Genomic DNA, 270,470 nt, shown 5'->3' with positions numbered 1-270,470 from the left:
TTAGGCCACCACCCTGAATTAGAAAAGCCTTAGAAAATTGGTCTGACCTTTCCCCTTGCTGCTTCCCCCAGTCCTGGCCTAGGAGTGGAAAGAGGCCAGGATAGGACAAGGAGCTCTGGGAGCTTACACCAAATCCTGTAGATGTAGCAAAGACCAGCACCAGGTGAATGGCCCCCTTCTTCACTCCCCCTTGGGCCAAACTGTCTTCAAATTGTTTTCCCTGCCTTGAGCCTCTCCACACTCCAAGAATAATGATAGGGAGCAGTTATATGGTCATATAGTAACTATATCGATATATAGAAAGCTTATACAAGGATTGCAAATGGGGAAACAGGCTGAGTCTTCATGACTACTGGGGTCAGACAGCTAGGAAATGCCTTATCAGGATTTATACTCAGGCCTTGCCAGCCGGCCACACCAGGATTCTATTCCTGAGCTGCTCGGCCACCATCCTTCCCAGAAGCTACCAGTGTTGTCCAGAGAGCACAGGTCTGACCATATCATGCCCCAGCTCAGTTAAAGACTCCGATTCAGAACCTGTGGTCTTCAAAGCCAAGTCTTTGACACTGGCTCCAAACTACCATTTCAACCTCAAATTATATATGATTATTTAATACCAAGTATCCAGTCTGACCTTGCTCTCCTCCCACAAGACAACACAACTTTGTACAGATTGTCTTCCCCCAACACCCCATTCTGAGGTTACTTCAGACCTCAACTCAAATACCACCTACTCCATGAGGCTTTCCTTGGTCCTCCACCTTCTGGTTTCCCCCCACCCACAACTTGTAGTTAATGTGTGTTTTCACTCTGCCTCTATAGGGTGTCAGCTGCTTGGGGGCAAGAACTATGTCTTTCCATCCACAAAGCCTGGTAAAAGAACAGACTCTTAATATATCATTGTTTCAAGTCTGGGACATGGACAGTCAAGGGAACCAGTTTCCAGGTCAAGAGAGAGGAGGCTTAGCCAAGATGCTCACTAAAAAAAGGTCACATAGAGGAAGGATGCAGGAGTTCAGAGCATCAGTACCAATGACAATCAAGCAACTGGGGTCCTGAGCCATAACACCAAGATTCCTAGGGACTTGGCAGTAACCCCTGTTAGAATCAGAAGTTCCTAGAGTTTGGGTGAAGGACTTAAATGGACTAATAGGTTAAATGGTAAGCTAAAGGGTTACAGGATATAGGGATCCAGGCGGAGCTTTAACCACTACCTACATCACTAGGGGAGGCAGTGTTGAAAAGAACCAGAGTCAGGAGAGACAAGGATTTACAATCCAGCTCTCAATTAAGTCTTCTCACTTCAGACTATGCAGGTGTATGGTAAGATTATAAAAATCCCTTAGTCTGAAGAGCATGAGACCTGGAAATAGAAAGACCTGAGTTCAAATTAGATCTCAGAAAATCATTAATTGGGAGTGACTCTTTTTGCTTCAGTTTCCTCACCTGTAGAATGGGGATGATAATAATAATAATGGGAATAATACTCCCTAGGGTGGTTATGAGGATCAAATGACAATCTAGATAAAAGTACTTTGCAAACCTTGAAGCACCACCTAGTGCTTCCCATTTTAGTTATTTGTATTACATTTTTCTCCTAAACTTCAAGTTTGGCGGGGAGTGAGCAGAGCCTGTCTCCTCTGCCTTTGTATCTCCAACACTTAAAATGAATTCTCTTCAGGTTCCTCATGTGAATCCATGCTCTCTACATAATAGATATTTAATAAATGTTAATTGAATTAGCAGCAAAGCTAGAAGGAACTTTACTTAGACTATTGAGCCTCCGAGCTGGAAGGGACTGGAAATGTTAGAGATTAGAGATCTTTGAGCCCGACCCCTTCATTTTACTAAGGAGTAAACTGAGGCACTGAGTATGTGACATGCCCAAGGATACACCAGAAGTTAGTAGCAGAGCTGGGGAAACTCTTCTTAACTCTACTCCATTGCCTCCCATAGGGGAATTTCATCTATAATTAGCCCTTGGCACTTTCACTTGTTTTTATTCTGTAATTAAAATGGTGACTTGCTGCAGCTGCTGCTTTTCCCTAAGATTTCCTTCCTACCCACTGCTTCTAACAATCTTGTTCCACAAGCACATGGTAAAGTCATAAAAATCCCTTAGTCTTAACAAGTTTCTTTTAAATAGAGCCAAAGGATGTAGCCACCAGGGTCTAGTGAAAGACAATCTCTGGAACCTGTGCAGCCCTCCCAATAATTTGCTGTGTCACCCCCAGCAAGTCACGTAATTTCCCTGAATTTCAGGACTGAGCTATATCAGGATTCTCAAACCTTGTTCCTAAACATAAGAAAATCTCCAGGTTAGTAATGTTTTCTTCTCTAACATACTGAATATGAGAACATGTAACTTATGAAAAGAACTCTATGTGGAAGCAGGGGAGACAAGGTAGGGAAACCAGGGGGCCCACCTCAATTTTACTTCTGAATATTTCAAGTTTGATGATCTGTTCTAGACTATCATGGGTTGAACTAAAAAGAAGATGGGCTGGTCATATGGGAAGAACAAGGAATAACCAGTGATCAGAGACCATAGTCTCCACTAGAATCTTCCAAATGTTAATAAAAGCTGAAGAAGGCCCTTGCATGTTGAATGAACTTCCTGATGTGGTCAGTTTGTGGCAGAATGTGGAACCAAATTCAAAGGAGTAGCTTTTGATCTGCACTCTTGGCGGGGAGATGCACACTGATGAAATTATGAATCATTTTGAGAGTCTGAATCCTCCAGACTCCCAGAGTCCCCAGATCAGCATCTGTGGCCTCTGTCAATAGAATTCAAAATCCAAAGTGCTCTGTGGCCAAATAAGTACAGGAAAGGCCTGGCTTCTGGGTCTCAATTTCCTCTTTTGCAAAATGGTGAAAGTAGCCTATCTTTGTTCTCATTATTAGCTCTCTTTAACATTTACAAAGCACTTTCCAAGGCAGCTCCTACTCCTGGTACAACAGGGTCTTGTATCTCTTCTGTCTTCTTGGAGTCTTCCTATCTTGAATCTTGGTTGATGCCCCAGGCTGGTTCTCTTCTCTGCTTCCAGGAGTCATGATCCTTGAATGACTGATTGTCTCTCTGGGTCACATCTATCTAAAGAATATTTATCAGGGCAGCTAGGTGGGGCAGAAGATAGAGAACCTGGAGTCAGAAGGGCCTGAATTCAAATCCAGCCTCAGACACTTAATAATTAACTAGTTGTGTGACCTTGGGCAAGCCACTTAACCCCACTGCCTGCCCCCCCCAAAAAAAGAGTATTCTGATTCAAACTTTAAACACCTGAACTGATATATTGGGGATATTCTACTGATGAATGGCCCCCCACTAGACTTTGTGGACATTATGAGGGGGAGTCAGGGGAGGGGAGAAGAAAAAAATTCCCTTCTTTTCCTAACTTCTAGAATAGACCTAGGGGTTTGTTCTACAAAACTGCTCAAGGACCTGAATACCCCTGAATTCATACTTTAAGACTTAGCTATTTAAAACCTTCCCAGGGGCAGGCCAGGCTTCCTTTCTAATTCAGTCAAGAAACTTGTTTGTATTTTGACAGTTTATTTAATGTTTCTATGCTTTCTATGGCTCTATCAATGACCTTGGGGAGGTGGGGAGCAGGGAGAGAGCCAATACCTTCATATTCACAATATCTTTTTTTTTATTTTAGGTTTTTGTTTTTTTATTTTTTTGCAAGGCAAATGGGGTTAAGTGGCTTGCCCAAGGCCACACAGCTAGGTAATTATTAAGTGTCTGAGACTGGATTTGAACCCAGGTACTCCTGACTCCAGGGCCAGTGCTTTATGCACTATGCCACCTAGCCGCCCCCATTCACAGTATCTTTGTGAGACTGGCCCAAACATCCCAATTGGAGAGATGAAATTTCTTCTCCAGGGTCACCCTCCTCATCAAGTGGCAATAAAGATCATATCCTTTGTCTGAGAGATTCTACTGCTAGTCATATACCCTAAGAGGGACACTGATTTTTTTTTTTAAGATTCCATATACCACAAAATATTTATAGCAGCACTTTTTTTTTGTTTTTTTCAAGGTAATGGGGTTAAGTGATTTACCTAAGGTCACCAAGCTAAGTAAATATTAAGTGTCTGAGGTCAAATTTGAACTCAGGTCCTCCTGACTCCAGGGTTGATGTTCTATACACTGTACCACCTAGCTGCCCTCATATAGCAGCACTTTTTGATAGCAAAGAATTAGAAACAAAAGATGCCCATCTACTGGAGAATGACTTATCAAATTGTGGTACATTAGGGGCAGTTAGTTGGCACACTGGCCTTGGAGTCAGGAGGACCAGAGTTTGAATCTAGCCTCAGACACTCGACATGTACCAGCTGTGTGACCTCAGGCAAAACACTTAACCCTGATTGCCTTGTATCCAGAGCCATCTCCAGTTGTCCTGATTCATATCTGGCCACTGGACCCAGTTGACTCTGGAGGAGAAAGTGAGGCTGGTGACTTAGGTCAGACCCCCCTCACTCAGATCCAATTCATGTGCTTATCATGGCATCACTTCCCCGATGTCATGGTCTTTTTTGAGAATGAAGGACAAGCATCATCATAATGGAATATTACTGTGCTGGAAGAAATGATAAATATGATGAATTAGAGAAACATGGAAAGATCTATATAAACTGATATAAAGTCATCAGATCCAGGAAAATAACATAGAAATGACTGTTGTTTAGTCATGTCTGACTCTCCATGATCTAATTTGGGGTTTTCTTGACAGAGATACCAGATTCCTTCTCCAGTTCATTTGACAGATGAGGAAATTGAAACAAACAGGGTTAAGTGACTTGCCCAGAGTCAAAAAGCTAATATCTCAAGTAAGATTTGAATTCAGGTCTTTCTTCCTGACCTTAGACCTAATGCTTTATCCACTATGCCACCTAGCTGCCCCTACAAAGGCAACAACAATGTAAATGAAAACAATGACTATCACAAAACAATTAAAAAATGAGTGTCAATAAATTAAAAAGAACAGACTTGATTCTGAGAATCAAGATGTGAGAATACACTTCCCCACGACTTGAGGAGATGTGTGGAGAAGACAGGGGTCAGTTGATGTGAAACATTGCATTTTAATATTTTACTACTCGTTTTATTTTTAAAAAATAAAAAAAATTAATAAGGAATATCTACCAGACAGGGAATTTCTCAGGGAAAATTTAAATGATGTAAAAACAATAAAAATTTAATGAGTTTAATAAGTTTAAATTTAGTCATTCAAATTGAGTGATTTCATATTAACATTTAATAATTTAACATTTAAGTTTAAATTTTAACAGATAAAATTTTTAAATGATCAATTTAAAAAATTGAAGTCTACAGAGTCAGCACCTATTCCTGCTCAATGGACAAGAAGGACTTGCTTTGTCATCCTCCAAAGGAGAAAGTGCTGAGACAGCACTTGCGGTTGGCTGAAAGCAGCCAGGCCCTCTGTGAATAATCTATAACAACGATGTAAAGGGATTTTGAGGTGGAGAGGAGGTTCAATAATGAAACTCAGCACGAATGGCTTCCTTCTCAATAAAAGTAAGAGGGATGGGACTGAATGATCTCTAAGAAACTCTCCTGTGTTAATAATCTGTGGTTTTAGGTATCTGTGGTTCTGGGATTATCTGACTATAATGCCGCTTTCTGGGTCACATGAAGAAGACCTGTGATCCAAGCCCAGATTAATGTACTTTCTCGAGAGTCCCTGTCTGAGGCAGTATAAAATCAGAACAATTGGTGTTTTGCATCTCTTTTGGGGTCAACATAGGTTACGATTTGGGTAAACTGAGACTATGGGGAACTCCCCCTAGGAGTTTGAATTTTCCTCTGTTTCTTCTACCTGTCTTGTTTCAGACACTTGATGATTGTGTGACCCTGAGTAAGTCACTTAAATGTGTTTGCCTCAGTTTCCTCAACTGTAAGATGGAGATGATAATAGCACTATCTATCAGGGTTATTATGAGGATCAAATGAGACAATATTTGTAAAAACAGAGAAACACACTGTGTTCCAGGCAAATTTTAGATCCTATAAATCCCTATTCCTTTCCCCTCTGTCTTCCCATCTGGTCATTCCTTTTGCTGGTCCATCATCCATATCACTCCTCCCAAATACCACAGTTCCCCAAGGATTTGTCCTGGAATCCCTTTTTTGTCTCTTCATTCTTTCAGGAATCTCATCAGATCCCATGATGGATTCAATTATCATCTCTATGCTTATTTTTCCCAGATATATCTATATCTCTCTATCTATATCTATCCATGTGTGGGTATATACATATACCCATACACACATATATAATTATCTCCAGCCCCAGTTTCTCTTCCAAATGTCAGTCTCACTGAAGTCACCAACAGCGTATTGGACTTTTCAAATTTTATGTTCCATAGAAATCTCAAGCTCAACATGCCAAAACCAGAATTCATTTTCTTTATCCCCAAACCTAAAAATTCCCTACTTCTGTCTAAGGCAACCCTTATTCTTCCAGGCTCCCAGATTTGTAATTTTAGTTTTATTCTTGACTCTTCTCTCTCACCCCTCATAGCCAATCAATTCCAAATCTTGTCTTTTTCACCTTCATAATATGACCCCTTCCTTCTGCTCACCCAGGCTTCTGAAGCAGTCCAGGCCCTCATCAGCTCTTTTCTGGACTATTAGATAGTTCCCTAATTGATCTCAAGTCTTTCTCCACTCCAGTCTATCCTCCTACTGTTCCAGTAGGGTGTTCCTTAAGCACAGATTTGCCCATGTTGTCTACTCCTCCAGTTGCTCCTTGATTGCATAAGATTAACCCCTCTCTTCAGCTTCTAAAACCTTTTACAACCTGGTCCCACCCTATCTTTCAGTCTCAAGTTTCTCCCACTTCTCCATTCTGTCATACAGTATGTGATCTCTCTCTCGATCTCTCTCTCTCTCTCTCTCTCTCTGGTTTTTGCAAGTCAGTGGGGTGAAGTGACTTGCCCAAAGTCACAGAACTAGGTAATTATTAAATGTCTGAGGCTGGAGTTGAACTCAGGTCCTCCTGACTCCAGGGCTTGTGCTCTATGCACTGATCTCTCTTCCTCACATTCATCTGCTCATCTCCTATCTGCTTATCTTTGTATTGGTCACCCTCCTCATCCCCATGCTTAGAATGCTTTCCCTCCTACTTCAGAGAACACTTCTCTTTTTAAAAACACAGCTTAGATAATGTTTTCTTTTTTTTAAACTAAAGATTTTATTTATTTTAAGTTTTACAATTTTTCCCTTAATCTTACTTCCCTCTTCCCACCCCACCACAGAAGACAATTGTTTCCATGGTATACATTGATCTAAACTGAATGAGATAAGAGAGAAATCCTATCCTTAAGAAAGAAACATAAAGTATAAGAGATAGCAAGATCAGACAATAAGATATCAGGGTTTTTTCCCTAAATTAAAGGTAATAGTCCCTGGTCTTTGTTCAAACTCCACAGTTCTTTCTCTGGATACAGATAATATTCTCCATTGCAGACAACCCCAAATTGTCCCTGATTGTTGTACTGATGGAATGAGCAAATCCCTCAAGGTTGATCATCACTCCTATGTTGCTGTTAGGGTGTGCAGTATTTTTCTGGCTCTGCTCATCTCTCTCAGCATCAGTTCATGTAAATCCCTCCAGCCTTCCCTGAATTCCCATCCCTCCTGGTTTTTAATAGAACAATAGTGTTCCATGACATACATATACCACAGTTTGCTAAGCCATTCCCCAATTGAAGGACATTTACTGGATTTCCAATTCTTTGCCACCACAAACATGGCTGCTATGAATATTTTTGTACAAGTGATGTTTTTACCCTTTTTCATCATCTCTTCAGGGTACAGACCCAGTAGTGGTATTGCTGGATCAAAGGGTATGCACATTTTTGTTGCCCTTTGGGCATAGTTCCAAATTTTAGATAATGTTTTCTAAATGAAACTTTTCCTGATCTTCCCAACTTCTAACACTTTATCTCCCTAAACTCATTTGTTGTATTTATTCTCTTCTTATTTACTCTCTATATATACTTGTTCTGCCACTGTTAGAATGTAAACTCACTTAAATATATAGAGAACTTTGTTAAATTTATAAGAATGTGAGCTATTCCTCAGTTGATAAATATCTGGATATAAACAGGCAATTTTCAAATTAATCAAAGCTATCTGTAGTCATATGAAAAAATGTTCTACATTACTATCATTAGAAAAATGTAAATTAACAACTCTGAGGCACTACCTCACAATGATCAGATTGACTAATATGACCAAATTGAAATGCAGGAGGGGATGTGGATACTAATGCACTGATGGTGAAGTTGTGAACTAATCCAACCATTCTTTAGAGCAATTTGAAACTATATTTAAAGGACTATAAAACTATGTATATCCTTTCACTCAGTAATATCACTACTAGGTCTGTATTCCAAAGAGAGCAAATAAAAAGATAAAGGATCGATATGTACAAGACTATTAATACCAAATCTTTTTTGTGGTGGCAAAGTATTGGAAATTGAGGGAAATGTCCATCAACTGGGCAATGACTGAACAAGTTGTATATAATTATAAGGGAATACTATTGTGTTATAAGAAATGAAGAGAGGAATGGTTTCCAAAAAGCCTGGGAAGCTTTATATAAACTAATGGAAGTAAAGTGAGCAGAACCAAGAGAACACTAACATCTGTAATAGCAATATTGAATAATGATCAGCTGTGAATGACTTAGCTCTTCTCAGCAATACAGTGATTCAAAACAATTCCAAAGAACTCATGATGAAAAATGCCATCCATCTCCAGAGAAGGAACTGATGGAGTATAAATGAAGATTGAATCAGACTGTTTTTTAACTTTCTTTACTTTTCTTGCTTTTTTTTTGCTAACATGGCTAATATAAAATATATTTTGCATGATTTTGCATAATTAATATCACATTCTTGCCTTTACAAGGGGTGGGGGAAGGGTGAAAATGAGGGAGAGAATTGAGTCAAAATTTTTTAAAGAAATGTTAATAGATAAATAATGTTTTAAAAAAAGAATGTAGGGGCGGCTAGGTGGTGCAGTGGATAGAGCACCGGCCCTTGGAGTCAGGAGTACCTGAGTTCAAATCCAACCTCAGACACTTAATAATTACCTAGCTGTGTGGCCTTGTGCAAGCCATTTAACCCCATTGCCTGGCAAAAAACAAAAAACAAACAAAAAAGAATGTAAGTGTCCTACTCTCAATAAGGACTTTTTTTTCTATTTGTATCCTCAGCCCTTAGTACAATGCCTGCCACATAATAAGGGCTTAATAAAAGCTTACTGATCATGGATATTCAGTATTCTTAGGGGAAATCATGGTGGGCCAGATGTCAGCTAGTCAGGATAATTCATTACAGCTCTATCATTTTGAGTTCTAAAATTCCTCTCAGCTCTGACATTTTGTGCTCTTTTTTTATTTAAATTTTTATTTTCAGTTCCACATTCCCTCCTTTCCCATTGTCCCTCACCCATTGAGAAGGTAAACAGTATGATATCCATTACATGTATGAATTCATGCAAAGTACATTTCCATATTAACCATGTTGCAAAAAAGGGGCAAGAGTAAGAAAAAGAGTGAAAAAAGTATGTTTCACTCTGCATTCAGAATGTGTCACAATAATATGCCACCTATGTTTAACATGACTTCACATACACAATAGTTAGCATACTGTTTACCTTCTCAGTGAATTGGGGAAGGGATAGAAGAAGGGAGAGATTTTGGAACTCAATTAAAAAAAAAGAATGTTAATAATTATATAAAACACAATTTGTTCTGCCATTTTATTATCTAAGAGCCCTGAGATTCTATGTTGTTTTGTTTTGGGTTTTTTGAGATTCTATATTTTAAGAGTCTTTTCAGTTCTGAGGATCCTTCTATCAATAGTCAGCAATCATTTATTAAATGTTTACTATATGTTAGGCACTATGCTAAGCCCTGGGGATATAAAGGAGGGGAAAACATGGTCTCTGCTCTCAAGGAGATCACATTTAAATTTGGGAAGCCACATACAAACCACTACGTATCTACAAGATGTGTACACTGCAAACGGGAAGTCTTCTCAGATGGAAGATATTAACAGTGAGGGTTGGGAGTGGGGACTGAGACAAATCTGAAGAAAGTGGGGTTTCACCTGAGTCTTGAAGGAAGGAAGGGAAGCCAAGGCAAGACGGAAAAGCATTTCAGGGATGGCAGTTAAACAGTTAAAAGGTATAGTCTGAAGATGGAATATTTGTGGTAGGAGCAGCTAGGAGGTCATTGTCCCTGGATCATAGAAGGGAATAAAGTGTAAAAAGAGAAGAAGGGTCAGAGGGGACCAGTTTGTAAAAAGCTTTAATAGTCAAAATAGAAGATTTTATTTCTGATCCTGGAGGGTATTAAAAAAACTACATTGGAATTCATTAAATAAGGGATGACATGATCAGAATTATGCTTTAGGAATATCACTTTGACAGCCCCGTGGAGAAGGGACCCAAATGGGGAAAGATTTGAGACTGGGGGCTAACTAGAAGGCCAATGCAATAGTACAGGCATTAGAAGATGAGGGTTTGCACCAGGGTGGAGACAAAGATATAGATGGGAGAGGTTATGAAAGTAATAAGACTTGGCTATTGTTTGGCTATGTGGGGTGAGAGTGAGTGAGAACAAAGGAAGACACTGAGATTCAAAACTAGCTGACTGGGAGGACCATGGCTCCCCTGAGAACAATAGGAAAGTTCAGAAGAGTGAGGAAAAAGAAGAGGGGGGAAAAGATTTCCAGTTATGTTTTGGACACATTGAGTTTGAGATGTCCACAGGATATCATTTTGATACTTTCAATAGGTGGATGTTGATAATAGTCTAGAGCTCCCAAGAGAGATTAGACCTGGATAAATTGATTTGAGAATCATGTGTTCTAAAGTGTCTTCCAGCTTTAACATTCCACATTGTAAGGGTCCTTTCCAGTTCGAAATTCTATGCACCAAGGACCATACCAGATTTGACTTTCTTGTGTTCTAAGGTACCTACTGGTTCTGATATTCTTTGCTCTAAGGGTCTTCCCAGTTTCACATATTCTTCTATAGAGGTCTCCATTTTCTCATCTCCCACTCTCTCCCTAACTCCTTAAAATATGGACTTCTAACATCATCATCCCACCAAAACCGCTTTCTTCAGAATTACCAATGAACTCAGTGGCAAGATCCAGTGACTTTTACAATACACATTCCCCTTTGACACTGTGGATCACATTTTTGATCATCTCTTTCTAGGTTTTTAGGATACCACCCCTCTCTTGGTTTTCCTCCTACCTCTCTGACCACTCCTTTGCTGGATCTTTGTCCAGACTACATCTTATATCTCAGGTACATCCAACCTATGGCCCATGAGCCTCATGAAGTCCTCAAAGCCCATTCATGTGGCTCATGTCACAAAATCAGAAAATGAAGGAACATTCTAGTGCATGCACTAACATTGCAATATCACAAACCAGATTAACCCTTAACTAATAAGGTTCAACTTTTTCATGTAACTAACATTGTGTAGTCTCTCAGAGCTGGAGTTTTTGTTGCATTTTTAAAATGATATTTTATATTATTTCTTTCATTTACATGCAAAGATAATTTTCAATATTCATTTTATTGTAAGGTCCACATTTTTCTACCTCCCTCTCTTCCTTCCCCACTCCCCATGAAAGTGAGTAATCTGATATAGGTTATACATGAATAATCATGTTTAGCATATTTCCATATTAGTCTTCTTGTGAAAGAAGAATCAGAACTAAAGGAGAAAAAATTGAGAAAAAGAAAAAACGTAAAATATTTTAAAAAGTGAAAATTGTATGCTTTGCTCTTCATTTAGGGTCCACAGCTCTTTCTCTGGATATGGATGGCATTTTCCATCACAAATCTTTTAAAAATGATCACTGAACTGGTGAAAGGAACTAAGTCCATCAAAGCTGATCATCACACAATGTTGCTATTATTAATATGTACAATGTTCTCCTGTTTCTGCTCTCTTCACTTAGCATCAGTTCATACAAGTCTTTTTAGGCTTTTCTGAAGTCCGATTTGCTCATGATTTCTTACAGAACAATTGTACAAAAATGTGTTCAGCCATTCCCCAATTGAGGAGCATACCCTCAATTTCCAATTCTTTGCTTCTACAAAAAGGCTGAACATGTGGGTTTTTTCCACTTTTTTATTATCTTGTGGGAAAACAAACCTAGTAGTGTTATTGCAGAATCAAAAAGTATGCACAGTTTTGCCCTTTGAACAGAGTTCCAAATTGTTCTAGAGAATGACTGGTTCAGTTCATAACTCTACTAATAATATCCCAGTTTTCCCATATCCCCTCCAACACTGATCATTTCCCTTTTTTGTTATTTTAGCCAATTTAGACAGGCATGAGGGGTTCCCTCAGAGTTTTTAATTTACATTTCTATAATCAATAATGACATGGAGCATTTTTCAGATGAATTTAGATAGCTTTAATTTCTTCATCTGAAAACTGCCTGTTCATGTCCTTTGACTATCAATTAAGGGGGTTTTTTTTGCTTTTTTACAAAAGATATGCATATAGGAATAAGGATCTTTATTTTAAAACATTATATATAATCACAATTGCAACAGGCAACTTTTTTTGTATACAGCATTAACTGCTATTTTTGAGGGTGGCTAGGTGGCATGGTGGATAGAGCACCAGCCCTGGATTCAGGAGTACCTGAGTTCAAATCTGACCTCAGACACTTAATAATTACCTAGCTGTGTGGCCTTAGGCAAGCCACTTAACCCCATTGCCTTGCAAAATGTAAAAAGAAAAAAAGAAAATACCAACTACATCTCAGTATATTTTCTATTCCATTCTCACTTGACATCATCACATTACATTGCCTATAAACTTCCAAATAGAATCTACAGAGATGCACTCAAATATACAAGTTAAAGAAAAATTTATCCAAGTGTCTTTTTATTAGGCTTTTATAAATTATACCTGCCTAAGAAAAAATATCCAGCATTTGCTGGATATGCCCTATTCATGATATCTCTTTTGGAGAGTATGTATATTTTTCAAGAAACTTTTTTCTTATATGAAGCTTACAAAAAGTAAAAATAGAAGAAAAATTTCAGATGAACATCTTGAAAATATTCTTTGAATCACTATGATCTCTATCAAAAATAGGCTCAGTGTTCACATTAAAAATGGTATGTTCTGGGGGGCAGAGCCAAGATGGCAACAAGAGAGGATCCTGTCTTAGGCGCTCTATCATAAAACTTATAAATTAAGGACTCTAACTAAATTTTTGAGAGACAGAACCCACAGAGGGACCCAGTGAGGCAGTTCTCCTGCTCAAGGAAACCTGGAAAAGAGCAGAAAGGCTCTGCACCCCGGGGTTGGAGGGATGGCCCGCCAGAGTGAAAGAACTTCAGCCTCCCGAAGGCAGCCCCAGGGTGCTGGGGAGCCGCAGCTCACAGCAACAGGGGAGTTTTCTGACCTATGCTCCATGGAACACCGGGCACAACTTGGGAGAACAGCAGGAGACCTCTGCCAGAGCGAGCACGTGAAGCCCAGCCCTCAGCAACCACCACAGTCCAGATCCAGGAAACAGAAGCAGGCAGAGCCAGTAAGCAGGAGCCCTCAGGCGATGACCACATTGATCCTAGGGAGCGGAGTGAAAAGAGACTGCAGAGCTCTGCCCCTGGAACAGGACTCTGGGGCTCTGACCACATTCAGATCCTGATTGCAGTCTAGCCCCCCCCCCAATAGAACAGCAGGGGCCCCCTCCACCTCAGCCACGTGGCAGAGGGGGATGCTTATGGTCATTCATAAACCAGGAGGGAAGACAGAGCCTCACACACTGAGATTCTTGTGGGAGTGTCCCAAAAGCTCAGGAAGCACCCCCAAAATAGGCTTAGGCTGGGAAAATTAGCAAGCAGAGAAAAAAAAGGAACACCATTGAGAAATATTTTTCCTATAAGCCTAAGAAGGATCAAAATACTCACTCTGAAGATGAGGAAGCACAAACTCCTGCATCTAAAGACACCAAGAAAAACAGAAATTGGGCTCAGGCTATGACAGAGCTCAAAAAAGACTTTGAAAATCAAATGAGAGAGTTAGAAGAAAAACTGGGAAAAGAAATGAGAGTGATGGAGGAAAAACATGAAAATGAAGTCATCAGCTTAGTCAAGGAGATCCAGAGAAATGCTGAAGAAAATAGAATGCTAAAAACCAGCTTAGGTCAAATGGATAAAACAGTTCAAAAAGTTATTGAGGAAAAGAATGCTTTAAAAAGCAGAATTGGCCAGATGGAAAAAGAGATAAGAAAACTCTCTGAGGAAAACAAATCCTTCAGACAAAGAATAGAACTCAGGGAGATTGCTGAAATCAGGACTCAATACTTCAAAACCAAAAGAATGAAAAATTAAAAGAAAATGTGAAACATCTCATTGAAAAAAAACAACTGATATGGAAAACAGATTTAGGAAATATAATTTAAAAATTATTGGAATACCTGAAAGTCATGATCAGGAAAAGAGCCTTGACATCATTTTCAAAGAATTACTACAGGAAAATTGCCCTGATATCCTAGAAGCAGAGGGCAAAATAGAAATGGAGAGAATCCACCAATTCCCCTGAGAAAGAGATCCCATAAAACCAACCCCCAGGAATATTATAGCCAAATTCCAGAACTACCAAGTCAAAGAGAAAATATTACAAGCAGCAAGAAGAACAGAATTCAAATACTGTAGAGCTGCAGTCAGGATCTCACAGGACTTAGCAGCAACTACATTAAAAGCTCATAGGGCTTGGAATATAATATACCGGAAGGCAAAAGAGCTTAGAATGCAACCGAGAATCAACTACCCAGCAAAACTGAATGTCCTCTTGCAGGGAAAAAAGATGGACTTTCAATGAACCAGGGGAATTTCAAATGTTCCTCTTGGAATGTCCAGAGCTGAACAGAAGGTTTGGTCTTCAAATACAGGACTCAGGTGAAGCATAGAGATCGGAGGAGAAGGGGAAAATATGAGGGACTTAATGATGATGAACTGCATGTATTCCTGCATAGAAAAATGACACTGATAATACTCATATGAACCTTCTCAATTAACAGAGCAGGTAGAAGGAGATTTTATAGATGAAGCACAGGAGAAAGCTGAATTTGAAGATAAAATATGGTGTAAAAATGGAGTCAATAGAAAAAAGGGAAATGTAATGGGGGAAAGAAAAAGGAGAGGGGGAATAGGCTAAGATATTTCATATAATAAGATTTTTCTTTATTACAATGAGCTGTTGCAATTATATGGAAGGGGGAAAGGCAAGGGGGAATAAGGGAATCTTTGCTTTCATCAGAGGTGGTTAGGAGAGGAAACAGCATATATACTCAATAGGGTATAGACATCTGGAGTTAAGAAGGAGGGGAATGGGGAAGGGGGGTGGGATGTGAATTAAGGAGAAGAGGATGGACCATGGGAGGAGAGTGGTCAAATATAACACATTTTCTTTTTTACTTCTTGCAAGGGGCTGGGATTGGATGGCCTGTCTGGGACCATAGGGCCAGGTGGATGCTGGGCCTAAGGGGTGGTATGGGGGCTCAGGGCCTCTTGGCCCCAGAGCCAGGGATCTGTCTGCTGCGCCACTCAGCAGAGTCAGAGTGAAAGGAGAGAGAAAATATAGTACATGGTAGTGGAGAAATACGAAAGGAGGGAGTTGCGATCAGCAATGGCAATGGTGGAAAAATATGGAAGTAACTTTTGTGATGGACTTATCCTAAAGAATGTGATCCACACGCAACACAGCTGGAGGTGTTGGAACACAGACTGAAGCACATTTATTATTATTATTATTATTTTTGGGGGGGTGCAGAGCAAATGGGGCTGGGTAGCCTTCCTGGGGCCACATAGCAGGGTGATCGTTGGGTGTCTGAGGCCAGATTTGGACCCAGGTGCTCCTGGCTCAAGGGCCAGTGCTCTGTCCACTACCCAGCCACCCCTACTATTATTACTATTTTATTTTATTTTGGGTCTTTTTTTTCTTTTTTTGGTTTTTGCAGGGCAGTGGGGATCAGGTGGCTTGTATGTCACATAGCTGGGTGATTGTTGGGTGTATGGGACCAGATATGGGCTTGGATGCTCCTGGCTCCAGGGCTGGTGCTCTATCCACTGTGCCACCTGGACATACCTGCAATTATTAATATTATTTTTTTAATTTATTTTAATTTTTTTCTCTCCCCTTTACTTTATCGCTCAAGCGAGTCTATATTTGTTGTGGGGAGGGGGTATTTTGTCTACTCTTAAACAAGAATATTTTATTAATGTAAAAAAACATTATTTGTACAAAATGAGAATAAATAAATATTTTTTAAAATGGTATGTTCTTACACACACTATTGGTTCTAGACATCTTTCTTATCCTAGAGGATAGTAGGAGTTGAAAGAGATGGGAGGAAGGGGGAAGGGGGGGTGGTGATAGAAGGAAAGGAAGATTGTGGAAGGGAATAATCAGGTGCAAAACCCTTGAGAGGGAACAGGTGAAAGGAGAGAGAGAATAAATGGGATGTGGGGGAATAGGATGTAGGGGAAATATGGTTAGCAATAGGAACTTTGGGGAGAAAAATTGAAGCAAGTTTCTCTGATAAAGACCTCATTTTTCAAACATGGAAAACTACCATATATCTATTGGCTTCAATAGACAAATATTGGAAGGGGATGGGAGAAAATGAGATTAATCTTACTGTTGCAGGGTTTGGGATGTGATTCACCAATTCTATAGATCATTTTGGAACTATACCCAAAGGGCTATAAAACCATACCTACCCCTTAACCTAGAAGACCATTACTAGGTCTATATTCCAGAAGAGATGAAAAACAGGAAAGAAAAGGACCTTATTTGAATAAGGTTATTTATAGCAGCTCTTTTTCTATAGCAAAGAACTAGAGATTGAGGGGACGCCCATCTGTTGGGGAATGACTGAATAAATTGTGGTATGGGATTATGATGAAATGCTGTTCTGTTATGAGAAATAATGAGCAGGATGCTATCAGTAAAAAACTTACATAAGCAGATACAATGGGAAATGTGCTATATACAAAGTAATAGCAATGTTGTGGGATGATCAGCTGTGAAGGACTTCCCTTTTTTCAGCCATTCTATGACCCATGACAACTCTGAAGGGTTTGTGATAAGGAATACTATCCATCCCAGAGACAGAGCTGATGGTGTCTGAAAACAGATTAAGGCATATTTTTTAACTGTATTTTTCTTGAGGTTTTTCTTTTCTTGAGGGAGAGGGTTATGTTTACTCTTAAACATGATTACTGTGGGAATGTTTTTCACGACTACACATTTCTAACCTATATCAAATAACTTTCTTTCTTTTTTTTTTTTTAGGTTTTTTTGCAAGGCAGATGGAGTTAAGTGGCTTGCCCAAGGCCACACAGCTAGGTAATTATTAAGTGTCTGAGACCAGATTTGAACCCAGGTACTCCTGACTCCAAGGCCGGTGCTTTATCCACGCCACTTAGCCACCCCTATAATTTTCTTTCTTAATGAGGGGGACTGGGGTAGGAAGAAGGGAGAGAACTCAGAACTCAAAGTTTTTGGGTTTTGGTTTTTTTGTTTTTATTTTTTTTTTGAATTTTACAATTTTTCCCCATTCTGGCTTCCCTCCTCCCACCCCCACAGAAGGCATTCTGATAGCCTTTACATTGTTTCCATGCTATACATTGATCAAAATTAAATGTGTTGAGAGAGAAATCATATACTTAAGGAAAAAATAAAATATAACAGTTAACAAAATTACATAATAAGATACCTTTTTTAAATTAAATGTAATAGTCTTTGTTTAAATTCCACAATTCTTTCTCTGGATACAGATGGTATTCTCCATTGCAAATACCCTAAAATTGTCCCTGATTGTTGCATTGATGAAATGAGCAAGTCTATTATGATTGATCATCACCCCCATGTTGCTGTTGGGGTGTACAATGTTCTTCTGGTTCTGCTCACCTCGCTTAGCATCAAGAACTCAAGGTTCTAAAAGTGAATGTTGAAACTTGTTTTTGCATGTACCCAGGGAAAATAAAACAAAATAAAATTCCAAAAAAAGGTAGGTTCTTATTTTTTGTTTAAGAAATAAATGTTTTATGATTATGCTTATTACTTTTTGTAATTTTGTTTTATTGCATTTTGTTATACTTTATTATACATTATTACATTTTATTATTAAACTCATTAATAATGTGGGTTACATTGTAGTTATAAATAAATACTAAGTTTTATATATGGCACTTGACAAGTTTTTGTTGGGTGATGAAGCCCAGTAATGCTAAAAGGTTGGATACCATGTTCTAACTGTAAGTGTCCTTCAGAGATTTGACCTGAGTCATTTTTTCTTCTCCCTCTATACTACTTCATTTGTTGATCACATCAGCTCCCATGGATTTAATTACCATCTTGATGCTAATGATCCTTCAGTTTACCCTTCTTGTCCTAGCCTAAAAAAACTGGAGGAGACCTCTCAGGCAGTCCAGAGAGCTATGAGATCTATATTAGACTGGCTATGGACTATGTATGTTATCCCCATCTAGGGGAAGAAAAACAAAACACACACACACACACACGCACGCACACACGCACGCACACAGACCTTCAGAATCTGATAAACACTTTATAAAAATTATCTCTTATGTATCTCTTTCCCTTAATCCTAATTCCTCATACAGAAAATTACTAATCTGTAAACATGTTTATCAAAATATGTATGTAGAATAATAACCTGTTTGCCAGTGAGGGGAGGGGGTGGGGGTGGGAAGGGAGGGTGAAAGGAAGTTTTGTTATTTAAAAATATACATGTCCATATGGCTGCAAATAAATAAATAAATTTAAAAAAAAGAATTGGAGGAGATTTGCAGAGTAAATACAATGCAAGTTTTGGTGTCTGGAAGAGTTGGATTTGAAATAGTCAAGAGACCTTAACCATGTCTTTTAACCTTTTGGGGTCTTAGTTTTCTCATCTGTAAAATAGGGGCCATAATAGTATCTTTCTAAGAGGGCTTCTGTGAAGAGCAAATGAGATAATCAGTTAACTAGCATTTCTCAAACCCCTGCTATGGACTAGATACTGACTCTAAAATAATACCAGCAAAGTGCTTTGCAAACCTTAAAGGACCATATCAGTGTCAGTGGGGGTGACGATGAGAACAATGAGGGTGATGATGATAATATCCAGTGTTCCAAGGGGCCTTCCAGTTTTGGTCAGTCAAGACTTTTATAACTTAAAAAATTTTCCCAGTAGAACATTAATTCCTTGAGGATAGGGACTGTTTGAAGGTAAAATCAACAAGTCTTAGCAACAGATTGGATATTGAGGGGTGGGGTATGGAAGATAGTGAAGAGTTCCTCCGCTTGGAGAAACCTGGGGACCTGGCAGGATATCGGTGCCATGACAGTGAGAGAAAAGGTAGGAGCTGGGAAGGGTACTGTGGGAAACAAAATGAGTTCAGTTTTGGACTTGTTGAGTTTAAGATGTCCAGACACCCAGCATCTAATACTGTGCCTGCCTAGCCCATAGTAGCCAATCAATCAATATCTTTTGAATTGAAATTTCTTCTTGCATTAAAACCAGTTTGATCTGCACTCTAACTTTGCCCTTCCAGGCTTGGTCAATGGCAGTTCAAGCTGTTATTTTTGAATGTGGTAAATGAAAATGAGACTCAGTGCTTTTGTGGGTATCTGCCCATTCTTGGTCTCAGAAAGATATTGAGTGTCCCATTAAACCCTGGGATGACCACTTCACTCTGTGTTAATTGGCTCTCAGGACAGTTGCTTTCTCTTAATCTGTTTCTCCTTCTCTCTTTTCCTCTCCCTCTTTCTGTCCCTTTTTATTCTTCCTCTCTTCTCTCTCTCCCTCCCTCCCTCCCTTACCTGTTCTTCCAGGATCCTGGAACACCAAGAATTCGGGCACTTTATAAACAGATGGGGGAGACTTGGGGCAATGCCACTCCTGAAAGGTAAAATGAAAAGTGATCCAGGGCACTGAGGTTTTACTTCCTGCTCCCTCCCTGCCAAACGGACCCTGTAATTTGAGAAGAAATGGTCAGCTGATTAAAGTGAAGGCTTCGAATTTTTTTGATCAAATAAAAAGAAAAGGTTTCTAATCTGCGACTCACATTTCTTGCAGGTTTTATGGCTGACAAACATTTTTCTTTTCTACAACAACCCTATGAAGTACAAGAGTTATTTTCCCATATTTGCAAATGAAGAGACTGAGGCCCCTCCCAGTTCTGATGTTTTACATTATGTGTTTTAGAGTCCCTTCTAATTCCAACATTCCTCTCTGCATGTTCTAATATCCCTTCAGGGTCTAAGATTCTATGTTCTGAGTACCCTCCCAGCTCTGCTATTTCAGTTTCTAAGTTCTAAGTACCTTCTTAGCTTTTGTATTCTATGTTTTATGTTCTAGGTTCCTTCGAGCTCTAGCCTGCTATTTTGTAAGGTCCTAACTAGCGCTAGTGAAGTAGAGGAAATATTGGGCAGAGAATATATTTTCAAGTAATAAATCTCTTCCCTCTGCACTGACCACGTACCTTACATTAACAATGTCTCCCTCTCCCCCATCCCTTTGTCCAAGCTATGAGACATGATCAATGAACTTTTAGTAAAGTACCTTACCCCTCCCTGGCAAGGACTCAGTAAATCCCAGTTCCCTGGCACAAAACAAGCTTCTATCAACAAAACAATGGATCTCTGCCTTAGCTTGAAAGGTTAGGTCTTTGATCTACCATCCCTCATCTACATACCTCTGCTCTCTGAGCTACTAGCAACCACCTACATCTCCTAAGTCATCCTTAAAAACTCAACTCACTCCTCAGTTGAACTGCTCTTCTTCCATTGGAAGGCAACCCACTCTAGGAGAGCATAACCCCCTCTACCCTTTGCTCTTCTCTACTGCTTTATCCCCTGCTTTCTTATCTTCCTGTGAAGGTAGCCCACTCTGGAGGAGCATGATCCCCCAAATATGCTCTCATACTCTTTCTTCCTTCTTAGTTGTCCTTGTTATTCTCATCAGCCCAACTTGTAGCTGTTTCTTTTTTACTCAACTACACTACCTCTACAGAAACTCACTATTTTACTGGTTCTCCGAAGAACCTAACTTGTGAACTTTGTTGTAGTAAATTGTGAAGTTTGGTAGTTCCTTATGAATTAAAATTTAAGTCTTTTCATGTGCATACCCCTTGATCCACCAATGCCACTACTGGATCTGTATCCTGAGGGGATCAAGAAAAAAGGGTAAAAAAACCACATTTGTACAAAAATATTCATAGCAGCTCTGTTTGTAGTGGCAAAGAATTAGAAATCCAGGGGATGCCCATCAATTGGGGAATGGATGAACAAATTGTGGTATATGTATATCATGGAACACTACTGTTCTATAAGAAATCATAAGCAATGGGATTTTAGAAAATCCTGGAAAGACTTGTATGAGTTGATGCTGAGTGAGATGAACAGAACCAGAAGAGCATGGTACATACTAACAACATGGGATGATGATCAACCCTGATGAACTTGCTTTCCCCATCAGTGCAATAATCAAGGAAAATGTTAAGGGATCTGTAATGGAGAATACCATCTATACCAAGAGAAGGAACTGTGGAATTTAAATGAAGACCAAAGCTTATTATCTTTAATTTTTTAAATTTTGTCTTATATAATATATAATTTTGCTACCTCTAATGTTTTCTTTCTTCCTTTTGGATCAGTTCTCTCACATCACATTCAGTTTTGATCTATACATATCATGGATGCAAATGCAAAGACTAAAATCAGATTGTCTTCTTTGGGGGGGGGAGGAGGAGGGAAGGGAGGGAGATAAAATTGTAAAACTCAAACCTTGCAAACAAAATGACTGGTAGAAACTACCATTGTATGTAATTGGAAACAAATAAAATATTTAATGGGAAAAAAAAAAATTTAAACCTTGTCTTACTCTCCTGAGTCAGAGAGTTGGTGATTTCTTTAGCCCAAATGAACTCACATCTATGCTTAAACCCCCTCCCCCAAAACCCATTAGCCCCACATTCACTAGGGTCCTTCTGAAGTATGACATTCTATATTCTAATACAGAACAAGTAAGTCAGTATTGATAAGCAATAAACCCAGGTTTCCTCATATTTAGTCCTAGTCCATTATGTTCTATTGCCATCTTAGGAATTCATTACAAAGGAAGCCAAACAGGAAATACTGAATTAGATAAAATTGTATAAAATTTGGATAAAATCTCAGTTGGATAAAAATCTCAAGTTCTTTCCCATTTTTTAATACATATCAGTGACCTAAGTAAAGACCATCAAATTTGATCTGGGACATAGGGTCAAATACAAAAAAATAAAATTGAATATAATAAATATTAAGAATTATAGAGATAAATACTTTCCAACACTTGGAGTTATCCAAAAATGTAAGAGACTGCCTTGGGGACTATTGTTTTCCTCAAGCTGGCAGGTTGTAAAGTACAGTCTTGGACTGCCACTTGTTTCATAGGTTCTAGCTACAGGGAATTCTTTTTGTGTATGAGTTAGAGTCAGTGGCCATGGAAGTTACTTCCAATTCTAAGGCTCTATGCTAGTAGAGTATAGTATTTGCTGCCTCTTACTTCTGTGGTTCCTGCTTGTCTCTGGATTTCATGGATTAATCTAATTGATCTAAGAAGGTTCCATCCCCAACCTGCCCTATCAATGGTAGCAAAGAACTGAGGAAACAGTAGGATTGGATTGGAATAGACCTAAAGGAACTGGGTAAACCACAAGGCCTGCAATGGACTGTGATTCTGCTGAAATAAATAATCTACCTGATGAATGCTGATAAGCATTAGAAAATTTAGATGAGCTGATAAAAATTGAAGTAAGCAGATCTGGTAAAACCATTCACATGGTGACTGCTGCACTATAAATGAAAAAGAACAGAGAACAAGCCCAGACTCTATATTAAGATAACACAGCTTTGGCCTAGGGAATAGAGAAAATTCTCTTCCCTCCCTTCCTTGCAGAGATGTTTTGAGACAAACAGGATGAAGTACACATGCCACTTTTAAATTTAATCTGCATCAGACTTTACATGTGTAAGAGGTATCATATTTCTTGCCTTCTAAATGGATAAAGGAGAAAGTGGAGGGAGGTAGAGAATTTGGAATAATATAATAAAATAAATTCTAAAAAAGAATAATCATTCACAAAGATCATCAAGCAACCAAGATTAGAAGGAATGCATGGGGAGCAGCTATGTGGCCCAGTATCTACTGGCAGAGCACTGGCCCTGGAGTCAGGAGGACCTGAGTTCAAATCCAGCCTCAGACACTTAATAATTACCTGTGTGGCCTTGGGCAAGCCACTTAACCCCATTGCCTTGCAAAAAACTTTAAAAAAAAAAGAAGGAATGCAGAAAGCTGGGAAACAATTTTCACAATTAGTTTTTCTGATAAAAGACTCATATCTAAACTCATATCTAAAATATATAGCGAATTGAGTCAAATTTATAAGACATTCCCCAATTGATAAATAGTCAAAAGATAAGAACTTCATCTTTTGGATGAAGAAATTAAAGCTATCTATAGTCATATGAAAAATGCTCTAAATCATTATTGATTAGAGAAATGCAATTTAAAACAACTGAGGTACCACCTTATGCTTATCAGATCTGGCTAAAATGACAAAAAAGAAAAATTATCAATGTTGGAGAGGATGTGGGAAAACTGGGACACTAATGCATTGTTGGTAGAATTGTGAACTGCTTATGAAGCTGGGAAATGGGTTCATTTTGGTTGAGGAAATCACTGGATTCTTAGTCAGGAGGGTAAGAAAGGACTTAAATTTTTATTTACAGGTTACTGCTAAAGTTCACAGGTTACTACAAAAAAATTCACAGCTTAGGTTCTTCAGAGAGGCAGCAAAATAGTGAGTTTCATCAGAAGTAGTGAAAGAAGAAGAAACAACCACAAACTGGGCTGGTGCGAACATCAAGGACATTTAAGAGGGAGGAAAGAGAAACAGTCAAAAGTCTGGGGGATCATGCTCCCCCAGAGTGGGCTGCCCTCCAAAGGAAGATGAGCCAGCAAGCAAAACATAGTAAAGAAGGGCAAAGGGACATGAGAAGTTATTTGGGGGATCACATTTCTTCAGAGAAGGTTGGCCTCCTAAAGAAAGTCAAGTAACTCAACTGAGGATTGAGGGAGCTTTTAAGGATTTAGAGATCTGTAAGTGGGAGTGACTAACTCAGAGAGTAATCAGGTAATTAGGGATATGCAGATGAGAGGTGGTAGGTCAAAGACTTAATCCTTTCAAGTTAAGGCAGGGAAGCCATTTTATTTTGTTTTGTTTTGTTTTTGTTTTGGGGGTTTTTTGCAAGGTAAATGGGGTTAAGTGTCTTGCCCAAGGCCACAAGGCTAGGTAATTGTTAAGTGTCTGAGTCCGGATTTGAACCCAGGTACTCCTGACTCCAGAGTCAGTTCTCTATCTACTTCACCACCTTAACTGCCCCTATTGTTTTGTTGATAGAGGTTTGCTCTGAACCTGGGGGGCAAATATTTAGGAGACCTTGGCAGGGAAGGGGCAAGGTACTTTACTAAAACTTCATTGACCTCATCTCATAGCTTGAACAATGGGATAGGGAAGGGGGACTCAGTGTTAATGTAAGGTATATGGTCAAGGCCGAGGGAACAGATTAATATGGAATGCATTTTTCTTAACATTTCCCCCACTTCAATCCAACCATTCCGGAGAACAATTTGGAACTATACCCAAAGGACAATAAAACTGTGTATACCCTTTGATTCAGCAAGATCACTATTGGGTCTGCATCCTCAAGAGATCATCAAAAAGGGGAAAAAGACCCTCATGTACAAGAAATAGTCATAGCAGTTCTTTTTGGGGGTGGCAAAGAAATGGAAATTGAGGGAATACTCATTAATCAGGGAATGGCTAAACAAATTATGGTCCATGAATATAATGAAGTACTATTGCTCTATAAGAAATCAGAAGTGGGTGGACTACAGAAAAACCTGGAAAGACTTGCATGAATTGATGCTGAGTGAAGTGAGTGCAATCAGGAGAACATTAACCTCATTAACACATTAACAGCAACACGGTGATGATCAACTATGAAGGACTTTGCTCCACTCAGCAGTTCAATGACCAAGGACAATTCTAAAAGATTTGTGCCTGAAATTACCACTCACATTCAGACAAAAATCTAGAATCTAATGCAGACCCATACATATTATTTCCACTTTATAACACTTGTTTTAAGGTTTTTTTCCTTTCTCATGTTTTTTTCCCTTTAATTCTGATTCTTCTTTCACAAGACTAATATGGAAAAATATTAAACATAGTTATTCATTTATAATCTTTATCAAATTACTTCTTGTCATGGGGAGGGGGCAGGGAAGATAGGGAGGTAGAAAAATGTGGAACTCAAAAGCTTACAGAAAGATGAATGTTGTTAACTATTTTTGCTTGTAATTGAAGAAATAAAAAGGTGTTTCTGAGGGTGGTAATCAACTTGGATTGGTTAACAATTAACAAGAAAAAAACAAATATTACTAGTTGTGGTTGTTTTTCCTTCCTTCTCATGACATCAAAGCCATGAGGATATATACATGAAATGGATATGATGAGGGGATGCTGTGCTAAGTTACCAGCCTCACTTTTATCAGAGTCATCTAGGTCCAGTGGCCAAATACGGAACTAGGTGAAGCAGTAGTAGAATTTCAGCTCTGGAGTCAGGAGGACCTGAGTTCAAATCTAGCCCAAAACATTTACTAGCTATGTGACTTTGAGCAGATCACTTAACTGCAACTGCCCCCCCAAAAAATAAAAAAAATAAAATGCATGACCCAAGGGATGTGATTATTAATGACCAATGATATTCAAAGTTTCCCTTTTTTGCTATAGTCCTCAGTTTTTTTTTTAGGTTTTTGCTAGGTAATGGGGTTAGAGGCTGCTATTTTGGTCATGACTTTCAGGTAGTTTAATAATTTTTAAATTATCTCTTCTCCATCTGTTTTCCCAGTCAGTTGTTTTTCCAAGGAGATATTTCACTTTTTCTTCTAGTTTTTCACTCTTTTGGTTTTGGTTTCTTGATTTCTCACAATGTTATCAGCTTCCCTTAGCTCTGTTCTACCTTTGAAGGAATTATTTTCTTCAGAGAACTTTTGTATCTCCTTTTCCATTTGGCCAATTCTGCTTTTTAAGGCATTCTTCTCATTGACATTTTGGATTGCTTTTTCCAATTGAACCATATTGGTTTTTAAGGTGTTATTTTCTGACTTGGTTTTCATAATTTTGCTGCATCATTCTCATTTCTCTTCCTAATTTTTTCTCTACCTCCCTTACTTGATTTTCAAATTCTTTTTTGAACTCTTCCATAGCCTGAGACCAAATTCATATTTTTCTTGGAGACTTTGGATACAAAAGCTTTGACTTTGTTATCTCTGAGTGTGTATATTGATCCTCCATATGACCACAGTAATTGTCTGTGATCAGACTTTTTTTCTTCTATTGTTTGCTCATTTTTCCATCCTATGGCTTGATTTTAACTTTTTTTTCTTAAGGTGGGGCTCTGTTCCCAGGGTGGAAGACACACCTTCCCAAGTTTTTGAAGGTTTTTGCTATTTTCAGGGACACTTCCCCCCTGCCCCCAGGACCTAAAAGTTATCTTTTTTATTGATATTTTATTTTTTACAAATACATGTTATGAAAGTTTTTCAACATTCGTCTATATATATATATGTATATTTTTAAGTTACAAAATTTCATTCCACCCTCCCTTCCCATTCCCCTCCCCTAAGCAGTGAACATTCAGCTTAACATTGTAAATACATATTTGTGATAACCATGTTCACAGATTAGTCATTTTCAGTATAAGGAATTAGGATGAAGGGAAAGAAATACATAAAATTCATCAGCTTCTGAAGGGTTTTTTTTTGTTTCATTTTCTTTTGTTTATTTTTCTTCCTTTGGATGGGGATAGCATTGTCCATAGTTGGTCTAATATGGTTGTTCTGGCTCTCTGAACTATTGAGAGAAGCTGCTTCCATCAAAATTGATCATCTCACAGTGTTGTTGTTAATGTGTACATTGTTCTCTTCGTTCTGCTCAGTATCAGATCCTATAAGTCATTCCATGCTTCTCTAGAGTCCAACCATTTATGATTTCTTATAAAACAATAATATTCCATAGTATTCATGTACTATAACTTGTTTATTCACCAATTGATGGACATTCCCTCAATTTACAATTCTTTGCCACTACAAAAAGAGTTGCTTTGAATATTTCAGAATATGTGGGACTTTTCCCATTTTTTATGATTTCTTATGGATATAAGCCTAGAATTGGATTTTCTGGGTCAAAGGGAATGAACAGTTTTATTGTTCTTTGGGCATAGTTCTATATTACTCTACAGAATGGTTGGATCATTTCACAACTCCACCAGCAATGCATTAATGTTTCAACCCTTCCACAACTTCTCTGACATTGCTCATTTTCTCATTTTCCCATCTTAGTCAATCTAATAGGTGAGAGGTAATACCTCAGAGTTGGTTGTTGTTGTTGTTGTTGCTGTTGTTGTTTTAGGGTTTTTTGCAAGGCAGTGAGGTTAAATGACTTGCCCAAGGCCACACAGTTTGGTAATAAGTGTCTGAGGCTGGATTTGAACTCAGGTACTCCTGACTCTAGGGCCAGTGCTCTATCCACTGCACCACCTAGCCGCCCCCTCAGAGTTGCTTTAATGTGCATTTCTCTAATCAATAATGATTTGGAGCATTTTCTCATATGATTGTGTGTGTGTGTGTGTGTGTGTGTGTGTGTGTGTGTGTATGTATACATACATATATTCATATCCTTTGACTATTTATCAACTAGGAAATGACTTGTAACCTTATAAATCTGATGCAATTCTCTATATATTTTAGAAATGATACCTTTATCAGAACTCCTTTTTGTGAAGATTGTTTCCCAGCTTTCTGCTTTCCTTCTAATTTTGGCAGCATTGATTTTATTAGTGCAAATTTTTTCAATTTAATATAGTCAAAATCATTCATTTTGCAATTTATAATATACTTTTTTTCTTGTTTGGTCATAAATTCATCCCCTTTCCATAGATCTGATAGATAAAATATTTCTTGATCTATTAATTTATCTATGGGCATGTCTTTCTCTTAAACACACTGTATCTTTGGATATCCTCTCTAAAGTGTTCTCATTCCCTGTCTTCCCCAAAGTTTCTATATCATATAAATCCAGGAGTAGAAGTCAGCATATATTTTTCTTCCCATAATCCAGTGAGCAAATGGCCCTATGGCCTGGAAACCCTGTGTGCAAGGTTGTTACTATAGTTGTTTTGTCACTTTCCCAACACCATAAGACTTTAACATAACTAAAAATGATAAAATGCTATACTTACTGTCTTCTGATTCAGCATAAATTGGATTTAAGTGAGGTAAAGTTGCACAGTTGTGGACCATACTTTTTCTTCCAGAGTCACTGAAGTTCAATGGTGAGACAAAAGTCAATACAACTGGCAATGAACCAGTGGATGACCTTAGCATCTTCAATGTGTAATCAAGCTCTAAGCACTCCACAGAGTGCTTTAGCCACTTTCATGGCTGTTAAAACAAATTGTTCTCATCTGCCCATTCTGCTGGAAGAAATCTTCACCTGCTTAGGGTAGACACCCCCCCCCTGCAATTCACTGGCAGCTTTAAGGTCTATGGATTACCCTTAACCTGGCTAAAACAGTTAACCAAGATGTGGTGGCTGCACATGTTACAGCTTCTTAGAGCCACAGGTTAGAGCTGGAGGAAGATGAACATCAAAGGTGGATGAATAACCCTGAAAAGAGCTCAGCAATTCTCACACCAGAGGGACTTCCCTGTATATTCCCAACATCCTATTATTTAATGGTACTAAGCAGAGGAATAAGATATCATAATGAATGCAAGCTGAAGGGGAAGGAAAAGAGAGTGGAGGTAGGAAGGGTTAACAGGAAGTTATTGCAAGAATATTGAAATGAAGATACATGAGAATTATAGTTGTGGGATGAGGGAAGAAGACACATAATAGAGATACTGTGGCATTGGGATCAACAGGTCTTGGTAACTAGGTATTGGGGAAGCAGGATAGTCAGAGGGAAGAGGGAAGAGTCAAAATTAACAATGGGATTCCAAGCCTAGGTGGGCCAATGTGATCATCAGAAAAATACTTCAATATTTTATTTATACTACACACACACACACACACACACACACACACACACACACCCACACACACACACATCTCTATTGGTACCTACACTGAGAAATGACTTACTTGTGTTCATCCAGCCAGTGTGTGCAGAGGCTGGACAAGAGGCCAGGTCTTTCTGACCCAAGGCTGGTTCTCTATCCACTACACAGGATGAATCATAAATAATTAGCAGAGGGAAGATATTGGCATAAAGAGGGTTGGGAAAGGCTTCCTACAGAAGGTGGGTCTTTAGTTGGGACTTAAAGGAAGCTAGGAGATTGGAGCAGTATTTCAGCTACAGGACAGTAAGAAAATCTCAGAAAGGGAGTGTTTTGTGTGTGGAGTAAGCAGCAAGTCAATGTCATTGGATACAAGAGCATATTTCAGAAATGAGTTATAGAGGCGGCTAGGTGGTGCAGTGAATAGAGCATTGGCCCTGGAGTCAGGTGTCGCTGAGTTCAAATCCAGCCTCAGACACTTAATAATTACTTAGCTGTGCGGCCTCAGGCAAGCCACTTAACCCCATTGCCTTGCAAAAACTAAAAAAAAAAAATAAGCTATAAAAAAACTGGAAGGGTAGGAGGCACTAGTGTATGAAGGTCTATGAATGCCAAATAGAGCATTTTGTATTTGCTCCTGGAAACAATAGGAAGCCACTGGAGCTTATTGAGGTGGGTGTGGGTGTGGGTGTGATATGATCTATAAACTGTGTTTTAGGAAAATGACTGAATGGAGAATGCATAGGAGTGGGGAGATATTTGAGGCAAGCAGGCTATTGCAGTAATCCAGTCATGAGGTGATAAGGGCATGCATTGGAATGGTGACTGTGACAGAAGAGAGAAGGGGGAGCACTGGAGAAATGTTGCAGAGGTGAAATCAATAGCTCTTGGCAACAGCTTGAATGGGGGAAGGGGAAGGGAGTCTGAAAGATACTGAGGAATCCAGAATAACTCCTAGTTTGGAAGCCTGAGGGATGATGATGGTACCCTTTACAATAATAGGGAAGGGGGGAGGAGGGTTTTTGGGGGAAAAATGAATTTTGTTTTGGATATATTAAGTTTAAGATGTCTACTGAATTTCCAATTCAAGATATCTGAAAGGTAGTTAGAGATACAAGCCTGGAAGCTGATATAGGAAAGGTAGATTTAAGAATCTTTAGCATCAGGGTGGCTAGGTGGTGCAGTAGATAGAGCACTGGTCCTGGAGTCAGGAGTACCTGAGTTCAAATCTAGCTTCAGACACCTAATAATTACCTAGCTGTGTGCAAACCACTTAACCCCACTGCCTCGCAAAAAAAATCTAAAAAAAAAAATCTTCAACATAGAGATGGCTAATTAAATCTATAGGAATTGATGAGATCCCCAAGTGAAGCAGAAGAGAAGAGGGCACAGGACAGGGCCCTGAAGGACACCTATCATTAGAGGGTATAAGATAGAGCATCCAGCAAAGGAGACAGAAAGAGTGATCAGAGAGAGAGAATGGTACCCTGAAAACAGAGAAAAAATAGTATAAAGTAGATTGGAATGATCCACATTGTGAAAGACCACAGAGAGATCAGGGATTATGAAATCAGAGATAAGGCCATTGGGTTTGGAAACAAAAGATCCTTGGTAACTTAGAAAAGAGCAGTTTTGATGGCATGATAAGGTCAGAAGTCAGATTGTAAGGGGTTGTGATATGATATTTGTCCTTCGTTCTTTTTTCTTCTTTTTTTTTTTAGTTTTTTTTTTGCAAGGCAAACGGGGTTAAGTGGCTTGCCCAAGGCCACACAGCTAGGTAATTATTAAGTGTCTGAGACCAGATTTGAACCCAGGTACTCCTGACTCCAAGGCTGGTAATTTATTCACTACGCCACCTAGCCGCCCCTGTCCTTCGTTCTTAAAGAAGAACATGACATCAGGGAGTTGAGGTCATGACATGCCCATGGCCTATGGCCTATGGCCCTCGATTAATGTTATAAATATTCAAATGACTCTTGGCAAGAAAAAAAAGTTCCCCACTCTTCATCTATAGGATGCTCTATAGGAGTTCAGAGTCATTGGAATGTGAAGGGTTTGTCTAGGGATGAGAAGTGAAAAGCACACTGTTCTACTGTCAAGGAACAGTGTGGCAGGAGGTGGGAAACATGAAATCAAAGGGAGGATGCCTCCTCTTTGCCCTGGTGGTTCCCCACATCCAACTTGTGAGATTGGGCTGGCAGCAGGAGGTGTGGTCAACATTTATTATATGTTTACTATATGTCAAGGAGCATGGTATAATGGATAGAGAGCAGGCCTTGGAGTGAGAAAGATGTGGGTTCAAGGTCTACTTGTGCTATCCATTGTCTGTGAGACCTCATTGCTCCAAGCAAGTCTCTAAATACAAGGAATTACAGGAGAGCATGTTGATCTTAGCTGGTAACATTCTTCACCAGAGGTTTCTCAAACCATGGCATTAGTCATCAAACAATCAACATTTACTAAATAACTACTATGTTTTAGAAAGTGCTGTAAATTTTTTTTCAAAAAGGCAAAAGACAAAAGAGCTTACAATCCAATGACACTAATGAACATTGTTCAAACATTATTTTGAACTCTCAGTTTATGGGACATTCAAATAATCAGAATCCCAGATTCACAGAATTGAGAACTTGGAGTTTACCTAGTTCTATTCCCTTATTTTAATGATGAGGAAAAGACAAGGTCCCAAAAGGGTTATAAAACTCACTCAAGGTCACACAAATGGGAAGGGAGCCAGGATCTCTTCCCAAGTTTTTCATCAAGTTTTTATTAAACTCCTCCCCCTGCCATGTGCCACTAGTGGATGGAAATACAGGTAAAAAGAATAAGACAATGGTTTGAGGAACTACCTCTGACACAGACAAACTGGGACTCTGAGTATGGACTACTTGTAATTCTCATGTTACCCCCTCTCAATCTCCAAAAAAGACCTGGGTGAGTGAAGAGGGAACTGCGACAGTGGAGAAAATTAGATTTTAATTTCCACCAAGCTTCAGTTTGTTTTGTAACCCTCTACTAGGCTAAACCTAAAGTATTTTTTAAAAATTTTATTTAAGGTAATGGGGTTAAGCAACTTGCCCAAGGTCACACAGCTAAGCAATTATTAAGTATCTGAGGTCAAATTTGAACTCAGGTCCTCCTGACTCCAGGGCTGGTGCTCTATCCTGCAACACCTAGCTGCCCTAAACCTAAAGTATTAAATGAACTAGGGACCCTAGGCTTCAGCAGACTATTGAAGAAGTCCAGGATAGAGAAAAGGTTAAGAATCCCCTGTTTTAAGTTTATAAATGGCAAATCTGTCCAAAAGGGTTCAGCGAGATGAGACTCTGTAATCCACATTGGTTGATGGATTTTTCTTATCAAGGATTTTCCTGGGGCAGTAAAATCACAGTTCTACTCTGTATCCTAGAGAGGTTTGGTTTTGCCACTATATAGTTGTGGATTATTATTATGACAAGGCCGCTGAAGTGGGAGAATAAAGCTGGTCTCCACTGCTATGGAAAAAAGGATGGAGTTGGGGAGTTGAGGCTCTGAAAGTCTGACTGGTTGGTACATTTTTGAAGATGCTCACTTGCTTAGAGCTGAGCTTTGTGGAATGTGTATGTGTGGGGGTGGGGTTTACATTTGAGTTTTTTATTTTTGTTTTGTTTTGTTTTTTAGCACAGAGCTGCTGTTGACCTAAAATTGAAGACTTGGCTTCCCTGACTCGGTAGGATACAGATGTGTGTTCACACTCAGAGCAAGGCAGAGGCAGGAACCCAGATCCACACAAGCGAGCCCATCCCTGGGGCAAGTATGCATGCATCCCCAGTCATCCAGCCCTATGCTGCCATCAAGGAAACTTGAAAGCCTCATGATGGATAGCAGGTGTGCTAAGGCCTCTGGGAAACTGTCGGGTGTTTCTGGAAACAAAAGCTGATCTTGCAGCAGCAGCAGCAGCAGCAGTAAATACACCTCCAACTGGACCCACTAGTTGTTTGAGTGATTGATTGCAAAGTTAGGAGGATCCAGACTAGGGTGTGGAAGGAGGGAGAGGATCATTGAAAATGATGCTTTATGAGCCCTTGTTCAATCCAGACATCAACCCTCTGCCTGGGTTATTACACCAGCCCCTTAACAAACTTGCCTCCAATCAGTCCAGTCAGCCTTTTCTGTTCCGGCTACCACACTCACTTTTTTTTTTTTTTGCAAGGCAAATAGGGTTAAGTGGCTTACCCAAGGCCACACAGCTAGGTAATTATTAAGTGTCTGAAACTGGATTTGAACCCAGGTACTCCCGACTCCAGGGCCGGTGCTTTATCCACTTCGCCACCTAGCTGCCCCTCACACTCAATTTTTAACAAAAAATTTTTAAATAAGTTTTTAATTGATATTTTCTGTTTCTTACATCACCATAATTATCATGTTTCCCTTCCAGAGAACCATCCCATATGACAAATATATATATATATGTGTATATATGTGTGTGTGTGTGTGTGTGTGTGTGTGTGTGTACATATACATTTTTATATTTTTCTAAGAGAGAGGAAAAACGAATCAACACAATTGATCAATACATTTACTAAGTCTGGAAAATATGTGCAATGTTTAGCACCTGTGGACCTCTACAAAATACCACACTCATTAGATCTGCTTCACTTTTTTATAGTTTATTTTTATTTTTCCAACTACATGTCATGAAAACTTTTCAACATTCATCCTCTTGCATGTTCATAACTTACACATTTTTCCATTATTGTCCCTTTCACACATCCTCCCCTCCCTACCCCCCACTGCTAGTGGCAAATAATTTGGTAAAAGTTGTATATGTATACCCATCTTCAACATCCTCACATTTTGTTTATGAAGAATTAGAACCAAGAGAAAAGAAAGAAAACCATGGAATAGGAAGGAAAAACATAAGAGAAGTTTGTTTTTTTAAAGTGAACATAATTTCCATTCAAATTCTGTAGAGTTTTTGTATTTTCTCCCCTCTGGATGTGGATGGTATTGTCCATAGCGGTTCTCCCAGGGTTGTCTGAACTGCTGAGAGGAACTGCATCCATCAGAGCTGATCAATTCACAACATTGTTAATGTGTACAATGTTCTCTTGGTTCGTCTCCCTTTGCTCAGCATCAGTTCCTATAAATTTTTCCATTTTTCTCTTGTCTGACCATTCTTCATATACTATATACCTAATGATGGACATCATCAGGATGATCATTTTTATTTCTCTTTGGGCATAGTTTCAGATTACTCTCCAGAATAGCTAGATCAGTTCACAACTTCACCAACAGGGTATCAGTGGTCCAATCTTCCCATACCCTTTCCAACATTGATCATTTTCCCTTTTTTATCATCTTAGCCAATATGATAGGTGTGAAGTGGTACCTCATAATTGTTTTAATTTGCATTTCTCTAATCATTAATGATTTGGAGCACTTTTTCATATGGTTATATACATAGCTTTAATTTCTTTGTTGAAAAACTGCTTGTTCATATCCTTTGACCATTTATCAATTGGAGAATGAGTTGTAACCTTATAAATTTGATTTAGTTTTCTCTATATAGATCTGCTTTAAATGAGATAATATTTGTAAAGCACTTAACCTAGTGCAGGGACAGAATGTGTTGTCCTTGGGCTGTATAAAGTCAGAGAAATCATTTTGCCTGTTTCTACTATGGCAACTGCAGGTAGGACTCAAAATTCAATCTATCTAGGAGCTTTGTAATTAAATGTTTGATCAGGAGTAGCTAGGTGGTACAATGGACCTTGAGTCTAGAGGACCTGAGTTCAAATTTGACCTTAGACACTTGATGCTTACTAGTTTGTGACCTTGGACATGTCATTAAACCCATTGCCCTGCCAAAAAAAAAATGTTTGACCAAATATAGCAGGCTAATTTTCAAGTTGATGACTTTAGCAGGAAGAAATGTTCCCCACCCCTGGTCTAGGGTCTGGCACATAAGTAGGCGGTTAATAAATGCTTATTGTTTTCCCCCTTCCCCTTGTTCCCTTTATATGTCTTAGCCTTCTTTCATTCATCCACTCAAAACACATTTCTTATTCTGTGCAGAGCAGCATTCTGGTTTCAAGGAGTTGGAGGAAGACAAACTTCTTAGATTCTGAGTTGGGAGGCTGTATAGGCTACTAATAAATTTTTAACAAATGACTCTCCAGAAAAACATGTTGGCATGATACACTTTTAAGTTTAATCTGTATTATCAACATTACATTTTTTTGTTATTTATTTCCTTTTCGATTGTGCCCAACCCACAATGGGATCACAAAGAGTCGAATGTACCTGAAAAAACTATTAAAGCTACACTAAGACATTTGGGATACTCTGAATTATCTCATTTGACCTACACAACAACTTTAGGAAGTCATCATAATAATATTTAGCATTGAAATAGTGCTTTTAAGAGTTTTATACATACCATCTCATTTAACACTCACAACAAGCTTGGAGGATATTATTTCATTATCATCATTTTACAAATGAGAAATCTGAGGATGAAAGAAACAAAGAGACATTCTTAGGTCATATAGCTACTAAGTGTCAGAGTTAGATTTGAATTCAGGACTTCTTAACTAAAAGTCCAGTATTGTCACACTGAGTCACCAGTTGTCTATACTGTTGGCCACAGGAAATAAAATTTAAAGGAATAAAAAAGCACTACTAGCCTATGATTATTTGTCCTCTAATCTCTACAAGGTCCTCACTGCTGTCCAGTGATGTTTTTGTCATTTCTAGAGGCAATCAGAGTTAAGTGACTTGCCCAGGGACACAGCTAGTGTCTGAATCTGGATTTGAACTCAGTTACTCCCCCTTTCCCTACCTCCCCACTTCAGGACCAGTTGTTTTATCCATTATATCATCCAACTGCCCCTGGTTTCACTTTGCACAAAGGTGTGCAGATAGAAGATAGAGTGTCTCCTGCAAAGAAGGAAAGGTCTGTGGCAACCTTATGTAGATTCTTTGGGAGCCCACTGGTTGTTATTTGATTATCCTTCCCTCTCATCATATCATAACCAGTCCAGTCGACCTAGCTCTCTGATGACATTCTTTAGACTGCTTCTATTGGGTCTTTTTGATTATTAGTACACCTGCACCCCACCTCCCTAATCCCTACCACTCCATGCCTTCCTATTGACCTCTGGTTGACAGACCCACAGCTTTTATTCTTTGGAGTCTGTGGTATTCTGTGACTCATAGGCATCATCAGTAGAATTTTGTTTAAAAAAATAGTCCTTTGTTTCTAGGAAAAGATTTGAAAGTCATTAAAAACACTGTCAGTTTTCCCTCCCAGACCTCCTCTTTTTCAGTTCTAAGAATAATTTATTTCTTGAGCAGAGTCTGTCCATCCAACTGCATGTCATAGTCAGAACAACAGAAACTCTTCATCCACTTGGTTTTTCTCAAATGAAAGCTGTTTGAGTGATGAAGGATTTCATATCGGAAATTTTAGATACAAGGCAGCAATGGAGGAACTCAGAAATGTCTGGATTGGCTAGAGCAGTGGCTCACATAAAATCTAAGAAGTTTCAAACAGATCCAGAACCTTAGAAACTTTTTACCTAAAATCTTCCTCTCTGACATTTCCAATAATTTTCCTGACTTATTATTATAATTTTAATGATAATTCAATTCATGAACCACTTTAAAAAGTTCTTTCATCACAAAACCTTATAAGTTAGGGAGTTTTTTTAACCTGTTTTACAAATGGAAGGCCTAATTTTTATAGCAGCTTTTTTTGTGTTGGTAACAAATTAGAAATCAGAGGTATGTCCATCAGTGGAGGTATAGCTAAACAAAATCAAATTGTGATATTTGATTGTGATATAATACAATTGTGCATTAAGAAATGATTGGGGGCACGGCTAAGTGGTGCAGTGGATAAAGCACCAGCCCTGAAGTCAGGAGTACCTGGGGTTCAAATCTGGTCTCAGACACTTAATAATTGCCTAGCTATGTGGCCTTGGGCAAGCCCATTGCCTTGCAAAAACCTAAAAAAAAAAAACCCTAAACAAATAAACAACAAAAAAGATGGGGGAGGGGGTAGAGTGAAGGAGATTGTTTCAGAAAAACCTGAGAAAGCTTAATTAAACTGATGGAAAGTGAAATGAGTAAAACCAGAAGAACATTTTACATAGTAACCACAATATTATAATGATGATCAGCTGTGAAAGACTTAGCTACTCTGATCAACACAATGATCCAAGACAACTCCAAAGGATTCATGATGACTCATTATTCACTTCCAGAGAGAAAACTGATAAAAGTCTGAATACAGATTAAAGCATATTTTTTTAAAATTTTTTTGTTTTTCTTTTTGTTGTGTAATTTCAGACATGTCTGACTCTTCAGAACCCCATTTCAGGATTTTCTTTTTTTTTTTCTTCTTTTTAGCAGGATTTTCTTGGTAGAGATACTAAAGGGTTTGCCATTTCCTACTCCAGTTCATTTTACAAATGAAACAACTGAGGCAAGCAAGGTGAAGTGACTTGCTCAGGATCATACACATATTAAGAGTTTGAAGCCAAGATTTGAATTCAGAAAGATGAGTTTTCCTGGTTTCTCAGACCAGTGCTTTATCTATTCTGCTGCCTAGCTTTTTCTTTTTGTAACATGGCTAATATAGAAATATGTCTAGTATAAATATAGACATATGATTGATATCACATTGCTTACACATATATACATATTTATATATATTTTGCTTCACACATGAGTGTGATATCACAATGAGTGAGGGAAGAGCAGAGGGAAGGAAAGAATTTGAAACTCACAATTTTTAAAAAATGAATATTAAAAACAAACAATAATTGTTTTTTAAAAGCACACATATACAAAGAATCTGAAGCTCAGAGAGATGACTTTATCTTTCTAGTTCTTCATCTATAATTCATTTGACTTTTCCAAGGTCACCTGGCCTGTAGATCTGCCCTTTGGGTCTAAGGAAAGTAAGTTTCATTCTTCTCCCATTTAGGTTAAAGACAGGATCATTACCATTGTCCACATTTTTTGTCTTTTCAGAAGTCTGTCCAGGGCTTAATTCTTGAATGGCATCAGTAGAAGGGAAAATGGAGGGAGGGAGACAGAGCTCATCCAGAAACTCCCAGGATTTCTGTAGCCTTTGAGATTCCAGTCAGGATTAGGCCAGCCAAGGATGGTAGAATGACTGATTGAAATAGCTTTGTCTTGTCCGCTAATGATTGATAAGCTCAGCAACGATGTGATTGTGAGAGAGATAGGGAGAGGGCATAGTCACCTCCTTTCCCTACATTATCAGGTGGGCCATAGACATTTCTGAGACTTCACTAGGACAACATTGCTGCAGAATCTGGATCCAACCCTAGCCATCTCTGGTCTTCCTCATGGTGTTCCATGCAAGGCAACAGTGCAGTGGGATGAGCTAAAATTCAGAGTCAAACTAACTAATATTTATTAGGTATTATCTTTGTACCAGATACTAAGAGCCAGGGATGCAAGAAAAAAGCAAAACAAAAACAGTCATATACTGAAATCTGCTATCTGTCACTTCCCCTTGTTGAGTGTTCTCAATGACAAAATGAAGGTGCATGATGATTCCTTATTTAATTGAATTGAATCTCTTCCATTTCTGACCTCCTGTGTTCTAAGGGTCCTCCCAGCTCTGACAGCCTGTGTTCTAAGGACCCTCCCAACTCTTCAGACCTGATACATATGGATAGGCATACACATTTATAGATCTATTAAGGGATCAGCTGTTTCCTCAATGGATCTGTTTTCCCCATAAGCAGAACACCCAGAATATCAGAGCTGGAGGACCCCTAGAACTCAGGATGTCATAACTGGGAGGACCCTTAGAACCCAGGATGACAGAGCTGAAGATGACCTTAGAACACAGAATATCAGAGCTGGGAGGACTTTTAGGACATGAATCTAACATCCTGAGTTCTAGGGGTCCTCCAGCTCTGATATTCTGGGTGCTCTGCTTATGGGTTCTTCCCACCATTTACATGCTATGACACCATGGGGCAGGGGAGCATAGGGAAGCTGGGGCCACTGAAGATGAGCTTTGCCTCCTTCACATTTAGTCACCAGCTGGCCCCAAATTCCTTAGCTCTACCCTTTAATCAGCTAAGAGTTAGGCGAGTCCATCTGGTCCTTGCAGGTGTGCAGGGGGAGGGAAGAAGGGACATCAGACCACATGCCAGTGGGCTGGGCTGCAGCAGCGTCCCCCTCACATGACAGGCTCAGGCGCTGAAGCCTGACAGCTGTATTTATTGTTCAGCTCTTGAAGAAGAACTAATTACACAGGATGAAAATTTCACACCCACAGTGGAAAACAGGATTTGTTCAAACAAAGACAGGGAATGTTTAAATTAATACATGTAAACATATCTTTTGTACAGGCCTTCTTATACAGACAGATAGTACTGGGTTTTTGCAGGGGGTATTGGATAATGATCATTAGATTTCACATCTTTGAAGCATTTTGCCATTTACAAGCACTGGAAAGTGCTTTACAGTTTATACATCATAATTTACAAAGGGCTTTACAGTTTGCAAACTGCTTAATCTTCTATGAAGCATAGTTTACAAAACACTTTATAATTCACACAAGCTTTTAAATTGAAAATGTATTATAGTTTCCAGAACTTTAGAGTCTTTACCCTTTATAGGCTCTCCTCCTAAGAGCACAAATTGGAATAATAGATAGGGAGATGACCTTGGAGCAAGCAAGTCCTGCTTCAGACCCCTGTTGGCTGTGTAACCCTGGATAAGTCATTGTTGTACCTCTCTAAACCTTTAGATAGAGGGAATGTTCTCAACCACACATTCCCTCTGCACATGAAATCAAAGGTCTAGTCCCTCTTCCTTTATATTTTACAAAACCCTTTGTGATTTACAAAACACTATACTAGATCTGATGCTGAGCGAAGGGAGCAGAACCAAGAAAACATTCTACATATTAACAGCAACTTTGTAAGATGATCAACCTTGATGGATGCAACTCCTCTCTTAACAGTTCAGAGAGTTAGGACAACCCAAGGAAACTAGTTCTGGACAATGCTATCCCCATCCAGAGGAAGAAAAACAAAATAAACAAACAAACCAAAAAGAGCCCTTCAGAATCTGATGAACATTACATTCACTTATTAAAAAATATCTTTTATATATTTCTTTCCCTTAATCCTAATTCCTCATATGGAAAATGACCAATCTGTAAAGAAGTTTAATACAAATGATTGATCATGTACACAATTCATCTGACTGCTGGTTGCTGAGGGGAGGGAGGTGGGAAGGGAAGATGGAAGGAAATTATATAACTTAAAAATAGGTATATGCATATGGATGAATGTTGGAAAACTTTTATAACTTGTATCTGGAAAAATAAAATATCAATTAATAAAAATAAAATTAAAAATAAAAAACAAAACACTACTGTTTTCAAAATGCTCTATAGCTAACAAAGTTTACAAAGACTTTAGAGTTGATACTTTACAATTTAAAAAACCCTTTTTGTTTACAAAGTGATCTACCATTTACAAAACCCTTTGAAATTTATAAAAGCTTCATAGTTTACAATTTACAAAGCGCTTTACAGATTGTAAAATGCTTTCTGGTCCATTTTCTTATCAGAACCTCCTACCAGCCCTGAGAGTTGGAGAGGGCTATTATCCCCATTTTACAGAGGAGAAGACTGAGGCCCAAAGCAGGAAGCTGCTTTGGCTAAAGGCAGAAAGCCTGAGAAGGCACACACCAGAACCTAAATGTTCAGACTCTCAGTTCTTATTCCATGCTGCCCTTAGAAACAAAGGGACTCCTGGGGGAGGGCCAGGATTCAGTAGGCAGCATCAGAAAATACCTCTCAGGGGGGAAGGGCTGGGGGTCCCCAAGGCACTGAGCGTCTCCACTATTGAAATGACAACCGTTGCTAAGGCTCTTGTGGAGAATGATGAGCTTTGTACTTGAAAAATCTGGGGGCGGATTCCTAAATGCGGATTCAGCTGAGTTTTCGTTCCTGGCTCTCGCCTTTCGGTTCTATTTAATTCTCCCTAAGATTTGATGTTCTTTGTGAACCACCCTTCCCTTGACACTGGCTTGGCTCCAGTTCTTCTCAGTGGGTGGGGACTTTTTGTTTCATGACTTTGAAAAATGAGGATGATTTTGAGGAGAGTGGCATCTAGCTAAGATACATGGAATCATCAGAAAATAGAGGCTGATGGCTTCACATAAATAATGGAAAAATTAGACCAAACATAACTTTAGGTAGACTTACTGGATTAATTGTCATAAAATACTGATTTCATAGAGTGTCTCCCCTGCTTAAGAACCTTCCTTAGTTGCCCATAGAATAATGTCCAAACTACTTGGTCAGGCTTTTGAGGCCTTCCTCACAATTGCCTAAATTTTCCTTTCCAACCATATCTCATTCATCAATATCGATCCTCAGTTCTAATCAAATTGCTTTACTTCTTGTTCCTCTATATGAATTTATAAGATTATAGAATTTATAGCTGAGAGGTTTTAGGCATAGACTGGATGACTACTTGATGAGCATGCTATTATGGGTATTCCCCACCATACATTGGGGTATATGAGGTGCTCAAGAGGACTTGAATTTTTGGGAGGGCTTGTTGAACCTTTTTTCTGGCTGTTCATCCACCTTTGGTGGCACTCCACTCTTAACAGTGGCTCCAAAAAGCTACAGCACATGTAGAAGTCACACCCTTGTAAAACCATCTGGGAAAAAAAAAACATTAAAAAAAATAGGGGTGGCTAGGTGGCACAGTGGATAGAGCACAGGCCTTGGAGTCAGGAGTACCTGGGTTCAAATCCGACCTCAGACAGACATTTAATAATTACCTAGCCATGTGGCTTTGGGCAAGCCACTTAACCCCATTGCCTTGAAAAATCCAAAAAATAAAAATAAAAAACATTAAAAAATAAAAAAAAATCTGGAGAGATGGGCTAAATGAGAGTAACCAACAGTCCTCAAACCCATGGATGTGTTAGGGAGATATTTAGTCCAAGCTTGGGAAAACTTCCCCAGGTAGAATGAGAACAGTTTGTTCCAACAGCCATGTAGTCCACTGAAGCAGACTTTATGGAGCATTTAGGAACTTGGTCAGACACTGAAGAAGTCAAGGTCCTCTTCTGCATACACTGCATCCTGGATCATCACTAATTTTCCTGACTTTTGTCCTGCCACTGAATGTCAATGACCCTGGAAGAAAAAGGGAAGCTGACAACTGTGCAACTCTACCTTACAAATCTGAATCACATGCAAGTCAAGACATTGCCTCATTATGTCTTTGACTTTCTTTGAAATTGAAAGGGTGAACAACAAAAAAATGAAAGTTTTCTAGTATGAGGGCAGGAGTTGAGGAGGAGAGAAAAATGATGATCCAGGTACAGACTCATTGAGGAAAGAAGGGGAATGACCTGAAAGTCTACAGAAAACAGCTATCTATCCAATGGTAGATAAAAATCATGTGAACCTTGAAAAAAGAAAGATTACTGGATAGTGGAAATAGGGGGAGAAGCTGGAAGTGGCAATGGGGAAAAGGAAGTATTACAATTCTCCTGCCTCAACCAGAGAGTCAAGGGGAATGGGTGAAGATGTAGCCAATACTAGAAAAGGTGACCGAGGGACCATGTCATTAAAGAGGAGCCAGGTTTCAGTGTTTGTTAAGAGATGGAAGGAGTAGAAGAGGAAAAAATTTTAGGATGAAAGGAATTTTGTTGTCTGTGGATCAGGCATTCCAGAGGGCACAGTGGAAGGGATAGGAAACCTTTTGATTGAGACTTTGGGGTGGAAAGGTTGAAGGGAAAGAAATAAAGAATAGTGATGGGGCGGCTAGGTGGCGCCAGCCTTGGAGTCAGGAGTACCTGGGTTCACATCCGGTCTCAGACACTTAATAATTACCTAGCTGTGTGGCCTTGGGCAAGCCACTTAACCCAATTTGCTCTTGCAAAAACCTAAAAAACAAAACAAAAAAAAAAGAATGGTGATGGAGGATGAAGTTTGGATGAAGACCTACAGGGGTTCAGTATCATGAGGATGTGTGAGAATGCTCATCACTGAGTGGAAAGCACCCCCTCTTCTTCCTAGAGGAGGCTGTAGAAATCAGACTAGGGACAAATGGAGCATGAGATGAAAGGCAGATGGTCAGATGGGAGGCCTCATTTCCCTACTTTCTTCCCAAGGCTGAACATTAAACAGGAAAGGGCAGCAGGAGATGGAAGTCTGAAGTCAAAGGGAAGTTTGATCATTTTTGCCCTGGAGCTTCTCCACATTCTAGTTGGGAGATTAGGATGGAAGCAGGAGTTGTAGTTGCTTAATTCTGGCCCAGAAGGAAATGGCTAGAGGACCTCTAACAGCCCTCCCTCAGAGGATCCAAACAGCAGGATATGAAAGCTCATGGTCAGAGGAAAGTCTCCCTTTTCATCTGAAGCTATAGATAAACAGCAGGAAGTGCAAGTCTCCTGGCCCCCATTTTACAAAGGAGTAAACTGAGACCCAGAAAGGAGAAGTGGCTTTGATTTTGTTGCTGACAGGTATGCATAATAAAGACAGAAATTTAAAACCAAGGATCTAAGGTGACACCCCAAAGCTTCCTAACTCTTGAGTTCTTTGTCCTACTTTGATATACACCAGTGGGGATTCAGTAGAAGCTCTTAGAGGATGAATACTGACAGTCAGGGATGTGACAAGAGTAAAAAGGAATAAAAGATAGTGCTGTTAAAGTGCTGTACTCAATATGCTTGTAAATTGGGAAACTCAAGTGACCACTGGCCTAGAAAAGATCAGTTTATGTCCCACAATTAAAGAAGAGCAGTGCCAAAGAATGTTCAAATTACCAAATATATGTGTTTATTTGAAGGATATGTTTATGAATCTGCAAACCAGGTTCAGCAAGAATTACTAGAAGTGCAAGTTGATTTTTCAAAGAAGCTTAGGAACTAGCGACCAAATTGCCAACATAATCTAGATTATGGAGAAAGCAAGGGAGTTCCAGAAAAGTATGTACTTCTGTTTCATTGACTACCTTAAAGCCTTTGTGTGGATCACAACAAAATGTGGCAAGTATTCAGATATGGGAATACCAGATCATCTTACTCGTCTTGTGAGAAACCTGTCTGCAAGCCAAGAAGCAACAGTTAGACTTGAACATGGAGCAACTAATTGGTTTAAGACTGGGAAAGCAGAACTACAAGGCTGTATATTGCCACCTTGTTTATTTAACTTATTTGCAGAGTACATTATGTGAAATGTCAGACTAGACAAATCAAAAACTAGAATTAGGATTGCTGGGAGAAATACTACAATCTCTCTATATAGACAATACCACTCTGATGGTAGAAAGTGAAGAAAAATTAAAGACTTTTGATGCCAGTGAAAGAGAAGAGTGTAAAAGGTGCAGTGAAACTTAACATCAGAAAAACAGTGTACTAAAAAGCAGAGACATCACCTTGTTGACAAAGGTCTATATAATCAAAGCTTTGGTTTTTCCATTAAAATTGCAAGGATGTGAGAGTTGTATTATAAGAAAAGCTGAGTATCACAGAATCAATTCTTTCAGGTTGTGCTGCTAGAGGAGACTTTTGAGAGTCCCTTGAAAAGCAAGGAAATCAAATTAGTCAATACTTCAAAGTAATTCATTCAGGCTATTTACTTGAAGGTCAACTATTGAAGTGGAAGCTTATTTACTTTGACCATATGATGAGAAAAAGATCCTGATGTTGGGAAAGATTGAAAGCAAAAGAAGAAGGCCATAACAAAGGATAATGTAGATAGTGTCATAGGAGCAATGAACATGAACTTGGACAGAGCTGAGAGATAGTGGAGAATAGAAGGGCCTAGTGTACTATGGTTTATTGAATCACAATTGGACACAACTGAACAACAACAAAGCATCTTGTGATGATTTATAGTGTTTAAATGACTTTTGATCTGAACTCTGGATCCCTAATTCAGGAATCTCTCTTCAAACTATACTTAGTTATAGACCCAATAAAAATTAAAGAAAGTAGGGGAGGCCAGGTGGTGCAGTGGATAAAGCACTGAGCTTGGAGTCAGGAGTACCTGGGTTCAACTCCGGTCTCAGACACTTAATAATTACCTAGCTGTGTGGCCTTGGCAAGTCACTTAACCCCATTTGCCTTGCAAAAACCTAAAAAAACAAAAACAAAAATTAAAGAAAATAATAACATCCAGAATTTTTGAAACTTTTTAAGGTTTGTAAAGTGCTTTAACATGTTATCTCATTTTGATCCTCACAATGACCTTGATGCTATTATTATTATTATCTTTATTTTACAAACAAGGAAACTGAGGCATAGAGAGATTTGTGTGTGTGTGTGTGTGTGTGTGTGTGTGTGTGTGTGTGTGTGTGTCTTGCCTAGGGACACACAGCTAGAGAGTGTGCAAAACAGAATTTGAACTCATATCATCCTATTTTCTGGACTACTGGCTACCAAAATGGAGAAGAATATAAAGAACTTAGTGGTGAATGCCTGCTGATTAAGACTCCTTGATCTGAGCTCTGTAAATAATAAATGCTTAATAAATAATTGATAAACTACTGATTGAAGTGAATTTATATGTTTATTTGTTTTTAGTAAAGCTTCTTCAATTCCTGTTGCAATTGTTTAGTCCTTTTTTTTTAAATCATGTGCAACTCTTCATGATCACATTTGAGGTTTTCTTGGCAAAGAGATTTGGCAAAGAAACCATTTCCTGCTCCAGATCAAGAAACTGAGGCAAACAAGGTTAAGGGACTTGCCCAGGGCCCCATAGCTAGTAAGTGTCTGAGGTCATATTTGAACTCAGGTCTTGACTCCAGACCCAGCACTCCAGCCACTGCATCATCTAACTATTCTTCAGTTCTTAGTTAACATAAAAAGAAAAGTGTGGAACAAGGCAGGTAGAGAGGAAAGTTGAAGGCCTTTGGGATAAAGGATTAGGAAACTGTACATTTTATTTTAAATGATCAAAAGTGGGGAAATGGAAGAAGAATTGTTTGCTTTCCCTACAAAGGGTTGAACTAAAGTCCTTATCCCCCACCCACCCCTCCTACTCCAGCTCCTCTTGGCATTGACTATACTATAGGCACTAATCCTTTGTAATTCCCAACAAGGAATATTTCCTTCCTTTTCTCCCCACTCCAAGTTTTTAAATAGACTCCATTCTCCCTGACCTTTTGGGTTTGTATTTCCTAGCAGTCCTGGAAGAGCTTCGGGAAACCTTGAAGTAGGCTGGCTTGATACTGTTGGGTCTAGGACATGGTCTTTGAGATCACTCAAGAGTCACCATTATGACTTGCAAATAGTGGTTGTGGGGCTCATTTCAGACAAACAGCATTTTTTTTTAAAGCTCTTTCACAGTGTTAGACACTGAATATTTAAATCAAAGCAAAAGTATAGTCTCTGTCCTCAAGGAGCTCACCTTCAAATGAAGAAAAGATAACATGTTATTGATTATATCAATATGAGATAGATGCAGAGTAGTAAGGTAGTCTTCAGTGGAATACACTGTGGGAGAGAGAGAGAGGAGACCAGGAAAAACCTGCAGAGTAACTATGAACTGAGTCCATTTGGGAGGCAGAGAAAGTAGGCTGATGTAGACAAATTAGAGAGTATTTGGAGAGGTAGGAAGGGGCTGGATTGTGAAGAGAGTTAAATGGCAAACAGAGGATTGGATATTTGTTGAAAGACCTTTGGGTGGCCTGAAAGGGTCTGGGACTCCCACCTCTCTGGCCCTTGGGGAGGAGAGAACACTCAATGGGAGGCAAAAGGCCTCAGTAGGAATCCCAGCTCTCCTGTGAGAGCTGTGAGACATGAAGGAAGTCATTAATTTCTCCAATCTCAGATTCCTTTTCTCCCAGTGAGGAGTCTGGATTAAAGGTCTCCAAGGTTCTCCAAAACTTTAAATCCTGTGAAGCCTCTTTCCATCCTTCTCATAGTGAGAAAACACTGGTATTTAAATCAATCTGATTGGAAAGGGGGGAAGGGGAACAAAGAGTCAGTTTTATATATTATTTCCCCAGAAATGGAGAGTCATTATATTCCTGTTGATTTCATGGAAAGACTTGGGCAATCCCAGCTCTGACACTACCCTGGTTGCACCTACCTGTGCCCACTTGGACAAGGGACCCCTCTGGGCCTTTTTTTTCCACCTATAACATGAGAATAATAGTAAAATTTGCACTAGACCTTAAAGCACTATAGAATATCAGCTCCCCCATACCCTCATTTAAGTCAGGCAGATAATAGACATTGATTAATCATCAACTGTATACCAGCTTAGCAGTGCTAAGCTCTGTCCCTTAGAATTGATCCAAGTCTTCCTCCAGTATTCAGCTCATATTCCATCTTCTACAGAAGGGCTTTTCTGGTCCCCTCCCACCCCCACCCCCCCACCCCCTCTAAGATTTCCTTCCATCTCCTCTGTATGTAACATTTATTCACAAGTTGTCTCCTTTCTTAGACTGTAAGCTCCTTGAGGGCTGGGCATTTTTTTTTCATTTTTCTTTGAATCCCAGAGTTTACTATACTTCTTAGGACACAGTAAACACTAAATAAATGCTTACTGCTTGATTGCTTGGCAGGTCAATGAACAGAGTATTCAGGTGAAGGATGCTGCTCCCTTTTCTTTAGAAGTCAACTCTAGGTAGAACGTGCTTTTACTCTGAGACTGGGACCCTGACAACCCTTGACCCTGGCTCTAGACCAAGGGTTCTTAACCCTCAAGTGCTATGGATAGATTTCCAGGGGTTAATGAACCTTAAAGGGGAAAAATAGATTTTTATTTTTATTTACTGCTAACTAAAATTTAGAATTTCCTTCAATTTTTTAAAAATGCAACTCAGAGAAGGACCCTATAGACTTCACCATAGCAACAAAAAAAAATTATCTACTCTGGGGCAAGTACTGATTACTTGACAGAAGAAATGGAAATTGAGGGGATGCCCATCATTTGGAAAATAGCTGAACAAGTTATGAATGTGCTGTAGTATTATTGTTCTATAAGAAATTATGAATGGTCAGACTTTAGAAAAGCCTGAAAAGACTTTCATGAACTGATGCTGAGTGAAGTGAGCAGAACCAGGAGACCACTGTACACATCATCAGTAACATTGTGAGATGATAAGCTATGATGAATGCAGCTCTTCTCAGTATTCAGAGAACAATGACAATCCTGAGAGACTTGCTATGGACAATGCCATCCACACCCAGAGTCTGAATGCAGAGCAATTTTATGTTCACTTTACAAAACTTATATTTTTTTCTTTCCTTTTCATGGTTTCCCCCCTTTCATTCTAATTCCTCTTTCACAACATATAGAAATATGTTAAACATGATTGTACATGCACAACTTTTACAAAATTGTTCATCACCATGGGGAGCAGGGAGAGAAGAGAGGGAAGTAGAAAAATGAGGAACTCATAAACTTGCAAATGAATGGATGTTGAAAGCTACCTTTGCCTGTAATTGGAAAAAAGATAATAGACTACAAGAGGGATATGTCACCAATCTGATCTAGACTGATCCTAGAGGACCCTCATCCTAAACTGATTCTTGCCTCAGACTAAATGTTGACTCCAGCTCCAGACTGACCACTCATTCCTACATCAAAGTGGTACAATAGATTAAGTGCTGGACCTGAAATCAGGAAGACCTGTGTTTAAATCTGGCCTTAGACACTTATGAGTTGTATTATCTGGAGGCATCACTCAAACTCTGTCTTCAGTTTCCTCAACTATAAAATGGGGGTCATAAGAGTACCTACCTCCCAGGGTTGCTGTGAGCATCAAATAAGATCCTATTTGTAAAGTGTTTAGTCCAATAATTGACCCACAGTAGGTACTTAATATGGGGCAATCTGACCCTGGGCAAATCACTTTACCTTGTTTGCCTCTGTTTCCTCATCTGTAAAATGAGCTGGAGGAGAAAATGGCAAACCCTTTCAGTAACTGCTAAGAAAACCCCAAATGGGATCATGAAGAGTCAGGCAAGGTTGAAATGAGTGAACAGCCACAAATAAAGGCTTATCCCTTTCCCTTCGCCTCCCCCATTAAATCCTGACCATGAATTAAGAATGAGGACCAGACCTGGCCTATTTGCTAATGTTTTCTATAGAGTTAAGGGGTTGGGATGAGATAGTGGATGATGTCTGCAAACAGTTGGTGCTTACCAATGCTTGCTGGTTAATTGATTGATTGCTCTATTGTGGCTGGTATTAGAACTGAACAGCAGTTATCTAACTCCCTGTGATTCATGGTATTGTGTCTGCATGTCCAGGATAGCATCCCATAGGCAGACCCCTTTATTTTTTCTGATGCCCTAGACTATGGAAAGGTTTCAAAAGGGGATTAGGGGGGACTACCATGGTTTGTGCTAACAGGCAGGAAAATCCTTTGAGATCCAACTGTCCTGTCAGCATGTATTTGTACTGTCCAGTGTAGGACAGGTCAGTCCATTCACAAACAGATAGTGGCTTTATATGAACCCTGATTGGAAAGAAGATTCCTTAGCACGACCACACAGGGCAAGCTTACCTTGACCTACCTCCTGCATCTGTGCCAGCCTCAAATTGTCCTCTTTCCTTTCCCTACCACCCCCCAAACCATTATTGAATATCTGTAAAATTACTTATTGACATTCATTTATATATGCATGGTACATTGACTTAGCCAAAATAAACTTTGTACACAATCCCATGTTTGGTGATGTCTGTGGAAGGTACAAACTTACTTACTGATTGTGTGCCTATATGTTATACATTAGAGATATTAAGATATGAAAGAAGCTGAGCCTGACATAAGAGAGTTTAGACTCTACTGGAGGATGTCCTATGTACACAGCTAAATAGGAAATTATCTGGGAGGGGAATAAGCATCAATTCCCTGAGCAGGAGGGAAGGTGAGTACATTAAGAGAGGCTTCATGGAGGAGGTGACATCTGATCTAAGCTTTGTAGGAAGAAAAGGATACTGAAAGATAAAGGAACATGTTCCAGGCACTTCATAAATAATTGCTTAATCCCAAGTTAGCTCCTCCGTGCACCACCCCATGGTTTTTTCCTTGGGAACTTGGGAGGGATTCCTTATAGTCCTACTTTTCCAATCCTGTTCCCTTCAACTCAACCAAACTGAGCACAGGTAATGAATGGTCTGCTCACCTAATCCCGTCATGGAAAGAATTAGCAATTTCTGGGCTACTTGAAAGAGCATAGAGAATTGGAGAGGTGCCACAGGACTAGGGAAGTATAAATGTTGTGCTCTGATTGTTTTTAAAAAGGGAGAATAGGGAGAGAAAGTAAAGAGCCTTCATAAATGAGAGGCCAGGGAGCTTGATTTCAAAGACTTGGAATATTCTAAGATGGGTTATTGATAGGGTTAATGATCAGGAAGAAAGGGAAACCCAGATACTTCCATAGTCCATGCTCTGGAAAACTCATTTTCATCTTGGACAGTTATTAAGCTCTAAGATCAGAGGAACCATGTAATAATGATTCACCCAACTTTTGGCAAAGCATTAGACAGGGTCTCTCACACTTTTGTTTAATAACTAGCATTTATATAGCCTTTTAAGGTTTGCAAAGCACTTTACAAATGTTGATTCTCACAACAACATTGGGAGGGAAGTCCTTTTATGGACATCTGAGGTCAGTTTTGAACTCAGCTTTTCCTGATTCCACTTGGTCACCTAGGTACCTCAGGGGACAAAGAGATGAGAACTAGACAATGGCACAGTTAGATTGAGGATAAAAACTGTGAATTCATGTGCATGTCATAGCTTCTTCTCCAGTAAAGTCACATCCTCTTCAAGAATAAAGGACAAACATCATTATTACATTTTATTGGTGGGATACAACTTGTAACCATAAGCATATATACAAGTAGTTCAAGAAGAGAAAGAACCCAGATGATTTGGGGTACAGCAAAAGGCTTCCCTTAGGCTTAAGCAGGAAGTGAGTTATGAGCTAATCCTTCAATAAAACTAGAGTTCTAAGAAACAGAAGTGAAGGGAAAGTTCCAGGCAAAGACAGGAGGTGAGAGATGGAATGAAAAACAAGTTTTGGAAGCAGCAGGTGGTTCAGGATAGCTTGACTATGCATGAACAAAGGGAGTCATGTGAAATAAGCCTGGAAAGGAAGATTGGATTCAGTTGGGGAGGGTTTTAAATGACAGAGGAGTTGGTATGTTTTAATACAAGTAGCAATAGGGAGTCTCAGAAGATACTTGAGTGGGAGAATAACTATCAGCCAATAACCATTTAATAGTCTTTCCTCCCTTTTCTTCCCCTCTGTTTCATTTACCTTAGGGTGCTCTAGCCAAAGGGATGTAAATTTTGATGGCTGAAACCTCATAAGATATCTTGGGGTTTACAGGCATAAGATCACTCTTTGGGTCCTAATAAGGTCAATCTCTGTTTCTTTTCTTTCTAACCTAGCATTAATCACTAAATGGATGTTGCCTCAGTCAAAATGAGACATGTTAAAGACCTAGTCCCAATGCCATCTCCAGTCATCCTGATGCATTTGGGTCCAATAGAGCCAGAGGAGAAAAGGAGACTGATGACTTTGAACAACCATCTCTCACTTCAATTCAATTCATTAGCATATCATGATGTTACCTCCCTAATGTCAGGGTCCTCTTCAAGAATGTAGGACAAGCACCAATAACAAGAAGATGGTCTTTTTTTTTTGAGGCAATAGTGGTTAAATGACTTGCCCAGGGTCAACAGCTCCTAAGTACATGAGGCTGGATTTGAAACTCAGGTCCTCCTGACTGCAGGGTCAGTGCTCTATCCACTGTTTCACCCAAATATGTAGAAAATAGATTGGAGAGGAAAGGAATTAAATGCAGAAAATCCATTTAGAAGTCTGTAACAGTAGTTCAAGCAAGAGGTGCTGTGGGAATATTCTTTTGTCAGTTGGAAAGGGGCCCAAAAGCCAAAAGCCCAATGAAAAAGCTGTAAGAATAAACAGGGGAAGAGGTAAGAAGCATCTGAATTAGGCTGTTGATCATAGGTGAAGGGCAAGGGGACATTTGGGAAGTGGAATTGTCAATATTTGGCAGCTTATAGAATAGGGGAGGGAAGGGGGAAGAAAGAGAGGGAAAGGAGTAAGTATTAATTAAGAATCTACTGTTAATTAGACTTTGGGTTAAATGCTTTAAAGATATTCTCTCTTTTGATCCTTACAACAACCCACCAAGGAAGGTACTATTATTATAATACCTACTTTATTGAGGAAATGGAGGCAAACAGAGATTAAATAACTTGCCCAGTTACACAACTAGTAAATGTCTCCTTGAGGACTTAAACTCACGATTTGTTGACTCCAAGACTGTTGCTCTATTTACTTAGCCATAATGATTTTGAAGTTGTGAACCACGTTGAAATTTTGGCCCCTGGAGCAATCAAAGGATCATGGAAAGAATCTTAAAGATAATCTAATCCTACCTCATTTAGAAATGGGGAGATTTGGACCCAAAGGAGTTAAACGATTTACCCAAAGTCACACACTTTTGAGGTAGAGAATGAATTCTAACTCAGGTATCTGATTGCAAAAATATTACTTTTCCCATTGTACCCCTCTATCTCCCATAGTAAAAGTGCTATAATGCTATCAAGCTGACGCACCAGTTAATTTACTGGCCAAATACTTGTAAGAACCAGACCCTGGAGGTACCTAGTTCCAAGAAAAGAATCTGGAGAGGTAGATGCTAGTAAGAAGTGCACTGCCAATGTGTGAAAGAAAAAAGCAAATGCTGACCTTCCCCATCCATGTGGTCTCAACAAGGACAGCTGAGAGGAATAGAAGCTTTATAAATCTCTGGTGTACTAGGAGGAAGGAGTGTGCTTCCCCTGGGTGGGGTACCAATTGACCCCCTAGGGACTTGGGTACAAGTACTTTTTGCATGCATTACTTCTGTATGCAAAACTATTTGAAGTCTATGAACCAGAGTGCTTGTAAGGGGAAACTAGTGACCACTTTTGTGGTAGAGTGAGACACTGAAGTGACCCAGGTTCCACCCAGATTCCACTCATTGCTATAAGAAAATAAGTCCAGTAAAGAAGAAGTCCCAGAAATGTAATTGCTACTTTCATGTCTGGAGGGAGCTTCTGTTAGAAGGATTATTTTTATTCTAATAGACCTTTAAACTCTGAGCTTCTCCAATTTCATGAATTCTCAGCTCAGAAATAAAGATAAACATCCCTTGTCTAAATTCACAGACTATCAGAAATATGACAGACAACAACTAGTTCAATTCTCTCATTTGAAAGATGGGAAAGCTGAGTTCAAGCGAGGGGAATGGACTTTTTTCATAGTCATCTAATAAGTCTAGGGAGTAAAACCCAAGATTCTTAATTCCTCCACCTGAGATCTCTTCTATATACTATGTTGCCTATCTTCAAAGAACATAAAATCTTTTTTTAGGAGGAAAAGAGTAGAAGTGAGATAGGGAAGTTTTGTGCACAAAAATTACAAATACTAGAATGAGAATAGTGCTAATATTATTCATCTAATTATTAACCTATTACAAAAAATGCTCATTGATTCCCCCTTTTTTGTAGCACTATAATTTCTGGATAAATTGCCCTGAACCCTCAGCACAGTTTCCTTAAAACCAAGAAAAATCCATAAATAAAAATGTAGGTAAAGAGAGATGTGTTTCATCATCTGTATTTCATCCCATATATAGATGAAGAAACTCATGGTTAGAGTGAGATTAGAACTCAAGCCCCAGGAGGGGTGGCTAGGTGGCACAGTGGATAAAGCACTGGCCCTGGAGTCAGGAGTACCTGGGTTCAAATCCAGTCTCAGACACTTAATAATTACCTAGCTGTATGGCCTTGGGCAAGCCACTTAACCCCATTTGCCTTGCAAAAACCTTAAAAAAAAAAAAAACTCAAGTCCCCTGCATTTCAAGTCAGTCTCTATGTGTCTGTCTGTCTCTCTCTTTGTCTCTGTCCCTTACTTTCTATCTCTCACTCTCTATTTCTCATTCGGTCTGAACTCTATCTCTCACTCTCCTTGTGTCTCTGTCTCTGTCTCTGTCTGTCTCTCTCTTCCCTCTTTCTCTCCTCTCCTTTTGTCTAAAACCATCTGTCTGTCTCTTCCTTGCTGTCTTTCTCCAATCACTTACTAATCTTTGACCAAAGGCCAATGTTACAGGTGTACAGCAACCAAAAAAATTGCAAATTCTCTTCACTCAGTCTCCCCACCCAAGTAAGCTCAACAAAGGCCTGGGTTGCCGCCAGAGGGCCAGCTCGAAGGGCATGCTCAGTTAAGTGTCTGCTCCCAGAAGGCTGTTTAATCAGCTTTAAAAAGACCTATTTCTCTTCCTCAGCTTTGCCAGCATTAGAGACTGTTTCCTTGCAAGGCTGTGCCAGAAGTCAGGGACTGGGTCTCTCTGAGCTTCTTGCTTTCCCATAGAGAGGCCACGTGGCAAACGGCTGGTCCCTAGGAGCCAGCAGGTCCTTAGTTACTCACCTCCAGGCCTGCTGTTTGAACAGCATCCAAGGCCCAGCTTCTCCCTGCTCAATGGCAACCTTTGTGTTCAGCCAGCTCTCTGGGCCCCATTCAGACAGACCCCAGAATGCAGAATGAGCTCTGAGGAGGCTTCTACCTTCATGCAGTCCTAGGATATCTTTGCAGAAAAGTGCCAATAGTAGCATTGCCCTGTGATCTAAGTGCTTGGCCCTTCCCCCATCTGGGTCTCAGTTTTCTCACCTGTATAATAAAATTGAACTACATGTTTTCTACTGAAACCTGTGTAAACATCCCTTTCTGAACCTCAGCTTTCTCATCTGTCAAATGACTTTCTATCTGCCAGGAATTGACTATTCTGCCCTGGGCAAGTCAGGTCCCCTCTCTGAGCCTCAGTTTCTCCTTAGATAAAATGAAAGACTAAATTAAAAAGTCTGAACATTTCTATATTCTTTGGCCACAGATACAAGAAAAGAAAGTAAGATCATACAAGAGCAATGACTTGTTTCCTAGGATGTTAAAGCTGGCAGAGACTATGTATCCTTAGCTCCTTCAGTCTGTGGCGGGTTGAAGCCAGCTCATTCTGGTGGCTTTCATGGTTTAATTTTTTTTTAAGGTTTTTGCAAGGCAAATGAGGTTAAGTGGCTTGCCCAAGGCCACACAGCTAGGTAATTATTAAGTGTCTGAGACCAGATTTGAACCCAGGTCCTCCTGACTCCAAGGCCAGTGCTTTATTCACTACATCACCTAGCTGCCCTATGGTTTAATTTTCAATGTTCACATTTATACTAGAGAAACTGGCAGCTATACCAATCTTTGTATATGATGCTTAAGAATGTGATGGAGAAAATGTCAATAATGCAGATTAAATTTGAGTGTGTCAAGCTTTTTTTCCCAGAGAGTCAATTGAACCTTTACCAGCATACCACTGCCCAAATTGTATAAAGGAGAAAACTGACCAGAAGAAAGGAAATGATCTACCTAAGGTCATACAAGTAGTAAATAGCAAAGCAGCAAATCCTCTGATTTCAAATACTTTCCTGACTTGTAGAGAGACCTTACAGTGAACTCTTTTAATTTAATTTACTTTATTATAATTATTTTATATAAATTATTATAGTTTATTATTATTATTATTGTTGTTATTATTATTATTACTTTGGAGACAATTGGGGTTAAATGACTTGCCCAGGGTGGCTGAGGTCAAATTTAAACTCAGGTCCATATTCCTCCAGAGCCTTTGCTCTATCTCTATCTAATGCACTACTTAACACTAACTGCCCCCTCAGTGAAATATTTTTAAAAGAGAAATGAGGAACCACCTGGCCATTTTCCTGTTTCTCTACTTTCCAGACTATCAAAGAACAAGCCACTAAATCCATACTTCCTGGGACTCTGCAGTCCATCTTCACCCTAATCACCTATGTAAGTACCCTGCCCTCCCCTTCCACCTACTGCTCTGTGAACTGTAATCAAATTAACAGCCACTGCCTCTAGAAAAGGTAATGTCAATAGACATATTGCATCAGTCACTATCTTTGAGATCTATTTATCAGGTGTATCCCATTCTGTACCTGGCAACCACTCTATCCTAGGTATTAACTTCTTCATTAGAATTTGAATTCTATTTTTATAGAATTATCTATTTTTATTTTTGAAACTCCTGTGCATCTACATTCCTAACACAATGACTGATAAAGCCCCCACTGGTGTGTTTACCAATAACAGTAAGTCAATAAACTCAATTAGTTTATATCAAAAGTATTTACTCAAATGGGATAAATAAGAACAGTAAATAAAAAAAATTCACCCAACAAGCCCAGAGCATACTCTTCCACAAACCTGCACAGTCTTTATGGGAAGGGTTGGCTCATGCTTAGAGTACATTGCTATTGTCACACATAGAGAATGCATGTCTAGCAAAGGTAGCTCACAACTGGTTCTATAGAAGTCCTTTCTCTCTTTATAGGATTCTCAGGGTATATTCCTCTCCAGAATCCAACTCTTGATTGCCAAGGGGTTGCACTCTTTGAATCTGCTTTTTTATTCATCCATCTAGCTCTCTGAATCCATGTCTGTCTGTAATGGGTATTTCTGCTTTCCAGTAATTAATGTGTGAAGAAAAAATGTCTAGTCATTCAAAGCTACAGGGACAATGTGTGGGAGTGAAATCTCCCCCCCCCCCTTGTAGAGAGGTCTTCTCTTCAACTTCTCTAGCTACCTCCTTAGGGCATAGCCATTTAACTATGCATAATGGTATCATATTTCTTGCCTTCTCAATGGGTGGGGGAAGGGTAAAGGGAGGGAGAGAATATAAAACTGAAAATAGAAATAAAAAATTTTAAAGAATTAAAATGTATTAAGGCTTAACATTTTTGTTTTTTTTTTTACCATTAGTTTAACATTTCATTGATACCTTATAATTTTCTGTGATATCAACTGAAGTGATGATGAGACTTCTCTTCTTTACATATTCATCACCTCTGGTCTTCACAGCATCTCTTCAAGATGGAGGGCAGGTATTATTACCCTCATAAAGAACCCCAGAGGTAGAGAAAACTCATGACTTTATGTAGAGGCAATGGAAAAAGAATACTGACTATGGGAGCCAGAGTCCCTGAATTTGAATCCCACTCTTTTTTTTTTTTTTAGGTTTTTGCAAGGCAATAGGGTTAAGTGGTTTGCCTGAGGCCACACAGCTAGGTAAGTATTAAGTGTCTGAGTCCGGATTTGAATTCAGGTACTCCTAACTCCAGGGCTGGTGCTGTATCCACTGTACCACCCAGCTACCCCTGAATCCTAGTTTTGCTTTTGTGAATTATGTGATATAGATGGCAAGTCCCTTCTTGGTTTTGAACCTCAGTTTCTTTGTCTGTAAACTATGAAGGATGGATTCACTTTTTCTGTTCTGCCTTAATAAAAATTAATGATTACTTTATCAATGTTTGTTGAGCTCATATTTTAAAATTAAAAACAAAAAAAGATTGAACTGGGTAATTTCTAAGTCTCCCTCGCTGTTCTGACATTCTGTGCTCTAAGGTCTCCTCTAGCTCCAAATCTTATGACTTGCCCAAAGTCACATCCCTAGTAAGTGGCAGAGACAGGATTAGATGCCAAGGCTCCCAAGTGCTCCTCTAGGGTCCTGTTCATCTCCCTTCACTGCCTGTGGTTCAGATGTGCCTTTAACACATTCCCTCTAAGCCACTGAGATTCTTTCCTGAAACCTTCCCTCCCGACCCCCACCTCCCTCCCCAAGTCCAAAGGAGACTATGGGTAGGAGAAGTCAACACAGCACGGTTTAGCAAGAGAGTGACTGACTATCCCAGCTCCTATTTCAAGGAAATAATGAGTGTACAGAGGGTGGCTGGAGAACAGGAAGCCAGGAAGATCAGGTGGCTTTGGGAATAGAAACAGTTGGGAAGGCATGACCATGTTTAGCATAGCCATGGGACCTCTACTATGGGGAAAAGATGATCAGAAAGAAAGGACAAAGAGCCCAGGGACCCACTACTAGCTCAGAAATGGGAGGAAAAAGGAGGAAAACTGGCAATAACCATTTATACAGCACTTCCTATCAGATATTGGGCTAATGGCTGAGATGCAGATACAAAGAAAAAGAAAAAGAGTCTCTACCCTCAAGAAGCTCCCATTCTAATGTGGGGAAGGCCAGGTTCAGTCAATCCTTTGGGAAATAATAATAATGATGATGATAATAACTAACATTTATGTAATGATTTAAAGTTTGCTAAGTGCTTCACATATTTCATCTCTTTTGTTCCTGCCAACAACTATGGGAGGTAGGTGCTATTTTTATCCCTATCTTACTGATGGGGAAACTAAGGAAGACATAAGTTAAATGACTTACTGTGAACAAACAGTGAATGAGTGTTTGTCCGAGCTCAGATATAAAATCAATTCATCCCAACTCCAGGTCCTGAACTGCTCACACAATTAATTGGGCCTTAGGTACTGTTATTATCACTATTTTATAGATGAGGAAACTGAGGCAATCAGAAGTAAAGTAGCTTGCATAGGGTCACACAGCTAGGGAAATGTCTGAGACTGGATTTGAACCCAGGTCTTCCCTTTTCCAAGCATGGCACTCTATCCATGGTGTCAGCTAGCCCCTAGTTAATGGAGGCTTCAAGAAAATGATCAGATTTTGGAAGAGCCTTTACCCTTCCTGAGCCTTGACTCCTTGGATCCTCATACACATGCCCTCTTCCATTAATTGACCTGTCTGCAAGCACTGACTTTTAATTACTGCATGTCTGTCTCATGCTGGGATAGGGAACTAGAGAATGGAGTTTAATTTCTGGCTCTGCTACAGTTGCTGTGTACTATTGGAAAAGTCCCTTCCCTTGCCTAGACCCACGCTTTCTTCATCTAGCAAATTAGAACATCTATTCCTCCAACAGGCTATTTGAGAACTGTGGACCTCCATCATACCTCTTGAATCCTTCTCCATTTCCCATAACTACCATTGCCTCCTGCTTGGACAAGTTTGCCAGTTTCCCAACTGGTTTTCCTTCCTCCAAGTCTCTCATGATAATAACAATAGCTAGCATTTATATATGTTTTAAGATTTTCAAAACACTTTACAAATATTATTTCGTTCTGGCAGATGGGTGCTATTGATTGTTATCTCCATTTTGTGTTCAGTCATTTTCATTTGCTTTCAATTCCTCATGACCTTATAGACTACAGTGGTTTGCTCTTTCCTTCTCCAGCTCATTTTACATTTAAGTAAACTGAGGCAAACAGAGATTAAGTGGTTTTCCCATGGTCACACAGCTAGGAAGTATCTGAGGCTGGATTATGAATTTAGATCTTTCTGACTCCAGTTGTAGCTTTCAGGTCTAGTGTTCAAGCCACAACCGCATTGAGTTGCCTCTAATCCCTCATATATGACCTACCAGATTGACTTTGCCAAAGCCAACTTGAATAATCTTATTCCTCTGTGCCAACACTCTTCCTGGTTTCCCCTTCTTTACAGGAGAACGGATATAGAGAGGGTACACAATAGCGGGTTAACTACTAGGATTGAAGGACTATAAGAATAAGGAGTAGAAGAGGGAATGGATGCCCCAGCGAAGATAAAGGAGAGTGTTGGCCCTGGGCCCTCATGTCTTTAGGGCTAAATATATTTTTTTGGTTTTTTTTTTAAAGTTTTTGCAAGGTAATGGGGGTTAAGTGGCTTGCCCAAGGTCACACAGCTAGGTCATTATGAAGTGTCTGAGGCCGGATTTGAACTCAGGGACTCCTGACTCCAGGGCCGGTGCTCTATCCACTGTGCCACCTAGCCACCCCCTCTAGGGCTAAATATAAGCTTTAGCACATAGTAAGCTCTTACCAAAAGCTAGTTGACTTGATTGACTGCTGACTCCATCTACTCAACCCCACCATTTTCCTCCTATGATATCCTCTTCCACATCTTACTCTGAGAATAGTAATCAAATTGGGGTGGCTAGGTGGCAGCGGATAGAACACCAACCCTGGAGTCAGGAGTCCCTGAGTTCAAATGTGGCCTCAGACACTTAAGAATTACCTAGCTGTGTGGCCTTGGGCAAGCCACTTAACCCCATTTGCCTTGCAAAAACCAAAAAGAAAAAGGAATAGTAATCAAATTAATACTAGCATTGCTATGGAAAAGGATGTGACATCATTGTGACTTCACAAAATCCTTCTCCTTTGTTGTTTCCCCTTTTAGAATATGAGCTCCTTAGTGAGAAATATTGTCTTGCTTTCCTATATGTATTTTCAGTCTTAGCACAGTGTTTAATGATGCTTTTTCACTTGAGGAACCCCTCTGGGACTGCTTCTCTCTCCTACTCTCATTCTCATTGGCAGGTTGAGTAGTTTAAGGGCAGCTGATTACTACATCTCAAAGTTCGAGGAGTAACTGTGAGGTTGGATTTCTGGCACATTCCCTCCTTCCAGTGTGCTTTCCACTAATGTCAGTCTGTTAGACTGAATTTAGCTTTTAGAATTAGATATTTATTCATATATGACCTGGGGCAATCAAGTGATACAGTGGATAAAAGACTGGTCCTGGAGTCAGAAGGACCTGAGTTCCAATCCAACTTCAGATATGTAATAGCTATGTGACCCTGGGCAAGACACTTAACCCCAACTGCCTTTTCAAAAAGAAAAAAAAGGAAATTTAGTATCCCTATATCCCACAAATACTCATAAATCCATGAGAGGAATGAGCTTAAAACTCAGACTATGGTTAATGGAAGTACTTTCTTGAGCCCACATTGTTCTCTAGCAAGGGATGTTCTCTTTTTCCTCCATTGAGAGACTATCTTTCTATATCACTGTATCCATATCGCTGGGTTTCTGCCCAATGTATCCTCTGGTTATTTAGTCATTCCAATAAAATGGTCCATAGTGGGAGGGGGAAGAGAGTAAGGTAAGAGAAGGAAGGAGCCAGAGAAACTTGGGGTTTTTCTGCTCTTTGATACGGTTGTTGTTTTGTGTCCCACTTTAGCCATCCACTATGATGACTTCATTGAGCTTACTATTACCTTTAACTGTTTGCAGGTTGGAATGCTCTGAAGTCTTCCACCATAGATTGACTGAGCTTAATGATGGACTGATGGCTCTTTTATCAAACAGTTATATTTGATCCTTTCATCCAGTCTCCTTTCTTTGTTTACTTGATCAGAGAGGAACACAAAGAGTAAAGGGATGACCAGATTCAGTCCATCATATTTATGCATTTAAAACTTCATCATTTTCTATTCAGTATGCATAGGGTATTCAGGGAGCCTCTTGTGTGAGGGCTTGCTGAACCCTTTTCAGGGCTGCTCAACCATCTTTGGTTTCCTTCATCCAGCTCTCACTTGTGGTTGGGGCAGCTGGGTGGCTTAGTGGATAGAGCACTAGCCTTAGAGTCAGGACAGGAGTTCAAATATGGCCTCAGACACTTAACGTTTACTAACTGTGTGACCTTGGGCAAGTCACTTAACCCTGATTGCCTCACATCCAGGACCATCTCTAAGTGACCTGATTCATATCTGGCCACTGGACCCAGATGACTTCAGAGGAGAAAATGAAGGGGGTGACTTAACACAGCATCCCCCTCACTCAAATCCAATTCACATACAATCATGGCATCACCTTCCTGATGTTGTGGTCTTCTTTTAAAATGAAGGGCAAACATTACTTGTAGTTCCAAGAAACTGTAGCACATGCAACAGTCACATCCTGATTAAACCATCTGGGCAGATGACCCTGAGGATAAACAACAGTCCTCAGACCCATAGATGAATTAGGGAGATGTCTACCTCAAACATATGAAACATATTCCTCCTGTGGAATGGGTAGCTGAGAACAATTTGTTCCAATAGCCATGAAGGCTACTGAAGCAGATACTAAGGAGTACTTAGAGCTTGATCAGATGTCAAAGACATTAAGGTCATATACTGCAGCCTGGACCATTGCCAATTGTCTTGCCTTTTGTTCTGCCACTAGACTTTAAATGACTCTGGAAGAGAAAGGGAGGCTGGTGACTTTGTGCAACTCTGCCTCACTTAATTCCAATTGATATATGAATCAAGACATCACTTTACAATGTTATTGGTTCTCTTGAAAAGAAGGACAATCACTGTCTCTTATTTGAGCAGTCTTTGAATTTTTTTTTATTAAATTAATTAGGTAGAATCCCATCCTTAGGATTCATTTCACAGGTTTAGGAGGAGAAATTATAGAGCGAAAGAGAGAAAATGACTGAAGAACCAATCTGATGGAAGATAGGATCAAAGGTGGATTTTGTCTTCCTCTGTGCCTGAAGCAAAGGAAAAGAAAAAAAAAAGAGAAGAAACTAGTGACAGTAGACAAGATTAGAACTCCCTCACAGAAAATAGTCTTAAATTTTTTTTTTAGATTTTTGCAAGGCAAATGGGGTTAAGTGGCTTGCCCAAGGCCACACAGCTAGGTAATTATTTGTCTGAGGTTGGATTCCACAGCCCGTGCTCTATCCGCTGTGCCTCCTAGTCACTGTCCCATCTTAAATTTCTAAAGAAAATAGAAGGCACAGTTTTATGAGTATATGTATGTGAGGAGGGAATTTGGGTAGCTAAGAGGAAGTTTGGTAAGAGGAAGGCACTTAAGTGAACATGATAGAGAAGAATAAAATAATTCCTGTGAAGTAGTGAAGACCAAATTAAGATTAGATAGCAAACCCCTCACTCAAATCCAATTCACATACAATCATGGCATCACCTTCCTGATGTTGTGGTCAGGGCAGGGCAGTTAGGTGGCACATGGAGTCAGGGAGACTCCAAATTGGGCCTCAGATACTTATTACCTGTATGACCTTGGGCAAGTCATTTAACCTGTTTGCCTCAGGTTCCTTATTTGCCAAATAAGCTGAACAAGGAAATGGCAAACCATTGTGATATCTTTGCCAAGAAAATCCCAAAATGCACATACAACTGCAACAACTCAACATCTACATAGGTTTGACATTGCTAGAGATAAAAATTTAGTTGAGGTCCTAGGGCTGTCCCTGGCTTTTATCCAGTCATGAAGTGCTATCCATGTAGTTTGTTAGTCAATCAGCCAATAAAAATTTATTAATCACACTTACTACTGTGCCTAACAATGGGGATTTTCAAAGCAAAAAAGAGACAACATAGTGCCTGCCCTCAAGGAGCTCACAAAATTGGGAAGGCAACAAACAAATAAATGTTTTATAAACAAACTATAGAAAAATTAGAAAAATAGGGGTAACTAGGTGGCACAGTGGATAGAGCACCAGCCCTGGCCCTGGAGTCAGGAGTACCTGAGTTCAAATCCAACCTCACACATTTAATAATTACCTAGCTGTGTGGCCTTGGGCAAGCCACTTAACCCCACTGCCTTGTAAAAAAAAAACTTAAAAAAAAAAAGATGGTAATTAAATCCATGGAAGATCACCAATATAGTATTCAGGGAGAGTAGAAGAGAGTCCAGGATAAAACCCTGTGGAGCACCTATACTTTGAAGGCATGAGTAGGAGAATCCAGAAAAGGAGTACAGGTAGATCCAAGACAGAATGGAATCCTGAGAAACAGGAAAGAAGAGAACGTCAAGGACAAGGTGATCAATAATGCCAAAGGTTAAAGAGAGGTCAAGAAGGTTGAGAATTAAGAAGAGGACATTAGAACTAAAAACTAAGGAAACAGTGGTAATTTTGGAGAGAGCAGTTTCGGGGGGGATGATAAGGTTGGAAGTTAGATTGTAAGGGGTTAAGAGAGAAGAGAGAAAGTGAAGGAAGTTATTCTAATTTTATATATATATATATATATATATATATATATATATATATATATATATATATATATAAAATAAACTCCTTTTCAAAGAGTTTAGCTATGAAGGGCAAAAGAAATATAGGACAATGATTAGCAGGAATTGAAGACTCAAATGAGGTTTTTTTTGAAAATGGTGGAGTCATGGAAATGTTTACAGGCAGTAAGGAGCCAGTAGACAGAAGCTGAAGATAAGGGATGATTGATGATGTTTATCCTTAGTTCTCAGAGAAGACCATAACATCACGGAGGTGATACCATGACAAGCACATGGATTAGAGGGAAGATAAAGGATAGAATGGGGATGGCAGAAAGGGCAATCTGTTAGAGGAGATGGGATAGAATGAGGCCTCTTGTGCAGGTGAGTTGAGTTGGCCTTTGTAGGGAATAAGATTGCCTCTTCATGTGAGACAGGAGTGAAGGAGGAGATAATGGTAGAAGACACGAGAATTATGAAATGAGGAAGAGAGGAAAAGGGATAGATTATAGCAAATGTCCTTAATTATTTTTTTTGCAAAATATGAGACAAGGTTCTCAGCTGGGAGTGTAAGGGAAGTAGGAACCATAGTGTTTAGAGGAGTGATGAAAAGAGTTTGGAAGAGCTACTGTGGAGAGTAGGATAGTGAGTTGATAAGGAAGGTGTAGAAGGATTTTCTAGGAGCAGTGAGGGTTGCATGATATAGATTTGTATCACACTCAGTCAGAATGGTTGTATGATTTTTCTCAACTTTTGTCCAGCATCTTGTTTGTAGATATGAAGTTAGTAAATGATAGGAGTGATTCAAGACTGAGACTTGGCAGGGAACATTATTGGTGAAATGATAAGGGTGGGGGGATGAGGGGAGGGGAAGAGATTCAAGAGAAGAGGACAATGTAGAATTTAATTGATTCACCAAGGTATCAAAATAAGGAAAAGAATAAAGAGTAGCAAATGCAGGAAACAACGCCTGGGAAAGATCTGAGGAGACAAGGGATTGGAGGTCATAGTATGGACAAAGAGAGAGGTTTAGCAAGGGAAGGCCAAGGAAGAGATGGAAATCCAAAAGATTGTGGTCAGATAAGGGAATATTGAACAGGGAAGTGGTGCATTTGTGAGGGATGACAAAATCAAGGGTATGATAACTTTTGCATGTGGTTGAGGTGGAGTTGGACAACTAGGTCATAGGAAGTGAACAGGTTGAGTAAATGAGTAGTTAGAGAACTTGAGGGAGAGTCAATATGTATGTTGGAGTCTACCAGAATGGAGAGAAGGAGTTGTGGAGGAGAGAGACTCAATGAGGAAGGAAAGGAGTCCCCTGGGGATCTGTAGACAATAGTTTTCAGGATTTTGATCGGGTATAAATATAAATCATGTGAACTTCAAAGGCAGAAAGATTACTGAGTAAAGGGGGTGGGGAGAAACTAGAAGTTGCCATGGAGAGCAAGGAGTATTCCAATTCCCTTGCTCCAATCAATGAATTGAGAGAAACAAATGAAAGCACAACCAATACTAGAAAGAATGGTCAAGGAGGCTATGTCATGGGGGGGATTCAGGTTTCAGTGGCTGCTAGAAGATGCAAGGAGTGAGAGAGGAAAAGATTTAAGATGAAAGGAAATTTTTTGCGTTTGGTTGGGACTTTGAGGGTGGGATGTTTGAAGAGGATAGGAATAAAGAATGAAATAAATAGAGGATGAGAAATGAGTTGGAAAATGATCTACAGGGATTTGGAATCCCTGAAACTTGTAGGATATGACCAGGTGTGAGGATGTTCATCATTGAGTGGAAGGTATTGTTTCTCTTCTAAAAAGAGCCTGGAGATCAGACAAGAGACTACTGTAGCACGAATGGTCAGTTGGAAGGTTCAATTCCATTACTCCTCTTCTCTCCAAAAACTGGAAATTAGGCAAAGGATAATACAGGAGGAGATAGAAGTCAAATCTGTATCGAAACAGATGGAAGTCCTTCTCCCTACCAACTTTCCTCTTCTTCTTCCCCTAAGGGACAGGTGCAAGAAAGGACAGAAGTTCTGAGGTGAGAAGGAAGCTTCTTTTTGCTAATCAACGATGGGAGATCAAGCTGGCAGCAGGAGGTGAAAGTTAATCAGAACTGTCCCATCACAGAAAGAAGTCAAGGCTGCTGGTCCCTGGTACCTTCAGTCAAAACAGGAGCAGCAGGAAATGGAAGGCTTATGGTCAGAGGGAGATCTTGCTCTTCTCACTTGAGGTTGGAGAAGAGGTCTGCTGGTGTAGCAGGAGCAGGAAATTAGTAGCCTTACCTCAGAGAAAGGGGAACACCAAGGGGTACCCTGACTTATCGATAAGGGAAGCGGATTTCTCACTTCTCCTACTCATTAGTTCATCATACCTCAGGATCCTGGGGAAAGTTGCTAATTATATAATAATAGGACTTCAGATTTCAAGGGTTTCCACGAAAAGGGTGAAGTTTAAAAGGCAGCTAATGTACAAACATGAGTCAGGTATAGAATAGGCCATTTATTTCTACATAACAGAGAAAAGGCTAAGCATAAAATAGTCATAGGGTCTATTAGGAGTGATTATAAAGACTTTAGGAGGTTACTTATAACTGTTTCAAATCTGCTAAAAAATTCATCAAGGCATAACAAAGTTTGATAATCCTCATTAACTGTTTCAATTTCATTTCTTTGATATTTTTTTCTTGTGGCCTCTTTCCAATTGGTAGTTGAATTGTCCCATAAAAGTGTGTCCACTATGGCTGTGTTGTGCTGAGGGACACAGATGCTACTTCCTTGCTGTTTCCTCACATGACTAATGCTAAATAAGGAGGGACAGACAAGACAAGTAAAGGCATCTAGGGTTTTTGGGACAAGCATGCTCTTTGTGGAGAACAGTGCCATTATGTTGGAGTAGTGATGGGTTATCCTTCTCCACCACTGAGATAACACCTTGTCACTTGAAGAGCTGTTTCCAAGATGCCTGCTAGGCAGATACCAGTTCCTTTTCTTCCAGATATGGTACCCAGTGTCATTCAGTCTTTTGGCTTATTAGCCATTCATGACCCAAAGGCAATCCCCGAATTTTGCCTTGTGGTGGAACTTCTGCATGCTCTAAGGGGCTAAGGGGTAGGGTACTTTACTTTAAAACTTTATAGTAGGGGCAGCTAGGTGGCGTAGTGGATAAAGCACCAGCCCTGGAGTCAGGAGTACCTGGGTTCAAATCCGATCTCAGACACTTAATAATTACCTAGCTATGTGGCCTTGGGCAAGCCACTTAACCCTGTTTGCCTTACAAAAAAAAAAAACTTAAAAAAAAAACTTTATAGTAGATCTTGTTGGCACTGTTGTTTGACTGCCTCCATTAACATTGAACAGTACACAAATTGCAGAATGGAAGGAAGATGGTGGAGGCAGATTGGGGTATAACCCAAGATAGGAGGAGTCCGCTAAAGGGGCTAAATGCTCAGGATACACATATATAGAGAAGACAGGCCCTGATCTCAAGGAGTGCATAGTATTACTAAGACAGAGAAAACAAATGTTGGAGAGGGCAGAAGGCAAACCCCGGGAGTCCATCAGAATGGTTGTCGCCCAGAAATGGTCCACCATTCAATTCTGGAAGGGGAAAATAAGTCTAAGGGTCAGAGAAAAGATCCTAGCTTTTCTCCAAATAGAAGTTCAATGCTCTGTCAACAGGGGAAACAAAAAATAGAACAGTGGCAGGAGGGTTGGGGGATCAGCTCTAGGGAAGGGAGCAGGGATTGGTGACCAGTTCTGGCTGAAGTAGTCCAGGCGTCCTGAAGGGTCTAGGTGGTCTTCTGGGAGGGCAGAGGTATTGGGGCCCCACTGAACACCTGTTCCAGTCCAAGTCTTTCTGGTGAACCAGGATGTCTCAGTCAATAGTATTTAATTTTTTCCAATTATATGTAAAGATAATTTTCAACATTCATTTTTGGAATATTTTTGAGTTAAAAATTTTTCTCTCCCCCGCTCCTTTCCCTCTCCCTTCCCCAAGACAGCAAGTAATGTGATATAGGTTATACATGGCCCCAGGATGTCTCAACAAGAAAGGGGGCAGAAATATAGATTGGAACCAGTTTGTTAAGGGCTCTAATTCAACAGAGGAGTTTATATTTGATTTTAGAGGTAAAAGCCCTAAGAAGGTATATCAATAGCTACAAAACATCCCTTCCCCAATCCTGAAGCCCCCAATGCTACAGATACACTCAAGAGTTTGGAAAGAGTGGTGCAAATTTGGAATCCAGGGTGGTAAGGCATCAATGGAGGGAAACCACATGGCCAAGGTACTCTGCCGGGAGGCCTAAATGGCTTTAAAATTCCTTTTCCTCCTTTGGGAGTCCTCTCTGCAGAACAATTTTTAATTGCTCGAGTTAGATCTTTTGAGCTAGCTCTGATCTTTGTCATCAGAGGTCACGCTTCTGTTAGCTGCTTTCAGGCTCAAGTGACTGCCCTCTATCTTCCTCAAATGCACTTTAAATTCTCTTGAATTAAGTCTCAGACTGCTGCCTTGAGCATAAGCTTACCTCTGGGTAAGTAGGTCTGCAACTCCAACTAGATGCTACAGCCAATCAATATTGGCCATATTGGGATGGGGAAGACACACCTGCTCAGCTCCTCAGCAGTAAAGAGCTTAGTTCTTCCCTCACTCCTGGCTCTCTTCCAGATTGAGTCAAACTGGTTGAACTGTTTTTTTTTTAAGGATTACCCAGGGAAGTGATCGATTATTATTTATCCAATGATTTTGCTAATTTCTGACTTAGAGAGCAATGTTTATACTTGATAAAATATAAGATTTCAGGTTGTTAACAGCTTGTTGACACATTAAAACATAGCCATTTGTGATTATATCCTAGGACATATCAATTGAATTAATATGGAGGATGGGTGAACTAAATTGCCCCCTTTCCAACCATTAAGTATATGCATAAGGTATACAAAATGAAAAGAATGTAGCTTTTGGAGGGAGAGAACAAGGAACTGGGTTGGGGGGAAGGCAGGGGTAAGATCAAGAGAAGTTTCATATTAAAGATGGAACTTGAGCTTAATGTTAAAGAAAAGAGGGATTTGAAAAGGTCTAGATGGGGAGGAAGAACATCTCAGCCAAAGGGGACAGTCCAATGTAGAGGCATGGAGATTAGAAATGGAATGTTTTCTGTAGACAGCAGAAAGTAGACCAGTTTGGTTCCTCCCCAGAAGAGGAAAATGTAAAAGAAGACTGAAGGGTAAGAAGAAATAAGGGGGTTATTTAAATTACAAAACAAAGGATTTTATATTCAATCTGGTGATTAATATAGAGTTTATTGAATTATTAGAGTTTACTGAATTTTGAGAAGGAGTTAGAGTTAGACCTCCCCTTTAGGAAAACAGGATGTATTGGAATGAGGAATATGGAATTAGGGAAACCAAATTGGGGATTCTTGCAATAAACCAGGTATTGCAGTGATGAGATCCTGAACTAGGGTGGTACTTCATGAATGGAGAAGAAGGAACTGAAAGATACCATGTTGGCAGAAACAGCTAGATTTGGTACCTAATTGGATTTGTAAGGTGAGGGAAAGTGAGGAGTAGAAGGTGACACTGGTTGTTAATTAAACTGTTAATGGTGCTCTTGAGAATAACAGGGAAGCTTTAAGATAGGTTGATTTGAGTAAAAAGATAATGAATTCTATTTTGGACTTTTTGAATTTGAGATACTTCCAATCCAATTGGAAATCCAATAGGTAGTTGGTGATGTAGCACTGGGCTGATGAGAAAAGTTAGGGCTGAATTTGGGAATCATCAGCATAAAAATGGAATCCATGGTGCCAATGACGTCATGAAGAGAGAAATAAAAGAGAATGAAGCCCAGACAGAGCCTTGAGGGACAAATACAGTAACAGGACACAATATGAACAACACATGAGGAAAGACCAAGAAGGAACAGTTAAGACAGGTGGGAGGAAAACTAAGAGAGAATACATGCCTGAAAATACAGAGAGAAGAAGGTATCCATTAGATCCTTACTTAAGGGTCTATAACCAGCAGGTATATGTGACTTCTCAGTCACACAGGGCTAAGTTCAAACAATAAAATAAGGTTTTTTCTCAGTTCCCACAATTGATTCAAGTTTTCTCACAAGACAGAAATTGGACTAGACCCATAAAGAGCAGAAAGGGAACTGAGCAAGCTCCAGAATTGAGTCACCAAATAGAGTCAGTGTAGTTCACTCAATTCCCTCAATTAACCTCTTTTTGCCCTAATTTCCCCCAATTCCCTCACAGGCCAAAGTGTCTTGAATCTGCTCTGGCTTCTTATTTGCCTTGGTTATAGCAACTATGATTGTCTGGGCCATGGAACCTCACCACCTAATCTCTGGTGTTTCCTTCAGTCTCTCACGAGATTGCTGCTAGGTTCACTCCAGCTCACTACTCATTCACTTGAGATGAAAAGACCTTTCTTTACCATGCAGTAAATTGGTAGAAAACAATCATGGCCTATCTACCCATTCTTTGGATCGGGATAATGCCCCTTCCCCTATAGGTCATTATATTCTGCATATGCTCTGAGGTCTTAAGAAGCATTTTTTTAACATCAGAAATAAAAGTTTATTTTTATATCAGAAAGGATTTAGCAGACTATTAACACTATTATAGTTTGTAACTTCACAACTCATATTACACAAATTGGTATTCACTGGATATGCATGCTTATAGAATCTTTGACTGTTCAGTCTACTGCATGGAGGGAAAAGTTTTTCTTTACCACTCAAATAAGATTATTTTGCTTTGTGAGCTTGAAGAAAATGACTTTTCTTGCAAAATAACTGCTTCAACATTGCAGGATTTCCTGGAGACATTGTCTGTTGAAGATGTGATACCATTACTACTTAATTGAAATCACAATCCTTAAACAGTAACAGCAGGGTGGCTAAAGCAGTACCATGTTGAAGTATTGATCATTTACCTAAAAAGCAGCCTTTCATTTGGTTTGGGGAAGTAGCAAGTGTGGGGAGGACAGACTTGTCAATGTTTAAGCTAACTTGTATAAATTATATTCTGTTTTGTTTGAAAGATATGGCTTAGCACAGTTAGAACCATACATTTTAATGGGGAGGAACATGTAAAAAAATATAAATATATAAACTATATACAAAGTAGATTGAAGGTAATCTGAAAGGGAGGAGAGACACTAGAATCCAAGAGAACTAGAAAAGCTAGAAAAGCCCTGCAGAAGGCAGGTTTTGGGGAGTTTTTGGTTATTTTATTTTTTCCAATTACATGCAAAGGTAGTTTTCAACATTCATCTTTTTGTAAGTTTTAGAGTTCCTCATTTTTCTGTCTCCCTTCCTTCTCTCATCCCCTCCCCATGATAGCAAATAATCTGATATAGGTTATATATATATATATATATATGTATATGTATATACACAATCATGTTTTGACATATTTCCATATTAGTCATATTGTGAAAGAAGAATCAGAACTAAGGGGGGAAAGCCATGAGAAAGAACGAAAACCATAAAAGAAGTTTTAAAAGTGAAGCTTGTATTCTTTGGTTTTCATTCAGATTTCATAGTTTTTTCTCTGAATGTGGTTGTCACTTTCCATCACAAGTCCTTTAGAATTATCCTTGATTACTGAACTGCTGATAGAAGCCAAGTCATAGCTGATCCATCTCAAATCTTGTTGTTGTGTAATGTTCTCCTGATTCTGCTCACTTCACTCAGCATCAGTTCATGCAAGTCTTTCCAGGCTTTTCTGAAGTCTGTCTGTACTTGATTTCTTACAGAAAATAGTACTCCATCACATTCATCTACCATATTTTTTCAGCCATACTCCAACTGATGAGCATCCCTTCAATTTCCAGTTTTTTGTTACTACAAAAAGAGCTGCTATAAATATTTTTGTACATGTATTTCTTTTTTATGAATTCTTTGGGATATAGGCCTAATATTGATATTACTGGTTCAAAAGGTGTATATATATACATATATATATATATTTATATATATATATATATATATATATATGTATATACACACATATAGTTTTATTGCCCTTTGGACATAGTTCCAAATTGTTGTCCAGTATGATTCAATCAATTCACAACTCCACCAACAGTTCATCACTGTACCAATTTTCCCATATCCCCTCCAACAATGATCATTTTGGCTAATCAGATAGCTGTGAAGTGAAACCTCAGAGATGTTTTAATTTATATTTCTCCATAATATACAATTTCTCTATAATAATGATTTAGAGCATTTTTTCATGTGACTACGGATACCTTTAATTTCTTCATCTAAAAACTGCCTGCTCACATCAGAAGGCAGGTTTTGACCTACATCTTTGAGGAAGATAAAATCACAAAGCAGAGCTGAAGGGACAGCGCATTCCAGCCATGAGGTCAGTCATGGGCAAGAGATGGATTGATAGAATTGGGGAACTTTAAATGGATAATTATAAGTGGATTGTAGGCAATGAACATCAATATATTTACTGTATGGTTTGTAACCCACTTAAATAAATTTCAGAGATTTCTCAAGGTAGTGAAGAGAAAGTCTTTGATTCTTGAGAAGTGGACCTGTACTCAACCATATAGATGGGAGAGTAAGGCAACAAGACATGAACAATAAGAATAATATATATGGCTCCTAACACTATCCCCCCCCATTAACCATTAATTAAGAATGTGGTCTTCACAATCTAAGTGTGTAAGCTAATTTAAAGAAAAGCATATAATCCAAACAGAGACATGTATCTTCTACAGCCCTGAGGAATGTATGGACATCTGGACTAAGTAGATAAAGAACCAGATCAGTTTGCTTTTTATATTTTGGTCATGATAACATTCACCAACATCTCAGAAGTTGCTTTGTCAGGGGAGGAGGGGTAGAAGAGACATAGCCCATATCTCAGCTTATTCTAATCTATAATATTCTCCTGAAGAAATATCAGATTTTATGCCATTCAATACTGAAGACTCCTGAGGGCAGGATTTCAGTTAGAAAGTTAATTCAGGGGGCGGCTAGGTAGAGCAGTAGATAAAGCACTGGCCCTGGAGTCAGGAGTTCAAATCTGATCTCAGACACTTAAAAAAAAATTACCTAGCCTTGTGACCTTGGGCAAGCCACTTAACCCCATTTGCCTTGCAAAAAAAAAAAGTTAATTCAGGTAATAATCAAGAAAGGGAGAATTTCTTGTTTGATAATAGCATCTAGACTGAGTGACAAACATGATTGTAGTGGAGGGGGGATTTATATTTTATTTTTTGCTACCAATATGGGTAGCATTTGGGACCTTATAGTTATTCCTTGGGGCTTAGGCCCAGTAATGGAATCATAGGATCCAAGTGTATAAAAATTATTTTTGCTAAAAATAATTAATGCTAATAAGTTATTTCCAAACTGTTTTCCAGAAGTTTCCAATTTACAGTTCTATGAACAGTAGACTGGTCTTGCAGCTCAACAATTATTCCTATCTTTATTGTTGCCACTTTGATGGTTGCAAAGAGACTTGGTAAACTTTAAAATACTAGAATCAAATCCACAAGCATTACATTCAGTCAAGGATCTTAGTCTAATGGGGGGGAGATAAACAATATCCCTACAGGAAATAATCTCAGAGGGAGGGTACTTTATTTTATTTTATTTTTTTAGTTTTTGCTAGGCAATGGGGTTAAGTGGCTTGCCCAAGACCACACAGGTAATTATTAAGTGTCTGAAGCCGGATTTGAATTCAGGTACTGCTGACACCAGGGCTGGTGCTCTATCCACTGTGCCATCTAGCCCCCCTGGGAGGGTACTTTAAAGAGGACTTGAAAGAAGAAAGGGAAAGACTTCTTGAAGAAGATGGGAGTTTAGCTCTGATTTGAAAGATATCAGGATAAAGATGAAGAGAGAGAGGGTTCCAGGCATGGGGGACCACCATTAAAAATGCCCCAAAGCTGGGAGATGAATGTCTTGGGCAAGGAATAACAAGATCACCAAAATAGAGGCGTATATGGGGGGGTCTGGGTGGAACAATAAGGTGTAAGAAGACTGGAAAGCAAGGAGCGGGCCAGGTTGGGAAGGACTTTGATGGTCAGATAGGATTTTACACTTGATCCTGGAAATAGTAGGGACCCACATGGTCAGACTTGCACTTTAGGAAGATCATTTTGAGGATGATACTGGAAGAAACAAACAGCCTGGAACGGAGAGATTTGAAACAAGGAGGTGAACCAGCAGGCAATAGCAATAGTCCATCAGTGAGATGAATGAAGTGTGAGTTATTATTATAACTAAGAGCAATGGTGGAAGTGACACAGACAGATTTTTGGCTTGACTTAAAAAAAAACCCCCAAACATTTCCTAACAATGACAGCTGCCCAGCATCAAATGTCCCTGATGTTGGAAGGGTTTAAGGAAAAAGGTTGGATGACACCTCTTGGAGGGGGGGTTGCGGAGACTTCTCTCTTGCTGGGGGTTAGGACTGATACCCCCTGGGGTGCCCTTTCCATTTGGAGGATTCTTGGAAACGTGCTCACTTGGTCTGGAGCAGACTCCTAGTGCTGGCCGCTCAGGCTGACCCTTGGTCACCTCTCTGGGTCCAAGTTCCCTTCTGGTACTCCAAGGATGTTGGACCCGGCTCTGAGTGCTCCAGACTCTCCCCAGCTTCCTAACATTTATTTAAAAGTGGGTCCTGTGTGATTTCTCTGTCGTCACACTCAACTGAGATCAATGTATGACATGGAACCAATGTAAAGACCAACAGATGGCTTCTTGGGGGGGTGAGGGAGGGAAGCGAGAATGGGGGGGGCATTGTAAAACTCAAAATAAATGAAATCTTTCTAAAAGAAAGTAAAAAAAATAAATAAAAGTGGGCCCTGGAGCCCAACCCCCTGCTTTGACAAAGGAGGAAACTGAGGCCTAAGGAGGGGGAAGGTTTTTTGTTTTCTTCTCCTCCGGGTCGCGGGAGGCAGCGCCCGGCCCTTCCCCCGGGCCCGGGCCCCACCCCCACCCCCACCCCCACCCCCACCCCCACCCCCTATCGCCTCAATCGCCGTGGGAGCCGGAACTGTCGCGACATCCGCCCCAGGAGGGAGGGCGGCGCCTCGCCTCGGCTCACGCTATTGACGTAAAATGGCGAGATTGTGACGCAATGCCCACGACGGCGCGGGCGGCGTCATGGCAACCCGCCTCCGCGGCTCGGCGGCAAGGCCAGGGTGGGGCGGGGTGAGGTGGGGGGGGCGCCAGGAGGCCGCAGAGGCTCGGAGCCCCCCGCCCCTTCCTGGGCTCGCCCGGAGTCTGTCGCCTCGCGATTGGCGAAGACGGTGGGCGGGAGAGCGCCGCGGACGTCACCTGCGCAGAGGCCGCAAAGCGCGGTCGTTTGTCGCGAAGCGGCAGCTCTCGGGGCTTCCCCCCGGCCCCCCGGCCGCCTCCGCGCTTCCTCCTCGCCGGTCCCGCCCAGGCTCCGATTCTCGAACGCCGCCTGCGCCAGTTGCGCGGGCGCGCCGCGTGGGGCGGACCCGCCGCCTGCGCACGTCGCCTCCCCCTCCCCCTCCCCTCGTAGTCGTCGTCCCCCTCCTCCCGCTTCGGCATCCCCGAAAGGCGGCTGCGCCAGGAAGGCGGCGTAGCGGCCTCCTCCCCCCCTTCCCGAAAGGCGCCTGCGCCGAGAGCGTGGCGTAGCGGCCGCCCCTCCCCCCGCCGCCGGCATCCCCGAAAGGCGTCTGCGCCAAGAGCGTGGCGTAGCGGCCTCTCCGGGCCCCCGCCCGCCGGCGCTGCCCTTACGCTGGCGGCGTACGTGGAGGCGTCGCTTTGCCCACACTGGCTGCTGCGGGGCGGGCTCCGGGCCGCCGCGGCGGGCGGGGGAGGGGGAGCCGGAGCCGGAGCTTGAGTCGGAGCCGGCGGGGAGGAAGCGGCGGCGGCGGCGGCGGGGCGGCGGGGGCTTCCAGAGACCACGGGCCGGGCCGGGCCGAGCCGGCGGACGCCGAGGCGGAGGAGGGGCAGCGCGGGACCCGGCGGCGGCCCCCCACCCCAGCTATGAGGAGGAGGGCGGCGGCGGCGGCGGGGGTGGGGGCTGCGGGGCCCCGCTGGTGATCGCCCGCCCCCCGAGGTAAAGCCCCCGGGCAGGGGCCCCGGCTGCGGGCCCGGATCGCGGCGCGCACCCCCGCCCCTGGGCCCCCCGGCCGGGACCCCTCCCTCGAGCCCCCCCAGACCCCCTTTCTGCCGAGATCCCCCCCAGACCGCCTGCCGAGCCCCCCCTCGTGGACCCCCGCCCCAACTCCCGCTTCCTTCCCAGACTTCCTGCCGAGTCCCCCCTTCCTCGACCCTCCCCCATACTGGAGCCCCTCAGACTCCCCTGCCCAGCCTCCATTGCCGGGCACCCCCTCTTTCCCCCCTTTCCTCCCCTTTGTTTTTAGGAAGCCCTTAAACTGAGGTGGGAGGTCTCCCCCAGATGCAGCTGGGTGCCCCCGCCTGGGGACCCCCTCTGTCCTCTCTAGAGGTTTGTCCCCACTGAGTGGGATGTGTGTGTGTGGGGGTGTCCCTGACACCCACACCCCATCTCTCACACACAGACACACACACACACACACACACACACACACACACACACACACACACACACACACGGTGTGGTCTTCCTATTTTCTTGTTCTTTCTGACACTTCCCCCGCCCCACCCCCATGCTCTCCCCCTTTTGCCGGGGGCTGAGTTGGGAGGTCTTGGTGCCTGGAGCTTTTGCACCCTTCCTGTCCATGGTGGGAGAGGGGCTTGCAGGGGGAGGTTTTCCTGTCTCACCCCTACCCCCTTCCAGCCTTTCAAACCAGAGATTTAGAGCTGTCTGGATAGTGTGTGCCCTTCCCCCACTTGGGGAAGGGAGGTTTTCCCATAGTTTCCCACACCCTTCTCCTTTTCTCCTTTCTCAAGGCTTAAAGCTGGTGGGGTTTAGGCTAGATACTTTTTATAGCCCTTTGAGGGACATGTTTTCCTACCTTAGTCCCATCCCCTTACCACCTCACCTCTTCCTCCCCCCTCCCCCAGCCTCCCCTTTCGGGTTTGCCCTTTGGTGTAACGATTGTGCCTTACTTTGGAAAACTGAGGTGATGGTGATGATGGTCAACACCTCCCCCCCCAAACTACTTCCCAATGGGCTTCTCCTCCCCCCTTCACTGTGGGTGGCCTCTATTAGTCTCCATTTCCCCTTCCCAGTGTGCTCCCCAGCTCATGGACAAAATCCATCTGTTCAACTCTCAAGTGAGAGAGAGGCTTATAAAGTACAAAGGATTCAACCTGGGGTAGATGGGGAGGGATTGAGGGAACCAGGGAGGAGGGGAACTTCTTAAAAAATAACCAGAGAAAGCTGGGGCCCATGTGGAGTTAGTGTAACTGTTGATATGGATGGGAAGAAGGAGAATAGGGAAGGTTTATAGTGAATTTGAAACCATTTTTCTAGGCCACTCTCCACTGGAAAAGAACTGATAGATGTTAAACAAACTGATAGGGTGATCAGGATTCTAGGTCTGAAGGAAGTTTAACATTATTGTGCATAGGAGAAAAGACCCCTGGCATGCATGGCTAGGGGCATATTCAGATTGCCTGCCACCAAATGGAATTTGGGGAAATCGAGTGCCACGGATCTGGTAAATATTCTTGAAGTCACATACACAGCTTGTCTCCTCCCTTCTCCCGAGCAGAAGCTGTTTAAAAAAAAAATCATTGGAGATGTTTGCTGTCTGCCTGTGAACAAACAAGATGAGGATGGAAATAGGAAGGTTGTTGGAAAGAGTGGGGTAGCTACATATGAGAAGGGTGGTAGGTATGAAAGAAATTAGGATCTTTTGGAATGATTTTCCCAAAGCTTTCTAAAATGTGGTTGATGTTTGGACATCTATTTGCTAAAGCCTGAGTTTGACAGTATTATACTGCCTTTGGGGAAGGAGAAGAGGTGTGTTTGTGTCTGTGTGTGTGTGTGTACATGTATTCATGTTCTATTTAGAGGGGGGGTGTGTGGTGTGTGTGTGTGTGTGTGTGTGTGTGTGTGTGTGTTTGTGTGTTCATGTTCTACTTGATTCCTTATCTGAGCCAGAAACAGTGATACTACCTTAAAGGTAGTTAAATCTTAGTCCATAAAATTGGCAAATTTGCCTTTTTTTTTATTACTTACAGTGGAGAGCTGACATGAGGATGGTTTTTGCTTGTTACTGTTTCATTGAAATATCTCTGGCTTGAATAATTTGGTAGTACCATAGAATGTTAGAGTTGGTATGTGTTCGAGAGGGAAAGTATCCTTGTTTGTTGTCCTGTTTTCTTAAAGTTACCAGTCCTCTCTAACATATTCCTTATTTGTGCATATTCTTAAAAAGTTGAATGGTAATTACATTAAGAATTTGAGGAAGTGTAATGGAGATGGTGAATTTGTTAGGATTCTACATTTCCATGGATTTCACCCTTTGGGAAATTTTGAGGGAAGTATGGTAAGGATGGTTGTACCTAGGGACAGATGTGGCTGTTTCTCTTGAAGTGTAATATGTTTATGTATTTATGTATCTGTATGCATAAACTAGATTTATGCTCCTGCTCCAACCCCCTCTGTAATTGTTGCCCAGAGGGTTAATATTGGAGTGACTCAGGGACTCTGAAAACAGACTGAAGATTGCTGTTGTGGACATTGAGCTTTTCACCTTGGACTGGAGAAGCTAAGTCTTTTCACACCAGTTGCCAGTAAATATGTTCACTGGATTTAGGCCTAATGCCATTCTGTGGTTCATTATACTTTCTTTTCCTTCCTCAGTTCCTGGCATTCTGGGTAGGCTCCAACCAGAAGAATTTATACTTGCTAAGGCTGGGCCCTGTTCACTCTTTTCTAGATCACAGCCTAATACAAGGATCCATTTATTTTCAGTGTGATCTGAGAAAGGTTGAGTTTACCCCCAGTAACCAAAAGTGTAAGATTTCCTTTTTGGGGATGATTATTTGACCCTGTGGAATACAGCTGCTAGCCTCCTTATTCCCTAGTCAGGTGAGAAGAGGACCATATTGACATTTTTAAAACCTGTTGTGTTTTTTTGCTCCCATTTCTTTTTTTTGCTCCCCTTTCCCTGCTCTTATCTGGCTTTCAGAATTTAGAGAAATCTTGTTAGTTTGCCAGATTAAGATTGATCAATTCAGGTTTTCCATCTGACCTCTTGGGGGGGACCCCTACCCTAATCTGTGATCCCCTCCCCCAACTCTTGTTGTCACATGTAATAGGGCAAGTCTGATCTGAATGAGACTGGGAAATATCAGAGCATCAAGTTTGTTCTCTTCTCAGATCTCCTACCAGGCCTTTTCTGTTTATATAGGTGGTGATCTCCATGAACCTTGTTAAGCAGTATCATGAGATACCTTGTAACTTTGAAGGACTCCTTGACTGTTGATGTGAATGTGAAATTTGGATGTGAAATTTGGGCACAATTTAATGATTCAATAGAATCATAAGTTACTTTATAACTTTAAGAACAATAACTTCTGGTTTGAGGCAGTCTTCACCCCAGAAACTGCCAGGCAACCCTCAGGACAGCTTCAACACAAATGTACTCTGGAAATACTTGGGCTCAAAGTATATTGACAAATTCATAAATCTTAGGGAAGTTTTGGAGGGTTAGGTATAGAGGAAAAACCCCAGGATAAAAGTTAGTTAGACATAGAAATTTCATCTGTTATGAAATTCATGGTAAATGAAATTTAAATCTGTTTTATCTGCAAAAATATCCACCTAAAATACTTTAAGAAATTATAGACAAAATTTTGCACCTCTTTATGTTGTATGGAATAGCAGGGTTCTGTGGCATATGATTCAAGAAGCATTATTCTAGGTTTAATTACTGCTGAGTTGAGGGCTCTTCCTCCTCTGGTAATCTTGTTTTGTGGTTAACTAAGGTTTGGGATATTTCCTTTGGGAAGGAACCTTAAATTCAAGCGAATGGAGGCTGGAGTTTTTTAATCTTGGTACTTTGAAGGGGAAACAAACTGTTCTGGACTCTTAAAATATTGGGAGATTACAATATCATGTGGAAAATGGGTTTTCTCAAATCTCTGGGAAAGGGCATTGGGTAGGTGGAGTGCTTCCCCATAGCATTGAAGCTTTAAACAGGTCTCCTTGCTACATCATCCTTTAGTCAAGGACCAATTGATACCTTCTAATAATCCCTAGTATTTGTGAGTTTGACAGTCCTTATCAGTGTCCAAACACAAAGTACATATACTTTACCTTGCCCTGCTCTAAAACCTGGGTGTCACACTGCGTGTTCTCTATGCTTTTGTTGTAAAGAACATTGAACTGGGAGCCAGGAGAGTTGGTTGCTAATCTTTGTGTACTAGGGACTTTGGGGCAAGTTGAGTCATCTATGAAATTCAGGGAATGATTATTGGATTAAATATCTCTTTGGTCTCTTCCAGGTCTAATCATCTGTCAGAGAATGCTAGAGCTCCTTACTTGAGAAAGTGTTCTTGAGGTTTCTAGCTAAAGTTGATGAAAGTGACCTAAAAGCTGGACAGTGTTAGAAGCCCCTTAAGCTGATTTTTCTGAGTAGATTGAATGCTCTTTAAAGGTAGAATCTATATTAGACTTGCATGAGTCAGGGCACGTAGTGAAGGTACTTATTTGATTTTGGGTTGAGCATGGACTATATTCCCTGGCACTGCCTACCTATCTCATACATGTCTACCTCAAGTATGATCTATGTAATTGGCTTTATTTTTCTTATATTTATTTACTTCCAAAGAGTTCTTATTTTAGGATTATTATGCATAGTCAATTCAAATATTAGCCCCATATTTTAGGGAAAGTAATAGGGATACAAAGATAAAATCAGGTCCTGCCCTCAAGATGTATAATTAAATTTAGTATAGTACATACTTCTCTATCAGAATTAACAAGATACAGGGCGGCTAGGTGGCACAGTGGATAAAGTACTGGCACTTGGAGTCAGGAGTACCTGGGTTCAAATCTGATCTCAGACACTTAATAATTACCTAGCTGTGGGGCCTTGGGCAAGCCACTTAATCCCATTTGCCTTGCAAAAAAAAAAACCCTAAAAAAAAGAATTAACAAGACACAGTCCTACACTCTGGAGAGATCTCTTGTCTCTTACAAGATCTATTAAATGGACATTTTATCATACCTAAAGCCATCTCCCATCATCTCCTTGTCACTTCCCAGGATTGTTCTGTTGTTTTGTTAAAGGAGATTAGGTAACATGCTTTGCAAACCTCAAAGGTCTATATAATGTGTGACCTGTTTGTGGGGGGGGGGGGTGGCTTGAGGCTTATCCATCAGTGTGGTGCTTGTTTTTGGAATGCTTTGTCATCACAGTTCTCTATAAAACATTCTGTGGTCAGAAAAGCATAATTCTAAACAAGTTTTTTGATCTTTTTAATATAATTAAATGACTTAGTATAATATCCTTTTATTTTCATGGAGCCTTCATACATGATAACTTCCTTGAATAGACTGGGTCATTTTACCTTAACACAGTCTGCTTAGAGATGATAATGGGTCCCAAGTCCCCCCTGGTCAGAACACATATGGAGTGTTAAATTCCAGACCTTGCATTTTGAAAATCCAGAGCTCCTCTAGAGGTACGTTACCAGAATAGTAAGGGAGTCTGTAAACTTTCTGTAAGGACTCTCACATGTCTGTATATAGATACATAGTGTATTGGAAGCCAACAATCTCTTTGCATTTAATGTCCAGACTTGGACTACCTTGTAAGCATTTTGCAAGACAACTATTGTGTTTTTTTTCTGTAAATGGTAAAACTGATTTACCAAATCTACAGTGTTTGAAACCTTGATAACATTTTTTATTTTTTTATTTCCCCTCAAATCCAATAACCCTTCTGTTACCCTAAGTTCTGTTGATTTTACCTCTGTCATATCTCAGATTTATCTCCTTTTCAGTGAGCCCTTTGTTAATAGCCCTTTCTATTAACATTTTTAATTGTATTCGCTTCTGGGTTCTATATTTTGGGGAAGAATTTTGACAAATCTATGTAGTTAAGGCATGGAGACAGAATTGGAGATAGCTTTGGACAAGGATGAGTTGAAGCACTTCTAGATGTCTGATGGTATCTTGAAGTTTTTGAAAGGTTCTCACAATGGAAGGAGGAATCTAGGCTTGTTAGAGAGCACTGTTAGAGAGCAAATCCAGGAGGAGCACAGAGATTAGCCAATTCTGTAAACCCACTTTTTTCCTACAGTCTGTCCCTTTTCCAATCCATCATTTCTATCACTGCCAGATTAATTATCTGGTGTAGAGATCTGATTTTAGCACTCTTCTCTAATTACCACCACCAGGACTCAAATCGCTTCAGTGGCATATGGAATATAGAGTGAAGTTCAGAGATTTTACTGATCAATAAATGAGCATTTTTTAAAATGCTTACTAGGCACTGTGAATATATAGTGAAATTGCTCCTCCCTCAAAGAGGAAGCATATATCATTCTGCCCAGCAAGCAAACATGTAGGTAAATCAGTCTATAATTCAAAGTAGATACAGGTTATTATTGGGGAGGTCCCTGAGTTTGGAGAAGATCAAGTCATTCTTCATCTAGAAGGTGGTACATGAGCTAAGATTTAAAGGAAACTAGGGATTCTCAGAGACAGAAGTGAAGAGGAAGTGCAAAGGCGTGGAGTTGAAATTGAACATCCTGTGTGAGGGAGGGCCAGTTTGCCTGCATCAGGAGTGTCCAGTTCAAAACAGACCCAGTTCCTGTGGACTGTATGTTGACTTTTAGAAAACCACATAAGAGTATCAGTATTGAGTTGTATTTCTATTTCTTTTGTTAAACTTTTCCCACTTATGAAGGGGAGCAATATCTATTAAAGCTGAAAAAGTTAATTGAAGCCAGTTTGTGAAGAAATTTGAAAACCGAACACTAGTTAAGCCTAGAAGTCTATGTTAAGCCTTTCTTCCCCTCCCTCAACACCTGTTGAAATGCTCTTTAGTTTTTAAGGCCAACTTCAGAAAACCTTCAGGATTTCAGTGCTGGGCAGCAAATATTTATCAAAACAGTTCCATTCAAGGGATCCTGCTGGGGATCCTTGAATCCTCAGGTGCTAAAAGGTCCCTAGGGGCTGAGGGTCAACATGGACCAAGACTCATCCTTCTAGAAGCTTTGATTTTATTTTTGTGTCTGTATCAATAATGTATATTATTAAATGCAAAGTAGTTTTGGTGGGGACCAGGAGAAATGCTTACAATTTGGAAAGCATCAGAAAGGCCTCATGGGAGGGTCCCTAGGGATTCTAATTGTAGGGGGAGAGGCCTCAGGATCCTCTTAGGCAAAATGTAGGTAAATGTAAATATTCTGTCAGTCAGTTGGAGCCTGCAGTAAGAATGATAGGAAATAGAGGTATACTGCAGTTTTCCATATCAAATACAAGAGTTAGTATTTTGTCCTATGGGATTTATTTCCACTATGTGGAAGTTTTGATGGGGAAGTGAAGTGGTCAAACCTTGGATTTAGGAATAACAGATTGACAGATGTATGGAGGATAGCTTGAAGAGGGGAGAAAGTGAAACAAGATGACCTATTAGAAGCCTCTAATTGCAGCAGTGATGTGGGGCTTGACTAAGGTGATGGTTTGGTTAGTAGAAAACTGGGTGCTAAGGGTGAAGGGGAGAGTTTGTATCTGACTGGGACTTGTCTCTCTATGCTATTGTAATCATTTTATCTCTGACACCTGAAGTACCTTAGCAGAGTAAGATAATAACTGGTCTCCCAGAAGATCTGGGTTCAGATCCTGCCCCTGGGGGAGGGGGACGACTATGTGGACCCATGTAAGTAACTTTTAACCCAATGCTCTAGGCAGTTCTAGATTTTGACCTGATAATACCAAAAGGTTGAAGACCTGAATTAGTAGAAGGTGTTTTTTCCCCCTCACACCTTTTTTGAAGCTAATTAGGCTCCCAGGTCTTTGTAGCCTCTGGAACCAAGTCATCCATTTAAATCCATTAAGTGACTATTATCTGCAATGCCAAGTTATGGAGTTAATAGTCATAGTAAGAGTAGTAGTAGTAAGAGAATAGCTAGCATTCATCTATCAAAGCACTGAATATCTCTTCACAACAATCCTGGGAGACATTGATTCCAGAAAATCATCCCCTCAGAACCTGAGAGAACTTTTGCTTGGAAAATAACAGATTTTTAGGTCAAAAAGTATTTAAGCATCCTGTTTCCTTGGACCTTCCAGCCTCTGCTGTTCATGTTGAATTGATGCTGAGTCCCCTTTAAACAACAGCTCTTGGCCTCTGCCTAATTCAGCAATCAATTTGGGGTTTTTTTGTTAGAAGAAAACTTGAGCTAAAATATTTGACTTCTATACTTCTGGAAAATGGGCACGATAGTGTATATGTTCAGCTATCTTAAAGACTTGTTTTAAGGATTAAAAAATTTAGAGAGAAATGCTTTGTAGGGGCAGCTAGGTGGCGCAGTGGATAGAGCACCAACCCTGAAGTCAGGTGTGCCTGAGTTCAAATACAGCCTCAGACACTTAGTAATTGCATAGCTGTGTGACCTTGGGCAAGTCACTTAAATAAAATTTTTTAAAAAATGCTTTGTAAACTGTGAAGTGTATTTAATATTTAATAGCAGCTCACATTCTTATTTTGGGGGGAAGGAAGTAGTATCAGTATGGTTTAAAGATATTTTTTATTTTGAACTTAAGACCAATAGAATGTTTCCAGATACAAATGAGCAGAAGATTGTACATGAATTTGCAAATCCATTTTGTAGAGCTTTCTTTTCAAGTATATAATAAATTCAACCTTTCAAAGTTGTCTTGCTTGTTTGTGATTCCTCTTGGCTTTCCTTCTGTTTTATTACTTTAGGGGGAGAGCCCTATCATCTTTCCCCTTTCCTCCACCCTCTCATTAAAAACAAAAAGAAAAACCAAACCCTTGTAATAAGCATAGTCAAACAAAACAAAGTCCCCTAATGTATCACATTCTTCTTTTCCTCACTTAAGTCCCTTTTGATTCAATACAGGCTACTCTCTAAAAGATTTAAGAGTTTTGTAGAAATACACTCAATGCTGTCAATTGTAGACCAGTCAAGTGAATCTGATTTGAGGGGAGAAGTGAATTAATTTGGCTTGACTATGGGATTTTCCGTATTATGAAGATTAGCTAACTGAGCCTCAGAATGAAGTGATTTTGAAGCATAGGAAAAGACTTTAGAGATTATTTGGTCATTTCATTTTTTTTTTTTTTTTTTAGGTTTTTGCAAGGCAAATAGGGTTAAGTGGCTTGCCCAAGGCCACACAGCTAGGTAATTATTAAGTGTCTGAGGTCGAATTTGAACCCAGGTACTCCTGACACTCCAAGGCTGGTGCTTTATCCACTACACCACCTAGCCACCCCGGGTCATTTCATTTTTAAGGATGTTAACAGGCTTTGGAGTGGTAAAGTAACTTGCTCAAGATGATGCAGGTAGTGAATAGCTGTCATTCTATAAATGTAAGTTCTCTAATAATCCCAGAGGCAATGTTCTTTCTACTACATGCTGCAGATTGGCCTGCCTAAAGTGACACTAATAAGAGGAAGAGCCACAAGTCAAACTCAGTTCATCTGACTCCCAAGATCCTTTCCCCCTCACCCCCACATACTATACTAGCACAAGATGTTACAGTGATGATTTTAAATTATCAAGAAAAGTTTAAACTATGTTTATTGTTTGCTTTTTAAGAAGGCTAGGAAATATTTAATAACCTTCAGCTATCAGGAAAACTGCTATCTGGAATACCTCGTTCCTTAAATGCTTTGGCTATAATTTAAAAACAAAAGTTCCAGACCCACCATGCCTTGAAGCTACTGAATGGAATCTGTTGTCTTAAAAAGCTGTGGATTCTTATCTCTGCTAAATGTCTGAATGTAACTTTGCTTGTAGGGGTCTACCTCATACTTATACTTTGTTTCCAAGAGAACATTCCCCCTGGCAAGGCAAATAATGGGAGGCAACTTTCAAACTCCCAAAGCAGTTTGATGTTGGGACCAACTACTTGTTCCTCAGCTTCCTCTTCTATAGTCAACTCTCCCACCTTCATGCCCAAGTGAATTTTGAAGCTTTCATCACACCTTTCATCTTCAGCAGGATGTGTCTGTAACAAATGTAATTACACCCTCCTGGTTCACCAGTCTTTCCAGAGCAAGGTTAGTGTTACACTGGCAACAAGTTCTTTCCGATTGGACTTCTTGGCGTGAAATTCCTTGAGAGTCTGAGTCTCTATGGTACTAAGTGGGGCTATTATGTAGCCAGGAATCCCTTTGCGCTGCAAGAGTTCTGCCTGCTCATTAGGTCTTTTCAGATTTAGGGTCAATTCCAGTTTTTCTGCTTTATGTTAGAAGTGAAATTTTCATTTAGAACAGTGTCAGAATTAAAAGGGTTTATTTTATAATTGGAGATTTTTGAATGTAGGCTTTCAGATATGAGAGGAATTTTAGTGCTTCAGAGTTTCTTAGAATATAAAACATTAGTGCTGAAAAGATCCTTAAAATATAGAACTCAGTGTTAGATATAGAAAAGGACTTTGGAGTACAGAATGCTATGGTCTTAATGGATTATAAGTTTAATACCAGTGTGCTATGGCAGTCAAAAAGTTAACATTTTGATTGCATTGAGAGATAAAATGTATAGAATGAGAGAATAGTCAGACCGTGCTGTAGTGCAGTGTTCAGTGACAGGCATCATAGTTGTATTGATTAAACTGAAGATCATTCATGGGGGGGGGACCAGGATGAGGAAGAACTCTATGTGAATATAGGTGAAAGATATGTTGGCTGTATCACCCAGAAAAGAGAAGATACTGAGGAGACGTGATAATAGTTTTGACATATTTGAAAAGGTTACCATGAAGAAGTGTTATTCAGAAATAGGTGTAATGGGTGGGACTTGCAGAGAAGTAGATTAATACTTGATATTAAAGAAAAACTTGCAGCAGTAAGAACTTTACAGATGTGAAATGGGCTTTGGCAAGTTAGTGAATTCCATTTCAAATAAAAGTTCTTAAGACTTCTTTTTTGCATATAGCCATGATTTTCAAAGTTATGGGATGAACGGAATATATAGCATTTGAGGTTCCTTTAACTCTTGATATCCTATGAATTGGATGGGATCTTAGAACATTGTTAGAACTGAAAGGTAATCCTAAGTTTCTCATATTGCAAATGTCCCTAGACTCATGATAATACATAAACTACTGTGTACTGACTAAAGTGGTGGTTCTCAAAATTTGTTGGTTTCAGGATCCCTTGACTTTTTTTTTAATTAAAATTTTTTTTTCTCCAATTATATGTTAAAATTTTTTAACATTTTTTTTGAGTTCCAATTTCTATCCCTCTCTTTCTCTCTCACCCTTCCCTGAGACAATTAGATATAGGTTATACATATGCACTTATATAAAACATTTCCATAGTAGTCATTTTCCCCTCGACAGTCTTTCATTTCAGAAAAAGAAATTGAAGAAACCATCAATAAACTCCCTTAAGAAGAAGTCTCCAGGGGGTGGCTAGGTGGCACAATGGATGGAGCACTGGCCCTGGAGTCAGGGGTACCTGGGTTCAAATCCGGTCTCAGATACTTAATAATTACCTAGTTGTGTGGCCTTGGGCAAGCCACTTAACCCCATTGCCTAGCAAAAACCTAAACAAACAAATAAATAAATAAATAAATGAACTGTTTAAAAAATTAGGAGGAGTTCTGCTAAATTCCTTTTATTATGCCAATGTGGTGCTGATACCTAAAACAGGAAGCACCAAAGCATAATTATAGACCAATCCCATGACATTCCTAAGATTTATTATCTCTTCAAGGAGCTTTTGTTATTTTGTGAATATATCTTTAAAAATTAAAACATCTTCATATTATTATGAAATAATTTTAACCTTGTGAACCCTCTGAAAATGGCACCTGGACTACATGTTGAGAACCAGTGGGTTAAGGGAAGGTTAGGGAATTTTTAAGTTTGGGCAAAGGTCATTATTATTAAGTAGGATACTAAAAAGGATTCCTTTTCAGGTTTGCTTCCAGAGTTCACAGTATGATTTAAGCCCCAGAGTTTGTATGTTTGTTTTTTTTAAAGCTTTTATATTTAATCTTGTTCAATTATATGTAAAAAGTTAAAAGGTTTTTTTAAATTTTGAGTTCCAAATGCCTTCCCTCATATTCATTATACATGTGTAGTTGTGCAAAACCTATTTCTATATTAGCCATGTTGTAAAAGAAAACAGACAAAAAATTCCCTAGAAAAATAAAATATGAAAAAAAATATGCTTTGATCTCCATTCCAGACTCACTTTTCCTGGAGATGGATAGTATTTTTCTTGTCATAAGCCCTTCAGAATTGTTTTGTATCACTGTATTACTGAATCATTGCTATTACCATGTACAAAGTTCTCCTGGTCTGGACTTCACTTTGCATCAATTCATGTAACTTCCAAGTTTCTCTGAAACTATCCTACTTATAGGATAATAAATATTATTCCATCAGTATCAAATGATTTTTCAGCCATTCCCCAATTAATGGGTATCTCCTCAATTTCCAGTTTTTTTTTTACAGGGCATGGATTAATGCTAAGCCTTGGAGTGTAGCTGAAAGGCAAATATGGAATGATCCAGTAAACTGGGAAATCTGTCAGTATTTGAGTAACGAATCTATACAAGTCATTGTTGTAGGTGCTATGGGTGATAAGTTGGCTTTAACTCCCTTGAAGAATTTGATGTTCTAGGGGGCATTTACAATTCTGTGAAGTAGCTAGTACAAATATGGTAATTTCCTTTAATTCAGCAAGCATTTATTAAGTGCCCATCATAGGCAAGTATTGCTAGATAATGAGATAACTACAGAATATGTACATAGCTACAGAGTAGCTAAGTAGATAGATACTACCAAAACAAACAAAAACATTTCTTCTTAGGGAGATTACATTCTCCTGGGTAAAATAACTTGTAAACTGATAAACTTGTTTCCTCATTTATAAAATGAAGGAATTGTACTAGATGGCATTTGGAATCCTTTCTCACTTTAAATCTGTGATCACATAATCCTAAGTAAATACAATTAAAATATGTGAGAATAGGAAGAGCTAGCGTGATTAGGAAGGACTTTCCATGGGTGGTGACCCCTGAAATTGATAAATAAACTGAGGCTTTTCAGCAGTGGAGGAAGAAGGGGTGCTTCTAGTAAACCAGGCTGGAAGTCTTTGTGAGTGAGCTACTGTAGTTAAACTCTGGGACTTTTAAAAGCAAAAGGGAAATTTGCATTTTATTGCATTTCAAAAACAATAGGGAGCTACTAAGGTTTTTTTGGTCTGGAGTGTGGGTGTGCTGTAGTTGCATTATTTTGGAAACTTAAGAGATTTTGGAGAAATGAGGAAAGAGACTAGAAATCAAGAAGGCCTTTTTAAAAGGCTATCCACCAAGGAAATAGAGAAGTTTGGAAGATTGCTGTTAGGAGGGAAAAGATGATTAATGTTCTGCAAGTGTTTTAAATGCCAGTAGGATATTTGAGTAGAGGACCCACTGACATTTGATTCTAGTGGGCCTAGAGTACTAGGACTAGGTATATAAAGGTATTCCTTTGTTTTATGTGAGGAACGTGAGACTCAGACAAGGAAAAGTGCCTTCTGGAGTCACACAGTTTAAATGGTAAAACTGACTAAGACCTGTTCTATAGTATGAAATGTAGAAGTGTAAAGTGAATGATGTTGACAAAAAGGAGTTAAAGGAGGATAATATCATTGCACAGTTGTGTTTGAGGAAAGATGTCTTAAGAGTCCTCTTCCCCTCCTCTAAAAATCTCCAACTCTCCAACATTTGTCATTTTTCTTTGCTGTCAATATGTCTTTGCTGAAGTGCTGTCTCATAGTTCTTTTAATTTGCATTCCTCTAATCAGTAGTTATTAAGAGCATTTTTCATGTCTTTAACTTTGATTTCTTTAAAAAACTGCCTCTTCCTATCCTTTGATCAATTCTCTATATATATTTGAGGAATGAAGCCCTTGTCAGAAACACTTGTAAAATTTCCCAATTTCCTTTTTTTTCTAATCTTGGGTGCATTGGTTTTGTGCAAAACCCCTTTAATTTAATATAGTCAAGAGGTGGCTAGGTAGTGCAGTGGATAGAGTACTGGCCCTGGAATCAGGAGTACCAGAGTTCAAATCCACCCTCAGACATTTAATAATTACCTAGCTGTGTGGCCTTGGGCAACCCACTTAACCCCATTGCCTTGCAAAAAAAATTAATATAGTCAAAATTATTCATTTTACATTTTTTAATGCTATCTCTTATTTTTTCACAAATTCTTCCTTTATCCATAAATCTGACAAGTAAAATTTTCCATGATCTCCTAATTTGCTTATATCATCACCTTTTATGTCTAAATCATGTATCCCATTTTGACCTTTGCATAAAATGTGAGATATTGATCTATGAAGGCAAAGATCTTCATAAGTGTGGGTTTAAAAAAAATTTGTCAGTACATACAGAAAACCAGCCTGAGTCTAACATAGATTATTCCTCTAACAACTTCTGTGTCCAGTGAGAATGCAAGGAAATAGCATGGGGATATCATAGAGACTGTGAGAGGCCTTTTTAGCCAGTGCTTACCTGGACCATCATCTTTTTTTTTTTTTTTTGCAAGGCAAATGGAGTTAAGTGGCTTGCCCAAGGCCACACAGCTAGGTAATTAAGTGTCTGAGACCGGATTTGAACCCAGGTACTCCTGACTCCAAGGCCAGTGCTTTATCCACTGCGCCACCTAGCTGCCCCCATCATCTTTTTTTTATTGTTTTTTGAATTTTACAGTTTTTCCCTCCCCCCCACCCCCACAGAGGACAATCTGATAGTCTTTACATTGTTTCCATGCTATATATTGATCAAAATTGAATGTGTTAAGAGAATCATATCCTTAAGGAAAAAATAAAATATAAGAGAGCAAAATTACATAATAACATAACCTTTTAAAAAAAATTAAAGGTAAAATAGTCTTTGGTCTTTACTTAAACTCCACAATTCTTTCTTTGGATACAGATGGTATTCTTCATCACTGATTCCCTAAAATTGTCCCTGATTGTTGCACTGATCAAATGAGCAAGTCCATTAAGATTGATCACAACCCCATGTTGCTGTCAGGGTGAACAATGTTCTTCTGGTTCTGCTCATTTCACTGAACCACCATCTTACCATGAAGTTCTGGGCCAGGAAGCTCAGTGAGGGCCCTATTTCAGTCTGATCAGTCCAAGGTTTTGAGTCTGGGTGCTTCTGGGGTCTCTTATAAAGTTCTGCAGCTCAGGTGTTCTCCAGCTTGGTGATTGTATGGTAGGAAATTGGTTACTTGTGACTGCACTGTTTAGGCAATTGGAATTGGATTCTCAGGGAAGTCTGGTTCTCGAGAAAGTCTGATCATCTTGTTGTGTGCCAAAGTTAGGACACATTTTATTTTCTTCTCTGGGTTCAAGGATTAGGGGCTTAGCTTATTTGTTTGGAGTCTAGAGCATAGAGATGGTAAAGAGTCATTGAAAATTTTTCTGAACTAAACTAACAGTAACTACCATTTGATCCTCACCACTACTTGGGGAGAGGGGGATTATAAATTGGCTGTTATCTCTCTCTCTCTCTCTCTCTCTCTCTCTGTCTGTCTCTTTCTCTGGCACAAAAGTGACTATTAAGACTAACCCCCTTGGGGCAGCTAGGTGGCATAGTGGATAGAGCATTGGGCCTTGGAGTCAGGAGTTCAAATCTGGCCTCAGACACTTAATAATTACCTAGCTGTATGACCCTGGGCAAGTCACTTAACCCCCACTGCCTTGTAAAAAAAAAAGACTAACCCCCTGGGTTTTGCCTTCTTTCTCGCCACTTTAAAAACAAAACCACAAAAAAAAAAACCCCTTTAATTTTGATTGGTGATTCTTCCTATTTTCTAGAAATTCTGTGGAATCCTGTCCCTGCCACTTTGTTTTTATTACTTCTTATTCTTCAGTCCTTTCAGTCATGTCTGACTTCAGGACCCTATTTGGGATTTCTTAGCAAAGATAACTGAATTACTTTAAACCATTTCTTCTCGAGCTCATCTTACAGATAAGAAAACTGAGGCAAGCAGTATTACTTGTCTAGGCTCATACAGCTCATGTCAGAGGTCATATGTGAATTCAGATCTTCCTGACTCTAGGCCTGGCATTCTATCCACTGAGCCATCTAATTGCCCTATATTCTTTTTTGTTTTGTTGTTTTTAGATTTTTCAAGGCAATCGGGTTAAGTGGCTTGCCCAAGGCCACACGACTAGGTAAGCATTAAGTGTCAGATGTCAGATTTGAACTCGGGTACTCATGACTCCAAGGCCAGTGCTCTATCCACTGCGCCACCTAGCTGCCCCTGCCCCATATTCTTACTGTTACTATTATTCTATTAGGCTTTTATTGTCACTCCTCTGAATTGGTTTCTCTGCCTAGTTTCAACTCCCATCCACTTTATCTTTCATTTATGGCTAAATTAATTTTCCTCATCCAGTCTAAGCTCTTAGAAAGTAGTGACTAAATTTAACCTTTGTATCCTTAATGTCCTTTAAATGTAAACACTTACCAATTGTTTGTGTATGTGTCATTTCTTCAGTCACTCCTCCTTGCCTATCTAATCAGGTCCCTCTTCCTTAGCCATTGCAGGGCTTCTGGAATCTGGCACTTTCTTACCCTTTCTGCCTTCTCTCACCCCACTTGCCTATTTACACTTGATTCCACAGTGAAAGTGCATGGTCCAATAGCCACTCCCGGTGATATATTCCACCTCTGAACCTTTGCTCACTGTTTCTGATACTTGTAAATCCCTCCCCCTCGCCTTCTTCTTATTTCATTTACCTGTTGAAATTCTACCTTTCTTCTAAACCCAGCTCAGATGCTACCTCTTCTCTGAAGTCTTCTGATACCTTCTAACCCAGATACGGTCTTTTCCCACTTAGACTTCATTTTACTTATTTCTTTTATGGATTTAATATTTCCTATTTAGGGAATTTTTGTGTGTAACAATGATTTAGAGATAACAGGGAAATTTTTTACTCAGGTATATGGATGAAATAAATTTGCTAGTCTCAATTTTTTTCCTCTCTCCTGAATATTGGCTAAAAGGGAATCTTAGCATCCTTGAGAGATGAATGCTATCTATAACTTCCTTGACAAGTGGCCAGTAAGCCTCTGCTTTCATTTCCTCCTTCCCCTAGATTATGAGTTTATGAAATTAAGAATTATATATTCCCCAGGACCAAGTTTAGTTTTCATCATATTAGTAGATGTTTTAATATGTATTAAGAGGTGAAGTGTAATTCTTTCCTAATTTTATTCTTAAACATAGGTATTTTCTAGTAAAAGGGAGCAGAATCTGAGTTGCTGCCTTTCTGTAGTTTGTCATTTTTCAAGGTGTCATCCTTGCTTGTAGGTTATAGATTGCTTTTGAGATAGGAGAGGCCTTAGCATCATCCAGCAAGGCTGGTGCAGAGCTTAGGGTGAAATATAAGAAGTCTTGGTTTCTGTGATGGTTTCTATTGTGGGCCAGGGGTCAAAGTACAAAACCTAGCATTGAAGAACAGGTGGGATTTTTTTTTTTACACACCTGATTCTAAGGTGCACTGTCTGCTTATTTAGTGCCAATATTTAACCTGCTTTTATGACTCTAACTTGGAGACTGCTTCTTTTAACCTCCAAGTATTTACTTTTAAGGGAATAGAAAAGGTAGGTATATGTGTGTGTGTGTACACATACATGCGCATTTGTATGTGGGAAGAAGTGGGGAAATTGCTGATGTGTTTTATCATTTTATCTAATTTCCTTATTAAGAGACCTGGCAGATTTGATAGGAATTAGAATTGCTCTCTTCACATCTTCTCATTTCAAAGATTAGAAAACCAGGACCTGGGAAGAGGAAATGACTTGCCAGGTTTGTGTAAGTGAGAAGGACTAAGACTGGAATTCTGAGGTCATCTGATTTCAAAACTGGTTCTTTTAGGAGCAAAACAAATTTTCAGCCTAAAGAGAGGGGAAAAATAATGGGGAGAGGAGAAAGGTAGTATATGTTAACCATAGAAGTTAATGAGAATCTACTAAAGATCTAGCAGAAATATCTGGTGATGAATGAAAGAAGAAACTTAATATGTACATTTTGTCTAGGCTACCTCCTATGTCTAAAAGTGTCCCTTTCCTCTTTCTCTCCTTTTTAGTGTTTATTAGGAATAATCCCACTCTTTAGCTAGAGCAGCTTTGGTAACTGGCTAAGAAATTCCAGGAGGGCCCCTGCTGTCTGGGTTAGATTATGCTGTCTTTAGTGCTTTGGACTGTTTCTTTTCAAGTTCATAATTAAACCAAATGGACAGGTGGGGGGGGGGGGAAGTGAAGCATGATTCTGGAGCATTGAGTAAGACTTTGCCAGAAAAACTATGTGCCACAATGAAATTTGGTGCAGGATCATTGGATCTGAATTTGATTCTTAATTTCTAAAATATAGTTATCTAGAATGTCAGAACTGGAGGAGATTATCCAGTCCAGCCCTTTCATCTTTCATTTTTTTAATTATTTTTTCAATTGATAAAAATTCAGCCCATTTTTATTTTTTTATTATTTTCTCAACAAAAATCTTAACATTATTATACATGTAAGGAAAGTGAGGACCCAAGGTTATTTCCCAGTAACTTGCCCAGGGTTGCATAAATACTAAGTATGAGCCTAGATGCCTTACCTCCCAGATTTATAGTCTTTTTTTCCATCTTCTGTTACTCTGCCTTTTATGAAGCCTTACTGCCTGATGTGGAGTATATTATAAAATCAAATCCACCAGTATTTATTGATTTTATTTTCTGTGCTCTGGCTGGGGATGGAAAGAATTGTATACAGTTTGTCATTGGAAGCTAGGATGGTGAATGGGTCAAACATCATGCTATGTAAGGACTGTTGAGGAAATTAAGACTAATTCTAAAAGATCAAGATGTGTTATCTGGGCACAGATCTTTCTTTTCTAGTCTTGATGTTACTTCCTGAGGTTTCTCCCTTTTAGTATAAGATTGCCTGGGTCAGTAGGCCAGGACTTAAGTTTTTCCCTTCCAATATAATGCTTGCTGCATAATCTGGATTTCATGGATTTGTGTTCTGGAGAGGCTCAGAGAAATAGTGGGTAGAGAACTGGCCATGGGATCAGGAAACTCTTTACTCACAGCTCATCTCCATCACATCTGGACTGGATTGTCTGTTCAAGTTACTCTTCTCAGTTTTCCAGGCCACACTCAAGGACCCTCCATTGTAGAGATGGTGCCAGTCTCCACTGGTAGAGGGCATTTCCTCATCTAAGTGCTTCAGTGAAAACACTTATTTCCCAATGTTGTCCTTGGTTCAGGCATTTTCCTGTAGCTCAGTACTTGATGGTGGCATGCTACTTTTGCCGCTATTTAGGGAGTGTCCCTACTATGTCTTATCCTTCTGCCTTAGTCATTCTTATCCAGGGCTGCAAGTGATTAAAAACAAGCAAGGAGAAGTCCCAGCTCTTCAGCTACTGTGATCAAGAACTGATTCCTGTGAAGTTAGATCCAGGATGTACCTTCCAGCTTGAGTCAGCTATTGCTAAGTAGGGATTGTACAACCATCCTCTGCTGAGGGTCTGGCGTTTTGTTTTAGTGCTCCTTGTAGACTGACCCATTTGCTTTTTCTCTTGTTGAATTTCTGTGTATTATTTAGTCTTTCTAGGCCTGATTCTCTGAGCTTTTCCAGAACACATACATCTCTGTTAACCCAGGCTGTGAAGCCAGCATCACACTGGAAGGGAAAACTTCAAGTCTTGGCCCACTGACCCAGGCAGTCTTAAACCAAAAGGCGGAAACCTCAGGAAGGAAGTAACATCAAGACTAGAAATGAAGGGCCTTTGCTTGGAATACAAAAACATATCTTCATTTTGGTATAGATGTATAAGGCCCCAATATCTGCCTGTCTCTATTCTCAGATACCTGTTCTGGGTTTCTGATTCCTGCTCCTTGATTTCTCTTTCCTTTGAAATTAATTTGCCTACCTGAATGCTTGTTAGATTTCTGCTTCCTCGGGACTGTGTTATTTGGACTTTTCTACTTGGCCAGCTTGCTCTCAGTCACGTTTCCCTTCATTTTCCTCTTTATTTTTTCTGACTCCGGGCTCTTATGTACTGTCTAGATTAGGGGGTTCACAAACTTGTCTCCAGACTAACTTGACATGGTCATGACCCCACTACTTTCTCTGATCTCTTTTGGAGCCTGAATTTCTGACCTGACTTGTCCTGTTAATGATTTGGTTTAATATCTTCTAATAGCACATAAAAATAGCTTGGTACTGGCCTGTTTTGAATCTACTTGTACCCATGGAAAACTGGAAACCAAATTCTCTCAGGAAACACTTCTGCTGGTGTGACAAAAGCATTCCAACATGTTTGTCTTCTGTTTCCTCCCTTTACTGTAGGCCCTGTCTGGATACAAAAGTCAGTTGCCTAGTAGTGCTTACTGCAGCTTAGTCTGTGTCTGATGTCATAATCTGGCAGCACTGTAATTGGTCAAGCCTTTGGGAAAACTTGATGTCACAAAAAGTAGTTGACATCTAAATAAACTCAGGTAGTGGATGAAATTTCAGGGATGGGGAGAAAATATCTTCTATGGTAATTAGTCTCAAAGCACAGGATAACTTGATTAAGTTAACTCAGAAATGAAATTAATTTGTCTATTGAATATGTAGATGATATTGAAAAGGGAGTGGTGGGAGGGAAAATAGGTTTCCTCCAATTTTAGGAAGGTGGAAAGTGCCAAATGCTGTCATCTTTTTTTTTTTAAGTTTTTCTTATATTTTATGCTTTATAGACTGCTTTCAATACATTTGATTCTCAACTGAGTCTGACAGCTGAACAACTGATATTCCTGGTCAAACAGATTTGATGACATGTAGAATTATTTTAATTATTTTGATATCTGGAAGGCATATTGAATAACAGATTTAAGAAATAGAAGAGACCTTAGTGATCTCCTAGTGCAGGTGAGAAAGCCAGAGAGGTGAAGGGACTTGGTTCAGTTACTCAGGTAAAGTCTTGAGCTTGAGATTCAATAGCCAGACCCTCTAGCAGCCAATCAGTGCTCTCTGACTGCCTTGGGCTGCTTTGATAAGGTTTTCCCTGGCATTTTCTTATTCCAAGTGGTAAATCAGAAGGTGGCACTTTTATATGTGCAGCCTATTCTTCTGAGGATAGAGAATTCATAATGTAAGTCTCTGGAGGGCATGGACAGTTTAATTTTTATCTTTTGTATCTTAAGTAAATTGTTTTCTAAGACAGAAAGGAGATTCTAGTCTGTATCAGTGGAGGGAGCATTCAGACAAAAAATTGTGGATACTTCAGGCATGTCACATGACAGTCTTAGAATAAATGATTTGGACTCTTTGAGAGACTTTATTGGTTAACAGACTCAGAAAACATTGGGTGTCCCAAGGCCTATGTTCCTTTACACTTGTGTGTCTTTGGAAAGTCACTTCACTTCACTTCAGCATCCTTCTGTGCCAAATGAGTGTTTGGATCCTAATAATCATAGGTCCTTAAGTGCTCTGTTTTTTATTTGATCCTTACAAAAAAATTTTTGGACCCTACAAAATAGAATATGCATTAATTCCCCATTTTGCAGATAAGGAAGCTGAAGGTCAAAAACAGTTCAAAAATTAACTCCAAATGCAGACCTAGTCATTGGAACTGTTTCATCCAGCCCTCAGTCTTCAAATTCCAGACACCTTTTCAGTCAAAGACAACACTGTATCACATCAAATACATGTCAGGATACCTGGGTTCTGGTTCTTGCTGATTGATGTATTAATTAGATTTATGACCTTAAATTATTATGCTTAATACCCAATACCCTTTGGATCTGGACTAGATAATCGCCTTCATCCCTTCCAGCTTTAACATTCTGTGATCTTTGCAGTTCCTCTAATTCAGAGAACCTGGAATCCAGAGCTTTTGGAGCTGGAGATTAACCCATAGCTGCTTAGTCAAGGAAAAGGCTTGACTATTTTTTTTTTATCATTATTATTATTTTTTTAGGCTTTTGCAAGGCAAATGGAGTTAAGTGGCTTGCCCAAGGCCACACAGCTAGGTAATTAGTAAGCATCTGAGACTGGATTTGAACCCAGGTACTCCTGACTCCAGGGCCAGTGCTTTATCCACTGTGCCACCTAGCCACCTCTAGGCTTGACTTTAGAGAGACATCTTTCTTTTTTTTTCCTAGTTTTTTTTAATTTTTTATTTTTTTGACATCTTCTTTCTTATTGGGCAGCTTCTGGTGAGGTTCTAGTCTTTGAGGAGCCTGAGGGAAGAAGACCTCCTGCAGATAAGTTTTTTCCTTTGCCAGCTTAGTTCCTCTTATTTTTAAAAAAATAAAAAGCGAGATGAGGCCACATCCAGTAGGAGCAGGGATTTAGAAATGGAAGGAACCTTAGAAGTTATTTAATCTTCCCCCCCCCCCCCAATTTTACAAAAGGTAATCTAAGACCTAGAGGTTATGATTTGCCCAAATCCCCGAGGTTGGTTGTGAAGGAGTTTCAACAGACAAGTGGATAGCAAGGGAGTTTTGGTTCTGTTCTTTTGGGGCTTCATTTTTTATGTTTTTTTTTAAAAGAAAAATTACTTAATGCAGTCATGATCTTGGTCTTTAGGAATATTTGTTGGAGATGAATGGATTCCTATTTAATTATGGGTTAGACTGGGTGACCTCTGGGATCTCAATTCCAGCTCTGAGATTGTGTGAGCCTTACCTCCCCCAGATGCTGGTTTTATTATGGTAGTGTTGTCAGGTTGAAGCTTTCATCTTCTCAGGTGTATTTCAAATCCTTTTGAGGATGTAGTTTGCCCTTTGGTAAAGCAAGCAGAATGTGCCTCCATGATGAGTGGAACTGTAATTAAAATAATAACTGCCTCCTTATAACACCTTTCATCTGAGAATCTTGAGGTGCTTTCCAAACATTCTTTATTAGCTATCATTATAATGCCCATTTTTCAGGTGAGGAATCCAGAGCCCTGAGAGGATAGAACTGAGATTTTCTTGCTGCCTGTAGAAATTCAATAAATATTAAGTGCTTCCTGTGTGCCAAGAAAGATAGATTAAAATGAAGAGGCTTTGGTCTCAAGGAACCTCTATCCTTCAGTTTTAGATTCTGTTCTAAATGGCATGAATGAAATCTAGTGACCCATGGGAAGTAATAAAATGAATTTACTAATAAGGGAGGTAAGAGGAAGGCAAGGACTTTAAGGGTCCCTTTTCTTCCATTCCCCTGAGTGATAATTGAGGTAGGGAGGGCCCCAATTTTTCCACTTGGTGATTCTATTTAATTTCCATAGGTTATTTTATAGATACTGAAGCTAGAAAGGGACTATTCCACCATCTTTATTCTATAATTGAGAAAACTGAGGCCTAGGGCAGGGGAAATAACTTAACCAAGGTGACACAGTAAGCAGAGACAAGATTCAAAGCCAGGTCCTCTGACTCTAAATCCACTTCTCTTTTCCTAGACACTTCAATGCCTCCAGCATGAATTAGCATGTTGGAAACCATCCAGTTCTTTTCAAATTCACTCTAGTTTAATGTATTGCTTTGAGTGATGTCAGCCCTAGGAACTGTGACATCATTAAATGGAACAGGTCAGAGGAAAAGTAGATTCCTGGGTCCATTAAAGGGACCTGGTTGTTCGCCTTGACAAGATGGAAAATGTCCAAAAGAATGTGACAGGTAACTAGGCCTTTGACAAAAACTTGTGACAGAACTTGCAAGATTAAAACTGGGATGCACAGCTAAAATGTCAACCCATGCCAACTCTCTTGAGGACCATATGTCCAGTTTTAACACAGAAATATTCACTGATCAAATAACCATAATGTGAAAATGCTGGTTGGGCTCTGGAGAGCACACCCTCACAACAGTCCTAGGTCTTTGAACATAGTCTCTTTTTTTCTGGCCAATTAGGAGCAATAGCAATACTGCAGTGAAAAGCACTGGTCTGAAAGTCAGGAGACAGGGATTCTTGTCGTAGATCTTCAGTTATCTTGCTTTGTGACCTCTTGACCAAGAGGTCTGGGTCTCTTTCCCCATTCCTATTTGAAAAACTAGGTAGATAAATTAGAAGAACTCTTAAGCTATCATTCTAATGGTAATTTTCTCTAATTTTAGGATTAGCTCAGTTGGTGATCCTCAGGGTCCTGGTCATAGAGTCAGTTCTCACACCATCCTGCCTCATAGCTTTGATGTGGCCACAGATGGCACTCCTTTTGCTACCTGGGGAACAAGGGAGTGTTATTGACTCAGTTTAACACAGTCTTGCTACTAGTAAACAATTAAAACAATACAGTTCTGGGCCTCAGTTTCTATACCTATAAAAATGAGAGGAATAGAATAGCTCTCTCAGTTCATTTTCCAGCAGTAGGAATGTTCACTTTGAATAAGAAATATAGTACACACTTTATAATTAGTTTTAGTATTGATTTTTTTTGAGGTCTCCATCTGGGAAATCAGAGTAGAAGACACCTGCTGAAGATGCAGATTGGTTTTCAAGAATGTAAAATACCTTTGTCTAAGTAGCTACTTACTTGGTGGGGGAGGAGGGGGATCTAGATGGTGCAGTAGAGCACAGGCTTTGGAGTTCGGAGTTCAAATCCAGCCTCAGACACTTCATATTCAGTGGCTTCGTGACCTTGGGCAAGTCACTTAACCCTGATTGCCTTGCATTCAGGGCCATCTCCAGTCATCCAGATTCATATCTGGCCCCTGGACCCAGATGTCTCTGGAGGAGAAAGTGAGGCTAGTGACTTAGCATATCACCCCCCCCCTCAAATTCAATTCATGTCATTGTTAATATCATTTTCTCTAATGTCATGGTGGTCTTTGAGAATGAAGGACAAACATTTACTTGGTGACTGGACTACAGTTTTTTTACCTTAGTCCCACCCATCAGAGGTATACACTACAGCTTGGGTCACTTTGGAGGTTTGAGTTCAATCTAAATATAAATGACTGCTGAACTTAAGTGGATTTCACCATTTCAAATGGGAAATAGAAACTTTGAATTCCTTGAACTTAAATCTTAAACTGTTTATTCGGTCCTTTGATTCAGTTTTTCATTAATTTTAGAATCTGTGTGTTTGGATTCTTCTTAGTCCCTTCAACCCTTCTAGTACAGGATTATTTTTAGATTGAGTATTTGAAGCTTTTCCTTCTGTTAAAATTTCCATCATGACATTTCTCATACTTTTGTGTATCTATCTCATGGTGAATATTTTGCAGATATGATTTAGATGTCAGAAATGGATGATTGATTGGCAGTACTAATAACGAAATATGGAATCTGTTGAAAAAGTGGGCAAAGAAGAGAAAGAAGAGAAAGAAATGGAGAAATGAAACTTTCATGAGCCTCAGTTCCCTTGTAACAACACAAGATGGATGTCATCTATACATGGAATCTTCTGGTTTAAAATCTGACCGAATATACTCTGGTTTTGATTTGCCCCATTTGCTTTCTGTGGTTGTGGAGTGATTTATTTGAAAAGGAGACACATAAGTGAAGTGTAAAGAATCCTGGTCTTGGAGTCAGGAACTTGGGTCATTATCCCAGCTCTTAGTTGTGGGACCTTGTAAAAATCATCGAACCTTCCTGGTTTTTCCCTTCTGAAAATGAGAAGATTGGATCAAATGAATTCTGCAATCCCTCCTATATCTAATGCAGCTTGATGTGTAGTGATGTACTTGGAGCCAGGAAGACCTGACTTCAAATCCTGCCTCAGACTCTTACCTTTGTGACCTTTGTTAAGTCACCTAATCTCTCATAATAATAGCTTCCATGTCACAGGACTGACATGTCAAATAAGATAACATGTAAAGTGCTTTGTTTCTAAAGGTCTCTATAAATATTGTTCAGTTGTTTTCAGTCACATCCAACTCATCATGACTCTTTTGGGAGGTTTTCTTGGTAGCGATATCGGAGTGGTTTGTCATTTCCTTCAACTCATTTTACAGATGAGGAAACTGAGGCTAGTAAGTGTCTTGAGGTCAGATTTGAATTCAGGAAGATGAATCAGGAATTCCTAGCTCTAAGCCCAGCATTCTATCAACTATGCCATCTAAACCATATAAATATTAGATATTAGTAATAGTGGAATAATATTTTCTATGATGGATTCCCTGGAAAAGATAATTTAAGTAATTTCAACCACATCTTGCTCTTTTAGTTCTGTTGTGTGGCAATTTTTTTGTAACATAAGTTGCTTGTGCTCTATAAATAAAGTAAATGCTGACCTTTCCTGTCAAGATAATTACAGTAAAATTTGTTAGATGATATGGCCTAATTCTGTTTTATAAAAGATTTTTATATATGGTAGATAATAAGATCCCATTTACTTAGAGATTGTGAAGTGGCATCTGTTCTTGGGAATAGAAGTATGTACAGCTGAGCTTGTTGGCATGATTTGGTTGGGTCCAATATGGGGGAAGCATTTATCTCCCTAAGTCCTCTTCTTAACTTAGTCCTGTCTAGCTCTTCACTCAAAGAACCCAAACTTTTATTCATTCCAACTCCCTATACCTTTGCTTTTGTTAGTTCTTCCACCTGGAAAAAAATGCCTCCATTTCCTTGCAGAAATACCTCATTCTCTTAAAAATTTCTGTAATACATGTTTTCAGCTTGTTATTAATTCTTCCAGAAACCTTCTATTGTCTCTTCCCATTCTTCAAGATAGCAGTGTGTTCCCTCCTCTGAACACTTCAGCTCCTTCATTACTCATTTACTTCATTACTCCCTTGGCGGATTTTCTCACACAACCCTTTCATCCTTGACTTTGACCTTCCTCACAAAGTCATAAGACTCTGACTTCCCTCTGACTTGAGGAGATGGGACCTTACAGCTTCCTCCTTTTAAAAATCTATAGTAGAAAGGGCTCAGTAATATTGTCTAGAGTCTCTTCTCTCATGGAACTTACTTTTTTTTTTTTAGTTTTTTTGCAAGGCAGTGGGATTAAGTGGCTTGCCCAAGGCCACATGGCTAGGTAATTATTAAGTGTCTGAGGATGGATTTGAACTCAGGTACTCCTGACTCCAGGGCCAGTGCTCTATCCATTGTGCCACCTAGCCACCCCATGGAATTTACATTTAACTGAGAGAAAACATGTCCCTAAATTAGGGACAAGATAATTTGGGGAAAGAAATAACACTAGTGAGAAGGATGGTTGGAGAAAGTTAAACCTGAGCTCAGAGCTTTAAAGGAAGAGTTAGAGATTCTGAAAGGCAGAGTAAATTAACCCATTTATTTGTCATTTGTCTTTTCTCCTAAAAAGATGAACAGTGGGTTGAAGGGCTGGCCCATGAAAAGAAAGGCTTATATGATGCTTGTTCGTTGTCTTTAAATACTCAAAGGGTACTTTTTTTTTTAGGTTTTTTGCAAGGCAAATGGGGTTAAGTGGCTTGCCCAAGGCTACACAGCTAGCTAATTATTAAGTGTCCCAGACTGGATTTGAACCCAGGTACTCCTGACTCCAGGGCCGGTGCTTATCCACTGTGCCACCTAGCTGCCCCAATCCTGTAATTTTCTTGATGTTGCTTAGATCACCCACTCAAAGGGATACTTGAAAGAATTTCAAGAGAAAAAAAACAAAGACTATATATTTCTAGAGCAGGGTATTATACTCGTAGGAAATCCCCTGCAGAGGCTGCTTTTTTTTTTTTTAGGCTTTTTGCAAGGCAGATGAGGTTAAGTGGCTTGCCCAAGGCCACACAGCTAGGTAATTATTAAGTGTCTGAGGTTGAATTTGAACTCAATTCCTCCTGACTCCAGGGCCTGATCCTCTGTGCCACCTAGCTGCCCCAGAGGCTGCACACATTACCATTATCTCTCACAGTGTGTGTTTTTTTAGGGTTTTTGGTTTTTTTTTGCAAGGCAAATGGTATTAAGTAGCTTGCCCAAGGCCACACAGCTAGGTAATTAGTAAATGTCTGAGGCCTAGGTTTGATTTGAACTCAGGTACTCCACTCCAGGACCCAGTGAGTGCTCTTATCCACTGCACCACCCAGCCGTCCCCAGATTACTTTTTTTAATTATTCTTTTTTTAATTAAAGATTTTATTTATTTTGAGTTTTACAATTTTCCCCCATCTTACTCCCCCCCCCCACAGAAAGCAATTTGTCAGTCTTTACTTTGTTCCATGTTGTACATTGATCCAAATTGAGTGTGATGAGAGAGAAATCCTATCCTTAAGGAAGAAACAAAGTATAAGAGATAGCAAGATCAGACAATAAGATAGCAGTTTTTTTCTAAATTAAAGGTAATAGTCCTAGGTCTTTGTTCGAACTCCACGGTTCTTTCCCTGGATATAGATGGTATTCTCCATTGCAGACAGCCCCAAATTGTCCCTGACTGTTGCACTAATGGAATGAGCAAGTCCATCGAGGTTGATCATCACCTCCATGTTGCTGTTAGGGTGTACAGTGTTTTTCTGGTTCTGCTCATCTCACTCAGCATCAGTTCATGCAAATCCCTCCAGGCTCCCCTTCTGGTTTCTGATAGAACAATAGTGTTCCATGACATACATATACCAGTTTGTTAAGCCATTCCCCCAATTGAAAGACATTTACTTGATTTCCAATTCCTTGCCAGCACAAACAGGACTGCTATGAATATTTTTGTACAAGTGATGTTTTTTACCCTTTTTTCATCATTTCTTCAGGGTGTACACCCAGTGATGGTATTGCTGGGTCAAAGGGTCCAGGTTACTTCTTGAAAGTCCCTTCTAACACCCTGCAATTGTAAAACTCAGAGCAAATACCCACATTTGGGAGAGAGCTCTCTAGTTTTTGAATTCAAATTAAATGGAAATTTTTTCTTATAAGTCCCCTTCTCACGCCCCGCCCCCTCTTTCCAAGTAGCTAGCATTCTTATCAGTCTTTGGTAATATGTGAGGTTGTTCTTTGTGTTCAAATATAAGCTTTTGTTTTATTTAAAATGCAAGATGTATAAATACTCACTTTTCCAGAAGACTAACTTAACAAAATGTTCCTCCCCACCTGAATCTCCACTCCAACTTCTGAGTGTTTCACTAGTCTTGAACTCTCAATGTGAATAAAATTTTCTTCTTTGTCCTTGCCCTCAAAGCCAGAGGCAAGAATTTTGTGCAAATTCTCATCATTCTCTGTGACAGATTTCTTCTATAAGACTCTCTGTGAAGAAAGAAGACAAAAATGATAATAACTGAATCTGTTCGGAAAATTTGAATGATAGTTCTTTTTTTAGTATTTTAAGACTAACTTTAGCAAATTATCTTCTTCACAGCAATCCTAAAATGTCCCCTAGTTCTGCCATTTATTACTTTTGTTATCTTGGGCAAGCTTTTTAAACTTTCTTGGTCTCAGTTTCCTTCTTTGTAAAATGAGATGATTTTTTTAAAAAATTTGAGTGGTAGGTACATTGTTGTAGAGTTATTATTCTTTTTACAAATGAGAAAACTTGATATTCCTGGAGGATGCGTGTTAGTTAGTTAGGACACATAACTAAGAGATGTTGGAATTGAGATTCAACCCTATGTCTTTGATCACTAATTTTTCCTACTATATTGTGCTGTATCCTATACTTTTTCACTGGGTTGGAATAGTGAGCAGGGAGAAATCACTTGGAATTTGGTTTTAATTTCAGTTTTTTAGGGAATAGGGATCATTATACAGTTGTCTTTGACTAAAAATGGACAGGTCGTGGGATTTTTTAGACTTTATTCAGTCATAGAGAAGGAAGATGTTTTGTTGTTCTGTGCCATTTGTCTAACCTAGGCTACTTTTCCTTATATAGCACCTGACAGTATAACAAATGAAGGCATAGAGATGCCCTAGATGCTGTGTCTTCCAACCCTTCTCTAATAATAGAGTTGTGGTACTGAGCAAAGACGCAGGAGTCCTAGATTCTTGCCCATTCAGCTATCAGATTAAGTAAATGTGCTGTTGGAAAAATAAAGGACTGAGTCAAGAAAGGTTCTATAATTGATTTTCAGACTTCACGAGATGTTCCTTGTAATTTCTTTCTGCAGCTCCATTTACTCTTTCAGTGAGGAGGGAGGAGTAGGATGTGATGATGATGATGATGATTTGCCATTGTGCTTATGAGAGACACTCATCACTTTTTGCTGATAATAATTGTGTAACATAACACAGCCTCAACGAGAGATTCAGGTTTATGCCCCTTGAGAATGCCCTAGGAATAGGGATTAGAATCTCGGCGATCAAGATCATCTTTATAAGTTCGAAAATCAGAATTGTTAGGGAAAAAATAGCATTGTTAACTGTAATGAAATCAAGATAAGAATAACTCCCATCTCTTCAGGGGTCTAAAGGGGTGGAAGAGAGACAAAGATACACACACACACACACACACACACACACAGATTACATTTCCAAGGACATATTGCATAGCCTTCATAAATGTCATCACAGACTTAACTTAATATCCTTCAGTTTGTAGCCCTTAAAATAAAAATTTTGATATTCTTAATGCTGACCATTATATGTTGACAGTTATTGAAGAGATTTTAAAACCATCAAAGAGAGAATTACATGCACCACAATTTTATGCTTGAGAGGTCCTGTTGTTCTTTGCCCTGATCACGCATAGACCTGAGCTGCTTTATTCACTTCTAACCCTACTTTAGTAAGGGATACATTGACATATTGGAGCCAATCCAGAAAATAATAGAATTTAGAGACAGAAAAAGACCTTAGAGATCATTTAATCAAATACCCTTATTTTACAGGGAGAAAAAAATTGAAACCCAGAGCAAGAGATTTGCCAAAAAGTCACAAATTGTGGCAATTCAGACCCAGATCTTCTTACTTAAAAAACTGTACCGTAATAAGAGTTGGGTTACATATTAGCTTGCAGAAGAAAAACTACAGGGCAGGGAGGCATTGGGGGGAATGGGGTGTCTTCTGATCTGTGAAGAGTTGTTCTAAGGAAAAAAGAATCAGACTTGGTCCAATTGGCACCAGAGACTAGTTTAGGACCAATGAGGAGAAATGACAGGAAAGCAGATTTTTGGCTTCATGTAATATGAAAATCACATAAGACTTTCAGAAAGGAGTGGGATCACCATCAGCAAACATTTTGAAGTGGAAATTAGAGTGTGGTATGGTCTATTGGATTTAATTGTGTAGTATCTAAAACTGGAGGTTCTAGATTCACATTCCAACTACTTGTTAAATACTCTACTTTGTGACCTTGAGATGGTTCCTCATCTGCAAAATGAAGGCTTGGACAAGATGACCTTTAAGGCTTTTTAGCTTGAAGTTGTTCTTTTGTTTGGAATGATGAGAATGGATGACAATAAGATCATTTGTTGTGGTATTTTTGTTTTGTTGTGATTTTAGGTTTTTGCATGGCAAATGGGGTCAGGTGGCTTGCCCAAGGCCACACAGCTAGGTAATTATTAAGTGTCTGAGACCCGATTTGAACCCAGGTACTCCTGACTCCAGGGCCAGAGCTTTATCCACTGTGCCACCTAGCTGCCCCCCTGTTGTGAAGTTTTGAAAAGGGATTTATATTCAAGGTAGATTTGAGAATAGAGTATGCCTATGGTCCTTCTATCTCAGAAATTTTATATTTCTTTGAAGTTATATTTCTTGGAAGTTATTTGAAGTTAAAGCAGATATAGATTGCAATATAGGGTCCTGAATATTTCCAATGTTGTTTTCTTAGACCTAACAAGGGACACAACTGGATGACATTTTGACTAAATGGATATAAGTAAAATGCCATATTTATAAAGTAGTGTGTCTCCTTGACTTCCATCACTAACTACATGGCTTTCCTTTCAGTCATCTGAGGTCAGTCTGTATTGGTTGCATTGCTAATGACCCAGAGATACTGTATCTGAGTGACTGAGAGCCTCTTCAAAAGTCTTACAGCTCAACGAGAAAGTGGAGAAGCAGCTGAGGAGGTTTTGACAGAAATGAATGTTAAAGTGATAAATTTCAGAGGAAAAATTGCGAAGTGACCTATATGTTGTCAGCAAGAGATGTGAAAATAACTGATAACATGGGGAATTCTGTGCAAGCAAGGATAACAAAAATGGGCAGGCATCCATCTCTCCATCCATCCATCCATCCATCCATCCATCCATCATCTTTCTACTTGAGCTTGGAACTCAAATAACCAATGAGAACCCCATGCTATCTTGTCAGGGCAAGATAACAAGCCAAGATGGGAATCTCCCAAGTGTGGGAGCTCCAATTATCTCCCCAGGATAATGCCTAGATAAAGCCAGGCCTAGGTCTTGTTTTGAGTGCCTTGTATAGAGTCCAGAGCAGTCTTCAGTCAACTAAAGTATATAACAATAGTTATATGAAAGGCCTGTCATAGGTATGAAGTACCCCACATGACATGATCTGGACCAGCATCACCTCACAGGAGCATCCTGGATATTTTTTAAGCAAACTCTACTGTGGTTTTGCAAATGTCTGCTGTGAAATCCCTTTGTCAATTGTAGAATGACTGATTGGTAACAATATATTTTAGTGCTTGAGCCCCAGTCTGTCTGCCATTGGCACATCCTTTATAACTTTCATATTAAAAAATATCCTTTGTAACTACCTGCTCTAATTGTAACCTTGTTCTGCTATATTGTGTTTGTTGGAAGTGGTGTGATTGTATTGGGGGGGGGTACAATATATTTCTGCCTTCAGGAAGCTATAATCTGGATAGGGAATGAGACAGACATACAGGTAAATAGTATAATACCAGGCCATTCAGTTCCCACAGACATAATGAACTCATGTGTAATAATTGCTGGGAAGCAACCTGGAATAGGATTTTGGTTCAGATCCTTTTTAGGTACAAACTGGCTGCATGACTGAGGAAATCACTTCTCAGTGGTCTAGGCAACCTTAACACTAAATGTTGCAGAGATGGTCCTGATCTGCAATGACAGTGGTAATATCCTTACCATGGAGACCCTAGCTTTATAAGTACCAAGTAGACTTAGTTGACCTCATAGAAGGGAAAGAGTAATGGGGTCTTTTTTCTGCTAATAGTGTTACCTTAGGTGATTTTTATCACAAAGAATACCAGAAATCGTATCATCCAACAAACTTTCTTTGTTTTGCTAGGCAATGAGGTTGAGTGACTTGCTCAGTATCACACAGCTAGGGAATTAATAAGTCTCTGAGGTCCAGTTTGAACTTAGGTCCTCCTGATTCTGGGACTGGCGCTCTATCCACCTAGCTACCCTGCATCCCACAAACTTTTTTAACAGCCGTTATCATACTCTTATGATATTTGCTTTGAAGTGTGAACAAGACCTCAAACCTGTCTTATTATCTTAAATGGTTATTTTTCTATATAGTGATTCATAATAGAATGGAGTAATGAAAATCCTGTTTTCAAGCCTTTATTGTTGAATCTCTTCAAGTTGTGATCATTTTTTTTCTTAATAAGAATAAGCAGAATGAATGTAATTGAATTTGAGTTAAATTCTGTTAGATTGAACCTTTTGTGGAGCCCTTGTTCTAGTCTGTCAATAATCACCAACTAGCTCTCATCCTGTATTGCTGTACAAAAGTATAAGATTGGTGTTTACTGTTTATGGCATAAGCGCTATAGCTGATCACTCAAAGCCAGTCTTGGGTTACTGCAGAGTTTGTGTCCAACTGACTAAGGTTTTCTCCATGCTACATATACTTGCCATTGCCTTCCCTCATCACCATTGTAACATCTAGTCTATAATTTATGATCATCTGGCACCCAATCAACTCTCAATGTTTTTAGCCCAATAGAAAAGCAGGGATGTCTAGCTTCTTTTTAAAAAATTGCCAGTTCTGAATTTAGAGGCAGTTTGCTTACATATAGGATGTGTTGTTTCTAATATCTATTGGCTTAAAGTTTTTAGGAAAAAAGTTTCAGGTTTTCTTAAGAGTTTTAATAAAAAGATTGTTTTATGAGAGTACCAAAAATTTGACTTAGTCTGCAATTTTATTTTTTATTCCAAAGATATTTATTGAGTGCCTTCTGTGTGTAGAGCTAGAATAACAAGAGGGATAATTTGATTGGTACAGAGTATGTATAAAGCTAGAAGGTAGATTGGAGTAAACTTGTGAAAGAATTTAAATACAAGAGAAATAGTATTCAATCCTAGAGTTATTCGGGAACCACTAGAGTTTCTTTTCTTCCCTAATGTAACTGTCTCTGTCTCTGTCTCTGTCTGTCTTCCACCCTCCCCCCCTTTTTTTTGGTTGAGCAGGGTAGGTCAGAATTGTAGTTTAGGAATAATACTTTAGCAGTCACAGGGAGGATGGATGAGAAAAGAGCCATGAAAGTAGGATTATTACTGAGTGGTAGTACAGATAAAAAGTGTCTGAACTAGAGTAGTGGTTATATGAGTGGAGATAATGGAATACGTACTGAAAATGTTGTGGATTGAGTTAGATGTAAGATCTCTGGAGAAAATAATTGAATGAACATTGAAAGGAGTAGATATATTTTTCAGCATTGCATAGATAGGAACTTTTTAAAAATCAGCTGTGCTTGGACTTAATGCAAATGTACAAAAACAAAAATATTAATACATATTTCACTGATTATAGTGCAGCAAAAATATACTCAACAAGAGAGGTATTTGTAGAGAGAAGAGGATTGGAGATTTTATGATGTGCTATTGAATTAGAGATATAGGAGAGGAAGGGAGAAGGAGCATTTACATTACCCCCCTACTATGTGTGCCACAGGATGATGCTAAATGCTTTTTACAAGTAATGAATCATTTGATTCTCACAAAAACCATGTAAGGTGAATATTATAAGGAGAGGAAAAAACAGATTTCATGACTTGCCCAAGGCATCTGGTTATCTAGAGTATTATTACATAGGGATAATAATTGAATCCATCAGATATTATAAAATCATCAAAAGAATGTAAAGGGAACTAGGACCGAGACTGCTAGTGAACTCACAGTCAGTAGGGGTTGGATATGAGTGATGATTTGGGGTAAAAGAATTGGGGAAAGGAGGGGTAGGCAGGGTGAGAACAGAAAGAGGAATGTTAGGAAAACAGGAAAGAAAATGGTATAATTTTATGGCGAAGTAAAGAAGGATGAAGATTTAGAAAAGGCCATTGGAACTTAAATGTTGTTTCTGTCCTGCCCTGAGGTACCCAAAATATTGAGATTCCAACCTTGGAAGTTAGAACATTTAGGGTTAGCTCTACTTTACTTTTTATAGTGAACTTCTGTGCCTCTCCCATCTTTAGGTTGCAGGGCTATAACCCTCCCACCTTCTTTGATCTGTACAGACCCTTTCTGTGGTTTATATTATTGAGAGTTGGGAAAGTGTAATGAGGTTAGAGCAAACAACCTGAAGTAGGGTTACTTCCTGGAAAGGTGGCATTTTGCTTATTTAACCCACAGGTAAAAGGGCTGGGCATCTTAGAGCCCAAACTGGAAGGAGGAGAATGTGGCTTTCCCAAATCCCCTGGCTCCCTTACCGGCCTGTTGGTCAAAGCTTAATCAAAGAAGAGGATCTTGGGAAGCATGGGGATGGGGGACTTTCTCAACTGCCTGGCCCAATTTAAACCTAGAATGACTGACCCTGGTGGAAAGCTACCCCATTCTGTCATCCCCAGTGGACTTCCAGCCTGTCTCTGGATATAAAGGCCTGGACTAGGTTCCACTTCATGTTATCTCAGGCACAAACTTCTCTAGTACCATGCCAAGATTGAAAAAGTGCAGATCCAGGCTTGTGTCTTCCTCCACCTCCATTATGATTATCAATCAGTATGCTGTTGATCTCTGAAATGAATATGTAACTCAGGGCCTAAGAGTGAGATGAGGTTATCTTTCAAATTCTCCCTGGAAATAAACTTTGCCATGAGAGTTTCTGTTTTATGACATCTCAGTTTTGGGAGAGAGATTAGAGGTCATTTATTTCCAACTTCTAAACATTCATTCATTGCATTTATATAACCATGCCTAACAGTGCCAGTCATATGTAGCACTTAAATAATTGTTTATTTTTTTATTTAAAATTTATTTTATTTTCCTCCTGACTCCAGGGCCAATACTCTATGCTCTTCAACACTTAGCTGTCCTTTAAAATTTTTATTTTCCAACCAACAAGAATTTGTTCTCTCCCCTTCTACTTAGAGTGGACTTCATAGCACTTTTAGGACCCAGTAATCTCTGGCCTGAAACACTTATCTCATCTTTTCCTCTTACTTCTTGCAGGCCAAATTCTAAATCTGGATACGGAGGTCTGACCTTATCTCAAGCCTTCAGGTTGGTGGTTTTCATAATTTGATCCAAATGTGCCAGTAGGAGGTTAAGAAAATTGGAAAGGGCATTGACTCTGAAATCAGAGAATTTGGTTTCATATGCATTTCTGATTACTTTCTGTGTGACTTGCCAAATTATTTAACTCCTTTGGGTTCTCAGTTTCCTCATATTTAAATGAGAGGGTTGAATTATAAGGCCAGTGAGACCTCTTCCAGTTTTAGTCCTGCTAATGTATGGCTACTTTAAGACTTTGAGTAGAGCCAACCCTCTCCCAGCCTTGAGATGACATTAAACTTGAAGATACATCAGACAAATTTAACATGCATCTTCTCTCCTCATCTTAACTTCCACTACAGTTCATTCTTATTAATTCATGTTGCATAGGTTATACTAATAGGTTTCAAATTTGTCCTCTTGCCTCCATTTTCCCTCTTCTCTAAGTCTTCCTTCATCTGGCTATAAAAATAATATTACTAGTAAATAGATCAACTCATCCATAGTCAAAAATCTTGAGTGGTTCCCTATAACCATAATAACATAAAATATGAACTCCTTTTGAAATAACTGACCCTCTCTTTTCCACAACCTTTGATTTTTCCATTACTCAGACTTCCTTTTGGTAATTTTTTTTTGTCTTTACCTTTTTGTAGTCATTGTGTATATTCTCTCTTTTTTCCTTTATCAATTATATGCAAATCTTTTCACATTTCTTTGCATATCCTCACATCATTTTTCCAGACCACATTTCCAATCTACCCTTCTCCTTTTATCCTCTGCTCCAATCCTGGAGGACATTCTTGTCTTTACACCTTTTTTACTGCTTAGGACTCAACTCAGTTATTTCCTCCTACTTGCTGTTTGTCTTTCATTCTTGAATAGTAACAAGATATCAGGGATATAATGCTGTGACATGCATGTGGATTAGATAAAAGTGAGGGAGAGCTGCACAAAGTCAGCAACCTCACTTTCTCCTCCTCACCTGTCCCTGATTCATTATCTTGTTGAAACTGATCTTTCTCTTTGCTTTTCCACAAGCATTTTAATAATAATAATGACACCATTAACAACAGCTTATATATATATATACACATACATATATATACATATATATAATCACTTTACAGTTTTACACATTTTACTTGATCCTTAAAACAATCTTTCTAGATAGGTACTCTTATTATTCCCATTTTATAAAGGAGGAAACAAAAGCAGACTTGTCGAATGTCAGATAGTTAGTATTTGAGGCAGGATTTGAACTGTGGTTTTCCTGATTCCCTCCTCAACGTGTTCTATCCCTTCATTATGTTACGTACCTCCTTGGATCCCCCTTTCATCTTTATTGTATTCTGCCTCCTTATTTTATATTCCTTCTCTATTAGACCATAAGCTCTTTGTGGTCAGGGACTGTCATTTCCCATCCTTGTAGCCCTAGCACTGTAGGTACTCAGAAAATGTTGATTGAAATTTAGGTCTTCATTACTAAATCATCTCCTGACAGGCCTCTCTTTGATTCTCTTCACTTTCCAATCCCATTCTCTTCTTTGGTGCCCGAGTTATTTTCATCATCATGGTCATCATTGTCATCATCTTCTTCCACCCTTCTAATAACATTCTCCTATTAAAACTCAAATGCACCCTGTTACTTACTGAATAGAATTATAAATTCATGATTTTAGCATTCAAGGCCACCTTCCCTATTCTGACTCTTAACTTTTTCCTAAGATTTTGAGTTCCACAATTTTCTCTCTCCCTTTCTTCCCTCCTTCCTCCTCTTGACAACAAGAAATCTGATACACATTTTACATGTACAGTTATGTTAAACATATTTCCATATTTGACTCCCAATTTTTTTCATCCAAATTAAACTAACCCCCTTTATGGATTCTGCTGTAGATAAGTTGTTTGACTTTAGCTTTCATTCTAGTCCTTTGGTATATGAATGTTTGCTGCTTTTGGAAACTCGTTAGTTGTTCATGTTTCTCAAAGAATTATCTTGTGTTTAGACTATATTTCTCTACATATATCTTCTGAAGTTCCTACTGTTCCTTTCATGCCTGACTCAAGTGCCACCTCTCTCAGGAAGTCCTCTTCGATAAATGGGGAGATTATATATATGGTCCCTTACACCAGTGTTAACTGATTAGCAAATGATGGTTGAATTGAATTTCCCCACCTCCACTATGAAAGTGGATCTCTCCCTCTTCAAATTTCTAGTGCACTTTTCCTGGCCCTCTTTTTTCTATTTATCACACCTCCCTCATGTTATAGTTACTATTGTATGTACCTCCTCCTTCCCTATTAGATTGTAAGTTCCTTGGGGAAAAGAACCTTGCACATATTAATATAGTAAGTATTTGGTGAATTAAATTTAATTTTTTTCCTTGCAATCTATCTGAAATTTCAGCCAAATGAGAACCCTGCTCAGAGAAATGTTTCATTAACGTTACTAAAATTACTTATGTAGCCTTATGTTTTATGAAGTATTTGTGGTTTTCATTTCTCTACTGCCTATTGTTCCTTGCTTCCCCACACAAATTTGTTTTCTTTTTTAAAACGTTTACAATGGGTCACCTCATATCAGACTAGTAGGTAAAGAACAGGTGTCCTGGTCAGGTAGGAAGATAATGGGAGTAAGTCAGGAGCTCTTGTCTCTTGCATTAAGTCTCTCTATAACCTTGGGGTAAGCCTTCTAGGCTTCATTTTTCTCTTCTGTAAAATGAAAATATTTATTTAGATATTTTAGAATTAACTTCACTTAAAAAAAAAACCTCATAAGATTCTAAACAGATTCCCCCCAAAAGAAACTGTTTAATATATGCAGGTGGTGAATTGTCGAGACTAAGGCTAGAGAAAGAGCACTTTTGAATATACCACTTTTCTGTAAATTGATGCTGCTTGGGGAGCTAAGTTGTCAATTTTATTGATCTCTAGCTACTACTTCGTAGAAAACAAAGCTGAAAAGTGGCACCACTTTTTCAGTCTCCATTGGTTATTCTTGCACTTTTGAAAGGAAGCATTTACACAGACAAAACTTGACTCAACCCAAACCCCCTAACTGCTACTGATCTTGAACACCTTGGCTTCTTCCCCTGGCCCTGCCCTGCTCTGCCCTCAAAGGGCTGTGTGTACATTTGGCACAGTGCCTCCTCTTGACTTCCTCTGGCAGACTGCTGTAGAACCCATAGTTATGACTCCCCTGAGATCACTTCCTCCCTAAGAACAATGGAGGTATTTGTACACCTGCCTCTGAGGAAGCCCAGAGCCAGAACTATTTAGCTTCCAGACCTTCTGGCCTTCCTTGCTTAGTTTTGGTTCAGAGCTGCTAGAAGCAGCCATTTGGATTTCTCCCACTTACTATGCCAGCACTAGTATGTGGTAAGGATTGTTATTATTATTAGCAGTGTCCTGCTTCCCTATGCTGATTTGATACTTGGGCAAAGGTCTGGCTTTCTTCCCTCCCTAGAAATGTTAAGAGGGTCAAAAAGAGTCAAGAGACCAGGACAGTTCCTTTGCTTAGGGGTTAATCTGCAGTCTGTGTGTGTGTGTGTGTGTGTGTGTGTGTGTGTATTAAGATTTTTGCAAGGCAAATGGTTAAGTGGCTTGCCCAAGACCACACTAAGTTATTATTAAGTGTCTGAGGTTGGATTTGAACTCAGGTGCTCCTGACTCCAGGGCCATTCTGCTCTATCCACTGCATCACCTGGCCACCCCTACATAGTATATTTTTAATATAGACAGTAGAATCTTAGTGTCCAAAGTGCCCCAAGATATCATATAGTTCAACTCTCCAATTTTATTGATGTGGAAAAAATGAGGTCCAGAGATGGATTTCTTTAAATTTACATCATAATTTGTATCAAATCTGGGATTAGAATTGAGATCTCCTGACCCCCCAATCTCTGCTTTGCATCATATATCTCCTGTCTTTTTTTTTTTTTTGGCTTTCCTATAAGGCACATTTTGTGACTAAAACTCAGCAGATAAATACATTGCCAGCTGTCTTATACTGGGGGAAACTGAAGTAGAGGGCCCTGGAGAGGATTGGGAAGATAAACTGGCTATAAATTGGCTATCCCTCCCCATCCCTCCTATTCTCAAAGCTAGGCTAAATTCATATTCCTCCTAGAAAGTATTCCCAGTGTAAAGTGGTGGTCATTTCTTTCTCTGGCCTCCTAAGATTTTGTTAGGTATATAGATTTTTTTTTTGGCGAGGCAATGGGGTTAAGTGACTTGCCCAAGGTCACATAGCTAGGTAATTATAAGGTTTCTGCAGCTGAATTTGAACTCAGGTCCTCCTGACTCCAGGACCAGTACTCTATCCATTGTGCCACCCAGCTGCCCCCAGAGTATTAGGTATACTGCTTTGTAATTTGTCTCCCATCAAACAATAGTGTATTGTCTCCTTACAGTTAGCTCCTGTAGGATAGGAATCACATTTTATCTTTTATTTCATTAGATTATTTGATAGATGAATTAATTTTGTAAATTCATAAAATTCTGATTTTATTGATTGTAGTCTTATATTTTTTTGGAGGAAGAAAGTATTATTTCGTGTTTTGTGGTGGTTTGAATTTTCAGGATAAAGGAACAACATGTTTTAAAAAGAGCACTGGGGCTGTTTTAGGGACATACCAAAGGTATGATCCAGGCAATAGGTGCTGAGCTAGAATTTGAATTCAGATTCTAAATCTAGAACTCTTTTTGCTTCCCTGCCCCTTTTATTATTTGTATGATTTATCATCTAGTTATTGTAAAGACAACATTTTATAAAGAATATACTATAAAAATACAAGGAATATATAACATTATTTAATAGAATTATCAGCTTAAATTTCCTAACATTTCTTTTATTTTTTTTTTTGTCAGCTGGGAGCCAAAGGATCTAAGCTGGAAGGAACTTTCCCACAGAATGCCTTCTCCACCAAAGAGCGACCTCCAGGCAACAAAGATGAGAGCCACGCTAGGACTTTGGAAACTACTAACATTTCAGTAGCTGGGAGCTTGTGGGTGACATTTTCCCCTTCACCCCACCTGCCGCCTCTGCCTTGGGCCGCCATGGTGTATTGATCACAGAAGAACCACGCTTTGTCCTTGAGTTTCGGTGGCTTGGGGTTTTGTATGGCAGCAGCGTAACCGTGGAGAGGCCAGGGTATCACAAACTTATGGATTTTGACAAGAGAGGAGGGAAAGGGGAGACGGAGGAAGGCAAAAGAATGGCCAAGACAGGGGGGGGAAGGAGCACCCATGGCTGTCGGAATTCGGGGACCAACTCGGGAGTCTTAATGGTGGGTCCCAATTTCCGGGTTGGAAAGAAGATTGGATGTGGCAATTTTGGGGAGCTCCGACTAGGTGAGAATGTTTTTATATTGTTATGCATGCCTTAGATCATAACATATAGCATCAAGTGTGGTTCATTTACAAAGACCTCCTTTTGGGAGGAGCAAAAAGCTTATTTTCCTCCTCCTGTTGCACTTGTTAGTATTATTGCCTATTGTCTCCTATCCCCATCTCCAGAAAAAAAAAAATGATCATAGAACTTTAGAGAAGTAAAATTAAGTGTTTGACATAAATTGGAGACCATCAACTTAGATAGAACTTTGACCTAGTTCTCTTTTTTCATTCTGATAAAGGGTGTCATCGACAGTACAATAGATACCATTACTTTTAAGCAGAACAACAAAGGAAGGAAACTATTTCCTTTTCTTGCTCCTTGTTCATGTTCCTTTGGACAAATATTGGGCAGCAGCAAGGCAGCAGCAGTGAAATAGTCTGGGGACATAGAATGCAGATCTTTACTTGAGTTCCTTCTTTTCTCAGAAAGAATCTTTAAATGACACTGACAGCACTCCTTTCCTATAATTCTTTTTCCTGCTATACTATCATTTCCATTAACCAACCACTAATTGCTATTATATACAAATATAGTTGTATTTGAAGTTGAGAAAAATCTTGGAAGTATACAAAGATACAAGGTGTTACTTTCAATGTTGAAGCATTTTTGTCTGTTCTATGTAATAGCAGCTTGGTGCAGTGGATTGAGTGTCTGGCCCAAGGACAGGAAGACCTGACCTCAAATTTAGTATCACTTAGTGGCTATGTGACCCTGGGCAAGTCATTTAACCTTGTTTGCTTCAGTTTCCTCATTTGTAAAATGAGTGGATTGAAGGAAATGGCAAACCGCTATAATCTCTTTTACAAAAAAATCCAAAAGGGTCACAAAGATTGGACCTGACTAAAATCAACTAAATAGCAACAACAATTTTAACATACTGTATTCCTACCAATTCGAGGGCCAAGGACAGGTCTTAACTTATGTTATTTCTGCCTCTGCTGGATCTTAGGCTCATTGCAGTCTGTTAATTCAACTCCTGCATTGCTCTTGAGGTGGGGGAGGGTCCATTGGGACAACCTCCATATTCTCCTTTTCTACTCCCTCTTTTTTCCTTTTCTCTCTTCCTGTCTCTCCCATTTCTCTGTAAATAGTAAAATTAAATATAGTTGAATAAGTATAAAATTGTAAATTTTTAGTTTTCTGACATTCATAGGATCATAGTTACAGAGATAAGGGATTCAAAAGCCATCTAGTCCTTCATTTCACTGATAAGGAAACTGAGGCCCAGAGGTGAAGTGCTTTGATAAAAGTCCACATGGGGAGTGAGTAATTAAGTAATATATAACTATTAATACTAACCTGAACTTTGATTGGAGTTTTCATTTGAAATGCTTTTTATTATTATATCATTCATTAAGTTTGTACATTTGTGTACATGACAATTCTTCAATTAACTAGTCTTGGATCATCTAGATTTTCCAATCTCTAGGAGCTCTTCTGTGTCCAAATTTGCAAGTATCTCTAGGAAATACTAGGAAAAAAGCAAGCAGAATCCATACATTTTTCAGTGACCACATACATTCCTCAGTGGATAACCTCTCAATCTCAGAAAAGCAGTTCTCTTTCCTAATTTTCATAATTCAGATAACCTGTTTCCCAGCTCACAGTTTGAAAGGAGGGTGCTTTAGCAGCCTCTAACACACTCCATATTCTAAAGGAATCATACTGACATGTGGCCATTTAACTTCAGCTTGAATCAGTAAATTAATACTCATTATTTATTGGAGATCCCCAAGGAAGGGAAATCCATCACCTCTCAAGGTGCTTAAAAAGTTTCTGTTGACTCTAAATTTCCTTTTGTTCCTGGCTCTCTGTTCTTTGGAGCCAAAAAGAAAAGTGTAGATGGTCCCTTTCTCACACATTTGTCCTTGAAATACTTTGGCTCAGTTACTATGATCTTTGAATTCTTTCCAAAGTAAAGGGGTTGGGGAGAGGGAAGAATGTCCATGGATCATGGATCTTCCAGCATCAGCTGATGACTGAGCAGCAAGTAAGAAAAACTATAAAAAAACTGTAAAAAGTAGGCCTCAGGGGCAGCTAGGTATTGCAGTAGATAGAGACTCCTCCTGGAGTCAGGAGGACCTGAATTCAAATCAGGCGTCAGGCACTTAATAATTGCCTAGCTGTGTGACATTGACTTAATCCCATTGCCTTGAAAAAACAAAAACAAACAAAAAAAGCAGACCTCGGAACTGAGCACTAAGGTGGGGGGGGGGGGTGTGTAATGGGGTAATGTTCTGAAAGGGTAAGCAGTTTTTCACCTTTCAAGAAGTAAATCTGTTCTGTCTCTCCATGGTTCAGATCATAACTTCCATCCATATTATTCTTTTGGGTATTTTGATCTTGCCTTTGTTTAAGTTATTCAGAGAGGCATTATTCAGTACATGAAAAGTCTTAGGATTCTTTTATAGTTGTACAGATGACAAGGCAATGTGGACTTTCTGGAAATAACCCTTATGCTTGACAAACAAATGTCTCCTTTCTCTAGTATTGAATTCTTAATGATGTTGTATATGAGTGATGGCAGCTTGTAGTAATAAATGTTTACAGAGAATTATCAATAAAAGGAAAAATGTTTATCAAAGGCAGGAAAGCATGTAATTCTTGGGAATAAATTTTTAAAATTTCCTTTATTTTTTATTTTATATTCCCAATAACATGCAAAGGTAATTTTCAACATTGATTCAGTTGCAGATTTATGAGTTCCATTTTACTACTATCCTTCCCATTGCAATGACAATTGTGTTTAAACATGTTTCCATATTAGTCATGTTGTAAAAGAGGAATTAGAACTAAGGGGGAGGGGAACTATGAGAAAGAAAGAAAAACCATAAAAAAAGGTTTTAAAAAGTGAACATAGTATGCATTGCTCCACATTCAGACTCTAGTTTTTTCTCTGGATGTGGTCTTTCAGAATTATCCTTGATTACTGAACTGCTGAGATAGCTGCATTCATCATAGTTGTTTAATATGTAGATGTTCTCTTGGTTCTGCTCATTTCACTAAGCATCTTCAAGCAAGTCTTTCCATACTTCTCTAAATTCTGATCACTTATGGTTTCTTATAGAACAATAGTACTACGGGGCGGCTAGGTGGCGTAGTGGATAAAGCACCGGCCCTGGAGTCAGGAGTACCTGGGTTCAAATCTGGTCTCAGACACTTAATAATTACCTAGCCGTGTGGCCTTGGGCAAGCCACTTAACCCTGTTTGCCTTGCAAAAACCTAAAAAGTAAAAAAAGAAAAAAACAATAGTACTACATAACATTCATATGCCATAATTTATCGAGCCATTCCCCAATTGATGGACATGCTCTCAATTTCCACTACAATTTCTACTTTGCCCTACAAAATGAGTTACTATAAATATTTTTGAAGATGTGGGAGTTTTATCCTTTTTAATTATCTCTTTGGAATATAAACCTAGTAGTGATATTGTTGGATCAAAGGGTATGCACAGTTTTATTGCCCTTTGGGCATAGTTCCAAATTGCTCTCTGAAGTGGTTGACTCCACCAACAATGCATTAGTGTCCCAATTTTCCCACATCCTCTCCCAACATTGATCATTTTCCTTTTTAAAAAATTATTTTATTTTTCCTCAGTTTTAACATTCATTTAAATTTTTTTTGAGTTCCACACTGAGACAATAAGCAGTTTGATATAGCTTATAATTCTGCAGTCATGCAAAACATATTATCATATTGATCATATCATAAAAGAAGACTCAGACCCAAAGAAAAAAATGTGAAAAATACAGAAAGTAAAAAAATAATATACTTCAATCTTAGTTCCTTCTCTGGAGACATTTTTCAACATGAGTCCTTTGAAATTGTCTTACATCATTATATTGCTGAGAAGAGCTAAATCTTAAACAGCTGGTCATCATATTGTATTGCTCTTACAGTGCACAAATGTTCTTTTAGTTCTACTCTTCACTTTGCATTAGTTCATGTAGGTCTTTCCAGGTTTTTCTAAAATCTGCCTGTTCATCATTGCTTAGAGCACGATAGTCCATTACAATCAAATGTCATAGCTTGTTCAACCATTTTTTCAATTGATGCGCATTCCCTCAATTTCTAACTTTTTTGCCATTACAAAAAGAACTGCAATAAATATTTTTGAACAAGTTAAGTCCCTTTTTGTTTTTGTTTTTTTTTTTAAATCTCTGGGATACAGACTTGGTAATGATATTGCTGGTGGCATGCATGGTTTCATAACCCTTTGGGCATAGTTCCCAATTGCTCTCCAGAATGTTTGAATCAGTCCACAATTCCACTACTAATGCATTAGTGTCTTGGAAATGATTTCCATCATAAAATACTTAAAATGAAAGGTTTTGAAAGCAAGTTCTTGACTCTCTTAATACATTTTAAAGTTTAACTTTTTATTTAATATGTTCCAAAAGATATTTAGTTAAAAAGACCACAAGTTCATGTCATCATTTGGCTTCTTGAATTTTTTTTTTTTTGCTTCCTTGTTTCTCTCCTAAGCAGGAACAGCTGTGTAAGCAGTGTTAGAGGTATTTATGGGCACTTCCAACAGGGGGAATACCTGTTGCTGGGGCAAGTTCACCAACTCCTACATTGCATATGAAATGTCCAAAACATTGGACAGTGTCTTTGCAAACTGTAGAGTTTAGCATTTGGAATTGCTGCTCTAATGAGTTCATTAATTTATCCAATGTGACAGTGATCTCATGTCCGTTGTGAAGAATGAGGTTAGAATAGATGCAGATGTGTTCTGCCCTTGAGATGACTATTTTACAGGCTGGGCAGGTGGCAACTATTATTTCTTCTAATGATACAAGCACATTATACCAACCAAAATGCAAGTTTCACTCCCCAAATCTTTTAAGAAAGGACCAAGTCCCTTAGAGACAGTTGAATAGAAAGCATATTCAGATTTTTAAACTTCAATAAGACTTTTAGAATCTTTAGGGTAGGAGTTGTTCTAAAGAGAAAAGGAAGGAGTGCTGCTTCATTTTACAGAAAATTCATAATAAGATGCCTTTAGAAACCTTCCCTAGTGTCTTTAAAACATCTAATTTTCACTGATTGGTGATTTGTGATGTGCACTGATGGAACACCCACATGGATATACATGAAATTTAAAATTTTTGCCCAACTTTTCTTAAGCTGTGCCAGTTCCACATAGCGAAATTAACTTCCATAATATTCTATATTTGTAAGGGTTTTATAGGCTTTGAAGGAAGTTCTCAATTTTGGGGGGTCCTTTGAGTTAGATCTATGAATTTGAGTCTAGAGGCAGAAGTCTGGTCTTGGTTTCTCCATGCCTTAAGAGCATGTCCTTCGAGTGCAGCTATTACCCCTTGCCACTAGTTGATTGACCAACCTGCCCAGAGCTTTGGTCTGGTATATTGCCCACAGCTTGAATTCTGCCTGTTTGTCTCTGTCCCTGAACTACCTTCTCTTGTCTTCAGAGGATGAGTCCTGTGAGTTTATTGACTGCTTTCTCCTGTTGGAATTCCTTATAATCACTGTGTCAGAAGACCATTCCAGAGACATTTCACTAAGGACATGAATCTAATATGACAGATTTTTAAAACTAATGGTTTCCTTAATGCCATCTGTTTACATAGAATAAGCCATGGGTCAGTTCACTTTTTTTTTGTGCAAGGCAAATGGGGTTAAGTGGCTTGCCCAAGGCCACATAGCTAGGTAATGAGGCCGGATTTGAACTCAGGTACTCCTGACTCCAGGGCCATTGCTCTCTCCACTCCATCACCTAGCTGCTCCCTGCCAATTCACTTTTAAACTAGCCCTGATTCCTGTGTTTTGGTGTGTCTGGAGCCACTATAGGGAGGGGTCATGGTAACAGCCTGTCTGTTCTCTTCATGGTCAGAAAGGCAACATGGCATAGTGGAAAGAGAACCAGATTTGAAATCAGGAGGTCTGAATAATGCTACTTTATAAGTGTGTCACTTTGGGCAAGTCATTTCTCCTGATCCTCCATTTCATTAATTGACCCTTTATAGAAATAGGAATATCATTAGCATAATGACATTGATAGTCGGTAAACATTTATTAATGCTTATTACTATAACTGTTGCTGAAGATAGAAACCAAGAAACGAAAAAGACAGTCCTTTTCTCAAGGAGTTTATAGTCTGAAGAATAACTCCTGTTTCTATATTAGCTGATTCAGTTTGCAAACAATAATAAAACATTAAGTCACTCCATGATTCCAAGTGTAATCTCTGTGCTAGAGCTTCAATAAGACCTGGCCTGTCTCCTGATGGAGATTAATTCTAGTAAGGGAATAAGGTACAAAGTCACATAACTATATATGATATGACTTGAGTTTTGTTAAGAGTTAAAAACCAGGGGTGGCTAGGTGGCACAGTGGATAGAGCACCGGCCCTGGAGTCAGGAGTACCTGAGTTCAAATCTGTCCTTAGACCTTTAATAATTGCCTAGCTGTGTGGCCTTGGGCAAGCCACTTAACCCCAATTGCCTTGCAAAAACCTAAAAAAAAAAGTTACAAAACAAAATAGTTTGTGAAGTCTTGGTGGGGGTCTTTAACAACAGGGATCACAGAAAATTGTTTTCTTTGCTGCTACTTTTGTAGGTGAGAACCTTGTTATTCCCATTTTACAGATGAGGAAACTGGGGGGATAACAACTCACAGCTGTTGTTTAATAAAGGCTGTAAAGTGTAAGGTGATACAGAAATACTAGCTGTTGCACTTTGACTCTTTGAAAGTCACTTTGGTGAGTAATAGCAATAGAGAGTGATCAACAGAAAAGGTTGGAGTGGGGGCAGAAGTCACTCATTTATTTTAATAACCACATGAACTCAAGGAGGAAAATTTGACCTCAGCAGTATCACTGAGACTTAATGGGCTAAAAGACCTAGACGAGGAACCTGACTCTGGAAGGCTATACCTTCAGAAGAAACAGGAGAGGTAAAAGTGGGGTCAAGTAGCATCACATCTTAAGAAGATACATTGGTGAGCTGGAATCCAGGAACCAGAGGTGGAGTATATACTCTGATAGAAAATGAGAGCAGTCATAATGTGTTGCAGACCCCCTTGAGAGAAGGAGGCAGATGAACAGTTTAGAAAATGGATTCTGTGTCTGACACAGGTGTGGTAGAGCAACAGGAAGATTTCAGCTGTTTGGAAATCTGCCAGAATGCTCTCTGTCCTTAATGATAATCTCAACTAATAAAAGAAAATTCTCCTTGATAGGTAGGAAACTGGTTGATAGAGCAGGTCACATGGGAGCCCTGGTGCTCCCAGGAGCTCTTCATATCAAAATGAGTGAGAATCTTCTGCTGACCCCCCTGAGTGTGTAGAGGGGAAAGTAAGCCAGGAAGCAGCTCATCAGTCAACAAGTATTAGACACCTACTGTGTGCTAGCCCCCCCCCATCCCTACTTACAAGGATTTTACTAATGGGGAAGATAAGAATTATATGTACACACACACAATACATTGTGTGTTTGTGTGTGTATGTATGTAAACATTAAGTACAAGGAAGTTGGGGAGGAAAAAGTACTAGCAGTTGAGGGAATCAGGAAAGGCTTCATTCAGAAGATAATCTTTGAGCTATATATTGGAATAAAGGAATTCTGTGAGGCCCAGGTAAGAAAGGTTTGCATTCCAGGTATATTAGATGGCCCATTCAAAGACATGGAGACAGGAGATGGAGGATTGAGTGGGAGAAAAAAACCCAGTCTGACTAGATCACCACAGTGTGGCAGAGGAAGTAACCTCTAATGAGATTGGAAAGAGAGGTTAAAACCAGGTTGTATAGAACTTTAAACACTAAGCAGAGGAGTGTATATTTGATTCTTGAGAAGGATGGATCTACTAGAGTTGTTTGAGTAGGGGAGTCACATGGAAAGATTTGTGTTTAAGGAAAATGTTTTGGCAACAGTGTACAGAATGAATTGTAGAGACCTGAAGCAGGGAGACTAATTAGGAGGCTATTACAGTATCCTAGGAGGTTGATGAGGGTCTGAACTAGGGTAAGAGCTATGTGAATAGAAGTGGGGGGGGAGGCAATGTCAGGTGTGAGATGTGTTGACAAACTAAATTGGCAATAAGTGATTATGTATTGTGATGTATCTTGATTCCTTGGTGAATAGTTCAACTCTACACTGCCCTCCTGAGTTTCTTGTCCCCTTATATCACCAGACTTGCCCATCCAAGAATCTTGGATCACTCTCTAACCTTCTCTCTTTGCCCCCACATGCACATGCTTCTGAATGTAGATAGAGACTTATGTCACTTAACTTCAACTGGGCCTCACTATGCTAAAGTAATCCTTTTTTTCCCGCCATCCTAATGAACTCAAAATCTCACAGAACAGTGACTTTTCCAAACCTTTTCATTCTTCCTCAGACCATCTATGATTCCTCTTCCCTTTCAGCTAAGACTTGCCTCACACTTCACCGAAAAATTGGAGACCATTTACTGAGTACTCCCTCTTCCACCCTCTTCATCTGACAAAACTCAGATGTTACAGAAACCACATCTCCTTCATCTGTGTGTCATAGGAGGTCACCATTCTTGTCCAAACTTCAGTATAAATGATTCTTTTCCGTGTCATTTTCTCCAACAGATTTCTTCCTTTATCTTCCTCCTGCTCTCCCTGTCTCCCTCCCTCAGCCTCAAAAGATCCTCTCTTGACTCTTATCCTCAACTGTTTTGTCCCCTTTCTCTCCTGCCTGTTATAATTAAACTCCTTAAGGCCATCCAGATGCCTGGAGCCTCCAGGCTCTCTTCACAACTCATTCCTTCTACTATCTCTTATGCATGGAATGTTCCTCCCTCCATATCAACACTCCAGAAACCTTTTTAGATCCCTCTTAGATCTAGAGTTTTTCTTTGCTGATCATCTCCTATATATCCCGTGAATAAACTTGTTTTTACAAGGATGCTTTCCTGTTGTCACCCCATTAGGTGGTAAACTCTTTGAGAAGCTTGTGCTTTCTCCTATTGGAAATTCATATAACTTTGTATCAAGACTTCTTGACTGAGGAAGGACAACTTTGAAGCTCCTTTGAGAAGCTTGTGCTTTCTTCTATTGGAAATTCATATAACTTTGTGTCAAGACTTCTTGACTGAGGAAGGACAACTTTGAAGCTCCTTTGAGAAGCTTGTGCTTTCTCCTATTGGAAATTCATATAACTTTGTGTCAAGACTTCTTGACTGAGGAAGGACAACTTTGAAGCTCCTTTTTACAAATCCGTTTTGCAATTTGATTATGGCTAGAGGGTGTCTGGGAGAAGAGGGAGTTTTCTGTACAGTGCTCTCCTGGAAATGCTCATAGCATTTGATATCAGTTTAGAATAAAACTGAAATGGGGGGAGGTCTGAGCAGAGACTAGAGGATTTCTTGACAAGTATGTTATAGAAGGAATTCTTTTTTCAGATATATATAAAAGTTACCCTGAGGCCTTTTTTTTTTTTTAATCTCTGTAGGTGTATAATTTTGAATCCTTGAATCTCAGGGCTGAAATGTATCTCAGAATATCTAATCTAAATTTGCCCTGAACAAGATTCCTTTATATAACATCCTTTGTGTGGCCATCCAGCTTCTGGACACTGATAGCATTTAGCCCTTCAGGAGTTGCTTTCCTAAGGTGTACTAGCCATTGTTCTTACAGTAAATTCTAACTGTTGAGCTAAACAGAATTAAACTAATTTCTTTTTCCTATAAAAACTTTTCATAGGTTGAAGACTTTTCCCTTCTACCTTTACTCCTTCAGCCTAAATGACTTCAGTTTTTCCACTCATGTTTTTTCAGGCCTTTTCCCATCTCATTTCACATATGTTCCCTTCCTTAAGTAGCCTGTCTAACATGGAACACAATTCAAACCAGCTTGGGCAGGGGACAGTGTAGACTCGGGTGACATTGGCTTCCTCATCTGTGTCTCATTGACCATTATTGGACTTGGTTTCATTAAAACTTCTAGGTGTCTCCTGTTCCTTTTCAACCATATCATTGGCCTTCTTACTTCTTGTACACAGTACTCAGTCTTCTGGGTCTTTGACTTTTTACTAGATTTTTCCTCTCCCTCACCTTTGCTTCCTTACTTCCTATCATCTGCAGGAGCTTTTCCAGATTGCTCCCCTCCCCCTGGACCCTTCCCATGCTTAACTTTCATTTATGCCACATACATTTGAGTGGACCTTTTATTTTTGGCATGTTATCTCCTCCACTAGATGGGGAATATGAGCTGTCCATCACTTAACACAGAGTTTGGCACATCACTTAAAAGATCCTTGTTGACTGACTGAAATCATGTCTGTTCCACATACATTGTATTCAATCTCATCTCACATCCCACCATTGACTTAAGATACATTTTTTCCCCACCACTATATAGGATGCAGGCAAGTCAAAAATTACAGGGCCAGGTAGGTACTGCTTAGTGTCTTTATTGTTTTACATCAAAAATGTGTGTCTACATGTTTTTTCTAATGGACACCACTCTCCTGTTTCTCCTCCTACCTTTTTATTATTGAGGTGTAATTATCCCTCTAACTGTAGGTATCCTTCAGGGTTCTGTCCTAGACCACATCTCTTCTCCCTCTTTCACCTCCCTTTATCAGCCCCCATAGAGTTAATTAACTTCTCTATGCTGATGATTCTTCAATCTACCTATCCTGTCCCAAACTCTGTTGACCTTTGATGTTACATCTCCAACTCCCTTTCAGGCATCTTTTTTTTTTTGTCACAGCCATTTTTATTAACAGACCATTAGAAATATAATCATGGTGGAGACCTTTAGTTCATTCTTCTAATAAGCCTGTTTATCTGGTCTTCTCTGTCACCAGCATCTCCACCTTCCACAAAATGTGTTGTCTTTTTCTTCATTCCACCCTGAGGAGAAGATAATTTGAAGGGCCGCAGGAAGTTGTTGGCAGCTTTGAAGTGCTTGCCAACAGTGTAGATCTCATGGATCAAGTCCTCCATGCAGATAATTCCATATTTACCAAAAAGATTTTGCAATAAGAGCATTATCAGTCAAGGCAATTCTCTGTTTCTTGATCTTGCCATAACCACATTTATAAATCAAATCATTCACAGACTTCAGGTTTGGATAACCCCGTGCAATGTATGGTTCCACAATCCTCTGCATGTTAATTGAAACCTTGTTAAGCTTAACAAAAGTGCCATTGAAGATTTGGTGAAGTCGAAGAAGTTGCAGTACTTCTTAGACCTTTGGGCTAACACCATTGATACCTCTTTTGATTCTGATCACAAAAGCCAACTTGGGTTCAGCAGGTACATAGTAGTTGCCAGCTTTTCGTGCCATTCTAGCCAACCAGATTTCGCTTCTGTACATCTGTCTGTACTCCTTATGGTTGGCTTTAGCTTTTTCATAGATAACTTTTCTCTGTATTTTATGGAGCTTTTTTATTGCCACCTTCTTCTTCAGGCCCTTGGCCCTAAGTATTGCAAAAGCCTTTTGTTTTTTTCAGAAGAGACTCTGGAACAGATGATAGCTTCTTCTTTTCTTCTGCACCCGCCATGATTCCAGTCGGAAAAAGAGACCTTTCAGACATCTTGAACTGAATGCTCTGTAGACATCTTGGACTCCCCATGTCCATATGGAACTTGTGATCTTCCCCTCCCAAACCTTAACCTCAACCTTACCTTTGTTGTACGGCTGGAAAGGGCCAATACCATCTTCCTAATCCCTGGGCTCCTCCCTCTTCCCCCCCCATCCAATCTGTTGCCAAGAGCTTCTGATTTCACTTTTGTACCAGCTCTCCCACCACTTTCCCCATATTTTCTCTTGACACTGCCACCCCTCTAGTGGTCCTCATCACCTGGATTATTGTAATAGCTACAGGGGACTGTGCCACTCTCTGTTGTTCATCCTGTGTACTCAGAGGACTCATGACATCTTGATGTTGGGGTCCAGGTACAGTGTGTCTGCTATGATTGATCAGGCTAGTACAAATGCAGCAGTCTCTCCCACTTGTCAGGCACAAATACTCCACTGGAACATTTGGAATAGGGATGTCTCTGCATTTGTACAACTCACATTTCCTTTGTGCTATGTGAATGACAGATTCAATTTTACTCCTAGAGCACAGGACAGGGCCTTAGGGCAGTCCATGCTGGGTGGACCTATGGCAGGGCCTCTCATTCTCTATTCAGCCACTGAAGTGACTTTCCTAAAGCGCATGTCCAGCCATGTCATCCCCCTCCTTAGTAAACTCCTGTAGCTTCCTGTTATCTCTAAGATCGACTGCAAAATCTTATGTTTGATGTTCAAAGCCCTTGATAAGTCAGCCCCCTCCTCCATTTTCCAGTCTGTTCACACTTTCTTCTCTAGGACATAGTCTTCTCTCCAGTTTGGACCATTCTCTGGCTGATCTTGGGCCTGCTAGGCTCCTCCTCTGCTCCAACTGCTGCCCTCCCTGACTTCTTTAAATTCATACTAAAACCTCAATCTCTCTTCATTCCAAGGCTTTCCTCTGATAATCAGCTCTCATTTATCATGACTACAGTTTGCTTTGTGTGGATTTGTTTGCCTTATGTGTCTTCCTTCCCTCAGATTTTTTTTTATCCCTAGCACTTAGCTCAGTGCCTGGTATGCTGAAGGCACTTAATAAATATTTACTGATTTATTAATAAGGTTAAGTACAGGAGGAACAGAGAAAGAATGAGGGAAGTGGAGGAAATCGGTGTTGGACTGCAGAGGGCACTCCAGGGCTGCTGCAGCTGAGCTGGGCAGATCTACTGCCTTTTCTTTTGCAGTCAACTTTTGATAGTGTCAAATGAGAGTATGTCTGTAATGATGCTTTATGACCACTTTACATGGATTTTTCAAGTCTAATTGTGAAGCATGTAGAACTGGGGTAGGAAGGACAGGAGTACACCACTGCTAGTTTTCAGTTATGAGATGGTTTCCTTAATTGGGCTCCCTGTTTCTTTGATGTATCTTTCACGTAGCTATCAACTGCTCATATACTGTCAGTGACCCTTGTGGCCCACCAGACCAAAGTGAAAACTACTCATTGTCAGTCACAAAATAAGCACTGTGATTTGATTCTAGCCTACTTTTCCAGAGTTTGTATTATTCCTTTCCTTACATTCTTTATTTGAACAACTTTGGACTAGTCATAGTTCTAAGGTCAGTGTTCTGGCTCTCATCTCTGTATCTCCTCTACACCTGGAACTATCCTCATTTCCAACTCCTTCCTTCCTCCTAGACTCTGTGCTCAGGTGCTGCCCCCTTGGATACATACCCAGCCCTCCTCTCCCAGGTTGACCTTCTTCAGATTTGTATACTTAATTTGTCCCAGTAGAACATGTCATTTCCTTGAGGGCAAGAAGTATTTTATTTTTGTCCAAAGATCTTTATGGTCTACAACAATTCTTTGTATACAGTAAACCTTTAAATATTTGCATGAAATGAAATGTTAGTTTTTCACTTAACTTTTATAAGACCTTCGAACTGAGGATTGAGACAGACTTTATAATCTAGTCTACCCCACCCCCATTTTACAGATAAGGAAACTGAAACTCAAGAAATTTGTCTGTAGTCTAATTGGGATTATGTCATCTCTCCTGAGAACACATTCAACCCTTACCCAGGATCCATTGCAAACAGTCTTGATTGATGAGAAACCCAAGACCCTGAGAGGACCCTGACTTTGACCAAGGTTGTCTAGCCAGTCTTTTGGGCCTCCTAGCAGAACCCAGGTCTCCTGTCTCCAAGGCTCAAACCCTTCCCCTCATGTAGTCTTTGGACTGAACACTTTGGACTGAATTCCTCTCTGTTGAATAGGGTTATAATACAAGGCCAGGAGACTTACATTCCTGAGGTTGTAGGAGGAAGTTTAACTCATTTTTTTCTGTTTCTGAAGTACTATATGCCTTAGGGTCTAGGGTTCCTCCTAATTAACCAGAGGTTAAAGGGGCCCAAGACACTCAGGAAACATCTGCCCCTTGGTCAAGGAAGGGAGCCAGCCCCACTGACTACTCCATTCACAGAGGTTTTAGACAACTTACATGGGGTCCATCAGCTATAAAAGGTAAGGAGGAATTTGAATGAAGTTTCTGACCAGGCTTGTTTGGTGGACTAGCCAGGAAGCTAGTAGTATTCTGAATATTTTGAAAGCAAAAGGAAAGAAAATGACTGCACATGGGCATGTAAAGTGTCATTTGGATTAATAATTCTTAATATTTTTCAAATGATAATTTGGCTTCAGCTGAAAGTATCTGGAAAATAAATTGTTCTGCAAGAAGCAGGCTCTCTTTGTTCCCAGACTGACAAATCTTACAACTCAACCTGTCTCATTCATTATCTTTTGAAATGTGTCCATTTCCAAAATCCCATAAAGATGGGCTCTGCTTGACCTTCAGTGATGGGAGCTCATTGCCTTCAGAGGAAGCCCCTTGCATCATTAAACCCCTCATACTAAAAAAGGTTTTCCTTTTATGGAACTGAAAATCTGTTTTGCAACGTTCCCCTCCCCCCTTCCTGTTTGTCTCCTCAAGCAACATTTAACAACTTTACTCCTGCTTCCCCCATGATAGTCCTTAAGATAATTGGAGGAAGTGATAAGCTCCCCTAAATCCTTTCTTCAGGGTAACCTCCCCAGAAGTCCTTGGTCTTCTAGTTCCCTCCCTGTGCTGGTTGCCTTCCTCTTGTGCCTGTTAGCCTGCCTTTCTCTTCTAGATGTGGCTTTGTGGCTTTCAGGAGACACTGTGGTTCAGATACTGTTTGACCAAGACAGATGATGGTAGCTCAGCACTCCCTTGTTCCAGCTACCTTATTTTCTCTGCTAAAGCTTAGGTTCTTTATTCCCTCCCCCTCTTCCTCTCATCTGAGTTTTGTCTTAACAAAATAGATAGATGGGAAGCCCAAGTAGAAAGCTTTCTTGTTTGTCTAATCTCAGGAAAGCCTAGGCCCTTTGCTTCTGCTCTAAGCATTCTGATCCAGTTTGAATCCAGTTGCTAAGATTGGTACCCACATGTGTCCTCTAGTAAAGGATCTCTTGAGAGATAGGGAAAGCCAGCTCTTGCACTTTTTGGGAAAAACAAATATGAACTACTACCCTTTCATGCAGGGATTAGACTCACTACATATGCCTGCCAGAGGTTGTGGTCAAGTATAGTAGCTTTAAGGTGAGAATCTTACTATTTGGGCCCTTGGAGGGATAGAATTATCTTGTAAATACCAAAAAAAAATTTCCATTTTTGAAGTTAAATTTTGTCTATTTTACTTATTACCTACATTTTGCATTGGTCACCTTTTCTAGAGAGCTGTCCTTTAAAATAAATAAGGGGGTGCCTAGGTGGCGTAGTAGATAAAGCACTGGCCTTGGAGTCAGGAGTACCTGGGTTCAAATCTGGTCTCAGACACTTAATAATTACCTAGCTGTGTGGCCTTGGGCAAGCCACTTAACCCCATTTGCCTTACAAAAGCCTAAAAAAAATAAATAAATAAGATAAAGTAAAGAAGGGGCAGGGGGAGGAGGGAGAAAAAAAATCTGTAAAACTAATTAACATATCACAGAAAAATCTTAGGTTATCTACAGTTCTGTACACCCCTGATCTTCCCTACAAAGAAGCTGAGGGAGGTGTCTAATGATAATAGCCAAATTGGTTATAATGCTGCATGTCCCCTTTTCAAAGCCACTTTCTTTGTTATTATATATTGTTATTCAGATTGGATGTACCAATTCACAACTCCACCAACTGTGTATTAGTGTGCTATATTTCTACCACTAGGTGGGTGGTACATTGGATAGAGCACCAACCCTGGAGTCAGGAGGACCTGAATTCAAATCCAGTCTCAAGATATTTAATGCTTACTAGCTGTGTGGCTTTGGGCAAGTTACTAGACCCTGCTTGCCTTAGACTCAGATGGCTCCAGAGGAAAAAGTGAGGCTGATGACTTTGCACAGCCTCCTCTCTCCCCCCTCCCCAAATACAATTCAGTGCTTGTCATGGCATCACTTCCCTGATATCATGGTCGTCTTCAGGAATGAAGGACAAGCATTATCATCAATATCTTTACAATTTTTTTTTTGTTTTTATGCAAGGCAAAAAGTAAGTTGATTTGCCCAGTGTCACACAGCTAGCAAGGGTCTGAAGTCCTATTTGAACTCAGATCCTCCCTCCTGATTGCAGGGCTGGGTCTCTATCCACCTAGCTGCCCCTCCAATACTGACTTGTCTCATTCTTTGTTATTTTGTTAATTTACTGGGAATGAGATGAATTCTAGGTATTGTTTAGATTGCCTTTCTCTTATTTGTTATCTGAAGCGTTCTTTCATGTAGTTGGATTGGATTCTTCTTCCCCCCCCCCCCTTCAGGGAGTTTATTGAAGGAGATAACTATGTACCTGCATAAATAAGTGCAGGATGGAGGTGTGTGTGTGTGTGTGTCTATAAAATAAATGCAGGGTAAGCCACAGTAGGAATGGGAAAGGTAAGGAAAGGCCTCACATAGAAGAAAGTGCTTGATCTGAGTCTCTTTTATACAGTTATTCATTATTTTCAATTCTTTTGAAATTAACTATTGGGGAAATGGCTTCCATTTCTTAGTACTTTAAGGTTTGCCAAGGGCTTTGTTTCCAACACCTTTATTCTACAGATGGGCAAACTGAGACCTAAAGAAGTTTGATGACTGTCATTCAAACAGAAATTTACTGTCATGCAAACAGAAAATATTACAGCTCAATTTTAACCTAGGTCTTTAAGTAATGGTGTGGAATGTTAGAAGTAGGAGGGGCCTTAGTTTACCAGGTATCAGAGCTGGACAGTCTTTGAGTAGTGTTCCCTGGGAATCTGGTGGTTTTTTTCACATCTGTTTGTGGTAATGGGCCAAGCCAGGCATATTACTCCACCTTTTCTGCTGTGAACATCTGTGTGATTTAGATAACCTTGGTCCCCATGCTTTCAGGTACCACTGGGAGAATATGGTCGTTTTTCCCAGAAATTTTTTTGTTTTTGTATTTGTGTGATGTAAGAGGCCCTTCCAATGTTTAGTCTCCCCTCAGGTTTCACTGGTGGCAGCTGAGAGGACTTAGGCTTAGAACTCAAAAACTCTGCTTCCCCCCCGCCCTTGTTCCCTCCACTCTTTTTGTTGAGTTGCCCCTGACCTGGAAAGATCAAACAACAGCATAAATGACTAGGGGGAGGCGGGGATCGAAAATGATTCCTTCCTTTGGGATTGTTTGTGGTATGACTTGGGCTCTGATTCCTTCCCTCCATCCCTTTTAACTCCATGAATGTGCTCATTTCCTTGAGTTAGATGGGCCACTGTAGACCTAGCCTATGCCAGCTCTGTCCTGCCTAGGCTACTGGGGCCTCTCTGGCTGTTGCGCATCCTGCTGCAGAACCAATTAAGCCTTCCTAGCCCATGGAAATGAACATTTTTTAAGAGACCAGATGAGAGAGAATGACTCACCATTGAGTGAACTTTGATCCATCTGGAGGAAAGAGTTTTGAACGTGATGCACAAAACCAGTGAAAGCCCAGCATGGCCAAGAACAGCTTCCTATCTGGCAACAGGGTGCTTCTGAGGATTTGGGGGAAGAGGTAGCCACGGTGAAGGCCAAACTAGAGTATTGGGCCCAGCAGTACCACATTCACTCTTTACTCTGTCATTTGGTATTAGTTCCTGCCATTATAAAGGGTAGCTATTTCTATCAATTTAGTCCAATAAAGTAGTTATAATAGTAAGAAGAAATCTCTTGAATTTTACACGAACTTTTTTTTTTTTTAGGTTTTTGCAAGGCAAATGGGGTTAAGTGGCTTGCCCAAGGCCACACAGCTAGGTAATTATTAAGTGTCTGAGACCGGATTTGAACCCAGGTACTCCTGACTCCAAGGCCCGTGCTTTATCCACTATGCCACCTAGCCACCCCATTACACCAACTTTTCAAAGCTATTTCCATTTGTGTTATCCCCATTTTATAGACAAGAGTTGATGCAGCAGAAGGACCAGAATGGTTAAGTCTCTTTGCTAAGTAAGGTAGCATCCACATCTTTTCCATCTGTAAAATAGATGGACTGAATATAGTCTTTGAGGACCCTTATTACACCACAACCCCATGAGCTCTGGGCCTTGAATTATAGAGGTAGAAGAAATCTTAATTGATCTCTTATATAGGCAAGGGAACTGAGTTCCAGAAACAGCAAGTGGCTTTCCATGGTCTTGAACCCAGTCTTGGGTCACTTAAGCCCAATTAATCAATTTATTTGCAAGCATTCAGAATAATCATTTTTCTTAGGAGGGAAGGGTCTCAAATGTAATTTGATGAAGAGTTTGTATGTGGAATTAGAAGACATGGCTTTAAAGGCCATCTCGGGACTTGGAGGGACTTTGGGTATATCACCTCTCTGATCCTTAGTTTCCTCATCTTTAAAATTAGGAAGTTGGATTGTAAAATCCCTTTCAGTTCCAGACCTCTGACCTCATTATCTTATAATCCAGTATTTGGTCAAAAAAGGAAATCTGTGACTTTCATAAAACTTGTTCTGTAACTAAGATTGCAAGCCTATCTTTTGCTGAATTTGAATAGTAATATGTAGGTTCCTGAACCCATCCCCTCATAGTGAGTCTGGTTTTCTCAATCTGCCTTTGGGACTTGGAAAAGTTTGATGGCCTCCTAGGAATCCATTTTTTAAAAGAAAAATTTTTTTTCCAATTATATATTTAAAAAGCTTTTCAACATTTATCCACTTGCATATTTATAAATTACAAAATCTTTTCCCTACCCCCAGTGGTGAACAGTCTAGTGAACATTGTACATGTACATTTTTATTTAACATGTTTATATATTAGTTATTTTATGTCTGAGGAATTAGCATTAAGGGAAAAGAAAGAAAATAATGGATTAGGAAGGAAAAATCTAAGAGAAATTTTTAAAAAGTGAACATAGTGTTCCTTCAGATTCTGAGATTTGTGGGGTTTGGTTTTTTTTTTTTTTCCCATCTGGATGTGGATGACATTGTTCATAACAGGTCTCCCAGGGTTGTCCTAGTTCTCTGAACTGCTGAGACGAGCAACATCCATTATAGTTGATAAGTTCACAATATTGTTGTGAATGTATATAATACTCTTTTAGTTCTGATCCTTTCACTCAGCATCAGTGCATATAATTCTTTCATGCTTCTCTAGAGTCTGACCATTCATCTTTTCTTATAGAACAGTAGTACTTCATAACATTCATATACCGTAACTTGTTTCAGTCATTTTCTATTGATTTCCAATTCTTTGCGACTTCAAAAAGATCTGCTACAGATATTTTGGAACATGTGGAATTTTCCCCATTTTTTTATGATTTCCTTGGTATTGCTGGGTTAAAGGGTATGATCATTTTTATTGCTCTTTGAGCATAGTTCCATATTGTTCTGCAGAATGGTTGGATTATTTCACAACTCCACCAATAGTACATTAATGTGAGAATCCATTTTCTCTCTTTCTCTCTCTCTCTCTCTCTCTCTCTCTCTCTCTCTCTCTCTCTCTCTCTTTTTATAGATTTTTGCAAGGGAGTAGGGTTGCTTATGATCACATAGCAAAATATGTATTAAGTGTCTGAGGTCAGATTTAAACTCAGGTCCTCTTGACTCCAGGACCACTGTGCCACCTTAACTACCAGAATCCATTTTAAAAGTGAACATATCAATGATTGTTTTACTAAAAGTTTATTGAAATTCACATGAGAAAAGGCTTGGTGGAGACAAGACAGGCATTGGGGGTATGAGAGTCTGTATTTGTGACTTTGCTTTGTCACCTAAAGACGTAGGTCTCCCATGGTATTATCTGGGTGAGTAACTGAAGAGGATCTGTATTGCTTATTTAAAAATATGCATTAAACAGCTTCTTCTTGGTAACTATGGTACTTCATGGCCTCAGACCAACTAGGTAATGGTCCAGGAGGTAGCAGAACAGATCCAATGCAGAATCTTGTTTTAGGTCTGAAAATTTTGTAACTGCAATACCAGAATCATTCTGAATTAAGTGTTTCATAGATACCTTATTGGAAAAAGATTGGGGGCAATATAAAGCTGCAGGTCACAAATGGAGACCAAGGGAAAAGATTGAGATGGTGACCAACTAGTTTATTATTATTCTGTGTAGTCTTTTTTTTTCGAGATTCAAATCTATTAATTTCATTGATGGAAGAAATACTAATATAGAAATTTCATACTTAGTGGCATATCATCAGCTTTTTTTGTAACACAATTTTAAGATTATTTGGGACTTTGAGAAGTTGAAGGATTTGCCCAGAATCACAGAGTTAAGTTGGACTTAAACTTCAGGTCTCCTGACTCTTGGCAGCTTCTATATCACTTCCCATTAGTATCTATGAAATAAATCTTTAATTTTTTAAAGGTAGCTATATTAGTTTCTTGACTTTAAAAACTGTAAACATATAGCCATGTGTAAAAGCACATTAAGGTTCATTTTTCTCTTCTGCCACTTTTCACATTTGCATTCAGGCTCTCAGCTTCCTATATGCAATGACACCATGAGTTTGTGGATCTTTATGTGCCGCAGAAATGCTCTGTGAGCAACAGGATCATTGTGGCCAATGACCATGTGTCCATCTAGATGAACGTGACTGAGGTTGACAAGGTCACTGGCAGATTCAATGGCCAGTTTTTAAAACATATGCAATTTGTGGAGTATTTCGTAGAATGGGAGAATCTGATGACTCTATTCTCTGGCTGGCAAAAAAATGATGGTATTGTTTCAAAGAACTTCTAATTGAGGAAATCTTGTGGAATGCTTTAATAAGTCAGAAAAACAGCAAAAAAAAGGCAGCACATTAAGAGCTTTTCACTTTTAAAACTTAAGGAATCAATGTTTCCCCAAGTCTGAGAAAAAGAGAGAGAGAGAGAGAGAGAGAGAGAGAGAGAGAGTCTCCCACTCAACTAAAATCTTAGTGATAGATGTCAGAGCTGAAAGGAATCTTTGAATAGACTATATTAGTGCTGCAGGTGGGCCATTGGGAAGGTCCAAACAAAACCTGTAATTGAACCTGCTGGCTTTATTTCATTTATTTATTTTGCCTGCTAATTTTATAGATGTGTACATGACCAACCTACAAAGGTAAAGTTTTACAAAGCTGCCTATTTAGGACTGAGAGGAAATCTTTCAGTCTAGCCCCATTATTTTACAAATGATGTAACACAGGTATTAATTGAGTGAGGCAGGATTTTAATTCAGGCCTTCTGACATTAGATCTAGCATTCTTTTCATTGTTTCATTTGCCATCTAATATTAGAGTTTGAATGATCATATTATAGGATCATCCCTGAGCAGACTCTTGAAGATTAAGGGTTGGTATGTTGAGCTCTAAAGCTCAACCAGAGCCCAGAGTTTCCTTACCTCCATTCTCAGTGCTGCGCCTAGCCAGCTTTTTCTAAGTAGCTACCAGCCCAGAATGAGAGGACCCCCCCCCCTCAGAATTTGAGAGCATTTATTTTTGTGAATAGAAGACTTGGGTCATTTTAACCTAGATTTTATTGTATTGATTTTAAGATTTTGGGGATTGGGGAGGCAGGAAGTAAGTTTGGTTTCTTCATTCAAATGGAAACAAGCCCTCCAACCAAAATCTATTTTAAAAGATGTTTTAAAAAATTTGGCTATAGAATTTTCTTCTTGCTCCAAGCTTTCAAGCAGCTAAGATACTAACCTTCAAAACTAACTACCAGTCATATCCAATAAGAAAATGTTTCTTCCAGCCAAAAATCTTTTCCCACCTACCCCACCCTCCAAGGCCTTTTAGACGAGAGGCTGTGGTTGCAGCTCACTCTCAGAGTCAGATTTAATTATTGCCTCACCAGAGTCAATCAGGATTGCTGTAGAGAGCTATTACTATTCTCTGGCCTACAACCCATTGGTGGCCCTTCATATGAGGTCCATGGGTGCTATGATCAGGGACAAAGTAAGAGGAAAAATAAAAAGGGGCTGAATTATAAAGCAATGAAACTTCCTTTAAAAAGTTAAAATAAATATTCATTAATGATGTCCTTCTCTGGTTCTTCATCACAGTGAAGAAGTAACCCTGTACTCTTTGAAGGGCAGTGCTAGGTACTCTGCTATTTGCAGTGATCTTCTAATAAGGGGATGAGGAAGGGATGACAGGATACTAGCTATACTGAAGAAATCATAAGTCCCTGAAGTATAACTTCAGTTAAGTATTGAGATCCTAGAATCTTTGAATTTCAAGGCCAGACAGGGTCTTAATTTAATCATCTTGCCCAGCTTCTTATCTGGGGTAGGTGACATCTGCTCTATAGATCCCCTCATGGGGATCATTCAGCCCCTAAAGGCAGGCTGCTGCCAGAAAGAGTTAGTTGCCTTTCATTGTTAGACATCTCAGATTGCTACGAAGTGCCTCCTTCCTTCAGAATTGCCTCCCTGTAACTTCTTTTTGGTCCTGTTTCTGCCTTTGGGGTCAAACAAAATGAATCTGCTCCTTCTTAACCATGAAAATCTTTTGAAGTAATTTTCTTTATTGTAAGTTTAATATAAATTTGTTTTGATATGTTACTTCCAACTATATCCCTTTAGTACCTGTAGAGTCATCCCTCATAGTAAAAATTTACCTAACAAAATGAGGCAAAAATGATCAACACCAAAAATCTATATACCACATTTTTGAGTTCCCCATTTCTTCGTGCAATAAAGAAGATAGTGTGGTTTTCCATCACTATTTTGAAACAAACTTTGGTCATTTTGTTTTTGTAATCATCTTTATTGTTTTCCTGGTTCTGCTTATTTTATTTTGCATCAGTTCTTACATCCATAATCAGTAAGTCTTTATTAAGTATGTACTGTGTAAAACTAAAATTCAAGCTGCTTGAGTTCCCTATGCATCTGCATTAATCTCAGAGTTTCCATTTTTCTTTGACATTGAAATATTTTTTTCTTGTGTATTCAGAATTTTGATCTGTAGCTTGTCATCCTTATTTGGATCATCTTCCCAAGTAGAATAATCATTCCATTATATACTGCAAACCCTTTCTCTGAGGTCTTTGAAATGCTCTCCCAAAATCTAGGACTGAATTCTCTTCTTAACCCAACTTTATTTTTAAAGGTTCTTTGCAAGGCAATGCGGTTAAGTGGCTTGCCCAGGGTCAAACAGCTAGGTAATTATTAAGTGTCTGAGGCCGGATTTGAATTCAGGTACTCCTGACTCCAGGGCCCGTGCTTTATCCACTGCGCCACCTAGCCGCCCTGTTGATAACATTCTATACCAAGTTGTTTATTAATACTTAGGAAATCATTTTTGTTAATTTACACAAATAATAGATCAAATAATTATTATTGTTGCCAGAAGACCTTATTGTGCTTTTAGTGTGTATATAATAGTTAATAATAATAGCTTATAGTTTTGCAGCACTTAACCAGGTACCAGGCACTGCCATAAGCATTTTACAATGATTATTTAATTTGATCCTCACAGCAGCCTTGGGAGGTGGGTGCTATTGTTAGCTCCATTTTACAGATGAAAAAACTAAGGCAAACACATGATTTGCCCAGGATCACACAACTAGCAAATACCTGAGACAATATTTGAACTCAGGTCTTCCTGAATCTGTATTCACCTTGAGTCACCTGTCTCTATAGCTACCAAAATTACAGCTGGCATTTATATTATGTTCTGGGAACGATATGGTAAGAGTTCTTGTAACCTTCTCTGAGGTTTATAACAAAATTATATTGCGAGTTTTGAGATTAGTAGATTGTCACTTTGGTAGTCAGGGGAGGGGCGGCTAGGTGGCACAGTGGATAAAGCACCGGTCCTGGAGTCAGGAGTACCTGGGTTCAAATCTGGTCTCAGACTCTTAATAATTACCTGGCTGTGTGGCCTTGGGCAAGCCACTTAACCCCATTTTCCTTGAAAACCCCAACCTTTAGGGAGAAAGTAGTGGTATATTTCACTGCCCAAAGAGAAGAGCCCTGAATGTGGGCACTCATTCTCTGAATGGTCCGAGAAAGCACTGCAGCTTTCTGTCCACCTGGACTCTGCCCCATATTGTCTAAGATGTGCCTTAAGGGCTGAGGGACGGGGCTTGTGATGAGTTGATGATTAACTCCTCTTTCTAGTGAGCTTTTCATAATCTGCTAATTCCAAAGTCACATACTTGCAATGTTATGTGTTGTGCCAGAAGCCAAATTTTAGAAAGATTAGACTGGAGGGAAATCAAGGAGGACATGGAAATTTTGCCATAAAAGTATCATTGAAAAAACTGAGAATGTTTAGCTTAAAGAAGAAAAGCCAAATGGGTTGGAGTCTTGTAGAGGCTGAAGGTTATGGTCAGAGAGAATACTCAAGGACTATAGTGCTTTGGCCCCTTGTTGGAAGAATAAAGAGAATAAAAAGGAAGGGGAGCAGTCAGGCTTTAGCTCAGCTGACGCTAGAATTTCCTATCCAGCAATGAAATGATTTACCAGAGGACTAAAGTAGAATTTTTTTTTGGAGTTGATCCAAGTGGAGGTTGGATGATCACACTAGTAAAGGAAGTCAGGAAGGAATTCATTTCTGAGTTGGTAAGTTGGAGAAGATGTCCTCAGTTTCAGCACCAGCATTCTGTTCTGAGGTATATTACAGATCTGATGTTCTAGGTTCGAGAGTTCATTCTGCTAATCGAAATTCCAGGGTCCTTATAGCTTCGGTGCATCTCTCTGGTAGAATGTGAGCCTCCAAAGGCCTCTGTCTCATTTTAGGTGGTATATCCCCACTCCCAGGTCTGACATCATTTTGTGCTTTCAGGGAGTGTCTAGCTCAAAGGTTCCCTTCTACCCTCTGCAGTTTGTCCATCTTTTCCTGAATCCTCTGTTTCCCTTCCTACTTGCCCACCTTTCTAGAGATTCCATCACTTGGCCTCCAGCCCTGGTACTGCCTCTTAGCTGGGTGACTTGGGGAGTCATTTGTAAATTAATGAGAAGTTGGGTTCCATCATTTGATTGACTTTCCACCTCTTAAAATCCTGTGCCTACACTGTGCCAAGGGAAGGATGCTCTTATGTGCTCTCTCTGTCTCTTTCCTCTCTCTCATCCACTGTTCCCTCTTTTGAGCTTCTACAGGTCCTGAATTTTTTTCCGTCCCTGAATTGCTTATTGTACATGTGCTCTCACCCTCACCTTGCCCAGCAGTGTGCTAGACAGGGACATGTCTTATTTGCCATGTCTCTTGAAATACCCAAGCCAGGATCCTAGTTAATAGTGGCTTAAAAAATGTTTGTGCTCTCTTGCCTTCCAGAACCTGCTCTATTTGTCAGTCCAACCTAAGCTGGGAGTCACTTTTCAATCTGATCACTTGTCTTCAGAGTCTTTCAGTAACTTATTGTCTGCAGGCATTCAGGGCTTCAGAGGTAGCACGACCCCAAATCATTGGTCTTGGGGGTGCATCATGACTTTGCTTTTACACATTTCCTTTCTTTGAAGTCTCTTCTCTTTATGTATTTACTTAAACTATTTTCTATGTTTATATAGGTAAGATAAGTCAAAAGTGCTAGTGGAGTGAGCGAGGAAAGAAGAATAACCTAGTTAGGCTTATTCCATTTATCCTCTTAGGGCTGGACTTAGAGCAATGGATAGAATTTGCAGAAAGGAAGATTTTTTGACTCTGTAAGAAAAACCTTCTGAATAATCTGAACTGTCTCAGTAAGGAATGGGATTGAAAGATAGTGAGCTCCCCATCATTGGAGGTCTCCAAAGACAAAACTACGTGACTGACCTCTTGTTAGGGATTCAGAGTGTGTGGGGGGGTATTCCTGTTCAGATGAGATAGAAAGGGCAGGTGATCATACCTCCCATCCAACTCTGAAATTCATTGATTATATTTATTTCTTTCAATAAGCTTCTTCAGGGGGTGGCTAGGTGGCAGAGTGGATAGTGCACCGGCCCTGGAGTCAGGAGTACCTGAGTTCAAATCTGGCCTCAGACACTTAATAATTACCTAGCTGTGTGGCCTTGGGCAAGCCACTTAACTCTATTTGCCTTGCAAAAACCTAAAAAAAAAAAAGAAAGAAAGAAAGCTTCAGTTTTTCCTTCCTTTCATCCAACTTACTAAATTTCCTCATTATGAGGAAATCATCAGGAGCATCAGGAACTTATCATTATGTCCCTATTTTATAAGATAATAAATATTGTTACATTTCTATCCAGTGCCCCTCCTGGGGCCATATCCTAAAAGAGGTCCACTGGAGAGAGCAGTGGTAGGCATTTGACTTCTAGATCCTGGGACCAAGGGGGGCAGGGAATATGGAGCTGGGAGGAGGGAAGGATCTTTTCCTTTGACCTCTGAGGAAAGGGGGTACCACCTACCAACTCTAGCTCATCTGTTTCCTGGATTGAGGGATGACCAGACATAGTTATGTTTAAGGTGAAATATTTTCTTTATTTTGTCCTCTTCCACACTGCTCCACTACACAGGCTTCAGGAAGGGACAGGAGACTCATCCCAAGCATCTAAGGTCCCTGAACTGGAGTTAACCATGTAAAACCTGTAAAATAAAGGAACTGGACTGAATGTAATGCTCCAAAATTCCTTCTAACTTTTAAGTCCTTTGAGACAAGGTTTTCAAAGCAATTCAGATATAGAGCTATTGGGAAGGGGGATTCTAGTCTCATTTTTTTCCTATGGGGAAACTGAGGCACAGAAATGTTGAAATATTCTCAAAGTCAGAGTAAGAATTTGACTCAGTGAGCTCAGTTCTTTCTCTAGAATTACTTCCCCATCTCCTGGCTTATCTTTCAGTGTGTAATTTTGTCAAGGCTGTTTGCATTGTGCCTCATGGTTATCTATTAAACCCAAGATCTTCAGTCTGACTTTCAAGGGTCTCTCTCCTTAGTTTTACTTCACCTTATTTCATGTCTTCCTCTAGGCTCATGGCCTTTCTTTTCCCCAGAAACCCTTGCTTGGCTCTGTCGCTTTCCTTGAAGCCTTCCTTGTCTGCACTGCAACAGAGAGATCTGGTCCACCCCCTCATTTTACCGAGGGGGCAGCTGAGGCTCTGATGGCTTCAGCGACTTGCTCGGAGTCATGTAGAGTCAGGGTTTAAATCCAGACCTTAGAACTGCCAGCGTTTTCCCCATGATTCAGTGCTGCCAAGCAGGGATGTGTCCTTGCTTCTTACTTGGCTTCTGTCTCTGCCCTCCCTCCCTTCTTCTGATGCTCACCTGGTCTTTTGCATTGGCAAGTATGCTGAGAAGTCTTAGAAAGGGGATTGCATTCTTGCTTTCTTTAGGACCAGGACCAGCCAGAAGTCACACCACATGAGAGGGCAGTCAGCACCAGCCTGTTTGTCCCACAGGTGGGAGGCTGTTCTGGCTGATGGCCAAGTGAAGCTGTCTTCCTCAGCCCACCTCCACTCTTATCAACTCCTATTCTAGGGGAACACTCCCAGCCCCTCATTACCTTACTCACCCACCAGATCTGTGGGATATGAGATTTAGTCACACTGTGATGTGGCACTTCTTGGTATTTAGGAGATTTTGAATCTGGGTCCAGAGGCTCCAGCTGCAGAGTTCTGTCTCTTGCTCAGGACCCTCGTAATAATGTGTTTAGCTCTGGCTGCCATGTTTGAAGAATGAAATTGAGAAACTAAAATATGTCAGGACAGGCAGTCTAAGATGAAGAAAATTCTGTCCTCAGACAAACATTTGCAGGAACTGGGACTGTTTCACCTGAAGAGAAGCTTTGGGATGGGGTTAGTCTTCGTATACTAGACCTATACGGAGAAGTTAACAGACCCAAAAGGGACAAGTTGTCCAACAGCAGAGAACAGCAGGTCCTGGGGTTCAAATCCTGCTCCTGACACTGTCCCTGAGTGACTATTGCAGGTCATTTTACCTTCTTGGGATGCAGTTTTCTACAGCTGTAAAATGAAGGGCTTGGATGACCGCTACCATTCCTTCCATCTATGACTGGGTGGTCTTGAAGAGCAGTTTCTCATCATTGGCGGTGGGGCTTCAGCAGGGCTTGGGTTCTAGTCTTCTTATCCAGAATGCTACAGAGCAGATTTCTGCTCAGATGGAGGGTTCTCTTAGTTTAGCTATTCCTTATGGGAATAACTTATTCTTTCCCCCTTCCTTTCCTTTGTAGTGCCTTGACTTAAATGCCTAATTAGAACCCTAGCTTCCTTTTGGATCTGTGTGTCAGATGGATGCAGGTTTAGTCTTTTTGTGCTCTGGGTCCAGTATGTCATTAGCTTTCAGGCTTGCTTTCCCTGTGCCAGTGGACCTTCCCCTCAAGTCTTATTCACGTTGAACTGTAAGAGACCTTCTCCTAAGTTTGTTGCCACTGCCACAGTGCAAAGGAGTTCAGACAAAGGCAGTTATAACATTGATTGTCTTGCTGTCCTGGGAGCCCTGGGGCAGCTGGTCCTGCAGGGTTTCTGGCATCAGATCCTGGAAAACACTTCACCACCCCCATAGCCAGATGGCATGATCTTGACTGTCCTCTGATCAGAGGACCTCAGGAACAAAGGCAGGGCAGTCCATGGGTGTTCTGCCTTCATCCCTTCCCTTAGGACACCACACATCTGCGTCATATTTCAGGAGAGGTGGTCCAGATAATGCACCAATGACAGATAATGCACCAATGAGAAGAAATAATCCCGAGGTCAATCATTTACTCCCCAAACTTGAAACTTTGTTTTACTGGTTCCTGGAAAGTTTTATGAGACATCTTTGCCATCTTTCATCAAGAAGATTGAACTGTAGAGTGTGGTTGGCTTAATACTGCAGAGCTACTTAAGGGAAAGCTCAGTTCCATCTCATTACCTATTCTTTGTTGTCTTAATGGTGCCTATTTTTATAGCATCATTTCTGGATATACCCTCCACCCTTCTCCACTCCATGCCCAATGAAGTCTTCCTTTGTAACAAGGAAAAGCAAGAAAGTTAAAGATCCACAAACTCTGCTTTGGCATATGCAACATTTTACCTACATAGACTGCCACTTCTCAAATGAAAGGAGGGATTTCCTTAGTTTTTTTCTGGGGTTTAGAGCAATTGTCCTCCAGTATGTAGTTTGCAGCTCATTTTATTCATTTCATGACTGTTATTTTTGTTATTTACATTGCCTCCACTTTTTTAATTGATTTTTTTGGTTTATTTATTTTATATTATTACAATGTTTTTTGTTGTGAGAGTGAATGTAAACCCCCCAAAAAAGATAAACCTCAAGAATAGTGAGAAAGAAAAGTGTACTTCATTCTGTGTTCAGATTCCCATGACTCTGTCTTCTTTATTATAAGTCCCAGAGAAGTTGCTTCACTATTTTTCCCATAGTTGCTATTACTAGCTGCATTTTCCTCCACTCTCATTTATTTTATTCTCTCTCTCCTTTCACTCTGTCCCTGCTCAGAAGTATGTTATATCTGAGTACCCCTCCCACGATCTTCTCTCTTTTCTATCACCTACTCCTCCTCCCCCCCATTCCCCTGTATACCATCCCTTTACTCTCATTTTTCTCTAGGGTAAGATAGATTTCTATACTCTATTAAGTGTGTATGTTATTTCCTCTCTGAGACACTTTTTTTATTAGAGATTTTATTTGAGTTTTACAATTTCCCCCCAATCTTACTTCCCTCCCCCACAGAAAGCAATCTGTCAGTCTTTATTTTGTTTCCATGTTGTACATTGATCCAAATTCAGTGTGATGAGAGAGAAATCATATCCTTAAGGAAGAAACAAAAAGTATAAGAGAGATAACAAGATCAGACAGTAAGATATCTGGGTTTTTTTTTCTAAATTAAAGGGAATAGTCCTTGGACTTTGTTCAAACTCCATGGCTCTTTATCTGGAGACAGATGGTCTTCTCCATCACAGACAGCCCAAAATTGTCCCCGATTGTTGCACTGATGGAATGAGCAAGTCTATCAAGGTTGAGCATCACCCCCATGTTGCTGTTAGGGTGTACAGTGTTCTTCTGGTTCTGCCCAACTCACTCAGCATCTTTTTGAGACATTTCTGATGAGAATGAAGGCTCGCTCATTCCTCCCTCATCTTCCGCTGCTTCATTCCATTGCCAAAGCTTTATCTTGACTCTTATGTGAAATATCTTATCCTCTTCTTCCTCTCCTTTCCCTTCCTCCCAGTACTTTCCTTTATCACCCCCTGACTCCATTTTGTTTTACTACATGATACCATTATATTTTAATTCCTTCCTGTACCTTGTCTATGTTCCTTCTAATTGCTCTTATAAATGAGAAAGTTCATATGAGTTATCAGTGTCTTCTTCCCACACGGGAAGGCAAACAGTTCAACATCATTAAGTTCCTTGTAATTAGTCCTTGTCTACCCCCTCTGTGGTTTACCTGAACCCTGTAATTACAGATCAAACTTTCTGTTCAACTCTGGTTGTTTCAGTAGGAAAGTTTGAAAGTCCCCTGTTTCATTGAAAATCCATCTTTTTCTCTGAAAGAGAATGTTCACTTTTGCTGGGTAGTTGATTCTTAGTTGTAAACCAAGATCTTTGGCCTTCTGGAATATCATATTCCAAGCTCTACAAGCCCTTAATGTAGATGCTGTCAGATCCTGTGTAATTCTAACTATAGAGCCATGGTAGTTGAATTGTTTGTTTCTGGCAGCTTTTAGTATTTTCTCTTTGACTTGGGAGTTTTGGAATTTGGCTATAATATTCCTGGGAGTTTTTCTTCTGGGATCTCTTTCAGGAGGTGATCAATGAATTCCCTCAATTTCTGTTTTGCCCTCTGCTTCTAGCATCTCAGGGCAATTTTGCTATATTATTTCTTGAAGAATTAAGTCTAGGCTCTTTTCCTGGTTGTGATTTTCAGGTATCCCAATAATTTTTAAGTAATCTCTCCTGGTTCTGTTTTTGAGGTCAGTTGTTTTTCCAATGAGATATTTCACATTTTCTTCTAATTTTGGGTTCTTTTGGTACAGTTTTATTTCTTCCTGATTTCTTGCAAAGTCATTGGCTTCCTTTAGGTCCATTCTACATTTGAAGGAGTTATTCAGAGAGCTTTTTTACTCCTTTTCCAGCTGGCCAGTTCTAATTTTTTAGGGCATTCTTCTCCTCATTTGCCTTTTGTGTTGTTTTTTCCAGTTGACCTAAACTGGTTTTTAACATTTTATTTTCTGCAGTATTTTTTTGTATTTCTTTCATCAAGCTGCTGACATGGTTCTCATGATTTATCTGCATTGCTGTCATTTCTCCTCCCAATTTTTCCTCTACCTCCCTTAATTGCTTTTCAAAGTCTTTTTTTGAGTTCTTCTACTGCCTTAGCCCATTTTCTATTTCTCTTAGAGCTTTTGGATACAGAAGATTTAAGTTTGTCATCTTCTCAGTGTGTATTTTGATTTTCCATGGGACCAAAGTAATTTGCTATGGTCAGATTCTTCTTTTTTTCTTTTTTACTCATTTCCTCCGCCTATGACTGATTTGCTGCACTTCCAAGCCTTTGGGAGGTTTTGGGGACAATCTACAGAGACCTTAATTCCTCCAAGGTCTTATGAGAGGCTATGACTGCTCTCTTGCCTGTGTTCTGGTATGTGGATGACCATAGGTCCTCCCCCCTCTGCCCTGGAGTTATATTAGGAAGGTCCCTGCTCAACTATGGTGGTGTGGGGGCCCAGACTGTACCCTGGATCTAAGTGTGAACAAACAGCTGAGTCCTGCCCCAGAGAGAGCAGAGAGATCTCTACAGCCTCCTCCGACCCCCTTACCCACTGCTCTGGAAGTGCTGGGTGGCTTCCCTGATTCCCGCTGCATGTTCTCACTGCAGGACTACTCTGAGGCTGGTTCTACTCCGCAGAGTGCAGCAGAGTTCTCTCATCAGCCCTTCAGGCTATCTCTGGTGATCCCTGGGCCAAGAGGTCTGGAAACTGCCCCCTCTGCCATGGACCCAGATGTCCCCAAGGCACCCAAGCACTTCACAGGGGCTGTTCCTGGAAGGTTGGTGCTGGTTTGCTCCAGCCCAGCTGCACTGTCCGCAGCTCTTTACAGCTCCCAGTTCCAGTGAAACAGACCTTTCTTGCAGATCTTCTAAGTTTTCTTAGATTGGGAAATTGTATCACTCAGTCTTTCTTTTGGTTCTGCCCCTTTAAATTTTGACTAGAGTCATAATTTGATGACTCTTGGAGTATTTTGGAGAATGAGTTTCCAGGAATTCCTGCCTTCACACCACCATCTTGGCTCCACCCTCACCCCCCTATTACCTCCACTCTTGAAAGACTAATCAGATGATTTGCCTGACCATGTACACTTTTTCTCCCTCTTGGAAATTCAAACCTTTATCCTCATTCATTAGACTCTTGTTTTTTGTTTTTTGGTTCCTACAGTTCTCTCAAGACTCATGGAAAGGCCACGTTTCTGAGTAAACCTTTTAGAACATGGCCACCAAGATGTTTGCATACCATATAGAACTGAAAGGGCATATTCAAAGTTGCCTAGTATTCAAACAATAATTTGCTAGAGGAAAAAGTCCAGAGGGGAGAAATGAGAGCCATAGCCAAGACTGACCCCCCCCCCCCCCCACAAGTCTCCTTATATCAGTATAGGTGTTATTTCTAACATATTCTTCTGTAGACTAGTGTCTTTCCAGACGGGAAGCTAGAAAGAAATTGCCAAAGCCTATATACTGTCCCGGCTTTCTCAGAAGTATTCTGCATTTTCTAGGGCCTCAACTTAACTTTCTTCCTATTTCATGTTCTGGGGTGTTGGCCTCAGTCTGAACTTATTTTAGCTGCTTAGTTTCACACTCTACTTCACTTGTGTTCACTTAATTCCAAACCAGATCTCTGGTCTTGACTTCTTAGCTCAGTTTCAGCCCACAGATTATATTTATTCCTTTACATTAACCCTGTCACTCTTCTCCCCTTATCTCTATATGCTCAGGCCAGCAAATATTAATTCAGTGATATGGGGTGGAGCAGAGAGATGCAAGGATGAGACACAAGGAGTTAATCTAGTGGGAGAGAAGACTAGAGATTGAGATTGTTTTTATTTATTATTTATTTTAGGTTTTTGCAAGGCAATGGTGTTAAGTGGCTTGCCCAAGGCCACACAGCTAGGTAATTATATAAGGTGTCTGAGACCAGATTTGAACTCAGGTCCTCCTGACTCCAGGGCCGGTGCTCTATCTACTGCACCACCTAGCCACCCCTTAGAGATTGAGATTGGATAAATGTAGGAAAGGGTACAAAGTACCACAGTGGGCTGCAGATGGTGGGTGGAGAGACCATCAAGAGTTCACTTGCTTTAAGGAAGAAATAGTCTTTGAGAAGGGCCTAGAGGAACTTTCTAGGCTGATGTAGGGCATTCCAGGCAGAGAGACCAAAACAACCTATGCCAAGGTGTATAATTGGGAAGTTGTAAGAAATGTTTCTGACTGCCCCTTGCTTTTTATTCCTTCAATCTTTAGTAATCTTCCCTGTAGAGTATGGGAGCCATGGCAACAGTGATAGATTCAATGAATGAAGGAGCTTTTTAGGAGTGAATTAATTAAATGTTTGGCCAAATATAGTAGGCAAATGATATTATGAATAGCCAAATAAGCCTTGACAGAAAAAAGGTTCCCCACACCTGCTTGTAGCATAACACCCTACCCCCCCCCCCCCCACAATCCAGGGGGTTTCACAGCCTGGGACAGGAACCCTTGCAGGGTCAAGGATTTGGTAAATAGTAGACATGAAACTTAGAACTCCTTCGCATTGTAAGAGCGGGGAGTGTACACTGTCCAGTTCTTTCACACACATTCACACACACAACCCTCTCCCCGGTCCACCAAACAAATTAAGCTTAGGTCTGAGTCCCAGGGTACATATATGATAGGTGAATGAAGGAACCCTTAGTGTGTTCTCATACTCTGTTTTTTTAAAGAGTTCGTGAAAAAAGAAGCATAAGAAAAAAATAGTTTTCCATTTTACAGATAGAGAAAATAAGGTTCTGAAAAGGGGTAAATCACTTGCTTAGTTCTATGGTAGCTGAGCTGAGACTCTATTAGAACCCCTGTCTCTTGCTTCACAGTCCAGAGTGCTCTCTTGACTTTACCACTGCTACTGTTCTAGGGAGGGTGTAGATCCCAGGTTGGCCAAGACCTTTGATACACATACTCTGCCTCATTTCCTTCCTTGGATATAATGCTTATTACAACTTACTTTAAAGACAAATAATGTAGATTGGAGCCCCTTATAAAAGCTGGCACTTGTTCCTACTCCTAGACTATTGGTTTTGAGAAAAGGCTTTGACTTTATCCACTCCAATCAAGAGAAGCCTTCCTCTCATACTTGATTATGTGGGTCTTAATTGACCTCCTTAGAGTGAGATGATCAAGGGGTGCATTGTAGGTTATGGAGAGAATCCCTCATTGTAGAGTCTGGTAAAACTTAGCACCTTTTTGAGTTCAGCTTGCTGGCAGCCCACCTTGGGAGCCAGGGACAGAAGCTTATGATTTTTTTCCCTTGGCCTCTAGTGGCAGAACTTAATCCTCCTTTCCCCAGTAGTGTTCTAGACCCTCAGACAATATGAAATACAACCTCTCCTAAATAGGCACAAATCCCTAACCCCCAGTGGAAGATTTCCAAGTTGGGAAATTCACTATTTTTAGGAAGTTTTTATCAAACTAAAGTCTCTGTTCCCCACTGTTCCAGATTCTGACCCTGTAGTCATGAGCACGGTTACTAGTGCATGTTATAGCTCCTTGGTAGTATTGAAGCCCCTTGAGGGCTGCTTTGTCTGGATCCCTTGTGTTTACCACTACAGACACAGTAGTGATGTTTGTTGAATTGACCTGATCTTGAAAACACCTGCTTCTCTCCCTCCTCCCCCCAAAAAAATCTTTTGTTCTTCAGTTCTGCTTCCCCCAGTCCCTTCTGCCAGCCCATCATCATCCTGGTGACCCTCCAGGTTGATCCTGTTCATCCTAAAATGTGGTGCCTAAAATAGTGGCCCCGATCTTTAGGATGAACAACATGCTTTTCTTAATAGTTTAGGCTGCTTGGCAGTGTAAGTATCATAATTTCCATTTTTCAGATGCTGATAAGTTCTATTCCTCAGTCTAAATTTATAAATTTATGTATATTCCTTTTGACCTGACCAAACCTATTATTTGAATGACTCTCATTTTGGCATTGGTGTTTTTTGGGGGGAGTTGTGTTTTTATTCTGTAAATTACCAGAAGCTGCCTGTTTTTTCTCCCTTCCCCCTGCCTAGCTCCCCTTATTACCACTTACCCCCCCCACCACCACACACACACACACACACACACACACACACACACACACACACACAGACACACAGACACATATAAATTGGGTCTTCCAGTGATTCTAAAAGTGACCTCTGCTGGAGAGGAGCTCTGTCTGCTGAATCTTTCAGCTCTTGTTTGTCTTCAAAGCTCCTGAGTCTCTCCAGCCAGATCATCTACCTGGGCTGGTCCTGGGTAGGGCTCTTGGATCCCATTATCTATCCTTCATTAACACAAATACAACATAGATCTGAATATAAATTCCACTTTTCCTCTAGTTCTTACTTGGACCAACTCTTAGTGCAGTATGTAATTGGTGTTAATATTCAGTGTAACCCTACATTTATCAGTTCAGCAAAAATGTATTTACTGTTCAGAATGCCCTGTCCTTGGTGTGAAATGAAGATGAAAACCATATAATGCCTTGCTATTAGAGTTTATAGTTAAGCAGGATAGAATGGGACAAAGACAGGAACTAGACTACAATTCTAGAAAATTGAAGGGTCGAGAAAACCTTTTCATTTGGGGATACAGCAAAAACTTCATGGAGAAGTCTGAGACATCTGGACTGGGCCTTCCAAGGGAAGGAGGAACTTCAGCAGATGGAAATGGAGAGAGGGGAGGGGAAGATGAGGAAGTGCCTTCCAGACCAGTGGCTAGGCAACAGGAATAGTGAGTGATCTGGTCTAGAAAAGAAGGTAGGCCAGCTTTGTTAGAGGAGAAGCTATTTGAAGGGAAGTTTGAACCAATTCTATAGTTTTCTTCTCCCTTATATGTTTCTACTTCCTAACATCCCAGCTAGTCAGAGGAAAAGGTTTGCTTGTTGGCATTTTGAGTAGGAAACAGTAATTATGAGAACAGGCTAATATTTATTTCTCTGTCACTTTATCATTTACAAAGCATTTTCAAGCTCACGGAGCTTAAGGAAGTGTTTTAAAGAAGACCATAGTATTCTCATTTTATGGATTGAAAGAAAGAACTGAGACCTGAGAAAGGAGGTTCTTCTCAACCTCTAAGCTCCCAGGTGAAAGATTTGGCCTCAAACATCCTCCCTCCCTGTCCTGTCTCCCTGGGAGCTGCCTTGGTTTGAACTCTAGAAAATGTTTCCCAGAAAGTGGGGGGAAGTTCCAGGACCAAAGGGCTGTGTTGTTTGGTGCCCCAGGAGCAACAAGGAGGAATGCCCTTTCTCCTGAACTGCCTCTGACTCAGTCATATCCCTTGAACTACAATTGGAGAACATTCCTTTGGGTTCAGATTTAGCACTGCAGCTTATTAAGTGGAGCAAGTCTTAATCTCTCTAGTCTAAGCTTGCTACCTCCTTCATATGATGAGGAAGAAAGGGTAGCTTTCAACAAATACTTTCTTAAGCACCTTAGTTGTAAGACATTGTGATCAGTGCTGGCAATACAAAGGCAGGGCTGCCATTTTACCAAAATGAACTAAATACATCATGGCTCTACATCCTGTGAGCTTTCACTGACCCTGACTAGGGCTTGCCCACATCTCAGAACAGCCACTTGTGCCCAGCCTGACACCATCCATTCACTTACAGCTTCCCCAGCAATGAGAGGCTGTACACATGTCTCTTGTTCTCTGCTATTCAGTAGTACAATTCAGCAAAAACTGCCCATGCAGAGCCAGTCACAAGCCCTTTTCCTCATGGGCTCAGAGGCTAAAACAGGAATGAGGCCTTAGCCTTAGGCGGGGAAGGGACACAAGCCTAGGCAAGGCTTTCCAGAATGGATTTTTGAACAGGAGGTAGTTGGATTGGACTTTTACAGCCCAATTTCTTCAGCCTGAAGAAAAAGAGAAGAAAGATTCAGGGGCCGAAGAGCTCTGTGAAGAGAGATGGAATTGAACTTGAAAGGGGAACGGGGCAGTTTACAGTTTTGGAACTAGCATGTGTAGGGTCAGAAAACAGGTTCCAGTTCCTGTTCCATTGCTTCATAGCTCTGTGACCATAAGTAATCACCTAATCCTTCCAAGCCTCAGTTTCCTCCCTCTAAAATAGGGGCTAATGGTGAGAAAAGCTCTTTATAAATGAATTGTGGTGTCAGGGGAGAGGTGGGTTAGTCACCTTGACTCTGGAGTCAAGACAGAACTATTGAAGATTATTCTTCAGGCACTTTAGGAGAAAAATTATCCAGGTAATGGCAGGAGAGACTAGTGGTTGGGGATGGTTTGTGCGAGGCCTGGAAACCTGAACACGTGGATTAGAACTGAGTTCAGATTGTGTTGCTCTTTTCCGCATTGCCTTTAACACTCCCTTTCTTTTTTCTCTGCAGGAAAGAATCTCTATACAAATGAATACGTAGCTATCAAGTTGGTAAGTGCTTCTCCTTTGCTCCCCTTTGCCCCCCCTCCTTTTTTTTAGGTTTTTGCAAGGCAAATGGGGTTAAGTGGCTTACCCAAGGCCACACAGCTAGGTAATTATTAAGTGTCTGAGACCAGATTTGAACCCAGGTACTCCTGACTCCAGGGCCCTTGCTTTATCCACCGTGCCACCTAGCTGCCCCATTGCCCCCTTTTTCTCATGACAATGTTGAATTGTTTTTCCCCACCCTGACCTTACAGAGACAACATTAATTTGCCAAGTCCTGACCTTAGTAGAGTTGTCTTTCAATTCAGCCAACCCCATGGTGGGGAGAGGGAATTTTTTTAAAAATTCAAAAGGGAGATAAATAGTGTCCAGCTCAGCTTTAAACCAACAGCCAACACCAAGATGAGGGGGGCAGAGTATGTTGAGTGTGTGGTGGGAGTCTGAGGGAGAAGAGGGCACCATGGGCTTGAACAGTCAGTAGTAGATGGGGGTAGAGCTATTAAACCTGTGCAGTGAAGCTGAGCTAGACTCATCGGTCATTGATGCTGGCTTAGTGGACAGCAACTAGCCTTAACCCATTTCACTGTGGCCAGGGGCTCTTCTTCCTACAGGCCCGGGCAATGAGAAACCTAAAATCTGACTTCCCTGGAGCTTCTCCAGTGTGCCCCCTCAGCAGAGCCTGCCCCTTGCCCTGGGGCCAGAGTAACAGGATGAAATAAGAACATTGCATTGGGAGTTGGATGCCCCAGGTTCCGATCCTGCCTTGGCTGTTTACTCTGTGACCTGGGGCAATCCCTTTCCTTTTTTGAACCTTAATTTCCTTGTCTGTAAGATGAAAGAAGTTTAAGGAGTTGGACTGGATGATCTTTTAAAGTCTCTTCCAGGTTTAAGTCCTGTGATTGAGCTTTCAGGAATGGACCCTTTCTGGCAATTGTAACTCTTCCAGCATCCTGCATATCTGACTTTTGCCTCACTAGACCTTAACTTCAATCTAGGAGAGAGAAAAATAGATCATCTTACTCTAATGGAAAACTTTGTCTCTTCCCTACATTAAAGTGTGTGGGTGGGTGGGGAATGACACAAAGGACTGATTTTAGCAATGCACAGAAGGACTTGGTCACTTTTTATTTTCCAGTTGTGAAATAGCAAAACATCAATTACAATTTTCTTAGGTCTGTGTTGCTTCCCACACCCTTCAAAGCAAGGGGACTCAGAGCTCCATGCCTGCAGCTTGAGGAGAGGCTACAGGTCTGGAGCTGTCACCAGTCATCCAGACTCTGTCTGGCCACTGGACTATGATGACTCTGGAAGAGAGAGCTAGGCTGATGACTTTGTGTGACTGCCTCACTTCACAAGACATTACCCAGACCATTATGCCATTTTTAAAGCACAAGGGTCACAAGTTAGAGAACCCACCCCAGGTGTTCACCTGGACTATTTGTGCCCAACCCATGGTAGAGCATTCTACGCTCATATCATTCGGATCAGCCACAGTCGGGTATGCTGTAACTTGGCTTTAACAGTGATGTCACTTTGTTCCTCTCTGAGAACGAAGGACAAGAACCAACCATCCTAGCCTAGGGACTCTGAGCTCCACATCTCCAGCTTTAGGAGAGTCTTCACTGAGCCGTCCATACTCCCTCACTCTGGCCTTCTGGTAACCCATAACACAGGTGGTCAGAGTTGGGGCTCATGGGGCTTAGAACAGAGTGAAACCCACTGATGCCCACAAGAACCATGTGGCTGCAACCATGACTTCCTGGAAATTCTTGCCACTGAACTAGAGAATATCAGCAAAAGAAAGCCCCAGAAGACAGAACATCTGAGAAGGAAAGTACCATAGGAGGGAGAATCATAGAATCTTAAGAGCTCATCTAGTTCAACGCCCAAAGAGAAGAGCAGCTTGCCCAAGATCACACTGTAATTCAGTGACAGAGCCTGGACTCAAACCCACTAAGTGGGGCCAATTTTATATCTCAGGTTGATCTGTGAAATTAGTTTACATTAATGTTTAGTGACCTGCATCAAATAAATCCAAGACCATGGGTTCCATCTTGATATAACTCAGTCAATTCTACTCTGTTCCCTTTGCATGTCCTCAACCATTAGTCCAAGGCAGCTTCTTCCCAGAAAGAGAACCTCAGCCACAAGATGGGTCCATCAGCCCTGCTGGAGATGCCAGCTGGACCAGAGGCCAGACTGTAGCAGCTGGGCTCAGGACAATCAGTTCCATGGAGTCTGGTTCTGCCCAGGATTTAGAGGAATAGCCTCAAGTGCCAGAATCCAGAGGTCCCCTCTGCAAGTTCTTCCCTTCATGAGGGATTTTTTAATGGAGTCCCCCTTCCTGAGAGTTCAGTAGACCCTCTTGAATTATCTTGATCTGATCCTTTTTATGAGATTCCAGTGATCAGACTCCTAGTGAAAACAATCTTATTTCTGACTTGGGAAGAGGAAGAACTGTTCTTCCTTGGGGGAGATGCAGCCCATCTCCTGGACCCATTCATATCATTAACTGTGGCCTCTGCCTCTTGTTCTTTTTCCTTCCCTCCCTCCCTACCCTCTAAAGGAACCTATAAAGTCCAGAGCCCCGCAGCTGCATTTGGAGTACCGGTTTTACAAACAGCTCGGCAGTTCAGGTAAGGAGATGTGCTCCGGGTCAGGGATCGCCTCACAGGAGCCAGGGGAGGCAGTGTCGGGGTTGAAGAAATATTATTCTAGCGTGAGATTCAAGACACCCATGTTCAAGGCCCAACTCTGCTGTATGACCTTGGGTGAGTTGCTTCCCTTACCTGGGGCCTCAGTTTCCCCCTTTGTTAAATGAAGGAGTTAGACTCTATGATCCCTAAGATCCCTTCCAGCTCTGACCTCCAGTGAACCACCAATAACTTCCCAGGTCTTTTGGCCCATCCCTAGCCTGCCATCTGAACTGAGGCCTAGGACCACCTCCCCCAGCCACTTTCCAGTTTTTTGACAAACCAAATACTGGGGTAGATAAGTGTATTCCTTCAGTGGAATAAGAGAGACAGTATAAGAGCTGTCCCAGTCTGCAGTCAGAAATTAAACTGGGTGTACTCCAGAGTGCTGTGGGAAGTCAGAGGAGATGGGGAGCTCACTTGGGGATAGGGTGGTTGGAAAGGTGAAGTGTGAGGAAGAGAAGTGGTCACTGGTCAACCCCCCAGACAGCGAGGAGCCTCCCTAGAATGCAGCAAGCATAGTCAGAGAGCTGTGTGGGCCAAACAGTTTCCAGCAGTAGAAGACATCACTCATCTGGGGACAGTGGAAAGAACCTGACTGAATGTCAGGAGGCCTGGGCTGGAGGCCTAGTTCCACCATTGACTTAGAGTGTGACCTTGGGCAAGTCACACACACATACACACACACACCCTCTCCATCTCTGTCTCTCTCTGTCTCTCTCTCTCTCTCTCTCTCTGTCTCTCTCTCTCTCCCTCCCCTCCCCTCCCCCCTTGGTAATTTATGGGAGATCCAGGACCATCTCTTAGGAAGAAGATGAACATGATCAGATAGTACCAAGATGGTGAGGGTAATGGAATCCACACCATTGGGGGCAAGAAGCCTTGAGCAGGAGGACATGGTGGACATGCTAGTCTCCACATACAGCCCTGGGAGGGAGACCAGAGTGACCTCAGTGGTCTCCACAATGGGAATTTAGAGCTGGAAGGATTTTTAAAGATCATCAAGTCCAACCTCCTTGCTTTAGAGGGAAAATGACTTGCCCCAGGTCACCCAGGTGGCCGTCAGTCCCGAGCCCAGAGCCAGGGTTCTTTCCGCTCCCCTGTCACCTCACTGCTCACGTCTCCACTATCCTTTCCTATTCCTTCATCTCATGCAGAAGGGATTCCTCAGGTTTATTACTTTGGCCCGTGTGGGAAATACAATGCCATGGTGCTGGAGCTGCTGGGACCCAGTCTGGAAGACCTGTTTGACTTGTGCGACCGGACATTCACTCTGAAGACTGTGCTGATGATTGCCATCCAGCTGGTATGGGCCTGTAGGAGCCCCACCCCCACCCTGGGGTGGGGGTGGGGGGGCGTGTCGGGGATCTGGCTGGAGGAGGAGGGAAGTAAAGTGTCTGCAGGATAGACCAGAGAGGGTCTCAGACCCTGTCTCTGGGAGCCTGAGGGCCCACAGAAGAGCAGTGATGGGAGTAGAGAAGAAGATGGGGCACAGAGGGCAATTAGGACAGCAAGCCTAGAGGAAGAATTCAGCCAGCTCCAGAGACTGGGAGAGAGGCTGAGAAGACCCTGACAGTATGTTGGAGGGACTCGCTCTTTCTGCCCCAAACCCAGGGGCTCCAGGCCCCCCTGGTCCTTGCTTCAGGTGCCATCTCTCCGGTAGGCGGAGCTTGTGATTCTGACAGTTCTTGGGGGGGAGCAGGCTCATCCTCTTGTCCATCATCTGTAGTGTTATGAGGTCAACTAAAGAACTTCTGCTTTCCCAGGTGCCCATCCCAGAGCTTCCCCACATGGATTTACTTCTGAGGGCCAGATAAGAGGATGGTTTCCACCACCCCACCACCCCCATCCCTCATAGTCATTCTATGACTGTCCTGAACCATGGGCCCAACACTGGCTCTCTCCTGTCCCCTTTGCAGCCTAAAGAGGCCCCTTTTGTTAGTCTGGCCTCAAGAGCCATGAAATGTTTTCTGTTTTTGTCATCTTCCTCTTCCTCTGGTTGGAGGAGTAATCAAGTAGGTGAGAAGCCAGACCTGTCCTGGGCTCCCTGAATTCCAGGTCCCCAGACTCACACAGGGTGAGGGCAGGGAGAGAACAAGGGGCGGGGCCAGGCCAGGTCAGGAGCAAGCTCGGCCACATGCTCCATGCTCCCTAGATCACTCGGATGGAATATGTCCACACCAAGAGCCTGATCTACCGGGACGTGAAGCCGGAGAACTTCTTGGTGGGTCGGCCAGGGAGCAAGCGCCAACACACCATCCACATCATTGACTTTGGCCTGGCCAAGGAGTACATTGACCCCGAGACCAAAAAGCACATCCCCTACCGCGAGCACAAGAGCCTCACGGGCACGGCACGCTACATGAGCATCAACACCCACTTGGGGAAAGGTAACTGCCCAGGGGGCCCCAGGAGGGAGGGAGCAGTGTCATGGGGGTGAGGCTGGCAGCTTGGGTGACCCCTCACCCACAGCCCATGATGTGATAGAGAGGAGCAGCCCTGGGGAAGGGCACGGGTGGACAGCCTGCTGTCCTAGGGGGCACCTGGAGGGTTTGTAAACAGTAGAGGAGGAGGAGGAGTTAAGGTGGAAGTTTAGAGGCCCCGTTAGATGTAGTTTCCTACAAGACCCCACCAAGCCTGTCCCAGAGCCTCAAACCCCACCCCTCAAGGTCTCCTCTCCCAAGGGCTAGGCCTTGGAGGGTATGCAAAGGCCCATCCCAGGAGGGCCAGGCTGGAAGGAGACAGGGTGAGGGGAGATCATCAACATTCCAGGACTTCTAGGAGAGAGAACAGCCCTAGTTCCCAGTGGTGCCTTTGCAGGCCAGCAGCTCTGAGGGTTCTGAGGGTCTGATCAGGGCAGGAGGCCTCATTTCAGGCAAAAGAACTGTCTCCTTGCTTGGCCAGGAGCTTCTATGGAAAGGAATGGTGTTTCCATACTGGCTCACCATGGAGCTGGGCTTCCTGCTTTTGGCAAAGAATCTCTGCTTGTGGTGGAAGGGGTGGGCTGGCGCTAACACTCAGGCCAGTGGCATTAGAAAGTTTTGACAAGGGGCGGCTAGGAGGTGCAGTGGAGCCACTTAACCCCATTTGCCTTGGAAAAAAAACTTAAAAAAAATATAAAGTTGTTTTAAAAATAAAAATAAAGAAAATAAAAAAAAGTTTTGACAAATCCCATTACATAAAGCACCAATGTAGGCAACAGGCAGCATCACCTGCAAGTGGAGGAGGGGGGTTGCTCCAGGGGAGGACGGAGGAGAAAGAAAGTAGCCTCTGTGCCCAGGACCTCACAGGCTCATTGACTGAGGTGGTGATGGGCTTCCCCTGTCCTCTTTCAGAGCAGAGTCGGCGGGATGACCTGGAAGCACTCGGCCACATGTTCATGTACTTTCTCCGTGGAAGCCTCCCCTGGCAAGGTCTTAAGGTAAAGAGTGACCAGTGCAGGAGGGCTGAGGAGCTCAGAACCAGGGGGCGAACTCCGGAGTACCCTGGCCCCTTGAGCCAGACTTCTGAAGAGTGGCTGATCACATGCACACCCTGGGCCATCTTTGCATCTGGTTCATTAAATTAGTGGTCTGCATTTGGAGAGTCCTGAGTTTTGTTACATCAGGACCTCATCTGTTTGCTTTGGCTCCTTGAAGATCAGAGAGGAGCTGGGAGGGCTTTTCTCTTGACAAGGCAGTTTGCCAGAGAACCAAGATTGGGCTGCCCCACATCAGCCCTCTGTCCTGGTAGACCAAAGTCTGATTTCCTACGTTAGTCCAAAGCTACTATCTGTCTCCTGCAGCTGAGCAGTCAAAAATGGGCCACAGTTGACCTGGACCTTGGGGGTCCCCACTCAGGCTCCCAGCTTCACTGACAGCTTAGGGACTGGTGCCAAGGGGAGGTTTAACAGGAGCCATAGGGATCCAGATGCACGAAGGTGCCATTGTGGACTTGTGGGCAGAGGGAAGTGCTGTTTTTCACCATCTCAAGAGGGTCTGGCAGTGCAGCAGATACTCCTCAGGAAGCTGCCTGACCCTGGACAACCAGAGACTGATGGTGCCCCCCAGGATCAGAGAGTCCCCAGGCTCTGGCTCTGCCTCTGCCTCTGCCTCTGCCTCTGCCTCACCAGAGGGTGAGTCCTGACCTTGGGCCCAATTGTGGGCTTTCCCCCCTAGGCAGACACCCTGAAAGAACGGTATCAGAAGATTGGAGACACCAAGAGAGCCACGCCCGTTGAGGTCCTCTGTGAGAACTTCCCAGGTGAGCATCCCTTTCTCCTCACAGCCTTGGCCCCTGCAGTGATGCCCCTTGGGGTCAATCTCATCAGAAGGATCAGTGGTTTAGGTCTAGTCCCTGATCCCTAGCCACAAGACCAGAGAGGTTCCCATAATTCTCCTGACTGAGATTTCAAGTCTAATGTGACCTTCAGGAAAGACCCCTGGGACTTTGGGCAAGTGACTGGCTGAACCCTCAGATCCTGAGTGGGTGCTGCTCCAAGGCCCCTTTGGGGTAGCCAGGAGGATCAAGGCACTGATGCCAAGTCCAGTTCCCTTCAAAGTCAGAATCTGTGCCCCAAACAGATGACCATGAGAAAGCGCCCCTTGTAAGGGTGGACTTCTTCAGATCATCCCCCTCAGATTATCCCTCACCCCTGCATATCTCTACAGAGGAGATGGCCACGTACCTGCGCTATGTTCGACGGCTGGATTTCTTCGAGAAGCCCGACTATGACTATCTGCGGAAACTCTTCACGGACCTGTTTGACCGGCATGGATTCGTGTTTGATTATGAATATGACTGGGCTGGAAAACCCCTGGTAGGGCAACCCCCCACCCCAGCCCAGAGACCTGCACCATTTCAGCTTTGCCCCAACTCAGTCCTATACCTGGGAGGCTAAAGGGGACCTAGGGGTTTGGGGTGGAACAGATGACTGGAATGTTACTTGCCTTCCTACCCTATCCTGGGAGGGAGAGGGATCTCAGACATTTGACCCACCCAACCTTCTATTCTGCCTTCTAGCCAACCCCAATTGGCACCATGCACAGTGAAGTCACTGTCCAGCCAGTGAACCGGGACAAGGCTCAGTCCCACACCAAACACCAGGTGAGGACACTGTCTGTCTCCCCACGTGGGCTCTCTATAGGGCCCTGGGTTAGTAGGTACTGGAGACATAAAAAAGAGGTGACCACGTCCTGCCCTGAGATCAGTCTAGAAAGGCATCTGATGTGATGGGGCCAAGGTGGGCCCACTTGAGAGTGCCCAGGTGGGCACGGCCAGACTGAGGAGCTAAGAGGAAAGGGTATTTGGAGCAGGACTATGCAGTGTCTCAGACTTTGGCCTTTGATCCTAGTTAAATAAAAGGAGCCTCAGGTGACTAGGTGGCACAGTGGATAGAACACTGGCCCTGGAGTCAGGAGGACCTGAGTTCAAATGTAGCCTCAGACAATAATTACCTAGCCAGGTGACCTTAGGCAATTCAGTTAACCTCATTGCCTTGCAAAAGCAAAAAACCAAACCAAAACAACAAAAAAGAAAACCAACCTGCCAGAGCGCAGGGGTCACTTGAATGAATGAGGAAGGTGATTTAGGCAGCCTGGGCGAAGGAGGGTCAGAGAGGAAGCTGAGGCTCAGAGCTAGCATGAGGGAGAACATGGTGCCATGGTCCTGTGCCTCCTGCATGTCGAGTAGTTCATCTCCTGAGCTCCTTGATGAGTGGTGACCTGTACTGGGAGAGGGACTTGGAACATCATTGTACCTTGTAACATTTCCCCAATGATAAAATGACCTCGCCAACCTCGACAGGGAGGACACTAAGGCACTGCCCCAGCTGGGCTGCTGGGGCTCATGTGTGCACTGTCCATCCTCCCCTCTTGCTTCCCCTAGGTGATGAGCTCCACCAATGGTGAACTAAACACTGATGACCCCACAGCTGGCCACTCCAATGCCCCCATCACGGCCCCCGCAGAAGTGGAGGTGGCCGACGAAACAAAGTAAGTCCTTAAGATTCATAGAGAGCAGGAAAAGTCCTGCCCTCAAGGAGCTTCCAGTCTGACAGGGGATATAGCCCCCAGGCTGTATCTCCAAGCCCTGTACATTATAAATGGAGGGTCATGTTAGAGGGGAAAACCAGAAGGAGAGCAAGGGTCTGTGTAGGAGGGATGACCAGAGAACATGTGTGAGGACCAACTAGGAAGCCAGTGTCCCTAGATCCTAGGGGAGGATTGAAGCAACTTTTCTATTGGATCTACAGGGGAGAGAGAGTTCACTGGAGGGTGCTGAGTAGGGGCTTGGTACCTTTGTGTAGCAGAATATACAACTATAAGACCATCAGGGAAGCTGGGCACTAGCAGTTAGGATCAGAAAAGGGGGTGGAAGGATGTCTGGTCTAAAACACTCAGACTGGTGATTTGGGGTGGGATGTTCAGGACAGAGACGCGAAAACGTGTGCAGTGGCAGGAGAAGGGAGGGAGTCTAAGGACAGATGAAGTCACCAGTGATCAATTAACATCAGTAAACATACTAACATTCTACTGTGCCTACTATGAACCCCACACTAAGCCTGGAGCAGGGGGTCCCCATTTGACAGATGGTAAACAGGCAGGCAACGAAGCCTCAGAGGCCAAAGCTGAACTCGAGTCTTCCCGACTCTAGTCTTCCAATTGAGAGAGAGTAGAGAAGGGGGTCCAGGCCAGGAGGGGGTACCTGGTGGGAGGGGAACCAAGAGACCAGTGTCACAGAAACCCAGAGGAGAGAGTCCTAAGGGGAGGAGGGGGCCCCATTGTCCCATGCAGTAAAGGGCAAGGGGACATGGATTAGGAAGAGGGGGATCACCTTTATCAAGGCCAAGGTTTTCTTGCAGGGGAGGGCAGAGGAAGGGGACCATCCCCTTGTTGGTTGAGGAATGGTCTGAACCATGTTTATTGCAAAGGGTAGAGGTGAGACAAGTGGGATTAGAGACATCAAGTCTAGGCTGGGTTTGGGGAGGTGCCCGGGTGCCATTGTGTTTTGTGGAGCAGGGTCAGCCAGGGTCAGACGGGCAGGCAGTGAGGGGATGGAGAGCAGAGCTTCCCCCAGACAGCCAGAAAGGGGAAACAGAAGGAAAACTCCTAGGCAGAGGCCCTTCTCTGTGGGACTTGAGAGACAAAGGCCTCTGGGCCAGGGAGAGCAGTGCCTGCGGGAGGGAAGCCAGGCATGTTCCAGTCCTCTGTTAGCCCTTTGTGTCAGAGGGCCGGCCCTGGTGACAGCCAGGATGGCAAGGCAATGATAGCCCCTCACCTGTTCTCTTGGCCCTCCAGGTGCTGCTGTTTCTTCAAGAGGAGGAAGAGGAAATCCACACAGCGGCACAAGTGAGCCTCTGGGGCCCAGGCGGACCGACCGGAGCTCTGTCGTCTCCACCCTTTCTGGCCCCAGAGATGGCAGGTGGCCCCTGCCTGTGGCCCTGCCACCTGCAGCCGGGGCAGGGGGCGGCCAGGAGAGAGGCCAGGAACAGAGAAGCCAGGGGAGGAAGGGGGACCACTAGCCCCAGTCCCCGCCCCCCTGGGCCCAGGGGTCACCTACTCCAAGCAAGACTTTGGCAGAAATTCCTACATCTGTGTCTCGTCCAGTCCACCTTGAGAGCGCTAACTATTTAAAAACCACACACCGAGGAACGAACCGAAGCCCATAAAGAAAGCACTTCCCCCCCCCCCCCTTCCCTTCACCGTTCAGTTTGATATTTGACTTGCGTGCATCAGGGATCAAGCCCCCGCAGACTCTGTCTCCACATGTGCGCTTAGGTCTAAGGTGAAGCCTGGGAGACTCTCATGTCTCCATCCTCCTCAGTTTGACCTTCACCACTTAGTGTTATAAAATCCAGCCTTTTTTTCTTCATATCTCAGAAAGGCCATTTTCTCATGGTGGGGGGAAGAGGGAGTTGAGGCAGCTTCTCGGTTGTTGAGGCGCCACCCCCTCTCCCCTTGTATGTCTTCTTTGGGGGCTGGGCTTTGCCTTGTTACCTGTGCACTTTTGATCATCCAATGGTTCTTGTCGGGGAGGGGGCAGAATCTAGGAGCAAGATGAGGGAGGTGGAAGTATATATGGGGTGGGGTATTCTGAAACCAAAGGGAAGGGGGAAACCAGTCCCCACAGCTGGGAAAGTAGATGCCACCCCACAGTCTCACCCATCATGCAGTCTGCATGGTCTTTTTTTCCCCTCATTTCCTTCCCCTACCCTTCCCCATCCTAATCGGAGCCAAAAATGCTGCACCAAAGCCCTGGGGAATCTGGGTCTCCCCTGGAAGGGCAGGATGGGGGTCCAGGACAGGGCTGCTTACCACAGCCACGTCCCCTCTCACACCCCCCATCCACCTCGGGGAAAGGCGAGCTCAGCCGGCTGTACCCCAGAATGGTGGCGCGGCCTGGCGAGCAGCCAGGAGAGGTCTACAGTGGGTACCTGGGCCCTGTTTGGTGGCCCTGGGACGAGGCAGAGGGGCTAAAACCCCCCCTGCCTCCAATGCTGTCCCAAACCCGATCCTCTCCCACCCCCACCCCACCCCACCCCCTGCTCACTGAAGGCTGTCCAGACTCGAGGCCAGCCTGTCTCCTCTTCCCCACCCCTTCCCTCATCAGATCCCACCCCCTGCCGGTGTCCAGGGGATGGCGGCTCCTTTAATACCCCATCTCCCAGGGTCGCTCTCCAAGAGCTGATGGTGCACACTGGGCATTTCCCCTTCTCCCCAGCCAGCACCAAGGACGACAAAACGCCTTAAGACCCCGGCACCCCTGGACAGGGTCCGAGAATGAGTACGTGTAGTAGGGGACGGTGCCCCAGGCACTGGTGGCCACAGCACGCCAACCTAAACCCAAGCGCCCTTTCACCTCCTCCTCCCCAAAGGCGATGGTCCAAGGGAGCACTGGCCCAGTCTGTACATGATCTGCCTGTCGAGTCTCACCTCTTTTGGTCCATGTGTCTGGCTTGGCTGAGAAGCAGCAGCTTGAGGCTAGAAGACGTACCCCTGATCCAGACCCAAGTCCCAGCGTAAAGATCGTACCTGCGCAGCTCCTCAGCAGGCGAGCAAGCGTCATTGTGAGTTTAGTTACTGCTTTACAAAGTGTACAGAAATGGCATTTACATTTCTCTGATGCTTCCTGGAAGCCATAGAATTTAGGGGCTTTTTTAAAAAAAAAATAAACAAAAATGAGAAAGAACCTGAAGCCTGGGCCTTTCCTTGTTCTGGCATGGGGGGGGGGGCAGGCATTCAAAGTGGCCGGTACCAGAAAATTCCACAGGGGCTCTCAAAATTTGAAGTGAGAGAGCTCTTAGAAGATGGCAGGCCTGATGAAGCTTCAGAAACCAGAGCAAGTCAGACAAAAAGAATTCAAATCCAGGGCTCAGGTGCCCTTTTTACCATTCCACAATCAGTGCCTTCTTCCCAAAAGAATAAGATTATACTCAAACACCATCATGACAAAACCACTTGAACTTGTGCTCTGCCCATTCAGAAGGGCTGTGGCCCAGTGGGAATGCCCACAGTGCTGTGGGCCAGGAAGGGCTGGGGTGCTGCTGCTCCTTTTGCTGTCATGCCAGGGACTTGACCTCAGCTCCCCTTTTCTCACCCAACCGTCTGTCGTGGAGCAGAGAGGAGATCAAATACAAATCTGAACGCATGCCAACTGGCTGGGGCGGGGGGCTCTTTTATTAAGGTGCTGAGATCCTGATCCACCCACTACAGAGGGGGGGGACTGTGCTGGTTCTGGCTCCCCCCCCTTCAGCCAGGTGCCAGCCCAGAGCAAGGAGTCATCTTGCAGGTCACCAAAATTACTGTTTCTCATGGGAGCTTTGTGTCCAGCCTTAATCTTAGCCCTGGGTCTGCCAGCCATGCTTGAAAAAAGCTTTCACAGAGTATCAAAAATAATACTCAGGATGAAAACAGCTTCTTTAAGCCAAGCTCGGACTGCCAACCACTGCCAGACACCCATCTAAGCTCAGCACTGCCTGTGAAGGAACGGATGGTCAGTCTCATCTTGGACTGTCCTCGCTGCCTGGACCCTGGATGAGATTTGAAAGACCCCAGTCAAGTTAAGACAGTGATTAATACAGATGAAGAAAAGGACCTAGAATGGGGTTGCAGGCAAGGCTGCAGGTTCCGAGATCCCACCTCACTACTGGCTCTCCAGGTCCACAGGCCGAAGGCTGTACCTATGCTGAGCCTTCGCGCCCTCCCAAGAAGGCATGAACAGTAATGCATCAAATAGGAGCAATGAATCTTAAAAATGCAGGAAATGTTGAGGAATCCTCTTCCCCTTGATGAAGGGAGAATGAAATCTTCCCTTAAAGAAAGGAAGGGGTACTTCGAAAATAAGTGTTATCATGAAGAATGCGGAGTCAATGGGGAACCCTTGCTTCTTTGTTAAGAAGTTTCAGGGTGAAAGTATATGGCCGGACCTCTGATCACTTGGAGGCCCAGGGCTTCTGTGAGGGGAGGGAAGTGAGCTCCTCTTTCATGTGCTCCAAGGAATAATGGATGATCTGGAAAGAAGAATGGTTGTGATTGGTAAAGTCAGCATGGAAGCAGAAATTGTGAAACTGAAAAGTAAGAGGGATACTGCCCTCCCTGACGTGAGCCTATGTGATGGAGGACCCAACTTTTGATGTTTCCTATAAGGAACCATTGTTAACAGCAGAAGGGACCTGCCCCATAACTAAGACATCCTATCTCCCTCTTGATGATGGGGCATCCCAGGCCATCCTTGCACTCGTGCCCCCTCCCTTTCCCTTGGTGGGTGAGGGAGCCATAACCTAGAGCAGCCCACCATCACTCAAGACCCCTTTGAGGGTGATCCCACCCATATTTCTCACCCTGGTAGCTGACCTCCAGGATGGTCTCCTTTCTGTCTTGTCTTCCTCCTTTCCTACCTAACTCCTGTTATCTGGGGGACTTTAGCATATCGACATTCTCTCAGATACTTGATCTTCCATTGCTCTATTTACCCATTTCCCGTGACCCTAACATGTCTGCACAGATTCAGTCAGACCCCTGATCTTTGTCCCAAAGCACTTCATATTCATGTTTACAAACTCCCAACTTCCCTTATCTGATTGTAGCCTTTTAGTGTTCCATCTTTCCTTTGACCTCATCCGCTTAACTCTGCTGCCTTCACTGAAACCTGCCATCTTGCCACTGGCTCACAACACATTTTTTAAACTATCTTAATTTTCTCCCCAAGTTCATGTAAAAACCATTTTAAATGGTTTGGGTTTTTTGGGAGTTTTTTACAATTTCAAGTTCCAAATTTTTCTCCTTCCCCAACACTAATTGGCAAGCAATTTGATAAAAGGTTATACATGTGGTCATGCAAAACGTTTTCATGTTAATGTTGTATAAGAAAATAGACCAAAAAAATTAAGAAGCCCTAAAAAAAAATAAAGTAACAATATACTTTGATTTACATTTAGGTCTTTCTCTGGAGATGGATAGCATTTTTCCATCATAGGTCCCTCAGAATTGTCAGACATTTGCGATTTTCGCCATCTTGATCTCTGATGAGTCGGTTCAAATCAACCTTCTTCCCAGTCCCCTGTCCTCTTAATGCCAAACCTAGGCCTTTGCTTTTGCTTTTCTCCACCATCCATCCAATAGTTCTGCTATTTTCATGTTCTTAATGGAGAAGGGGAAAGGTGCCAGCTGAATCCATTTATGACCATCCCTCCTAGCCACGTAGCATCCCATCTCTTCCCTCTTTTCCTTCTATATATCCCTATTGGCTTTTATTCTGTATCTCTTCACCCTTCTTCTCCTTATCTTCAGATGTTGGGGATACTGCTTTCTCTTGGTTCTCTTATCTGACAGTTCTCAATCTCGTTTCATAGATAATGCCCCCTAAATGTGGACTCAGTTCTGGGACTCTTACCGATACAGCATTTCACTTGGCGGTCAACATCAGTTTCCATGGATCTGATAACCACCCTCTTTATACAAATAATTCTCAAATTTATCCAGCCCTCGGTTCCAGCCTGTCTCCAACTACCTACTGTGCATCTCAGGAGATATCTGCAAGCTCAACATGGTCAAAACTGAAAAGTATTCTATTTCCTCAAACATCTTTCCAACTGAGGGACCCCAATAGCCTTTCCTCTTACAGTAGTCTCCCTGACTCACATCATTCCTCCCTTAGCTCCCCTCTGTCACCCACCCAATTCACCCCACTTGAAAAACCACAGTAACTCTCCCCCCCCCCCCCCCCCGGGACCAAACATAAATGTCTGGCTTCCAAAGCCCATTTTGACTGATTCCTTCCTTCCTTCCCACCCCACATGTCCATTGGCCTTCTGGCTATTCTTTTCACCAGACAGAACTTCCAAGCTCAAACTCTGCCTCTTCCATCCCCCCATGTCTGGACCCTCCTCTCCTCCCCTCTGCCTGCTGGCTTCCCTGAAGTGTCAGCTAAAAATTCTGCCTTGCACAAGTCTTGCATGTTTGTGAGTACGTTTATGTACACACACACACACACACACACACATTCACTCAGTCCCAATATTTGCATGTTGTCTCCCCACTCCAAAGGGAGCTCCTTGAGGACACAGCCTATTTGCGGTCTTTTGTTGTATCCTCATGATGCCTGGCTCACAGTAGGCATTATCTATAAATACTTGACTGAATGATGGTTGGCATTGATAGAAATCTTGAAGTCCTAGGCATTAAATTGAAGACTCCATGGCTTCAGAACATGGACGGTTGGGGCACTTTGGATGAGAAGATGATCATTGTTGAAGGAGTTTGAAAATAATCTGGATTTCTAGACCAGGGCTCAAATTATTGACAACGATGGACTTAAGGCCAGGGAGTACTGAAACAAAGGCTAGTAAAAAGCCATGTTTATCTGGACTCCAGATCTGATCCCTTTTAGCAGAAAAGGAAGGGAATGGGAGAAAATTGACTCCATGCATTTAGGTATTTATGCACTTGGATGTATATGTATAGTCACATGCATGACTGTTGACCAATGTCCGATAAACCAGATACCAGCATGGTGCAGCAGCTACAGCAAAGTTAAACTGGCAGAAACCAGGTCTAATGATCATTCACACAAGGTAATGTCCAAGAAGGAAGCCAGCCAAAAAAAATGTCCAGTTTTGGATTCCTCAATACAACTGCACCAAATACGGTATAAAAGGGGTGAACAAAGAAACCGACTAAAGAGTTAAATTCAACCCACAGTGGGACAGCTAGGGGTGGCACCAGCCCTCAAGTCAGGAGGACCCAAGTTCAAATGCGACCTCAGACACTTAATATCAAGCTGTGTGACCTTGAGCAAGTCACTTCCACCTATAGTTACCACCAATATTTTATGGAATGGGACTTACCAACCTGAACATGGCTCTGGAAGCCGTCTCCCTTTTCCTAAATATGTTCTAACAGACAGCATTTACACAGGACGTATCCAAGGTTTAGTGCAGTTTTAAGCTTTTAAAGCCTGGAAACTGTCATCAGACTTTTAGGACAACCTGGGGGCCCAGAATGTTTGCAAAATGCTTCCGTGAGGCCTCATACACCAGTCCAGTAAAGGGAGTTGCAGATAAGGACACTTGTTAGGTTGAGGGCAAGTGATACAATAGACTAAAAATGGCGGATATATAAGATATTCTCATAGACGGAAATCCAAGAACCAGAATGGTTCTAAAATTCTTTGATTGGGGTGGGTGCAGGAGAGACAGTAGAATAGGAGGAAGGAGTGCAACAAGATCCCTCCCCCAGAACTCCAAAGAAATCTAGAAAATTCACCAGATATTCTCTGTTGGGAATATCCAAGGGAATTAGGATCTTGACACAAGAGATACAAAGCCTTGACTAAGCAATAAACACCCTGAAAATTAAGGGACAAGAAATATTAAAACAAAAGTCAAAAGATTAGAAGAAAATATAAGTACTCTCAAAGCAAAGAAACAAGTAATCTGGAAAACATTGAGAATAAAATCTGAATCACTAGACTACATAAAAGCCATGACAAGAGCCTAGATATCATATTAAAAGAAATTTTAAAAGAAAACTGCCAGATCTTAGTCCCAGAGAAGAAAAGTGAAAATAGAATCTGATCATATGCTGACAGAAAAAGAAAATTCATAGGAACATCATAGCTGAAATTCAGAATTTTTTGCCAAAGGAAAAAAAGTCTGCAAGCAGTCACAAAGAATTCAAGTACAGGCTCGTGGCCACCACTACAAAGAATTAGTTTAGAATAAGATTATTCCAGAAGGCAGTGAATTAAGGCTTCCAGTCAAGAATAACAACCAGCAAAATTAAGTATAATCCTATTTGGGGGGGATGAATATTAAATGAAATAAAAGACTGGAAACTCCTGATGAAAAGACCAGACCTTCCTAGAAAATAAATTCCAAACACAAAAATTTAGATATAGTAAAAAAAACTAATAATAAACTGCCCACACTCTGGGGAGATCCATGTGTCCCCTCTGAATTTTATCAGGGCTCAGAGAAGGAATCTAATTAGATTGAAGGTGACCTGAGAGTGGTTTTTTTAAGTTGTTATCTTGCTATCTCAAAAGAAGAGTAAATGATAGAGGCAGCTAGGTGGCACAGTGGATAGAGCACTGGCCTTGGAGTCAGGAGTACCTGGATTCAAATCCGACCTCAGACACTTAATAATTCCCCAGCTGTGTGGCCTTGGGCAAGCCACTTAACCCTGTTTGCCTTGCAAAAATCTAAAAATAAAAAGAGGAAGAGTAATGGGGAGGGGCAGGGAAGGTAATGGAAAATAATTTCCTATTATGAAGGTATAAAGATGTACAAAACTATACAAACAAGCAAGATGATAGGTGAGGGTGAGAGGTTGAGTGAGGGATGAATACACTCAGCAGGAAAAAATAGGAAAGGGGAGAAGGGGGAGGGGCAATTAAAGGGAAGATAAAGGGACAGATTCGTTCATCCGAAAACCTTTTTGAGGTGTAGAATGGGAATTTGAGGGGATGTTGGTTACTGGAGAACGGTTAACCATTATGGTATTGAGACAAGTATGACAATATTATGGGCGTAACAGTTGAAGAGGATGGCTTCAGGAAAAGCTGGGAAGACTGAGGGGAGAGTAAAGTGAACAGAACCAGGAGAGCAATTTATATAACAGACAATTTTGAAAGAATGAGGAAGTCTGATAGGTGCAATGACTGACCGTGATTCCTGAGTAGTAACATCTCTTGATAGGAAGGACTTGAATGCCCAATGACACACATCCACACACATGGCATGTGCATAATACTCTTGCACATGTATATTTCTAATAGGTTCTTTGTTTTGCTCTCAATTATTGGGGATGGAAGGAGAAAAGGGCAATTTATGTTGACTGAAAACCATTTTAAAATTCTATAGGGACCCTGGAAGTCATGTAGTACAACTGGCTGCTCTTAATGGGCTATTTTGGGTGAGAAAGGTTGAATCTCCTAGAAGCAGCAGCAAAGGAAGCAACTGAGCCAGAACTTAAACCCAGTCTTCCAACTCAAAACCCTGAGCTCTTTTGATGCCATCGTTTGATGCCATCATACTGCCCGAGGCCAAGTCAGGGAAGGGCACTCAATCTCAGAAAACCGCCCAAGCCTCCCGTGGAATCTCTCCTTACAGGTTTAATAATTTGGTCTTTTGTCCCCAGGCCTCACAGGTGTTGAATGAGTTTGTGAGCCAGGGCCTGAAGCACAGGCTCCAATCCATCTAATAATTCATCATATGCTAATCTTTTGTTTAGTTATTTCAGTCATATTCACATCTGTCTCTCCATAATTCCACTTTGGGTAGTTCTTGACGGGGGTTTGCCATTTCCTTCAGCAGCACATCTGACAGATGAGGAAACTGAGGCAAACAGGATGAAGTGACTTGCACGGTGTCACATAGCTACTAAGTGTATGAGGCAGGACTTGGACTCGGGAAGATTCATCTTCCAGACTCCAGGCCCAGTGTTCTACCTGCTGAGCCACCAGCAGCCACGCGAGCAACTCCATCAAAAACAGATCCTACCCAACTAGCCGCGTTTCCTTTTTTGATAAGTTAGACTGTGAGAGCAGGCAATCTTCACAAATACTAGGAAAAGTACAGAATTGGAAGACATGTGACAAAGCCTCTCGTGTTCCTTATGGACACGATGAAGGGATGTGGCCTGGGTGATGCTAGGTCATCCCTACCGGTCTAGGTCTAAGGCTGTTGGGCACTTCTCTTCCTAGGACAGAATGTGGCATGGTTATCAAAGCTGGCAAGGATAGTGAATCCATCGAATGAACATATGAAGCAAAGAACACATCTGAGGTCAAGCCTGACTTTGTCCTTTGTGTGATCTTGCTTGGGCAGGTTCCTGGACACAAGTGTTATCTGATAACACAGTGAAGACCCAAAGAGTTAGGAAACAGCTAAAACACTGGGCCAGATCGAAGGCAAAGAAATTTTGTAGGTGTGAAGGTTTATACTTGGATTGAAAAAAGGCAATTTCACAAAGCACAAAATAGGGGAGGTAATGCTAGAATAATAAAAAGCCGAGTGTTACCTCAGGGTACACTAAGAGATGTCATGATCACTAGGAGGAAGACGATAGTTTTGTCCCATCGACGGACAATGGATATTCAGGAAGGGAGAGGGAGGAAGATGAGAGATGGAAGGAAGCCATTTCCCATTCCCACTGGAATACAAACAGTAGAAACATGACCCCTGAGCCATGTCACCATGAGAAGTGACAGAAGCAAACACACAAGATGTGCTTCTAAGAAAGAACTAAGCTTAAGATGGAAAAGGGTTGACCGTTCAACCTTGTTGAGATCTGTGCTGTGATAGGTCTGCTTCTCAAGCCAAGGAGACCACTTGGATCATGGACCTCAACCCTCAGTTGTCTTGGGAGAAAAATTAATACCTGCTAGGTACAAAGATCTATATGGGATACCAAGAAAGAAGAGACTAGGTTCCCACCCAAAGGGTGATATTTCAAACAAGTCAGAGTCAAGACTTCCCTCTGGATCCATAAAATTTTGGGGGCAGATGATCATAAAGGTTGGTTGAAAATGGAGTGACAGCCCCATTCATCAGATTCAGCCGCATCAGGCCAGTAGTTCACTGGAGAAGCTCCTTGAGGAGGCCCCTCCTTCCTCACAGACCCACAGTACCCTCTGGCACTTTTGCAGAAAGAACACCATGTCTCCAAAACATTAAAGACAACCAACCCCATTTCTTTATTGATTACCTATTTACAAGTCACAGAGCTGGCCAAAAGCAGAGTGTCTGAACACTGAATATGAGAAATCATTAGATACATTCATCAATATAGCAATGCTTATGAATCTAGACATTCCCAACGCCAATTCAAGAGTGGACATGATACAAGAAAACTCTCCAGCTTTAGGAGACAGGCATGTTCAGCAAGGAGTTACAATGCCCAAACTGCAGGAAGCCATAAAAATGTACATTGCTCAGAAGATGTATACACATTTTATTTTATTTTTAAAAAATCATTTCAATAGGATGAGGTGTGCGGGGGATCACACCTTTGCCATGGCTTCTGGGAGAAGGGATTCTGTGGAATAGAAGGAATCGCTGAAACTGAAGAACTGTTGGAATGACAGACAGACACACACACACACACACACACAAACTGGCAAATCACCTTCCCCTGTTCTAAGTGCTTGGTTCAGTACCCAAGGAATATCCTGCTTTCTTGGGCAGGGGGATGGGACAAGATGAGGAAGGAAGAGGGAAGTAGGGAGACCTATTGGTGTCCCTCCAGCACCTTTATGCAGAGAACACCTACACTCAGAAACATCAAGATAAAAACAGGGCAAATACTAACCAAAGACGGCAACAGTCGATCTATTCTAGCAGACATTTTCCTTTGGAGGAAGGGGCTGGTGGCCTGTTCATTCACTGAAGAATTCAGCTAACACACATCCTAATAGTGGGTTCCTGAATCAAGGGCTAGCCCTAAGACATGAACACTGGCCACTACCAACCCCACCAGACCACCAAGTCTGGACTTTAGATCTCTACCACCTCTGTTCAATTGGTCATCTGGTGTTGGCTGGCTACCAGCTTGGCCTGGACAAAGAGAAAACTGGATCACTCTCCCCCCTCCCAAAAAATAAAACTGCCCTAAGATACAAGTCCTCAGACCTCGAACAGCAAGGCAGAAGGTGACTTCCTGGCTCGTTGCTGTGAGGGAGGAGGTGTGAGGGCAGGCGGCAGGTTTGGGGCACATTCCAGTACCCACAGAGATAATCCAAGTGAACCAAGGGCAGAAGGATAGGTCCATCTCTGCATTCTGGGTGAGCCTCCCTCCCTTCTGACACAGCCTTTAAAAGAAAAACCAAATAACAAACTCAGTCTTTTTGCCCCTTTGGGAGTCTGAGTAGCATCATTTAACCAAGATAGAAAGAAAAGGAAAAGGGAAATGGCCCCACAATCCTCAAACAAGAAAAATAGTGAGAGGGATCCAGTTGTCCATAAGGTCTGGAGTCAATCCTCTAATGTGCACAAAGTAAAAGGGGGAAGCGACATCCCACCCTCTCTGGTGCTGAGGAGCTTCCCCAAAGCATAAGCCTGTAGAAAGAGGCTGCAGAGAGATTGACTTCACTAAAGCACAGACTTCTCTTCTGACCTGGGGGTGGGGGGGTGAGGAATGGGACATGGGACATGGGACATGACCAAGGACAATCCACAACTCAGCCCTGGACCATCCGTCCAGGAGCCCTCAGGGCTGGGCTGTTTTCTGTCCGAAGCTCTGCATTCAGAAATTCACACAGGTGATGGGCACCAGGAAATCACACATACAACCATACACACACACACACACACACACACACACAATAAAAATGAAGTTTTCTCTCCCTTCCCCCGACCCCATATAGATCCCTCCTTACAGGAGAAGGGTAAATTCAAGAATGCATTGCAACGTGCAGTCTACAAAAATAAATGACACAGACAATCTGGGATCAGGTTAGTTCACCCGACAGCTCCTGCCGCTCAGAAAGGATTTCCTTTTTCTCTCCTCAACTGGCTCCCCCAAGATAGACTGGGGGTTACTGGAGAGCTTCCTGGACACTGACAAAATGGGGCCCCTCTCTAGACCAGAAGAATCTGAGGGGGCGCTCTGGGCCCCCAGCTCTGCTCCTCTTCACATGCTCACATGCTGTCCCTCTCTTGCAGGCAGGTGGTCAGTTAGACTGGTGCCACTTGGTGGACACACAACAGATTGTCTCTAGTTAACAAGGGGATACAACTGACTGATGGGCACCACAGGGCTGACCAACTTGAGAGAACAGCTCTCTTAAACATTCACTTAAAAACCTTTGCAATGAAGTAAACCCCACCCCTGGTTGTGTCCCTAGACCCAAAGGACAAATGCTCTTTCCCCTGTGTAAGAGGAAGGAATATATGGGAGGGAAGGGGGAGGAGGAGATGGCAGGAGTCAATATGACCCTCCTTTTTTCTTTTTTTTTCTCCAATCTCTTAAGGGATTGTCTCATTACAGGAAGTTTCCCACCTCAACCAAAGTATTTTTTTCATGCTTCTAATCAACATAAAAGCATCTACATTCATTACAATTTTTTAAAAAATGCTTTTCAAGAACTCAGAGGATAAGATGACCACTCAAATGGAGGCAGTTACAACCCCGTGTGACTATAGTGGATTCCTGTAAACCAGTCTGTGGGGGAGAGCGGCAGCGGCATCACTAACACGAGGCAGAAAAATGGAAGTGTGTGTTGGGCCAGCCGCGCCCATTGGCACGGTCGGACTCAGCCAGAGAGGAGAGGGGGTGAGGACTGCCAGGCAGGCCATTATGTGTAGAAGATGATTTCAGGGATCTGTCCGTCCTCCACTGAGGTGCCGTTGTTGTTTCCAGCCGCATAACAAAAGGTGAAGCAGGTCTTGGCCCCCGTGGTGGGTGACTCACGGATCACTTTGCGAAGGCCTTTGGTGCCATAGTGGGAATCCGGACCCTAGGGGGAAGCCATAGAAAAAAATCACATGGATCAAGAGGTGCAAAGGGGTTTCCAACTCTTCCTGCTGCATTTCAGCCATTCCTTTAAAGCCCAATTCAGAGGTCCCCTTCCTGGTCTTCAGCCCCTTTGTCTCATCTGAATATTAGAATATAATCACACAGAAACAAGAGGCTGCAACCAAGACAGAGCATCCTGGGTCTCCATAAGATTATGCCTCTGTCCTTTCCAAACCCTTAGCCAGAGGGAATATCTACGATTGCCAAAGGATACGAATTTTCAACCAAAGCTGCTTCATCTAAACCAAGGTGTTTTGGAAGTTTAAGTTGGGCTTCCCAGGAGCCAGCAGCAACTGAGAAATTTTCTTTTTCCCTCAAATTATATTTGCTCAACTATAAAATGGAAATAAACTGCCTCACATGGTCAGTGTGAATATCAGAATGTAAATATGTATGTGTTTTGTGATTAAATATACACACACACATTTATGCATATTTACAGAACATATCACTTTTATACTCTATATTTACATGAATCACACAAATAAAATGTAGACATACAGAGAGAGAGAGAGAGAGAGAGAGAGAGAGAGAGAGAGAGTCTCTCTCTGGCCTTTGTCCCCACCCGCCTCCTGGATATTCATGCCCACTGGAACCTAAACTTCAACATGTCCAAAACTGACCTCTTCACCTTCTCCTTGGAGGCCACCCCTGCCTCTTCTCAATGTCATACACCACACTTCAAGGCTCGTCAAGTCTGTCCTTAAAGTATCTCTCACATCTCTGTCCCTCTGGCCTGTGTCCAACTCACCCCCTTGGAAATCCTCTAGACCATAAAGGGGCTTCCTCTCCAGAGAGCCTCTCAGAATTCTTCAAAGTTCAGGCAAGGTGCCTCCTCCTCCAGAATACACACCCTGATTCTCCCCCTCACCCCACATCCTGGAGACTACCAGGAGATTATAAACTCCTAGAAGGCAGAAATAGCTTCACTTTGGTCTATACCCCCAGGAACCAACTGAGGACCCTGAACATGAAAATGATAAACCAATGTTTATGAAAGGTAGTCTATTTGGCAGCTGAGGAAACAGACCTAGATCAAGGTCTCATGCCTGACTACACAGCTGGGGGGCTTGCATTGCTGCTAAGGGGGTATGCAAGGTCTTTTTTCATTCCATGGTCAAGAAGGGTGGGTCTTGCAGGGCAGGAGTCTCCCCCTTTGCTGGCCTGATGCTGACCCTGCCCCACATGGGGGCGGGGGGGGAGCATGGCACCCCTCTCTTGTACCTTCAGTGTTGCACATGCTGTGTAATTCACATTGGGCAGGATCTCCACGGGCTCTTTAAACATGACCCGGAATGTATTGGAGGAACCATCACAGCTGAAGCCAGTGTCATTCTGTCCCAGGACCGTGTTGCTGTCAGTGTGAATGATCTACAAGCAAAGGGAGAGAGAAAGAATTGATTTTCTGAATCGAAAAGTTCCAAAGGTGGAGCTTGTGAAAAAACCAGAACTGGCATTTTATCTGTCCTCTCTGTCCGAGAGTACAATAATGCTGATTATCAACAATTTCATCAACTGATGTTTCAAAACTCACAAAAGTAGAATTTAAAATTCACTTTTTGGGAGGGGGTGCAAAAAGCACATGTGTCTGTGTGTCCCCTTCATAAAATAAGGGAGCTGGCTTAATCTTCTAGGGTCCTTTCCCTTGCATTCAGACTATACAAACAAATGCCAGAACTCCAATACAAAAATCCCCTAATTTTCTAAAAAAAGATAACAGCATCAGCTCACATTCCTAGAGCAAATCAAAGTGCTTTGATTGCAACAACTCTGTGATGCAAAGGACAAAAGAATAATTATTCATATTCTGAATGAGGAAACAAATTCAAAGAGCTCACAAGACAGAATGTACAGAAGAGAGATTTCTGATACAAGTAGTTCAAGATATCAGTTCTTTTTTTCCTTCTGAGGTTTTAAGTGATTTGCCCAGAGTCACTCAGCTAGTTAGGGTCTAAGGTTGAATTTGAACACACACCCTCCTGACTTTGTGCCCCTTGTGGCCCCCACCCTCAGTTCCAAAGTACAGATGGTCTAGTCATACAAAGGACAGAGGAAGGAAGGTTGGTACCTGGATGTTGACTTGATAATCTGTTGGTCCGTGTATTGATCCATATAATCCAAACCCAACTACAAATATCCTTTTATTAACTGAGAACCTGAGGAGATAAGAGAGTTCACCTTTAAAACTATTCTGAAATCACAGACCAAGTACAGAATCACTGAAAAAAACCAAAAGTATTCTTCTAGTTGAAAAACAACCCCAAAAGCACAGAAAAAAAGTTCCCTTTTCAGCTGTCTTCTCATTCATTTGGTCTGGTCTGATTAAAAATCAGGGTTTCTGTCCCAAGTAGATGGATGAGTTTATTAATTTATTTTTTAAAAATTCTGCCATCAACCAGAAGGATAAAACAAAGCACAGCATTCCTAGCCCACTCAGTCTGTTGGGGTGGGGGGAGGCGAGGGGGGGGTAGGGAGTACACTAGGGTGATGGAACTCTGTCCTCTAAAAGCATTTATTTGGGGAACTTTGCTCCCCACTCTCTAAGACTTATAGAGGATAAAATCCAGATAAGACAATTGCTCTGGATTAGAAAAGATTGTATCAACATTGTACTTTGTATTTATTGAGATTTGTAGCAAGAGAAAAATACTTTGAAAATGTTTTGTAGCCTCATGTAGAATTATGAGGTGTGGAGAACTGTCTGCTTCCATCACAAACAAAGTCCCCAGAATGATGGACTTTTATAGCTGTTTTAAAAAAAAAAAAAATGTTTCCTCTCTTACTTTCCATTTATTCTTCCAGGAATGGCCCTTAGAGGGAGTGCTAGAGAAAAAGAAAGACTTTGGTTCCTTTCCAAATTTCAACAGGACATGTAAGAGCTTCTGCAGTTACACAAGGTGAACAAATGTGACTCTTTAGGAAACTGCAAAGCTCCTTTACTGTCCCCCAAGCTTCTGCCCCAAACATCTCCCACAGTCCTAGGATGATGAGTGTGCCCGTCACGCACAGCGCATGGAAAGGCACCCAGAAGGCTGCATCACATCACAAATGAGAGATCCTAAGATCCATGGATGACAGGACAAAAGGGTGAGCTCATTCCATGGCTCAAGCTGCCCTGGTGTCCTGCCAAGGGGAGAAGGAAATGAATGATGCCTCAAGCTTGTGGTCTCCAGCCATGATAGAGGATGTGGGCCAGCAACACAGGGAAGGTGGGGGGTTGCACCCCTCCCTGTATCAGGCCCATTTGAGGACAGAGTAAGGAGCAGGCAAGGTCAGAGCCACTCCTAGGTAAAGGGAGGGGTGGCAAGATGACTTCAGAGTCAATAGTCAGAATGAAAATCTACACCAATACACAGGTTCATCAATGCCAACCTGATCCGGTCACTAGTTCCACTGTAGCCCCAGCGGCTCTCCACCTGCTGAAAGCGGTTGATGCTACACTCCTTCCCTCGAAGGCAGCAGCGTGGTCGGTCAATGAATTCCACCCGGGGTTTTGGGTTCACGGTAAAGTGGAGAAATAGGCTGACCACCTCACGGTCGGTGAGGATGCCTGACTGAGCAGGCCCTGGAGCAGAAAACAAAAAGAGGGAGGGATCTGCTGAACACCTCAAGGGAACCTCCTCAAGTCCTGTCATAGCTGCCCTGGCCTGAGTCTCCCAGACAACACAAGATATTCAACTCACTAAGCCTGGTCTAGTCTCAGAAATGAAATATTCACATAGGAACCACTTTCAAATTTAGCAAAGTGTTTCAGGAACAATTATTTCTTTAATGTATTTAAAAACACCAAGACACAGGTACAGGAAATAGGTGGGAAATATCCCTTTTTAATTTCCTTTCAGAAAGATAAAAAGAATAGAATTCTAATTTTCTAGAACAATTTTCTACAGGATGTAAGTAAAGGAATCATAAATAAATTCAATCATCTAAGGAACAACAACCAATGGATGGCATTTCAATCTGACTTTATGAATAACTTGGCTTGTTCTGATAATTATATGCTATACCCATGTGTGTGAATGAACACAAACACACACACACACACACACACACATATATATATATATACATATATATATATATATATTATATTACACACACACACACACACACATGTCTATCTATAGAGACAAGAAAGCCTCATTTATCTGGTATCATCAGGGAAGATGTTTCATGGATGTGAATTTCCTAAATAAACAAATTGACATTTTAAAATCTTTTTTCAGTGGCTTTCTTTAAAGATCTTTTTTGATGGAAATTTTTCTAAGATGGAGTCCATCTCAAACAGGACAGACATGCCTTCCTCCATGGGCTGGTGCTATGAAGCGTAACTTAGGAGACTCTCTCAGAGTCCTGGGAGGACAGCTGCTGCCTCTGCATTGAAGAACCCAAGGCTATGGTACTTGCCATGCCTATGTGAGCAACTTCCTCCCTTTCCTAGATTTTCTGCCACCTCCTCCTCCTCACTGGGTGACCTCAACCACTCCTTCACTTTACCTGCAAAGCACATGCACCTCCTAGACCTTTGTGAGCCTTCAGCTACTAGAAACAGGCACAGTTCTTCACTAAGGTTTGAGCATGCCCCAGGACCTCATCTGAACATGCCAAGAACAATGTACTTCGAAAATACATTATCACAGAAACAGAATATGTGATGGGAAAGAAACATTTCAAACAGCAATCCAAACCCAGGATCCACAAGTGAGGAGACAGGATGAACCCAGCCAGCTCACTGAGTATAATAAGCACTGAGTAGACAACTCAGAAACATCTATCATGGGAGGCTTCAAGCTTTCAGTAACCAAGTGCTATCTACAAACCTTCACCTGTTCTGTGTGTATAAAATAGAACAAAGTCCTACTAGAGCAAAGGGAGTGGAACCGAAAGGTCACTCTGTCCACACTAGCAGACTGATTATCCTGGGCTGTCCTAACCTGAACCCCTCAACAACTCAAACATAAACCACAGAATGAGCCTAATATGTGCAATGCTTCATTCAACCACAAACACAAAGTACCTGGAATAGGCATAATTATGAACAAAATGTTGAGAGAGGTGACATTAGATAGGTGACATAATTTCCATAAATGATAGAACATCAGGATTTCAGAAGAATGCTAACAGGGAAATGGCAAAGCTGTCACGTCTAATTGAAGACAACCTGAGCAGCCCAAGGGGCAAGAGAGTCCCCGAGAACTAGACAAGGAGACAGGTCAGTCACAAAGGGAGAGGGAGGGGCACCAGATGGACCCTTACCCCCCAGCACTGCTACAGACACCCCCAAAGGCCCAGTGGACAGCTCTGGACCACAGATGAGCTCACCGTGGAGATTTGTGGAGTGAGGTGGCCAAGAACAAGGTGGGGCACCCCACCAGGGATATATATGCCCCTGCAATGGGTCTTGGGGCTGCTGAGGTGTCTCTAGGATGGCTGGGATCCTCTTCAGAAAGGAACCATTCACTAAGTTGTTGGTTCTGGGCCAACACCCCCAAGTTTTCCTGCTCTTAACCATGCTACAGAACCAGACCAGAGTTACCTGCTGCAAATTCTTCAATGGTCATCAGTGGGAAACGAATGAGAGAAAGGGCTTTGCCCAAAACTTTCCGCTTATTTTCTGGAGTCACTGGAAGCTGCTGCCGCTGACTCTCCGCCTCTGACCAGCGGACCACTGCATTAAATAAACGGACCTCTCGAATGCCCAAGGTGTCCCGCTCCAACACAGCAACAAGTGTGTCTGAAATAAAAAATAAGAAAGAGGAGGCTGCTCTGTGTCCTGGAAATACCCAGAGTGGCCTGGTCAAGGGTTTCTGCACATGCTGCCCCCATGCACTATCACCAAAGCTCTTGCACTGAGATCATATGGATGGCAGCCAGGAAGTGACCATCTCAGAGGGCACTACATCTCCCCAAGCCTGAGTTTGCCATCGCCACATGACAAAGCATGTCACCTTCTACGGTTCTACCCATCCCCCTGAGGCAGGGAATGCACACCAAGCCAGCACAGATCTACCAGCCCCAACCCCAACTCCACCCATGCCAAAGTTGAACCAATTAAGTGAGATTTAGCACCAATAAATTATTTCTGGCTCAATAAACTTTGAAGACAACTAATTCCCAGAGGCTATTATGTGTCTCCATCGTCCTACATTTTTTGACTAAAAATGACTGACATTTTATTGTAATTGTTTTTTTTACCAATTGATAAAACTCCAGGTATACCTGCTTGAGACCACAGGCAGGTTAAGAAACAAACTCATGGAAAACACAAAGTTCCTTACAAAGCCCAGCCATCTCAGACCAGATTGGGGCAGACTACAACCAGCCTGTGAAAGGTTCCTACCCTGTCTCAAGGGGGTCAGCACATTGGGGCCACGGGTCACCAATGGGGTTAAATGAGATTCAAGAGCCAACATTACCTAGATCAATGTCTGTGAAACCTTCTGCATTGATAGCATCTGACGTGTTTTTATCTATATTCTCCAAGCACAGGCTGGCCAGTTGGGGTTCATCAAAGAGTCTTGCCTAACAAAAACAGTAAGAATTAAAGAATTGATGTATTACTATCTTATAAGATAGCTTTTAACTTTAAATCTCAGTGATTTCAAATCCTGCCTTTCCCCATAGAGTAAAACTTCTCTTGTGACAAAGAAAAACAATTAAGCAAAAACATCTGACACAGCGAGCACAGCTGCTAATGCACACAATATTCTGTTCTAGAAGTCTATGCCTCTTTGCCTTGAGGCTCTATGTATGTTTCACTAATAGAGGATTTTTAAAAAATCAATCTTTTATAAATTACAAAATCACCCCCAAATTTCTGAAGTATATGCTTAAAGATCTGACCAATGTATGCAAGCTAAGGGTAAGAGGCAGAAAGCAGCTTTTAACTTTGTAAGAAATCATTTAGGAAAAGCAAAATAAGCAACAAGAAATTCTCTTATACCCTAACTGCCATTTTTAGATAAATTACTATTAAATTAGGATGTGGGAAATTGCAGTGATGCCAACAGGAGGGATGATTCTAAAGGAAACAATGACCAATGGTGCTCTCTGGAAATTTAGATTTGGTTAATCTCGAGCATCACTCTGGCTCAGGAATTCTAAGTCTGATGGTAATAATCATGATGCGAGGAGCTTCTGCATTTTGACACATTTCAGTTAGAGTTCACAGAAAACTTCCCTCACAACTCCTTTCTCGCAAGTGGTTCTCCTCTTTTTACAGATAAGGAGGCCAGAGGGAGGCAGTGATGGGGTGGGTGCAAGGTCACTGAGGATCAGGTCCCATGATCAGAAGAGTTCTCTAGGGTTCACAGTTGGGAAGGTGGGACAGGCTACCCTCCTGCCAGAACAGAACAGGGAACAACCAGAATAAAGCTGAAATGCCCCTCACAGAAGACAGACTCGGATGGCAGAATAAAAGCGGCCTGTTTCTAAGAGCACTTCAGAGATGGCGCAGAAGAGCCAGGCTCATACCTTGAGTCCCATGCTCGTCAGAAAGGTGTGATCAGGTGGAATGGTCTGGGACTTGCTTGTGCTCTTGGTGGGAGGGTAAGGGGAGAGTTAGTGGTGGACACTGATGTGATGGACGTTTGTTGCTAGGTAGGACTCTCCTGCTGTCTGATCTATAAAGTGGAATTATTAGATTTTGCCTCCAAGAAGCCCCACTTCCTATCCCCTCCTAGTAAAAAGTATAACAACAGAAAAGACTTTAGAAAGTAAAGAGCAAGGGCTTTTTGTTTTTCTTTGTTTCAAATGACAGGAGAGAGGAGAAGGTAACTGAGCTTCACTTCAAGAAAATATCAACTGCAAATAGGAAAAGTGATGCCTTCAAAAACTTTGAGTTAAACAGTACAAATCCTGCATTTCCTTTCAACAGGCCCTACACTCACTGACAATACATACTATTTGCCTTTCAAGAAACCATTAAAATCACTTCTCTGCAATCAAATCAGAAAACTTACCTCAGAAACCCCCTGGCCCTGGAGGCAGAAGGACCTGAGTTCAAATCCAGCCTCAGACACTTAATAATTACCTAGCTGTGTGACCTTAGGCAAGTTCCTTAACCCTATTGCCTTGCAAAAAAACAAACAAAAAAAAAAAACCCTAAGGTTTTCTAATAATCCCCTATTAGTTGTCAAAGAGATGTCTTTCTATAAAATAGAACTCAATTCATGTTGTCAATAAAGCATTTTTAAAATATAATATAAAATGTAATAGTTTTGTTTCAAAATAGGTAATTTTGCAACATTCTAAAACTTCTGTTTTAAAAAAAGGGTGGGTTGGGGGGGCTGGATGGACTTCTAACATTCTACAATCTATCTCAAGTTACCTTTCAAGCTCTAAGTTTCTGTTTTAATGTTTAAGCATCAATTAAATGCTATGTACCAATTATTATATACAGAGAGACAGAAATGAACCAGGACTGGACCTCAAGGATTGCCTTTTTTTTTTTTTTTTAGGTTTTTGCAAGGCAAATGGGTTAAGTGGCCACACAGCTGGGTAATTATTAAGTGTCTGAGACTGGATTTGAACCCAGGTACTCGTGACTCCAGGGCCAGTGCTCCATCCACTATGCTACTTAGTCACCCCATGAACTTTTTTTAAAGAAAGATTTTATTTATTTTGAGTTTTACAATTTTTCTTCCTATTCTTGCTTCCTTTCCCCCACCCCCCATAGAAGGCAGTATGTTAGTTTTTACATTGTTTCCATGGTATACATTGATCTCAGTTGAATGTGATGAGAGAGAAATCATATCCTTAAGGAAGAAAAATAAAGTATAAGAGATAGCAAAATTACATAATAAGGTAACGGGTCCCCCCCCCCCCCTAAATTCAAGGTAATAGTCTTTGGTTTTTGTTCAAACTCCACAATTCTTTCTCTGGATACAGATGGTATTCTCCATCACAGATAGCCCAAAATTGTCCCTGATTGTTGCACTGATGGAATGAGTAAGTCCATCAAGGTTGATCATCGCCCCCATGTTGCTGTTAAGGTATACAATATTTTTCTGGTTCTGCTCATCTCACTCAGCATCAGTTCATGCAAATCCTTCCATGCTTCCCTGAATTCCCATCCCTCCTGGATTCTAATAGAACAGTAGTGTTCCATGATATACATATACCACAGTTTATTAAGCCATTCCCCAATTGAAGGTCATTCATTTAATTTCCAGTTCTTTGCTACTACAAACAGAGCTGCTATGAACATTTTTGTACAGGTGATATTTTTACCCTTTTTCATAATCTCTTCAGGGTATAGACCCAGTAGTGGTATTGCTGGGTCAAAGGGTATGCACATTTTTGTTGCCCTTTGGGCATAATTCCAAATTGCTCTCCAGAAAGGTTGGATGAGTTCACAGCTCCACCAACAATGTATTAGTGTCCTAGATTTCCCACATCCCTTCCAAGATTGATCATTGTCCTTTCTGGTCATATTGGCCAGTCTGAGAGGTATGAGGTGGTATCTCAAAGATGCTTTAATTTGCATTTCTCTAATAAGTAATGATTTAGAGCAATTTTTCACATGATTATGGATCGCTTTGATTTCTTCAACTGTAAATTGCCTTTTGCATATCCTTTGACCATTTGTCAACTGGGGAATGGCTTCTTGTTTTTGAAAATTTGACTCAGTTCTCTGTATATTTTAGAAATGCATCCTTTGTCAGAAATACTGGTTGTAAAAATTGTTTCCCAATTTACTACATTTCTTTTGATCTTTAATGTAATCAAAATTATCTAGTTCGTTTTTAATGATGTTCTCCATCTCCTCCTTGGTCATAAAGTGCTTCCCTTTCCATAGATCTGGCAGGTATACTACTCCTTGATCTTCTAGTTTGCTTATAATATTGTTTGTTATGTCTAGATTCTGTATCCATTTGGATCTTATCTTGGTATAGGGTGTGAGGTGTTGGTCTACTCTAAGTTTCTTCCATATTAACTTCCAGTTTTCCCATCAGTTTTTATCAGAGAGATCGTTTTTATCCCAATAGTTGGACTCTTTGGGTTTATCAAACAGCACACTACTATAATCATTTCCTGCTATTGTACCTAGTCTATTCCACTTATCCACCACTCTATTTCTTGGCCAATACCAGACAGTTTTGAGGACTGATGCTTTATAATATAATTTTAGATCTGGTAAGGCTGAGCCACCTTCTTTTGCACTTTTTTCCCCCACTGAATACGTGGAAATTCTTGATGTTTTATTTCTCCATATGAATTTATTTACATTTTTTTCTAACTCATTAATTTTTTGGAATTTTGATTGGTAGGGCCCTTAACAAGTAGTTTAGTTTTGGTAGAATTGTCATTTTTAATATATTAGCTCGACCTATCCATGAACAGTTAATGTTTGCCCAGTTATTTAAATCTGATTTTATTTGTGTGAGAAGTGTTTTGTCATTGTTTTCAAAAAGCTTCTGAGTCTGCCTTGGCAGGTAGACTCTCAGGTATTTTATATTATCTGAGGTTACTCTGAATGGGATTTCTCTTTAAAGTTCTTTCTATTGCATCATACTAGTCATATATAGAAATGTTGAGGATTTATGAGGGTTTATTTTATATCCTGCAATATAAACTTTGCTAAAGTTGCTAATTATTTCTAGTAATTTTTTTAGATGATTTTTTTGGATTCTCTGGGTATACCATTATGTCATCTGCACAGAGTGAGAATTTTATCTCTTCCTTTCCAATTCTAATTCCTTCAGTTTATTTTCTTCTCTAATTGCTGAAGCTATCATTTCTAATACAATATTGAATAGTAGTGGTGATAATGGGCATTCTTGTTTCACCCCTGATCTTATTGGGAATGCCTCTAGCCTCTCCCCATTGAATATAATGCTTGTTAATGGTTTCACATAGATACTGCTTATTATTCTAAGGAACAAAGGGACTGCACATTTTATGGGAGCACATAATCACTTACATGTCAAGGTAGACACAAATATAGACCACATACAAAGCTGTTTTCTGAGAGGTAAAGCACTAGTAGCTGTAGAAATCAGGAAAAGTTCCATGAAGTAGGCAGCACCTGAGATGAGTTTTGTTTAGGAGTCAGAAATGAGGAGGGAGATAGGGGTGGCTAGGTGGCGCAGTGGAGAGAGCACCAGCTCTGGATTCAGGAGGACCTGAGTTCAAATTTGACCTCAGACATTTAATAATTACTTAGCTGTGTGGCCTTGGGCAAGCCACTTAAACCCCATTGCCTTGCCAAAAAAAAAAAAAAAAAAAAATGAGGAGGGAGGGTATACTTGCTCTTGCACCTCCAGAGGCTGACATGGACCCTACACTGACAGCACAGTAAAAGCAAGACTTATAGATTGCTCAGACAACTATTATCCCTAAAGAAAATGAAAATCTATTATGGAAAGAAGCTGGAGTCCAGTGTTAGAAATATAGTTTCATAAGTAACTGTACTGTGATGTATTTGCAACATATGCTGAATCACTGAAACACTGAAGCAGTGAATATTACAATTTTCAAAAATATAATTCATACTTTGAATGTTATTTTGGACATATTTTGTACTTTTGCTTCTTTGTATTAAATTATATTTTCCCTGAGATCAAATCTAAGATTGATACAGTCCCATCACAAAATTTCAATGGTCACTATCATTCCTATTCTCTTTTTGTGTAATAATAAAGTTGTATTTCAAACATCCAGAAAATAAAACAGGCTTCTGCACTAATCCAGACAAAAGATGATAAGGATGGTGACAATGTTTGTCATTCATTCTCAAAGAGGACCATGACATCATGGAGGTGATGCCATGACAAACGAATTAGATTTGAATGGGGGGGGGGGCTGTGCAAGGTCACTTTCTCCTCCAGAGCCAACTATGGAGATGAAATGGGAAATTTCAGAAATAACCTGGCAAGACCTATATAAACTGTGAACTATGCAAAGTGAAATAGGACCAAGCAAACAATTTATACAATAACATTATGAAGAAAAACTTCAAAAGACTTGAAAATTCCCATCAACATAATGACCAACCATGATTCTAAAGGACAGAAAAAAGCATGCTGCCAATTTACTGAGAAATGATGGGCTGAAGGTGAAGAACAAGACATACATTTTCAGACACAGCCAATGTATGTTTTGCTTAACTATGCATATTTATTACAAGGGCTTTACTTTTCCAATGGGGGAAGAGGGGGATGGAGTAAAGAGAAGGGAGAGGGAACAGTTAGGTGGTACAGTGGATAAAGCACCAGCCCTGGAGTCAAGAGGACCTGAGTTCAAATCTGGCCTCAGACACTTAATAATTACATAGCTGTGTGACCTTGGGCAAGTCACTTAATCCCATTGCCTTGCCAAAGAGAGAGAGAGAGAGAGAAGAAGGGAGAAGAAGGGAGAGAAGGAGCAGCTTTATTTTTCTTTTCTTTTTTTCCCCTCAAGAGATTAGATAAAGGAGGGGAAGGTAAAAGGAAAGAAAAAAGGGAGGAGGGGAGCCAGAAAATAAGGTCATTGAGGCATCACTTTTTTAAATGTAGGGACAGGAAGAACACCACAGAGCAGCAGAACAAGCTTTGAAACTACAGTTGAATTGGTATTTTTTTAAACAGAGTAGGCTTTGAAAATGTGGAGAAATCCATTCTATTTAGTGTCTGTTGGGTTGAGGTGGGGAGGGGGAGGGTTCACTGAAATAAACCATATATTCACAAGACTTTACAATGAGGATGGCCCACCATGGAATCTCTGGTTCACAAGGTATGGACATTTCAGTCACTTAATTTACTTAATACCAGTCTCTATTGCTGAACTATTTTCTGTCATCTTCACCAATTTGCAAGGTGTAAGGTAAAAAAATCTCAGAGTTGTTTTGATTTGCATTTCTCTATCAGTGATTTAATTGTGAATATTTGACAATTCTTTTGGGAATTGTTCATATCCTTTGCTCATTTATCTACTGGGAAATGGTTATGTCACATATGTTTTATTGTTTATTTATCTTGGATATCAAACCCTTAGTAGAGAAATTTGATTAAAATTTTTTTTCCTCATTTGACTGCTTCCCTTCTTATTCTAGTCTTTGTCTATGGAAAAGCTTTTCAGTTTTATGTAATCAAAGTTGTGTTATTTGCTTTTCTTCTATTTTTCAAAGTATGATTTTTAATATTGAGGTAACATTCATTTGGAATGTATTGTGAAATTATATAAGGTTTTAATCTAAATCTATTATCTACCTGTGTTTTTTTTTTCCCTTAGGTAATTTATGTTTTTCACTTTTTCAATGAGTTCTGTTGTTTGATTTACCCTTTAGCCTGTTCCACTGATCTATATTTTTTGTTTTGTTTTTTGCAAGGCAATGGGGGTTAAATGACTTGCCCACCATCACATAGCTATGTAATTATTAAATGTGGATTTGAACTCAGGTCCTCCTGATTTCAGGACCAGTACTCTATCCACTGCTGATCTATTTATTTTTTAACCAATACCTAGTAAACCCTTATCAGCTGATTCACCCGTAGGCAGAGGTAAACTCCAGACCCACTTCTTCACTGTTATCTCTACCCAAGATCCACCCCCTCTTTCTCATGTACATTTAGTCTCTCAGTGGCAGTTCTTGCTGCATTTGTTCACTGCTTCTGCATTTCTGATGTGAGAAAAGATGGAGGTAGGGCGGCTAGGTGGCTCAGTGAATAGAGCACTGGCCCTGGAGTCAGGAGGACCTGAGTTCAAATGCGACCTCAGACACTTAATAATTACCTAGCTGTGTGGTCTTGGGCAAGTCACTTAACCCCACTGCCTTAAATAAAAATAAAAAAATTTTTAAAAAAGAATGCTCCAAATCACTAAAAAAAATGCAAATTGGAACAACCCAAGTTTCACTTTATACTCAGCAAACTGACAAAAGATGGGAAAAGTTAGTATTGAAAAAGTTATGAAATACTAGGGTATAGTTGGTGGAAATATGAATCAGTACAAGCACATGGGAAAGCATAATTTGGAATGATGCAAACACAATGTCTAAATGTCCACACCTTATGAACTTGAGATTCCACTGCTAGATTTATACCCCAAAGTACCCATTGATAAAAAAAAGTTTCTATATACAATATAGGACCTGAATTCAAATCTGACCTCAGACACTTAATAATTACCTAGCTGTTGACCTTGGGCATGTCATTTAACCCTACTGTCTTGCAAAATACAACAAAAAAGTAAATGACCATAGTAATCCAGTGTTTGATAAACTCAAAGATCCAAGTTTTGGGGTTAAGAATTCACTATTCAACAAAAATTACTTGGAAAACTGGAAAGCAGACTGGGCAGAGACCAATATTTCATACCATACCAGATAAGGTCAAATTTGGTACATGATTTACACACAAAGGTTATGAAACAAATTAGGGGAGCAGATCTATGAAAAAGAGAAGAGCTAATGGTCAAATAAGAGATAAAGAAGATCAAGGGAAATAAAAAAGGTAATTTTGATTACATTAAATTTAAAAGTTTTGACATAAACAAAACACAACTGCTGCAATGCAGTCGAAATTAGAAAGAAGGGAAAACATTTTATAGCAAATTTATCAAATATTTAGAGAACAGTCAAATTAATAAAAAAAAATAAAAGCCATTCCCCAAATGATAAATGGTCAAAGGACATGAAAAGTAGTTTTCAGGATAAATAAAGCTCTTAGTCTTATGAAAAAATGCTCTATATTACTAATAATCAGAGAAATAACAAATTAAAACAATCCTGAAGTACTGCTTTACACCTATCACATTAGCTAACATGACAATAAAGGAAAATGACAAGTATTAGAGGAAATGTGAAATAACAGGGATATTAATAATAGGGATATATTACCAGCTATAAACTGGGTCCAAACATTCTGGAGAACAATTTGGAACTATGCCTCACCTTTGATCCAACTGGGTCTGTATCTCAAAGAAATCAAATAAAAAGGAAAAAGATCTAGATGTACAAAAATATTTCTAGCAACTCTTTTTGTGGCTGGGAATTGAGGGGATTCCCGTCAATTGGGAAAGACGTGAAATTGTGGTATGTGATTGTGATGTATGCCATAAAAAATGAGAGCATGGTTTCTGAAAAACTGAGAAGATTGAAATGTGTAGAACAGAAGAACCCTGGATACAGAAACAGCAATATTATAATGATCAACTATGAAAAACTTAGTTAATCTAATCAATACAATGATCCTAGACAAATCCAAAGGACTCGTGATCAAAAGTGTCCACCTCAAGGGAGAAATGTAGATTGGAGCATACATTTTTCACTTTTTTCCCCCAACGTGGCTAATTATGGAAATATGTTTTATGTGACTTCACATGTGGAATACATATCATTTTGCTTGACATCTCAATAGGTGAGGAAAGGGCTTGAGGAGGAAAGGAATTTGGAACTCAATATTTAAAAACTAAACATTAAAAAAAGAAGAAAGTTTCCAATACCAAAATTATATTGGCACTTTTTTGTGGTAGGAAAGGAATAGAAACAAAGGTGATGTCTATTTAATGGGGAATGGCTGAACAAATTATGGCACCTGAATGTAACAGAATATAGAATTCTAGGCTGTAGTGTAAAACTCAGAAAAGGATTATTATGACCTGTATTTTAACTTAGAAAACAACAAATTAACAAAATGTACACTTCATTATATTTTACTAAACATTTCCCAATTTAATTTTAATCTAGTTTAGGCTGAGAGTATGACACCTCTTGTCATAAGAAACTACAATTATGATGACATAGGAAAACATAGAAAGATTTTCCATGATTTGATGCAGAATGAATTAAACAGAACCAAGAAACAATATACGCAAGGCTATGGCAATGTAAATGGAAAAAATACAAAATAATCACAAATGAATACACAAAATTACAAAGAACAAGCATGGCTCCAAAGAAAAAATATACGAAGATATTCCTACCCCACTGCTTTGGACAGGTGAGGTCCATGAGTGTGGTACAATGTATATATTTTCAGTCTTTTTTGATGAACTGATCAGTTTTGTTGATTTTTTCCCTCCTTTTTCCTCTGTTCTTTAAAAATATTATTTATTATGTGACATTGCTATCTGAGAGGGGAGAGGGATACTGAGAAAAATTCTGGTGGCATAAAAAATAAAAGATATCAAAAAAAATTTTTAAAACATTTCTTTTATCATGATACTACCATGGTTCAATTATCTATGATTTATTGCCACAATATCAAGTATAAATGTATTTGCCTTTGTTCCAAGTTCCCATGACCAAAAAGAATCCAGAGCAAAGTGCTCTGAAGATCTGCTCCTTGTATGTCAGTTTTCAGCAGCTACTGGTTAGTCAAGCGCTCCAGGGTATTAAAAAAAAAAAAAGTAGGTTTTAATGCAATATTTCAGATTTAATTTCTTGAAATATAATCCTCTGAAATGAAGATAAAAAATTTTCTCTGAACTCAAAGTAATCATAACCATCTGAGGCGGTGGTAAGGTAAGATGCAAAGAACAATGAACTAAAAGCTGTGAGACTTGGATGCTAGGCCCCAAATTGCTCCAAACTCTGAGCCTTGTCTATAAAATGAAGGGTAAGACAAGGGTGAACAAATGAGAACTGGAGGAAGGGAAGGGGAGGGCAGAGCAGTGGGAAAGGAGAAGGAAAATCAGAACCAAAGGAGGAGAACAGGAACAAGAAGAGGAGAATAATTCCAGTTGGAGGGCCTAAATCTTTTCATTTAACTTTTATTTTTAGTGTTTTCCTTATTAGATTAAGCAGAAATAATAACAAAACTAAGCCCAAGAATAACTGGCAGCTTTGCACAGTATACAAATACCAACAATTTTCATGTATGTGAGTATATTATAAATATGCACCTCATTTGTTTTCTGTTGTACCACCTCACTTACACCCGCATGCTACATTTTTTTTTTTAGGATTTTGCAAGGCAAACAGGGTTAAGTGGCTTGCCCAAGGCCACACAGCTAGGTAATTATTAAGTGTCTGAAGATGCATTTGAACTCAGGTCCTCCTGACTCCAGAGCTGGTGCTCTATCCACTGTGCCACCTAGCCACCCCATGGTACATTTTTTGCTAAAGATTTCTAGTGGACCCTCTTGTCTTATAGATAATTGGTATTTTTTTTGTCAACAAATGTTAAAAGGATTATTTATTCTTTTAAGAAATAACTACTGTTACTGGAATACAAAGACATTTTAAACTGCAAGGTCTTTTTCTTCTGCTATAACCTCCAATATGTGACATTTAAGTTAGATCCTAATATTCCAGTGAAGAGTTTTACATATTGTAAGACTCTGAGCAATTATCTCCATAGAGACTACAATGGTTTGTTCAAGTTGTCAGAATGCCAAATGCATGCTTGCCAAAAAGACTATTTTATGGAGACCTCACACAAGGCAAGTGCTCACAAAAGGGTCAGAAGAAGTGCTACTGGAACACCTTGAAGGTCTCTCTTAAGAGAATTTAGAGCGGGGCGGCTAGGTGGCGTAGTGGATAGAGCACCAGCCCTGGAGTCAGGAGTACCTGGGTTCAAATCCGGTCTCAGACACTTAATAATTACCTAGCTGTGTGGCCTTGGGCAAGCCACTTAACCCCGTTTGCCTTGAAAAAACCTAAAAAATAAAAAAAAGAGAATTTAGAATTAATTATGCAGTGTGAGAGACCCTGGCACAGGAACCACCCAGCATGGTGTGCCCTCATCAGAGAGGGGGCTGCACTCCATGAGGTAGGCATAATTGAAGTCATTCAAGGGAAATGTGAGATGTGTAAGTTAAGAGTAAACAACCCAGGTGTTCACTTAGACTATTTGTGCCCAACCTGTGACAGAGCATTTACAGCTTGTATTGGTCAGATCAACTACAGTTCGATACAGTTTGTTTCTAACATAGAGTGATGTCATTTCAGTCTTTTTTTTTTTAATTTAAGGCAATGGGGTTAAGTGACTTGTCCAGAGTCACACACAGCTAGGTAATTATTAAGTGTCTGAGGCCAGATTTGAACACAGGTCCTCCTGACTCCAGTGCAGATGCTCTATCTACTGTGCCATCTAGCTGCCCCTTGATCTTTTTCCATAATGAAGGACAAGATCTCTGAATAACCAACCCCTAATAAAAGTGGGCACTTTTGATACCTGAGCATGTATTAGACAACAGGCCATTTCATTTCAAAATGTGATCAGTGTTTCTAGCCAGTGAACTAGGTTATGATTTAACCAGAACCTTTCCTAGGGAGCTCCTTATGAAGAAGAGTACAATTTTAAATTTTCTATCATTTCAGTCACATAATGGCTTTTCCAATGACATATGAAAATTACTTATACCCTCCTCCCCTCCCTAAAAAAAATGCAAACTTCCTATTCTGACAAGTAAGAATGCTTACAATTATTTGCAGTTAATAAATTGCAAATGGTCACATAATGAAGCTTTCTTGTATGAGTTCAAACATACCTGTGTGAGAAGCATGAACGCATTATCAGCTCGGAGATTTTTCTTTAGAAATTCCACACAGTGTGCCTCAAGAGCAGGAACAGCATACTTTTTAGCTGTATAAAGTGTGGTCATAACAGTCTCTGGTCCAATCTGAACTTCATCAGAATAAAGAAATCTAAAAGACAAAACATCACAGGCCCAGTGAAATAAATCTGACTGAACTGACAAACACCAAACTGTCTATTATGTAATAGCAAAGCCTAGTCCTCCTCATGTTGTTGTTTGTCCTTTCTTGAAGAAGACCACAACATCAGGGAGGAGATGCCATGACAAGCATGTGAACTGGATTTGAGTGAGGGGGTGCTGTGCAAAGTCACCAGCCTCACTTTCTCCCTCAGAGCCATCTGGGTCCAGTGACCAGATATGAGCCACAGCCCTGGATGTGAGGCAATCAGGGTTAAATGACTTGACCAAGGTCATACAGTTAGTAGATGCCTGAGGCCAAATCTGAACTCCCATCCTCTTGACTTCAAGGCCAGTGCTCTATCCACCACACACCTGCTTCAGGAATACAGAATCGGCCTCCAAAGAACTTACATTTTTGCCTGATGGGAGATGATAAAACATATACAAAGATAAAAATCATATAGTACAAGTGGTTTACTACAAACTGGAAAAAACAGGGGAAGGAAGGTGACATGAAAGAAACCAGGGATTCCAAGAGAAAAAGTATTCTGTTATTGAGGAAAGACTGCAAAATGTCAAATTTGAGAAAAAGCAAATAGGGTAGATATTAGACTTTGACAACTAGATCCTAATTCTATATATTAATAACAGACCATAAGACTTATAATGCTAAACAAAGGAGTTTGGGGTTCATTTCAGAGGCAATAGGTGACCACTCCAGTTCTTGAACAGGGCACTGGCTTCTCACCCAGTCCCTCTGGAGGTTCCCTGAGGGCAAACTTTCTCTTACTTTTGTCTCTGATTCACTGAACAAGTCCCTACAACACAGAAAGAACTTCAGAAAGAGTTGTCCTCAATAGAAATCATGGAGAGGAGAAGGAGGGGCAACAAGCCTTTATAAAATGCTTTACTATGGTTCAAGTACTAGGGGTAAAAAAGAAAGCCAAAGCACAGTCCTAGCTTCAATCAGCTTACAGTCTAGTAGGAGACTGAGAGAGCCAGAGAGAACTTAAAATGGAAGGCACTGGCAGCTGAAAGGACTAGGAAAGGTGTATGGGAAACAGAAATGTCACACACTGAGCTGAGGAATGAATACTGGGAATACAGATTTAGATGTCATCTGCACAGATGATCTCATCTAAGTCAGCAAGATTTCCTCTTCCAAGAGAGGAAATCAAGAGAAGAGGTCCAGTACAGATATCTACCCCCATTTAGGAGACAGGGCAGAGCTAAACCCTAGAGGAGCAGTGATCAGATCAATAGGAGGAAGATCAGGAGACAATAGTGTTTGTAAAATCTGGGGACACAAGAGTATTAAAGGGGAAAAAGTGGTTAAGTGTCAACAACTCTAGAGAAGTTAAGGAGAAAAAACCCTTTGCTTTAGCAAGTTAAGAAACTACTGCTAATCTTCAAAAGAGGAGTTTAGAGAAGAAAGTAGGGAGGAAAAGAAAAGAGGAAGGGAGAGATGAAGGAGAGAAGGAAGAAAAGTCAAGAACTGTGCTTCTTGAACATGTACCACACACAGTGCTAGCACAGCAATGCCCCCAACTACTTCCAGGAGGCCATCACCCAGGGAGGAGAAGGGCTGGGGGCCTTGGAAACGCAAGGGAGAGAAGGCTATTTCTGGACCAGGAGGCTCCAGGTTCTGAAGGAGCTGCAGGATAAGCCAGAAGTAGAGGTGGCATCTTTTTAAAATCCATACATTTGATTCCAGGCCAGAAAGAGAAAAAGGGCCTGGAACCTTCCATACAAACAGAGGCTCCTTAGCAGCTGAGATACGAACAGGAGGTGAAGATGGGAATGCCATCAGTGCAAATGACTTTTTCTAGCAGAGCTTGAGGGAAACAGCAGCGCCACATGAAATTTTTTTAGGGAAGATAGCAGAGAAGCAGCCAGTAGATAAGGAAGCAGATTAGAAAGGAAGATGGGATTCTAAAGCCTGCAGTGGAGAGTGAATCACAGGAATACTGTACAGCAGGGAAGGAAGGCCCAGCTGATATTCTAGACCTTGCTCAGCTCAGAGGACAGACGTCCTCTAGTGGAGGAGAAAAGAAAGAATAGGTGAAATTTGGCAAGGGATTTGAAAGAAGAGGACATTATAATAAACTGTATAATATATAATTAAGTGTAGAGTTGGGATTTCAAAGAGAGAAAATGAGGCCAGAGTAGGGATGGAGAGCAAAGGAAAGTTGGAATGCCTGCAAGTCAAAAAGTGAGACAAAAAATAGGTTTAGGAGGAGTGAGACAGAGGAAAGATAAATGGACAGGGATCAGAATGAAGAATTTTAGAATCCTGACTCACATAGTTCAAATTATTATGGGTGATTGAAATTAAAAGTCTGCCCATCTTCATGCGTAGGTGAAGTACAAAGAATGCCACATCTGAAGACAAGAAATTCCAGAGTTCTCTCTAAAAAAAGGGGCTATGAACACTATCATTGGCATTAAGGAGGTAAATGGAACAGGTCATGTAAAAATAGTAATCTTACACATCTGTTTATCCATAATCTCATCTAAGTTACCAAAAACAAAACAACCTGTGGCATAGGGAGAACAGGTGTTCTTATTTTACAGATTTTGAGGAAAATGAGTCTCAGTAATGGGTATCATAATTTTATACCTTAAGGCTTCAGTTTAATCATTTGATTCTTTATGCAAAAGGAAGAGTTCTTAATCTTTTTTGTATCATGGAACCCTTTCTCAGAATATATAAATAATATATTAAATACATAAAACAAAATACATAAAGATTACAAAAATGTCAATTATCTAAAATACAGTTATCAAAATAAATATGTGTATGTTCAATTTCAAACAATGCTTAGCATGGTTATAAATATATATATATATATCAGATTGCCTCCTGCTGGGGGAGGGGGGAGGGAAGAAGGGAGGGAGAAAAACTGTAAAACTCAAAACCTTGCAAAAAACAATGACTGATAAAAGCATGTAATTGGAAAAACAAATAAAATTTTTTAAAAATATATGTGTCTGGGGGCGGCTTGGTGGCGTAGTGGATAAAGCACCGGCCTTGGAGTCAGGAGTACCTGGGTTCAAATCCGGTCTCAGACACTTAATAATTACCTAGCTGCGTGGCCTTGGGCAAGCCACTTAACCCCATTTGCCTTGCAAAAACCTAAATATATATATATATGTGTGTGTGTGTGTGTCTATATATATATATATATATATATATATATATATATATATATATATATATATATTTATATGCATGTATATATTCTAAAGCAAACACCAAATTCACATACTCTAGGTAAAGAACTTTTGTGTTAGATTGATTTACTCAAAGTCAAATGTCAACAAAGGGATAGAAAGTAGGAATTCATTCTTTCTGACTCAGAATGATATAATAGAAAGAGCCTTAGACTGGCAGTCAGGATGAATTCTAAGTAATGATTCAACTAGTTACTAATGTTGTAATTTGGGACAAGTCACAGAATCAAATAGTAGGTAGGGAACCCAAGGCCCACCCAGGCCAACCTCCTATAAAAGAAATTCTCTCAACAAGCCCAACAAATGGTCATCAAGTCTCTGTGACAGAGAAACCACATCACCTAGAGGCAACTCAGGGCACTCTGGCACTAAGAACTGTGAAACCTTTTTTTTGAACAACAAACTTCTTTGTAACTTCTACTCAATTTTTCCAGTTCTTCCCTCTAGGGTCAAGTTCAGCAGGTCTAGGCTATCTTCCACAGGAAAATCTATTAGATATTGAAACTGCTATTGATTTCTAGTCTTTGGATTCAATATCCTGAGTTCCTTCAAAGATCTTTGTATAGCATCATCTTTAATTACCTCCCAATGCTGACCACCCTTTTCTGGACATTCTCTAGTGTAGTAATGTCCTTTCTAAACTATAGTGATCAGAATCAAATGTATTTTGTATGTGATTTGATCAGGGCAGAATAGAGTAGAAAATTGTCTCTTTCCTTGATCTGTACATCAAAAATCTCTCAAAGGAAGCTCAGATCATGGTAGCTTTGGGTGTTAATTTGTCACATATTCAACTTGCAATATATACTCCCAAACTCTTTTAGCAAAAGCTACTTTTTAAGCAGATACACCATCCATACTGTATATGTACAGCCGATTCCTTTAACCAAAGATTAAAACTTCAATTGTATCTTTGTTAAATCTCATCATAGAAGATTAAGCAGTCAATATAGCTTAGCGAAACTGTTGAGGATTCAAGATGTCCATTAATGTGCTAGCTCTAATTCTTGTCTTCACACTAACAGAAAATGTGATAATCAAAGAGTACTAAATCTACAACTAGAAGAGACTTTTTTACCTTTTTTTTTTTGGTTTTTGCAAGGCAAATGGGGTTAAGAGGCTTGCCCAAGGCCACGCAGCTAGGTAATAATTATTAAGTGTCTGAGGCTGGATTTGAACTCGGGTACTATTGACTCCAGGGCCAGTGCACTATCTACTGAGCCACCTAGCTGCCCCCTAGAAGAGATTTTAAAGATCATCTAATGAGACCTCTTCATTATACAGTGACAAAACTAATTCAGGGAACTTGATTTGACCATGATCACATAGGTGATACATATCAGAGAAGGAAATATGAACTCAAGCCCTCTAAAGTCAGTGTTTTTTTTCCCCTAGACCTTATATACATCTCTGTTCTTATTCAACTCACTGAAGAAAAATGGTGAATACAACAGGACCAAGATCAGATCTTTCACTATAGCTCACTAGGCTAAACTTACTAACTGTATGACTCTAGACAAGTCACTTCACCTCTGTCAGCTTTGGTTTCTTCATCTGTAAAACAGGGATAATAAAGCACCCACCTTTCAGGTTTGATGTGAGGATCAAATGAAATATTGGATGCAAGTACTTTGTGAACCTTATGCAAATGTGAGTTGTTATTGTCATTACTGTTATTACTAACAATGCTATACTGGCTCTTGCTACCTTCCTTTTTTAAATGACTATTTCAACTGATTTGTGCTCTTATCATTGGGAGCATTTCCCTTAATTATGCAGATCCTACTCAACCATGTCAATCCTATTCACTGTAGTCTATGTTTTCTCCTAAATTTAACATGGCGGGGGAGGGAGAGGTATCTCCCCAATATACTAGAAGTCTTAACAGTTAAGGATATCAATGGAGCATATGGGTTCTCATAATTCTCATAATTTGCTCTAAGTATTACATCATATTTATCATTTTTTGATATCATTTTATAAAACTGCAACAATGATCATGCACAGTAAGAGCAACATGATGATTGACTATATAATACTTAGCCCTTCTCAGCAATACAGTGATACAAGACAATGCCAAAAGACTCATGATGGAAACTCCATCCACATCCAGAGAAAAAACTAGGAAGTCTGAATATAGAGCAAAGTATACTATCTTCACTTTTGTTGTTATTTTTTTGTTTTTTTTTCTTTCTTATAGTTTTCCCCTTTTTTTCTGATTCTTCTTTTACAACATAACTAATTTGGAAATATGTTTAACATAATTGTGGGACTATTCAACCCTGACAATGCCCACTGGGTGATCCTCAACTTTGATTCTTCAAAGATGGTAGTGTTCTATGACTTAGTCATTCATCAATGAAATAATGACTTTTTAAAAAGATGAGCTTTTGTTTTAAACTAAAAATAAAGAAAAATGCTCATAAACCATCTCAATAATTTATCCTAAAATTCTGCCAGAAGTTAACATCAAGCTTGAGTTTGAAGGGTCTACCTTTTTTCCTTATGGAAATTGGGACATCTACCCTTCTGGTATTTTTCCTGCTCTCCACAATTTTTCAAAGACCACCAACATTGGCTTAGCAATCACATTTAACAATTCTTTCAGGATCCTAGAATATAGTTTCTCTGAGAATGATAGCAAACTAACTAAGGTAAAACTCCCAGCTGCTGATATACAAATTTTATTCCTTATTCTATCCCTTACTTATCATAAAGAACTTCTATTGTAGGTTGCTCTGTTTTAACTGGCAAGATATTTAAAAAAAGGAAATGAAGGGGTGGCTAGGTGGTGCAGTGGATAAAGCACCGGCCCTGGAGTCAGGAGTCCCTGGGTTCAAATCCGGTCTCAGACACTTAATAATTACCTAGCTGTGTGGCCTTAGGCAAGCCACTTAACCCCATTTGCCTCGCAAAAACTAAAAAAAAAAAAAAAAAAAAAAAAAAAAAAAAAAAAAAAAAGGAAATGCAAATACTTTGTAATACTATTAAAGTCTATTCTAACTGAGCTCTCTGCAATATGATCTGGGATCATGAACATTTGTACCTATTCAGTCCTCCTGAATTGGACTCCCAGAAACATGACTACAATCTCCAAGAAAAGAGAAGGTAATGGTCAGCCCATGAATAATCTAGCAGATACTAGAGAGACAGTGATCACAAGGACAACCAAATAGTAGGAAGATTATTATGGAAGCTAAGGGAAATCTAATCTATCAGTTTGTCACCTTTAAGAATGAAAATTATTGGAAGTTTACCCTCTACCTACATAACCTTTGAATGTCTTTGTCTCTTGCTTACTAGGAGTGGAGGGAAGAAAGGAGGGGGAGAGACAGACAGAGATAGAGACAGACAGGGGATGGGGGGAGGGAAAGAGAGAGAGAGAGAGAGAGAGAGAGAGAGAGAGAGAGAGAGAGAAAAGAGAGAGAGAAATGAGGATTAACAGAGGAAACAGAGTGCCACCTGGAATTTAAAGTCAATAGTGTTCTTTTTATTTTCAATGTAGCAAAAAATTCTATTTTATACAAACATATATATATGAATGACTATTTCTTTTGGTCATGCTGAGAATAGAAAGTAAGACAGTAGCATAGTGTAATATGCAAAAGTGAAAATAAACTAAGCTAGCTGAGGGAAATACTTCACATTCCTTAATGTTTGTCCTTCATTTTCCAAGAAGACTATGACATCAGGGAGGTGAAGTCATGACAAGCACATGAATTGGATTTGAGTGGGGGGGATACTGTGCAAAATTCACCAAGCTCACTTTCTCCTCTAGAGCCACCTGGATCTGGTGGCCAGATGGAAATCAAGATGACTGGAGATGGCCCTGGATTCGAGGCAATCAGGGTGAAGTAACTTGCCCAAAGTTTCACCACTAGTAACAGTAAAGTATCTCAGTCTGGATTGGAACTCCCTGTCCTCCTGACTCCAAGGCTAGTGCTCTATCCACTGCACCACAGGAAAAGAAACAGCAATAAAATATTGTACACAGTAACAGCAACACTCTCTGATGATCATCTATGAATGACTTGGCTCTTCTCATTAACACAATGGTCTAAGGCAACTAAAAATGGCTCATGATGGAAAAATGCTATCCATATCCAGATAAAGAATGGATGCAAATCTTTTTTCGCTTTATTTGTGGGGCTTTTTTCCCTTCTGGAATGTTTCTTCTATCACAATTGTGACTTGTACAGAAATATGTTTTACATAATTACACATATATAACATCAAATTGTTTACCATTTTAGAACGAGAGAAAGGGGGAGAAAAATTTGGAAATCAAAATCTTGTAAGAATAAATGCTAAAGGCAGCAAAGGTTGAGTGCCGCAGCCGCTACATCGCCGCCCCTCCCCCACCCTGATGGTAGCTGCCAAGGAAGCTCATGAGGAACATGACCCGGCCATGGAGAATGTGGATGACTCAAACTACGATCCACAGTTTGAACCCATAGTGTCTTTTCTGGAACAGAATAAATGCTAAAAATTGTCTACATATAATTGGAAAAAATATTATTTTTCAAAAAATGCTTCAAATCACAAGATAAATGTGAATTATAAGTAGTATAACACATCACCTCACAACTATTAAATTCACAAAGAGACTAAAAAAGTCAATATTAGGGAGGAGCCAAGATGGCGACAAGAAAGGATCGTGTCTTAGGCGCTCTCTCATAAAACTCATAAGCTAAGGACTCTAACTAAACTTTTGAGAGACAGAACCCACAGAGGGAACCAATGCAGCAGTTCTCCTACTCAAGGTAACCTGGAAAAGAGCAGAAAGGCTCTGCTCCCCGGGGTTGGAGGGGTGGCCCACCAGAGTGAAAGAACTTCAGCCTCCTGGAGGCAGCCCCAAGGCACTGGGGGCCGCAGCTCACAGCACCAGGGGAGTCTCCTGAGCTACACCCCGGGGAGCACCGGGCACAAAGTGGGGGAACAGCGGGGGACCTCTGCCAGAGCAAGCACATGAAGCCCAGCCCTCAGGGCACACAGCAAGCAACGTAGGTAAGCAGGAGCCCCCAGGGCATGAGCCCATTGAGCGGAGGGAGGAGAGTGAAGAGAGAGACTGCTGAGCTCTGTCCTCTGCCCCTGGAACAGGACTCTGGGGCTCTGACCACATTCAGATCCTGATCCCAGTCTAGGCCTCCCCATAGAACAGCAGGGCCCCCCCCCCACCTCAGCCCTGTAGCAGAGGGGGACGCATATGGTCATTCACAGACCAGGAGGGAGGACAGAGCCTCGCACACTGAGACACTTGTGGGAGTGTCCCAAAAGCTCAGGAAGCACCCCCAAACCAGGCCCAGGCTGGGAAAATGAGCAAGCAGAGGAAAAAGAGGAACACCATTGAGAAATATTTTGCATATGAGCCCAAGAAGGATCAAAACACTCAATCTGAAGATGAGGAAGCACAAGCTCCTGAATCTAAAGACGCCAAGGAAAACAGAAATTGGGCTCTGGCTATGGCAGAGCTCAAAAAAAGACTTTGAAAATCAAATGAGGGAGTTAGAAGAAAAACTGGGAAAAGAAAGGAGAGAGATGCAGGAAAAACATGAAAATGAAGTCAGCAGCTTAGTCAAGGAAATCCAAAAAAAAATGCTGAAGAAAATAACATGCTAAAAACCAGCTTAGGTTAAATGGATAAAACAGTTCAAAAAGTTAGTGAGGAGAAGAATGCTTTAAAAAGCAAAATTGGCCAGATGGAAAAAGAGATAAGTAAACTCTCTGAGGAGAACAAATCCTTCAGACAAAGAATAGAATTCAGGGAGATTGATGAGTTTCAGAGAAATCAGGACTCAATACTTCAAAACCAAAAAAATGAAAAATTAGAAGAAAATGTGAAATATCTCATTGAAAAAACAACTGATATGGAAAACAGATTTAGGAAAGATAATTTAAAAATTATTGGAATACCTGAAAGTCATGATCAGGAAAAGAGCCTTGACATAATTTTCAAAGAATTACTACAGGAAAATTGCCCTGATATCCTAGAAGCAGAGGGCAAAATAGAAATGGAGAGAATCCACCGATCCCCCCCAAGAAAGAGATCCCAAAAAACCAACCCCTAGGAATATTATAGCTAAGTTCCAGAACTCCCAAGTCCAAGAGAAAATATTACAAGCAGCCAGAAAGACACAGTTCAAATATCGTAGAGTTGCAGTCAGGATCACACAGGACTTAGCAGCAACTACATTGGAAGCTCATAGGGCTTGGAATATAATATACTGGAAGGCAAAAGAGCTTAGAATGCAGCCAAGAATGAACTACCCAGCAAGGCTGAATGTCCTCTTCCAGGGAAAAAGATGGACTTTCAATGAACCAGGGGAATTTCAAATGTTCCTGTTGGAATGGCCAGAGCTGAACAGAAGGTTTGATCTTCAGATACAGGACTCGAGGGAAGCATAGAGATTGGAGGAGAGGGGGAAAATATGAGGGACTTAATGATGATGAACTGCATGTATTCCTGCATAGAAAAATGACACTGATAATACTCATATGAACCTTCTCAGTTAATAGAGCAGGTAGAGGGAGCTTTTATAGATGAAGCACAGTAGAAAGCTGAATTCGAAGATAAAATATGGAATAAAAATGGAGTCAATAGAAAAAAAAGGGAAATTTAATGGGAGAAAGAAAAAGGAGAGGGGGAATAGGCCAAGATATTTCATATAATAAGATTTTTCTTTATTACAATGAGCTATTGCAATTATATGGAAGGGGGGAAGGCAAGGGGGGAATGAGGGAAACTTCACTCTCATCAGAGGTGGTTAGGAGAGGAAACAGCATATATACTCAATGGGGTATAGGCATCTGGAGTAAGAAGGGGGGGACTGTGGGAAGGGGTGGAAATGTGAATTATGGAGGAGAGGATGGACCACGGGGGGAGAATGGTCAGATATAACACATTTTCTTTTTTACTTCTTGCAAGGGGCTGGGATTGGATGGCCTGTCCGGGACCATAGGGCCAGGTGGATGCTGGGCCTAAGGGCTGGTATGGGGGCTCAGGGCCTCTTGACCCCAGAGCCGGGGATCTGTCTGCTGTTCAGCTACCCTACAGCAGAGTCAGAGTGAAAGGAGAGAAAAAATACAGTACATGGTAGTGGAGAAATACAAAAGGAGGGTGTTGCAATCATCAATGGCAACGGTGGAAAAATATGGAAGTAACTTTAGCGATGGACTTATTTATATCATAAACAATGTGATCCACCTGCGACAGAGTTATTGGTGTTGGAACAAAGACTCAAGCACATTTTTTGTTGTTATTATTTTGGGAGGGTGCAGGGCAGGTGGGGCTGGGTAGCCTGCCTGGGGCCGCATAGCAGGGTGATCTTTGGGTGTCTGAGGCTGGATTTGGACCCGGGTGCTCCTGGCTCAGGGGCCGATGCTCTGTCTGCCACCCAGCCACCCCTACTATTATTACTATTTTATTTTATTTTGAGTCTTTTTTTCTTTTCTTTTTTTTTTTTGGTTTTTGCAGGGCAGTGGGGTTCAGGTGGCTTGCATGTCACATGGCTGAGTGATAGTTGGGTGTACAGGGCTAGATGTGGGTTTGGGTGCTCATAGCTCCAGAGCTGGTGCTCCATCCATTGCGCCACCTGGCCATACCTACAATTATTACTATTATTTTTTTATTTTAATTTTTTTCTCTCCCCTTTACTTTATTGCTCAATCAAGTCTATATCTATGGGGAGGAGGGGGTATTTCATTTTACTCTTAAACAAGAATATTTTATTAATGTAAAAAAACATTATTTGTACAAAATGAGAATAAATATTAAATAAATAAAAAAGATTAAAAAAACAAAAAAGTCAATATTAAAAAGGCTGTTGGAAAATAGGCACCTTAGTATACTCTTGATAAAGTTATAAATTTATCTATTTTAGAAAACCATCTGGAATAATGCAAGAAAATTTACTGAACAATTCATATCACTGAACTTAGGGAGCCCCAAGGAGATTAATAAGAAAAAAATTTCAAAATATTCATAGCAGTACTTTTCATGGTAGCAAAACCAAAATGGGTACTATCATTTGGAGACTGGTTGGGGAGCACCAAAAGGAATGAAAACTATGAGCAATTCACAGAAACCACAAGACTTGTATGAAATGATTCAAGGCAAAAAAAGAACCAGGAGAAAAATTATATGAAGATTATAATAATGTAAACAAAAGATTAAATAGCAACAAATTAAATGCAATGACCAATGTATATTAGTTATGAGTATAAACAGACATTAATAGTTCTCAAAACAAAAATTGTAAATTATTAACAACTATATGAAAAAGGGCTCCTAATCATTAATAAAGATAAAATACAAATTAAAACAACTATGAGAATTCATTTCATACTTAAAATTCAAAAAATGGCAAAAAATAGGAATAAACAATGTTAGAGAGGTTGGAGAAACATTAATGTTGGTAGAGTGTGATTTGGTCTAACCATTCTGGAAAGCAATTTGGAATCATGTGAAGAAATGGATTAAAATATTAATATCCATTAATCAAGTGATTTCTCTTCTAGGTAAATTCCAAGTAGGTCCAAGACATAAAGGTCCCAAATATACTAACTGCATCTTTTCAAGCAGCAAACGGGAGCAAGGGAAGGGAATGTGCATTTATTTCTAAAGTCATTCAATTCAGGGAGTACATAGAGAAATTAACATGGCATAAAAAACAAGACATGAACCAAACTTCTTTTTATCCTATTTTATTCATTTAAGGACTGTTTGTCCTTAATTCTTCCTAATTACAGTGTTTTCCTTCTATTAATTATTTTCTATTTTTCCCATTTATAGCTTGCTTTGTATAGATCTGTTTGCATGTAGTCGCCACTATTCTTGAGAGCAGAGATCATCTTTGGCCTCTTTTTAATATCCCCAGAGCTTAGCACAATGCCTGGGACATGGTAGATGGTTGATCAATGTTGACTGAATTGAATCAAATTGTCAACTAAGTAATTTTGGATTTGTTTGCAAGATTTCACAAAGACCTAGTATTGCTTGAATAAAAAGAAATCAAAGATATAATGAACCCTCTCTCTAGAGTATATTGGGTTTCATAAAAGGAAATATCAAATGGCTTCTTCTCATTCTTACCCAGCAACTTAGTTCCACAGAGCACTCTAGTGGAATGATCTGACCTGAGCTTCACAATGCCTCTGGGAATCATGCCCTCTTTACTGATGAGGTTCACAGAGGTGAAGGGCAGGCTCAAAGTCACAAAGCTAGGAAACAGTGGAGCCAATATTTACTAGGCTTTCTTCTTTTGAAAACTACAGAGCCTTAACTGAAACAACTTTCTTTCCACTAAAAGCAATGCCCTGGTTATGACCACTATCCTAAATGCCCAGAATCTAATAACAGTTGGTAAAGAAAAGAAGACTAATGGGGTTTATTTCCTACAAGTGTAATGAATTGGTCACCTTATTAGGTGCTTAATAATGACTCACAGAATGTTCTTTTGAGAGAATATCAAAAGTAAAGATTCTGATCACCTATTTAAGAGTCAGAAAAGAAAAAATACTCCAAGACTGAATTTTCTAAATGCTTTCTGAGCTGGTTGGGAAAGCAACGTCAGGAACTCTCAACCCTCAGATGATAAGGGGGTTGGACAACTGATCAAAAGGAGATCATAGGGATCCCTCTCATAGTTGGATTTACACTGCCCGTACTCAGGATACAGGTCACAGTCATGAGTTGCAGTCCCAGGGGAGGGAGGAAATCATGGACCCTCTTCACAGTTCTAGGGCAGAAAAGACTGCTTGTGATTACCTACAGATGAGAGCACAGGCCAGAAGAGTAGTAAACAAACCTCTCAGGTCATACCATCTTATAAAAACTGAAAGTTTACAAATTCTCAGAAATAGCTGCATAAAAACCCTGAAACTTGGGACCTCAGAAACAAAGCCAACCTTTAATATAAAGCTAAAAGTCCAGAAATAGACAGGAATAATGAGCAAACAACAGAAAAAGATTCTGACCAAAAAAATTACTATGATGAGAGACAGGGTAGAGCAAAATACAAACTCTGAAGAAGTCAACAAAATCAAAACAACTATATCCAAAGCTTAAAAGAAAAATGTGAATTGGTCTCAGTCCCAAAAAGCAGATAAGAGAGGAAGAGGAAAAATTAGGAAACTGGGTTTAACACTGTATGCAGCTTTCAGTTCCATTGCCTTCCCTGTCTCTTCTGAGAAGGAAGGCATGTTTTATGATGTAAGAAAATCATGAAAAAAGTCAACACCTTGCTAAAGAAGGCATAAAAAATACTGAAGAAAATAACATCTTAAAAAACAGGATAGATAAGATGTACAAAAACAATCACTTAAGAATAGAACTCTTTAAAATGTCAAATGGAAAAGGAGACACAAAAGTTCACTGAAGAAAATAATTCCCTAAAAATTAGAACCATGCAGGTGGAAGTTAATGACTTCATGAGAAACCAAGAAGCAATGAAACAAAAATCTAAAAGATGAATAAATTAGAAGAAAAACTAAAATATCTCACAAACAGAACAACTGACCTGGAAAATAGATCAATGAGAAATAATATAGGAATTATTGGACTACCTGAAATCCATGATCAAAAAAGAGCTTGACAGCATTTTTTAATAAATTATCCAGGCAAACTGTCCTAATTTAGAACCAGAGGATAAAATAGAAATTGAAAGAGTCCATTCATTACCTACTGAAAGAGATCCCAAAATGAAAACTGCTAGGAATATTACAGCCAAATACTAGAGCTCCCAGGTCAAGGAGAAAATATTATAAGCAATCAGAAAGAAACAATTCAAATATTGTTGAGCCACAGTCAGGATAGCACAAGATTTCGTAGCTTCTACATTAAAGATCAGAAAGGATAGAATATGATATTATATATTATAGAAAGCACAGAAGTTAGGATTATAGCTAAGAATTTACCTACCCTACAAAACTGGGTTTAATCCTTGGGGGCAGGGGAATGGATATTCGATGAAATAGAGCATTTTCAAGCATTCCTGATGAAAAGATCAGAGATGAATAGAAAATCTGAATTTCAAATTACAAAAGTCAAGAGAAGCAGGAAAAGAGAAATCAAAAGAGATTGAATAAGATTGAGCTATTTCCATTCCTACATGGGAAGATAATACCTGTAACTTCTAAGTAGAACTTTCAAATTAATACGTTATTATATAAATATTGTATCTGTTTTCTAATTATATACAATAGCTTCTACCTCTCATTTTGAATTTTACATTTTACAATTTTTCTCCCACCCTCCCTTCCCTCCTCCCTCCCCCCCCACAGAGGGGAATCTGATAATCTCTACATCAAATTAATATATTAGAGGAGTATACAGTGACAGAGGGCACAGGTCTGAGTTGAACGTGATAGGACAATAACCTAAAAAAATAAAGGGTGAGAAAGAAGAATCCACTGGGGTAAGGGGAAAAGGAAAGGTAGGATGAAGTGAGTTATCTTACATGAAGTAAGTGCAAAAGAGTTTTACAGTGGAAGAGAAGATAGGGAGGAGAGGTAGTACATCAATCTTACTCTCATCATAACTGACTCAAAGAGGGAGTAAACATACACATTCAGTTGAGTGTACACAGCTATTCTATGCTATAGGAAAGTAGTAGAGGAAAAGGATAAGGGGAAACCCTAACAGAAAAAAGGGTATATCAGGGAAGGCAGCAGTCAGAAGCAAAACACTTATGAGGATGGAGAGAGACAGAGAGAGAGAGAAGGATAAATGGGGGAAAAACAGGATGAAAGGAAATTCAGTTAGTAAAAATAACTCTGAAAAAAAATTTACAGAAATTTTCTCTGATAAAGGTCTCATTTCTCAAATATATAGAGAACTGAGTCAACTTCATTAAAAAATAAGGGTCAATCCCTAGTTGATAAATGGTCAAAGCATATGAACAGGCAGTTTTCAGAAAATTATTCAAAGTTATCTTCAGGCATATGAAAAAATGCCATAAATTACTATTGATTAGAGAAATTTGAATTAAAACAATTCTGAGGTACCAACCACCAACTACCAGATTGGCTAATATGACAAAAAAGATAAATAACAAATGATGGAGGGGATTTTGGAAAACTGAGACATTAATGCATTGTTAGTGAAGTTGTATATTGACAACCATTCTGTAGAGTAATTTGGAACTACGCCCAAAAGTTTTCATACCCTTTGACTCAATAATACTTCTATCACATCCCAAAGTGATAAAAAACAAAAAGGAAAAGAGCCTATATATGCAAAAATGTTTTGAGAACTCCTTTTGTGGTGGTTGAGAATTAGAAATTGAGATGATGTCCATCAATTGGGGAACAGTAGAACAAATTGTTATGATTGCAGAAATGACAAGCAAGATGCTCTCAGAAAACTTGGAAAGACTCACATGAATTGATGCAAAAGGAACTGAGCAAAAGTAGAATACTGACCACAGTAAAAGCAATACTGAATGATGGATTAACTAAATGACTTAGCTATTCTCAGCAATACAATGATCCTATACAATTCTAAAGGACTTGGGATGAAAAATGCTATCCGTCTCTACAAAAAGAACTGACAGGAGTGTGAATACAGATCAAAGCATACTTTTTTAAATTTTTATTTTTCTTGGCTTTGTTTTTTGTCTGTTTTCTTTCATGACATGACTAATATGGAAATATGTTCTACATAACCATACATGTATAACCTATATCAAATTTGGATCAATCAAAATCAAAATCCAAAATCTGGACAATCAAAATTTTCTAAAAATCAATGTTAATAATTGGCTTTACATGTAAGTGGGAGGAAAAGAAAATATTAAATAAAAAGACAAAAAAAGCTTTCTGGCTGGTAAAATTTAAGTACCAAAACTACATAGCATACTTTTTAGCTATCTAGGAGCATTCCCTGAAAAGTACTTTTAGCCTTATAGCATTTCATAGGGTTTAAATACAGATTTCCATTGCTAATATACAATACAAAATGAACAACTTATTTCACAGTTAACAAGAGAATCTATTTCAATATTAGGAAAAGACCTTATAAATAACTACCACTGTCAGGGTACCAGTATTTATTCCCAGTCCAAAATCAAGCAAAGTATTTCACTAGAAATTAAAACACATGAAACAAATTCTTCAACTAATAGGGTTGGAAGAAATCTTCAAGGATTATTAACCCCCTTTTCTTCACTTCAGAGGTATGAGGTAGTTGAGGCCAAGGGAGATGAAGCAATTTACCCAGCTAGTTAATGACAGCATCAGGGTTGGAATCCAAACAGGAGCATCTTTTTTGCTATTCCACCCTTTGCAGCAGGGTTCAGATTGTCCAGTTTTTTCCCTACAATATTTTCAGTAAAAGATTTTTGGTAAATTATATCACTGTCAACAATTCTCTAACTCTACAGTTAGCAGAAGAGTACAACAGGACTATAAAGGCTTACTTGAGTAAAGCTAAGAAAGCAGCAGGTTCCACATCTGGCAGTTCAATTTCTGTAGAAGTTGTGGCCATTCCACCATTAAACATTGCATCGAAGACAGCGCTGCCCACAGCCAACACAAACCTAACATTCAAAAAGAGAGAAAAAAAAGACTATTAAGATTTCCATTCTTTTATCTGCACTGAAATATTACCAAAATATCTATGCTCATTACTCTCTTGTGCCCCCAGTTGAGCTTTGCAAGAAAAGAAGGTTAATGGTTTACACCCATATCTTTATTAGAGAATTTTAAGTTGTTTTATTTGTGAACACTTCCAAAGACATGAAGAGTGTGCACCTGACCATGTGAAAAGCTTTTCCAGGGCAGGGGCTGCCCTTTTGATACACCCCCCGCCCCCACATACACACACACAGAGCATTTAGTGAAATGTACTCAAGATGAATGATGTACAAGATGATTGCTGAACAAAATAAAACAACTCTGAGGTACCATCCTATTTCTATCAGATTGACTAACATGACTGAAAAGGATAATGGCAAATACTGAAATGAATGTGGAATGCATTGCTGATAGAATTGTGAACTGGTGCTCCTTTTACAGAGAACATTTGAATCCCAAAGAGATAAAAGAAAATGGAAAAGGAACTCTATGTACAAAAAGTACTTAGAGGAGCTCTTGTTTCCAAAAAATTGCAAATTGATGCCCATCAGGCTGAATAAGCTGTGGTATATGATTGTGATGGAATATTATTGTGCTATAATAAATGACAAGTAAGATAGCTTCAGAAAACCCTGGGAAAACATATGAACTGATGCAAAGTGAAATCAGTAGAACCATGAGAATACTGTACAGACAGTAACAGCAATATAGCTTGTGATCAATACAGCAATCTATAATTTCAAAAGCGTCATGAAGAGAAATGCTATCTACTTCTAGAGAGAGAGAAAGCTGATAAACTTTGAAACATACTTTTTTAAACCTATTTTTCTTGATTTTTTTTGTTTTTGCAACATGGCTGATAAAATATTTTGCATGACCTCACATGTATAATTTGTTATCACATAGCTTGCCTGCCTTCTTCTCAATGGGTGAGGAAAGAGCTAGAGAAAGGGAGAGAATTGGCAATTAAATTTTTTAAAATAAATATTAAAGTATATTTGTAAAAAGAAAAACAAAAAAAGAGAATTGTTGAACTAAATAAAATCATATACTATCAGACTAAAAAAAGATTCCTTATAGAACATAGAAGATGAAATGGTGAAACAGGAAAAGTCCTAAGAATACTGCACATCCAAACTGGAAGAGAACACAGAACCTTGAAGAAAGGTGAGCTCTTTGAGATGATATTTGCAACAGAACAAGCTGAAGCTTAGAGAAGGAAGGCTGATGATGTGTACAATGTTCATAAGCCAGCCCTGTTCAAGTTAGTTCAGCTGAATAATGCAACTTTATGTGGTGTTTAGTACAAGAAAGTAAAATCCTAAGATGTTACATAATTTCTTAAGTGGGTAGTACAGCTTTCCATTGACAGTGGGAACTCAGTTTTCCATCATACTCAGAACTACTTTCCCTAATCTGGAATTGAAGTTCTGAAAGTTCTCCAAGTCCTTAAAGGAATTACCCTGCTGCTACTTTATGGTCCTAAAAATCTCTGTTTTTATTGATGCAAATACTCTTGTTTTAACTTTGTATTTGAACTTGAAATTTAGTCCTACTGATAAACAGATGAAAGGCAGCTAAGCATGACTTCTCAGTGCCCCAGGAAATTATGACTTAGAGATTTGTCCTTTCCTGTTTCAATATAGAAAATTCCTCACACAAATTAAATCAGACTGAAATACGCACATGCATACACATACTCCCACCAGATACAAATGAAATAATGGTTTACGATTACAGACATTATCTAATTTTATCCTCAGATGTAGGTCTCACATGAAATCTGCTATTTCCTCCACAAAAAAGCTTAAAATGTTTCCCCAAACCAAAAAGAATTCTAAACAACTGCATTTCTCTCTACTTAATAAAATCCAGTGGTTCTGTTACTTGCAGGGTTCAAACAGAAAATCTTGGTTGACTTTTAAAAGTCTTACAACCTGACTCTTTTCCTACCTATCCCACCTTCTTACACTATATTTAACTCTCCCATATGACACTCCATCTCCCAACTCCATGCTTTTTTTCTGCTTTTCTGGTTTTTAGATTTTTGCAAGGCAAATGGGGTTAAATGGCTTGCCCAAGGCCACACAGCTAGGTAATTATTAAGTGTCGAAGAGCGGATTTGAACCCAGGTACTCCTGACTCCAAGGCCGGTGCTTTATCCACTACGACACCTAGCCGCCCCTCCATGCTTTTTTGATAGTTATTCCCCCATGCCTAGAATCTCTTCCCATCTCTTTCTCTCTCTCTCTCTCTCTCTCTCTCTCTCTCTCTCTCTCTCTCTCTCTCTCTCTGCCAGCAAATGGAGAAATTTTGAATACTGTGGATTAGTTCAGTTATCTTGGCAGTGTTCTTTCCAAAGAGGTACACATTGACAATGAGGTTGACACTTGCATTACCAGAGTTAGTTCAGTGTTTGGGAGGCCCCAAAAGAAAGTGTGGAAGAGAAACCCTATTAGGCTGATTACTAAACTGAAGGTCTACAGAGCCACTGTGCTGACCTCATTGCTATTTGCGTGTGAAATCTGGACCATCTACCAGCTTCATGACAAGAAACTGAATTGCTTCCACTTAAATTGTCTTAGGAGGATTTTGAGATCACCCACCTGGCAAGGGAAGATCCCAGACACTGAGGTCTTTTCTTCGACTTAACTGTCAAGCATTCAAACATTACTACAGAGCGCGCAAGTACAATGGGCTGCACACATGGCCAAAAAAAAAAATTTATTTTTTTAGGTTTTTGCAAGGCAATGGGGTTAAGTGGCTTGCCCAAGGCCACACAGCTAGGTAATTATTAGAGTCTGAGGCCGGATTTGAACTCAAGTACTCCTGACTCCAGGGCCAGTGTCACCAAGCTGCCCCCAAAAAGACAATTTTTTTTGAAGAACTCACACAAGAGCAATTGCTCACATGGTGGTCCAAAGAAGTGATATAAGGGCATTCTGAAGGTCTCAAGAACTTTGGAATTGATTGTGCAACATGGGAGATGTAGAAAAATATGAAATTTTGCATGCATGTATGTGAATTTACTGTGGCTCATTTTACTAGTAGGGAAATAAACCTGACTTTCCCTTCTGCTCCAAAGCTTGCCCAGTCCTCATGTATGCCAACACTTTGTGTGTTCAAGTCTCAAGAAGAGAATCTAGGTGCCCCTATGGGCCACACTCCTACACACTTGCAGCACTTGGGCCATGTCAGTCAGTCAGTAAGCATTTATTAAGCTCCTACTATGTGTTAGGTCTTGAGAATAAAAAAACAGTCAGACAACAGTTCCTGTCCTCAAGGAGCCCCTGGTCTAATGAGTTATTTGGCAAATAAACATTGCAATCTATATGCTAGATAAGAAAAACCACTAATAGGGTCAACAAGGTCCTAGAATTAATCAGGGCAGGAAAAGGCTTTCTGGAGGTGAAGTTTTAGTTGGCACTTGAAGAAAGCCAGGGAAGGTGGGAGGAGAGATGAAGAGATTCCCAGGCCCGAGCGATAAGCAGGAAAAAAGGTCTAGAGCTGGAAGATGGACTGGACGGCAGGTGTTGGAAGACTGGACAGTTGGGAGGGTTTGCTAAGCTATGGAGAGCTTTGATTGACAAACAGAGTATCTTGTATTGGTCCTGGAGGGAAAAGGAGCCACTGGGCTCTATGAGCAAAGAAGACCTGAAGTAGCTTAAAAGAAATGAGAGAACCCAGCCTAGATGTTCACATGAACTATGCCTGACCTGTGGTGAAGCATTCCAAACTCCTGTCTCGTCATCCACAGCAGGATATACTGCACCTTGTCTTTAACATCTTCTAGAACAAAGGATAACCACCAAATCCCACCTTCTCTATGGAGCCTTTCCCAGGCCTTCCCTTCCCACTTAGCCTAAGTGTATCTGGCATGTGTATCTATCTGGTTTGTGCATCGCTATCAGCAGTTTCTTTTTCTCCCACTAGAATATGAGCTCAGCCTTTGTGACCACACAACCCCGCTGCACACAATAGACATCCAACTACCCAAGGATATATTGGATCCTGCCCATCATGATTCTTATCCAAGTCTTCCCACAATGTGCTTCAGGAGGTCCACCTAACCCACATGCCAAGGATATCAATTGAAGCCAAGAACTCTTCAGAAGAGTTCTCTCTTCCTCTTCCCCTCAGACCTCAGCCAATATTGTAAGCTCCTTAGTGCTTAGAAGCTCTAACCCAATATGGGGCATCTTTAACACGTCATCAGGATTCCTAATGTTTAAGCCAAAAGTTCCAGTATCCCTATTACTCTCATACATTTTATGTTTAGAACAATATGTGTGTGTGTGTGTGTGTGTGTGTACCATTTTCCCAGCTTAGCAGAGTCCGTGACCCACAGTAGGCACTTCATATTTACTGAGTAACTGCCCTGACTGGAATACCCTCCCTCCAGAGTAAATGGATTTGGTCCATGAAGGAACTGTCATGTTTGACTAAGCCTCTCTCTTCTTTTCTCCCCTTTCGTTGTTCAATGGTGGGGATGCAGTGAAAGGGAAGGGATCGTGGTAGTAAGGAATCTAAGACTCTTTGCCCAAAAAAAGGTTCAGTGCTTTGAATAAAGTAGGCACTTTAATAAATACTCACTAAATAGAACTGGCTGTAAAAATCAATTTCACAGATCCAAGATAGGGAGGTATGACTAGACAATAATCCCTCTGCAAAAAACATGAGGATTCAATAATGTAAAACAGAAGTCAAAAGTAGCAGATGTAACTCCAAGCTTTAGAGAAAGCTGTCCAAAATGAGAGGCTAGATTCCGGCCTGGGCAGACATCTGCAATACTATACTAAGCCTTGGGCACCGTATTTTGGATCAAATTAAGACAAGCTTGAGAAACCAGGATAGGGAGAGAATTGATGTCTATGCCATATGAGGACTGATTGATGGAAAAAGGGATGTCTGGGGAGAAGAGGAAATTTAAAGGAGACATAATAATCATTTAAAAGGTTATTAATGTGGGAAAGAGATTAGAATTGTTCTGTTTGACCCTGGAGGGTGGGACCAAAAACAAGTAGAAGTTGCTGAAGGACACATTTAGACCTGATGTAAAGAAAAAATTTCCTATCAGAACTATGCAAAGGTGTCTCAGGAGGTATCTGATTCCCTTCATTAGTGGTCTTCAAGCAGACTTGCTGAGAATGTCACAGACTGTATTACAGTTCAAGTAAGGTTGGATTGGAGGGCCCTGAAAGTATTTCTAACACTGAGATTCTGTAATTAACTTTGAAAAGACTAAGGTCTATTGACCTGGATTATCATTCCATCCAGATTGAGGCTGTCTTTGTCTTTTTGTGCCTTAGTTTCTCAATCCGTAAAATAAGAACAATCTTGGGGGCAGTTAGGTGGTGAAGTGGATAGAGCACCAGTCAGGAAGACCTGAGTTCAAATCCGGCCTTAGATACTTAATAATTACCTAGCTGTGTGACCTTGGGCAAGTAACTTAAACCCCAATGCCTTGCAAAAACAAAACAAAGTAAAATAAAATAAAATAAGAGAAATCCTACCTACCACATACACAAATCTGAGGATGTTTTAAGATACCATTTGATATTTGGTATTTCAAAAGCAGGAAGAGAGCTACTATGTAAAATCCAAGATGTCATTGCTATTCCTTTTGGGCTGAAGTAGGACATATTGAAAATGTGCACACTATATTCCTAAAAATAAAAGAAAACCTAGGTGCCCTATAGGGCACAGAATATGTGGTTTAGAAGGGAACTAAGGGATTATTCCAATTCCTTCATTTTACAAAGAAGGAAATTAAAGTACATAGTATGACTTGTTAGAGTCACAAGGGTGATTAAATGACATCACTGGAATCCACAGCCTACCAGTTCACGGCTTTTTCCATTATACCAAACTGCCTCCTTTAAGTGAAGATTACTTTAATTTCATGCTTTATTATAAGAATTCAGAACAAGGACAGATCCTGGAGATCACACAAGGAGATGAAATTATTTACTTGCCCAGGTTCACTCTGGAATAGACATGAAATTTGAACCCAAGTTCTCTGAATGTTCTTTCCCTAACTCAATTCTCTGAAACTAGTTTAAGAAGCTGTTTCAACAAACAGAAATATCTGTACCCTTTCACAGTGCCTTTACTGTGCCATGACTAAAGTGCTCTGAGTACTAGGAATAATATCAATATACATAAATTAAATTGGAAACAAAGTTTAAATATTTTTAAATATGGTAATTTTAGGATATGTTCCAACATTAACCATAGACACATTATTTATCCCATGGTGATGATCTCTTCATGTGAGGGCTGTTTTCTACCATTGATGTCCATCTGAGCCACCTAACTCTCACCTGTGGCTCCAAAAAGCTGTAGCATGCACAGCGGCCATACCCCAGAAAACCATTTGGGCAGGTTGAGGGTAACTGAGGCAGTCTTAAGCTCACTGATAAGTAATGGGGGGTGTCGATCCTAAGCATATGAAATCTTCCACTGGTGGAATGGGTGGAAGAGAACAATTCATTCCAATAACCATGAAGCCAGCTGAAGTAGATGCAGTGGAACACTTAGAGCTTAGTTAGACATCAAAGACACCAAAGTCATCTACTGCATCTAGAGCCATCACCAGTTGAATTGACTCTGTCTTGCTATGCTGGATCATGATTACTTTGGAAGAAAGAGTGAGGCAGCTGATTTTTGTGCAGCTCTACCTCACTTAAATTCAATTTATGCATGCCACAAAAGACATCACTCATAACCATTCCTCAAAGCCCTGTGGTGACAGGCAAGTGATAAAGTAGCAGGTGTGGATATAAGCTGCAGTAACAACCCTACATGCAGGTGACCCAGGCCAGAAGGGCATTTCTCCACTGAAAGCAGCAGTGGGATTCAGCAGCCCTGGATGACTGAGCAGCCCTTTTAAGGATCAGACTATTCACCTCCTGATGCAAGGAAGGGGCTAGAAAAGGTGTCCTAAAAATTGTCTGCTTACCCAACCCTGGCCTGATTACCACAATAGGTGGGGATCCCACAGTGCAATCAAGACAAAAAAAAAAAATCTACAAAAACTTCTTTAAAGAAGATTCCACTCACCACCGGTGCATGAAATTGTGCACACACTGAAAGACAACACAAGATCCAACAGAGCTGAAGATTAAACAGCTCTTGTGAGAGAACTCAGCAGGTCTATCCAAATAGTAGCCCTGAGTGAAACAAGGCTGACAAATGAAGGCCAGCTTACTAAAGCTGGAGCTGGATACACATTTTTCTGGAGTGGCCAAAGTGAAGGGGAATGCCATGAAGCTGGAGTAGCTTTTGCAATCAAAACTAATCTAGTTGGATGGGGGGAGGGAAGTAAGACTGGGGGGGGGAATTGTAAAACTCAATATCTTTAATAAAAATAAATTAAAAATAAAAAAATAAAAAAAACTAATCTAGTTGACTTTCTCAAATGTCTACCAAAAGGAGCAAATGACAGGCTCATGACAATGAGAGTATCACTTCCAGGAAAAATGCCATGCCACCATCATCAGTGCCTATGCTCCCACCATGATGAACACTAATGAAGTTAAAGAAAAATTTTTGAAGACTTAGAGCCCCTTATCATCAATGATCAATGTACCAAAAGAGGACTAGCTTATAATTCTGGGTGACTTTAATGCTACAGTAGGCTTAGATTACCAGACATGGCAGAGTCCTTGGGAGGAATGGAGTTGGAAACAGCAACAGCAATGGTCACCTTCCACTGAAGACACACATTAGACCATCATCTCATGAGCTTCTCATCACAAAACTCTGTTTTCTATTCACCTAAACACAATAAAATTTCCTGAATGCACCCTTGTAGCAAAGATTAGCATCTATTAGACTATGTGAGCATAAGGAGAAGAAACAGACAGGATGTGAGAGTGACAAAGGCAATGTGTGATGCAGAGTGCTGGACTGATCTCAGACTCATCCTCTTTAGGTTAAATATTCACACTCAACCAAAATGGTGGTCCCAAGTCAAAATGACTACTAGAAGAATTAATGTCAAGAAATGTCTCTCTGAGTGGAACAGTTTGTTGCTAACTTTGAGGGGAAGCTGAACCAACACATAGTTGGCAACAATGGAGCAGAAAAGGAGTGAGCAGCTTTCAGAAATCTGGTGTACAGCACTGCATTGTTCATCTAGGATAGAACACTCACAAACACCAAAACTGGTTTGATGAAAATGATGGGGGAAATACAGAAGCTGCTAAATGAAAAACGAGAACTCCACAGGGTTTACCAGCAGGATAGGTCATCCATTTCTAAGAAGGCAGCATTTAATTCCATCAAAAGTAAAAATGAAGCTGAGAGAGATGCAGGACTCATGGCTCAGTAAGAAGGCAGATGAAATTCTGTTTTATGCAGACAGTAACAAACTAAAATGCTTTTATGATGCCCTGAAAGCTATTTATGGGCCAAAGACCTATGGTGCATCTCAACTACTCAGTGCTGATGGATCCACGTTGATTAATGTTAGGAATTTGATCCTAGAGAGATGAGCTGAACACTTCCATAGTGTTCTTAACAGACCATCATCAATCAATGCAGAAGTCACTGTCTGTTTACCTCAAGTACAGGTCAATCAGTCCCTAGCTGAAGTTCCAACTGAAGAATAGGTTTTGAATGCCATTAAGTCTCCTTTCAAGTGGCAAAGCACCTGGTGCTGATTCTATTCCAGTTCAGATCTACAAGGTGGGGAGATCCATTGTTCATCTAAAAACTGCCTGAAATTTTCCAAGTAATATGGCATGAAGACGTTTATCCCCCAAGATTTCAAGGATGCCTCCATCATCCATCTCCATAAAGGTAAAAGGGAATAGATTATCCCGTGATGATCACAGGGACATTTCTCTTTTAGTCGTTGCTGTTAAGATTCTTGCCAGAATTCTTCTCGAGAATCTGATCCTTCACCTGGAAGTTGGTCACCTTCCTGAGAGTTAGTGTGGTTTTATAAAGGATAGAGGAACAGTCAATATGGTGTTTACTGCCCAACAACTCCAGGAAAAATGCCAGGATCATAACAGAAGTCTGTATACAGCATTTATAGATCTGACCAAGGCCTTTGGTACCATCAATCTTAAGAGTTTATGGAAAATTATGTCAAAGTTTGGTTGCCCAGAGAAGTTCTTCAGTATTATATGCCAATTTCATTACAGCGTGCTTGCCAAGATTCTGGATAATGGACAATACTCCTGAGATATTCTAGTCACCAATGGAGTGAAACAAGTATGTGTTCTTGCTCCCACACATTTTAGCATAATGTTTTCAGCCATGTTATTAATGCTTTCAATGAGGATGTACATGGCCTCAAAGTCAGCTACCGCACTGATGACAAATTCTTCAACTTGAAAAGGCTACAAGCCAAAATCAAAGTGGAGGGAGTGTTGGTGCAGGATCTTCTATTTGCAGGTGACTGCACTCAATGCCTCTGAAGCTGAGATGCAACAAAGTATGAATCGATTCTCTGCTGCTTGTGCTCATTTTGGTCTAACAATTAACACACACACATACACATACACACACACACACACACACACACACACACACACAAAAACCCCACAGGTACTCCATCAGCTAGCACCACACCATCCATAGGTGGAACCATGGATTACAGCAAATGGAAAAGTTTTTAGTACTGTAGACAAGTTCACTTACCTTGGCAGTGTCCTTTCCAAGGAGATACACATTGACAATGAAGATGACACTCACATTGCCAGAGCTAGCTCAGTATTTGAGAGGCTCCGAAAGAAAGTGTGGGAGAGAAGAAGTATTAGACTATCAAATTGAAGGTCTACAGAGCCATTGTGCTAACTTCACTGCTATGTCAGGAAACTGAATCACTTCCATTTAATTTGTCTTAGGAAGATTCTGAAGATCACCTGGCAAGAGAAGATACCAGACACTGAAGTCCCTTCTCAAGCTAAACTGCCTAGCACTTCAACACCATTACAGAGTGCGCAACTATGATGGGTTGGACACGTTGTTAGAATGCCAGACGTATGCTTGCCAAAAAATACTATCTAATGGAGAACTCACTCAGTAAGCACCTACCAGGGGTCAGAAGAAGTGAAATCAAGACACTCTGAAGGTCTCATTGAAGGGTTTTAGAATTGATTATACAGCATGGGGTCAGCAGCACAGGATCACCCAGAATGGCATGCCCTCATCAGAGAGGGGGCTGCTCTCTAGAAGGCAGGCAGAATTGAACCAGTTCAAAAATATAAGTTTAGAGTGCCCATCCCAGGTGTTCACACAAACTATCTGTGTCCATCCTGTGGTAAAGCATTTCAAGCTCCTATTGGTCTGACCAGTCACAGTCAGACACAATGACATTTGTCTCAAAGGTAGTGATATTATTTTGGTCTTCTTCAATAATGAAGGACAAGAACCAACCAACCATTTATCCCATGGTCAGGAGAAAAAAACAGCTAACAAGTCAATGCAGTACATTTTCTATTTTTCACTTTGAGGAAGCCTGCTGTGGGGAGGGAAACCTGGTGGTTTTTTAGCACCACTTTAATGGGAAAATACTTTTTCAAAAGTTCATTTTATTCATCTGTATTATTCTTTTTTTAATTTTTTTAGGCTTTTGCAAGGCAAATGGGGTTAAATGGCTTGCCCAAGGCCACACAGCTAGGTCATTATTAAGTATCTGAGGCCGGATTTGAACTCAGGTCCTCCTGACTCCAGGGTCAGTGTTCTATCCACTGTGCCATCTAGCTGCCCCCATCTGTATTATTCTAGTCCATAACATTAGCTACTACAAAGATCAAAATGAACTACTATGGATTTTAACCCAATACCTTAAATCCAAAGGGTAATTCTGTAATTGACAAATGGTCAAAGGAAATGAACAGTTTTTAGATTTAGAAAAAGTTGTTTAGCTTTCTATTTAATAGTTATTTAGCTATTTATTTAAAGCTATTTTTAGTTATATAAAAAAATACTTCAAATCATTACTGAACCTCAAACAACTTTGAGATTCTACTCCACACCTATCAGATTGGATAAAATGACAAAAAAAGAAAATGATCAATGATGGAGAGGATGAAAGAAAACATGAACACTAATGCACTGTTGGTGAAGTTGAGAACTGATCCAACCATTCTGGAGAACAATTTGGAGCTATGCCCAAAGAACAATAAAATTGTGCATACCCTTTGATCCAGCAATACCACTACTAGATCTGCATCCCAAAGAGATCGCATAAAAAAGGGAAAAAAGACCACATGTATAAAAATATTTATAGCAGCTCTTTTTGTAGTGTCAGAGAATTGGAAATTGAGGGATGTCCATCAATTGAGGAATGGCTGAACAAGTCACGGTATATAAATGTGATGGAATAATATTGTTCTATAAAATCATGAGTGGGCGGACTTCAGAAAAGCCTAGAAACACTTGTGTGAACTGATGTTGAATGAAGTGAGCAGAACCAGGAGAATATTGCACACATTAACATCGACACTGTGAGATGATCAACTATGATGATGGGGCTCCTCTCAGCAGTTCACTGATCAAGGACAATTCTTGTTACAGAAAATATTTCCATGTCTAGAGAAAAAACTAGTTTGAAAGCAAAGCAAACTTTCGTTTTTTCTTTCTTTCTCACAGTTTTTTTTTCCCCCTAGTTCTAATTCCTCTAATTCATGACTAATATGGAAATGTGTTAAACATGATTGTATATGTACAACCTATATCAAATTGTTCAGTCATGGGAAGGTAAGAGAAAAGGGAGAGTGGTGGGAAAATGTGGAACTCAAAATTTTGCAAAAGGATGAATATTGAAAATTATCTTTGAATGTAATTGGAAAATTTTTTTTTGAAAATAAAGTTACTCCCCTCCACCAAAGAAATTGAATGTTTCCAAACTGACTTCATAAGGAATTCTTCGGGTCTTGAAATGTAACACACTGGTTTGAATACAGAATGCACCTTCCCCCAACTCCTAGTCAAGGTCAGTACAAAGCTGGAGCATGGCCTAACCCTTTACTCAGCATCCTAAGCAGGAATTCCCCTTATATATTGTCTCCCCTGCTCCTTTAGAGCAGACTGTTCTCAAGTTTTTAATAGGCATGTCTCTTGCCTAGCTCTGTGCTTGGCATACTAAGTACTTAAATTCTTTTCCATTTTATTTAAGATCATGAGATCTCAAGTATCAGGGAGAATGAGGTATATAAAGTGGATGTAATCTGAAGGGGAAAAGGTTAAATTGTTTTAAATATGGTCTTTTTCAGAGTATATACCTCTCTCTCCAATCCAATGATCTGCAAAGTGGGAATTCTAATATTTAGATTACCTCATACAGCTGGAAAGAAAATGTTTTTCAAATTTTGAAGTGCTATGCTTTTTTCATACTGTATATGCCTATTTTAAAATATTTCTTGTATATATATAAAAAATGGTTGAATTTTGCTTTCTTACCTGTTTTCCTAGTTTCTTCCATTTTAATGGAAGGATCAGGTATATCAATTAAAAGAAAAATTTGTTTAGCTATCTAAAGCACAAAAAGGCTTAGGTATTTCTATTTCATCTTTTATGATTTTTCTATATTTTTGTTAAAAATATTCTGTAACTTTTCAAATAACAAAACAATGAATGTGGTTCTAACTATAAGTACTAAAGGTATCAGATGATACATATGCTTAAATACTTCATACCTTTGTAGTAAATAAGAAAAAAATGCTCCTTTTGAATATCATCTGTATCCAGAGAAAGAACTGCGGACTTTGAACAAAGACCAAAGACTATTACCTTTAATTTTTTTTAAAAAAAAAAGTCATCTTACTATGTAATTTTGCTATCTCATACTTTATTTTTCTTCCTTTAGGGATGATTCCTCTTTTATCACATTCAACTTAGATCAATGTATACCATGGAAACAATGTAAAGATTAATAGACTGCCTTCTGGGGGGGGGTTAGGAGCAAAATTGTAAAATTCAAAATAAATAAAATCTTTTTTTTATACACAAAAATTGCTCCTTTTTTCTACTGGATCATTTCTTTGTACACATTAGTCATTTCCCTTTTAAGTGTCAGTAGACTGATCAAACATTTGTAAAAACCCTGTGATTAACATATTTAGTTTTAAAATTACTTTTCCATGTATTTTCTACTATTTTACTAATTTTGATTTTTTCTTTTGTTTCTGATTTCACACCAGTATAAATGTATAGAGGTCACAATAATAAAGCTTTGCTTGAATCTTCAGTGATAAAATTTTTGAAAGGCTCTCTGATGAACAGATTTTAGAAATAATAATGCCTCATCCCACTCAAGTGATAGTGAACTTCCATATAGTGAACTGAAGGACAGAAATGCTACAACTGCAGCCCAAGAGTCAGCGAAACAAGTTCTCATTTGATTCCAGCAACAATCAATCTATCAGTTAAGCTCCTTTTACAGCTAATCATGTACAAAGTAATGAGAAATGGAGTTCTTGCCAGACCCAAGTTTATGAATAAAGAGATAAAATGATATTTGTAAAGCATTAGCTCAGTCTCTGGCCCAAAGCAGAGGTCATGTAAATGTCATCTATTATTACAAAGCGCCACAATATCTGAAAGGTAAAAGATGAATCTTCTTGACAATGCTCAATACCATTACATTTTGATCTGACCCTAGTACGGATCCTACAAGTCTCTCTCTCTTCTTTCAAATTGTATTTAGTCAGTCAATACTTAGAAACATTCAGAAATGTACAAATGCTTGGAGCCAGGGACTAACAAAAGTCATGCTGATTGGACCATTACATTAGATGAATTAGAAAAGTAACCTATTAAAGCAAACTACTCATAAAAAAGAATGTAGAACTCCCAGTGGGTATTCAACAAGACTATGCGGTGTAATTGATTCTTAGACATAATGAGGTGCCCACAACTTGTAACTGAAAACTGAAAGGCAGCAACATCTATCTCAGGAAACTATGTAACTCTTTTATTGAAAGTTCTCATAAGAAACTTTTGCCTGATGTGCATATACCAAATGGCATCCATGCCTTACAAAGTATGCTGTAAAATGATTCCATCACTGTGAAACAGGCCAGAAGAATTGGGTCAGAAATTTTGGATGATGGTAAACTCAATAGGTAGCACCAGAAAACACATACTTGTTTAAAAATTCTCTTATTTGGGAAAAGATAAGACTAGAAATTATTGATGGCAGTGTGCCTGTATATTATGTAGTAATGTTGAGGCGAATGAAACTGTTAAGTCAACAATTGATACAAAGTAACCTGGAGCAATTAATTTACATTCCCTGATCTTTTCAAACAGAATGATCTTTTCCCCCTTCCTTCTCTCACCCCTCTACCCAGAGTTATTAAACTGTGTGCCAAAGCTTGTCCTGTTCCTCTTTGCAGGAGTATCTCTCCCGGATACCCCCTTTTCTCCTGACACTGTCCCTCCTCTAGTGGTGCTGATCCACATTACTAGATCACTACAAAAGGCAGCAGGTGGCTCTGCCTGCCTCCACTCCCCCCCAACTCTCTCTCTCTCTCTTTCTTTCTCTCTCTCTCTCTCTCTCTCTCAGGTTTTTGCAAGGCAAACTGGGTTAAGTGGCTTGCCCACAGCCACACAGCTAGGTAATTATTAAGCATCCGAGGCCTCATTTGAACTCTGGTACTCCTGACTCTGGGGCTGGTGCTTTAGCCACTGTGCCACCTAGCCACCCCCATTCTCTATCATTCCAGTGGCTCCCTATTCCCTCCAGAACCAAATATAAGATGCTCTGTTTGTCAATCAAAGCTCTCCATAGCCTAGAAATCCCTTCCAACTGTCCAGTCTCCTAACACCTGCCCTCCTGCCCCTGGCCTCTGTCTTCCAGCTCTGGGCCTTTTTTCTGGCTGTCATTCAGACCTGGAACTTCTTCATCTCCCCTCCCAAGTTCCCTGACTTCCTTCAGGTGCCAACTGAAACCTTAACTTCTCCAGAAAGTCTTTCCCTGCCCTAATTAATTCTAGGAACTTGTTGACCCTATTAGTGCCTTTTTTTTATCTAGCATGTAGATTGCAATGTTTATTTGTCAAATAATTCATTAGACCAGCTCCTTGAGGACAGGAACTGTCTTCTAACTCTTTTTATACTGATGGACCTAGCACATAGTAGGAGCTTAATAAATGCTGACTAACTTACATGGCCCAAGTGCTGTTTGCATATGGGGTGTGACCCATAAAGGCACCTGGATTATCCTCTTGAGACATTGAGTGCTGGCATATATAAGGTCTGGGAAAGCTTTGGAGCAGAAGAGGAAATCAATTTTATTTCCATACTAGTAAAACGAACCACAATAAATTCACACACATACGTGCAAAATTTCCTATTTAATATTTTAGAAGGAAAATATATCTAGGTGGCACACTAGATATAACTCTGAACTTGAAGTCAGGAAGACATGAGTTCAAATTTCCCCTCCAACATTTACTAGCTATGTGACCCCATGCAAGTCACTTAATCTCTGTTCACCTCAGTTTCCTGAACTGTAAAATGGGGAAAATAATAGTTTTTTATCTCCCCAGGGTTGTTATGAAGACCAAATGAGATACTACAGAACTTAGCACAATACTGGTACATTGCTGGCTACTGCTTCTTTTCTTTCTTCACTGAATTCAATTCCTATCCCTCAGGACACCAGTGTCCCAGAGATCACAATTTAAAAATCAAATCTCAGACTTCTGGAACAGCTCTCTCCATATTTTGCTTATATCCCCCTTGAGCTCAATGTTACCATTTCAGTATAGTTCTCCTTTCATTCATTAGGCATTGTTGGTTGGTGAAGGTTGCCTATTCATAATCTTTCCAAAGCTCTCGATGCTTGATGCTACCATATTTGTTCTTCTGACCCAGCTGACACTCCCCTTCCTTAGCTCTCTAGGTTTTCATGTTCTTCTGGGCACCTTTACATGGGGGCTTTCAAATGTTCATCTTGGATCCTCTTACATATATGTATTTTTTTCTCTCCTTTATTCCCCCAGCTTCAACATGTTCAAAAACGTGGTGCTATCTTTTCAATCTTTTTTCTCTCACGTAACAATTTACCAAGATAAAAAGTTACTAAGTCACCAAGTTCTATTCAAAATATCACTCACCAAAAATGTTTTTAAATCTTCATTTTCAGTCTCTATTCCCTCTGCTTGACCAATAATGGGTCCTCATTACCATATACCCAGATTATTCTAAGAGCCTCTACTCATCCTTCCTTCAATTCTCTCAACTGTCTGATCCATCCCTAAATATATTCCAGCCAAACTCATCTTCCTTATGCAAAAATCCAATCACGTCACTCCTCTGGTCAAATAATCTTCAATTGGGGTGGCTAGGTGGCATAGTGGATAAAGCACCAGCCCTGGAGTCAGGAGTACCTGGGTTCAAATCCGGTCTCAGATACTTAATAATTACCTAGCTGTGTGGCCTTGGGGCAAGCCACTTAACCCCATTTGCCTTACCAAAAAAAAAACCCCTAAAAAACCCCTTCAATCGTTCCCTATCATCTAGGGAGAAGAGTTCAAACTTTTTTAACTGGCATTCAAGGCTCTTAAATTTAGCACCACTACACCAATCTTACCTGCTATTATTACACTCTGGTTTCAAGTAAACTAAACTACTCTGCAGCCTCAGTACATGCTCTAGATTTTCTCACCTACTCTCTGATGCTCATCTCAAGTGTGGCTCCCATCAATCAATCAATTAATCAATATTTATTGTCTCCTGTGTGTCAGGCAATGTACTAAGAGCTGGGAATACAAGTCCCTACCTTCAATGAACTTACAATCTAATAAGGGAGACAACAGGCAAATAAGTCTATACAAAGCAAGCTCTATGCAGGTTAATTAGGAAATAATTAACAGAAGGAAGGCACTGGATTGAAGAGAGGCTAGGAAAGACTTTCTGCAGAAGGCAAGTCAAAGCAGAGTTAAGACTTAATCCCTCATTCCCATTACTAACCAAGATCCATTCTCCCCTCCCCCAACAAACCTCCACTTCTATTCTTTCATCTGATCCTCACTGGGCAAGATTTCTGACCAGAACTATCCAACTAGCTAGTGCTTCACACCACCCACCCCCTCCACTAAACCCATGATGAAATGGGGATATCAGGCTAGATGACTTCTAAAATCTGTGACTGACCCCTCTATACCTAAGTAAATTCTATTAATTCTTCTCCCAAACCAGACTGCAAAATTTGTGTCTCATTCATTTTTGCATCTCCCCCTAGTGGTGCCTTATACCCTAACAAGCACTCATTGTTCAAGTCAATTATCACCCGAGTATCATTCCAATATATACCTACAGAGAGCTATCTCCAACAATATCTCCTGATTTACTAAATACTGGAGGCAGCATAACCTAATACATAGGGAAGCCACCTTTAAATCAGAAAGACATACAAACTGGGTAACCACTGCCAAATCACAACTCTCAAGAGTTCTAAGCCAATGGTGTCAAATTCAAAAAAGAAAGGGAGTCACTAATTCACACATAAGGATCCTTGCTGGCCACATACTGACTTAGTCTTAAGATTTAAAATTATGTTTTATTGTATTTGATTTTGCTAAATATTTCCCAATTATACTTTAATCTGGTTCTGGCACATTTGGGAATGCTGTTTTAATTTGTGTTTCAAAACCCTGATAACCCATGGCTCCTGGGGGTGACCTCTTCAATTCTGCATTCCCTAGTGTCAATGCCTGCTTCCCTCCAATAGCTTCCTCCAGCTTTTGAATTCCTCTCCTGAATCTCATTTGAGGAAGCACAAGTTAGTCTTGGCCATTTCAAACTCACAATTGCCCAGACTATAGCTTCACCTTGCCCCAGGTTCCTAGGCATTCCCTCATTCTCCTTGGCTCTCTTTTATGTGAAGCCTTCCACTACTAGATTGGAAGCTCCATTAGGGCACTTTCTGCTTGTTTCTCTACTCTTAGCACAGTATCTGGAGGCTTAACAAATTCCTTCATTCATTCTCTCTCCTTTCCTCCTTTCTGTCTCTTCTTTCCCTCCCTCCCCCCTTCCTTGGTGCTGACCAAGAGGGCCTTTTCTCAAGATTCCCTACCCCAGGGAAGTCACAGGTCTAGTTCCCGAAACACTAGAAATTTTATACAAGTTATACTATATAAGATCATAATCATCCTCATTCTGTCCCAAATGTCAAACATGATTCTTTATAAGAATACTATTCCAATAATAATAAGTTTCAAACATTCTCCTGGTTCAGAAAGAACTTTTACAATATTTGAAGTAGCAAAGAATAGAAAGGACAGTCCAAGATCCCTTTCAGCTCTCCATCTCTGATCCTATGGAGTGAAGAGTCCCAGCTGTAACAAAAACCAAATGACTTAAAATACCTTAAGCCTCGATGACCTCATCTGAAAAATGGGAAAAACAACTTTTATAGTATTCTACCTTAAAAGGTAACTGAAAGGAATGCACTTTGTAAACTCCAAGTTCTACATAAAGGTAAATTATTTGTATTGTCATTCTATAGAACTTTCAACAAGGAAAATTATGAAAATTGCTTCAGCTCTAATTATATTTCTAGCAAAATAAAAAAAATGGCCTATCTAGGCATGTTCAATTTCTCTGACATCTGCTAAATTTCAAAAATTTATTTCAAGGAAGCGCCATCTGACAATCATGTGACTTAGTTAACAAGTAATTCAAATTATTCTCTTTTGTCAAAGGATTTTTAAAAATTGGTAAGGTGAGGGTTGTGCAAATGTGCCATTTAATAACAATGACTTTTTACAATTGATCTGGAAATACACTGTCCAAATTCAATTACTGACATTTGTTATTTTTAAATAACTTGTTTGGCACCCAGAAGAAGTAAAATATGCAAAATGGGAAGACCATTAAAAACAACCCTCCAGCATGTAAAAGCATAACAAATCACAGCATCAGAACTGTCAGGACAAGAAGGTCATTATCACTGGATCAAATTCCTGGTTTTATAAATGATGAGACTGAGTGCCAGAGGAGAAAAATCACTGCCCCAAAGTTCCATAGCAAATTAATAGCAGGCAGGATCAGAATCCAGGTTCCCTGTCTCCCAGGACTAGTGTTCATTCTTTCTACTATACCAAGATACCTTTAAATGCAGCTGGTAACAGTATTATTTCTTTGGTAAATGAAACAATAAAGAATGAACAGAGCCAGAAGGCAGTATTAAAATTACTGCCTCGACATGGTTCTCACCCTTGTGCAGCCACAACCTATAGTTATAATACTGTGCTCTTTAGTAGTTACTATGGCAGAATTCTACTTTGAACCTCTATACTGCCCTCCTGGTCCATTGCTGGCACCTTCACATTCAACTCGGAACCTCTAACCTCTAAGATTTTCCTTTGAGGAAGCCTTGGTCTCAAACATAGGAGAACTTGTCTATTATCATTAAAGTTACCATTTGCCTTCTCATCTTCATTTGGCACCATCAATGCCTTTCTTCTAAACACTAAAAGATTAGTGGATAAAAATTCCATTTCAGAGGCCCATCTAGCACTCCACACTGGATCTTTCAGTGAAACTGCAGAGACATCAGTTCAACCTGACTCCAGCTCTACAGCAACAAGAGGCAGCATCAAGCAGCACAAAAAGTACCAGCAGCGGGGCTGGAGACCAGGGGGCAGGGGGCGGGGAGGGGGAGGACACACCACACCTGCCTCAGGAAGATCAAGGAACTGGCTGGGCCTCCTGCCTCCAAATCCAGAGCTCTTCCCATTTGGCTGAGCAAATAGCCTTTCTCCTTAATGTCCCTGTCTATTAACAATACACAAACAGAAAGGTATTTGAGATCCAAAAGAAGATGTATAACTTCAAGAAATAATAAAATATCTTTTATCTGGAATGATAATAAAGAATGTCTTAAGTCTAAGATACCAAAAAAACCTCTTCAAAGATCCCCAGAAGATAAAAGCAATTTGGCAGAAGGCAAGAAAGCTACAGAAAGATTTGACACAAGAAAATGCAACACTTGGGTTGAAATCACAAGAGAAAATTCTAGATGTTGCCAATAGATCAGGGAGGGCATGGCTTCTGAGGGAAGAACTAAAGACTATCAAATTGCAAGTATTTCAATCAGCCAACATTCATTGATCACCTCCCATAAAAGATCACAGGATTTAAGCTAGAAAAAGATCTGTAAACATAAGATTCATTTTCTACTTCTCATTGCCTTATCCCCTACTAAGCCACCATATTTGACTTCTTCCCATTCATGCCTACCACTAAAGGCAGGGGTCACAAATGCCTTTTTATATTCTCTGAGGTGTCAAACAGTTATGAATATTGGGACTGGACTAAAAAAGCCGCACCTCAAAAAAGCTTTCCCTATCCATGTTTAGTAAATAGAAAGTGTTTGTTTGATGCAAGACCCTTCTGCTCATTTCGGTAATTAAATTATTTACCCAAAGTCATAATAGCTATTAAATATCAAGTACCAATTCAAACTTGAGTCTTCTGACTCCAAATTCAAATCAAATGAGATAACATCTGTAAAGTCCTTAGTTCAGTACCTGGCTCAAAGTAGGTAATTTTAAAAATGCCTGTTTCCTTCCTCTCCCTAATCCAAGTAACTAACTACACAGGGAACTGTGCTAGTTGTCATTTTCATGAGTCACCGCCTTACACAATCTCACTGGGGAAAGAGATTGTGTCTGATATTAAAATAATTATACAAAGGAATGAGTACCATGTCTCAAGTGGAACCGTTGCTATGGGGGAGAATGGTCAAGAAAGGCCTCTCAGAGAAGGGAAAGCATCCAAAGTTCATATGCATCATGGAGAGCCCAGGAGTGTGTGTGGTAATGATCTCTGCCTTCACAAAGTTTAGATGCAGAAAGATACAGTAGGGTGTAACACAAGAAGGAATGAATGAAAGGGAAGCATCTCAAGTATCTGCCGTCCTAGGCAATAACCGTATGGCCAACCTACCTACCTACATAAAGGGCAGGAGATGTGGTGGCAAGGCCAGAGGAAGCTGATGTGAAAACATCCATGGGCTGGGGGGAGAGAAAGGAGGGGAGCTAGAATATCCACTACTTCCTTTGTTCTTTTTGAGAGGCTGTTTTAAGAATTAAGGTTTCAAGGTGAAATCAAATCACAGGGTCCTTTGAGAGCATTGAGTCCAACCCAGTTTACACACAGAGAAACAGAGTTTCAGAGAAAAAAAGAGTTCAGAGAAGGGAAGTACATGGTGGGGGATAAGGGTGAAGGGGGAGAGAGGGAAGAACTGAACAGATAGAAAGAATCCCAATTCTAAAAGGGGGCAATGAAAAGACAAGGGATGAACTCTGTGTGAGAACTGTGGACCTTAGCCACACAAAGGCAACTCTCCCCCTGAGGGCATGAGAGAACTCAAAAGGAGGAGACAGGGCCCGTACCTGAAGAACAGGACAAGGGAGGGCAATGGGAAAGAAGAGGATTTTGGGGCTCACATCCTGAAGGCATACTGTACCAAGGGGTAAGCTTGCTTTTGTTTTTTGAGGGATGGTTCGTGTATTTTTTAATAAATAAAGGAAAAGGTATCCGAGGAAGGGAGTTCTGGAGCAACTGAGAATACTGACAGAATCTGCAAGAGGGGTACCTGAGGAGGGAGAGGGGTAGAGGGTTGATCTAAAAGGAAGGAAGAGGTCAAGGACCACGGAGAGGCTTCTCTTGAGAAAGTGGCAGAGGGCAATCAGTGAGGAGGTGCCGGGTTTGGGGAGCCAAAAACAGAAGGAAGGGAAACAAGTCTGGACCGGGGCCAGGGAGGGGACCATTATATCCCGATGACTGGAGGGGCCTGCCCTCTTTTCTCCGCAGGACTGGGGTAAGGGGTTACCACACTGGGGGTTTCTGACCAGGGCCCTCCTCATCATCATGCTCCTAACTGGAGGCTCCCTCCCTGGCTCTCCCAGGTGGGTCCTGCCCAGCCTTTTCTCTGCAGGGGGAGGTCAGATGGGGGGGGGGGGGTCTAAGAAGAGACTTTATTGTTACCCTCCTAGCTGGAGGCTCCCTCGGCGGCTCCGGGAGGATGGCCTGGTTTTTCCCCGCAGGATGGCAAGGGTGGGGTCCTGCCAGCCTGGGGGAGGGGCGAACCAGAAAATCCTCTGTCTGCTCCTAACGGGGCCCTTCCTGCGGGGCTCCCGGGGGGCTCCCCTTTCCCGCGGCTGGGGCCCACGGGGGCCTCCTCCTCCGATCCGGGGGCCGAGCCCGGCTGTGCCCCGCTGCTGGGGTGGCGCGGGGCTCCGGGGGGCGCAGTGGGGGCGGCGGGGCTCACCTGTGCGCCGGGATGCGCTGCGAGCTCATGCCCTTGCCCACCAGGAAGTGCACGTCGCTGAGCACCTCGTTGTTGAAGAGGAAGGCGAAGCGCTCCTTGACGGTGGGCTTCGTGGCCTGCCAGTTGTACACGGGCTCGCGGTGCAGCACCAGCCCGGCCGCCGCCGCCGCCGCGGGCCCGGGCGGGGCGGGCGCCGAGGCCGGGCCGGGCCCGGGGGCCGCCGCCGCGGCCGAGCCCGCCGAGCCCGCGCCGCCGCCGCCGCCGCCGCCGCCCGCGGCCTGGGCGCAGGCGGCCCCGGGCCCGGCCGAGGCGGCGGAGGCCGCGGAGGCGGCGGCGGCGGCGGCGGCGGCGGCCGGGTTCCCGGGGGCCGGGGCGGCGGCCGCGGCGCAGTTGTTGTAGCTCAGGCCCGCCCCGGGCCCGCCGCCGCCGCCGTTGCTGCAGCCGTTCCCCACCCCCGGCGGGCAGGACGACAGGCCGCCGCCGCTGCCACCGGCCGCCATCTTGGCTGGGAGCTGCTGCGGCAACGGCGGAGGCGACGGGCGGGCGGCGGCCGAGGCGGCGGCGGCGGCGGCGGCGGCGGAGGCGGCGGAGGCGGCGGCGGAGGCGGCGGCGCTCGCGGTGTTTACAAATAGAGCCGGGCAGCAGCGGCGCATGGGAGCGCGGGGCGCGCGCCCGCGGGAGAGGCGCGCGCCCGCGGGGCTGCGGGGAGGCGGGGCGGGAGCGCGCCCGCGGGGGGGCTGCGGGGAGGCGGGCGGGCGCGCGCCCCGACGGAAGCGGGGGGAGGGGCGGCCGGAGGCGCGCGCACACTGCGGGGGGCGGGGCCCTGCGGGACCGTTAGGGAGCGCCCCCCCCCCCCGCGGCCCCGGCCTTCTCCGGGCCCGGCCTCAGTTTCCCCAACGGCGCAAGACTTGGGTTTGGGCTTCCAAGGTGGCGGCAGCTCCTTTTTTTGAAACCTTGCCAGCGCCCGTCGGCCGCGGTTCCTTCAAGAAGCCGCAAAAAGCTTTGTGAAAAACAATTTTTATGTTCCTTTCTTTTCGTACAGACCTGGAATCCCAGAAAATCAGAAGGGGGGGGTGAAGACGTCCTGAGCCTGGCACTGCCAGGGGGAGGCGAGTTACTCAGAAAAAATGGAGGGGCATATTTGTTGAAAGGTCGTGGTTTCCCTGCGGAAGAAGGTGGTGGGAGGGAGAGAAAATAGATTGGACTAAGAATAAAAAGGTAAAAGGTGAAGAAAAGCTTGGTATTGGTGGAGTATGTAGCCCCCACAATACCGCAACAAAGCTCTTTTTAAAAAAAAATTAACATTTTTATTTATTTTTTATAACAACAGTAGTATTCACCAGGATTTTTACCTTTTTCTCCCTCCTTCCTCTCAACCCCCCTCCCCCATAGAAAGCGATCTAATCTAGGCTCTACACGTGCAGTTATGCTAAACGTGGAGCCGTAGTCATCATCAGCAAAGGCCTTTTATTTATGTGAATTCACTTAGATCTTTAAATAAACAGGGTTTGTATTATAAGATTTTATTACAAACAAGAATGATGTGAATTCTCTTCCATCTTTACAATAATATGTTGGCTTTAGGCCTTTCCAGAGATGAGAACAACAATAGTCTGTCTATATTGAATGAGCAAATGTGAGGATTTGGAGGTGAAGCTGAGGTGTTGAGTCTGAGTGACTCAGGATAGCAGGATCCTTAACAGTCATAGGGAAGGAGTTTGATCAGTGTTTATAGCATGGAAACAAAGTGGGGATTATCAGACTGCTTTGGGGGGGGGGGAGACAGATTGTGGGAAAATTCAATAAAAATAAAAACAGCCATAGAGAAGTTTGGAAGAGGGGGGAATAGGGTGAGAAAGGGGAAGAGGGGGGAATAGGGTGAGAAAGGGGAAGAGGGGGGAATAGGGTGAGAAAGGGGAAGAGGGGGAAATAGAGTGAGAAAGGGGAGTTCTGTTTTGGATAGATGAAGTTGGAGTTGCCTAGAAGCCTTGTTAGAAATGTGTCTTGGGCAGTTGGTGGGAGTAGGAAAGAGAAAGAATCTGGATTTATAGATCCAGATATAATATGGTTTTAGAGAAGGCAATTTAGAAAAAAAGAAAGAAAAGCTATTCACAAAAGTGATCTCAAAGCTTGTCAGACTAAAGCTGCTCCTGAACTTGTACAAGAATTTCTTCAAAATCAGATGAAGGGGCGGCTAGGTGGCACGATGGATAGAGCACCGGCCCTGGAGTCAGGAGTACCTGGGTTCAAATTCGACCTCAGACACTTAATAATTGCCTAGCTGTGTGACCTTGGGCAAGCCACTTAACCCCATTGCCTAAAATTAAAAAAAAAATCAGATGAAGGAGTGGGGCTAGGTGGCGCAGTGGATAGAGCACCAACCCTGGAGTCAGGAGAACCTGAGTTCAAACCCAGCCTCAGACACTTAATAATTACCTGTGTGGCCTTGGGCAAGCCACTTACCCCCATTTGCCTTGCAAAAACCTAAAAGAAATTGTTATTTGACCTTCACTCTCAGACAATCTTGACAGCCAGGACACAAGTAGGTGAATTGATTTGAATGAGGGGAGGCTGTGGTAAGTCACCAGCCTCACTTTCTCCAAAGCCATCTGGGTCTAGTAGCCAGATAGGAATCAGGATGACTGGAGATGGCCCTGGATGTGAGGCAGGCAGCGTTAAATGACTTGCCCAAAGTCACACAGCTAGTAAGAATCAAGTACCTGAGGTTGGATATGAACTTTAGTCCTCTGGATTCCAGGGCTGGTGCTCTATCCATTGCATCACCTAACCAAAGCATTATATTACTCTTTGGAGATACAAAGATAAAAGATAAACCAAACTCCCTGCTCTCAAGGAGCTCACATTTTAGTCAGAAGAGCCAACATGCAAAGAGCTACATCCAAAAGGGAAAACTTTATGTTTGAACGACATCTTAAACCTGGGATTCCCAGAAGCCCAAGTCAAGAGGCAGAGCATGTTGATCATGAGAGACAAGTCAGTGCAAAATCACAAAGATGGGAGTGGAAAGTTGAGGAATAGGACTTCTTTGTCTTGCTGTGCAGGTTACACTTCCATCTCTAGCTATGCCCTTTTCCTCCAACCTTTGGAGGGAACAGGAATCCCAAAGCAGGGGCTGTCAGTTGACCATGTACCTTCCAACTCATATTTCTCATGGCTCCAGGCTCCAGCCTCCATTGGGAAGATGAATGACCCCCCTCCATTCAGTGATAAACACTCTTTTACCCTTCACATCCAAGGATTCTAAATTCCTGTAGCTCATCATCATCTAAACCCTATTCCTCCCCTTCCCACCTTATTTATCCCAGTTCCTCATTCCCATCCCTTTCAACCCTCCTACCTCAAAGTTTCAACCAGTTTCACCCAGCTCTTCCATTGTGCCATCTGGAATGTCTGTTCCATAAACAAGCTTCCCTTAGGTTTAAATCTTTTCTTCTGCTGCTCTTTCCATATATCTATCCAGCTCCTCTCAGATGACACAGACTCCCTGACTACCCTCTCTAGCTCTGATTCTACCCTCACTCATTCTCATCAACTCACTTGTTAAAGTGTGGGAGTCGAAATACTCCTTGCTCCCCATTGCCTCTTACCCTACCTCCGTTGCTCAGGAACCTCTCTTCCTTTGAAGTTTATTATGTTCATCTCTACCTCTCAATCCACATCCTCTCGTCTACAGAACCCCAGGTTCACTCCCCTTCTAACTGGGGAAGTAGATTGATTGTATAAATGGAGTTAAGGGTTCAGATTATCAATGTTATAAGGAGGCAAAAAAGGAATAAACATTTATTAAATATCAAGCATTATGCTAAGTTCAAAATTGGCCTTAGATATTAACTGAGGGACCCTGGCCAGGTCACTTAACAGGTCTACCTCAGTTTTGAGCTCAGATTTTTCTCTCCATTGTGCCACCTCTACAGAGACCAAAATGATATTATTTCGCAATTGTCTACATAGAGAATGAATGAATGAATGTGCAGATTTGAAGGTGAAGCTGAGGTTTTGGAGTCTGAGTGACTCAGAGGGTAGTGGTATCCTTAACAATCACAGGAAACTTTGGAATGGGGAAGAATCAGATGGAAAAGGAGGGTTCTGTTTTGGATAAGTTGAGTTGGAAATGCTTAGAGGTCTTGTTCAAAATGTCTCATGGGCAGTTGGTGGGTGCTGGAAAGGGAAAGAACCTGGATTTATAGATCTGGGAATACTCAGTGTAGAAATGAACATTAAACTCAAAGCAATTGATAAGTTCACCAAGGGAGAAAGTGTAGAGAGAGAGCACAGTCCACAATGGGACTTAGATGATGGAGCCTGAAGGACTAGATTCAACCTTTGCCTGTCCATTATGGGGAGACTCTTCCATTTCTGGCTACCTCTTAATAGGGAATACTTCACATCAAACTTAAATCGACTTAATTTGCTACTTCTAACCACAGACTCTAGTTCTGTCTTTTGAGGCTAGATGTGTGATTCTTCCCTGTCTTCCATATCAGATTGTGTCAAACCCTTGAAGATAACTTTCATGCTCCACCTGTCTTCTACAGTCAAAGCATCCTCAGTGCCTGTAACATATCTTTAAATGCTTAAATAGTAAAATGTATGTGCAAGATGCTGCTAAAATGGGGAGGAGTGATGGGTCACTAAAGGCTTTGCCAAATCTGAAACTTTGCCCAGGGCAAGGTCAAGGGAGCATAGGATAAAGTTGGAGGGGTAGAGTATGAGACTATATTGAATATATTGAATCTGGTTAAGTCTGTGGCAGAACAGCTTTGCTCACAGGACTCTTGACCTAGAAGTGTCTTTATATAAACACAAGGACTGACTTCTTCAGTAATGTTTTAGGGAGAAAACAGGATCAAAGAGTGAGAATGACTTGCCCAAGGTAGCAGAGCAAGTCAGTGGCAGAGCCAAGCAAGACTAGAATCCAGGTTCCCTTACTCCCAGGACCAGAATTCTTCCCATTACACTGAGCAGAGCCTTTTTATTCTCATGTTATCTCCTACAGGATAAAGGGATATTTCAGGAACTAGGTGCTGAAGGAAAAAATGACTAATACAAAGTGTGCATTTTAGGCAACTTGAAATCATTCTAAATCTAAGTAATTTCTAGCTCAGGAGAAAAACATCCAAATTAGTAATCTTCTCATACCCTTGGGTAACTTTTATAGAACTCTTTAACAAGAGAAAAACAATAATTTGTTAAAACACAGTTTGAAGTTAATATTCCAGAACAAATCTAGTCCTTTCTTCTTTGGCTACTATTCTCAAGTGTTCTGAAGAAATCAAAAGGACCTTCTCTTTCTAATGAATATTTTAATCATGAAGAAGAGAGAACTGTCCTTAAAACATATCGCTTCGGGGAATGGGGAAGACAAAAGATTTTAAGAAGACAAGTCTGGTTTTTCAATCAATCTTAAGATTTGTAACTTGACAAAATCCAACAGCCACTTCTATTAAAAATTATTAAAATCCAAAGCCTATGTCATTTTTAAAGCATAAGAATAGATGAACCCTTCCATAATAGAGTAAATAGTATCTATTTAAATGCAAAAAATAAACATTACATGTGATACAGAAAAATAGAATCCTTTCTAGGAAGATCAGAGTTAAAGCAAAGATGCCCATTATTACTGCTACTATTTAATAGAAGTTAGAAATAGCAACTATAACAAGAAAACAAGAAAAATTAAAGAAATAAATCATAAATAACCAGACTTCAACAAAGCCTAGAAAGACTTGCATGATCTGATTCTGAGGGAAGTAAGCAGAACAAGAAAAACGTTGTAGGTAGGGGCGGCTAGGAAGCACCGTGGTAGAGCACCAGCCCTGGAGATCGGAGTATCTGAGTTCAGATGCGACCTCAGACACTTAATAATTACCTAGCTGTGTGGCCTTGAGGAAGCCACTTAACCCCATTTGCCTTGCAAAAAAAATGTACACATTAGCAACAACATTATATGATGATCAACTATGCTGAAATTGCTCTTCTCAGCAGTACAACGATCAAAGACAACTCTAAAGAATGTGTGATGGAAAATACCATCCACATCCAGAGAAGGAACTATGGAGTCTTAATACAGACCAAAGCATACTATTTTCAATTTTTTAAATTTTTCTGTTATTTTCCACTCATGTTTTTCCTTTTTTGTTCTGATTATTCTTTCATAACATGATTAATATGTAAAAAATGTTTAACATACATGTATAACCTAGATTAGATTATTCTCTGTCTAGGGGAGGGTGGAAGGAAAGGAGGGAGGGAGAGAAATGTGGAACTTAAAACCTTAAAAAAAGATTGTTGAAAACCATATTTAGTTGGAAAAAAATAAAATTAATTTTAAAAAAGAATTAAGGAAATAGATAAAGGCAAAGAGGAAGCAAAATTATCAATTTTGGGGGAATGACATGATTTACTCAGAATCCTCTTTGACTCATCTCTACCATTACTAAGCTTATTAAGCTTTATACTCTGCTTTACTAAGTCAAAGAGCTCAAGGAAAGAAGAAAAAGGCGTATGTATAAACTATAGCAGCTCTTTTCATGAAAATCCAAAATTGGAAACTAAAAGGGTATCCTTCTATTGGGGAATGGCTAAACAAATGATGACATATGTAATGGAATATTATTTTGCCATAAGAAATGACAAAAATAGACAGTTACAGAGGAAACTGGGAAGACATGTATGAACCACTAGCAGAGGGAAATGACCAAAACTAGAACAATTTATACAATGGGAACATTATAGAGAAAAGGAACTTTGAAAGATTAACATCTTAGAACTCTAATGCAATGATAAATTATGAGTCCAGAAGACTTAAAATCTTTTCTTCCAGAGAAGTAGGGAACTTAAAATGCAGAGAGCGATAAACATTTTGGGGCATGGCCTTTCTGGGAATTTGTTTCACTGAACTAAATGTGTATGATGAAAGTTTAATTTGTTTTGGGGTTTTTTTTAGGTTTTTGCAAGGCAATGGGGTTAAGTGACTTGCCTAAGGTCACATAGCTAGGTAATTGTTAAGTATCTCAGTCACATTTGAACTCGGGTCCTCCTGACTCCAGGGCCGGTGCTCTATCCACTATGCCACCTAGCCGCTCTAAAGGTTTTATTTGGAAAGAGGTTGTTGTGTACAATAGTAGGGCAGGGAGATGTAATGGGAAAGACATTATAAATGCTTATTTAAAAAAAAAGAAAAGAAAAAGGAGGAGGAGGAGGAGGAGACACATCTGGAAAAGGGTTTTTAGACTAGAGGACATATTTCTTGATATTTCTAGAGACACTGAAAAGGAAATTTTTAATATTCTTCCACTTAAGCAAGCCAAATTCTGGAGGCAATGCTTCTGTATGGTAGTAGGTATTGATAATGACACTTTGTAATTATAAATGACTTTTACTCTCATGTTGTGTTAATCTTCCCTCTTTACCTAGTCCATGAACTCCCCAAGGATTGAATATTCAGCAACAAGGAATTTAAGAGAGATTGTAGTGCCCCCATTTCTATTTGAGTTTGATACGGATGCTTCATATTTTCTTTTTTCCTCTTCCTTATTACTTTCTCAATCCCTCGCAATCTTTATTTCCAACCTTACCACTCTATAGAAAATGTTCTCTCAAAGGTCAGCAATGACCTATCAACTGATGAATCCAATGGCCTTTTCTTAGTCCTTATCCTACTCTACCTCTCTGCAGTTTCTAATAGCTAAATTTATTTAGCCTTTAGTTCCTCACCTCTAGGCTGGACTAAGAGAATAGCTATGAACTAGTATCCCTTTCTTCAGGATCTTCCCAATCTGTTTTCCACACAGCTGACAAAAGATAGAGATCTGCTCATGTCACTCCCTTGCCCCCATATCTACCAGTGCTTTCCTATTCTTTCTTTGATGCAATATAGGCTCCTTGACCTGCCATTCAAGGTCATCTATAACTGGGTTATGAGCCACTTCTTCATATTCATGTCACATAACTCCCTTTTATAATAATAATATGAGCCTAAGTCTTCCTGACCACCAGGCTAGCCCTTCTATTCTCTGCCCCAGAAGTAGCAAACTCCAGTAGAAAATAGATTTTGAAAACTACCCCCCAATAATTCTGTTGTGTTATATGTTTATTTTCCTAGTTAAACATTTCCCAATGACATTTTAATCTGGTTTTGTCCAGTTCAGGAGGTTTCCGGGCTTCTTGTAGCCTGGCACACATTGCAACCACACTGGAACTAGCTATTTTTAATCACTCCCTCATCTAGACTGTCAAATAGTTCATCTGCCTCTGTCTCTTTCTGTTTCTGTCTCTCTGTCAATCTGACTGTGTCTCTGTCCCTCTTTCTCTGGTCTCTGTCTCTCTTGCTCTCTGTCTCTGTCTACCTGTCTCTCTCCTTTCTCTCTGTGTCTCTGTCTCTGTCTCTGTCTCTCTCTCTCTCCTCTCTGTCTCTGTCTACCTGTCTCTCTCCTTTCTCTCTGTCTCTCTGTCTCTCTCCTTTCTCTCTCTCTCTCTCTCTCTCTCTCTCTCTCTGTCTCTCTCTCCCCTCTGTCTCTCTCTCTCTCCTCTCTGTCTCTGTCTACCTGTCTCTCTCCTTTCTCTCTGTCTCTCTGTCTCTCTCTCTTTCTCTCTCTCTCTCTCTCTCTCTCTCTCTCTCTCTCTCTCTCTCTCTCTCTCTCTCTCTCTCTCCCCCCTCCAGTAAAAAAAAAAGTGCTTAGAGGCAAGGACTTTTTTATGTTTGCTTTTGTATAGTACTTTGTACATAATAGGCACTCAATATTTACCAATGATTCTTTTTTTTTTTTTTTTGCAAGGCAAACCAGGGTTAAGTGGCTTGCCCAAGGCCACACAGCTAGGTAATTATTAAGTGTCTGAGACCGGATTTGAACCCAGGTACTCCTGACTCCAAGGCCGGTGCTTTATCCACTACACCACCTAGCCACCCTACCAATGATTCCTAAAAAAAAATTAAACATTTAAAATATATTTCCATGAAGTGGCTCAGTAGGTAAAATGCTAGTCTAGTAGTTAGAAAATTGAAATCCAGACTTGAATTCCAATTTTGTTCTAGATATTTATAAGCTGTGTGTCTCAATGCAAGTCACTTAACCTCAATTTGCCTCAGTTTCCTCAGCTGTAAAATAAGAACAATACAAACACCTACCTCCCAGGATTACTGTGAGGATCAAATGAGAAATATTTGTGAAGTGCTTAGCACATCATAGATGCTGATTCTTATTCTTTATTTTAAATACTTATTCCTCCCTTACAATACCACTTTTTACAATTTATAATAGTAAAGGGTATTTATAATACCACTTACTAAATTTGCCTTTTTAGTAAATACCGTTGCTAAAAACTAGTTAGGTCTACTGGCTGATTGCTCATTGAAAGCATTGTTCACTATAGCACAAGCTACAATACTAGAAAAACAGCATCTTCGAGTTACTAGTTGTAGTAAGCCATTCTCTGAAGAGTTAAAGTAGGTTGGGGGGTAGCTGCATCCATATATATATTTTATGTACATTTATTGCTGTTTATGTATATGTATATCTGTGCCTATATGCCACATGTATTCATATATACACACACACATATATGTTGAGAGATAAGGGGAGTCATGGATGTGGAGAACTGCATAAATTTTCAATTTTTTTTTAGCAGAATGATCAGTTTTACTGATTTTTTTCCCCTCTTCTTCCTATTTAACAATTTTTTTTGTTTTTGTTATTTGAAATGGTTCTCTGAATGGCGAAAGAGAGGGTGTTACAATTTTGTAAAAATTAGACAATTATTATTTTGTAAAATCAAGATATCAGCAATGATGTTTTTAATTTTTTAAAAATTCTAGTTTTTAGATCAAAGAAATAAAAAAGAAAGTGATTTCTACTGTCCCTTCTTTGTTGTGACAATCAGATATGGTCCCAGTAAGATTGAGAGGGGTTAATTCAATCTCATTATCAATAATATCCTTCTAGAGATTGAACTTTAAAATGAAGACTATAAAAAGGGAGAATTTGTAATCTCTCCAGATCATTGATTATTCATAACCATTTCTTTTGCTTCTCATATCTTTTGGGGGGGGGTTATGCTTGTTTGTAATTTTGCAACTTCGAATTTTTATTGTTTTATAGTTATTACTATTTTTATTTACATTGCTATCATCTTAAAATCATTTCATGTAAGATTTTCCACCTTTCTTTGCATTCGTCATATAAGGTGATTCTTATATTACAGTAATAAAATGTTATATTCATGTTCAACATTTTTTTAATCCATTCCCCCCAATTGATGGGCATCTACTTTATTTCTAGCTTTTTGCAACCATAAAAAAGTGCTATTATATATAAATATTTCAGTGGAGACTTTCTTCTACCCATGGCTATGAAATTTAGATGATGTTTCTCTTCTCATTTGTTTATGGCTGCATCTTTAATATTAAGGTCATATATCTGTTTTGAGTTTATTATGGAATATGGTGTAAGATGTTGGTCTAAGCTTAATTTCTTCCAGATGGCTTTCCAATTTTCTCTCAGTTCTTATTAGGTAAGGAGTTCTTTCTTAAGTAATTTATGTTTTAAATTTTTATTTATTATTTATTTTTGAGCAGTGGGTTATGGAGTTCCATTGTTTCTTATTTTCCTTTGTCTAGTCTATCCCACTGAATTTATTTTTACATGGTTGCTTTGTTTTATTACCTACTAGTAGTATTTCTCCCACCAAATCCATGGGTATTACTTTTGGGAAACAGACATCTTGGCAGCTAAAATCATCATTCCCAGAGGTTCCTCCCACTATAATCCAGTACAAATTCCTTGATTGGTTTTTCCAGTTGATAAATTCTAGAGAAGGAAATTAACTGAGGTAAGGATAATAATTCACAATTCTCTAGTGCTTTAAGATTTAGAGACCTTTAAGGTAAATTGTGAGAATATTCTCTTACCACAATTTACCTTAAAGGTCTCTAAATCTTAAAGCACTAGAGAATTGTGAATTATTATCACAGATAACTTTCCCTAATTTAATCTAAGAAGAAAGACAAAGAGAATAAGCATTTATAGGGGATGTGTCATTGCACATCATGCTTTTACAAATATTTGATCCTACAAAGTACAACATGGAAACAAAGTAAAGACTGACAGATTGCTTTCCATGGGGAGGTGGGGGGAGGGAAGTAAAATTGGGGGGGGAAATTGTAAAACTCAATATCTTTAATAAAAAAAAATTTGATCCTAACAGTACCTCTGGGAGATTGGGGCAGGGGGATGCTATTATCTCAATTTTACAGCTAACAAAATTGAGGCAAACTGAAGTTAAATGACTTGCCCAAGGTCACATAGTAAGTGTCTGAGACCAGATTTAATTCTAGTCTTCCTGATTCCAAGTCTAGTGCTCTATCCACTGTCACTTATTGGTACAAAATATTATCTCCCCAAAAGCCTGGGGCACACTCTTCCCCAAGTACACTCAGATCCATGGGAAGAGTGGGATCAAACTGGGAGTATGATGATAGTGAGGCGACATAGGCAGATCAATCTCTGGCAAAGGAGAGACTCACAGCTTCTGTGCTTGGAAGTGAGTGGTAGCTGCTTGTTGTCACTGCCACCCTCCTTGGGTGGTTGGCTTTTCTCCTCTGATTGTCCTTTGGACCAGCCAGACATACTGTCTCCTCTCTGAGCTGAAAGCGCTGTCCGATGACATGATCAGAGGGAGAGAGAGTCCCCTTCCCCTCCAGGAGTGATTTCCTCTTAATAGTCTGGCTCCAGGTGTGGGACTCTCCTACCACCAGGAAACTGGTCTAGCAATTCAACTTTCTGTCTTATTCATGGGACAGTCTTCTCAACCAACCAGGAGAGGTTTCATCCAATGGCCCAAACCTCTACTCCCTCAAATGGATTGAGGACGCACTAAAACCTAGTTTAGATTTTGGATTAATTTAGATGATTAAATTTGCCTAATCCTTCTTGAGGTGAGGTGGAACTCTACTCTTGCATATATGTAGTCAGATACTATGCCAGGCCTGGAGATGAGAAACCAAAAGCAAAAGTGGCCCCACACTCAAGTGATTTGCAGGCACATGTGTATGAAGACAAAACAGAACAAACACAAGTAACCTTGGGAGGAAGGTACTAGAAGGTCATAGACAATTGGGACATGGCTAAAATTATTTGTCTACTACCTTCCTTTCTTGTTCTCTCTTTTCCTCCTCCCCTCCCTTCCATTTTCTTTGTTTCTTCCTTTCTCCTCTTTCTATCATTTTAAATATCTATTTTTCTTTCTTTCTCTCTACTTCCTCCTTCCCTCTCATCATCATCATCTTTTTTTCTATCATTCTATTATTCATCAGTCTATCTTCTCAGATACACCATTTCAATTAGTGAAAAAGGAGGGAAGTGGGATTTCTTGCATTTGGAAAATTGCATATCCCTTACAGCTCTCCCAAACTGCTTCCTGACACAAAACCCTTTGGTTTGAATATCAATATCTTTCCAGTACAGTGAGATAGTGGTGAAGAATGAAGCACCAGGATCTTTGCTGAATCACTGAAGATGGTAAGCAGCCCAAAGAACAGTAGGGTGGTGGCATAAGTAGATTAGATCTCATTTCTGGCCATGACCAAAGACATTATACAAAAGATATTATCAAAGAAGTGCAAGATTAGGGAAAGGAAGGAAACAAACATTTATTAAGTGTCAACTAGCAGCCAGAATCGTGAAGCGCAGTATGAAATCTATTATCCACTAAAAAAAATTTTTAAATGATACAAACTGAAGATTCACAGTTTCCTATACAATCCTCTTCCCCCCCATTTTTCTATTTACATGGAAATTCTTTTTTGATGTGTTAAAATTAAAATTTTAAAAAAATAAGGGGAAAGGAATTGGCTTAGTCAACTAGCCAAAGGAATTCCTCAAATTTTTACAACCTTGAGATTATCTTTTATTTCTCACTTTCCCTCCTCCCCATAGCTGCCAGATCTCACCAGTTCAATGTCCACAGCTCTCCCATCTGTCCCCTCATCTTTATTCACACAACTACAATACAAATCCCGACTCTCTTCACTCTGCAGAAGCATCCTGATGGGTTTCTCCAATTTAAGTCTCTTCCTTCTCCAGTTATTCTCTACAGAGTTACCAAAATGATTTCCTAACTCATAGATTTGACCCTATAATTTCTCTGCTGAATCACAAGATTTTCCCTTTCCAACCCCTCTTCATGACCCACATACATTCTGAGGTTAGAGTTCCTTCCTGGGGTTACTTTCCCACTTATTCTTCTCATTCCCACTTCCTCTTGTTCCATGTTCCATCTTATTTAGTGGAAAATATTTCATCTCAGCACCCAGCAAATGTGTGTGTGTGTGTGTGTGTGTGTGTGTGTGTGTGTGTGACACACACGCCTGCGCAATCTACCCTCTTTTGACTGGTTCTGATGAAAGTGAGATCTCAATGTCATCTCTTCCTTCTTCATTTGTGGTCTTCAACTTGTGTACCTCATTATGTGAAAGTTTCTCCCATGCTATTTCTCCCTTTCCCCTACTGTATTTCTTTCCCCCTCCTTTTTTTTATTTTAAGATCTTCAAATATAACAAAACCATTCCCAGGCCTAATCCTTCCGTGACCATTAGGTTTCTGATGACTTGTGTCACTTCTCTCTATTAGGATGTAAACACTTCATCTTTGTTTAGTTCCTTCTCATAGCTCACTTGTATATACCTTTTTATATTTCTTGACTCATATTTGTATTTGAGTTTTTACTCAGCTGTGATCTTTTTTAAATTTAATTTAGTTTTGAATTTTACAATTTTCCCCCTAATCTCACTTCCCCCCCCCCACCCCCCACAGAAGACAGTCTATTAGTCTTTACTTTGTATGCTATACATTGATCTAAATTGAATGAGTTGAAAGAGAAATCATATCCTTAAGGAAAAAAAATATGAGATAGCAAAATTACATAACAGATTTTTTTAAATTAAAGGTAACAGTCTTTGGTCTTTGTTCAAACTCAATAATTCTTTCTCTGGAAACAGATGGTATTCTCCATTGCAGATACCTGCAAAATGTCCCTGATTGTTGCATTGATGGAATGAGCAAGTCATAAGGTCATATCACCCCCATGTTGCTGTTATGGTGTACAATGTTCTGGTTCTGCTCATCTTGCTCAGCATCAGTTCATTCAGCTGTGATCTTTTTAAAAATAAGTTTTATTGGTATTTTCTATTTTTTCATTACTAAGTATCCTTCCCCCTCCCAGAGAACTACCCCATATGTCAAAAAGTATCTTTTTAAGAGAAGAAAGAAAAATTAGTACAACTGATTGATACAATGAAAAAGTTGAAGAACGTGTAAAATGTGTATCACCTGCAGTCTTCCTACTTCTTTGAAGCTATAGGTTGGGGTTATATCCTCAGATATCTCTTCATGCAGTTTCTACTTGATCTTTATAATTTTGTTATATTTGCTTTATATTTTTGATGTGTAGTTGTTTCCCTTTGTATTGTTATACTCATTTCATTCTGCATCAGTTCACTGAGATCGTTCCATGCTTCTCTATGTTTATCATACACGTTATTTCTCATAACACAATATTCCATTATATTCATGTACCACATTTTGTATAGCCATTCCCCAATTGATGAACAACTACTTTCTTTCCAATTCTTAGCTATCATGAAAGGTGCTACCGTAAATATTTTGGAATATATGAAGACTTTCTTCTTCTTAATAGCTTCCTTGAGGCATAAAACCAATAATGGAGTCTCTGGTTCAAAGGGTATAAATATTTTAATCACTTTAGTTGCATAATTCCAAATTGCTTTCCAAAATGGCTGTAACATTTTACAATTTCAGCAACAAAATACTAGTGTGATCATCCTTCTATAATTCTTTCAACATTGACTTTTGGCATTTTTTTCATGTTTTCTGTTCTGGTTTTTTTTTTTTTGTTTCTTGGTCAGGGTTTTCAGATACACTAGTAATTCTTAAATTCTCTTTCCTTATTAGAATTGGGAAGGAAGAGACAAAACTCACTCTTTGTAGATGACATGATGATCTACCTAGAGAATCCCAAGAAATCATCCAAAAAATTACTGGAAACAATGAGCAATTTTAGCAAAGTTGCAGGTTATAAAATAAAATAAACCCTCATAAATCCTCAACTTTTCTATATATGTCTAGCAAGATACAGCAGGAAGAGCTAGAAAGAGAAATCCCATTCAAAATAACCACAGACAATATAAAATACCCGGGAATCTATTTGCCAAGACAGACTCAGAAACTTTTTGAAAACAATTATAAAACACTTCTCACACAAATTAAATCAGATTTAAATAACTGGGTGAATATCAACTGCTCATGGATAGGGAGAGCTAATATAATAAAAACAATTCTACCCAACTAAACTACCTGTTTAGTGCCCTACCAATCAAAATTCCAAAAAATTACTTTAATGAGTTAGAAAAAGTTGTAAGTAAATTTATATGGAGAAATAAAAAAGAATTTCCAGGAATTTAATGAAAAAAAGTGCAAAAGAAGGTGGCTTCGCCCTACCTGATCTAAAATTATAAAGCATCAGTCATCAAAACTGTTTGGTATTGGCTAAGGAAAAGAGTGGTGGACCAGTGGAATAGACTAGGAGCAACAGCAGGAAACAATTATAGTAATCTGCTGTTTGATAAACCCAGAGTCCAGATATTGGGATAAAAACTCTCTCTTTGATAAAAACTGCTGGGAAAACTGGAATTTAGTATGGAAGAAACTTAAATTAGACCAACACCTCACACCCTTTACTAAGATAAGATCCAAATAGTTACAGGATTTAGATATAAAAAACAATACTATAAGCAAATTAGAAGACTAGCTTACCTGTCAGGTCTATGGAAAGGGGAACAGTTTTTGACTAAGGAAGAGATGGAGAACATCACCAAAAACAAACTAGATGATTTTTATTACATTAAATTAAAAAGCTTTTGCACAGATAAAACCACTGTAACCAAGATCAAAAGAAATGTAGTAAATTGGGAAACAATCTTCACAACTAATGATTCTGACAAAGGACTCATTCCTAAAACATATAGAGTACTGAGTCATATTTAAAAAAAAAAAGCCATTCCCCAATTGACAAATGGTCAAAGGATATGCAAAGGCAATTTACAGATGAGATCAAAGCAATCCATAGCCATATGAAAAATTGCTCTAAATCATTAATTATTAGAGAAATGCAAATTAAAGCTTCTCTGAGGTAACCACCTCATACCTCTCAGACTGACCAATATGATCAAAAAGGATAATGATCATTGTTAAAAGGGTTGTGGAAAAACTGGGACTCTATTACACTGTTCGTGGAGCTGTGAACTCATCCAAACTTTCTGAAGAGAAATTTGGAACTACACCCAAAGGGTAATAAAAATGAGCATACCCTTTGATCCAGCAATACCACTACTGGGTCTATACCCTGAGGAGATGATGAAAAAGGGTAAAAACATCACTTGTACAAAAATACTTATAGCAGCCCTGTTTCTGGTGGCAAAGAATTGGAAATCAAGTAAATGTCCTTCAGTTGGGGAATGGCTTAGCAAACTGTGGTCTATGTATGTCATAGAACACTATTGTTCTATTAGAAACTAGGAGGGATGGGAATTCAGGGAAACCTGACATGAACTGATGCTGAGTGAGATAAGCAGAACCAGAAAAATGCTGTACACCCTAACAGCAACATGGGGGTGACGTTCAACCTTGATGAACTTGCTTGTTCCATCAGTGCAACAACCAGGAACAATTTTGGGCTGTCTGCAATGGAGAGTGCCATCTATATCCAGATAAAGAGCCGTGGAGTTTGAACAAAGTTCAAGGACTATTCCCTTTAATTTAGGGAAAATAACTGATATCTTATTGTCTGATCTTGTTATCTCTTATACTTTTTATTTCGTCCTTAAGGGTGTGATTTCTCTCTCATCACACTCAATTCAGATCAATGTACAACATGGAAACAAAGTAAAGACTGACAGATTGCTTTCCATAGGGGGTGGGGGGAGTAAGATTGGGAGAAAAATTGTAAAACTCAAATAAAATCTTTAATCAAGAAAAAAAATTCTCTTTCCTTCTGTTTTCCAGGTCATTTGCTTTTGCTATGAGACACCTAACATTTCTATTATTTTATTCTTTTGACTTTGTTTTAATATTTCTTATGTCACTGTTATTAGGGGTGGCTAGGTGGCACAGCATATAGAGCACCAGCCCTGGAGTCAGGAGGACCTGAGTTCAAATCCGACCTCAGACACTTAATAATTACCTAGCTGTGTGGCCTTGGGCAAGTCACTTAACCCCATTGCCTTGCAAAAATCTAAAAAAAAATGACAAATGTCATGGTTTTTAACTTGTGTGGTCTATTACAATTTTTAATTAATTGCTTGGATTTGGAGTGACCAGAGGATTAAAAATCTGTGCAAACCCTTTGATTCAGCAATATCATTACCAGATAGAGATTTTTTATAAAGAAAAAAAGACCTCTTTGTGCAAATTCTTTTTGTGGTGACAAAATCAAAAATTGAGGGGATATTCACCAATTGGGGAATGACTGAACAAGTTGTGGTATATGCTTGTGGTAGAATACTATTGTGCTCCAAGAAATGACAAGCAGAAGGCTCTCAGAGAACCTGGAAAGATTTATAAGAACTGATGCAGAGTGAAATCGAGCAGAACCAGAACACTGAACACAGTAACAGCAATATTGTATGATGATCAGCTATGAATAACTTATCTCTTCTCAGCAATACAAAGGACTCATGATGAAAAATTGCTGTCTACATTCAAAGAAACAACTGATGGAATCTGCTGCAGATCAAAGCATATTATTTTTCACTTTATTTTGCATAATTGCACTTGTATAACCCATATCAAATTGCTCATCAACTCAGGAAAGGAGAAAGGAAGTAAAAGAGGGTGAAAATTTGAACTCAAAAATAAAAAAATGTTAAAAATTATTTTTATATTCAATTGGGAAAAAAATTAAATATTATTTAAAAATAAAATAAATTAATTTATTGCTTAGATAAGGTTCTGTATCTCTTGAACTAAGTTATTAATTTTCCATCCAAAAATGCTTATTTCCTTTCTGATTATTTTATCTAGCTCACTCATTTCATTTCTTTCAGGAATCCTAGTTGAAATTGTGTCTAATTTTTTTCTTTGAACCTTTCCTTGAAGATATTTTAGAGTCATTCTCTTCTTCATGGTTTATGTCCAAGTCACTATCATAGTTCTCTATGGCAAGAGGGGGTTTTTGTTTTCTCTTTTTTTCAGCCATACTTCTAGAAATAGGGAAATATCAGTATCAGACTCAACTGGCTCTAACATTTCTGGGGAACACTAAAACTTGCTTGGTCCTGTTTCTATTCTCTGAGGTCCCACTACTGACTTTCCCAAACTCTCCAACTGAAAAATTTCAGTATTCCCAAAGCAGTCTGATCTAGAATGAAATCTAATTAAATGAGTTGTGCAAATTCCTGAAGCCTGGTAAGGTTTAGCCAACACAACTGTCAACTTTCCCTTGTATGGAGCTCTAGTAGATTGTGGTTAGTCCCAGTCCCTGTCAGCTACTGGGAAGGCTGGGAAGGTTCAGAGCAACAGAATTTCAAGTTCCCTCTTGACTTGAGTTCAGTGCCCCTGTTACTCAGGTATAGGTCTCCAAACAGTCCAGGGTCTGAATCCAATACTACATCAGGATCGGACAGTCACAAAATTGCTTGCTTTTGTTCCAACTTCCTTGCCCAGGACATAGCTTCTGGTCCATCTACTTCTCACCTTGATCCTCTACCCAGAGGTACAGATCTCTTAAAGTTGCTTAACCTCCTCCTCCTCCTCACAAGATCTGTGACACAAATCTGGGGTATGAGTGACAGAGCTGCCAACTGGCCCCAATTCCTGCTCTTGTCTCAGCAACCCTACTGGATCTAGGAAGGCTTCTTACCTTAATATAGAGTTGCAGACCTCAGTTCAGTCCCCAGGGTTAGAAAGCTTTGTATGCAGCTCCTTCCTAGCTAGAACCAGTTCCCAGTGTTTGCAAATTCACTGTTCTATCTCCTTTTGCTGAACTAGAAAAATGACTCACCATGATTTTCCCTTGGACTTCCTGCCAATCACTCAGTTTATTGCTCTTTCTAGGTCTTGGTCAAAGTCATTGTTGGCATTAGCAGGGCTAACTTGCTTCTTCCTCGTCCCTCATCTTTGCTAGTCTTCCAAAGCTCATTTTCCTTGGAAGAAAAAAGCAAAAATGAAAAAAAAAAGAACCGAGAGGCTCTCTCTTCTCCTTTTGATCTCAGCCAGCTTGAGTAATAAACTGAAGCACCGGAGAGCTAGCCTTTGGAGAAGATCTAGGTTCAAATTCTGCTTTTGACACAATTAACTGGACTCAGGCAAGTCCCTTCACCTCTGAGCCTTCATTTCCTCAAATATGAAATAAGGAGGATACAAACTTACCTCAAAGGGTTGTTGTAAAGCTCAAAATAACATCCATTAAGTGCTTTGCAAACTTTAAAGTATTATTTAAATACTTTCTGCTAATGATCAGAAATCATTCAATAAATCCAAGACAACTCTGAAGGACTTGTAATAAAAAAACAAAACAAATAAAACACTAGCCACCTCCAGAAGAACTGAGAGTGTCTGAATACATATTGAAGTATGCCTTTGTAACTTTATTTTTCTTGAGATTTTTTTGTCTATATTTTTGTTCACAACATGTCTTTTATGGAAATGTTTTGAATGACTCTACATGTATAACCTATGTTGAATTGCTTGCCTTCTCAATGGGGGTAATGGAGGGGGGAAGGGAAAGAGCTTGGAATTAAAGATATTAAAAAATTGTTCTTACATGTAACTAGAGAAAAATAAAATACTTTTAAAAATCATTCATAAGCACAGCTACACTGATAGTGGAGAGAGTGGTGGTCCTAGGATCAGGAAGCCCTAGGTTCAAATCTGTACTCAGTCACCCACCTAGCTGTGTGATCATGGACAAGTCATTTCACTTTTGTCTGCCTTAGTTTCCTCATTTGTAAAATGGTATAAAAACATAAGTCCCAGGGTTATGGTGAGGATCACATGCTAAGTACTTATGAACCTTTAAGACCATGTAAATGCTATCTATTATTTTACTATGATGCAGATATTATAACAAATCTATTGATAATACAAAGGGAAAAAGTGAAACAATCCTTGCCCTCAAGAAGCTTACATTCCATCCAGAAAAACAATGTGTATATAGATTAATTGATATAAACTACATATAAATACAAAGTGAGGGGATAGGTAGAGGAGCATAAGTAGCTGATGGAACGCCAAAAACGCTTCATGTAGGCACTAGAGCTTGGGCTGGACCTTGAGGGATGTTGGGAATTCTTTCTTTGGGGGGGATTTTTTTTTTTTTTTGCTTTTTGCAAGGAAATAGGATAAAGTGAATTGCCCAAGGTCACACAGCTAGGTAATTATTAAGTGTCTGGGGTCATATTTGAACTCAGGTACTCCTGACTCCAGCTAGGACTGGTAATCCATCCACTGCTCCCAGTACTGGGAATTTTTAAGAGAGAGAGAAATCCACAAATGGAGCATAATCTGTGCCAGTGCATGGCTTTGAGATAGAGGATGGGAACATAACAGGAAATAATGTCTGGAAAGACAGATTGGAGTCAGGTCGAGAGGATTATAGATGCCACACAAAGAAATTATTGATTCTACTTCCTAGTATAGCTAAAATAAACAAAAATTAAGTATGTTATCCTTGAGGGGCAGCATGGAGTAATGAATAAATGGATGGCCTTAGAACTGGGAAGATCTGGGTTCAAACCCTGCCTCTGACACATATTGACTGTGTGACCCTAGGCAAGTCATTTATCTTCTTAGTGTTGTAAGCCAGCTCTCTAAAACAATACGTTAAAGTGCCAAACAGAGCAGCTAGGTGGCACAGTGGATAGGGCACTGGCCCTGGAGTCTGGAGGACCTGAGTTCAAATTTGACCTCAAACATTTAATACTTACTTAATTGTGTGACCTTGGGCAAGTCACTTAATATAAGCATTTCTACCTCAGAAATTGGTAAACACTACAAATCAAAATTCAAGTTATTATTTTATTGATCATCTAGACTTTAGAACGTGATGATGGAGAAAATGTTAATAACTGGGATTAAACATCCTGTGGACTTTTTTTTCTCGAAAACCAGTTGTCAGCCATTTAAAAGTGCACCCCTGCTTAGGTCTCTGTCCTGATTCTGAGACTAAACATTTTGCAACTACAAGCAAGTGATTTTTCTATCTCTGAGACTCAGTTCCTTCCCTTGTAACATGGAGGAAATCATATTTACACGACTCATCCACATGGCTGTTAGAAGAAAAGAACTTTGCAAGTCTTCAGAAGTGGTAGATACTATCATTCTGTGATTCTGTTTTTAGGGTCTCCATAACTGGTGGCAGCAATGAGATTCCTTGGAATTACTTAAGTGAAATTTAAAGAATGACCACTAGAGGATACTCGTGGGCTACTCAGAGTCTTGTCCTCCAACCACAAAGAGGCTGGTGAAAAACCATTAGATTCAGAAAAACCACTCTTTTTGTAATTATTGTTTTAAAAAAAAATCCTCTCTTACATGGATTATCTTTTTGAGAAGAGAAAAGAGAAGGATATAGGGGGAAATTTGGATGATTAAAATGAAAAGATAGCAATAAAAATTATTTGAACAAACCAAAAAATTCAGAACTGGAAAGGGTTTTAGAAAAGCTTCCCAAACTCAGCCCTTACAGATGGGGATACTCTGACCCAGAGAAGGGACAAAATGATCTGGGATTCTCTCCTGGATCAATCACTGACTCTTGATTCCTGTAGCAGGGCTACTTTAACTACCCTACATGAATGATAGACAGACAGACAAAATGTATATTAATATATATATATGATACATAGATATATAGTAGGTATATATTTGATATGAAATAGGCATATATATTAAAGTTAATAGATGATAAATAGGTAGATGGATAGATGGACAAATGATTCATTAGATAGATACGGAGATAATAGGCAAATACCTAGATAGATGTTTGTCTTTTATTTTCTTTTATATATTTTTTCTTTTATTTTTATTTATGGCAATGGGGTTAAGCGCCTTGCCCAAGGTTACACAGCTAGATAATTATTAAGTATCTGAGATTGAATTTTAACTCATATCCTCCTGACACCAGGGTTGGTGCTCTATCCACTGTACCACCTGGCTGCCCCTGACCTTTATTTTCTTTCTTTTTTTAAAATTTAAGACAATGGGGTTAAGTGTCTTGCCCAAGGCCACATAGCTAGGTAATTATTAAGTGTCTGAGATCAGATTTGAACCCAGGGACTCCTGACTCCAGGGCCGGTGCTTTATCCACTGTGCCACCTAGCCGCCCCCCTGTCCTTTATTTTCAAAGAAGACCATGACATCAAGAAGGTGCTGCCATGACAAGCATATGAATTATATTTGAGTGGGGGTGGGGGGAGGCTGTGCTAAGTCACCAGTCCCATTTTCTCCTCCCGAGTCATCTGGGTCCAGTGGTCAGATATGAATCAGGACGACTGGAGATGGTATTGGAGGCAAAGCAATCAAGATTAAGTGACTTGCCTAAGGTCACATAGCTAATATCTAAGGTCATATTTGAACTCAGTTCCTCCTGACTTCAGGGTTGGTGTTCTACCCATTGTATCATCTATTTGACCCTAGACCTACCCTAACCAGGTAGATAGTAGGTACATCTATACATTGAGAGGTTATATAATATATTATATAATAGTTATAAAGTAAATAATTGATAGATAGGCAAGCAGGTTGATTAAGACAGATAGGGGTGGGGTGAAGCAGTGTACCAAGTACTAAGAAATTCCTACTCTCAGGAGTTTACATTCTAATTGAGGAAGACAAAGCAAAAGGGGGAACTGGAAACTGGGAAGAGGAAGGGGAGAGCAGACCTGGGTAAAGCAGCTGATTGGGAGGCAGAAGAATCCAGAGAGGGAGCTCAGAGCTAAGGAAGCAGCATGGTGGAGGCTCCTTAAGAAATGTAGATTACAGATAATGACTAAAAACAAGGTAAATTAAAAAATCACTAAGAAATCAGAATCCTGAGAAGCTAAAAAACTAGTGAAGATCCCAGAGAACTGATAGGCAACTAGGTGGTAGAGTGGATGATACATCAAGCCCATAGTCAGGAATACCCGAGTTCAAATCCTGCCTCAGTCGCCGAAGAATTATGTGAGTCTGAACAAGTCTTAGTTTCCTCATCTATAAAATGTGGATATATTAGCACCTACCTTCCAGTGTTGTTAGGAGGACAATATTGGTAATGAAATGTTTTGCAAAACTTAAAGCACTATACAAAGCTATCATAAATATTTCTGCAGTCCTCAGCAGAGGGATGGGGAGACTAGGAAGACAGAATGTTGTATTCGTTGTTGAAGGCAGTCACCGTAGAAATCGTTTTCCTTTATTCTTGGGGAGAGGAATGACTAAAATGCCAGTGTTATCCAATGAGATAATATTTATACAGTTATAATATTTATACATTTAGCACAGTTCCTAGCTCCCAGTAGAGCCTATTTACATGATGACATAACAACAAAAGTCATCAATACAACTTTTATTTGAAAGGAATGTCAGTTATTCTTATTAAGATGAACAAAAAGGTGAAACACCAGGAACTTCATTTACTTGGGTTATGAGAATCACTCCCATTTCTTTCACACTAGCCTGGCCTGATAAAGAGTGCAAACTTTACTGGCTGCATTTTATCATGAGAAAAACTGAGCATCTGAAGGGAAATGAGTTGTCCAGGGTCTCACAGGTCCTAGGCTTTAGAGCTGGGAGGGATCTGAGAGACAATCTAATAATCCATAGCCTTTTTACATTGTGGATCCCTTTGACGGGAAGTCTAGTGAAGCCTATGGACCCCTTCTCAGAGTCTTTGCTAAATGTGTAAAATAAAATATTTAGGATTACAGAGAAAGTCAATTCTAGTGAAACAGTTACCAAAAAAAAATTTTTTTTAAGTCAGCCATTCACTAAATATTAAGGATCTCTTGTGCTAAGTCCTGGGGATAGAAAAAGAGGCAAAAGAAGATTCCTGACTTAAAATGCTTACAAACTGGGGCAGCTAGGTGGCACAGTGGATAAAGCACTGGCCCTGGAGTCAGGAGGACCTGAGTTCAAATGCAGTCTCAGCCGCTTAGTAATTACCTAGTTGTGTGGCCTTGGGCAAGTCACTTAACTCCATTTGCCTTGCAAAAACCTAAAAAAAAAAAAGATGCTTACAAACTAACAACAAGCAAATAAATGTGTGCAAACAAGCTATACAGAATAAATGGGAAATAACAGAAGAGAAGGAAGGCACAAGGAGCATTAAGAAGGGTTGGAAAAGGCTTCCTGTAGATAATATGATTTTAGTTGAGATTTAAAAGAAGCCAGGAGGAAGAGATGAGGAGGGAGGGTCAGTCAGAGAAAATGCCTAGAACCAAGAAATGGAGGGTCTTTGTTCAAGAAACATCCTAGAGTCCAGTGTTACTAGAAGGAAGAGCAGTTGTTAGGGAGTAAGATTCCAGACTGGGAAGGTAGGAGACTCTCAGATGGACACCAAACAAAGAATTTTGTATTTAATGTGGAGGTGATAGGGAACTGCTAGTTTATTGAATGGGGAGGGGTGTGGGTGGGTACAGGGTGACATGGTCAACTTTAGCAAAACCACTTTGAAGGCTGAATGGAGGTTGAATAGGAATGAAGAGAGATTTGAGGCAGGCAGATCCACCAGTGGGCTATGAACGTGAGTGCCAAGGGCTTCAGAGAGGTGAAAAAGAATAAGAAATGAGAAAAGGTCATTGGATTTGGCAATTAAGAGACCCCTGGTCACTTTAGAGAGCACAGAGAGGTGAAATGATGACGTAACCAGAGTGTAAGAGATTAACAAGAGAATGAAGAAGTTAAATGGATTCACCTGTGGTAGCTTGGCTCTTCCAGGAGTCTGGCCACAAAGGGCAGAAGAGGTCTAGGACAATAGCAAGCATGGTAGAGTCAAGTGCGAATTTTTGAGTTGGTTTTTGGTTTTTTTTAGGAGGGGGACATGAGCATATTTGCAAACAGCCAGAAGGAACCAGGAGACAAGACAGGGAGAAATTGAAAATAAGTGATGGAATGAGAAACACAGAGGAGGTAACCTATGGAAGAGGGGATGGAATGGAATTGTTCAGGCTAGTAGATGGGGTTAGCCTTGGTGAAGAGGAAGACACCTCATCATACAAACAGGAGTAAAGGAAGAAGGAGAGGCAGAAAGCACCTGAGTGACAAAAGTTGAGGAAGAGGGGAAAAGAGGAAGTTCACAGGTAGCAACTCTCATTTTTTTCCCATAAAATAGGAGATGAGAAGATAGGAGGAAGGGGAGGCATGGGAGCGTTGAGGAGGGATGACAAGGTTGAAAGAGCCTCTGTAGAAAGTGGACTAACGAGTTCACAAGGGAGGTGTAGAAGGATTGCCCAGCTGCAGCAGTGAGGTCTCAATTAAAGTTGTGCAACATAAATTTGTAGTGAACCCAGTCAGAACAGTTGTATGATTGTGTGATTTTCTCTACCTTCCTTCAGCTGATCATACGTAGGAGCAAAGTTGGCATGGTGGGAGTGATCAGAGTTTGAAGCTTAGCAAGGTACTATTGGCAGTCAGGAACTAGGAAGAGATAGAGAGCCAATAGATTATGGTCAGATTCAAGGGATTTCAGAATTTTTGAATATAGAGGTGGTGCAAGATCAAAGGGATGATCTTTGAATGTGGCTGAGGTGGAATGGAGGAACTGGTCGTGGGAAATGAGTAGATTGAGGAACCTGGAAGATGAGGGTGTTTTTAAAAAAACTATTTGTGTATCCCATGTTAAAAATCCCTGGTCTAGGGGCAGCTAGGTGGCACAGTGGATAGAGCACTGGTCCTGGAGTCAGGAGGACCTGAGTTCAAATCTGACCTCAGACACTTAATAATTACCCAGCTAGGTGGCCTTGGACAAGCCACTTAACCCCTTGCCTTGCAAAAACCTAAAAAAATAAACAGTAAAAAAAATCCCTGATCTAAAATCACCCTTCTGAGGATGAGATGATAATTCACAGATGCCAATTCAAAAAGTCTGGCATTTATGTGGCACATTGCATCCCTTATATCACTATAGACCCTCAATATACTCTCTACAGCAGAGAGATCACCCTCCTTTAAAGATGGTGGCAGGTTAAATGACTGGTTTGATTGATGGTCACTCACTCAATGAGAGGAAAAGCAGGGAATTGGACCAGGTCTTCCAATGGCAGACTCAACAGTCTAAGACTATACAGCTTCCTGTTAAGGAAGGGAATTAACCTTAGACCTGGGCTCAGATTCTAGACTCTTCTACTCCCAGGCTATCTCGTGGAGCATTTCTCTTCAGTCTTTTCTCTAACATGCCTGAGGAGCATCTTGTCCTTAACTCATCTTCTCTCTCCCATGGAAGAAGGCAGGCAGTTAACTCCCCTCTCCTCAATTCACTGATGGGGAAACTGAAGTCCAGTGAAAGCAATCTGCTACAGTATGAAACACAAGTGTTTCAGTCAATCCTCATCCCTTGTCTACCCTTGGTATTCCTTCCCTGTCTCCTCCTATAGCTAGGTTTAATCCGAGAACCCTGGTTTTGGAGATAAGAGGACCTCCAATCTGATGCTCTGCTTCTTGGGCCTGTATGGCCTCTCTGGTCCTCAGTTTCTCCACCTGTAAAACTGGAAGGTTGATCTAGAATTTTAATCTCCAAGGTCTTCTCTGGTATTACACTCCAAGACCATAAGCAGCCCCTATAAGCTTCCCAAAGTTTTGGATCTGTCTAGAAATTCAGATAGGAGAAGCACACAGTCAGGGCAGCCAATCCTGCCCCTGATTTACTTAGCCACTTCTGAGACTATCCCTTTAACAGTGCCGATGCTGAGTTTCCCACCTATGAACTCAGGAATAATTACCCTGCCCTGACTCCCTGGGCTGGGGCCGGGCTTAATTAATGTTTGCAAGGTGCTTTGAGTTCCTCAGATGAAAGGAATAAAATGTCATTATGTGAATGGTGAGATAATTACTATTATTATCCACTGAGGGAGATTCCTTCACTCCCATGGAGCTTCCTGCTGTAGCTAGGCCCATCATAGACATTCCTATGGCCTATGAGTGGCCTTAGAAAGAAGATGCCCCCAAAGGCAAACAAGATGATCCTGAGAAAGCAAACAATAGACTCTAAATCTATGGCACAACATCTTGATGAAGTATTGTCTTGGTGACGTGGTGTGAGTTTTATCTCCGTTGTTGTTCAGATGGGGAAATTGAGGCAGGGATCAATGAGGTGGTTTGCCCCCAGTCACAGAGCTGTATCCAATGTCACAACTGGAATCTGAACTCAAGCCAATCGTCAAGAGGTCGGTTCAGGACACAGACTGATGTACATTTTTTTCTCTCGCTTTATTTTTTTTGAGATTTCACTCTCTTTGTGGGGGGAAGGGGATTATGTCTACTTTAATCACAAAACTATAGTAGTAATGTAAAAATAAATTAATTATATGGAAAAAGCTCCCCCCCCTCCAAAAAGATTAAGGTTAAAAAAAAAGAGGTTGGTTCAAGGAAATAGCCCATGCTCAAACATGTGGTCACATAAATAAGATAGATAAGTGGTGGAGTATTGAACATAGAGCTGATTGGGCATTGTTCAAATCCTACCCCAGCTGAATGATGAGGGGCAAATCACTTTTCCTCTCCCAGCCTCAGTTTCTTCATCTGCCAAAGGGGTTAATCAAAGTCCCCACCTTACAGAGTTGTGAGGACCAGATGAAATGATGCTATGTGTAAAGTGCTTCATAAAAGAGTGCTTATTTTTACCTGTAGCACAAAATACAGGTGATAAGCAAGGTCACCTGGAGCTCCTAATGGTGGGAGGTGAATTTGACATATTAGATAGGTATCACTGAGGGACTGTGGGACCCAGGACTGGAAGATAGCTCTGGAGTGGGTTTCTCCAAGGGTAGATCAGAAGCAGCTCTCACCTCTTATGAGAACCCATCACTAAATTTCACTGGGAGTTTGTCAAATGCTTTTATACCCCAGAAAGTGGCAGTCCCTACAGATCAAGATTTGAGTTACACTTGGTTGTTTAGGCTTAAGAAAATAGTAATTATTCTTAAAAATATATGCATAGTTTTCCTCCCAGAGCTTAGTGTTTTGTGTTATTAAATATTTTCAGTTACATTTTAAAAAAAATTTTAACATTCATTTTTCAAAATGTTAAGTTCTAAATTCTCTCCCTCCTTCTTACCCTTCCTCAACACCTTCAGAAAGCAAGCAATATGATATCAATAATGCATGTGAAGTTATGTAAATATCTTCATATTTGCCACATTGCAAAAGAACACAAAAAATCCCCAAGAAAAATAAAGTTTAAAAGTATGCTGTAATCTACACTCAGAGTTCATCAGTTCTTTTTCTGGAGGTCAATGGTGTTTTTCATCATGGGTCCTCTGGAATAATTTTGGTTCAATGTCTTGTTCAAAATAGTCAAATCTTTCACAATTGCTTATTTTTACAATACTGCTGTTACTGTGTATAGTGTTCTCTTGGTTCTTCTGCTCACTTCACTTAGCATCAGTTTATATAAAACTTTCTAGAGTTTTCTAAAAGCATCCTGCTTGTCATTTCTTATAGCATAATAGTATCCCATCATGATCATATACCACAGCTTATTCAACCATTGCTCAATTAATAAGCATCCCTCAATTTCTAACTATTTGCTACCCAAAACAAGCTTCTATAAATATACATTTTATACATAAATATTTTTGCTTTTTCTTTGATCTCTTTGGTATACAGATCTACTAATGATATTACTTAGTCATTGGGTATACATAGTTTTATAACCCCTTAGATATAATCCCAAATTGTTTTCCAGAATGACCAGACTAGTTCAAAACTCTATCAACATTTAATTCATTTCCCTAGTTTTCCACATCCCATCTAGCATTCATAATTTGCCTTTACCCTTCATGTTATCCAGTGTGATTGGGTGGCAGGTGGTATCATGAAGTTATTTGAATTTGAATTTCTCTAAACAATAGAGCATTTTTTTCATGTGATTATTGATAGTTTCCTTCTAGAAAACTTTCAGATTTCTCCTGAAAACTGCCTGTTCACATACTTTAATAAATTATCTGTTTGAGAAAAGGCCCTTCTTTTTATAAATTTGGCTCAGTTCCCTATATGTTTAAGAAATGAGATCTTAATGAGAGAAACCTGGGGTAAAAATTTTCTCCTACTTCTAATTTTGCCTTCATTAATTTTGTTTGTGCAAACCTTAATTTCATGTATTCAATATTAACCATTTTATTTCCTGAGAACACTCTCTTGTTTGGTCATAAATAATTCCTTTATTCATAGATCTGTTGGATAAATTTTCCATGTTCCCCTAATTATGATATTTCCTTTTATGTCTAAACTATTTATTCATTTTGACCTTAGTTTGGTATAGTTTGGACTGCAGAGGAGAAAGCTATGTGTACAAATTTATAGCAATTTGTTTTTTGGTGGCAAAGAATTAGAAATTGAAGGATGCTTATTAATTGAGCAATGGTTGAACTATTTGCCTTAGTTTCCTCATCTGACAAATAAGCTGCAAAAGGAAATGGCATAAACCACTCCATAATTTTTACCAAGAAAACCCCAAATGGGGTCATGAAGAGTCAGACATAACTGAACAACAAAATTAGTATACCTCTGAGATTTTAGTCCACTAGTTTCTGCCAACTTCCTTCCCTTTTTCCTAGCAATTTCTGTCTGCTACACATTCACTGGCACACCCCTACCTTGTTTTATAAACACTACTTGAACTCAGCAGCTGTGTCATGGAAGGTTCAGGAAATAACAAGAACAACAACTATAGGCATTTTATTTTAAGGTTTCAAAGTGCTTGGCATTCATTATCTCATTTGAATCCCACAATACCCCAAATAGTTCTATGATCTCATGGATTTGGATATTCTGGTCAATGATGTGAACCATCCAGATCAGCCCATTGTAAGAGACTTGTGTCCATTTCCCCCTATAACACCACAAGGGAGTCCAGTTAATAAAGGTTTTAACATATTGAAAATATCAAAAGATCACAAAAGCTATTTTTTCTTTTCCTCTTGCCTCATGACTGGCCCGTCTTTCTTTTTGCTCATACATTTCTTTAATATCCTTTTTTACTCCTCCCTTGTAATGTGTCACACATCCTGAACCCTGTCCACCATCCACCATGCACTTCTCCATGGTCCTTCCACCTATTTTCTTTTTTTTTTTAAGTTTTTGCAAGGCCAATGGGGTTAAGTGACTTGCCCAAGGCCACACAGCTAGGTAATTATTAAGTGTCTGAGACTGGATTTGAAGCCAGGTACTCCTGACTCCAGGACAGGTGCTTTATCCATTGTGCCACCTAGCCGCCCCCTTCCACCTATTTTCAATTTCACTTCTTTAATGTTCTATAACTTAGCCATGCAACAATGCCAGAAGGATATTGGTATTAATATAACTATGTGTATATATATATATATATATATATATATATATATATATGTTTACATACACACACATATGCCTTTATTTGGGGGAGAAGTAATTAGAATAACTTTGCACTATCCCAGTGGTTAACCAGTCTGCTCTTTTCCTATTTAGTTCTGAATTCAACTCATTGTACATTGGGAGTGTTTGAACAGATGGAGATTGGTACAAAGAAAGAACTAAATAAATGTTTGTTGACTGATTGATGGTCATCATGATGGACAAACTCTATAATCCATCCAATCAACTGCACATCCCAGTCTGTCCAATAGGCATTCCTTATTCACTTGGTTTGTCCTAAATGGATAGTTAGACTAAACTCCTCTGAATCATCATGGATCTCATGGAGATCCTGCTAGGAGATTCTGCCTTTTTTCCCTTTATTTTCCCTTTATTAAGGAATGGGTTAGGTAAAGGGAATAGTAATATGGGTCCAGAGTCGCACTGTATTCTAAGAAGATATAATCATGTAAGAAAATTCAAGATGCAGGGATGGAAAGCTTGATGAAAACTATTTGAGTGAAGATAAACAAAAGCATGAATAGAAGTGTTAGTCTCACAGGTATATAACAAAGACCACTTTCAAAGAAAGAGAAAATATATGAAGAGTTATGGGGGAAGCTCACAAGTCTGGCAAGAAGCATGATGTAGTAATAATAGGGGACTTTCATTATGCAAACAATTGATTGGAGATGTTCCTCTGCCAAAAGAAGAGCATCTAATAAATTTTTGATTGGTCTTCTTGACAATGTCATCATTCAAACAGTGGAATCCTTGATGAAGGGAATTTCAGTGATTCTTGCAAACCAGGAGGAATTGGTTGATGGGGGTGGAAATGGTGGAAATCTGAAAAGTAGACAGTTCCATTTCTGACTTTACAATAGAGAATGAGAGGTAAGCATTGATTAGTGACTCCCCCTTTGATTTGAGGAGAGTAAATTTCAGAGGATTCCAGAAAAGAAGTTAAGATTCTCCAGAGGAAGGCAGCCCAAGAAGGATAAGAAATTCCAACGACACAAAGAACATTACCAATGAGGAGAAAAAGAGCCACTTGCCTAAACAGAACAATTAGGTTTTAAGAGAGAAGTTAGGAGCAATAGCAGGTAACAGTGAGCCAATACAGAGGAACAACAGAAGGTTTTTAAGGTTTGCAAAGCACTTTACACACACTATCTAAGCATTAGATAAATGCTACCATTCTTCTAAACACATAGCATACTTACTATAGTTTAAAACTCAGAATTGGCCAAGGCAGACAAAGAAAGATATTAATGATTAAAAAAAGTATTTTTAAAAAGATAAAGCTGGGGGGCAGCTAGTTGGTGAAGTGGATAGAGCACTAGCCCTGGAGTCAGGAAACCTGAGTTCAAATTCAGCCTCAATAATTACCTAGCTATGTGACCTTGGGCAAGTCATTTAATCCCATTGCCTTGCAAAAACCAAATAAATAAATAAACAAACAAATAAATAAAGGTGAGAGGAGGGAGAGGCTCACAGAAGGGATAAAATGACCACTAGAGGTAGATGACACCATGATCATGGACAAGGGAGAATGGAAGAAGCATTCAATTCCCCTTCCATTTCTCCATCTTGTTTTTATCTTTGAGTCGGAGAGAACAAAATAGAAATGGCTAATAGGTAAGTAGGGGATTTGTAGCACCTCATTGCCCTGGTTGAAATCAACTCACCAGGCTAGCTAAACTGCATCCTAGGGTGTTTGAACTCATTGGCAGATGCATGCATAGTCAGTGATTTCTAAAAGATGTGGAAGATACAGGTACTAGAAGAATAATGAGAGAATTTTTTTAAAGGAAGAGATGAGTCTATAAATTATAAACTAGTTAGCTTGACTTCAACTCCTGGGAAAATTCCAGACTGTATTATTAAAAGGATGTTTAGTGAACCAATAGAAAAGGCTACAATAATCACAGAGTCAACATGGTCACAGCAAGGGCAAGTCATACCAGATGAGCTTCATTTCCTTTTTTTTTTTTTTTGATGGAGTTACTAGACTGGTAGGTCTAGAGAATGTTATAGGCATGCTTTACCTAGTTTTTAGGAAAGCAGTTTACAAAGGTTCTCATACTTTGTGTAAGAGGAGAGATGTGAACTATAAGACTACGCAATTAGTTAATCTCCACATCACTTGAGGGAAGAAGAGAGAAATGAGTGATGAGAGAGTAGGAAGAGATGGAATAAGGAAAGAGTGAGGGAAGAGACAAAAAATGGAGCCATGGTGGAGAAGGCATGTTTAAAAAAAAGAGTCAGAGAGGAGTAGGGAAGAGAAAGAGGGATTGGAGAAAGACAGGGAGAGACAGAAGAAAGAATAGCAGTAAGGAGAGTTAGGAGAAAAAAGAAGGGAAAAAAGAGATTTGATCTTTGTAGGCAATTAATATGTGTGGATTGTTCTCCCCAAAGCTGTTGTCTTCCTCCTCATTCTTTTTCTAAATCCTCAGAATATCCTGCCTTGTATAGACATACCCATCTATGTGTCATACTCCTTAACCATCACACCACTACCAGTAGAAGAGATGTCGGTAGGAACAGGGAGTGTTAGAATTTATTTTTAATATCTCAAAACCTTATCTTTAGTAGGTACTTGTTGGGAATGGGGGGGGGTAGGGGAAGAATGATATTAGAAGGAACATCTAACCCAAGATACTTTACAAATGGGGAAAAAGATCTTTGGAATTCCCTCCCTTGCCTTCCTCCCCTTCCACAGACACTTGATTTTTGTTGTTTCTCGAAGAGGACAAAAATGACATCCCTGTGTTGGTCTGATCAAGGTTGATCAGATTACTGTGAGCTTAGAAAACTCCACCCCAGGTCAGGCACAAATAGTCCATATGGACATTTATAATGGCAATATCTCTAAATTTATACATCTCACATTTCTTTGAGCTAACAGAATTCTGCTTTGCTCATGGAGCGTCCTCTTTGAGGCAGGCACACCATGCTGGGTGTTCCTGTTTCAATGTCTCCCATATTCTATTCCAAAGTTCTTCAGCAAGATCTTGGGGTCAGGTATATTTAATGTTGGAGGACACAGGACCTAATGTTCTAGAGGGGGCAGAACAATGAATCAAATCTAGTAGATAAAACTAAATGGAGAGTGGTGGAGCCAAGATGGCAGAGTGGAGGCAGGAACGCCCACAAGCTCTCCCCCAGACCACTCCAAATATCTTTAAATAATAATGCCAAATTCTAGAGGGGCAGAACCCACAAAAAGACTGAGTGAAACAATTTTCCAGCCCAAGACAACTTGCAAGATCCATGGGAAAGATCTGTTACACTGGGGCAAGCTGGCCCCAAACCGGAGGGTGCCTAGGTCCATGGAAGTAGAGACAGTTTCCACACCTTTCAGCCCAGGGATTGTCAAGGACATATGCCCCAGTAGAGTGAGTGTGGAGCCCAGGTCAGCACAGGCCTCAGCACAGACCCAGCCCCAGGGGAGCCACCTGGCAGCTGTCCACAGTGTGAGGTGGTCAGGGAGACTGCAGAGATCTCTTTGCTCCCTCTGAGGCAGGATTCTGTTGCTTTGCCCATACTCAGATCCAGGTCTCAGGAAAAGGAATTTTATTGCCATAGCAGAGACCCTCCTCACAGCTCCAGGGCAAAGCAGAGGTTTGTGGTCATCCAGAGATCAGAACACAGGCAGGACAGTGGTCAGAGCTTCTCATAAGACTTTGGAGGAATTGAGGTCCCTTGGGGTGGTCTATGAAAATTGCTGGAAAAACCCTCAAACACTTGGGAAAGTGCATCCTAGAAGCAGAGCCCCATCTTAGCAAAGAGTTAACATCAAGCAAGTCATAGACTGGGGAAATGAGCAAACAACAGAAGAAAAAATTCCCACCATAGACAATTACTTTGGCCCTATGGAGGATCAAAAAACACACTCAGATGGCCAAGTTAAAGCTTCTGAATCCAAAGCCTCCAAGAAAAATATGAATTGGTCTCAGGCTACGAAAGAGCTCAAAAAAAGATTTTGAAAATCAAGTAAGGGAGGTAGAGGAAAAATTGGGAAAAGAAATGAGAGCAATATGGGAAAATCATGAAAACCAAGTCAGAAGCTTGGTCAAGGAGATAGAAAAAAATAATGAAGAAAAGAACATCTTAAAAACCAGTATGGATCAAATGGAAAAAAAAGCAGTCCAAAAGGACAATGCCTTAAAAAGCAGAACTGGCCAGATTAAAAAGTAGATTCAAAAGCACTCTGAAGAAAATAATTACTTCAAAGGTAGAATGGAACTAAGGGAAATGGATGACTTTGTGAGAAATCAAGAAACAATAAAAAAAAAAACCAAAAGTAGGAAAAACTAG

At 40.4% G+C, this 270,470-nt stretch overlaps 2 protein-coding genes, 1 long non-coding RNA gene and 2 pseudogenes across 9 annotated transcripts; 2 read left to right on the top strand and 3 right to left on the bottom strand.

Moving 5' to 3' along the window:
- Positions 1–75,894: 75,894 nt before the first annotated feature.
- Positions 75,895–167,073, top strand: CSNK1G2 (casein kinase 1 gamma 2). Of its 7 annotated transcripts, none has more exons than XM_074204655.1 (14): positions 75,895–76,098; positions 112,276–112,326; positions 117,190–117,672; positions 155,178–155,218; positions 157,779–157,983; positions 159,063–159,211; positions 160,061–160,295; positions 161,241–161,326; positions 162,063–162,147; positions 162,555–162,703; positions 162,907–162,990; positions 163,771–163,877; positions 165,183–165,233; positions 166,760–167,073. In XM_074204655.1, exons 3-14 carry the CDS (start codon positions 117,486–117,488, stop codon positions 166,905–166,907), a joined length of 1,527 nt encoding a protein of 508 aa, XP_074060756.1. In that variant the 5' UTR covers positions 75,895–76,098; positions 112,276–112,326; positions 117,190–117,485; the 3' UTR covers positions 166,908–167,073. The 7 variants fall into 7 exon arrangements, with proteins under 7 accessions (XP_074060756.1, XP_074060759.1, XP_074060761.1 ...); XM_074204660.1 differs by having other exon boundaries at positions 75,907–76,098; positions 157,779–157,848; XM_074204662.1 differs by having other exon boundaries at positions 75,907–76,098; positions 157,779–157,848; positions 166,606–166,847.
- On the bottom strand, positions 93,814–96,570 carry LOC141501017 (uncharacterized). Its single transcript, XR_012472111.1, has 2 exons — positions 94,744–96,570; positions 93,814–94,037 (listed from the first exon to the last, which is right to left on the bottom strand). It is a non-coding gene; the product is annotated as an uncharacterized LOC141501017 (long non-coding RNA).
- On the bottom strand, positions 128,420–129,231 carry LOC141501016 (large ribosomal subunit protein uL30-like; annotated as a pseudogene).
- Positions 135,193–150,185, top strand: LOC141496955 (small ribosomal subunit protein eS21 pseudogene; annotated as a pseudogene).
- An 8,252-nt stretch (positions 167,074–175,325) lies between the features above and the next one.
- BTBD2 (BTB domain containing 2) lies at positions 175,326–236,091 on the bottom strand. The gene is made up of 9 exons (XM_074204654.1): positions 235,534–236,091; positions 213,131–213,250; positions 196,314–196,470; positions 184,316–184,421; positions 183,436–183,633; positions 181,272–181,464; positions 179,968–180,055; positions 179,124–179,270; positions 175,326–177,840 (listed from the first exon to the last, which is right to left on the bottom strand). The coding sequence occupies exons 1-9, from the start codon at positions 236,031–236,033 to the stop codon at positions 177,679–177,681; spliced, it is 1,671 nt and encodes a 556-aa protein (XP_074060755.1). The 5' UTR covers positions 236,034–236,091; the 3' UTR covers positions 175,326–177,678.
- Positions 236,092–270,470: the final 34,379 nt, after the last annotated feature.

This window comes from Macrotis lagotis, chromosome X, assembly GCF_037893015.1.
Source record: "Macrotis lagotis isolate mMagLag1 chromosome X, bilby.v1.9.chrom.fasta, whole genome shotgun sequence".
In the NCBI taxonomy this organism is placed as follows: domain Eukaryota; kingdom Metazoa; phylum Chordata; class Mammalia; order Peramelemorphia; family Peramelidae; genus Macrotis; species Macrotis lagotis.
The sequence above is the reverse complement of the archived record's forward strand: the minus strand, read 5'-3'. Positions and strand labels throughout refer to the sequence as shown.

What these genes read in the sequence shown, in the direction of transcription:
- CSNK1G2 (XM_074204658.1), top strand. Translation starts at nt 117,486, where the DNA reads ATGGATTTTGACAAGAGAGGAGGGAAAGGGGAGACGGAGGAAGGCAAA. An exon ending in ACTCTGCTGTATGACCTTGG is followed by an intron (nt 157,984 to 159,062) that starts GTGAGTTGCTTC and finishes CATCTCATGCAG; the next exon opens with AAGGGATTCCTCAGGTTTAT. An exon ending in TCCCCTGGCAAGGTCTTAAG is followed by an intron (nt 161,327 to 162,062) that starts GTAAAGAGTGAC and finishes TTTCCCCCCTAG; the next exon opens with GCAGACACCCTGAAAGAACG.
- BTBD2 (XM_074204654.1), bottom strand. Translation starts at nt 236,033, where the DNA reads ATGGCGGCCGGTGGCAGCGGCGGCGGCCTGTCGTCCTGCCCGCCGGGG. An exon ending in GCTTTCTTAGCTTTACTCAA is followed by an intron (nt 196,471 to 213,130) that starts GTAAGCCTTTAT and finishes TTTGTCTTTTAG; the next exon opens with ATTTCTTTATTCTGATGAAG. An exon ending in CAGCATGTGCAACACTGAAG is followed by an intron (nt 177,841 to 179,123) that starts GTACAAGAGAGG and finishes GCTTCCCCCTAG; the next exon opens with GGTCCGGATTCCCACTATGG.